This window comes from Alligator mississippiensis, chromosome 9 (assembly GCF_030867095.1).
Source record: "Alligator mississippiensis isolate rAllMis1 chromosome 9, rAllMis1, whole genome shotgun sequence".
In the NCBI taxonomy this organism is placed as follows: Eukaryota; Metazoa; Chordata; order Crocodylia; family Alligatoridae; genus Alligator; species Alligator mississippiensis.
The window spans coordinates 37,296,192-37,584,549 of record NC_081832.1 but is presented as its reverse complement, the minus strand read 5'-3'; the positions used below and the strand labels follow the sequence as shown (position 1 = coordinate 37,584,549).

General features: G+C 48.0%; 2 protein-coding genes and 1 long non-coding RNA gene across 4 annotated transcripts in view; all 3 read right to left on the bottom strand.

The window, feature by feature from the left end:
- Positions 1–83,102, bottom strand: part of LOC106737099 (arf-GAP with SH3 domain, ANK repeat and PH domain-containing protein 2) — a 105,556-nt gene extending 22,454 nt beyond the window's left edge. The window contains exons 1-22 of one of the 2 annotated variants that reach the window (XM_019485564.2): positions 82,911–83,102; positions 65,278–65,350; positions 63,307–63,452; positions 61,600–61,674; positions 47,992–48,041; positions 47,744–47,873; positions 45,653–45,738; positions 43,668–43,743; positions 41,102–41,188; positions 38,083–38,183; positions 36,522–36,591; positions 35,267–35,354; positions 34,263–34,311; positions 33,610–33,773; positions 32,076–32,209; positions 31,360–31,451; positions 29,166–29,352; positions 10,828–10,913; positions 5,393–5,508; positions 4,400–4,467; positions 1,932–2,039; positions 1–2 (exon numbers count right to left, since the gene is read on the bottom strand). The exon at positions 1–2 is cut by the window's left edge and continues 218 nt beyond it. In XM_019485564.2, coding sequence (XP_019341109.1) covers positions 1–2; positions 1,932–2,039; positions 4,400–4,467; positions 5,393–5,508; positions 10,828–10,913; positions 29,166–29,352; positions 31,360–31,451; positions 32,076–32,209; positions 33,610–33,773; positions 34,263–34,311; positions 35,267–35,354; positions 36,522–36,591; positions 38,083–38,183; positions 41,102–41,188; positions 43,668–43,743; positions 45,653–45,738; positions 47,744–47,873; positions 47,992–48,041; positions 61,600–61,674; positions 63,307–63,452; positions 65,278–65,350; positions 82,911–83,036 — 2,114 coding nt within the window. In that variant the 5' untranslated portion in view covers positions 83,037–83,102. The remainder of the gene's footprint in view (positions 3–1,931; positions 2,040–4,399; positions 4,468–5,392; positions 5,509–10,827; positions 10,914–29,165; positions 29,353–31,359; positions 31,452–32,075; positions 32,210–33,609; positions 33,774–34,262; positions 34,312–35,266; positions 35,355–36,521; positions 36,592–38,082; positions 38,184–41,101; positions 41,189–43,667; positions 43,744–45,652; positions 45,739–47,743; positions 47,874–47,991; positions 48,042–61,599; positions 61,675–63,306; positions 63,453–65,277; positions 65,351–82,910) is intronic. The other variant, XM_059733321.1, reaches the window with a different exon arrangement.
- A 41,664-nt stretch (positions 83,103–124,766) lies between these two features.
- LOC132252449 (uncharacterized) lies at positions 124,767–127,512 on the bottom strand. Its single transcript, XR_009464366.1, has 2 exons — positions 125,030–127,512; positions 124,767–124,928 (listed from the first exon to the last, which is right to left on the bottom strand). It is a non-coding gene; the product is annotated as an uncharacterized LOC132252449 (long non-coding RNA).
- Positions 127,513–128,070: 558 nt separating this feature from the next.
- LOC102568905 (fer-1-like protein 4) lies at positions 128,071–265,460 on the bottom strand. Its single transcript, XM_019485566.2, has 45 exons — positions 265,262–265,460; positions 264,769–264,830; positions 252,684–252,772; positions 246,617–246,716; positions 239,149–239,240; positions 238,119–238,160; positions 237,828–237,983; positions 233,474–233,534; positions 226,820–226,951; positions 222,745–222,807; positions 220,749–220,833; positions 219,737–219,896; positions 219,308–219,491; positions 218,892–219,078; positions 218,002–218,378; positions 216,369–216,477; positions 215,277–215,475; positions 213,038–213,158; positions 212,204–212,304; positions 208,220–208,307; positions 203,170–203,286; positions 200,460–200,612; positions 198,849–199,035; positions 198,003–198,127; positions 197,363–197,497; positions 184,069–184,242; positions 183,186–183,302; positions 182,216–182,377; positions 181,580–181,748; positions 177,232–177,332; positions 173,856–173,987; positions 172,933–172,981; positions 169,412–169,518; positions 169,002–169,133; positions 167,180–167,290; positions 166,290–166,417; positions 164,754–164,924; positions 162,787–162,941; positions 155,344–155,522; positions 147,235–147,320; positions 145,798–145,896; positions 144,811–145,052; positions 143,377–143,660; positions 138,457–138,557; positions 128,071–128,483 (listed from the first exon to the last, which is right to left on the bottom strand). The coding sequence occupies exons 1-45, from the start codon at positions 265,338–265,340 to the stop codon at positions 128,303–128,305; spliced, it is 6,084 nt and encodes a 2,027-aa protein (XP_019341111.2). The 5' UTR covers positions 265,341–265,460; the 3' UTR covers positions 128,071–128,302.
- Positions 265,461–288,358: the final 22,898 nt, after the last annotated feature.

Sequence of the window (288,358 nt, the reverse complement as noted above, 5' to 3'; positions counted from 1 at the left end):
AGCTGAAAAGAAGAAAGGTACATGTTATACAGTAATAAGGGACTGCTTTGCAAGAAACTGGAGGAATATCAAAGAGTAAATGGTATGCAGCACAAGTGCAGCAAATGCAAACTACAGCCTTATTTCAGTTCCTCTTCTATGGGCAACAAGCTTAGCCAATTAAATTAAAATAGGGAACATTTTTTTCCATCATCAGTGATACATTTAATAAATGTTCATACAACAACATCATGTGGAAACTAGAGGAAGGAAGTGCAACAGCAACACCAGCTACAAGATTGAGAAGGGGCAGGCAATTATTTTGGGTGGAGGCCGCTTAATGAGGTTTGGTGAGCTGCCAAAGGCTGCATGGGTAGCCCCACCCCTTGACAGGTACCCGGCCCCTGGTCACCACCTTGGGACCAGCAGTCCCACCCCTAACCCCTGACCTTTGCCACCAGAAGTCCCTCCCCTGCCCCGCTGGAAATAATACTTTTGGAAGGGGGGGGTTGCCATCTTAGAACCAGAAAAAAACAAATCATACACTAAAAGTTAAACACCTACTATAACATATTTTAATTTTATTACAAAAAATACTTTTGTCATGATTTGTGTTTGTGTAGTGTATATAGAGGTGATTGCATAATATCTCAAAAATAAATTCTTAGTCTTTTATGTAGTGGGGGGTGGTTGGGGGGGTGTGGTGGGAGTGTGCATGTGGTGGGGTGTATATGTGTGCGTGCATAGTGGGGGGATGTATGGAGGCAGGGGTATATGGAGGGGTGGGGGTGGGGGTGTATGGGGCAGTGGGAGGTATGGTGGGCATAGGGTATGTTGAGGGGTTGTGTGGCGCTTGTGGGGTGTGGATGTGTGGCTCTGGATCACACTGGACTCTGTAACATGTCCTCTCCTGCAGTCAATGCAGGTAACACTGGGGGACTGGTGTATTTGTGTGTGTGGTTTATGGGATATGAGAGAGGGTGGGAAGGGTTTGGGGACCCCCCCCCCACCACACACACACACACACACACACACACCTGCCATAGCACAGCAGCAGGTGGGGGTGCTGGTGCCTGGCTCTGGCCAGCACTGCACATTGCAGCGAGGAGCACAGCCCCCGCCGGTGCTCCCCGCACTTGCAGGGCCTGGGAGGGAAGCCCCAGGTGCCGGAGTCTGCTGCTTTACCCACCCCAGCCTGCTCCAGCATCTGGGGCTTCTCTCCTGTGCCCTGCGAGTGCCACGGAAGCAAACAGCCCGGCCAGGGCTGTGCTCTTCGCGCTGCTGGCTGGAGCCAGGATCCAGGCACCAGCACCAAGCAGAATGTCCCCGCCCGCTGCTGCTGCTGCCACCTGCTGCCTGCCAGGACTGCACACCATGAGGGGAGTGTGGGAGGGGATCCCCATGCCCCTCCCCTCTACACCTGCTCACCTGAGCTACGCACTGCTGCCACCCCCCTGTGCAAGGGCTCCACACTGCATCCAGCCCCAGCCCCACACTCCTGCCCAGCTGCAGCCCCACCCCTGACCCCAGCTTCCTTACCTGCTGCCCAGAGGGAGCAGGATGCTGGGGAAGCCTGCAGCCCCATCCCATGCTAGCAGGACCTGCCCTTCCACCCATGAGTGTGGGAGCAAGGCATAATAGGATATGTTGGGGGTGGGTGTAGGCATCTTGCTCCCACTGTCACTGGTGGAAGGGCTGAGTGGGGCACAATTACTTGGGGGACACTGCAGGCCAGAAGAAAGTGCCTGGCAGACTGGATCTGGCCCGCAGGCCGCATTTTGCTTACCCCTGAGATAGACACCTGTCTGAAATATTGTCAGAGAATTCATGACTGGGTACTTTGCTAGGAAAAACCACGGGGCAGGGGGAGGGGGTCAGTGAGGCATTTACAGTTCAAACTATGCATTGTGGAGACTCTCACTGAGGACAGGTTGAGAGTGCTGAGATCTCACCTTCTCATCCAGATCATCATCACTCTCATACATATCATCTTGGCCCAGCCGCCACTCATACTCCACATGGACACGCATGTTGAATTGATTGTTTTGAGACTGAAGCAGCTGCAGCAGAAAGGAGGTAGTCTCAGTTCACAATCTTCCTCTGTGTCCTTATGCCCTAGGCATCAGGGCTTCATGTGGGTTGGGCAGCCCAGGGTCATAGAGAACAGTCATTCACCAGAGAAATACAGCCTGGGCTGAGGCAGTGATCTTCAGAACCCTAAATGAGCCATTCCCACTTACAGGGGTGTAGGTTGTAGCCGTGTTGGTCTAAGGACATAGGCAGACAAGGTTCTTTGGGTGAATCTGATATCTTTTATTAGACCAACTTCAATAGTTGGAAAACAATTTTTAAGCAAGCTTTTGGGTTCAAAAACCCTTCATCAGGCTAAGGAAGTTTCAGCAGTTGGTGTGCACTCTTCCTGGATGGAATGAAAAGTAAAGAAGCCAGAGGCTGGGCTGGTATGCATACCAGACAGGTAGACAGTAAAGATGTAGATTGAGGAGTCAATGGGTAAGAGACAAGGGGTGGGGGGGAAGAAGGAGGATAAATAGTGGAGAGATACCTGGGGAGTCAGATGTCAGGCAGGTTATAATGTGTCATAAATCCAATGTCTATATTTAGTCCATGATTTTTAGTATCCAGGAGGTTGATGAAGTGGAGTTCATAGGCTTGTCTCTGGGAAGTGTTTTGTAACAGAGCCATCAGCATTCCTGGATCTTACAGCAGCACCTCCAGAAATGTAATATATCTCATCCAATGCACCAAAAGCCCTGATGGAAAATACGTAGGAGAGACCAAACAACAACTGCGCACCAGAATGAATGCACACCGGAAATCTATCAAAGACAAGAATACCCAACTACCTGTGGGGGCGCATTTCTCACAGGAAAACCACTCTCTCTCCAATCTCTCAGTCCTGATCCTCAAACGAAACTTACAAAACACTTCCCAGAGACGAGCCTACGAGCTCCACTTCATCAACCTCCTGGATACTAAAAATCATGGACTGAATATAGACATTGGATTTATGAAAAATTATAAAATTGCCTGACATCTGACTCCCCAGGTATCTCTCCACTATTCATCCCCCTTCTCTCTCTCTCTCTCCCCCCCCACCCCCCACCTTTCTCTCACCTATTGACTCCTTAGTCTACATCTTCACTGACTACCTGTGTTGTATGCATATCAGACCAGCCTCTGGCTTCTTTACTTTTCATTCCATCCAGGAAGAGTACACACCAACTGCAGAAACTTTCTTAGCCCAACGAAAGGTTTTTGAACCTGAAAGCTTGCTTAATAATTGTTCTCCAACTATTTCAGTTGGTCTAATAAAAGATATCAGATTCACGCAAAGAACCTTGTCTGCCATTCCCACCTAGGTTTTCCTACAGGCTTCCTCTTCTCTGCAGGACACTATTCCTTTTACAGGTGTCCTATTTCCTAGCCCTAGGCATCAGAGGAGCAGGATTCTTGGGGATGGGACTGTTTTTCATTTTTGAACTCCTGGATTTAGGGATCCTGTCACTGACCAAATGGGGACTGCCCCACACCAAACTACTCCATTATTACACAGAGCCCAGTGGGGTTAATAAAGCCATGGAGACCTCTCCATCTGCAAATCCAGACAGTGTCCCACTTGTACTGACAGATTTCATAAGCTGGGCTAAGTGGCATTACTCCAATCTGCACATCTCCAACATCTGAAATGTATCCAAACCTGTTGTTGTGCCCCAAGGAATGTCTGTACAAACACAGCCACAGCTGACATAGCACCTCCCTGAAAACCACATTAAGATCTAATATTAGAGAAGTCTGATCTAGCAGAAAAGGTCAGGTATTAGAACACCAGATCCAAGCCAGGACAAAGCAGAGAAGGTAGTGAGTGCACTGAATCTGCAGTCTCAGCGCCATCCTAATGAAGCTATGGAAGTACAAATCCCTATCTTCACTCCAATCTATAAGGTCAGGGGTTCTGCCTATTAGGCACTGTACAGTACAAATTCCCAATCAGGGATTTGGAACAAGCTAAGATAACACCACTGGCCTTTCCCAGAACCCAGCCATGGCTTTCCATGGAACCCAGTGCATCTTAGAGCAGCATGCTGAGAGTTTGTTAGCACTGTGGAGTACTGAAAGTGTTCTCATTGTATAAAAAGCCTAATGGAGGTCAAACAAATGTGGGTAATACAGCTGAGAGCTGTGGACCTTAGTTAAACCTGGTTGCGTATCTCTTCAGCTTACTGCTAGGTTTCTGTTGAACAGAGTGCAATGTGAGATCAAAAGGAAGCCTCCAGACATGGAGACATGCAATCTGATTGGGCTAAACCATTAATTTGTTACTTCTATGTAGTCCCTGTTCTGGTTTTAACAGCTCTCCCTGTTGTTTCCAGGTTGCTGAAAGTGAGGTCTCATGTCTTACCAGTTCTTCACACAAGGAATGCCTCATTCGCTTGGCAACATCCAGGGCTGTTTCTCCCACATTATTAGCTGTGGGAAAAGAGCAGCCACTGTAAATCATGAATGCAGAAGGCAGTTATCGTTACAGAGATAGGAAGATTGGGGAAACAGCTGTATAACTCATCAATTCTTTTCACCAGTATGAAATTATTATGCAGTGGTTAACAAGAAATTTGATGTACCATGCTATACTTCTATGTATCTGGATAAAATGCCTTTGCTGATAAGGCTTTCACCACATATCAACCAGCACTTAACTTTAACTCCTGTGTTTTGTCCAATAACAGTTATGATAAGAAGAAAACTCAGATGGGCAAATGAAGACAGTTACTAGTAACTGTAGTTCTCTGAGATGTGTTGCCCACATGCATAGTCTCTCTTGTGGATGTCTCATGTCCTGTACTTTGACTAGAGACATTTTTCCCTCAGCAACATCCACAGACTGCACTCTAGCCCTGCCTCTTTTTATGCTACCCTGCCAAAAGGGTTAAGGGTTGTGCACAAAACTTGTGCCTCAGCTGCAGCTGCAGATCCACTAAGAAAGAGGGAAAGGAAGATAGAATTTGAATGTGTATGTGATGTGTATGTAAACCAGTTTCTCCCTGGACAAGGTGCAACTATTCAGACATCTGGTTTCATTGTCCTGGGACAGACCGCAAAAAGGTTCATGGGAAAAGAACTGCTAACAGTTTGTCCTGGGACACTGTCAGGTGAACCTAAATTGTTGTGGCCTTGCCCACCTATTAACTGCCCTGCACAGTGGCGCAATAGGCATTCTGTGCTTACCACCTACCTGAGATCAGTCCTGGAGCACGCATCCATCCAACCAACCATGAACATATCCATCCATCAGAGACATCAAACCATCAGGGACATCCTCAAACCCATCCACCACTCACTGAGTCAAGCTAACAAAACTGCTCCCATATATATAGTGTCTCCCACAGTCACTTACTGATGGCAATGTTGGCCTTGGCTCTGAGAAAAAGCTTTATACACTCAGGTTTATTGTAGAGGCAGCAGTAATGAAGTGGTGTGTTCCCCTTCACTGTCTGCTTCACCAGGCTCCCACTGCAGCAGATATTGAGAATTATCAGTATGCTTGAAAATAAGCAGTTCTTCTCATTTATGATACTAAGTGAATGACATTTACACAAAAACCTTTCTTCCTACATCACATGAACAAGGAGCAGAACTAAGACTCACCAGTATGCTGGCTTTTCAGTAAGGTACCTGATTGCAGAGATGCAAAATACCAACAGAGATCACCTACTGGGTTGCACAGTCAAGCCTACCCACTATTTAGCCTGAAAATCATGCATTGGACTGAATTGTGGGCAAGACATATAGCTCCTCTTATGACAGCCAGTGATCATTTTGATGCCTGGCTTCAAACCACCAGGGCCTCCCTGGATATAGAGAGTGGCAGCAACAGAAGCAGGCATGGATTGAATGGTCAAGAGACTGGGGGTGGAGGGAAGGATGCATCTGATAAGACTGAATAGAAAGGACTGAGTTGGTTCAGGCAGTATCTGAAAGTGGATGGTCTGCTGCTCCAGTTTCAGCTGGGAGCAGTCTCTCTCCAGGAGGAAGCCACGAAGGATCGATGAAAGTTGACTATATGCAAATTATTTACAACTCTCTGAATCCCGTCATTAAATAATTGGCATAAATTGTTAAAGATGGAGCATTGGCAGGTTTGTGCATATTCCCAGTGAAGGGCAGAGAGCAGGATTGGCATAACCTAGGCATCTGTCACTAGCCAGCAGGGATATAGAAAGCTGATTACCAGCTTGGCCTCCTGAGGCTGCCTTATTGCAGTCATTACTCTGGCTCTGTCTGGAACTCCTGTGCACAACACCTTTCTCCCTCTTCAGAAGTGAAATGTCTCTGTCTTATCATTTGTAAAGGATATTTCACTGAAGTGCCAGGGTTATTTACAACAGCAAATCTGCAAATTGCCCTTGACAGGCTGCTCTAAGATTTTTGTTTCGGTCTTACTATAGATTTAAGGGAAGATTAACAATAACCGGCTTTCCTGAACTAGCTAGAGGTAACAGGGATCAAGATAAGCCTCAGCATGAGCCTGGCCAGCAGTCCCATACCAGAGCCTACCTAGGAGAGTGCCAAGCACTTGGCAGGATGGGATTTAATGAGGGCAGGCTATGGCCCAGTGTGGTCTGGCTATTGAGCTCTGACAGAGTGCAGATCTCTTGTTCACAGAGCTGGCAGTGCAATTGCAGAGGCAGACATGAAGCTCAATACTCTCAGCAACAGTGGGCAATTTTTTAAAATCTGCTCCTTGATGGGTATTAAAAAGAACACGTGAAAAGGGCAGGAGTACTTAAGACAGATACCCAATGGAAGAGGATGGAAAAGTAAGTATGAATGGGAGACAGGCTTGGGGAAGAATGCATAGAGAGTAAGGAAGAAACAAAAACAAGTGGAGAACAGATTTATAACTAGGTTCAAATGAGCTGTTCAGGGATGAGAAGAGAGATGGGACCTGAGCAAAACAAAAGGAGAGAAAGAGAACTGAGCAAGAGGGCAGTGGCAATTGGAAAGGACTGCTGCTAGGGTGAAGATGATTATGGTGACCATGGCTTCATGTCATACATTTGACTTTACTTTTCCAAGTCCTGTTGCTTCTCACCGTTCCCGGCCTCCTCCTCCTTCTCCTCTGTGCTGTTAACATTTTCTATGCTGTAGGTACCTCAACAATGTAATCCGACCCTGTGATCTGACACCCAACACAGTAATCCGACACTGGCATACTAGATCATGCATGGCAGTGCCTGACAGAGGACAGCGTAGGCTGCAAACATGCTCAGTGACTGACAGACCATACTGAGGTGCAGACTGCAGACCTAGCACAAGCCTAAATTATGAATAATGAGCACCTAAGTTTGTATTTAACCAATCATAGAATCATAGAATCATAGAAGTAGGGTCGGAAGGGACCTTGTAGATCTTCAAGTCCGACCTCCTGCCTGGGCAGAAGGAAAACTGGGCTCAAATGACCCCAGCCAGGTAGGCATCGAGCCACTTCTTAAAGACCCCCAGGGTAGGATCTTCCATTTAAGCAATAAATAGTAGTTTTGGAAAGAAGAATAAGAATTTTTGTCAAGGCCACTAATATTAGGATAGGCCTAGTGCAAATAACTGCTTTTTTGGAAAGCACTTAATAGAATTAAAAGTAACAACTCAAGTTTTGCCATTTGATAAAAATAACTGAATTGTATGTAGCCAGCTAGATTCATATTGAAATAATAATGTGCCTTTGTTAACTAAATATGGCAAAGTCAAAATGTATTTTATGTGTAGAAAAAGATGAAAAGAGGAGTTATGGATGCTCTGGGAGTTTGGATCCAGGAACAGAGCAAAAGGAAAAGAGTCCACCACTGAAGCCACCTGTTGTCAGCCTTGGTTATTTTCTAGGGGCTTTTGCTGTGCTACAGGAGTATGGCTGAAGGAGAAAGCTCCAAAGCCTGTTTCAGAATAAACCTTTCCAGACATTACAACATAGACACTCATTACATGTGTAGTGCTATATACACAACCTCCTCTTCTCGTCCACCTCAACTGCCGATAGAACTCGTTGTCAGGCTCCCCTCAGGGCCAAAAGGAGCCAAGGAGCAGCCCCTTAGAGCCACTTGATCGGAGACTACACCTGTATGGTGACTTTGTAGTACTCCAGCCAGACAGCTCAATAGCACTTTATTTTTGTAGTACAACAAATGAATTGCCTAGACTAAATGAATTTAGTCTATTACCTAAAAGAGCCAGGATGTGGCAAGTTCCTAATTTCCACCTATTTACATCCTCACTGACATCATGTCACACTTTTAGCTTCTTTCTTTCCTTGCAGTCTCAGAACAGAAGAAACTCCCTATGCCTGAAGAAGGGTGATTGCACCCAAAAGCTTGCAAAGAACTTTTTCCAACTACTCAGTTGGTCTAATAAAAGGCTGTGTGTAGATGAAATGATGAGCATGTGTGCACGACACTTTAAAGCAGGCTAAACGTTTTTGCACTACTTTAATGGTGTGGGCATTTGCACGCCTCGGGGGCGTACTGTGCATTAGTTACAGCCGCTCTAGCAAATCTGGCGGCATAATGCATCTTAAATGACTTGGGGCGCAGCAAACTAAAACACCTTTGAGGAGTTTTAGTTTGCTGCCCTACTAGCTGTGGAGCGAAGCACTGGGCTCTGTGTAGCTCAGGGGCTCTGCAGGAAGCCCTGCAGGTAGCGTGGAAGCAGCCTGGGAAGGCAGGCTCTGCCAAAGAGAGGCAAAAGAAGTGGCAAGCCTGATCTTTTTTCTTCCCACCCCTGGAGTCTGCCTGTCTGCTTGAGCTGGGCTGGGGCCTGGTACCTGCCTCCGTGGTTGCGGTGCCCCCTGGGACTGCCTGAGCCAGGTGCCTGTGGGAGGGTGCTGCCTGGGGGGAAGGGGGGGCGCTGCTGCCACAGAGGGAAGCACCCCCCCCCGTAGTCCAGAAACTGCTCCACCAGCCAGCAGCATGCCCTCCCCTCCCTGCCACCGGAGAGGCAGGTGTGTGCACAACATGTGGGTTTTATTGGCCCTAAATTGAAGCAGTGTTTTTAAAAACCCATCCATTCAAGTTAGGGCCCCCATGTCATCTACACACACTCAAAGATATAACATCTACCCAAAGAACCTTGTCAACCTACATCCTTAGACCAACACGGCCACAACCAAAATCCCAGCAGGATGTGGCAAGTAGCATTTGCAGGTCATGAGAGAAAAAGATACGGAATCCTCCCTTCCAGAACTGTAATTTTCACAAGGACATAGATCTCAGTTAAATGGCATCTTCCAAGTTTGTAAAAAATATGATTTGGTCCCATTCACATTATCTCAGTGAAACAAAAAAATTGAATAAAACCAATCAGAAAAAAATTATTAAAATAAGCCATATATGAATATTTGGTTAGATGGGAGGGCAGAGAGAGGATTTTGAAGACCTCAGTAAATATAAGATGACCTACTGCCAGTCTACATGTCACCTTCCTACCCCATTCTGAGTCCCCACAGCTAGACAGGCACTGAGACCAGTGTTTATTCTTGTGCTTTGAGGTGTAAACAATAAAGGCTGAGCTGCAGGCCTGTCTCTTACCTTCTTTATCTGATTTGGGTAGTACAATAGTGATACCCCACCTGCTAAGAAGAAATGCAGGATCGCTAGAAAGAGTAACTCTCCTAATTTGGCATATAAAAAAGATAACCATTAAGGGAATTGTAACTGAGCCTTAATTTTGTGTCTAAGCTTGCAAAAGAGGTCATAGATGGGCTGTAGTATTGTCTATCTAAAGACAAAGACAGAATGATACCAAGTTAGCAGTAACAACATGGCCAATCCTTGTTTAACAAGTGATGCCAGCACAGAAGTTCATTTTGAGTGATTATAAAGTTTTATCAGCTTTCATGGTTTACTGCCATATGAGCTCAGGAAAAATGAAGGTAACTAATGCAATAAGAAAGTACAGCAGGTAAAGGAGAAAATAAAGTTTTAGAAGAAGCATTTATGAAAGGTAGTTTCATTGCTAAAGTGCTAGATTGAGGCCCAGGTGGATTCAATTTCCAGCTTTACTAATTTTTCTGTGCCTTAGTTTCTACTTGTATAAAATGGAGATGATAACAGCTGAGCTTGAGGGTGATGAGAGCTTGATAGCTGAGCTTGAGGGTGATGAGATAAATCCATAAATACTTGGACAGTGCACTTGTACTGTGACAGTGGATCCCTTAAGAGGACAGGCTTTAACAGTGGCCCCAAATTGCTTGGGGTCACTGGGCTTGACTATGGAAGAAAGTCAACTGTACATCTTCCTGCTCAGAAAGATACAGACATACTTTAGACAAAACGAAGCTAGTCATTGTCTTTTTGGAGACAAAATGGCTTAGGTCAGTCAGCAGTGGATTGTGGAGCCTGAGGTGCAGCCAGTGCAGCATTTCCCCTTTGAAAACTGTTCTCAACGGCGTAGGTGGGAGGTGGTGAACACAGACTGAACTTCAGTGGGACAGGTGTCCCCATCACAAAATCTCCATCACCACTGGTACTCGCTGGTTCCTTTAGCAGAGAGGCCAAGGAATGGTCATGGACCCTGAACTTCCCTCTAACTAAAAGTGGCTGCTCCAGGTCAAGACTGATATGTTTGCAGGGAATTAAGGAAAGCTTGCCCTGGTGCTGAGGAACAACTTGTCTGTGGCTTTTCTTCTAGAGATATGCAGAGGAAACTGGTTCCAAGGTTGTCAATCCAGTACCTTCCACCAGCACTAATTTTGCTGGCAATGTATTAAAGTAAATAAGATGTCTCATGTCCTGGACTGAACAGGCAAAGCCATGCATGCTGTGGAACCTGAAGTTGGCTTACCTGTTCTGCACTAGAAAATCAACAATGTGCAAGGAGGTTCGGTCAGACTGTAACACTGCCAGGTGGAGAAGAGTTTCCCCGGGCTCCTGTAACCAGGAAAAAAAACAGCAACTGATGGGATGGGTCAGGAGCTCAGCAGCTCCAGGCAACTTTACCCCTCCCGGACTTTAGGACATGAATTCTGGCTCAGGCATAAGGCTCACCTAGCCTCCTGTCTTCTGACAGGAGACTGGTATTAGCTGCTTCAGAGGAATATATAAGGAAATCCCAGATTAGGCAATTTGTAACGGTTGCTGGGTGTGAAGACTTGAGGTGGGAGAGAGTGGGTATTGGCTGGGGAAAATGGTTCAGTCCACAGCTGGAAGGCAATGGCTACTGAGCTCCGTTAACAGCTTCTTATAAAAGATCTGTCAAAAGCCCTGGAAAACATCTTACACTTATTTTAGTGATAAACAGTAGCCCTAATAAGAAACAGTCTTATTATTTAAAATGTACTTTACTTAAATCAACTGATTCCTTATTAAAGGTTTAAAGAATTCTAAGAGACTAACAAAGCACAAGTTTCTTCCCTAGAAGCTGTGCTGGTTATATCACATTCATGGAGAGAGTTTATAGCTCAGGGGTTGGCAACTTTTTTGGCTAGATTGCCAAAAACAGCCCAACCTCAATTTCTAAGATGTGGGTGTGCCAGAGGCAGCTGAAAGGGGTCCAACTCTTTGTTCTGGCAGTGCAGCCACAGCCCCTCCTCTGCCATCCTGCCAGAGGCAGTATGTACCTGTCACCAGTAATGAGCTGGGTCAGGGCTCTGCAAACCTTGGTGCAGCTGATTGCAGCCTTCCTGCCACCTGCTGTGAGCAGCCCAGGCTCCATGCCTCAGGGTGCACGATGATGAAGGTGTTCGGGGCAATGCAACTTCAGCACCTTCCTGACCATGTGCCCCAAGGCACTTGTGCAGCCTCCACTGGCCACAGAGCTGGGCTAGGCCTCTGGACCCCGTTATACTGGCTGCAGACTCCTGGCTGCCTGCCACAGCCAGCCTGGGCTCTGGGCAAGCCCCTACTGCCTGCTACAGAGCCCAGGCTGCTTGCAACAGGGCTTGCAGCTTCCTGGCTACCTGCTGCAAGCAGCCCAGGTTCCATGGCTGGCAGCAGCTGCCTGGAGTGCAGGCCAGCTGTAGCAAACCAAGCAGAGTGGCTTCACGTGCTATGCTCTGCATGTGTGCCAGGGATTGCCAACCCCTGTTATAGCTCAGCTGCTTGACTGAATTTTCCTAGTACAGAAGTAAGGCTCACTTGTCTGTAAGATCAGGATCTCTCTCAAAGTGTTTGGCAGATTCAGGAACAGAACACTGAGCAACAGAACACCCTACGTGAAGAGCAGGGCCTCAGGCAAAGTAACAGCATCTCTTATCCATGGATTTTCCTTCAGGAAAGGCCCAGAAAGGTTCTGAGCCTATGCTCTGCTCTGATCAGGACCTTTCCTCCATTATAGCATAGAAAAATCCTATTCAGGTCTACAGACACCAGAGAATTCACATACAGAAACACTACATTGTAGTCACTTATTTTGCTCCAAAGAAAACACACCTAATGGAAAGCTAAGAAAGCAACAAGAACTAAGAGCATCCAACAGAGCAGACCCACAGCTCTCACCAATGACATTTTCCCCCATTAGTCTAGAAAAGGTAACACAGCCCTAACTGTGCCTAAGAAAAAAAGGTCAGCCTTCCTGCTTCCCTTTACACAAAACCAGTAAACCTTCCCTCACATGTACCCTCTGTGCATTGCTGCATACCCAGGTGGAGGAGGGTAAACATGATCAGATTCCACTCCACCAATCAGGACTTGGGCACCTAAGTGTGATTCTGTTTCATCCTGCTTGAGTTCATGAAGGATAATTAATGCAAAAGGTGGGTGGGACATGTCACAGAAAGGGCTCTGGGGAAGCTGCAGCACCCCCTAGTGACTACACTAACCCTGCCCAACTCCAGCTCCTCCATGTACCGCTGCAGAGTCTGGCCTGCCATGCCTTGATGAAAATGTTCTATCAGGGTGGGAGGTGGCCCCAGAGTCTTGGAGTGACCTTACCGAGTCTTCCCTTACCATAAGGGAAGGTCACTCCAAGACTCTGGGGCTATCGGTAGCTATCTGGGAGACAGTGATCACCTTATAATAGAATTCAACATAAGACGGCGAGTGGGTAAGGTAACTAGTAGGGTAAAAGTGCTAGACTTTAGGAAAGCTGATCTCATTGCACTCAGGCGATTAGTCAAGGAAGCACTGCAGAGTAGGAGTTTTGATGGGATGGGTGCCCAAGAAGGGTGGCTGTGCCTAAAGGAAATGATCCTTTGGGCACAAAGCAAGACGATCCCCGAGCGAGGCAAAAGAGGGAAAGGGGCCAGGAGGCTTCCCTGGCTGACCAGAGAAATCCAGGGCAGCCTAAGGGCCAAAAGGGGAGCACATAAAAAGTGGAAACAGGGTGAGATCACTAAAGATGAATATACCTCCTCTGCTCGTGCTTGTAGGGAGGCAATTAGGCGGGCCAAAGCTACCATGGAGCTGAGGATGGCAACCCAAGTAAAAGACAACAAGAAATTGTTTTTTAGATATATTGGGAGTAAAAGGAAGGCCCAGGGAGGAATAGGACCCCTGCTAAATGGCCAGAAATAATTGGTGACAGACAGGGGGGACAAGGCTGAACTCCTCAACGAGTTCTTTGCCTCAGTGTTCCTAAGTGAGGGGCACGACAAGTCTCTCACTGGGATTGTAGAGAGGCAGCAGCAAGGTGCCAGACTTCCATACGTAGATCCTGAGGTGGTGCAGAGTCACTTGGAAGAACTGGATGCCTTTAAGTCGGCAGGCCCGGATGAGCTCCATCCGAGGGTGCTGAAGGCACTGGCCGACATCATTGCAGAGCCACTGGCGGGAATATTCGAACGTTTGTGGCGCACGGGCCAAGTCCCGGAGGACTGGAAAAGGGCTAACGTGGTCCCCATTTTCAAAAAGGGGAGGAAGGAGGACCCGGGCAACTATAGGCCAGTCAGTCTCACCTCCATCCTTGGTAAAGTCTTTGAAAAAATTATCAAGGCTCACATTTGTGAGAGCCCAGCAGGACAAATTGTGCTGAGGGGAAACCAGCATGGGTTTGTGGCGGGCAGATCGTGCCTGACCAACCTAGTCTCTTTCTATGACCAGGTTACGAAATGCCTGGACACAGGAGGAGGGGTGGATGTCGTATACTTGGACTTCAGGAAGGCCTTCGATACGGTATCCCACCCCATACTGGTGAACAAATTAAGAGGCTGTGATGTGGATGACTGCACAGTCCGGTGGGTGGCGAATTGGCTAGAGGGTCGCACCCAAAGAGTCGTGGTAGATGGGTCGGTCTCGACCTGGAAGGGTGCGGGCAGTGGGGTCCCGCAGGGTTCGGTCCTTGGACCGATACTCTTTAATGTCTTCATCAGCGACTTGGACGTGGGAGTGAAATGTACTCTGTCCAAGTTTGCAGATGACACAAAGCTATGGGGAGAAGTGGACACGCCGGAGGGCAGGGAACAGCTGCAGGCAGACCTGGATAGGCTGGACAAGTGGGCAGAAAACAACAGGATGCAGTTCAACAAGGAGAAATGCAAAGTGCTGCACGTAGGGAGGAAAAATGTCCAGCACACCTACAGCCTAGGGAATAACCTGCTGGGTGGCACAGAGGTGGAAAGGGATCTTGGAGTCCTAGTGGACTCCAAGATGAACATGAGCCGGCAGTGTGACGAAGCCATCAGAAAAGCCAATGGCACTTTATCGTACATCAGCAGATGCATGACAAATAGGTCCAGGGAGGTGATACTTCCCCTCTATAGGGCGTTGGTCAGACCACAGTTGGAGTACTGCGTGCAATTCTGGGCGCCACACTTCAAGAAGGATGCGGATAACCTGGAGAGGGTACAGCGAAGGGCAACGCGTATGGTCAAGGGCCTGCAGACCAAGCCCTACGAGGAGAGACTAGAGAAACTGGACCTTTTCAGCCTCCGCAAGAGAAGGTTGAGAGGCGACCTTGTGGCTGCCTATAAGTTCATCACGGGGGCACAGAAGGGAATTGGTGAGGATTTATTCACCAAGGCGCCCCCGGGGGTTACAAGAAACAATGGCCACAAGCTAGCAGAGAGCAGATTTAGACTGGACATTAGGAAGAACTTCTTCACAGTTCGAGTGGCCAAGGTCTGGAACGGGCTCCCAAGGGAGGTGGTGCTCTTCCCTACCCTGGGGGTCTTCAAGAGGAGGTTAGACGAGTATCTAGCTGGGGTCATCTAGACCCAGCACTCTTTCCTGCTTATGCAGGGGGTCGGACTTGATGATCTATTGAGGTCCCTTCCGACCCTAACATCTATGAATCTATGAATCTATAACTTAAGTTACTTAATTGGATCCTTAGTCAGCTACTGCTGGCACTTCCCAGGCACCACTCATGTCCCCATAGGCTCTACCGGTGCTTTTGGGTATTAAACATGCCTTAGGGGCAGCATTTGTGTCCTCCAGTCACCCCCATGCCTCACAGGTGTCACTCAGTCACCATTTTTGTGGGGCTTCCTAGCCCTATTCGTCTGTTCTACACCTTGGGCTCTAACTTATTTGTCCAAGCTTCAGCCCTTATGGCCTTGGTCCCTTTTTCCTCTTGCTGAGGCCCTCATCCCTGATCCACTGTTTCAGGCTTTGGCTCTCTGGCATCAGCCCCACTGAATCCTGACCAGTGCAGGGCTCAAAACATAGAACACCTAAGGCACCCTGCTGCATGTCCTCCAAACTTCTCCCATAGCTGCAATCTGGTCTTCCAGTTATAAATATAAACCAAGACACAAGCAAACTTTCCAACTAAACTCAAACTCTGCGCTGGGTATCTATCCCACTGCCCTTCCAGCCCAGAGTATGTTGGGTGCCTTTGGATCTGCCTCTTGCAGTCTCCCCCTCCTACCCTCCCCCAAAAGCTCATCTGCTTGCATATATCAGGGTTTGACTGCTTGCTCCAGCTCAGGAGCCAAACTTATATCCATCCTCCTGGTCACATGGCTCCTCCATCATGCACAGGGATTTCCTGTTAGCCAAATAGGCCTCCTGCTTCTACAGCACTGCTGTTACTACCTATCTGGAGCTCTGCCCTTATTTTCTTATTTCAATGTATCTAGCTCCCAGGTAGGCACTTGCAGTTCTGTAGCCTCTTATCTTGGCTTTCCCCTGGTTGCTTACTCTAATATAGCTGGCTTTATTTCAGTTGTTCTTTCCCTTGAAGTGACATAGGCAGAAAACCCTGTTACAGGTCCTCTTCTTCCTCACTGTTTTTTGTGATTTGGTCTTAAGGGTGGTTATCACACAAGTAGATCCATTAATGTGTAGCAGTAAGGGTTAACTCCCTTGCTGACATGATGACATCAATAGGAAGTTTTCATCCATCTTTGGGTGTGTGTGTTAGTTGCAATAAAGCCCTTTTAAGAGCAAGAAGTCTCCCTGCTTTTTCCTAAGCTATGAGATAGCACATGGTGTCAGAAGTGGCTAAATCCTGCCACCAACAGGAACACAAATGTCAGTCAGCAATTGGATGATTTCCAAATGGCAAACCAAGCTCTAGCAGCAGCTGAGTCCTGCTCAGGGCAGAGGTTGGCTACAGAGAAAATGCAGGCAGTTAAAGTTACACCACCAAAACGGTTTGATTACCAATCCCCTGGAATGTGGCCTAGCTGCATCAGATGTTTTAACTGCTTCACAGAAGTGTCCGTATAGGGTTACCAATGTCTAGGTTTTCCCGGACATGCCCTCTTTTTTGGCCTCCTGTGCTGCGTCTGGGCAGGCTTTTTAAATGCAGGCAAAATATCTGGGATTTCCATCCTGGTCTGTTTTCAAGATGGCCACTGCTAGGTAGAACTACAGTTCCCAGAATACCTAGCATGTGCACACACAGGATAGGGAGCTGAGTACTCAATCAAGATCTGAGTTTTCCGTTTATCACAGAAAAACACGGAAAATACAATACCACTTCAGCGAATGGGGGCAGAGGCAGGGGCAGGAGGCGGGAATCACTGTCATTCTCTGCACATGCATGGAGACGTGGAGAGCCAGGCAGGGTATGGGAGCTGCCCCGGCCGAACACCTGGATGCAAGGAAGCTGGAAGGTGGGGGTGGGGTGTATGAGCATGTGCATGCCCTGGCTGGGGCACACTGCCCAGGGTGGAGGGTGCACAGGCCTCCCCTCCCATCCTCCAGGCCGTGCAGTGGTTGGATCCACCACCACCCCCAGGAGCCAGAGCTGTTGGTGCAGCTGCCGCATTTGCTCCAGCCCGGAGGAAACCGGGGCAGCTGGGGTGGGGGCACCAGCAGAGCCCAAAGGGGAGTGGGGAATTTGAATTGGGACCGAGGGGCAACACAGGGGCAGGACACTGGTATATCACTCGGAGTTGCTCGGTGCAATAAAGCAGCAGGGGGGGCTGGGGTACAGCCCCAGCTGGACCCACATCTTGTTGAGCAAAAGGGGTGCGGGAGCTCTGATTTTCTGTTTTAAAAAAAAGTAGACTTCCAAATTGCTTTAAAATTGTAAATAAAGCAATAAAACATTGTGTTAAATTGACAACAATATATAGATAGTGAGGTTTCAATTTAATCATGGAAAAATGTGGGTTCATGTTTTTTTAAATCAGTGAATTCAGGTTTTTTATGAGACAATTTGCAATTTTTAAACAGAAAGGAAAACCTGGTGTTTACTGTAGTGACGAAGCAGATATTGCACAAAGCAGGAGTACAGTCTGTCATTTGAGTGCAGCTTCAGCATTTACTTAATGCTTTTGTTTCTCATTAAATTTCTGCGGCAGTAACACTTGTTCTTTACTGTAACAGTTAGAAACACCCCCCTCCCCCACAATCTCCCCTTCACTCCCTTCCCCCCACCACTTCCTGGACAGCTGTCCTCTTTTTTGGAACTGGAAATATGGTAACGCTAGGTTTGGACAAAAACTCTGAACCTTACCGAGTAAGTACTCTCATCTACTCAATGGAGGATCAGGCTGATGGCAGAGAAAAAGCAATGTGATGATGTGGTAGAAACATTAACTGAACATTTTTGGGCAAAAGAAATGTGATTTATGAATGAGCTAGATTCAGTGTCCATAAACAGAAGCCTTCAGAACCTGTGAACAGCTTTATCACATCTTTGCATACACTTCCTGAATCTTGCCAATATGGGGAGCTCAAGGAAAAACTAATTAGGGACTGCTTAGTTGTGGGTCTTCATAATAAAGAGCTCTCACAAAGGCTACCATTAGACCTCACTTTAACACTCCAGAAGACGGTCACAGAACTCAATCAGTGTTATTTAAGCAGCAACAAAGAGAAATAGAAGCAATTCCAAACGCTATCAGGCATCAACTAATGTGGATGCAATGCACAGTCAAGAAACTACAATAAAAAATAAAAATAAACAGAAGTGATTTGAATAATGAACAAAGAGAGTGGTCCCACCAGCACTCACAGCAACAACCAAGTGGGAAAGGGCTAGTTGTCAGATTTGTGCTCAACACTGATTAGTCCTTGTAGGGCCATGTTTTATGACTGAATTACCAGATTATCTATGGTAGATGCTGGGAGCCAATTTAGCGACCTCAAAAGGTTCTGTTTACCTTGCTGTTATTGACTATTACTCCCGTTACTTGAAGATGGCACAGTTATAGAACATCACAACTGAGAGAGTTATAATGGTGTTGAAGAGTCTATCTTCTTCTCTTCAGCAACCCTTGCAGTTGAGGATGATTTCTTCCAGGATTGTATTATCTGTGTGTTCAAAGATGGCTGATGAGGCCTATCCAGGATCAATAGACTACTGCAGCTTGAACATATGCTTCCTTGTTGGGTGGGTGGCACTGGATTCTTGATTTGTTCCATAACATGCTGTTTCTGCCACTCCTGCTTTTCCATCTCCTGTTGTTGTGAGGTTTCAAAGTACTGAGATCCCTGCAGCAGACTCTTCTTACATTTGCACTCAGCCCTGGGCAATAGTTTCATAGGTTTTTAGGGGCTGGAAGGGACCTTACAGATCATTGGGTCCAGCCCCCCTGCACTTGGGCAGGAAAGACCGCTGGGGTCAGATGACCCTAGCAAAATGAGCGTCAAGACACTTTTTGAAGATTGCTAGGGTGGGTGACTGTACCACCTCATAGGGGAGCCTGTTCCAAACCTTCAGTACTTGACTTGTAAAGAAGTGTTTTCTTATGTCTAGTCTGAAGCGATCTTCAGTCAGCTTGTCCCCGTTATTTCTAGCAATTGAAACTGCAGCAGCAGCCTGCTGAAACCCAGTGTGCAGATCTGGGGGCCCGAGCCCCCCTGGAAGAGCTGGGGAAATGATCAGCTGGGGGAAGCAATCAGAGAGTTGGGAAATTGAACCGGGAGCTGGGGGAATATTCAGGTCCCTGAACATTCCCCCAGTTCCCGGTTGCATTCCCCAACTCCCTGATCTTTCCCCCAGCTCTCTGATTACTCCCCTAGCTCTTCTTGGGGATGACAGCAGGCTGCCACTGCCGGCTGGGACCAGCGCTGGGCACAGCCTGTGCCAAGTGTTGGGAAGACTGATGCTGGCGCTGGCCCCAGCCGGCTGCGGCAGTTCGCTGTCATCCTGCACGCAAATCCAGGGGCCCGCACCCTCCGGGAGGAGTCTGGCACAGCCCTGCAGCCAGCCCAGGGGGTGTGGGCCCCTGGATCTGCACGTGGGATGACAGCACGCTGCCACTGCCAGCTAGGGCCAGTAGCAGCACTAGGTTCTTCCTGGTGCTTGGCGCGGGCTGCACCGGGCAGACTCAGGTGCTGGCGCTGGCCCCAGCCTGCAGCAGCAGCAAGCTGTTGTCCCACGCACAGATCTGGGGGCCTGCACCCCCCAGGGAAAGTCTGGCAGAGCCCCACAGCCCTCACGGGGGTGCAGGCCCCGTATCTGCATGCAGGATGAGAGCAAGCTGCCGCTGCCAGCAACTGATAAGAGTTTTGCTTTGAACAGTTTGAGGTGCAGTTTTCCAGATCCCCAGAAACCCCTATACCTATCTCCTTGAAGCTTAGCAGGCTTCATGCCGTCAAAAGGAGCTACCATCCCCGCAATTTTTATGCAAATCAGGCAAGAAATGACGAAGTTATAGGCATTTTCATGGTTCCCCATTATAGCCTATGGGCTAAACATCGAAACGAAACGGAACAGTGCTTCAAAATGAAACGACGAAACGAAACACTGTCCCCCTTCAAAAGGGAAAAATAGAAGTCAAAATGAAATGGTGCTGTTACACACAGCCCTACTGGCTAGTGTAGCACTGCTGATCCTGTAAGTGTGTTGTGGATTGTTTCTCCCTGGATGGAGCACTTTGCATTTCTCTGTATTAAACAACATCAGGTTGAGGTCAGCCCACCTTGTGAACCTGTCCAGGTCAGCCTGTAATGCCATGCTGTCCTGGAGCGTGACCACGCCCCACATAATTTGGTGTTGTCAGTGAACTTTGCCAGCTCACATTTAATATCCGAATCCAAATCATTGATGAACATGTTGAAAAGTACTGGTCTGAGTACTGAGCCCTGAGGGACGCCACTGGTCACCTCCTGCCATGATGACTCAGTCCCGTCTATCAGTACTCTCGGAGTCCTACCACGGATCCAGTTTCCTAGGCACCGGACCGTAAAAAAGCAGCATTTTTCCAATTTAATCATGAGGACATCATGGGAAACCAAGTCGAAGGCCTTTTTGAAATCCAAGTGTAAGACATCAACCTCATTTCCCCTATCCAGGCAGCAAGTTACCTGATCGTAGAAGGAATTGAGGTTGGTTTGGCATGAACTGTTCATAATTATGGAATCAGAAAAAGAAAAAATATATATAAATGCCTTAAACTTTGATCATACAAGTTATAAGATGACATAACCACTTTGTGGGGAATTGCTGGCTCTGCATAGTAGAACAGATAAGGGAAAGTGTTTGTTCTTTGTCACTGCTCTGCAACTGCTTCGCTCACCGCAGCCTTGAAGATAGCAGAAAAAAAGAATGTACAACTCTGATTTCCAGGTGCAAGAAGGGGGTGTTAGTTCTCGCTTTGTGAGCTAACCTTGTCTCCCCCATAATTCCCATCCTGATAACAGCCAAGCAGTAACAAACTAGTGTTTGTAGCTGCTTTTTCTAGCAAACTCCACTATATGATCACGTGAGTTGTAAGCGACTGTTAAAAAGTATATAAGTCTCCTGATTTTGCTCTTGCGGGGGAACCCCTTCCAAGTGCTTGGAAAATCCATGTCACTTTGGAATCCCCCCTACAGCTGTAGTTTCTTTTGAATAAAAGCTTCTGCTGACCTGACCCAAAAGTATGCTGCGTGTGTTTCCACGACATAATGAAGCCATGTTGGCTATCCTGCAGAACACTGTTAGCCTGTTGGCTATCCTGCAGAATACTGTTAGTCTGTTAGCCTGTTTGTAATGGACTCTTTGATAATGTTTTCCAGGATTTTACCTGGGATTGAGGTAAAACTGATTGGCCTGTAACTCCCAGGGTCCTCCTTTCTCCCTTTCTTAAAGATAGGCATACCACTGGCCTTCTTCCAGTCTTCCTGGATCTCTCCAGAGTGCCACTAATCTTCAAATAACATGGCTATAGTTTGCGCAATGACGTCAGCTAGTTCTTTTAGCACTCTTGGGTGTAGTTCATCTGGTGACTTGTAGACATTTAGTCTTTGTAAATGCTTCCCCACAAGATCTACATCACTATGAGACAGTGGTCACCCCCACCATGATCATGCTGCATCCTATCAAGCAGGCTAACACCCTTGGACTGGTGGAATATACCTGGACTTTAAAAAAATCCTTTGATCTGGTGTCCCATAACCTCCTCATGGAAAAATTGGCCAACTGTGGCCTCTGCTACACCACAGTCCGATGGCTGGGAAATTGGCTCCGAGGTCGGACCCAGAAAGTAGTGGTCGATGGCAGTGAGTCATTATGGCGCTCTATGACCAGTGGCATCCCCCAAAGCTCTGTCTTTGGACTGGTTCTCTTTAACATCTTTATCAACGATGTGGACATTGGTGTCAGAAGCGTACTGGCTAAGTTCACCGATGACACTAAACTTGGGGGTATGTGCCCACACCTGAGGACAAGCTAGTGATCCAGGTTGACTTGGATAAGCTTAGTAAGTGGGCAGACATAAGTCTGATGAGTTCAATGCTGATAAATGCAAGGTACTCCACCCAGGGGGAAAAAACCCTGCAGCATACTTATAGGCTTGACAGTGCTACACTTGCTAGCACCACTGATGAAAGAGACTTGGGGGTCATGATTGACCACAAGATGAACATGAGCCACCAATGCGATGTCGCAGCTGGTAAAGCAAACAAAACCCTGGCTTGCATTTATAGATGCTTCTCAAGTAAATCTCAGGATGTCATCCTCCCGCTGTAATAGGCCTCAGTGAGGCTGCGGCTGAAATACTGCATCCAATTCTGGGCTCCGCAATTCAAGAAGGATGTCAAGAAGCTTGAGAGAGTCCAGAGAAGAGCCATGCACATGATCAGAGGGCAGGAGAAAAGGCTTTATGAAGAGAGGCTGAGAGCCATGGGATTCTTCAGTCTGGAAAAGTGCAGGCTCAGGGGGGACCTGGTGGCTGCCTATAAATACACAAGGGGTGTTCATCAGGATCTGGGAGAACGTCTGTTCACCAGAGCGCCCCAAGGTAAAACAAGGACCAATGGTCATAAACTCCTCCAAGACCATTTTAGGCTGGACATAAGAAAAAATTTCTTTACTGTCCAAGCCCCCAGGACCTGGAATAGATTCCCTCCAGATGTGGTACAGGTACCTACTCTGGACTCATTCAAGAAATGCTTGGATGCTTATGTTGCTGGGGTCCTTTGACCCTACCTGACTTCCTGCCCCTGGGGCAAGGGACTGGACTTGATGATCTTCGAGGTCCCTTCCAGCCCTAAGGTCTATGAAATCTATGAAATACCGACATGAAGTATTCATTCAGGAGTTCACTTTTGTCCTGAGTGTTGGGTATCAGCTGTCCCTTTTTAGTTGTCAGGGGTCCTATGCTTTCCTTATTTTGTTTCCTACTCCCTACATCTCTAAAGAAGGACTTTTTGTTGTCCTTGATTTTGGTTGCCAGTTGTATTGTTTGTGTTTTTGCTGCCCTGATCAGCTCCCTACAGGTGCAGATTATTACTGTGTACTCCTCTTTGGTAGCAATTGCTCACTTCCATCCCTTGTAGCCTTCTCATTTTGATTTTAGTCTCCTATGAGTTGACATCAATGTTGGGTTTTTTTAAGTTGGCCTTGAGTATGTCCCTGAAGTGCTTTCTCTGCCCTCCTCATGAGCATACACCTTGGCCTTCTGTAAGCAATGACTTCCAAGGTATGGAAAATACTCAACATTCTCCAGAGTCTCACCACAGATTTGGATTACCAGAGGTGGGGAGTATTCATTAGGAACTTGTTAGTGGAGGACCTTAGTCTTCTGAATATTGAGTGTTGTTCCCATTTTCTTGTATGCCTCAGTAAAGACGTTGAGGATTGCCTTAAGGTCTGCTTCTGAGTCAGCATACACTACAATATCGTCAGCATACTAGAGCTCAATAATTGAGGTCAGGGTGGTCTTGGTTTTGACTCAGAGTTGGTTGAGGTTAAATAGCTTCCCATTCATTTAGTAGTTTAGCTCCACTCCGGCTGGAAACTTGTTGGTGGCCAGATGTAGCATTGCGACAAGGAATATTGAGAAGAATGTTGGAGCAATGATGCAGCCTTGCTTAACTCCCATTTTAACCTCAAAGGGATCTGCAATAGATCCATTACTGAGAACCACCACTCACATGCCATCATGGAGCAGACAGAAAATGGTGACAAATTTTGGTGGGCATCCGTACTTCAGAAGGATCCTCCACAACACTTGTTGGCTGACAGAGTTGAAAGCTTTCATGAGGTCAAAGAAGGCCATGTGGAGAGGCTTTTGTTGTTCCTAGCATTTCTCCTAAAGCTAGTGAGCTGTCAAAATCATATTAGTTGTGCCTCTTGATGCCCTAAACCCACACTGAGATTCTAGGAGGAGCTCTTCAGCAAGTGGAAGGAGACGTTGCTCTTCAGCAAGTGGAAGGAAAAGTTCAGAAGGATTCTCAGAATTATCTTTCCTGTGGTGGACAACAAGGCTATCCCTCTGTAGTTTCCACAGTCAGACTTGTCTTCTTTCTTGAAGATTGTCATAATCATGGCAGCCGTAAATCATCTGGGATTTCCTTATCATTCCAAATCCTTAAGATGAGGGCATGAACCTGTGATGACATGAGCTCCTCTGCCCCCTGGTTGAAGATTTCTATGGGGATTCCATCCATTCCAGATGCCTTCTCATTCTTCATGTGCTCGATCCGTTTCCTTACTTCAACTAGGGTTGGAGGGATTCCGAGATTATCTCCGACTGGATGGAGTTCATAACAGTCTCATCAACAACAGAGTCTTAATTGAGAAGGTCTTGAAAATGCGTCTTCCAATGGGCATTGATTAGGTCTCCTCCAATCTTTAGGTCTCAAGGGGGTTGGTCCCTGAGGGCACTTATCCATGTTACACCTCTCCTGTTTCCATGTTACACTTTTCCTGTGTCCACGTGACAAAAATTGCCATTAAGCTAGCTAAATTGCATTTGTGTATCCATGTTATCATCTTATTTTATCGGGGGGTTTTTTGGGGGGGGAGGGTGGTAATTTAAAACACCTCTGACATGTTTTATTTTTAGCTTCTGAATTTCTTCCATGAGGGTTATTTTTATCATTTTCAATTTGTAACATGGATCTGACTCATGCCCAAAAATGTGATTTTCCCTGCTTTGCAACTATTGCACCATCAGGTACTGCTTGGGTTCACTTGTAAATCCATGGAAATCCATGAAAGTTCATCTAATTTCTCCTGCACTGATTCAACCAGGTGCTAATCTTGCAAATTTTTACTGATTATTTTATTACTTATTAGATTAATGAAAAATGATATTTCCAAAAAAACATGTTCCGCCTTTCCACATGCACCACGCTTCTGGCTGTTCTTTTCCCCACTGTGCTGCTGCCACTTATCAGAGGTGGCCAGCCTCAGCTGCATTCTACCCAGACCCCAAACTATTTTTTCCCTGCTCCTGCCTGGAGTTGGGAGCACCCCTGCCCCGGTGCTCCCCCCAACAGTGTCGTTATCCCCCACCCCCACTGTGCTGCTGCTTATCACAGTGAGCTGGCCAGCCAACCAGCCTCAGCCTCTTTCCACCCGGACCCCAAACATTTTTTTCCCTGCTCCTGTGTGGAGTTGGGGGCACCCCCGCTCCCATGTTCCCCCCAACAGTGCCACTATCCCCCACCCCTGTTGTGCTGCCACTTATCATAGTGAGCCGGCCAGCCAGCCAGCCTCAGCTGCATTCCACCCAGACCCCAAACTTTTTTTCCCTGCTCCTGCCTGGAGTTGGGCGCACCCCTGCGCCTGTGTTGCCCCCAACAGTGCCACTAGACCCCAACCCTACTGTGCTGCCACTTATCACAGTGAGTCGGCCAGCCAGCTTCAGCTGCATGCATTCCACCTGGACTCCAAACTTTTTTTACCCTGCTCCTGCCCGGAGTTGGGTCACCCCACCCCCATCCTCCCCCCAGCAGTGCCGTTATCCCCCACCCCCACTGTGCTGCCACTTATCACAGAAAGCCGGCTGGCCGGCCAGCCTCAGCCTCTTTCCACTGGGACCCCAAACTCTTTTTCCCCAAACTCTTGCTGGCTGGCTAGTCTCAGCCACTGCTGTTTAATTCCACCGCCTCCAACTATTTTCCTGCTCCTCTTCCACCCGTTCTTGCATTTTTTCAGTTCCAGTAAGCACTAAAGAAACCACACATATCATGGATATTAGTGAGAAGTTGAATCTCCTTAGCCTTACCTTCCCACCATTTGCCCTCCCACCATTCCCATCACAGTGAACCGGCTGGCATTCCTCAAGAAATGTATCTGCTCTTTCTCTACAGCAGAAAGTTTGGATTCCAGATGCAGGAATACAAGGCACTGTCCAGGCTAGGGCAGATACCCCTCATTCATATTAGGTGGTTACTCCTAGAGGTCTTCTCCATAGGAATCGAGAGCATCTCCATCATATTCCACCTGTCTACTACACTAGGTCAAGATGTATGTCAGTTGCATAGATTCATAGATGCTAGGGTCGGAAGGGACCTCAACAGATCGTCGAGTCCGACCACCTGCCTAGGCAGAAAAGAGTGCTGGGGTCAGATGACCCCAGGTAGATGCCTATCCAGCCTTCTCTTAAAGACCCCCAAGGTAGGGGAGAGAACTACCTGCCTTGGAAGCCCATTCCAGATTTTGGCCACCCTTACCATGAAGACGTTTTTCCTGATATCTAGCTTAAATCTGCTCTCTGTCAGTTTGTGACCATTGTTCCTTGTTACCCCGAGAGGTGCTCTGGTAAACAGAGCATCTCTGATCCCTTGCTGCATCCCCCTGATGAATTTGTAGGAGGCCTTCAGATCACCTCTCAGCCTTCTCTTGCAGAGGCTGAAGACGTCCAGGTCCCACAGTCTCTCCTCATAGGGATTGTTCTGTAAGCCCCTAACCATACGAGTGGCCTTCCTTCGGACCCTCTCGAGTCTATCAACATCCTTCTTGAAGTACAGCACCCAAAACTGGATGCAGTACTCCAACTGTGGTCTGACCAATGCCGCATAGAGGGGAAGTATCACCTCCTTGGTTCTATTTGTCATGCATCTGCTGAGGCATGATAAAATGCGGTTAGCTTTGCTGATGGTTTCATCACACTGACGACTCATGTTCATCTTGGAGTCCACTATGACTCCAAGATCCCTTTCTGCTTCTGTGCTGCTGAGAGGGTCACTTCTGAGCCAGTAAGTATGCTGGATATTTTTGCACCCTAGGTGCAGCACTCTGCACTTGTCCTTGTACTGCATCCTGTTGTGTACCGCTCATTTTTCTAACCTGTCCAGGTCTGCCTGCAATCGTTCCCTACTCTCCAGAGTGTGCACTTCACCCCACAATTTAGTATCATTCGCAAACTTGGACAGAGTACACGTCACACCCACATCCAAGTTACTGATGAAGATATTGAAGAGTACAGGTCCAAGGACCCAATCCTGCGGGACCCCACTATCCACCTCCTTCCAGGCTGATACCGGCCCGTCTGTTACCACTCTTTGGGTGCGACCGCTAAGCCAATTTGCCACCCACCGGACCGTGTAAACATCTATGTCACAGCCTCTTAATTTATTTATGAGAATGGGATGAGATACTGTATCAAAGGCCTTGCTAAAATCCAAGAAAACAACATCCACCTCTACTCCTGCATCAAGCATTTTGTGACCCTGTCATAAAATGAAACCAGATTGGCCAGGCATGATCTACCTGCTACGAATCCATGCTGGTTGCCCTGCTGCATTATTTTTCTCACTGGACTCCCACAAATACGATCCTTCATAATCTTTTCAAAGACTTTTCCAAGCATGGAGGTGAGACTGACTGGCCTATAATTATTCGAATCCTCCTTCCTCCCCTTCTTAAAAATAGGGACTACACTGGCCCTTTTCCAGTCCTCTGGGACCTGACCCGAGCACCATGAGTGCTCAAACAGCTGTGCCAGTGGTTCTGCTATGACACCGGCCAATTCCTTCAGTACTCTCGGATGCAGCTCATCTGGGCCTGCTGACTTAAACACATCCAGTCCATCCAAGTGACTCTGCACCAAGTCACCGTAGACAGTTGGTCCCTTTGATGCCCATCTAAGAACTTATTAGGAGACTTATCTTGAACTCTGTTCAAGAACACTGAAACAAAAAACTCATTGACTAGCTCAGCATTGCCCCCGCTGTCTGTCACTGATTTCTCCTTCTTGTTCAGTAGGGGTCCTATGCTGCCCTGCACCTTCCTTTTACTCCCGAAAAAAAAATGTTTTATTGTCTTTAATTTTTGTTGCCAGCCTCAGCTCTGTAGTTGCTTTGGCCTTTCTAACTGCCTCCCTGCAAGTGCAGGCCAAGTAGGTATACTCCTCCTTGGTAGCCCCCTGCCCTGCTTCCACCGCTTGCCTTCTTTTTTGCCCTTAGGCTCCCCTGGATTTCCCTGTTTAGCCAAGGAAGTTTTTTGGCTCCTTTCCCCCTTTTCCCCTCATTCTGGGATTGTCTCCATTTGCACCCGAAGGATCGCTTTCTTTAGGAACGACCAGCCTCCCTGGACTCCCATCTCGCCAATACTCTTATCCTGCAGTCTGTCATTGACTAAATTCCTAAGCACACTGAAGTTTGCCTTCCTAAAGTCAAGCACTTCCACCCTACTAGTTCTACCAAATAGATTAGATTTTTTAATCTATCCACTTTAAATGAAAAGACTTATTGATGTTTCTGTTTTGATTATTCTCTTTTTGCAGGGAAGTGAGTGGTAAAGACTCACAAGAGAGTGATGTGCTTGTAATCTCTCCTCTCAAGATAATTTTGCAGTTTTTTTGGAAATCCTTTAAGTTTCTCCTGAGAAAGGGGAATGTAGTAGTAGTAAGAGTTAACTCCCTTCCTGAGGGCTGACATGATGGCATCAACAGGAAGTTGTCAGCCATGTTTGTGTGTATGTGTTAGTTGCAATAAAGCCCTTTTGAGAACAAGAAGTCTCCCAGCCTTTTCCTGATCTATGAGATAGCACAAATGGATTTTTGGGGACTCGAGAAGGGTGGAATAAAATCACACCTAGGTGCCTAAGTCTATTTATGCTCCTAATAGGTGAAACAGAAACTGGCCCTGTGTGTGTAGCAACCTGCCTTGACACACAGGGTGGTCTTTAAGGCATTTCTAATATGTACACCCACCATGGACTGCTCTCCCCGATCTATTGTGGTTGTAAAAAAATAGCAGTCAGAGCATAAGGCAGAGAAAGAAACAAAACAGGTAACAAAGAAATCACACATCCCCCAAGAGACTGGACTTCCTGCCAGGCTCAGGTGGAGGTCCTGCCCCTATACGTCCCATAGAATGCCAAGTTAGGCACAGGAATAAACGGACCAAGGGAAAAGAACTGACCCTACCCATCAGTAAGAAAAACTAGGTCCTTACAGCTGGGGCCTGGACCCTGTGAACAAAGTCCCTATCAGGAGGAGGCTCCTCCCCCTACGCTTGTACATCCTCCTTATTGAGAATACCACTAACCCCATGCTTGTCTTACCTGCTTCAGTGTTTTGTGGGCCATGTTCCCATCTGCACACACACTGCACTGCCACTACCTGAACTATGCATTTGCCATTTAATCTGGGTCTTCTGGTGCAACCACAGCAGGGACAGACTCACCCCTGTAGGCTCCAGAACAGGGTCATCTAAATCCATCTTTTCAGCATAGGCCTGGAGAAGCGTGAATATGTCCTTCGACCTGATGGCTTTCAGCAACCCCCGATGCAGGGCAGTTGAGCTCTCACTGCTCCTCTTAGCATATTTCCTCTCAGCATATTTGGAAATAATGTAATCTTTCCGAAGGGCCCTGGAGGGAATCAGCATTAGGAAACAAATAAGAATTCACACAGAAGGCCCCTCCATCATGAGTATTCCTGCTCAGGTCTGGTCAAAGCAGACACAGGCCTGAAGCCAAGGTGCCCAGTTAACCACCTGAGGGCCAGTGTTGCACCTTCTCATCCTTATCTGCTCCTCCTGTTCCCCTGCTCTCACCTCAATCCTGCTCTAGCAAATCTGCTAACTCTACTAATTTTGGTAGCTTTCTTAAAGCGCCAGCTCCTTGAGCCAGGTAATTAGAGAAGAACTTTAGCTTTCATTAAAAATATATCAATTTGTAGCCCTCATGGCTGCACAGAACGGCTGGAAAACAGCTCAAAGGTGACATCAACCTGAAGGCAAAAAAATGAATAAAACCTCCCTATTTGTGTAATCAAAAGATTTTTTAAAGCCATTTCATAATATTTTGGGCTTGACACAGTATTTGATCACTTTGATAAGTGGAACTATCCTGGGCTACACTGACATTGTCCTGATTGCTAATGCAGCCTTCCAGAGCCTTATTAATTTCACTGTGTAGCACCAGAACTGGAATCAAATCCAAGGTGCAATAGCAATGGGGTAGGGATGGGAGAACAGAGAATGCCAGCACACCCTCCCCTGCAACCTCCCATCAATAGCTGTTTCAGGAGTTTTCCCCAGGGATAACTTCAGCATTTCTTTAATAATAGAAGGTAATGATGGAGACACCTATTTATTTTCCAGCATTTTGTCCCATCTAGTTTCAAATATCCTGAATCATAGGACTCCTGTCCAGTTCCCTGACCATCTTCTTGTATATCCCATGGGAGGCAGGGTTTACAAGGAGTCAGTGGGCATTTACCCTCTCCAGACTTCATCACCCTTAGTTTCAGTTCTGCCCCATAGATTAAACTAACAATCTCTGGCCTTAGAGTGAGCATGTCAAGGTTTCTACCCTTCCTTACAAATAGCCTCTCTTGCACCCTGATTATTGTTAATGCTCTGCATAGACTTCTTCCTGGCTATTTATGTCTTACTGACAGAGAAATGCCCAGAGATGAATGCAGTATTCATAGAGCAGAAGGGAGAGTTTATTTGGTCTTAATGTTCACTGAAATATTGCCTTGCATTTTCCAAACTGGACTGTGTGTTATTTTCTCCTCCTGCTTCCATTCCCTTTGTAGGGATTTCTGCCTTCATACCTGTTTGAGCCAGTTCCTGAGTTAGGGCCTGATTCAAACCTGTGCTGCCAAAACTGTTGTCAAGTTCTGCCATTCCAATTTAACAGCATCCTATGTGCCACTTAGCAATACAGGGCACAGGAACCTGGGCCTGGGATATGATCTGAAATATCATTATTGTGGAATTCCTTCTCTCCTCCCAATCATAACTGAAGATCTTGCACCCACATCTCTACAACTGTATGTGACCCCTTCTCATCAATTATGTTTTCAAGTGTGTTCAACATTCCAGTTGCTCCCATTGACATAAATGGAAATATATCACTACAATTAATGGGGACTGGTCACCCAGTCCCCAAAGAAGTTTTGAAAAACTCATATCCATCCTGCTGCCACTATAGGAGCTTCTCCCCTGACAATTTTTCTTTGTGATATACCCATTCTCTCTTGCTCTTCAGCTCACCCTTACTATCACAGACCAAGCAATTCACTCATTCTACCTTCTGCAAGTTCTCACCCACTTCACCCCAGCACTTTCTCTGTAGTGATGAGTTTTTCCAGTGCAAAGTGCCCCTTGTCCTGCTTTTGCAGCATGATACTTCTGCTTTGGTGATTCCTTTGGCTTTGGTTCTCCCTCTAGTTTTGCACTTCTGATTCTACTCTTGTACAGCTGTTCATTGCTGGAGGACCCTGGGCATCTGTCCTTAGAAACAGGACATAGAGTGCATTCAAATGGGAGGTCAGAGTGCAGGGGAATGGATAAATCTCTACAAGGCCCCATACTTAATTTATGAAGCAGGTGAGGGCTGGCTTGGGACTCCTGAGAAGGAACTTACATATCACTGTGTGTCGCTGGCTTCAGTGAAGAGCTGGGAAGATTGGCTTCCACGATGTTATTAAAACCAGAATTGCCAATATTCTTAGCCAACTGCAAAACAAACAAGCTAGAGACTAGTTGGTGCAATGTACTGCAAAGCTGAAGCATGTGCCAGCTGCAAGGGGGTATGGAGACCTGGGAAGTCAGGGTTGTGGCAATCCCTAGCATAGGGACCCTGACTCCTTTGTAAGGTGCAGTGAAGCTCCAATGCATATTATTCCTGTTTGTGCTCTCAGCATGCCACTACCCAAGGTTTGCAAGTCCCTTAGGTAGCCCAAAACCTGTATTTCTAGCTGTAGAGCATTTACTAAGCTGGCAGAAGCAGGTAGGGCATCAAGAGGTAGCAAAGGGATACCTGAGTTGGTGACTTTACCCCCAGGATCCCTCTAAAATGCCACATATGGCTCTTATCTCCTCCCCTCTCCCAGTACCAGTGCTATACCCTCATCATCAAATAAGGTCCCATCCTGGTTTAGAGACGTGGCCCTGATTGATCTCTCTACCAATGACTAGTAACCTTGATCCACCATCTATAATCTTGCCATTGCCAACACTATAGCAGCCCCTCTCCCATAGCTGCCAGTGTCCCCTCCCCTCCCCTCCACCCCCACCATTCAATGCACTTCTCCATGAGAACTAGCAAGTAGACTGGAAATTATACAGGCAACTCCCTACCAAGAGCTCAGAGGTTGCCAGTTTATCCAGGGACAGTGACTGGATGCGGGAAAGGTGCACACCCATCTCCCGGTGAATACCAGAGCACTCAATGCAGATCAGGATGCCCAGGTTAATGGAGAGCCAAGTGGGATCTGTTAGGGCGACACCATGTGCTGAGGTTAGTATGAACCTCTAGCTGGAAATACCAGATAGCCATAGCGTAGGTCAAGTGACTGCCAACCACTCAACCTCCAAGGATTGTCTCCCAATCCTGTGGCCCCAACCCAAGCATCAGTTGTGGTGAAAATGATGCAAAAAAGGATGAAAGTAAAAACTGGCATGGAAAGTGAGGGACCAATTCTGTGCCCCAACCCAGAGGTCTGCTGCAGTCCTCAGCAAGGGACAGATGAGCATTGGGAAGCCCTTGCCAAGCCTAGATCCAGTCTAGCCAGCTTCTCCTTTTTCCTCCATGCAGTCTCTGGTGCTAAGGGAAGGAATAGATAGAGTTCAATGTGCTTGGATGGTTCCTTTGGCCATGGACAGGCAGTAGGTATAGCTTGGGGAGGCCAGGGGTGGCAGAGAACTTGACAACAGACTCAGCTCATTGCCAGCTGGCCAGAGCCAAGCATCCATGCCAGAGAGAGGAATGTGAGAACATTACAGGGGAAAGCACATGTCCCTGAGCCATGAGAACTGTGAGGTCTTGGGTCTGACTGTACAGAATGGGGAGTTCTTTGTGTAGCAAAGCTTTCAAAGTTATTTGAACTCATTTTAGTGGTTTTCAAGTAATTTGAATCCCTTTTAGTGGCAGTGGAAAGGACATTCCCTGTGGTCATCTTCAGTCACTGCCACATTTCTGCTGTTGGTGTATGGAAGTGGACAGGCATGCAGGCCTAGCTGTCCAAATGCTGTGGCTGTAGATGATGGGATCACCATAATTCTGAGGAGCAGTGCTATGGCATCACCAGAAGTTTAGGGCTCCCAAACACCCAAATATACAAGGTCCACAGAGGCTGCCTGGCCATTACTACTCAGGGTGCTAGAGCTCTAAGAGGGTATAAAACCACTCACTGAGCTTTAAAGGTTTTTAACACTCCTGGAGCTTCCCAGTTGGAGAGAGATTGTTTTTTCACAGAAATGTCATCTCACTCATTGAGATGTGGGCCCTGTTCCTGGCTTGCACTCTAACTCATTCTGTCCTCTCTGTGTCTCAGTTTCCCCCTCTGGGAAATGGGGCCAGCTCTGAGGATGCTTGACAGGAGTTAGAACTCGGGTGATTTTCATGCCTGTGTTCCTGCACAGACAGCCAGTTCAGGATGAAGTGAAAGTACTCCCACTGGGAAGAACATTTCTTGTTCCACATATACCCATTACAGTGTTTGGTGGAGAGTAGCACAAAGCAGTTCAGGGACTGATGAGGGCCAAGTGCAGGTGGGAAGAGGGAGGCCAATGGCAGGATTGATGGTAGCTTCCACGCCAGAGTTGGAGAAGTGCCTGACTGTGCAGAAACTGTGCATGTCCTTCATTCAGAACAAAACCCCTGCACACTTACCTGGCGATGAGCAGTCACAGCAGGCCCTGTTCCCTGGCAGGCACTTTATCTCCTCAATAATGGCCCTTGTCAGCTCCTCCATACTGTTCTCTCCACTCCCTTGGCCCCTGTTGAAGGCCACATTCAGAGCCTCTTCCTTGCTGTTGCTGAGAACAGAAATCCAGCTGCACAAAGGAGGGAATTGATGTTGTTACAGGGATGCTTCTGTTCCCTGCCCTACCTGGAGAGCTCATCTTGCAAGGACATGCTCAGTGAGCATCAGGAGTGCAGCATGTCTCTGTGCTTCAGTGCACAGGGGGAGGGTGGCCATATAGCAAGGCCTCTACCCTAGGCTGTAGCTCCACACATGTTTTAAAGTGCAGGGCAGGTTGCAGTGGGAAATCATAGGGTTGGAAGGGATCTCATGGCTCCTCTGGTCCACACCCCTGAATAAATGTAGAATGTGCTAATTTCTATACCATCCCAGGCCAAATGCTACCTCCTAGAGGGTAGGGAGGACATAGGGCAGTGTCTAAAAAGCATAGGCTTTATGGTCCAACTGCTGTGGCATATAAGGAATAGAATGGTCCAAAAAGCTTGCTTCCAGGAACTCTTTGCCCCTCACAAGGAGCCCTTTTACTGGCAGATTCCTCAGCCCCCACTCCAGGACTTACGCAATACATTCCTGCTCATCCTCCGCCAAGAAGTGGTACGTGCGATTATCTGAGACACACAAAACCATTTATGTTTAGTACTGAAAGTACCCAGCTGAGAAAGGGCTTGGTTTTTATAAAGAGCACTAAAGTACTGCCAAAAACTGGCCCCCTGTGTTTCCAAGACAGTCGTGTGCAGGATGCAGACAGTGGACATTGCTAAGTTAATCCATTGCTAAATTAACCCATGCAAGCAAACAACATCTGCTAATACACTGTCTGCAACCTCTTGCCCCCTTCCCAGGACTGTCTCACTCTGTTTCTGCCCAGGGTATGGTGATGTGACCTTGGAGTAGCCAGCTGCAAGAGAGCATAAAGACCGCAGGTTTGTTCTGGCCTGTATGCCCCATGGTGTATAGCCTGAGGGTGTGGCAGTGCCACCTAGTTGAGATACCCTCAGCTGCTCTGTTAATTGTTCCTCAGACCACAGTCCATTTCAAGAACTATCCCTGGCATTGTTCCTTCCTAGGAGTGTGTAAGAGACAGGAAGTTTTGCAATGATTCTGAGTACTGGTATGATACCAGTAAATATTGTCTGCTCCTGGCTAAACTCCTGCTCTTATAATGGCAGTTGTACTGCACCTCCCTTTACATCTTTCCCACATTAAGGCAGTGCTACATATTCCTTACAGACACTCAGTGTGTGTATCTTTCTTGCTAATTCCAGTGTTTAGTTCTTCTTTTGTCACACTGCCTCAGCTCTGCATTTGTCAGGTAGCTCAGGATAATACTTCAAAATAGTAACTAACAACACTACCCCATATCCTGGGTCAGGCCTAGAAGTGTCAAACAATATGTCACCACCACCACTTAAGCAGGCCCTCTGCCCTGAAGCTTGCTGCTTATTCATGTTGTTCCTCTGAGCATGCAGTTGTCTCTGGGATGCAGGATCACTTTGACTTGAGAAGCTGCCTGCTTCTCTACACTTTTCCCTGAGGAAGTGCAAATTAAATGACAGGACTTACGTGAAATGAGATCAAAGCACTTCCTGTCATCCAAATTTGGCTTCACTTGGCAAGTGAGCAAATTTAGTTTGGCTGGTGAACGGTGCAGCTAATGGATGAAAGAAAGAAGCCTCAGTACTTGCAGCATTACTCAGAAAGTACTCTTTATGGCAGGTCCTTTTCATGCAGGTGAGATCATGGTGTTAGTCCCCAGGGTCTCAAGTCACTAACTTCCCCAGGAACCCAATTACTCTACCCTTGCTGCTGCCTACATTAATAATAATGGATGGAATGGCAGCAATAACCTTTCAAGTCTAGATGCACCTCCGCTTCATGCAAGCACTCAAGTCAGGCAAGGACCTTGTGTGCTTGCCTTCAACTTGCCTTTCAACAGAAAGACTGCAGCAGGGTCAAATGAAGCCACTGGACTCTGTGGATAACTAAGTATTAACCATCTGCTCTGACCCTGCACAAACCCATGGCCAGAATCTAGCAGCTCCTCAGGTTCTCTATGCACTATTGGAAGGCAGGGCACGGTGTGGCACCTTATAGAATAACACATCTAACTACCTCTCTCCTTGCCAGTGATTCTCAACTGGGGTGCTGCAGTACCCTGGGGTACCACAAGATCCTTTTAAGGGTGCCATACTGCCCACCTCCTGAGGAAGTAATTGTTCTCATCCCCTCATCTGGCATCTTGCATCTGCCCCAGCAATCCCAGCAGTGCTTGCAGATGATCCTTTGAGGATTACTGCCATTGCTGTCCTCCCCTCCACTTCTCTGCCTTCCAAAAGCCTCTGTGCCATCTGCCACCATGCTCCCAGCTGTGGGTCAGCAAGCAGATGGGTGGGTGAATGTGGGGACAGAGCTACACTTTGCAGCTTGGCTTGTCTGCCTTCCTCTTCCCATACTCCCAGGGCCAACCAGAGGGGCTATGGAGCAGTTGCTGGCATGTAAGACCCTGCAGGAGCAGCCTCGTGGCAGGGACTGCCTTGGCCTTCTCAGGTACAGACTGGGGGTTGGGAAGGAAGCAGACAGTGAAAAGAGCATAACATAACAGGGTCAGATTCTGTTCCACTACCCTAGTCTGGCACCAGCTAAAGCAGTGCTTCTCAACCTCCACATCCTTTCTGAATTTAGATTCTAGCTCAGTTATTCCCAATTGGGGTGCTAGGGAATTCAGAAAAGTTATGGAAGGGTACCTTGAGGCTAAAAAGGTTGAGAACCACTGCTCCATGCACTATGTGGTGAAAGTGACAAAGGCACCAATCCCTACCGTGCTATGAGAGATGGTCAGATAGCCATTCCTGACAGTGCACTTCCTCTTCTGCCAGACCTTTCTCAGCCTGAAAATTAACATACAATTTTGTATTTAAAAAGAAACCTGAACTCAACCAGGCAGACCAGCTTACCAAAATAATTAAAGCACTGACTCACACCATTAAGGGCAGCAGGAGTTGAGATGAGGGAGGTAGCAGGTCTAAGGCCACTGTTAATGCTTCTGGCGCAATGGTATGACTAAATCTGGTGAGGTTTGCAAAAGGAGTTCTTGGCTTATGCTGAGCTGAATGTGATCAGTTGCTATTGATAATAAACAATTTGTGGGGAGAACCAACATAACCCCTTATTGGGTGCAATGTATAGAACATCTTCCTAAGGAATGTCTATGCCAGACCTGCACAGCTGACTGCTAACTCCAGGCCACTCAGCTCCCATTCAGTTCTAGCTATAGGAGTTTCACAGCAAACATCCAGGGCTATTCATTGTACTCTGCCACTTCCACCCCTGGGGTGGGCTTCTCAGACCAGCTTTCCCCAGACTATATCACACTGCAGAAGTGAGGTAAACCTGCTTGCAGATGTTACATCATCTGGAAGACAGACTAATCATTATCAGAGTCCCCATGTTGAGGGTGATTAGTAGACTGCTGGTACAACAGACATGTGTCAGTCTGTTGTTTCAAAATAAAGCCTTTTCTCTTGTGTAATGATTTGTTCTTGCTAGTAAGATTAAACGTTACTTTGTTTCAGGGCTTTTTAGTATCATATGATCACAGTTCATGAAAGGAAAAACTGCAGGTACTGATTAAACCCAGACCAGCTTGGCAATCACATTTAGTTCACAGGGTACAGCAGGCTGAGGACCATGTCTGAGAGTGGTGAAGTTACCAGATTCTACACCTGAGAGGTGAAAGATTAAGGCAGGACTGCTGGAGGAAATATTCTCTAAAGAAACCCAGAGAGCACAACTAGCCCTGGCCCATAATGAAAGAGATGATTTATCTGCATTCTCCAATGTCCCATTTTCTCTTTCCCATTGAATCTCTGTCTTTCCAATATTTTCCACAAAGGTATTAGTGCAGGTTTCTGGCTGAATCCCAGGTTATTATTTTCTATTGGGTTTTAAGTTTTCTAGGTCCATATACACCATTGCTCAGCCCTGCTGGAATCTGCAAACCCATCAAGGTTCTTTACAAGAGCTCAGTACAAGAATCTTATCTACAGAGAGCAACTGGAGGCATGTGAAAGTATCACAGCTGGCCAGTGACAGAATGGGAAAAAAAACCTCTCAATTCCCTTCCTTTGGCTTTATCATCTGGACCATGCTGCTGACTCTAAGCCTAATCCCCACAGAGACTGTCTCTAGTCTCTCCTACATGGTATTTTCTATTTGTTTGTTTATGCTCCTCCCAGTATTTCTTAGTGCAAAACGTGCTGCTTCTTTCTGACAAAACAGATACATCCTGATGGAGATGTAGTATCAAGGTCAGCTCAGTGGCCTGGGCAGAGGGACAACTTTTGTGCTTTGCAGTGAAGACCAATGGTTCCTACACTTACCCGTCGCTCTTCTTAAAGAGGCTTCCTGATTTCTCAGTACCATATGTCTTGTTCCCTTGTAGTTGATGCATGTTATACCCTAGCTGCTTGCTCACAGAATCCTAACAAACAGAAAGAGATGATCATAAGACTACATCCATCTCTCCAGAAAAAAAATGCCCTGACAGAGAATTCTTCAGACTAGCATTCTGTGAAAGGTTCTGTACAAGCATGAAATATGGCAATGACACAGTCTGTGGTAAACACACACATGACAGACCAGTACAAAAGCTAGCTGTCACAAGTCACACTATGGCAACAGTCAATTCAGCAGCACTGCCACATATCATAGATGGGACATAAGGGTCAGGTAGCTCCCCGCTGGTGCCAGACCCCTCTAGGGCAGAAGTGTCTGAAAGTCATTCCTTCTAAATAGTTGTCAGTAACCTCTGTGATATGAGGTGGGGGAACACAAACACCATTGGAACGGGCCCCACCTTGAGCAGCTTCATCAGAGAAGTAGGTGGCAAAGAGGGCCTCAGGAGGAGAGAGAACCAGATTCTTACTGTTATACTTGGGAAAGGAAGCTCAGCTGCCTGGGCACTAGGTCCAGGAAGACAGCCGAGGGTGAGGGGAGGGAGGGGGAGGCAGGGAGCACATGCAGAAGAGCTCACACAAGCACCTGCAGTGCTCCACATGGGGCTGAGCCCCACCCAGGGCAGCCTGTGCCACAGTCTTACCCATGCCTGCCTGCCCAACCAGCCTGAACCCCAGCCCTGACCAGCGTGCAGCTTCTGCTAGGGCTGTTCCTGGTGCAGCTGCAGCATGCCAGATGCTCTGCTCCCTTTGTCTCCAGCAGGAGCCACCTGGCTAAAGCTTTTGCCGTACCTGCCCACCCAGAGTGGCACAGCAGGGGCAGGAGTGGGAGGATGAGCTGCCACTGAAAGCTTCAGCCAGCCAGCTCCTGCTGGAGGTGAGGGGAGCACAGCAGCACTGGAAACAGCAACCCCTGAGAAGCTGCATGCACTGATCAGGGTCCAGGCCAGTGAAAGCAGGCTGGAGCATGGCGCAAGCCACCCCAGCAGGAGTGGCTCGGGCTTGGCCCTATGCAGAGCACCGTAGGCCAGATCCATGGCGGCAGGCAGGATTTAGCTTGCGGGTCAAATTTTACCTACCTCTGATCTAGAAGCACCAGCCAGTGTGGGGTAGGAGTGGGGCGGTGGGAGGAAAAGTTCAGGAACTTTTGCTAACTGAGAGAGGGGCTGACTTAGGCAGTTGGAAGGGGGCATAGTGGAGGCCTCACCATATGAATGTTGAAAGTTTCTTCTCCCCATTCCCAAACTCCCTCTGTGTCCCCTCCCCTTCTTCTCACAGCCTCCAGTACCATAGGATTCTGCAGCTCTCTCTTGCCTTGTCCCTGGCGCACACTGCAGTCCAGGATCTCCCCTCTATGACACAGCATGGCTCAACCTGGGGATTCTGGAAACTCCAGGCTGCTGCCCACTGGCTCTACACAGTCTCCTTGGAGGCTGAGAGGAGAGCACCAGCCAAGCTGTGCAGGAGGCAGCTGCTCAATGAAAGCCAGTGAAGTGGCAAGCCTAAGGCTGGTGACCAGAGCAACACCTCAATCTTAAGCTACTCAAGTGATGCAGAAGAGCCTCATCACAAACTGGGGCCCTTGAGGAATGGGGAAAGCACACAATGGCAAAGCAGAAGATGCAGGGAGGATATGCCCTTCAGTTTCTATTCTCTTTCTGTACTGGGGAAAACAGGCAGTAGCATCTGGAGTTTGGAATCAAGCTTTTTCCATGCACACTAAATCTGACCCACTGCCCCAAATGAGAGCAGGGGTCTCAGTGTGCTCTGCAAGGCTGTGGATAGAACTAGAGCTGGGGCAGGCAAAGTCCAACCTGCAGCAGACTCCATTTCCCAGCAGCCCAGGCTTGCACTGCTGTGGCCAGTTTCCATGGAGACCCCAGCAGCTTCCAGTGTGGCTGGGGAAACCCCAGAATGGACCTCCCTCCCTTGCCTTCTTCCCCTCCCATCCTGGGTCAGCATTACAGCTGGAGGGAAATGGGGTGGGAAGGCTGCAGAGACACAGCCTCTCTCCCTGGATTGGCTTTTGGGACAAGCAGCTTTCCTTGACTGGATCTGAAGAGGCTGTAAAGCTGCCGTCTCTGCAGCCTCTTCACCCCATTTCCCCCCAGCTCTAATGCTGACCCAGGATGGGAGGGGAAGAAGGCAAGGGAGGGAGGTCCATTCTGGGGTTTCCCCAGCCACACTGGAGTGTGGGGGACGTAGACTGGCGCATCAGAGCAGACAGAAATGAATGAAGGTCGTCCACTTTGGAGTGTCTTCATTTGAACCCTCAGGCAATAAGGGTTAATTTGTCATGCAATCAGAACACACTGCAGCTTTCAAGGGGCTGATTGCACAACAAATGTAATTTCCATCTGTACCCTTAGTTATCAAGCCTCAGGAACTCTATCCCACAAGGAGGTGCTGCTAGGCTGTGCCCTAAAACCGTAGGGTTGAGCAAACCATGAGAGACCAACTTGCAGCCGTTTGCATGTGTTTTTCCCTGCTCCAGACCAGTAGGTGCTGTTAGGGTGGCCATTCATCCGGTTTTATAGAGGACAGTCTGGTTTTTTGGTCCTCTGTCCTCTCCTGGACACCTTTATAGCCTCTATTTTTCAGCACTCAGCACCCCCCACTCCTGCCGCTGACACCGCCACGTCTGCCTGCAGGAGCTCCCCGCTCACCGCCACCATGCCCCTGCCACTGACACCACTACTGGCGCCTGCAGGAGCTTGCCATGCCCCCCCAGCCTTGGGAGGCTAGGGGGCAATGTCCTCTATTCTTGAGGTACCTTGATGGCCACATTAGGTGCTGTGCAACACACAAGGGTCTGGATTGGATACTGGTGTTTCACAACCCACCCTCAATCATCAGAATAGGACTTCTATGGGCCACAAGAAGGTGACTGTTAGGTTCTCTATGGCAGCTCCTGGAATAAGGAAATGTCTTTCATGGTTCTTACCTCTTTCTGTTCCAGCTGCAATGCTGTTTTCAGCTGATCCCGAAGGGAGCACAGCTGCTTCTTCTCCTTGTCCTGCCTGACCTTCATCTGAAAAACATCACACCATAGTGCTTCCGTTAAACAGGAGGGGACTACTATTTATATCTGTCTCTGCATCCCACTCATTTGCTTCCAGAGAGGCAGGTATTTCACTCCCACACTAAATCCCACACTTTAGATTTTCACATTCCTAAAGGTCACATCAAACCCCTTAATGAAAAAACATGTCAGTGGGAGGTCTCTCCCATGCAACACCATGGTATGTGGCATGTACTATCATAACAAAGACCATCTTCACCAGAGATGCTCACAAAGAAATAGCTGCAGGAGAAGGGAAAAGTAGCATCACCCCAATGCACAGATTTTTTTTCAAGAGAAGTGGAGGATGCAGAGGGATTTATGGAAGGCATTTAAAATTCAGTGGCATTATATCAATGTTTCATTTGCTAAGGAATATTATCATTACAACATCCTATAGTTTGACACTCATTACAGTCACCTTTTTAGAGGGTTCAATAACTAACAGTTAATGGACCAAAAGCTCAGTTTGTCAGAAAACCACAATTATTTTCAACCTGCCTCTGGAGGCATTCAAGGTAAAGGGCCATGCCTCCTGCTAAAGAAAGACAAAAACTCCCACACTCCATACCAAATTAACCAAGGGATAACATTTCTTCCTGATCCCAAAGGTGGCAATGGGTCTGATCCTGAGCAGAAAGGCAAGACCCTCTAACCAGGAACCTCCAGGTTTTCATCTCAGCAGGCACACCCCTGTCAAAATCCTAAATCTTGGCTAGAACAAACACCCAATGCTTCTGAGGAAGGCAAAAAAGTCCTGACACTTGCATCAACCAAAAATTCCTTCCTGGCCACATGTGGCAACCAGCAGAGCACAGCAACATGGGGAATATTAAACAGCTTCCATTCTGTTTCACAACCTGGGGACAGCAAGCATAATTGCACACATTACACCATGTAACTGGACAGCCAGAACTGCCTTTTCTGTATCTCCTCCATGAACTTATCCCAGCTACTTTAAATCTTCCTTCATTACTAAACTATCAACTACTAAACATTCTCCTGTTGCTGAGCATGGTCCTCTCCAATATCCAACTGTTCTAGGGTGAAGATCCCTTCTCTTTATCCCCAAGTGATCTGTGAAGGGGAGGGGGAGGTAGGGAGAAGAACTCCTGGGCTTCCAACTGTTTCTCTTTACAAGGCACTCCAAGCATAGCTACTCCTGCATTATCCTTGCCCAAATATTACCCAGCCTCTTCTTGAAAACCTCCAAGGATGGAAATCTCACAACATAGTCAGCCTATTCTACTGACTCACCGTTCTGACAGTGAATAATGTTGTCCTGATATCTGATCTAAACTTATTTTTCTGCAACTTCAAGCCATTAAGCTGGAGGCCACATCAGACACTGAGGCTTAAAACAAAATTTAAAATAAATTGGCAGCTTCATATTTCTAAGCAGGGTGCAGAGAAGAGAGATGATGATGAAGAAAAGGACCTGGGGGTTACAGTGAACAATAGGATGGATATAAGTCAGCAGTGTGCCCTTGTTGCCAAGAAGGCTAACAGCATACTGGGCTGCATTAGTAGGAACATTGCCGGCAGATCGAGGGAAGTAATTATTCTACTGTTTTCTGCACCACTGAGGCCACATCTGGAGTACTGTGTCCAGTTTTGGGCACCCCTCTATAGAAAATGATGTGGACAAGTTGGAGAGAGTCCAGCAGAGAGGAACAAAAATGGTTCAGGGGCTGGTGCACACGACTTATGAGGAGAGACTGAGGGAATTGGGCTTATTTAGTCTGCAGAAGAGATGACTGAGGGAGGATTTGATAGCAGCCTTCAACTACCTTCAGCAAGGAACAATGGTCTCGAGTTGCAGCAAGGGAGGTTTAGGTTGGATATTAGCAAAAACTCTTTCACTAGGAGAGTGGTAAAACACTGGAACAGGTTGCCCAGAGAGGTGGTGGAATCTCCATCCTTGGAGGCTTTTAAGGCCTGGCTTGACAAAGCCCTGGCTGAAATGATCTAGTTGGGGACAGTCATGCTTTGAGCAGGGGGTTGGACTAGATGACTTCCTGAGGTCCCTTCCATCCCTAATTTCAATTATTCTATGACTTTATGAAGCAAACAGAAGGGACACAGTCCAGTACTTTGTACTCCATCAATGTGATGTACAGTGGAGTCAGAAATAGCCTCTAATCATAATGGCTAATCTTGTCTCAGCATTAAAAATCAAGGCTCCATCCAAATAGTAAGTATCACAATTTTCATCAAAAGGAGAAAAAAGATTCTAGTACCATGAAACATATATTAATATTCCTAAATCCTCACATGAGCTGTATTTGCTTATCTAAGCTTGCAAACCTTGAGGACTTTCCACTTAGCTTTTATGCTACCTCTATTTCTTTAGGGGCAACAGAGACCTTAGAAGGTGGACCTTCCTTTTAAGCCCAAGCTTCTATCTTGCCTTGGTTTCTGATGCGATGAGGTTATGGTGCATACTCACACTCTGTAGTTCGGGGGTAAGCTTCTTGATAAACTGCTTAAGTTTCTCTGTTGTTCTTAAACATTCCTGAAAAAAACTGACAGGAAAAGATAGGGAGGGACCAGTTCAAATTAACACTTCTATCACTGATAGGGAGGCATGCAATCTACCGAGACTGTCCTCTACTCAGACACCTCAGCCCACCCTTGTGCAGTGGGGTAGTTACGGTCTTTGCTTTGCAGTCGCATTATTAATTCCGTTGTGCCAGCAGTCTTGCTCCCCAAAGTTAATGAGGAAACATTTTGTTCTTATTAACTAGTAAGAATTACACCTAAGGAGTATGTTTCATCACTTTCCTGGTGAAAGTTGCACCAACTGTTTTGGTACCAAGACACCTTAGGAAGTGTTACAGGTAACCTTTAAAATTCTGTATCTTCCATGCTTTTGGTTGTTTTCCAAGTACTTAGCTGACCTAATAAAAGGTATCATATCTATCCAAAGAACCTTATCTGCCAGGTAATCTTTAAAGCATTTCAAAAGGTGCTAACTCCCCTCTAAGCTTCTTAAAGTTAAACATCTTTAAGTTTAACCTGGAAAAGGGTCATCTTTGAGCTGTTCTATCTTGTTGAGCTAGACTTACTGTTAGTGTGCTCCAAAGATATAAAGCAACCAATTTTCAGTCATCCAGAATCCCCGGATATACTGTTCCCAGCCCCTTTATCCCTGAAAAATCTTTCCAGCCTCCCAAGCTCTACTGCCTAAGGGGTGGTATTGGCCCCAAACCTACACCTACTTCCCACCCCACTAGTGGGTATGAACCTAGTCCACGAAGCAACATGCTGCTGGTTCCAAGGACCCCAGAAGATCCAATTTAGGTCCCTAGGCCGGGGGCCAGGCACAAACCTCTCCTGTCAAGGGGCTAAGCCTTTGCCCCACAACTGGGCAGCTCTCCCTTAGCCAGAAGAATTTGGGAGAGACGGGGTGGAGCTGTGGCTTCCCTCCCCAGTCTCCCATATTCCAGGGGGGAGGGGGAAGAAAAGGCTGCCTAGCGCTGAGCATGGCAAGAGCATAGAACACAGGGAGGCAAGTTTCCTAGGGATCCATGCTGTCACTGCACTTGACCCCCAGGGCTCCACTTCCAGAAGAGTAGGAGTCTAGGTTCCTGGCCATGCCTGTGCTCACCAGGCTCTCTAGTGGCAAGTCTCAGTGGTGCAGGTCAGAGGCAGCATTAAGCTTTAACCTGCAACTGCTCTGAAACAGTTCTAAAACTTTAACATTAGAATGGTTTAAAGGTAACCTGTGACAGCACCCTAAGCAAATACAAATCCATGTAATTTGCAGGAAAACACCTCAGAGTCCTTTACCATCTTCAAGGGCAGAGGAAGCTGAGTACAGATTTCCCTTGCTTTATGCAGGTTCTGTACACGCGAATTTGCTCCTATGCAATGACCCTTTTTATACCAAAAATTCGTTAGTAAAATAACAAAGTAAATTCACTTTTATGTGATCGGTGTGGTGGAAGCCCATAGTCAGTTGCTTTGTGCAGTGCATGGTGGGAGTGACACGCACCAAAATATAGTCTCCTGTATGTATCTGTGCTCCTTGCTTGTTGTCTGTGACACGTGTTTCTGCAGTTGCCATCCCCATTATGATAGTGCCCTGTGCTTGTGTGTACTGTCTGCTGTTGATAAGTATCAAAATTGTCTTGTAAAAGTGGTAGAAATGGGTCTGGGGGTCAGTACGCTCAAGGTCTTGGAACGTATCCCTATTTGTTACATTGTAAAGTGAGTTCCCTTTATGCGAATTCGAGTTATAAACTGTTTTCCAGGAACACATGTACAGCATAAAGCTAGGGAAACCTATATGTCACCATACTAAAACAGTATGACTAATGACTACAGTAGATGTGATCACTGCAAACTAAATCAATACCTATGTCCTCCTTAGGAAAACTGGGGAGCTGGCAAGGAGAAGGAGAGGGGCTAAAGATCACTAACTGCTCTTACTTGAACTGTGAATTACAATGTTTGATGTAGTTTTGCAGCAAGTCGACTCCTTTCTTGGTTTTAATCTCATTCACCTTGATTAGATACTGAAGATAAAAAGAGAAGGACTTAATTTGCATTTAGAAGAGTTCCATACTTTTTATACATTGCTTGCTCATCATCCCCCTGTTGACATATGTTCCAGTTAATGTGACTGCATCCCCTTCTATTGCGGTCTTACCTTGACATAAACAGTGGTATGCTTCATGGGAAGCAGACCAAGGGGACAGATAAAGCCTGCCCAGCACACTGCTCTGTAGCAGAAGTGGAAGCTGCCCTGACCTGCTAAGCTCAGAGCTAATAAGCTAAATGCCATACCGCAGTGGCACATACATAGCCACTTAACTGTAGCTTGGGGTACTTGCACAGAGTTTAGGATTCTATTTTGCGTTGTGGAGAAATGGAATTACGCTGTGTACATACTGGCCAGAAGTAAGTGGGGGAGAAGTAAAATTTGAAAACTTGTCCAGTCTTAAGCATGTAGCTGAGTAATTCTGTTTCCCTGCATAGCTGCCTGGCAAAGCCCAGCCCTGCTGAGCATACTTAGTACCTTAACACAGGCAATGCTGATTTGCAAACTGTGCCTAAGTTTCAAAAACTGTAGCTACACACATACTATTTAGATGTGTAAAGTGAAATAGGATTGAGCCCTTTTTTCTACATCTTTCACCAAGTGCTATTAATACTTCTGTGCCCTTCTGAACCCTTGTATTATGAAGTATGATTTCATGTACATTCATCACTTGCACAGATAACATAACAAATCTGGTACAAGGTTACTTGATGCTGAGCCAGGAATAAAACCCAGGTCTCCAATACGGCAAGTCTGAAGACATATGTACTTGGCCATGCAGCTTTTCAGAAAAATCATGTCAAATCAGACCCTTGTACATCTCACACAATCAGTGTTCCTCTTATCCTCTAATAGTTAACTGATGTATAAAGGATTATGACTGTTACTACATGTATGCTAAGAGAGCTGGCTCTTTAGGACACATGGTAACAGGTCAGCCTCCAGCAGTCACGGATGCAATCCCCAAAAATAATCTCAAGAGCTGTCATTACACTTGTCCATATCATCTGCAAACTCTACACTATAATCTTATTTTCAGAAGTGCAAACAGAAACGAAGAATCCTGGGGCCATGGTCTACTGCCACTTCACAATTATTTGTGTGACTCGCAAATTTTCTGGTCATTTCAGGAAAAGGAGAACACCGGCTGGTGACAAGATGTCAAGGTAACAGGGATTATGTGGCTTCATTTTATGCACTTGCTACCAAGTGTCATTCATAGAGCTGCATGCAGTGATTTGTGACATACCTCTGCCTGTGGCAATGGGAAGTGACACTTGTCTTTGACACTGAATAGGCAACTTTGGGGTAGGAACAATCAAGGCCTATGGTGCCTACCATTTAGATACTGTCATGCCTAACTTTTATGCAACTGAACCTCAGAATGGAATCCTAAATTCAGTTAGGAATGAAGACTCCCTATGCAGTACACATCTGGTTCACTCTGAGGTGTCTCAGAGCGAGCCAAAAAAACCCACACAACAAATCAGGGAACTTCCTAGTCCTAGCCAATAGGAAACACCAAGGACAGCAGAACACGTCTGAATTTCTGTCCTTTCTGCGCCTTAGGCACAGGCATCAGGCTGCAGACAAATGCCCCCATGATCTCAGGGTTCTACGCCCAGGTTATTTTCCAAAGTGTAGGTGCTTTCAGCTAGTTATTCAAATAAGTGACTAGGATTCACTGTTTTCTTTTAAACAGTGCCAGTGGTTGTACTTTTATTGTACTCGCCCAGAAGTAGGAGACTTGGGTTAAATGCCGTCTTCAGTCTAAGGGAGTTCAAACCTAAATCTTACATTACACCTTTTAAAAAGCTAGAGCAGTGCATTAAGGTCATTTGGCTTCCTGCAGTGGCTTCTTTGCAGCCACCTTTTGTACTGTGCAACCTCACAGTAGCTAAGAAGTGTTTTCTGAGAGAAAAGAACAGTTTTCTAGGCTTCTGTGACTATGCTGCTGCTGTCCCCTCCCAGCTCTGTACCTCACACATGTTTAGCTGGAACATCCTGCGCTCCTTCTCCATCTCCTCAGCGATCTCCCCTCCCATCACCTCGTTGCGCACCATCCCATATTGCTTGGCCAGCTCCCGCTTCTCCTTCTCGATCTTAATGCTCAAATAAAGGGAAGAAAGATATCCATATGCCTCCATCCAAATATTCTTTACTAGAATCAGTTCAAAATAAGCGCCCCCAGAAGAGGCTGCAGGGATGAAGGAAAAGGTCAACTTACAGCTTGGTCTCATAGTCTTTCCATGCTTTCTCAAAAGGTTTTCTGAAGTCCTAATAAGAGAAAGACAGATCAGTTAAGTGGCAATTGTCCCAAAGCAAGATGTCGCCTATTCCTCACCCCAGTATGCAGGAGCTTCCTGCACAAGCAGCCCAGGCTGCTCTCCTGCCTGAGAGGACATGCATGTGTACTCTTGTCTGTCCATTATAGTGCTACTACCACCCAGAAGCTGCATCAGCATAATATGCATGTATCACAGATAGTGACAACCTCAGAAGAAGTATTCAATGTTCCAACTCAGAATGCCCAGTCTTTGGATGCTGTGCATAGGACAGGAGAGTACTTTACAGTAACACTATCTCTCCATGCTGCTGGAGTGAAAGCTGCTGCACTCGCCACCTGGGCTTGGAGAATCTACATAACTAAGATGATGGTCCCCTAAATAAAATATTGTTCAAACAACAGTGTAAACAAAAATAAGAACACCCAACCATTACTACCCAGCCTGCTCCCTTCCCCCTTGGTGTCTCCCACTGGCCAGGAGCAGGGGCTGAAAGAAGGAAGCTGCACGTACAGCCACTGTCCCTAGTTGAGGCTGGCTTCCTGGACAGCTGCACCCTGCAGCAAGGGGCAGGAGTGGGCCAAAAGTGGCTCTGGGATTCCCCCTATGCCTGCATCAGCCTGGGACTGCAGCATCGGTATGCAATTTTTGCCTTTCAGTGCCTGCTCCTGGCTGACTGGGGACACCTGCAGAGAGGCAGGAAGGGAGCAGCCACTGAAAGGAGTAACCTGCACATAGCCACTGCTGTCCCCTGCCAAACCTAGCTCCCCACATAGCCATAGCCCATGGATGGAGTGAGGCAGGAGTGGCTCTGGGGTGCACCTAGATCAGCTGGGGACAGCAGCTGCAGCAGCAGAAGAGAGATGTGATCACTCCTGGATGAGAAAAAGCCCACTGTAATGGCAGGAGTGGAGAAGCCATACATCCCTGAAGAGGAGGATCAAGACCACGGCTGTCAAATGGAAGCGACAAGTGGTAGTAGTTGGTGACTCCCTCCTGCAGAGCACTGAGGCATCCATTTTCTGACCTGACCTTTTGGCTCGGGAGGTCTGCTGTCTACCAGGAGCCCACATTAAAAACATCACAGAAAGGTTCATAGATTCATAGATGTTAGGGTCGGAAGGGACCTCAAAAGATCATCGAGTCCGACCCCCTGCATAGGCAGGAAAGAGTGCTGGGTCTAGATGACCCCAGCTAGACACATATCCAACCTCCTCTTGAAGACCCCCAGGGTAGGGGAGAGCACCACCTCCCTTGGGAGCCCATTCCAGACCTTGGCCACTAACTGTGAAGAAGTTCTTCCTAATGTCTAGTCTAAATCTGCTCTCTGCTAGCTTGTGGCCATTATTTCTTGTAACCCCTGGGGGCGCCTTGGTGAATAAAACCTCACCAATTCCCTTCTGTGCCCCCGTGATGAACTTATAGGCAGCCACAAGGTCGCCTCTCAACCTTCTCTTGCGGAGGCTGAAAAGGTCCAGTTTCTCTAGTCTCTCCTCGTAGGGCTTGGTCTGCAGGCCCTTAACCATACGAGTGGCCCTTCTCTGGACCCTCTCCAGGTTATCCGCATCCCTCTTGAAGTGTGGTGCCCAGAATTGCATGCAGTACTCCAACTGCGGTCTGACCAGCGCCCGATAGACGGGAAGTATCATCTCTTTGGATCTATTCGTCATGCATCTGCTGATGCACGATAAAGTGCCATTAGCTTTTCTGATGGCTTCGTCACACTGCCGACTCATGTTCATCTTGGAGTCCACTAGGACTCCAAGATCCCTTTCCACTTCCGTGCCACCCAGCAGGTCATTTCCTAGGCAGTAGGTGTGCTGGACATTTTTCCTCCCTACGTGCAGCACTTTGCATTTCTCCTTGTTGAATTGCATTCTGTTGTTTTCTGCCCACTTTTCCAAGCTGTCCAGGTCTGCTTGCAGCTGTTCCCTGCCCTCCGGCGTGTCCACTTCTCCCCATAGCTTTGTGTCATCCGCAAACTTGGACAGAGTACACTTCACTCCCTTGTCCAAGTCGCTGATGAAGACATTAAAGAGTATCGGTCCAAGGACCGAGCCCTGCAGGACCCCACTGCCCACACCCTTCCAGGTCAAAACCGACCCATCCACCACAACTCTGGACTGAAGAAGATGGACTGCTATGAAGATATGGGGGTCCATGTAATGAAAAGAAGGAGGAATGTCTTCACAGATAGGCTTGCTAGGTTTACCAAGGAATAGAGACAAACACCCATAGATAAGGTTGCCAAGACTCACCAAGGTCTCTGACTACTATCCCACACTGCCCATCCATGTGGTCACTACTGACACTGCCAGGGGCAACCTTGAGCAAATCAAAAGTGATTACATGGCTCTGGATGCAAGGCTGGAGGGGTTTGGGGCCCCAGTGGTGTTTTCACTGATCCTTCTAGTCAAGGGTAAAGGCCCAGCTAAGAGCAGATGCATCCTGGAAATCAACATGTAGCTGCATAGATGGTCTTACCAGAGGGCTTTGGTTTCTTTGACTATGGGTGCTGTTCAAGAAGATAGACTGCTATGAAGATAGGGGGGCCATGTAATGAAAAGAAGGAGGAATGTCTTCACAGATAGGCTTGCTAACCTAGTGAAGAAGGCTTTAAAGTAGGTTTACCAAGGAATAGAGACAAACACCCATAAAGTAGGTTTACCAAGGAATAGAGACAAACACCCATAGATAAGTAAAGAGCTAGGGGACTTGGATAAAAACTTAGTAGAGGGAAGCTATACCAGAAACCTTAGCAATATTTTCAGGGCAAAAATAGGACAATCAGTTAGATACCTGAAATGTTTATATATTAATGCAGGAAGCATGGAGAACAAACAAGAAGAAATGGAAGTCTTAATAAAATCACAGAATTATGATGCAATTCGCATTATGGAGATGTGGTGGGATAGTTTACACAACTGAAATATGGTCATGGATAGGTATAGCTTGTTCAGGAAACAGCAGAAAAAAGGAGGTGCTGTATAAAGGCAATGTACATGTGTTCTGATGTGCAATACAAAGTGGAAGGCAGGCCTGTTGAAAGCTTCTGGCTGAAAGCCAGAGGGGAGTACAGCAGGAAGTATGTCATGATGGGCATCTGCCAAACCAAGGGGAGAAGGTAGGAATCACAGCAGTACAGAAGCAGTCCAGCAAAATCATGGAGTGTGTTGGGGATAACTTTTTGATACAGATGGCAGAGATAACAAGGGGGAAGCTCTTCTTGACTTGCTGCTCCCACATGGAAGAATTTATTGAGAATGTGAAGGCAGAAGCTGACAGCCAATATGATAGAGTTCAAGACTGTAAGGGAAAGAAGGAAGAAAAGTAGTAGAATAAGGATGCTGGACTTCAGAAAAGCAGATTTTAACAAACTCTGGGAATTGGTGGGTAGGATCCCTGGAAAGGTGAGTCTGAGGAGAAAAGGAGGCCAGGAGAGGTAACTGTACTTTAAGGAGGCCCTTTTAAAAGGCACAGGAATGAACTATCCCGATGCAATGGAAGAATGAGCAGTACAGCATGAGACCAGCCTGGCTAGAAAGCAATCACTTCAAAGAGCTACAACTCAAAAAAGGAATCCTATAAAATGTGGAAACTTGGCCATAAGAAAAATGCATGGCTATGCAGGGAGAAAATTAGAAAGGCTGAGGCATGATTTGAGATGCAACTGGCAAGGGACATAAAAGGCAATAAAAAGGGATTCTACAAATATGTCAGGAGCAAACAAAGATATTAGAAACCATAGGTTTCTTATGGAACACAGAAGGCAATCTAGTTACAGATTATGCAAATGAAGACTGAAGTATTTAATACTTTTGCTTCAGTCTTTACAAACAGGGACAGCTACCAGATGGCAAGTACAGTTGGCAGCAAACATAGGGAAGGAGACAAACTAGGGTAGTAGAAGAACAGGTTAGGCACTACTTAGAGTAGCTAGATGCTTTAAAGTTGGCAGGGCTGGATGAGCTGCTGAGGGTACTGAAGGAATTGACTGAAGTAATTTCAGAGTCTTTTGCTCTCCTCTTCAAGAAGTCACAGAGGTCAGGCGAAGTCCAAGATGACTTGAAAAGGGAAAAATAGTGCCTAGCTTTAAGAAAGGAAAGAAGAAGGATATGGGAAACTACAGACTGGGCTACCTAAACTTGATACCTGGAATGATTATGGATCCACCAAGAACAAGTCATGCCTGACCAACCTGATTTCCTTCTAAAATAAGATGACAGACTCTGTGGATGGGGGACTTCTGACACTGTCTCTCATGCCATTCTTTTTAACCAGATAAGGAAGTAGACTAAAGTACTGTAAGGTGGATGCATAACTAGTTGGATCACCATGCTCAATGACTCGACATGAATGACTTGATGTCTAGTTGGGAGGAGATATCAAGTGAAATTCCCCAGAGATCTGACTTGGGATTCCTATTGCTTAACATCTCCATTAATGATTTAGATGATGGGATTAAGTGCATGCTTAGCAAATTTGTAAATGACACCAAGTTGGGTGGAGTTGTAGACATCCTGAAAAGCAGGGCTAGGATCCAGTGACCCAAACAAACTGAAAAAATGGTCCACAGTCAATCAGATGAGAGTCAACAAGGACAAGTACAAAGTCCTGCACTTGGGATGAAATAACTTCTTGAACAAATACAAACTGAGGAATGATTACAGTGCCACACAGAAAGACCCGGGAGTTACAGTAGACCATAGACTGAATTTGAGCCAAAAGTGTGCTTTTGTTGCAAAAAGGCTAATGGCATACTGAGCTGTATTAATAGAAGCACTACTTCCAAATCAAGGGAAGTGATTCCTCCACTTTATTCAGTGCTGGTGAGGCCTCAGCTGGAGTACTGTGTCCACTCTTGGACACCATACTTCAAGAAGGATGTGGACAGATTGGAAATAATCCAGTACAGATGCCAGGGAAACAAAATTGATTAAGAAAGGCTGAAATAATTAGGATTATTTAATCTGGAGAATTGAAGATTGGGGGGGTTTAATAATCGTCTTCAAATACTGGAAGGGTGATTAGAGAGAGAGTGAATATGGGCTTTTCTCTGTGGTTGCAGTGGACAGGATTAGAAATAATGGCCTCCAGATGCAGCAAAGGAAAATTAGGTTGGAGAACAGGATGAGATTTCTGATTTTTTAACTTTATTAATGAATCCAATTTATTAAGCAACAGATTTAACATTTAATGATATAGTCAATGCCTTAAAACATACATAAAGACAGACAAGGTTCCTTGGGTGAATTTGATAACTTTTATTAGACCAACCTAAATGGTTGGAGAATAGTTATTAAGCAAGCTTTCGGGTTCAAAAACCCTTCGTCAGGCTAAGGAAGCTGCAGCAGTTGGTGTGTGCACTTCCTGGATGGAATGAAAAGTAAAGAAGCCAGGGGCTGGGCTGGGGAATCAGGTGCCAGGCAGATTGTAATGTATCAAAAATCCAATGTCTATGTTTAGTCCCTGATCTCTAGTATCCAGGAGGCTGATGAAATGGAGCTCATAGGCTCGTCTCTGGGAAGTGTTGTGTAAGTTTCCCTTGAGGATCAGGACTGAGAGATTGGAGAGAGAGTGGCCCTCCTGTGAGAAATGTGCCCCCACCGGTAATTGGGTGTTTCTGTCTTTGATGGATTTCCGGTGTGCGTTCATTCTGGTGTGCAGTTGTTGTCTGGTCTCTCCTACATATCTTCCATCAGGGCATTTGGTGCATTGGATGAGGTATATCACATTCCTGGAGGTGCAGCTGTAAGATCCTGGGATGCTGATGGCTCTGTTGTGGGGTGTAGTAATAGTGGGGATGGTGGAGATGTGGGGGCAGGTTTTGCATTTCTTGTCATGGCATGGTCTGGATCCTTTTGTTGTGTTCTGGGCTTGAGGAAGTTTGCTTCTGGTGATGAGGTTGGCGAGGTTCGGTGCTTGTCTGAAGGCTAGGATGGGTGGCTCTGGGAAGATCTTTTTAAGAATAGGGTCTTTTTCTAATATGGGTTGCAATTTTTTGAGGATTTTCCGTACAGGTTCAAGGGATGAGTGATAGGTCATAACCAGCGGTGTGCGATTTGTGGGTGTTTTTCTTCTGTACTGCAGCAGTTCTTCACGTAGTATCCAGGTGGCTCTTTCAAACGTGCGATCTACCTCTCTGGAGGAGTGTCCTTGCTGGGTGAAAGCCTTTTTAAGATTGGTGAGGTGGCAATCCCGGGTGTTCTCTTCAGTACAGATGCGGTGGTATCTGAGGGCTTGGCTGTATATCACAGCTTTTTTGGTGTGTTTCGGGTGATTGCTGGTTCTGTGCAGATATGTATGTTGGTCTGTGGGTTTCTTGTATACTGTGGTCTGTATTTTACCCTTCTGGATACTGATCCTTGTGTCTAAAAAGGGGATGTTGGTGTTGGAGTATTCTAAAGAAAGTCGGATGGAGGGATTGTGACTATTGAATTTCTGGTGGAACTCAATTAGAGATTCCAGGTTATCACTCCAAATGATGAAGATGTCATCGATATATCGTAAGTACAGCAAGGGTTTGATGGTGCAGTTCTTGAGGAAGTCTTCTTCCAGGTGGCTCATAAAAAGGTTGGCATACTGTGGGGCCATTTTAGTGCCCATAGCTGTTCCCATCATCTGGAGGAAGTGTTGATTATTAAAAGTGAACTTATTGTTTGTGAGGATGAAGTGTATAAGCTCAGTGATATCTTTGGGCCTGTATTCTGGGTTGTAATCTTGTTCCTGTAGATATGTAAGGCAGGCTTGGATGCCATCTTGGTGTGGGATGTTGGTGTATAGGCTGGTAATGTCCATGGTGGCTAGGAGTGTGTTGCTGGCAAGGTGGTCTATGTTTTTAAGTTTCCGTAGCAAGTCTGTGGTGTCTTGGACAAAACGTGCTCTGTGGGTGACAAGCGGTTTTAGGATGGATTCAACAAAACCTGATATTTCCTCAGTTAGGGTCCCATGGTTGGATATGATAGGTCTGCCAGGGTTCCCTTGTTTGTGGATTTTAGGGAGCATGTAAAAAGTCCCTGGGTTAGGTAGCGGGGGGATCAAGGTCTGTAGTTTTTCTAGTAATCTTGGTGGAAATGATTTGATGGTACTGTTGAGTTTTTTGGTGAAAAGGGGAGTAGGATCTTCTTGTAGTTCTTTGTAGTAGGTGGTGTCAGAGAGCTGTCTGTTGGCTTCCTTTATGTAATCCTCACGGTTTAGGATGACTGTGGCTCCTCCTTTATCTGCTGGTTTTATTACTATTTGGTGGTTAGAGCTTAGAGATTCTATGGCCTTTTTCTCTGGTAGAGAGAGGTTGTTGTGGTAGCGTGTGTTGCTGATTATTTCATTGTTCATTCTTTCCCTTAAGTAGTCAATGTAGCGGTCAAGGTTAGGGTTTTGTCCACTGCGAGGTGTCCAATCTGATGTTTTTTGGGGTTTTTTGGCATTGATCTTTTCTTGAATGATGTCAGAGGATGAGTTGTTTTTGGGAGTGGGTTCAGTTTGGTTGTGGAAATATTCTTTGAGGTGCAAGCATCGGAAGAATTCTTCTAGTTCTCCACATTGAAGTATTTTATTAGGGTATTTTTCTGGACAGAAATTTAGGCCTTTAGAAAGGACAGATTTTTCAGTTTTGGTAAGCGTGTGTGTGGAGAGATTGATAATATTTGTGGGTTGGTTGCTGCTTGCAGTTTCATCAAGTCTGAGGTTGGAAGGTCATAAGGTGTTGGTGTTGTTCCTCTGATGGTTGTTTTGTGGCTGGGGAGCTTGTTCTTGGAGTAATTTGTTCCATTTCTTCTTTTTATGTAGGATGAATGCTGTAGAAAGTTTTTCATAGTCTCTTTGTATCCGCTGTATATTGTCAGGGAACATGCATGGATTTCTATCTTTTAAGTTGTTGTAGTGTATGAGGATTTCCTTCCTGAGTTGGTCTCTTTTGGAGTAGAGTAGGTGAAGCTCCCCAGCCACAACACCAGGTGGAAGAAGACTTCCTCAAGAACTGCACCATCAAACCCTTGCTGTACTTACGATATATCGATGACATCTTCATCATTTGGAGTGATAACCTGGAATCTCTAATTGAGTTCCACCAGAAATTCAACAGTCACCATCCCTCCATCCGACTTTCTTTAGAATACTCCAACACCAACATCCCCTTTTTAGACACAAGGATCAGTATCCAGAAGGGTAAAATACAGACCACAGTATACAAGAAACCCACAGACCAACATACATATCTGCACAGAACCAGCAATCACCCGAAACACACCAAAAAAGCTGTGATATACAGCCAAGCCCTCAGATACTACCGCATCTGTACTGAAGAGAACACCCGGGATTGCCACCTCACCAATCTTAAAAAGGCTTTCACCCAGCAAGGACACTCCTCCAGAGAGGTAGATCGCACGTTTGAAAGAGCCACCTGGATACCACGTGAAGAACTGCTGCAGTACAGAAGAAAAACACCCACAAATCGCACACCGCTGGTTATGACCTATCACCAATCCCTTGAACCTGTACAGAAAATCCTCAAAAAATTGCAACCCATATTAGAAAAAGACCCTATTCTTAAAAAGATCTTCCCAGAGCCACCCATCCTAGCCTTCAGACAATCACCAAACCTCGCCAACCTCATCACCAGAAGCAAACTTCCTCAACCCCAGAACACAACAAAAGGATCCAGACCGTGCCATGACAAGAGATGCAAAACCTGCCCCCACATCTCCACCACCCCCACTATTACTACACCCCACAACAGAGCCATCAGCATCCCAGGATCTTACAGCTGCACCTCCAGGAATGTGATATACCTCATCCAATGCACCAAATGCCCTGATGGAAGATATGTAGGAGAGACCAGATAACAACTGCGCACCAGAATGAACGCACACCGGAAATCCATCAAAGACAGAAACACCCAATTACCGGTGGGGGCACATTTCTCACAGGAGGGCCACTCTCTCTCTAATCTCTCAGTCCTGATCCTCAAGGGAAACTTACACAACACTTCCCAGAGACGAGCCTATGAGCTCCATTTCATCAACCTGCTGGATACTAGAGATCAGGGACTAAACATAGACATTGGATTTTTGATACATTACAATCTGCCTGGCACCTGACTCCCCAGCCCAGCCCGGCCCAGCCCAGCCCAGCCCAGCCCAGCCCAGCCCCTGGCTTGTTTACTTTTCATTCCATCCAGGAAGAGCACACACCAACTGCTGCAGCTTCCTTAGCCTGACGAAGGGTTTTTGAACCTGAAAGCTTGCTTAATAACTATTCTCCAACCATTTAGGTTGGTCTAATAAAAGTTATCAAATTCACCCAAGGAACCTTGTCTGCCTATATCCTTAGACCAACACGGCTACAACCTAAACCCCTGCAACATAAAGACAGATTCATAGATTCATAGATTCATAGATGTTAGGGTCGGAAGGGACCTCAATAGATCATCGAGTCCGACCCCCTGCATAGACAGGAAAGAGTGCTGGGTCTAGATGACCCCAGCTAGATGCTCATCTAACCTCCTCTTGAAGACCCCCAGGGTAGGGGAGAGCACCACCTCCCTTGGGAGCCCGTTCCAGACCTTGGCCACTCGAACTGTGAAGAAGTTCTTCCTAATGTCCAATCTAAATCTGCTCTCTGCTAGCTTGTGGCCATTGTTTCTTGTAACCCCCGGGGGCGCCTTGGTGAATAAATACTCACCAATTCCCTTCTGTGCCCCCGTGATGAACTTATAGGCAGCCACAAGGTCGCCTCTCAACCTTCTCTTGCGGAGGCTGAAAAGGTCCAGTTTCTCTAGTCTCTCCTCGTAGGGCTTGGTCTGCAGGCCCTTTGACCATACAAGTTGCCCTTCTCTGGACCCTCTCCAGGTTATCCGCATCCTTCTTGAAGTGTGGCGCCTAGAATTGCACGCAGTACTCCAACTGCGGTCTGACCAGCGCCCGATAGAGGGGAAGTATCACCTCCTTGGACCTATTCGTCATGCATCTGCTGATGCACGATATTTATCTTCTGTCAACAGTGCTACCATAACCCAAATTGATGTCCACAGAAGTCTTGTGTTCTTTTCTTTTCTTCCTTTCAGTCTCTGACAGTTCCTTTATGTTTCTGTCAATGTTTAGCTTTTGAGTTTATTCATCTCTATATAATAATTCACCCCTCCTGTTTCCTAGCATTCTGAGAAGGACTTTTCTAACTATGAGGGTGGTCAAGTATTTGAATAGGTTACCTAGAGAAATTGTGGAATCTCCATTCTTGAATATTTTCAAGAACAGGTTGGACAGGCATTTGGCTGGGATGGTGTAGTCAGGGACAATCCTGCCTTGACCAGAAGCCTGGACTAGATGACTGTGAGGTCCCTTCCAGCCCTACTTTTCTATAATTCTATTGAGAGAAATAATTTTCAACAAATTAAGACTGCTTAAAAATTACCTTTGAACAAAAACGAATGAAAGATTTAGGTATCTGATGCTACTGAACTATAAAAACCAGCACCATAGATTTTCTTGCACTGTACAGTTGAGGAGTGATACCAATAAAATCAAGAAATATCTTATTGCCAGAATAATTATATTTTTGTGACAGACAGTGCTCTATTTTGGTTATATTTCTCAGTCTTGTTTCTCCCTTATGTAGTTTGGAACTGTAGCACATTATCCAAAATTGTGTTTTTCTGTGGTCTTTTTGTGTATTTAAGTGCCTAAGATGCATGGATTGTTGGTTAGGCCTTCATTCTGATTTATCAACAAAGCATAGGCATCATGGTCCCACACAATTTATAACAAGGTTAACCACTAAGACACCACAGAAGAGATATATGCACGTAGCCATACATACATTAAGGGTGTGACTGTACATACAGGGTTACCATACGTCCAGGTTTTCCCAGACATGTCCTCTTTTTTGGCCCTCCATGCTGTGTCCGGGCAGGTTTCTTTAAATGCAAGCCAAATGTCTGGGATTTCCTCCCCACATCTGTTTTCAACATGGCCACCGATAGGTAGAACTACAGTTTCAAGAATACTTAGCATGGCACGCATGCAATCAGGAGCTGAGTTCTTGATTTTCCTTTGCTCCACTGGTGGGAGCAGGGGGGGGCGATCAGAGGCAACAGGGAGCACAGAGGGCAGGATCAAGGGGCACTGGCAGAGCTGGGGGGGCGGGCGGCTGCAGCATGGGGGACTGGTGCCTCCTGAGTCGGGGCCGGGGGGGGCACTTGTCCCCGCAGTGGCCAGTCAGCAACCGGTTGGGTGGGGGGATCCCCCACAGACAAATACACTGACCCAGAAGTGCCAGAGGTATACCCAAAAGTGCCAGGGGTGCGCCCGGAAGTGCCAGGGGCACTTTTCCTGGTGCCCCCAATCACCAGCCGGTGCTCTCGAGGGGGCACCAGCACTCCTGCCTGCCCCCATGCCCATTGCCTAAGCGGGGAACGCTGGCTGTCAGGGGGTGCACAAGCACTCTCAGAGGGTGCACATATACCCCTGTGCACCCCATACACGTTACCACTGGGCTGCAGGTCAGGACTGAGGGTGCACTGGCAGAGCTGGGGGGCAGGGACTGCAGGTCAGGAGTGAGGGACACCGTCAGAGCTGAGGGGCAGGGGACTACAGTTCGGGAGTAAGAGGCACAGGAGGGGGTGACTGTGGGTTGGGTGTGTGGGGCACTGGCAGCACCAGGGGGGTGCATGTCAGGAGTGAGAGGCACCAGCATGGAGTGGGGGCAGGGTACTGCTTTTTGGGAGTGACATACACTGGCAGGGCTGGGGTTAGTGGGTCAGGAGTGAGAGGCAGGAGCAGGGCTGGGGGCTGGGGGGCTGGGGCTTGTCAGTGAGAGGCAACAGAATGGGCAGAGGTAGGGCACCAGCATGTCACTTCCCGCCCCCAGCCAATCATATTCCCCCTGCCCCCACCCCCAACAGGTGTCCTCTTTTTTGCACCTGGAAATATGGTAACCCTAAACAAACACACACACACACACACACACACACACACCCGTAAACACTCATAAATAGGCATACACACCAATTGGCAAACATGCATTAGACATATCTAATGTATATACATTAGATACATCCATAGACCAGTGCACATAAACGTAATTTTTACAGATTCATAAAATTTAAGCCCCAAAAGGAACCATTAGATAAACTGATGCACAGCACAGTCCAGAGCATTTCACTTAGTTACCCTTGTTTCAAACTCCAAAGATTCTGTTTGACTCAAGCCTTTGTGTTTGAAAATCCTATTTTGCAAAAAGGCATCCAGTGAAGATCTGAAGACATCAAGAAATATAAGGAAGATCCACTCTTTCCCCTGGCAATTGTTCCAGTAGTTAGTCACCAGCGCAATTCAAAATTTGTGTCTTATTCCTAACTTTAATTTGTTTGGCTTCGGCTTCCAACCCTCAGTTTTTAATATGTTCTTCTCTGTTAGATTAAAGAGCCAGTATTTTCTCCTTATGAAGACACTTATACACTGCAATTAAGGCTATGGACAGATGTTGAACAAACATTTGTCTAGGGTGATTTAGATAGGAATGATTCTGCCTTCAGTGAGGGGTTAAACAAGAGGTCCCACCCAGGCTACTTTTCTGTGAAAACATACTTAGATGTCCGTGTATGTACTCATGCACACACATGCAGATTTACCAAGAGCTAAGTGAATTTGCCATCCCTAGAAATACCTAATCAAATATTTAAAACAGACTTTTAAAACATAGCTTTTAAAAAGGTATCTGAATAGGAATTAATGCAGGAAAATGTTCTGATCTGAGTTATGCTGGGGATCATACTGCATAATCCTTTTTGCCTTGTAATCTCCATGCAGCATGCAAACATGACATCATACAGACATGAGCATGTACAGATTCATGCAGAAATATACCAACACGCCCACCCAGCATGGATACACACAGTATGTTCACCCTAGAGAGCATTGCTCAGAGATTACTGTGGGCTTGGCTGACTTTGGGTGCCCTGAGAGAGCTCACAAAGAGGAAGGGAGCACTACTGATAATAAGCCACAGGGTTGCCATGGTGAGGCACATGAAGCAAGTTTTGCTGAGAACCATAGGGACATATGAGAGATGGAGAGTTGCTGCAAGGCAGTACACAAGGCAAAATAACAAGCTATGTAATAACTGGGGGTTAAACCGTTTCTCTTGTCTCCCTGATGTCTCAGTAAACTCTGCTAAACATCTCTTGTTCCAAGCAATGGAGCTCCAGTCTGTAAATGGTGTTAGTGATGTGAAGATAAGAGAGAAGGGAGAGGAGGAGGGCAATTGACTTAGCCCAGATCACAGTGATTGAAGCAGAACAGGCAATGGTAGTACGATGAGGGCTTAGAGAAAGGGGCTCAGGTATCAGGAGAAGTCAGGGTTCTGGAAAGCAAGCTGGGCCAGGTAGCTAACAAATGCTCTTTGGTCATGTGTCCCTGATGATTCTTGACAGCCATGAAACAGGAGAGGTCCACAGGGATTCATAAAACCACCCTTCAGGGCTGCAGTCCCACTTCACCATGCATTTCCCTGCTCACAAGACACATGGCCATTAATCCTTTGATGCATTTACTCACCCCTTTAACTTCTTTTAAGTCTCCCTTTACCAGCGAATCCAAGGGAAAGTTAATGTTGTGAGACAAGCTCTGCAACTGAAAAGAAAAGGGAGGGGGGGAGAGAGAACACACATGTGGCTAGTACTGCCTGAGCACAGCCTTGCCAAGGTGCTGGCCCTGCATGCAGCCTGCAGGAGAGGCAGGCTGTCCTGCAGCCTAAAGATCCCGGACAGCGCTCTCAAACTAAGCAATGGCAGACATGTTGGCCTGGATCCCATTGTTCCCTGCTCCCTGTTGACACAGTTCCCCCAGGTTGTTGTACTTGCATTAGAACTTTCTACATCTCCCTGTCCCTACTGCGCATGCTCCCGGGCAAAGAACTTTTCTTATGCATTCTTTTCCTATTCATCTTTTCCTTATGCCCCTGACCCTTCTGCTGCAGAAGAAAAGTGGAAGTATCTGCCTTATCCCAAGCACCCATCAGACAAGAGACAGACATGCAGAAACTGAAAATCCTGCTCTACCTCTTTATGCCTATGTGGTTCTTAGGGAAGTAAAAGCCTATGTACTTAGGCAAAGGACAGTTTCAACATGCTTCTCACTTAGCCAAATCCAAAAGGATTTTCCTCAAACTGCAGGGCTAGGGACAGACATTGAAAAAGCCTGAGCCTGAATTGATTCAATCTTTGCAGGTTAGCCTAAGCTGAGGAGGGGGTGCGTGGCCAGGCCCAGGCAGGCCCGCCACAGTGGCTCCCTGACAGCAGGGCTCCCTGCACACAGGGCTGCCCAGCCCCAGAGGGGAACTCTTTTCCCCCTCCTCCCTCTCCCTCACCGCCACAGGTGGCAGGATGACACAACAGCAGCAGAGCAGGCTGGAGTGCTAGTGAGGATGCAAAATTTTGTTTGCCTAGGGCAACAAAAATCCTTGCACCGGCCCTGCTACACATCCCAGCTAATATCAAGGGTTGATTGTGCTAGGCATTATACAAACACATAGTAAAAGAAAGTCCCTGTCAGAAAAAACTTAGTCTCAGACACTGATTTTACAAACAATCACACACAGTCAAGTCAACTCTCAGGATCGCGTTGTGAATCTTGCAATATTTGGGGTTTTTCCCTCAAAGCCCAGCTCATGGAGCCAAGAATTTCAATTTTCATTTAACAGAAAAAGGAAATTTCTAGTCATCTTAATTGTGAAGAAATGCTTGAAAAAAATAGCCCAAGGACAAACTAAAGGCTTCCAAACAAGAAGGCACAGAAAAATAACTTATATATTTGTTAAAATCTCATTATTTTGATAGAGTCTGATTCCTGATTTTTAAACTCTTGGGAGACAGGATGCTGACTTTAACTTCTCTGATTGACTCATAATAGTCAAGTACTGAATAAGAGCAGAGTCTAGTAAAAGTATAAACAGCTACACTCATTTCAGTCAAGGCCAGTCTGTGATCACATAACATGCAAGAGGCAAAGATATCTTACAGTGATATCTTTTATTGGATCAACTATTTTTGATATCTTTGATAGTTGGTCCAATAAAACTCATCATCCTAAAAAATTCTTCCCTGTTGCATAATTTCTGAACCATCACAACTACAGTTTCACTCTTACACTACCATGCATTGTCGAATTTCTGAGATGCCATGAAATTTACTACTTCTGCCATAGAATTCACCACTTTGTTGTACTTGGGCCCTACTCAGACATTCATAGGACAGTGCTTTATACCAAACTCTTGATTGGGGTCAGCAGTTCCCGGGAGAATTCTGCGAAGCAGGTGAAAGTGCCAGCCAGCTGCTCCTCTCCTTCATTCTGGTAATTCATGGAGAATCTCTCCTGGCCTACAATATGTGCATCCATGTGACTAAGGAGATCTGGGGACACAGACACAGGGCCACAATGAGCACACAGTAAAGCAATAGGATGGGAAACTACCACAAGCTGCCCACTATAGTATCATAGTATCATAGTGCTTAGGGTCAGAAGGGACCTAAACAGATCATCAGGTCCGATCCCCTGCCCCGGGCAGGAACGGGTACCAAATATCACCCCAGCCAAATATCTGTCTAGTTTCCTCTTGAAGACCCCCAAGGTAAGGGAGAGCACCACCTCACTTGGGAGCCCATTCCAGAGCCTGGCAGCCCTAACTGTAAAGTAATGTCTCCTGATGTCCAGCCTGAACCTTCTCTCTAACAATTTGTGGCCATTATTCCTAGTAAACCCGGGTGGTACCCAGGGCAACAGAGCCTCCCCCAATTCCCACTGGTCCCCCCTGGTGAGTTTGTAAACAGCCACCAGATCCCCCCTCAGCCTTCTCTTGTGAAGGCTGAACAGGTTCAGGCCCTTTAGCCTCTCTTTGTAGGGCCTGCCCCGCTGCCCCTTGACCATGCAAGTGGCCCTCCTCTGGACCCTCTCAATGCCAATGCTAGCCACATCCCTCTTGAAGTGCGGCACCCAGAACTGGATGCAGTACTCCAACTGTGGCCTGACCAATGCTGCATAGAGGGGAAGGATCACCTCCATGGACCTGCTTGTGATGCATCTGTAGATGCACGACAAGGTGCAGTTAGCCTTACTGACTGCTTCCTCACATTACCGGCTCATGTTCATCCTGGAGTCAACAATGACTCCAAGATCCCTTTCTGCCACTGTGTTGACAAGAAGGGTGTTCCCCAGCTTATAGGTGTGATGCTGGTTCCTTCTCCCTAGATGCAGTACCTTGCATTTGTCTGCATTGTCCACACCTCAACTCCCATCCTGGACAGCAGCCTACGTATGAAACTGAGTACAATCAGGATGGGCAAGAGAGGAGTAGTAGTCTTGGAGGGATTGGAGCAAATAAGCAAGAGAGGGAAAGGTCTAGGGATTAGGAGGTCAGTTGGCTGACCAGAGGCAGGAGTTGGGGATCAGTCATTGTTAGGCTGCAACAGAGGAAGAGGGCTCCAGTGCTAGGGATTTGCCCATATGGCATTGTCAGAGGGGGCCATTATTTTTACACTGCTGTATGTCAGCTCAGTAACAGGTGTGGGTGGCAAGCTCTTTGCCTTGAGGCCCTGGCACAGTGTTTGTTTCAGTGGCTATTTCAGTTGACATCAGTGATATAGGTGGGTGACATAGAAGAGGCTACGCAGCACAACAAAGCATAGAAGCACGTAAATGAGCTGAGCTGTGGGCACAGTTAAGGCTAGTGATGTAGCAGCTGGTACAGTAGTACTACATTCACTAGAGTTGCATTTATTCCTTAGTCACCTGCTAAGTGGAATTTAGTGGCATTGCTGTCTTGGGTGATGCCTAAGATGTGGCTGCTCATACATGCCCAAATCATGGGTAAGGAGTTTTCATATGTATTGCATCTCATGTTGAGGATTCTGTGAAGGGCAGTAAGGTGCACTAAAGCTAACATTGATGTTGTTTGGCACAGCTGTGACAACAGCCAATGGCTGCACTCGCAAGCTTTAGCAAGCAGCACAAACAGCTACAGGCCTGGGGGACCCTGCCATAGACCCCGTAATGGGAGGGGGTTAAAGATTCACACTCTCATAAACAGAGCACAAACATAGGGTCATGTTTTCAAAATGCTTCCTTGCCTTGCTGGCCCTGCATCAGAACCATCCCCTGAATACCTAGCATGGAGCTTCCCCGTTGGCCCTCTATTAAAACCACCCAATCCCTGATCCAGATCGCCCATTCTGCTTTGACCTTGTCCAGAGGCATGCTCTGCCTTGGTTGCTTTTCTCATCTTCTGCAAGACAGCTCGATCGGAGTCCAAAGCCTAGAAATAAAAAAAAGGAGATGGTCACTGAGCACCTACCCACCAAGCCCCAAATTCTAGAGGCAACTAAGGAAACACTGCAGCTGGTCTCCATCACCCTGTGGGAGATAACAGATCATGTGCACGTGCCCCAAGCCAGCTAGCACCCACTGAGCTCTCACATCTTGGCTCACCTGTTTCCCTGCTTTGATGGAGGCACCTGCTAAAACATATGCTACAAAAACTCCCAAAGGTTAGCCATGGTTGCCACCAAGTTCCTTTCCATTCATTGTTTGAAAATTCCTGGGCTGTGGTTTTCAAAGGCACCTAAACAAGCTCAGAGCTAACACACCAGGAGGACTTATTCACTGTAGTGCCTAGCATTACAGCACTTAACCAATAGACACCCTGTGCTGGCTTGTGGCATCGACAGCCCTGAGGAAGGTGCTCAGGCTCCCTGTACCATGCCTGGTAAGATTTAGGTGCCTCAGAGTAGGATTAATAAAAACCAGTAAGTTAAAGCAAAAGGCAACGCTGAGAAGATGTTCTACCCACTCCAGCAATGTTGTTCTCCAACTTGACTGCAGTGAGGTACCCCCCTCCATTCAGGATTTATAGCTATGACCCGTCCTCCTGGCATTAACAGCTGTCACCAGCCTTTTTTCAAAAAACACAAGGCGAGAACAAGGTAGGGATGCATCCCTTTTTACACAATAGGCCAATGTTTAGGTGGGTGGTCTACCTTACCTCCAGGTGATTTGGATCAACCTTGATTCAAACCTCTGGGAGACAAGAGTTCTCATAGAACCATAGAAAATTAGATTTGGAAAGGATCTCAGGAAGTCATCTAGTCCAGGGGTGGGCAAAATACGGCCGGCGGCGGGGCCCCTAAAAAATTTAGAAAATTAATATTTCTCTGCCCTTGGTTCCTGTCATAAATGGTCATAAATGGTCATAAATGACAGGAACCAAGGGCAGTAGGACCCAGGGGAAGTCCCAGCAGACTCCCACAACAGCAGCCCCCCCCCCCCTCCTCCCATGCAGCTGGAAGCCCCAGCAGGGACTTCTGGCCTGTGACCACATGGCTGCGCCACGCCAGAACCTCAGGTAAGGGGGGAGGACCCCAGGCAGGGAAGGAGCCCAGGGAAAAGCGGCCCAGGGAAAAGCTGAGCACGGGGGCCAAAAGCAGCCCCTCGCCAACCCTGTGGCCAGTGCCCTGCACTGCAGCCACTCACAGCCCACCTAGGGCTGCCTGTGCATCCTCCGGACAGCCCCGCATGGGCTGTGAGTGGCTGCAGCACAGAGTGGGGCAGGGGAAGGGCCGCTTTTCACCCCCCCTACACTCAGCACCACCTTATAACCCAGCCCCACTACCAGCCTGGGCCCCATGCCAGCTCCGTGCTAGCCTGTTGGGGCTGCACCTGGCAACAGCAGCTGGGGCCCCACTGCTTGTCATGCGGGGCAGTGTTTGCCACCGCCCACTCTGTGCAGCCCAACACACAAGCTTTGGGTGGGCAACAGCAGCCAACACTGCCTGGTGCAGCATGCGGGGGGCCACAGCTGCTGCCACCACACACAGCACCAACGGGCAAGCCCGGAGCCAGCGTAGAGCCCAGGCTGGCAGCAGAGCCAGGTTACAAGCTGGTGCTGACCGCGGGGAAAAGTGGCCCCTCGCTAACCCTGTGGCCAGCGCCCTGCGCTGCAGTCACTTGCAGCCCACATGGGGCTGCCTGTGCCTGCTCAGGACAGTCCCACATGGGCTGCAAGCGCCTGTAGCAGGGAGCGCCAGCCACGTGGTGGGCGAGGGGCCACTTTTCCCTGAACTCAGCACCAGCTTCTTCCCTGCCAGTGAGCAGGGGGTTGGGGCTGTGCGCTGCCCCCTGCCTGTATCATAGGGCTGGGGGACACTGGGAGTGAGTGGGCAGGGAGCCAGCAGGAACACGAGGTCCACACCATGTCCCAGGGCCATAGATTTCATAGATATCAGCGCTGGAAGATCATCGAGTCCAGCCCCCTGCCCCAGGGGCAGGAAGTCAGTAGGGATCATAGGATCCCAGGAAGATAAACATCCAAATTTCTCTTGAAGGTATTCAAAGTAGGTGCTTGAACCACCTCCAGTGGCAGTCTATTCCAGAGCTTGGGGGCTTGGACTGTAAAGAGGTTCTTACTTATGTCCAGCCTTAAACGGTCCTGAAGGAATTTATGACTGTTCGACCTTGTCATCCCCTGGGGCGCTCTGGTAAACAGATGTTCCCTCAGATCCTGGTGAACACCCCTGATAAACTTATAGGCTGCCACCAGATCACCCCTGAGCTTTCGCTTTTCCAGGCTGAGGAGTCCCATAGTTCTCTGCCTCTCCTCATAAGTTCTGTTTTCCTGACCTCTGATCATGCGCGTGGCTCTCCTTTGCACTCTCAAGCTTCTCCACATCTTTTCTGAATTGCGGAGCCCAAAACTGGACGCAGTACTCCAGCTGCGGCCTCACCAAGGCCGAGTACAATGGGACACTGATGTCCTGGGATTTGCTTGAGAAGCATCTACAGATGCAAGCCAGCGTTTTGCTTGCTTTACTGGCCGCAGCATCACATTGAAGGCTCGTGTTCATCTTGTTGTCAATCATGACCCCCAAGTCCTTTTCATCCATTGTGCTAGCCAACGTAGCACTGCTAAGCCGATAAGCATGCTGCGGGTTTTTCTTCCCAAGGTGGAGAACCTTGCATTTTTCAGTGTTAAACACCATCATGTTCTCATCCGCCCACTTCCTGAGCCTGTCAAGGTCAGCCTGAATCACCCTCCTGTCCTCAGGTGTGGATGCTTTACGCCAAAGTTTGGTGTCGTCAGTGAACTTGGCCATTCCACTTCTGATACCAATGTCTACATCGTTAATGAAGATGTTGAATAGTGTTGGCCCAAGGACAGAGCCTTGAGGGACCCCACTGGTCACAGGGCACCATGACGATTGACTTCTGTCAACCACCACCCTCTGGGTCCGACCATGGAGCCAATTCCCCAGCCAGCAGATTGTGGTGAAGCTGAGGGCACAGTTGGCCAGTTTTGCCAAGAGGCCATCATAGGATAGATCGAAGGCTTTTTTAAAGTTAAGATATATGACATCAATCTCTTCTCCCTTGTCCAGGTGATATGTCACCTGGTCGTAAAACGAGATAAGATTGGTCAAGCAAGACCTACCCACAACAAACCCATGCTGGCTATCCCTCAGGATGCTGCCATCGGCCAGTCTGTTAAGAATGGCCTCTTTGATAACGTTTTCTAAGACCTTCCCCAGAATAGAGGTCAGGGTGATGGGCCTGTAGTTTGCCGGATCCACTTTCCTCCCTTTCGTGAAGATAGGCACCACATTGGCCTTCTTCCAGTCCTCGGGCACTTCACCAGAGTGCCAGGAGTTCTTGAAGATCCGTGCCAGGGGCTGAGTTATGATGCTTGCCAGCTCCTTGAGTACCGCGGGGTATAAAGTCAGGACCGGCTGACTTGAAGGTGTCCAGCCTCTCAAGGTGTTCCTTCACAAGGTCAGTACTGATGGAGGGTAAGGAATCATCCTCACCCAGGCGTTCCTGTCCCGTAATGGACAGGGGCACCCTTGGGACTGTTGAAAAACCAATGCAAAGTACCCATTTAGCAAGTTGGCTTTTTTCTGGGCATCAGTTGTCAGTTGTCCCATCTGGTTTAGCAGGGGTCTGATGTTGCCCTTGCTTTTTCTCCGGCTCCCCACATACCTAAAAAAGGACTTTTTATTGTCCTTGATACTTGTAGCTAGTTGGAGTTCAGCTGCAGCCTTGGCTTTCCTGGTTCGCTCCCTGCAGGTTTGGACCAGTGCAGAATATTCCTCCAGTGCTGGAGGTGCCCAGAGCAGGGTGGCAGGAGCGCGGGGTCCCAGCTGGCACGGGCTCTATGGAGCTAGGCCAGCTCTTCCCTCTCCCTGCTGGGTCAGCCCAGCCCAGCCCAGCTCCACAGACCCCTGCCAGCCTGTGCCCCGCTTTGGGCCCCACTGGTGCTGGCCCTGGGACATGGGACCAATGTCCCAATGTCTTGAGACCAAAGACATTGGGACATTGGTCCCAAGATGGTGACCAGGAGGCGGGGCACCTGACAGGGGGCAGGGCTACCCATGGGGCCTTCAACAACCTGCCAAAACTGGGTAAGCGGCCCTCCACCCGAAATAATTGCCCGCCCCAATCTAGTCCAACCCCCTGCTGAAAGCAGGGGCATTCCCAACACTAAGCATTCCCTATTGGCTACTTGTAGGCAACTCCCTGTTCAGTGCTTTCATGCTCTGGAGGTGAACTACTAGGCTGCTCACTGAAAGACTGGGATCCCCAAGTGGAAACAGATTGCTCTCCTGAGTTGAGACACTTATTTTTGGTCAAGTGGTTGCATAGCCTTAGACATCTAGTAGGCATAATGAGATCTGGACCTTATTCTCCCTTAGTTTCAGTTCCCCATCTGCAAAATGGGGATATTAGCACTCTATTGGAAGAGTGTAAAGATAAATACATTAGGAGATTCATCGATTCCAAGGTTAGAAGAGACAGATCACTGTGAGCATTTGGCCTAACCAGGCCACTGAGGGCATTTATACATATAGTTTTCTGTCCCACAATGTGCCGGAGATCAGCCACTTCTGAGCAGACTCAATTAATTGAGTCTGCTTCGCACAGGAGCTGAGGCAAACTGTGCTGCGCCACATGCAGTTGCATAAGTGGCAAAATGCACATGAGCGTGCAAAAAATGGTGGTGGTGCGCTTTTGAACTAAAGCACCTCTGATGTGCTTTAGTTGAAAAGTTCACTGCCGCCATTTTCTCAGCATTGATGCACATTTGCTGCTTATACAACTGTAAGTGTTGCAGTGCCAGGTGCTTTTCAAAGCACCTGGCGCTGCAGCACTTAAATGTGTAAAAAAATGCCCTGAATTTCCACAGCTTAATTCTTGCTTTAAACTATAGTATATCTTTCATTTTTTTTAAATACAGTCCATATGTTAATATTTCCAACGATGGAGAATTCATCATTGTCTTTGGAAGGTGTTTCTGTGGCTAATAACTCTCAATGTTAAAAATCCATGCTTTATTTCTAGTCTGAATGTCTATTTTAACTTCCAGCCACTGGGTTTTACTATGATTTTTTTTTCTACTAGATTGAATCTTCTCTTCAGATTTCTGTTCGTCACATATTTACGAATAATCAAAGGACCTCCCCACACTCAGGGCTTCCCCCCTGTTCCCCGGGGTTCCTGCCTCTGCTTCCCTCAGGGTTCTCCCCTGCCCCCGGGGCATTACTTACTTGTGACTTCCTGCATTGTTGTTTGTCCCAGGAAGCAGGTAGGCAAGGGTTAACCTGTACACTTAGCTAGCAGCAGCAGCAGCAGGAGCAGTGCAAGCAATTTAACCCTTCTCTGCCAGCTCTCCAGGGGATGGAGTGCCACAGCTGCAAGTAAACAGAGGATGCAAAGGAGAGGGGCAGTGAGCAGGGATGTGGGGTGCTGGGGAGGCACTAGCCCCGATCTGGGCCAGTGTGGGGAAAGGGAGGGGGAACAGGTAAGGTGCTTACACTAAGTTGTAGCCTAGGGTGGCCCCACTTTAGTGTAACCCTAACTCAGTCGCACAGATCAGATATAATCCTGCCCTTTGAACCACATAACAAATGCTTAAAACCAGTTTCAGGTGTTAATGCGGGCAATTATTTTGATTGGAGGGCCACTTAATGAGTTTTGGTGAGCTGTCAAGCACCGCAAAGATAGCAGTTTGACAGGAGCCCTGCCCCCTGGTCACCATTTTGGGACCCAAAGTCCTGTCCCTAACCCCTGACCTTTGTCACCAGAAGTCCCTCCCTTTGCCCCAGAAGTACTCCTTTTGGAAGGGAGGGTTGCCATCTTGGAAGCAGAAAAAAACTAAATCATATACTAAAAGTCAAAGACCTATTATAATATAATTTATTACAAAGAATAGTTTCGCCATGATTTGTGTTTGTGTACTGTATAAAGAAGTGATTGCATAATAACTAAAAAATAAAGTCTTACTCTTGTATATTAAGTTTGGGGGGTGTGCAGTGTGGTTGGGGGTGGGGATGTGTGTATGGTGAGGTGTGGGGGGCTTGTGATGAGGTGTGGCTGGGGGTGCAATAGGGTATGTTGGGTGTGTATATGTGGGGGGGTTGTCGGGGAAGGGTGTGGGTGTGTGGCATTTGTGGAGTGTGGAGAAGGCTAGGGGATCTAGGGGGCCCCCACACACTCCCCCCATGGTGCACAGCCCCTGCCACTGGTGGCAGCAGCACCAGCAGGTGGCAGGCTCTCAGGGTGCTCATGCCCCGTGCAGGCACTGCTGCCTGGTGGTGTGTGGCTTGGGCCAGTGCTGCACGTGATGCCGAGGAGTACAGCTAGGCTGGCTGGCCTCTATCACACATGGCTCCATGCGGTGCATGCGCAGCTCCGCGCCACCAGGGGAAGCCCCACACGATGGAGCCGGCTGTCTTTACTGCTCCCTGCCATGCAGGTCCCAGGACTCTAGTAGGAAGCAATGTGTGGGGCTCCCCTCCACTTCTGGTGGAGTCCTGGGACTTGCACACCAGGGGGTGGGGAAGGCAGCTTGCTCCATCGTGCAGGGTTTCCCCTGGAGCCACACATGATAGAGGCACGCCAGCCTTGCTGCGGTCCTTGGCACCACATGCAGCACTGGCAGGAGCTGTGCGACACCAGGTGGCAGCGCCTTCACAGGGCACAAGCACCCCAAGTGCCCACCATCTGCTGGTGCTGCTGCCAGCAGGGACTGTGGCACACATAAAGGGAGTGTGTGGAGGGTCCCAACACCCCCCAACTCTCCCTCACACCCACACCCTGCCCACCCGAGCTCCACATTCCCACTGCCCCCCTGGGTGCAGTCTCCATGCTGCCACCAACCCCAGCCCCACACTCTACACTCCTGCCCAGCTGTAGCTCCCTCCCCTTCTCCCTGCCCCTGCTGCTTCCCTACCTGCTGACCAGAGCAAGTGAGATGCTGGGGAAGCTGAGCAGGTCCCCTTGCAGCTGCAGCGCTGGCAGCAGCAGCCTGCTCCAAAGCTGTGGGCAAGCTGGGCTGGGCCCTTCTGCCCACAAGGGTGAGAGCAAGGTCTGAGGGCTGGGTGGTGTACAATTAGTTGGTGAGCGCCTGCAGGCTAGATGAAATTGCCTGGTGGGCCGGATCTGGCCCATGGGCCATGTTTTGCCCACCCCTGTGTTAACATACAGACAATCCAGTGGTTAAGAATTCCAGGAGCTGACCAAATTTACCGTGTAACAAAGCTAGTTTGCAATTAAGCACCCCTAACCTTCCCTTCAATAAACTGAAGGGGTTGAGTTCCCCTTATGCCTATCACTATAGGAGAGACTGTCTGATCCCAAATATTGCTTGAGCACTGAAGTAATGTGAGGGCAAACAATACCTATGTCAGGTCCCTTTTATATATCATGCCAAACTAGCTAATGGATCTAGTTTGGAACAGTTTGGATCTAGCTAATGGGGTGGAAAGGACTCACCTGTATGTGAGGAGGGGAGTAGAAGTAGGTAGAGATGGAAGGAAATGTGGGGTTTGTTGTTTACTTTTATGGGGGTGATGAATGTGGGTTGGGGGGTGAGGTTGTGTTAGGCAGGGGTAAGGGGGCCACTTTCCTTGGTTAGAGGCAGGAGAGGAGTAAGTGGGCTGGAGTGGATTGTTTTTCAATTTGGTTTGGTTTGTCTTTTTTTTTCCTTTGGGGCAGGGGGAAGTTTTTCTGTTCTTATTTTAATATTTTATTATTTTATTTTATTTATTGTTTTATTGTATGTTTCTCTATTTCTGTTTCTCTTTGATTATAAGCCACCCTGAGGCTTTTGGGGAAAGGCAGTATATACATCTAATAAATAAATAATCAAGAGGTTTTCCCTACAAATGCCAATGCCTGGGACCATGATGGCAATGGTGGAATATTGCCCAAGTCAGAGCAGTGCTCCCTCCCTCCCTTCATGAGCCAGAGATGGCTTAAAACAGTCAAAGAGGGAGAGGCAGCAGAAACAGCTCTTCAACTCAGCACAATTTCACTTCCTCCTTCCACCCTGAGAAGCAAGAGACCTGTTCCCTTTCTTCTCTTCATGCATGGCAGGTCAGTCTGATTCCCACTCCTCCCCTTATCACAGCACACCTTTGCAGAGGAGGGGGAAAAAGGAAAAGCAGAGGCAGGGTACACCAGAGTAGGTGTTGTCTGTCTACAGCTTATCCTCTTGGTAGTTATTTGTTCTACTGCCTACTGATAAGGTGCTGTAATAGTTACCTAACATGACAGGTGCTTGTCTGTCCTCTCTGGGTCCAGGTGGAACTTCTATCAGTGTACAAACTGACGTAAGTTACACTGGTATAAACATACTGTGTGTCTAAAAGTAATAGACATGGAGCAGGGGAACTAGGTCCCTAAGAGACTGACTGATGGACCCCTTCTCCTTCCTTGGCATAATTAAAATTAGACTTGACAAAGCAGCAGAAAAATTGCTGTAGGGCAGGGGCATCAAACTCAACCCATCTTGGGCAGATCCAGACAGCAGGCCTCCTCACAGGCCAGATCTATAGGGAAAACTGCAGTAGCATCAGTGGCAGTGGAGGCAGTGGCAACAGTGGCTGTAGTAGTAGCAGCAGCAATGGCAGCTGAGGTAGTGACAGAGACAATTGTGGTTACGAGAACAGTGAAGGCAACAGCAGCAGTGACAGTGGTGGCAGCAGCTATAACGGTAATAACAGTAGCAGTGGTGGACTTTGTGAAGTCAAGCAACCACAGGTCAAGCAAGCAGCTATAAAGCAAGCAGGGTTGTGTCAATGCAGCCCTTGCTTGCCCATCTGCCACATAAGGCCATATCCAGTGGGGGCTCTCAGGCCCTGCATTCTGTGGTCCGTGATACTCACTATTAGTCACGCCCCCAAATTCCCTTAACCCACCAGTAGTCCACTGGGCTGCGTGGAGTAGTTCCACAAGCCAGATCCAGCCTGCAGGCCAAGTTTGATATCCCTGCCGTAGAAAATAACGCACAGTTGTGTCCACAGAAATGGATAAGAACTATTAGGTTCTTCATCACTGATATACTTGATTCATTCATGAGTCAGTAGTAGTACACCATAAATAGGGTAACTATATGGGACTATGGGCAATCTGCAATACTGACCCCTCTTCCCACACCCTGCTCTCCTAAGTCAGAGGCACTGCTGCAGGCAGAGGCAGAGCTGCATGGTACACCAGGCAGATGGGTAGCAGTAGGGCCTGCATGCCCACCTGCCTGGTGCACCATGCTACTGCCAAGATGCACCCCACGCCCCTGCAATTCCTCCCTGAGCCAGGGCATGTACCCTTTCACCCCCTTGGCTCCTGGCTGCAGCGCCTGGTAGGAAGCACAGACTGGCACTCAAGGGGGTACTAAGCTCTGTGCAGACCCAGGTGCACAGCACCTTCAGAGCCAGCATGACCAAGAACACAGCTCCACTGCCCCCTGCATCCACCTGCATGGGTAATGCACGCAAGCACCTGGCACAGCAGAGGCTGCAGCTGGGTGGCCTGTTGCTACTGTGGCTGCTGCTGCTTCTGTTGCAGCCACCTGGCCAAGGTGGAGTCTGAATCCGCACCCCCAAACACAGGACCCCACCAGCAGCCAGATGGGTGGGAGGGACCCCTGCTTCCCTCAGGGCAGGGGTCTGAGCCACCCCGCCCCTGCCCAGGGATGCCACACACACACCCACACACCCGTGAGCAGCCCACACACACACACACACACACTCACACCTGTGAGCAACCTGCTCACAGCAGCACTTTCCCCTGCCCCAGCCAATCTAGGACTTCTGCTTCAATTGTCACCAATCAGCTATGAATTGGTGAAATGAATCAGCTTATGAATTCCAGGACTGTTCCAGTCCAACTGTGACATGTTCATCCTAACCATAAACCTTTTAATCTATCATCATAACAACCCTTTCTTTCCAGCTGAAGATCAAAAAGCACAAGCATCCCAAGTGCCCGCTACCTGCTGGTGCTGCTGTTGCTGGCAGGGTCTCTGCAGATATGAATGCTTTAAGCCTCAAGAAAAGCCCGTTTTCTATTTATTTCTTTTCAGCAAACCATTTCATAGAATCACATTCCCTCATCACTTCCTGGCTGCAAAATCCCATCCTGGATAAAGTAGGGTCCCTGTGAAAGGAAGCAATACATGCAGGCTCCCAGAGCTGGAGTACTGATTGCTAAGGTCCCATTTCCCCTTCCAGCTGGCAGTGAACTTTTAGCACAGTAGATTGATAAAGAAATGCTGAATCAATTCAGCCTCCTGATTTCCCAATCTGCCTTGCACCTGAAATAAGAATTGAAAACAGGGAAATCAAGTGACACTTTCCTAATATCCCCAAATCCTTGGAATGAAAGTTGTGCCATGAAACTGCAAGTGAGTAGGGTCAGTTCTCACCTCCAAATAGATCTGGATGCTAAACAGATTGCATTATAATGACAGACCCCAAAATGACATCTGTAAAGCAGTTAATGAAATTACCAAAAATTTGCAGCCATCACTGTTTCAGCTGTCCAGTACAGAGATTCAGTGAGGTTCTCCAGGGCTCTGTCTTGCATCTGCTATTGTTTAATATCTTCAGTGATGATCTGGATGATGGGATCAAGTGCACACTTAGCAAATTTGTGGATGACACCAAATTGGGTCGGGTTGCAGATACTCCAGGAAATAAGGCTAAGATCCAGAATGACCTACCATATTTACTTGAATCCAAGACAATTTTTCCCCCCAATCAGCATTGGGGGGGGGGGGGGGGGAGATGTCTTGGATTGGATTTGAGTACCAGGCCAGGGCAAGCAAGGCCAAAGCCAAAGCTGAGCTGCTACCTGCTATGGCCAGGATGGATCATTTGGCAGGGAAGCGGGCACATAGCTAGGGAAAGTGCAGGGAAGCCTGCAGCCTATCTCCTCACCTCTTGCCCCAGTGCTTCTGCCTCTTTACCCCTGCACCCCCCCTGACACACACACCCTCCCTTACCTTTTGCTCCAGTTTCCATCCCTCCAGGCCCAAGCTGGTCTAGCTAGGAGTTGCTGCCACTTTTCCATGGTGGAGCTGGGTGACGGTTGTGTCAGGGCTGACTGCCCTGGACAAGCAGAAGGTAAAGTGGGGCAGAGAGTGCCTGTCTCCTTTCCCCCACGAGAGGGAATAGGCAGCAGGGGTCAAGCACAAGCATGGAGGAGGGTAGACGGTGTGGGGTAGGCACAGGAATGAGGAGCAAGGGGCAGGCAGCAAGGGACAGGCATAGGCACAGAGGAGCAGGCAACAAGGGGGGACAAGGGCAGTGGAGCAAGGGGTGGGGATCTGGCCCTTTGCCCCCTTCCCCCCTTGCTGCTTTGCCCGCCACTGCAGGGGGGTGGGGGCAGTGAATTTACAACCACCTTCTATTAATTAGATTCTATACATGGCAAATTATAACAAACTTATGATTGTCCATGTATAGAATCTAATTATTGGCAGGGTCATCTTAAATTCAAAATTGCCTTGGATTCAAGTAAATACAGTATATAGACTGGCAATTCAGATAAGATTCAGCAAGATCAAGTGCAAAGTGCTGCACTTGGGGTGAAATAAATGCATGTACAAATACAGATTGGGGTACTGGCTACTTCAGAGAAGGACCTGGGGGTTACAATGGACCATAGCTACATATGAGCCAACAGTATCCTCTTGTTGCAAAAAAGGCCAAGAGTATATTGAGTTTTAACAGGGGTATCACTTGAAAATCAAGGGAAGTGATTCCACTCTATTCAGCACTAGTGAAGTCTCAGCTGGAGCGCTGTATCCAGTTTTGGGCCTCACACTTCGAGAAGGATGTGGGCAGTTAGTGTCTAGAAAGAGTCTAGTGCAGAATAACAAAAATGATTAGAGACCTGGGAAACAAGTCTTATGAAGAAAGGCTGAAAACATTAGGGTTATTTAGTCTGAAAAATAGAAGCCTGAGGGGGGATTTGATAAAAGTCTTCAGATACCTGAAGGGTGATTACACAGGGTATGAACTTAGGCCTTTCTCTGGGACTGTAGGGGACAGGAGTAGAAGCAATGGCCTCAAGCTGCAGCAGGGGAAATTTAGGTTGGAGAATAGGAGGGACTTTCTGACTACGAGGGTGGTCAAGGGTTGGAACAGGTTATCTCGAGAAACTGTGGAATCTCCGTCCTTGGAAATTTTCAATAGCAGGTTAGACAGATACTTGGCTGGAATGGCATAGTGAGGGATGATCCTGCCTTAAGCAGAGGGCTGAACTAGATAACTGTGAGGTCCCTTCCAGTCCTTCTTTCCTATGATCAAATCTAGAAAAGGCACATGGCCCCAGTCCATCCAGGTACTATTTCTTATTTCTCCATTAGCAGATTCTAATGTGCTGGTGTTTTCAGATTAACAGTTTAAGGCAGAAGGTTAATCACTCACTGACCTGCTGCATAGCATAGGACATTAAAATTGCCCCCCCAAACTGAGCCCAATAACTTATGTTTGGTGGAAATGTATCTTCCAGAAAGGCATCCAGTCTCCATTTGAAGACAGCAAGAAACAGGATTTCCCTCATTCTCTTAGGAGTTTGTTTCAATAGTTAATCACCCTCCATGTCAAAAAACTGCATACCATTTTTAATTTGAATTTCTTTGGCAGCCTCCAGCCATTGGTTCTCTTTCTCTGCTTTATTAAAAGGACCTTTAGAACCCAGAACTCTTCTTCTAAGTTTTATGAGCCAAGACACCTCTCAACCAACTAAGAAAGTTAAGTAGAGTCTGAGAGCTGTATTAGCCCCACCTTGTCATATCTAGAGGGTGTGGTAGGACCAGGGAAGAGGTAAAAGAAAGGCAGCTTCTGATGTATGGAAAAGGGAGACTCAGAAAATACTCTTTGAGGTTAAGGCAGAAGGAGACCTACAAGAGGGGAGTTAGCTTCTATGGAAAATTGAAATGCCAGGAAGGTTGCTTTGTGGGTTGGTGCTCTGTAGAAGAGTGGAGAACTGGGGAGCACGTAAGATAAATGAAAAAAAGCTCAAGCCCAGAGTAAGCAGAAACTGGTCTTTGTCTGGTTTTTTTTGAGTCTTGCTGAGAGACACCAAAGAAAAGCCCTGCAAATCACTGATTTGGAAGAGACCAAAGAGTCTAGAAGAAAAGAAAGGCATTATGTTGGTTAGGGGGATGTGGATACCCAGGAAGGTGGACAGGCCATCATCAGACCAAATCACAGGAATACCAGCCTATGCCAGGATGGGTTCTCTCAAGTGGCAAGATGATGACACTTTCCCTTCTAGGCATTTATCTAGCTCTCAAACCACTTGCAGCTCTCTTGCACCCTCTCCAATCTTCACCATTCTTGTAAAATTGTGGAACCCATACTGGAGGGAATATTCTTGCAGGGCTTTCACAAACAGGGCACACAGAATAAAGTAATCTTCCTATTCCCACTTGTCTAAACTAATACTTTATGCAAGTTTATAGGAATAGAGATACTGGATGATAATGCTTAATATTCTCACTCTTTTTATCATTAATTACTAATAATAATGCATTAAAGATATTAATAATAAAAATAAGCATTGCTCCAATGTGTTTTGCCACAGCAATGCACTGAGAGCTCATGTTGTGTTCTTTGTCCACTATGACCTAAATCCTAAGTAGAGATCTCTGCTAGATCTCTGATGACATTCTGAACAGACTCAGCAGTAAACGGTGTTCTCTCTAACCACAACTTCCTGCTGTAGCAACTCAGTTTTAAATGGCTGACTTTCAGGCTTTGCCTTGACTAGAAGCCAAGAGAGTGACAGTTAAGTGTTAAGTAACAGGGAAATTGCACCATGCCTGATGTTATTCAGGAAGTTCTGATACCAGTGGCAAAGGGCCAGGGGATCAATGTGAGAATAAAGTCAACAGAGACCACTGTCCAGGTCCACTGTCAAGGTTTGTGCCTGGCCATAAGGACTAAGCACAGACCTATGATTGCAGATCCTGCTCAAGGTATGCTTAGCAGCATGGAGGACTCTTCAGCATGCTTGGGGGCTACTAAGCTTTAAAAATAGGCATATTCTTTTGGGTTTTGCGTGGGAAGACTATGGCAGCTTTGACTAAGGAGCAGTACTCTTACATCTCCTGTTTCTAACATCATCTCCACAGGGTCAGAATTCAAGTCAGGAGTCAGGCAGTGCTGAATGGAAACATCACCTTAACTTTCTAGGAAGTCTGCCATTTTTATCTGAGTTTTGGCAATTAACTGTCATATTCTGAATGGACTCAAGGAGCAGATGGCAACTTTAAGTACCATCAACCACACCCCAATGAGTTCAGTATTGTGTGTTAATTGCCATTGTTTGTTGAGAAGCTGGGGAATACTGATAGGGGCATAACTAGGGGGGACAGCTGTGGGAGAAAGGGCTGCTATAGGGTTGTGTACTAACAGATCAATGGGAGCCCCTCACTACCTGATCCAGTCAGTACCCAGGGCACATGGGCAATTCAGGCAGTTTCTTGAGGCAATGCCAGATATCAAGGAGGTGGGGACAAATGGGTAAGCTCCTGCTGACACATTAAGATCCTTCTCAACATGCATAAAACTATTGTCAGCCAAGGAACTGCTCTGAACTGCTAGAAACTGAGGTGGAAGATCCATCCCCAGTCTTCCTCAACACAGGCAGCAGGACGGTCGTGTACTTGGCCACTCTTTGTGAGCTCTTCATAAAGGTTCCTAACCACAAGTTTCCCCCAGGCTCAGTCCTGTATGATATTAGCATGCACTAAGCACCTCCATTCTTGTCCCCCACCACCCCAGATACAGAACATGACGCCTGATTCTGGAGCACTCAAGAAACCTGGTCACTTTGGGGGTGGGGCTATGTTTTGGGAATCCATAGACTGAATAACTGGAGATAGTCAAGCCCTATACTGACAAAACTATGTTCAGAGTGGTGAGCCTCTGTCCATGTTTTCTAGACCATCCACTTTATAGTCACTCTATTGTGAATTTGCTGTATAATAATTTGGGTTTGGGAGAGGGGCTTTATCTTGGTAGCTTTTTGACAAAGCAATGCTAAATTTCTATTAGAGTCTGTCCAAAACCTTAACAAGGTACCACTGCTTTGAAAATGACCTGTGTATGTGTGTGTATTTTGGAGCCCTTTGAAAAATGAAATAAAAACCTTGTTATTTTATAGAGGTCTGCATATTGGGAGCTCCTTAAAAATGCTCCCAAATTTAGCTCACAACATGTGCATATCAAATTTCAAGCCCATACGCCTCAGACCATGAAGTTCATAAAGTACTCTGTCGATTCAAGACAAAAGGTCTTTTTCATGGTGCTAAGTGCTTTATTTTGTAGGTTCTTGTAACTATTTATTCCAAGTGCCCTTAACACAAGTCATTGTTAGCCAGTGCTGCCCTGGACCATTCCCAACAACAAATACACAAGCCACTGAAAACAAGAAATGTCAAGGTGTACATCAGTCCTGTCCTGCCAGCTTAATTCTACCCACTACAGTAATGGTCATTTGGAATGTACTGTAAAGATGGGTCAGGAATGTCTCCTGTTATAAGAAGCAGACATAAGAAACAACTAAGCAAACATAAGATTTTGGGGGAAGATGCCCAACCCATAGAATAGGGGTTTAGGCTGTAGCTGTGTTGATCTAAGGACATAGGCAAGTAAAGACATAGGCAGACCAACCCATAGAACTACATTCTCTTGTTCTCAGCACATTCTCCACCTGCCTTTCACTGTTTTAGCTCTAGCTGTGCTGACTACTACAAGGATTACTTGCAGCAGATTGCCTGGGCGTATAGTGGAAAATGAGGATAGAAAAAAAAAGACATGGTGAGATTGTTCACATGACTGGAGTATGGTCATGTACGGGTGCAACTTATTCAGGAAGGACAGGCAGGGAAAAAAAGGATGAAGTGTTGCTCTAATTTGTTCTGAGGTGCAGTACAAAATAGAAAGTAGACCTGTTGAAAGCCTCTGGGTTAAGGTCAGAAGGGAGAGCAGCAGGAGGAATGTCACGGTTGGCATCTGTTATATGCCACCAAACCAGGAATAGAGGTGAATGCAATTTATTCCATGCATACAATTATTTTGTCCATGTAATTATTTAATCCCAAGTGCAGGACTTCATATTAGTGCTGGTTGAATATCATCTGGTCGACTCTGGACCATCTCTCCAGTCTATTCAGGTCATTCTGGATCCCAGCCCAGTCCTCCAGAATGTCTACAGCCCACACAGTCATTCCCCAGTTAATGTGTTAGTTGAAATCAAACTTTAGCTCCAGTGACCCCAAATATAGACAGCAAATCATACCCAAGTTCCCCATGAGCCACATCAAATTTCAAGACCATCTGATTGAGCAAATCTATTTTAGAACATTTCTGGATGTCTCAAGTGCAGGAGTTAACTCTACCAGAGTTAGTCCAGCTCAAGGTCAGCAACATTTTTGGGCAGAGTGCCAAAATCCCGGCAACCTCGAGTTGTAAAATGTTGGCATGCTGAGGGACCGATGGCAGGGGAGCTGCAAGGGGCCCGATCCTTGTTGTGGCAGCACAGCCCTGGCCTTTCCCCGCTGTTTGCTCAGAAACGTGCATGCACCTCCTCCTGGCAAAAAGCCAGGCAGTGGCTCCATGGACCCTGGTGCAGCTGCTTGCAGCCTCTTTGCCATTTGTTAGGAGCAGTCCGGCCTCTGTGGCCAGCTGCAGGGGCCTACCCAGAGCCCAGGCCAGATACGGAGTGCCAAGCAAAATGGCTTCACATGCCATACTCTGGCACATGTACCAGGGATTACTGACCCCTAGTCTGGTTCAAGTAAAAGCAGCCACAATGCAAAATACCTTAAGTAGCACAAAGTGGTTGTACAAGCAGCAGATGAAATGTGCTAACTGGAAATTTGGTCTTTATGCTCAGATTGACCAGGAAACTTGAGTTAAAAGCATGACAACACAGAAGTGACGGTTTGCATGTGGATAGGATTAAAGGAGCAAAAACTAATTCAGACCTTATCAAGTATGCAGTGAAGACAAGCTCTTAGAAAACTAAAATAACCTCCTAACAGATAAGATAGTATCACCTTATTAACTACCACACCACTATAAAGTCCACATTTTATTTAATCATTCCATTTCCATCCTTAGCTCTATGTTTCCTTGAAGACAGCACAGAAGTGTACTCCAGGACATACATCAGCCCTCTTCCTTCCAACCACCTTACAGGATCAACGTAGCCAGATTAAGCCTCACAATGAAGAAACTTGACAGGGAAGTAGGAGGCAGATGCAGAAGGAGCACAGAAGAGGAAGTTGAGAGCTACAGGGTGGGGAGGTGACAGATGGCTGGAAGTCAGTGCTGCTATGCACTCAAGCAAGTGCAGCATGAATCTAACTCCTCCCGCTTTTCCTCCTGCACTGAAAGAATTGCAGGGAATAGGCATTCTACCCTCTCCCCCTTCTCTCTTACCTCAACCCATCTACCCTCCAACTTGTAAAAGCCTTTCCTCTCCTGCCCCCCACCCTGCACTCCAATGCAGAGCACCATTCCCCTCACCTCTTCCAGGCTGCAGACAGTTGCCCTGCACTTGCTCATGTAGCTGGTGAAGGAGGAGGTGGTTGGAGAACTCAGATCTTCCAGGGCCTGAGAAATGAAGTCGCACACAGAAATGAGCTCCGGCATCCTGCCTGTGGGGTGCACACAAGGAATGGAGTCTGGGGCTGACTCGCAGCAACTCAGAGTCTGTCCCCAGGAAGGGGAACTGGAAAGGAGAGACCGCAAGGCTGAGAGGAAGCTTTGTGGCCCAAAGAGAGCTGCAGCAGAAGGAGCAGACCCCAACCCAGAGGGACTCACAGCAGCTTGCAAACACAAAAACAGACACTGATCCCAACTCTGGGAGATGGAGCTGAGCTAACCCAAGCCCCAGCTGGGCCCGTGCTCCAAGATGTGGAATTTCTTCCCTGTCACATGTACAGGAACTGCCATCACAGTCACAATCAAACTATCACAAGATGTCAGCTGCTCCCTGGCCTGCCTTCAAATGAGAACAGAACTAAAGGCAGGCAAGGTTCTTTGAGTAGATGCGATATCCTTCTTTTAGACCAATTGAGTAGTTGGAAAAAAGTTCTTGGCAAGCTTTTGGGTGCAGTCATCCTTCTTCAAACATAGGGAGTCTCTGCTGTTCTGAGACACCAAGAAATGAGAAAAGCTAGAAGTGTGGCAGGATGTCAGTGAAAATGTAAATAGGTAGAAATTAGAAAGACAAAAGGTAAAGCAGAGAGGTAAAGCAGAGCAGGAGAAAAGAAAAAAAGGCTGAAGGAAGACATTGCAGTGATAGAATATAAGGTAGAAAAGAGGCCGTCAGTGGCTTTACCTTTTGTCTTTCTAATTTCTGCCTATTTACATTTTCACTGACATCCTGCCACACTTTTAGCTTCTCTCATTTCTTGGAGTCTCAGACCAGCAGAGACTCTCTATGCCTGAAGATGAGTGACTGCACATGAAAGCTTGCCAAGAACTTTCTTCTAACTACTCAGCTGGTCTAATAAAAGATATCACATCTACTCAAAGAACCTTGCCTGCCTATGTCCTTAGACCAACACAGGTACAACAAAAACCCAATAGCACTAAATGCATGTGAATTCCATGTGTACCCCCCAACACTCAAGCTCCAGCAGAAAAAACATTCTGAATTTGCAAATGATCTGCTAAGTGGTTTGAGTTAATAGAACATCTGAGCCCTGTAAGGCATACAGAGCTGCCATCTTCCATAGCCCACTTTGTGGGTTTCCAAAATACTTGCATTCGAAGTGGTTATCACTAATGGAGTCTTCAGGTTACTAGCCAGAACTCCACACTGACCCTGGGTCCCCCTCACCTATCATTTCTCATATTCTTGAAACCTCTACTCTGCATTTTTCACAGAATCCAAACCCCATTCACTTCCCCTCCTCTCCTTCCCACTTTATTTTTTCTTCTTTTTCCTTTCCCTTTCCCTCCAGACCTCTCACAAGCTATCAGAGACTCCATTACATGCATGCTCCAGCCCCTCTAACAATCTATGACTTGCAATTTGAGGCAACCCTGTGCTTCTCAGAGGGCAGGGGTGGGCAATTATTTCAGCTGGAGGGCCACTCAATGAGTTTTGGTGAGCTATTGAGGACCTCACATAAAATCTTTCAGAAGATATCATTTTAACAAATAATAGATAAAAAATAAATCATGTAATAAAAACATCAAACATCTATTATAATACATATGAATTGAATTTCAAAAAATAATTTTTGTCTTGATTTAGGTATTTGTGAGCAGTGTATATAGAGGTGACTGTATAATAGCTAAAAATAAAGTCTTAGTCTTGTAAATATTGTGGGGGAAGGGCTGGGGGTGCATGTGGGGAGGAGCTGTCCATATGCTAGGTAGGCCCCAGGAGCTGGCCAGGGGTGGCAGGAGGGGGGAGCAGGGGGTGCATGTAGCAGAGCTCACCAGGGAAGTACAGTGCAGGTACAGGTGCAGATTGTGCCCCCATCCACCCTGTGGCTGCCCCCATGGTGCTCCGCATGAAGCCAAACCCCACCACCTCCTGCCCAAGGCAGCCCACCTCACGCTCCTGCCCATACCCACTGACAGCACTGCCCCAGCCCTGGTCAGCATGCACAGCTACCCGTTGGGGCTGCTGTTGCTGCTACTTCATCCACCCAGGTACTGCTTGGCTCACCCTGCTTCTACTGTCTCCTCTTCCTCTTCCTCCTGCCCCTCCTGCACTACTCTGGGCAGCAGGCAGTGTGGGGAAGCAGTGTGTCATGCACCACATGCTCAACCAGGCAGGGGGGAGCTGTGGCCAAGAAGCTCCTGCCCCAGGTAAATCTAGCTATATTCTTATTCAAGTAGCCAGAACAATCACTTAAAATAAGTGATCAATGAAGAACCAAAAGGCACAGTCCAAAATGTCCATGAAGGGAATCACAGAACACAGCAGCTTTTTTACTTACACATTTTAGCATAAAATGTTGGTCTCATTTCAACAGACATACTTTCTACAAAGGACAAAGATACTCTTGACACTAGTTACTTTCTTACATAAGTATTAAAGCCTGATGGATTAAAAAAAGGATGCAGTTGATATGAATGTCAATGACACCCAAATGTCTGCAGAAAAAGGAACAATTAAGTGTAGGTGAAACATTTGCCCCCACATGTTAACTTGGGAGGCTAAAGCCATATGAGCACAGTAACTTGGCAAATACATCTGTAACTGGAAGGTGGTACTTTGTCACTTAATTCTAATCATATTTTATTCCTTAACCAAAAGCTCTTGATATTCTCTTTGTAGGACAAGTTAATTCATTTGAAAGTTAATTCATTTGAAAAGAAAAGGCCATACTAATTGTCAAAGTAAATATGAGAAATGGAAAAGCCAGGTGGCATAGACCAGTCAAACAATCAAAATACACTGTAAAAAAGCGAACAATAAATAATACCCTACCTGAGAAATAGTAGTTGTAACAGGTTTTTTTAAACTGTTGCTTATTTAATGTCAGCTGTATGTTACATGAAACAAATCTATTTTTTTTATGAAACATCAAAGTCTATTTCTACAAAAAATAAGGATATAAATTGTATTTCTTCCCAAGGGAAAAAAAATAAAGATATTAATATTACCACTTACAACCCTAGCTTAGCAAACATGTAGGTGCCTATACCTTATCTATTTTGAAAGCAATATTTTAATAATAAACATTTAAGCATTTGCTTATATCCCGGTTGTTCAGTTGAACAAAACATAACATTAATGTTATTATCTTTCATAATTATGGTTTTGTTTACTCTGAATAAAGCCTGACAGTTAGGCATGTGCCCCAAGTAAAATAGAAGAAAATACTGTATCATGTTCTCAACCTAAAAATACATCTTGACACTACCTTTAGCAAGAGAATTCTTTGCATATATAATTCATGTTCTTTTTTTTTATTCTCTTGCATGCTCTGCACAATGCTGAGTATACATACTGTAGCTAAACTAACAATCAATAAATACAAAGTGATGTGGTCTAACACTGAGCACTACATGCTGATTTAGGAAGAAATTAGCATGCTAAGGAATGCCAAATGCAAGAACTAGGAGCTGATGAGACATCTGTGTGCAGCATTCGGTCTGAAAAGCTCAAATGCTTGGAATTGCATTTGCAAGTACAATTACTGAGACAATCTCAGTAAGCGCCACAAGGTGGATATGATGTAATTGTCACCAGGCAGACAAGGTTCTTTGGGTGAATCTGATATCTTTTATTAGACCAACTTAAATAGTTGGAAAACAATTTTTAAGCAAGCTTTTGGGTTCAAAAACCCTTCATCAGGCTAAGGAAGTTTCAGCAATTGGTGTGTGCTCTACCTGGATGGAATGAAAAGTAAAGAAGCCAGAGGCTGGGCTGGTATGCATACAAGATAGGCAGTCAGTGAAGATGTAGACTGAGGAGTCAATGGGTGAGAGACAGGCTGGGTGGGGGGGAAAGAAGGGGGATGGGACGAATAGTGGAGAACTACCTGGGGAGTCAGATAGGTTATAATGTGTCATAAATCCAATGTCTATATTTAGTCCATGATTTTTAGTATCCAGGAGGTTGATGAAGTGGAGTTCATAGGCCCGTCTCTGGGAAGTGTTTTGTAAGTTTCCTTTGAGGATCAGGACTGAGAGATTGGAGAGAGAGTGGTTTTCTTGTGAGAAATGTGCCCCACTGGTAATTGGGTATTCCTGTCTTTGATAGATTTCTTGTCACCAGCTTTAATACTGTCTGCTTAAGGGGCAGCTAGCAGAACTATATACTTTTTCAGGGTTTCCAAAAGGAGGTGGTTGAATTTCTAAGCTGTGAGCAGAGCCCTAGCCCCAGTCTGTTTCTGTCTCCCCACCCTGCCCAAACTGTCCCTGCAGTTACAGCACACCCTGATCCACAATGTCCTGGCCCTGTCCATAGCTTACGCCAGCTCGCATGCTGCAAGTGGTGCCGGCATCAGCTGTGGATGCTGCCAGCAAGTTCCCAGTGGGGTTCAGGGTGATTATGCTGATGCAGCAGCATCAACTTTTTTAAATATATAGGGGGTAAAAAGAGGATACCGAGTAACGTGGGGCTTCTGTACGACGTGCTTGGTAATCTGGTGGTAGCAGATCTCTTTAACAGATTCTTTGTCTCCATTTTTCTGATCAGGGACAGGGACATCCCCCCACCCCGGGATCCCAGATGAACCCAGGGGAGGTGCAGCCAGGCCCAGGGTCAGTGAAGATCTAGTCAGGGAACTTTTGGAAGGGCTAGATGTATTTCAATCAGCTGGTCCTGATGACCTTCACCCCAGAGTGCTGAGAGAATTAGCAGAGGTCATTGCAGGACCCCTGGCATGGGTTTACGAGCACTTGTGGTGATCTGGAGAGGTGCCAGAGGACTGGAAAAGGGCCAATGTGGTCCCCATTTTCAAAAAAGGGAGGAAGGAGGACCCAGGAAACTATAGGTCCGATAGTCTTACCTCGGTCCTGGGGAAGCTCTTTGAGAAAATTATCCAGGAGCACACCTGCAAGGGACCAGCAGAGGAGATTATGTTTAGGGGCAATCAGCATGGGTTCATTAGAGGCAGGTCCTGTCCGACCAACCTTGTTGCCTCCTATGACCAGGTCACAAAATCCTTGGATGCAGGTGTCGCAGTAGACGTAGTCTTTCTGGACTTTAGGAAGGCCTTCAACACTGTCTCTCACTCCATTCTCATCAAAAAATTAGGCAACTGTGGTGTCGATGCCTACACAGTCAGATGGGTCACAAATAGGCTGAAGGGCCGCACCCAGAGAGTGGTGGTGGATGGGTCATTTTCGACCTGGAGGGATGTGAGCAGAGGGGTTCCCCCAGGCTGAGTCCTCGGGCCCGCACCGTTCAATATCTTCATCAGCGATGTGGGTGAGGGGGTGAAAAGCACCTTGTTCAAGTTCGTAGATGACATTAAGATGTGGGGAGAAGTGGGCATGCTAGAAGAGAGGGACAGGCTACAACTAGATCTGGACAGGTTACAGGGGAGGGCAGATGTCCATTTTTTTTCTCTGTCACCTACCTGCACCCATGCAACAGGGCTGTCAACTGTCCATAAATGTATAGACATGACATAAATAACCAGGTTAGAAATGCAAGTCTGTAAATTCCATAGGAAAATTGTGTTGTCCATAAATCATGAAAAGGGGCAGATCCATGGGGGGTACAGTAGCACAGTTGCAGGAACTTTTGATTCCCACTCCATTCAAACTTTAAAATCAACTACGCAGGAGGGGCAATGACATTTCTATTCAGGCAGTGCTGAGGGGGTCAACTGACTTCATGGCTCAACTGCAGATAAATTCTGTCTGATAAATCCTCCCTTCCGTTTCACAGCCCTGCAAACTGTTTTTAGTTGTAGCTAAAAACCTTAACTCAAGGGTGGTAATTTTAACACAGATGAACATTAACTCAGGTGTGGAAATGAATAACAGTAAAGTGCTGCTGGATGCTCAGGAAAGCTAGATTTTGTATTACAGATCTGAGTAAGAGATATACATTTAACTAGTATGACTCCAGGACTAACAAAACAGTATCTTTTGACTATTTTTGCCTAGTTTGTTGTGTTCTTTTAAACTGAATATATAGAATCATAGAAAATTAGGGTTGGAAGGGACCTCAGGAAGTCATCTAGTCCAACCCCCTGCTTAAAGCAGAACCATCCCCAGCTAGATCATTTCAGCCTGGGCTTTGTCAAGCCAGGCCTTAAAAGCATCCAAGAATGGAGAGTCCACCACCTCTCTGGGTAACCTGTTCCAGTGCTTAACCACACTCCTAGTGAGAGAGCTTTTCCTCATATCCAACCTAAACCTCCTTGCTGCAACTTGTCATCTGGCACCACTGAGAACAGTCTAGCTCCATCCTCTTTAGAACCACCCTTCAGGTAGTTAAAGGCTGCTATCAGATCCCTGGTCAGTCTTCTCTTCTGCAGACTAAATAAACCCAGTTCTCTTAGCCTCTCCTCATAAGCAGTGATCCTGTTTCTTTTTGTTTAAAAATCACAAATTCCCTGATAAAAAAATCGCAAGTTCTCTGATTTAAAACCCCCAAATCCACGTTCTTCTATGATTAAAATGAAACACCGCTATAGATATAGGTGTCAGTTGAACACAATATTTTAATGATCTATTTACAATTTTAAAGCAATTAGCAAACCTACCAGTGCCCATAGGCAGCGGAAGGCCAGAGCTGACAGAGCTCAGCCCCACAAACATGGGGAAGTGGGTAGGGCTGCAAGAAAGCCTGGCTGCAGGCTCCGGGTGGGTGCAGCATAGGTGGGGAGGGGCACGCACACAGTCAGGATCGCAGCCCAGTGTGTGGATAACTGGCTGCCCAGCACAGCAGGCAGGTATGAGTCTACTCTGTGAAGGGGAAATCGCTTGGGGGGGGAGGGGCAGATCACGGCCCCCACGGTGAAGGAGAGACTGGAGCAGAGGCAGAGACAGGGGCTGGGGTGAATGGGGCCCCATCTGGGCTGGGTGGTAGGACAATTGGAGCCTGGGTGGCTCATCCAGGTGTGTGGGGGCTCCCACCACTGTGCACACCCCAGCAGAGGCCCAGGGGGCACATGCCCCCTCCCTGCCCCCCCAGTCTGTGCATGGGGTGGAGGCAGCTGCTGCTGCATGCTGGGCTCTGTGCACCACTGCACCTGCCCTGGGAGCAGCACAATGCCATGTGCCTGCCGCCGCTGGGCTGCGCCATACCCCCTGCCTGTCCCACAACAGGACATACATGGTATCATGCGGCTCCGAAGGCAGCAGGGCGCAAATCCCAGTGCGCAGCGGCAGCTGCCTCTGCCATGTGCTCAAATTGGGGATCATGTGCCCCCCTGGTCTCCGTCAGGTTTTGCACAGCAGTGGGAGCCCCTTCACGCCCCTGGACGAGCTGCCTGGGCTCTGACTGTCCCACCACCTGGGCTGGCTGGGGCCCCATTCTCCCCTGCCCCTGCCTCACTCCCTCCCTCACCACTGGGGCCTCGATCTGCCCCCACTGCCCCTTCTCTCTCCCCCCACACCTTCCCCAACAGACTTACTTGCTGGGGGGGGGGGCGCTGCTCAGCCCCCCGAAATAATTTTTTCTCCCTCCACCTATGCCAGTGCCTCAATTACTATAATAAAATATATTCTAAATATCTATAAAATGTGGCATTTAATTTTGGGTTTTTTATCATGCAAAATCAGAGCTCCTCCTGCCCCTTTCACTCACTAGGATGTGGGTCCAGCTGTGGCTGTCCCCCCAATGCTTTGTGGCACTGAGCATCCCTGATATGACTTTCCCATGCCATTGCCCCTCACTCCCAAGTCACAGCCCCCTGGCCCTGCCAGTGCTTCTCATTCCCCACCCACTGACCCCTGGGCCTGCCAGTGCCCCTCACTCTGACCCACAACCCAAGCCCTGCTGGTGCCCCGCACTCCCCCCCCACAGCCCCGCCACCGGCCCTGCCAGAGGGGGCTCCCAGCTGCCAGGGCTATGGGGCCAGGGACCTGAGTCCGCAGCCCTCTGCTCCCCCCAGCAGCACCCAAGCTCCATCTGCCACCCATGGGAGGCAGCAGCAGCTGCAGCGGAGCAGAGTGCAGAGCCCAGCTCCTCCTCCCCCACGGGCAGCACAAGTAGAGGAAAGCCCATGGGGGGTGTGTGCAGATGTGGGTTGGCTACTGTGGGCTCAGGACTCCCCACCCTGCAGCCCTCTCCACAGCCCAGTAGCCAGGACCTGACATGGCAGGGCAGAGCAGGGTGGGGCAGAGGGGCTCAGTGCCATTGCCAGGAGCCCTGCACTACCATGGTGAGGCACCCCCTGCCTGCTTGGCAGCAGCAAAGGTGGCAGCATGGAGTTGTGTCCCCCGCTGCTGCTAGGCAGCCAGGAAACACCTTGCTATGGCAGCGTGGTGCTCTTGGCAGTGGCACCCCCAGCCCACCCCACTCTGCCCTGCCACACTGGGCCGCTAAGGGCCCAGGGGGCAGGCAGCAGGGCAGGGAGTCCCAAGCCCACAGTGGCCAGCCTGCAGCCATGCACGAATTTGGCAGCTATGTGCCCCCATGCTCCTGGGACTGCACACAGCAGCGTGGAACCAGTCAATTTTTTTTACTGTAAATCAGTAAAAAAAAATTGTCTTGGGTTCATAACCCTAGCCAGATGGCACATGGGCATCCTGTTCACAATATCCACCTCCAAATCAGATACAGGTCAGCCACATTATATACGCATTTAACTTGTGCAAAGTCAACTATACGCAAGGTGGGAGCGGTGGCGGGACTAGAGTGCATGCGGCGCTGCCGCTTACCCGGAGGCCCATTATGGCGGTGATGGCCACTGCCTCCAAAACCTCCCGCTGTTGCCATGCAGCTGTGCCCAGAGCTGTGTGGCCAGCCGCCAGGCAGCAGCGGCAGCATGGTGGTGGCCGGGTGGCACGCAGCCATCCCCACCACCACCCCGCGGTGCGCTGCTGTCGCCGGCCGCAAAGCTCTAAGCATGGCTCCACGGCGGTGGTGGGAGGTTTTGGAGGCAGAGGCAGTCACCGCTAGTCAAATCGCTGGCACGGTAATACGCGATTTGACTATACACGATTTTCACCTTACGCGCTGACTTCAGAACCTAACCCCTGCGTAAGATGCGACTGACCTGTACCACAACTGAACTCAGTTTTCCAATTTGATTGTTCTGTCCCAGACTTCCCTTCTCCTATTTTACCAACTCTTTTTGCTTCCCCTTGCACTTTCATTCCTTTTTAAGCCTCCATTTCTTCAGTCCAGGGAAGCAAGGAAAACCTGTTTCCTAAGCTGAGCTGGGGCAGAGACACCTAGAAGGAAAGGAAAACCTGCTGAAATATGCTAGTACATGCAAACATTTCTGGATCCTGTAGCAGTGGTGCTCCTTCCCTTCTCTTTCCACGGTGGGCGCTAGAGATGGAGGAAGCTCCAACCCACCCCCCTCCTCTACTTCTACTTTCTATGCTGGAGAGACAGAGACTTTTTATACCATCATTTGCCCATTTTGCTCATCCTTCAAGGCCTCAGCCCTTTTCCTGTGATGTAGTGTCCCTTATTTCAGGCATTCTTTCTGCCTCTTCTTACATCAGACTCCTACTACTTCCTACCATACCATCTTACCTCCCTCTCAGGATTGCTTCTTTTACTTCTACTTACTTCCTGTGTTACAGCCACCCACACCTAACTAGTTGGGTTCTAGGTATGACCAAAAACTGCACTCTACTGGGGTCTGAGGTCACTGGCGGGACTACTCATTGTGGAGCAGCCCCTAGAAAGTACCTCCAGGGCCACACCCCAGTGAAGGGCAAGGTGCCCTAAAACCCCAGCCCCCACTGCCTTGTGGATTACACCTTGGCAGGGAAAGCCTAGGGAAGCTGACCCTGAAATAAAAGTAAGGGCAGAGCCAGACTGTTGACAGGGGTGGACAGCTACACCTGACTCCCTCTGGAAAGTCCTCTCTGGTGGGTCAGGCAGCTGGCAGATATGCTCATCTCCCCAGCTATGAAGACAGATAGCAAGAACTGTGAGGATAGTGCAGGGCATCAGTTTGCGTGCAGCAGGACCTGATGGCCATCCCCTGTATCCAGACTTGTCTTCACTTGTTGTGCCATTGAATTCAGACAGGCCTGGATGAGAGAGTGAGAGTGACTCTGCACAACTTTCCCTTACCTAAATCCAACTCATTTGCAAGTCATGACATCATCTATATCCCCCCATTGACACATTCAAGTCCTGTGACAATGGGCAAGCAGCAAAGCAGCAGGCGTGGATACAATGGGAGCTGTAGCTGCAGACCTGCGCACAGGTGACTCTTTACCAGACTTAATTCAGCAACCCCCTGAGTGACTGAGCAACCCCATTTAGGATCACACTGCTCACTTCCTTAGCGTGAGGAAGGGGCTAGAAAAGGTGCCCTAAACATCTTCTGCTTCACATTAACCCTGGTCAGCAGACCATGGCTGATAGAGATCAGATTCAGTGAGCGAGTAAACAGGGACAGCAAACAAGGCGGTTTGTAAACTGTTTGCTGGGAGCAAGAGGAAGAAGAGGAGCCAGGCATTAAGCATCAGATCCTGCTCCTGGAAAATAAGTGATCCAGGGCTGTCTATGTGTTTGGCTTGGTGAGCGTTTGGTTGGCTGTGGACTTAGGTGCATTTTCTGAGCAGCTGAGAGTGGTGTTAGCTAAGTGATTGTTGCCTGAATCTGACAAAAGGCACAGGCAACAATCAAGGGGGTTAAGCCAATCCAGGCCCAGGTGAGCATAAAAGACAGCTCCCAGAGTGATCAGGGATTGAGTGAGTGAACAGGGAGACAGAATAGGTCAGTTTGCCCTCCACCTCTTTGAATGGATGCCTGTAAGGTAAATTATTTCTTTAATTAAGAGTGACTAGCCTAACTACTTAACATAAGTAGTTAAAACTCAGCAATTAGGTCAATACTTAAGTCCCTTTTTTAACTAGAGATCAGAGTGAATAGAGAGTTCACTAGGGAGTTTGCCCTGAAACTTTCTCTCACCTTCCTTCACTCTAACCTTGGTGAGAGGAAGCAGGTTAGCAGGGAAAAGGGAACCTTTCAGGACCAAGGAGCAGCAAACAGATCAGCTTACAGGGGAGTTTGCTAGGGAAGTTCTGTTTGGCGAGAGGGGCAGGAAGAGGTAGGAATCATTTTAAAGAGAACCGAAGAGATGGCTGAAGGAAGTCACAGTGCCAGAGCCACTGCCACTGCTAGCTCTTCCTCTGCTTGCACTTTTGGGGTGTCTTTTCAGGCAGGACCACTCACCGTTGAGGCTTCCACCCATGTCCTGGTTTGGTGCGCTAAAGACTGAGGACTGTAAGTTCCTTCCACTGACAGCCAGGTGGGGGAGTGCCCACGATGTATACCATGCCTCCTAGTAGTGTCCTTCAGGGAAAAGGCAAGAGGGCTACAGAAGGAGGTGGCAAGGCTCCAAAGTATCCTCTGCCATGAGGACTTCATTTATTTGATGCTGAAGGAGACCTCAACAACAGCAGAGAAAGGACTGTCAGAGGCAGGAATGGAGAAGGAAGAAAACATGGGAAGTTGGAAAGTAGAAGCTGGAAGCTTGTGACCTCTGGTTAACAAGCAAAGGTCTTCATCCCCATCTGCAGTGATTTGGCTGGAGAATAGATATAGAGACCTAGCAATAGAGGAGTAGGAGCACTGAAGAGGACAGGCCAGGCCTCCCCAAAGTTGAAAGGCTGGAGACTACTGCCACCAAGAGGAAGTGATAGGTAGTGTGGCTGGTGACTCCTTTCTGTGGGGGATGGAGGCATCCATCTGCTGGCCTGACCTGTTGTCTTGAGAGGTCTGCTGCTTGCCCAGAGCCTGGATCCAAGATGTCATGGAAGGATTATCAATATTCATCTGGCCCTCTGACTACTACTCCATGCTGTTCACCCATGTGCACATCAAGGATACTGCCAGGAGGGACCCTGAGCAGATCAAAAGTGACTAGAGGGCTCTGGGTACAAGGGTGGGACAGGGGCTTAGGTGGCATTCTCCTTGATCCTTCTGGTCAAGGGGAAGGGCCCAGACAGGAATGGATGCATCCTGCAGATCAATGCTGTGCATATGATGTTGCTAGTAGAACTTTGGTTTCTTTGACCATGGGCTGTTGTTCTAAGAAGAAGGATTGCTAGGAAGAAACGGAATCCATCTGATGAAGAGAGAGAAAAGCAAACTTTTGCAAACTGGTTTGCTGACCTAGTGAGAAAAGCTTTATGATGGAGACCAAAGACCTGATATAAGTCAAGAAGCAGGTAATCTAAAGGAAGCACAAGCAAGAGTGTGCAACAGGGGAGACCTTCTCCTTCTTACTAAGAAGGTAGGGCAATTGGCTTGTTACCTCAGGTGTCTGTACACAAATGCACAGAGTCTGGGAAACAAGCAGAAAGAACCAGAAGTCCTTGCATGGTCATGAATCTATGATGGGACTGGAGTAACGGAGATTTGGTGGGAGCTCACATGACTGGAGCACTGTCATGGATGGGTATAAACTGTTCAGGAAGGACAGGCAGGGGAGAGGAGAAGGAGGAGGAGTTGCTCTTTACATATGATTGCTCAGAGATCCAGTATGAAACTGGAAATAGGCCTATTGAAAGTCTTTGGGTTAGAGTCAGAGGGGAGAGCAACGAGGGCATTGTCATGGTGAGCGTCTAATAACAGATCCTCAGACCAGGAGGGTGAGGTAGTTAGGCTTTCTTCAAACAGCTACCAGAATTTTCCAGATCGCCAGCCCTGGTTTTCATGGGAGACTTCAGTCACCCTGACATATGCTGGAGAGCGATACAGTAGTGCACAGACAATCCAAGAAGTTTTTGGAGACCTGTTCCGGACAACTTCCTGATAAAATGTTGGAGAAGGCAACTATGGGCCATGTTCTTTTTGACTGGGTGCTCACAAACAGGGAAGAATTGGAGGGGAACACAGAAGTGAATGGCAGCTTAGGCAGCAGCAACCATAAAATGATTGTGTTCAGGATCCTGAGGAAAGGAGAGCAGCAAAGTAAGGACCCTGGACTTCAGAAAAGCAGATTTTGATTCCCCCAGGGAACTGATGAGCAGCATCCCCTGGGAGGCCAGTCTCAGGGGGACACAGTCCAGGATTGCTGGTTGTACCTTAATAAAACCTTACTGAGGTCTCAGGAACAAACTATCCCGATGCTCAGGAAGATTAGCAAATATGGCAGAAGACCAGCTTGGTTTAGCAGGGAGCTCTTCAATGAACTAAAACATGAAAAGGAAGCTTACAAGAAGTAGAAACTTGGGCATGCAGGGATGAAATCAGGGGGCACCTATACATGTACATTGAAGCTGCTCTGATGTGCTGTAATTGCTATGCATGGGAGCAGACTCGATTAATCAAGTCTGCTGGAGCGTGGAAATTACTGCACTCCAGCAGACTCCAGTGTCATGTGTATCAGCATCCCCATGCTGAAAAATGCTAGTGGGGGTGCTTAAATTGCCCCGGCACCATTTTTCAGAGCAGGCACACTGATGCATGTGATGCACCAGGCACTTTAATTAGAGAGACACTCTAAATCGCACCCCTGCCATTGCCTCCTAGAACACGTGTATAAATACCCAGGAAAGCCAAAGCTCAATTGGAGTTGCAGCTAGCAAGGGACATGAAGGGCTTCTACAAGTATGTCAATAACAAGAAGAAGATCAGGGAAAGAATGGGTCCCTTACTGAATGGGAAGGCAACTCATTCTAGGGGTTCCCCAGCCAGTGCTGGAGGGTGGGGTGGGTGAACTGGAGCCTTCCACCTCAGGGGAGAAAGGAGAGCTACAATACACCCACCCCACCCTCCGGCATGGGCTGAAAAACCCCCAGACTGAACTCCTACCTCCCTTTCCTCCCTCCCATTCTGAAAAAAGCTCGAGGCCGGCAGGCAGTGCAGATGGAAGTTACAGAAGATGTTCTGCTTTGAAATGGCTTCATCTGACCCCTCATGCAATGAGGGGTCAGATTTTCACTTGATAGGCCATTTTTTTTAAAGCTGTTAGCAGCTGTGCACTTACGTTTGATCATGGCTATAAACTGCTTTCTGTGGCCAGATCAGGTGAAAGCTGTCACTTCTGTCTGTGTTCCTAGTGACAGAAGATGTGGAAAAGGCTTTTTTTTTTTTTTTTTTTTTTTGCCTCTTTCTTCATAAGAAAGGTCAGCTACCAGACTACTGTACCCGGCACACCGTTTGGGGAGGTGTACAGCTGACTGTGGCAAAAGAACAGGTTAGAGAGTATTTAGAAAAGCTGGATGTGTACAAGTCCAGGGGGTGAGATGCAATGCACCCTAAGGTATGGAGGGAGCTGGATGATGTGACTTCAGAGCTGCGGGCCATTATTTTTGAGAACTTGTGGCAACTGGGGGGAGGTCCCACAGGATTGGAAAAGGGCAAATATAGTACTCATCTTTAAGAAAGAGGATTCAGGGAAGGCAGTGAGTTGGAGCAGTTAGCATGGATTCACCAAGAGCAAGCCTGACCAACCTGATTCCCTAATAATCACAGCTACCTACCAATTAACACCATGCCAACACAAAATACAGTTTGCCATTTTCCCTGTGTTCAGTACCAGATAGTGCCCCCCCGGCCCCACGATATCAATAGCATAACGGGGGGTGGGGAGGGGCAGAAAAATAGGTTGATCACAATGGTAGCCAACAGAGCACAGGACCCGAACAGAGCACAGGACCTGGGGCAAATTGGCCTGTGCAGGGCCCTGCCGCTGGATGCAAGGAAGCCAGTGGTGGATATGGCAGTGGGGAGCAGGGGATGCTAAGCAGCTGGACATGAAGCTGGCAGCAGCGCTGAGTTGCTGCACTGCTCTGCCCGGCTCTACAGGACCTGGGGTGGTTGCCCCGATTTGTCATGGCCCTGCCCCCAAGGGACGGCCCCAGTAGCCAAATGAGCTACCACAATCAGCACCATGTGCATGGCCCAGAGCTGCCCTACTGTGCCTCTGCAGGGTATGGGATAGATATAACATTTGACGACCTCTAAGTGTGTTTAAAGTGCTCCAGCAAATGAGGGTACAGATGTATTCAGCCAATGAAACACTTCATAACAGGCTATTCCACTTCAAAAATGACCCCAAGAAAACACTAACTTTGAAGTGCTTCATATTATATAGGACGAAGGGTTTTTGAACCCGAAAGCTTGTTTAATAACTATTCTCCAACTATTTGGGTTGGTCTAATAAAAGATATCAGATTCACCCAAGGAACCTTGTCTCATATTATATCTGCATTCTCCACAAAGCACAAATCTTTCAGCATCCCACAGTCTTCTGCTTTCCATCTCCCATAGTGGCTCCATTCCCTCCGGGCTTTCCAGCCCCACAGATCCTCCAAGACTCATGTCTGCAACTCCACCACTCCAGGGTCACATTACCTGCCTAGCACGTGATTTACAACATGTCATGAAAAAGGTATTTTTGTTTTCTAGAGCAGCAGTAGAGTCCGCTGAGGCTCAGGGGGATTACATGCCACATTTTTTATGCCAAAATCAGGAGGGTTTTTTTTGTTTTGTTGGGTTTTTTTTAATCTACTTGACATGAGCAACTGCAGCAAAAAATGGAGTGAAATCCACCTCCTGGCAACAGTAAAATCCACTGCTGCTCTACGGAAGTACAATCTCCAGAGCGCCCTAAACTCTGTGACACACTCCTGCACCGCCACTGCTCCTGCATGCTGAAGCATCCAGAGCCAGAGGCAGAGCAGGAACGGAGAGGAAGGACGGCATGGAGGCCATTTATGCCTCTGAACAGAATGCCATTGCTCAGATCAGGGTCATCTTTCTGAAGATGCAGAGCTTAGGGTCAATTTCATAAAGTGCTCTGATTTGACATGGAACACAAGACTAATTGCCAACATAATCCCCCCTGCCTCCCATATCACTGGGATCAGGGAACAGATGAGGGGGTGAGCACAGAAGACATGGAGAATACAGTGATTTTTTTCTTACCATCAAACTCAGTAGCACAGCTACATGTTTCCATGGGGAATCTCATTTACTTCCAACTATTGCTCCTGCTGTTCTGTATACATGGGACAGTCTTCCAGGATACTATCATGAGCTCTAATTTTTTCAATATATATATAACCATTGTGATCCCAGCAAATTTCAAGTACTCACAGTTAGAGCAGATTCTTCTGAACTCCAACCACAAGCATGGGAAACAGTGCTGCCAGGCTGGCAAGCATGGAATATATTGAGAACATAAAGTACAGCTATTAATTCATTGTCATTAACAGATTCAACAAAAAGAAATTTTAGATTCTCATGTGCACATACAGCACATTCACATATCTTACACTGGGGGTGTGCCTAGCTACCACCAAGTGATACCTGTCCCGGATGATTGTCTCAGCCTCCATTCTGCACAACCTCTGCAAGACCAAGGGGGAAGCCCTTCCAGAGGACTGGCTAGAGGATGCTCAGTGGCTTGGAAGAGAAAGGGCAGCACATGGAGCCTAAACCCTTGAAGAAACATAACTCACCAGGCAAGCCCTCACCAGGACCAAGTGCTACTCAAAGGCTGTCTGGCCACTAGCTTCTAAGGATGGCATCAAGACCCGCAGAATCTGCTTGTGTAGCCACTCTTTTGCTTGAGGAATGAGGCTAATGCAGGGGTGGGCAATTATTTCAGGTGGAGGGCCGCTTACCCAGTTTTGGCAAGCTATCAGGGGGCTGCATGAGTAGCCCTGCCCCTTGACAGGTGCCCCGCCCCCTGGTCACCATCTTGGGACCAATGTCCCAATGTCTTTGGTCCCAAGACATTGGGACATTGGTCCCATATCCCAGGGATAGCACCAGTGGGGCCCAAAGCAGGGCACAGGCTGGCAGGGGTCTGTGGAGCCAGGCTGGGCTGCACCAGCAGGGAGAGGGGAGAGCTGGCCTGGCTCCATAGAGCCCCTGCCAGCTGGGACACTGCGCTCCTGCCGCCCTGCTCTGGGCCCCGCTGGCAATGGCCCTGAGGCACAGGTGCAGGCTCCCCACCCACTCACTCCCAGTGACTCCCAAGCCACTGGGGGTACAGGCAGGGGGCAGTGCACAGCCCCAGCCCCCTGCTTGCTGGCAGGGAAGAAGCTGGTGCTGAGCATGGGGAAAAGTGGCCCCTCACCCACCCTGTGGTTGGCGCTCCTTGCTGCAGGTGCCCATGCGGAGCTATCCTGAGCAGGCACAGGCAGCCCCATGTGGGCTGCAAGCAGCTGCAGCATGGGGCATTGGCCACTGGGCAAGTGAGGGGCCACTTTTCCCCACACTTAGCACCAGCTTGTAACCTGGCCCTGTTGCCAGCCTGGGTTCTGCCCTGGTTCTGGGTTTGCCCATCGGGACTGCGCGTAGCAGCAGCAGCTGCAGCCCCCACCACATGCCATGCCGGGCAGTGTTGGCTGCTGCTGTCTGCCCGGAGCTCATGCATTGGGCAGCACAGAGGCGTTGGTGGCAAACAGTGCCCGGCATGGCAAGCGGGGGGGGGGGCCGCAGCTGCTGTCAACATATGTAACCCCAACGGGTGAGCCCGGAGCCGGCGCAGGGCCCGGGCTGGTAGTAGGGTTAGGTTACAAGGTGGTGCTGAGCGCGGGGGGTAAAAGCGCCCCCTCACCCACCTCGTGCCTGGCGCCCTGTGCTGCAGCCACTTGCAGCCCACCTGGGGCCGCCTATGCTTGCTCCGGACAGCCCTTTGCGGGCTGCAGGTGCAGCAGGGAGTGCCAGCCATGGGGTGGGGAAGGTCCACTTTCCTCTGTGCTAGGAAGGAGTAGGGAAGAAGCCTGGGGACCATCTGAGAGCAGGGCGGGGAAAGCAGCCCCTCCCCTGCCCTGCGGCTGACGCTCCCTGCTGCAGCCGCTCGCAGCCTGCGTGGGGCTGTCCAGAGCAGGCATAGGCAGCCCAGGTGGGCTGCGAGCGGCTGCAGCGTGGGGCGCCGGCCACAGGATGGGCAAGGGGCCGCTTTCCCTCCCCCGCACTCAGCTTTTCCCTGGGCTGCTTTTCCCCGGGGCTCCTTCCCTGCCCTTCCCCCTTACCTGAGGTTCTGGCATGGGGCAGCCGGTCCCAGGCCAGAAGTCCTGGGACTTCCAGCTGGTGCGGGCAGGACCAGGCGAGCCCTGCTGTTGTGGGAGTCCACCGGAGCTTCCCCTGGGTCCCGCTGCCCTTGGTTCCTATCAATTTGACAGGAACCAAGGGCAGAGAAATATTAATTTTCTAAATTTTTTAGGGGCCCCAGAGGCTGGATAGAATGGCCTCGTGGTCTGGATCTGGCCCATGGGCCATATTTTGCCCACCCCTGAGCTAATGCCTGAGATCACTGGTATGAGATTTTCACAGGGTTAAAGGTCTCTGGCATAAATTCCTCAATGCATGAGGAAGTCAACTGTGTTGCTGCTTTAAATACATAAATACATAAATGAAGTAATAGAAATTCTGTGTTAGCCTTGTCTAAAGATAGAATTGTATGGTTTGCTTCCATATTGCTGAGCCAAACAGGGAGATGATGTGGACTACATGTTTAGCCATAGTAACAAAAACAAAGTGTTGAACCAGCATTTGTTTATTTGCTTTAAGCTAATTTGCATTTGTTCTGATAATATTTAGTTTTAATTAGGCCTTATTATCATGTAATAGAAGGCTAAGATTCCATTTTAAACTTTTGTGTTGCTTGGCATAGTAGTCATTTTATGTTATGTTATGATGTAATTATTTTTAAGCTGTTATTAAGAATCAAGCTTTATATTTTATTACTATACCGGTATATATATATAAGTATTTCTTTTTGTATTCTTTTCTTTTTATATTTGGATGTATGGGTGAATGAATGTAGAGTAACTGGTATAAGCAGAGTCAGCTGTGAGTACGTGTCAGTAAATAAGTTATCAAATGGTGGATCATGCTGAATCAGGCCAAAGAACCAGTCTGTACCAGGTAAAGAAAAAAAAAGGAGTAGGCGAGATAAAATTAAAACAAGATCTGCACAACCTCCCAGGGCTAAAAGGCACCCCTTTGTAATGGACATTGCCTACACCGGTGATAATGAAGGAATGCTGTAAACAGTAATTAAGAAACAACATTTCGGACAATGATGCACAGGCCTGACCTCATGCTAGGATGGAAAAATATTGACGTTTTGAACAAAGACTTGAAATTCCTATAAAAGGGGAGACCTAAAGGAAGAAGGTGGGACACACTCTGCAACTTCCCTGGAACACAGATGTGTCTGTATGCCTCGTTCCTGATCACTCATGCTCAGTAGGTTGGCCACCTGAGTGCACCATTGAACAATGGACTTTGTGAACTGTAACATCTGCAGAGTGATTGTAAGTGTGATTGTGTGTATATGTATGAGCACTCTTTTAAATATTATAATCAATAAACACGGCATCTTGCCTTATCCCCCTCATAAGGTCTCTCTCATGTAGCAGCCTTTAAAAACTGGACCCAGCTGAACAGAATGGGAAGAGCTGCCTGGCAGAGAGACAGAGTTTGTCCCAGAGGGGACTCTGTAGGCTCTGAGGGCAAGTGAAGGTGTTTGGGAGCAGCCCTGTTGGAAGTGGGAGGGGTGATGTAACCCCAGCACAGTTTTGAAAGAGAGCCCTTAGCAAAAGCCGGGGAAGGGCTCTGAGCTGGGATTGGCTGAGAGGCTTGGATAAAAGGGGAGCAGTTTTTCCCGCGGGGGGCCGAGGGACAGGCTGGAGACTGGATTGAATGTCTCAGCGCAGTGGTCCCTCGGAGAGCCCCTGAGAGAGGCCTGCAGGAGCAGAGTGGAGAAGTGGCAGCGGCAGGGGCAGGCAGGGACTGCTGGTGTGGAGAACCCAAGTCTGGAGAGACCTGACTACAGCCGGTGTGGCTGGGTGAGCACAGCAGAGCCAGGGGGAGACTGCCGGAGTCTGCCTTAGTTTCCCTGAGGGGTGAGAGGCCCCAGGGGCAGGCCAAGCCCAGGGAGGGGCTGCATTTGCCAGAGCTGTGAGGCTGTGTGGGGCCGGAGGGTTGCTATAGCCTGCAGCCCAGACACTGCTCACAGCAGAACTAGGGAAGGGAGTTAAAGGCCAGGGGAAGGCTGTCTTGCAGGAACTGCAGAGGAGCCGTTGCTTGCTGCCCAGAGACCCCAGGAGCACGGAGACGGACACCAGCGCCAGGGAGTGTCCACGGACCACGTGCAGGGACACAGACAGTCCCACTCCCTGAGATACCCCACCAGGGGCACAGCACACGGGATCCCCAGTACACCTTGTGCAAGTGAGAGACTGTGTAAATAAGTTCTTGAGGGTTTATTAGACAGTATATCCATGTGCTTATTTAATGATTATTTGTTATGATGTAAATAATTAAATCTTGTAAATAGTTTGAGAACTGTCTGCAAGGGTGCTTGATTGTAAGGGAAGGCTCTCCACTCGGGGCACTGCAGCAGCTTCCCAAGGGGGCAGGGCAGGGCTACTGCCTACCGGGTACCCCAGGATCCCATTCTTCAGGTGAGGGTGCATGTAGTGTTGCACCCAGGGTTATACTCATTATTTAAGCAATTGGTTATTTGTGCAACAAAAGTAACTGAGACCATAAGGAATCAGCCTCTATCATCAAAACCTAACTGATAGGCTCCGCACTCATTGTTAAACAATGCATGTGGAGACAAGACTTAATAAAATTATCACTGAGGCTGCCCTTACCTATGCCAAGGACCAGACTGACCTTTGAATAGGCAGTGCATAGGATCCTCTTTGTGCCTGACCTGCTGCCCCAGTGAGCAGAGCATGAGCATGAGCATCAGGTCTCATCCTGGAGCATGTTGGACATTGGTCAGTCCTCAACTATCTGTCCACAAAATGAGATGTAACAGAGACTTGAAGAGCCAGGGTCACAGTGCCCACTTTCTCTCGAGACCCCAGGGGTTGAGGACTGCAAAGCAGCTTGGGAAATGCTGAGGGTAGTGACTGTTCATAAGAGCCTTCTGTGCTGAGTGCACAGAATTAGATCAGTGTGCAATTCCCCATACCCTGGAGGAGACTGGTGGTTTCCTGAGCCTCAGGCTGAAATCAGGAAGTGCAGGTGTGGATGTGGAAACCTGGTCTTCCTGTTCCTCTTCTTGGCATCTCCTCTGCCTGCCTGGGTGTTTAGTTGCTTGCCCTGAAATACTTCTTGAGTACCACAGTAGAGCTGTGCCAAGGAGTCACATGTAGATGTCAGTGAGTGATGAGTACTCTCCCAAGAAGTCCCAACCATCCAGCTATGTTGTTCCTACTTCTAAGCTAAACATCACTAAATTATAGCTGAAACTTCATCCAAAAACCTGCCACCTGCACATGGCAGAACCAGTGCCTTAAAACAAGGCCAGCTGTTTTGGCTGCCTCATCTGTTCCCTCAGTCTACTTTCACTGGATGGGGACATGACCTGTAGGTTTCCTAGCCTGCCAGGACTATCTGATCCTTTAGCCCAGGGATGTGAAAAAATCGGCCCTCAGGCTGAATCTGGACCATGAAGCCATGATTGCAGGCCTGGAATTTTGGAAGTGGGGCAAGTGGCAGCAGTATTGAATTCTGTGGCTCATAGAAGCACAACAGGCACTACTTTTCTCACCACCAAATTTGACCCACAGGCTGCCCCACAGACCAGATTTGGGGTCTGGAGCCATATCATCTAACTTATACAGCTGCCCATGGGTCAGAAACTTGGTGCCAAGATGACCAGCAGCTTCCACAGCTCTGGGACCCACAGCAATTAATGTTGCTGCCATTTGTCCTACCCTGTGGGACAAATTTCCAGCCCTGCAAGTAGCCCCATGGATGCAATATAGCTTTTATGTGACCATATCCCTCCTGTGGGCCCACACTACGCACCCAGCCTGCATATCCACATGAGTTTGACACCACTGCTCAAGCCTATTCACTTTCTGTTGACTCTCCCTGCATGTCTCTGCTCTGGTCACAGCTTAGATAACCTCTCAGGAGATCCTGGAACCTTTTGCCTGGAGCTACATGCCTCTGCCCTGGCAAGACCCAAGTCCCAAAGTTTTCCTCATTGTGAGCAGTGTTCACCAACAGTTTATATCAAGACAGGAGATTTCTGCAAAGGTCCAGTGTAGCTCGCTCATGATTTCTAAATTTGGTACTGGGCTCACTTCCGGGAGGAGGCTCACTAGTCTGTGCTACAAGGGAGGTCAGACTACAAGCTCATTAGGGTTCTTTGTTGGCTACAGTACACTGACTGTACACAGCTCTGGTCATCAATTAGATTTACTGCAGGCAGAGATCAAGTGTTCTATACTAGCAGTGCCTGTCTGTCTGGGGAAGTATCCCCGCTTTCATGGATTTGTAGAACTAGGACTATGGGATTCTTTTATGGCAGTACAGGTACTTGCATAAGATTCCACTCCTTCACATTTCCCTGGCTCCACAAAGCCAAGCACTAATGTTTCCATGGGGACAGTACATTCTATGACACATTTCAGGCAGCAGCCCAACCTTCAAGTGATCCATAAAAGGAAGTGAAATCCTTAACCCCTCCTTTTGTGCATATTTATGTAGAGATGTTGTATTGAGATAGGGTGAGTGCTAAGGAGCGAATGCAGAGCAACAGCAACCTCCATGTACAGCATGATCCTCTAGAGATGTTCCAGCTACAGACCCAGTTGACTCTGGTGTACTGCAAGCTTCAGGGTTGGCCTTTTACAGGGTCAGGAGAAAGGCTGCTGATAGGAGGCCCCACACAGAGAACGCTTACTGTTCTTGCCCGTACAAACTAAGTTTATATTTTTGCTTTTACTTCACCTAATAGAAGATCTGAAACAAACAAAAAGCAGGTGGTGTGTATTTTCTGACATGAAACATAAGTGGAGTGCAGAATTTTTACAACTCAAGCAGCTTCCTGTAACAGGATGCAACCCCAAGGGCAGATGGATCCACTTTGAGCTGGGACATCACCCTGTGTCTGATATCTGTAGACTGTGGGAGTGACTGATTATCCACTAGTAGTGACACCTTTGACCAGTGATTCATGGCCTTTTTCCTGTTTGGAGATATGGCCTGGAGGACCCATTAAACAAAACAGGCAGGGAAATACACAAAGCTTTTGATGGTCATTAGTAGTTGAGCTGAATCTTAGAAAGATAAAGATGAGCAACACAGGAAGTAAGTTGTAGTGACAATGAAGGCCTTGTGCTTGACAGAGGTTTTACCCAGACCTGACTTTCCTGCCTTGGGCAGGGGTGAGCTATATAAAGCATATTAACTTCAGTGCAGCCAGTGAGATTCATTCACTCTCAGAATGCTAGAAGGGAAAAATCAGGTGACTTTCTGTGGCTTGTAGTTATTACTACTTTGCTTTCCCATGTGGGTAATCTCTGGGATGAGCTGCTGGTCCACAGTCTGTCCCATAAAGTCGTGCTTCCCGTTAGCAGTCTCAATACTTTGTCCTCAAAGAGATAGTGTGGTCTTCTTGGTAATCAATACCCATCCAAAGGCCACACTTAGGGACATCCCTGGGATGAGCTGGGCACACACTGTCCCTATGCAGTGCACAGGGAGAGACAGGCACTTCAGAATGGGAGCTCTGACAGTCAGCCACCAAGCAGGATCCACCTAAAGTACTGAGTAGTGCCAAGGAGAAAGGTGTATCTTAACCTCACCCACACAAAAACAAACTAAGGGACTTTGACACCGAACTGTGGGCCACAGGGAAGCCTCTTCAGCTGAGATTAACAGATTTAAGCCCTTTCTAGCAATTTATGCACCTGTACTAGCTGTTTCTCACCAAGCACACATTTATCAGGGTATGGGAGACCTGGGTTTAATTTTCCCCCTCAGCTGGAATAGATTGGATTTCCCACTCCCCACATTACAGGTGAGTGCCTTAGGGCATGTATAGATGACATGGTCTTAAATGCAGACTGCCTGAAAATTTTACTGCAGCTTTTATTTGGTGCGGTGCATTTTTGTTTGCATGAATGGTGCTTTCGAGCAAGTTAAGCCCCCATGTGTATTCCCTGCAAATTTCAGTGTGGGGAGTCAAATACCAATTTACCCCCTGCAATGTCTTTCTATTACAGCAGGAGGTGCATGCAAACCACCCAGGCTCCCCAGTCCCAGTCCCTGGACTCTCACTGGGCAGTCCTGACTCTCACTGGGAGTCTCCCCTGGGTACAGTCATGGTCACCCCAAAATCCTTATCACTTCCACCCGCCTATGCTCATTTGGCCTGGTCTCTCTCCATCAGTACACGATCCCAAAGACCCTATCCCAATCCGAAAGACAAGCTGCATTCCTTTCCCTTCATCATGTTACAAATATATTGGGGGGGGGGTCTTTCATTAACTATAGCTGCTATGATACCTGCTATATCATAAGAGTAGCAGATGGGGCTATGATACCATAAGAGTAGTGGGTGGGTGGGTGTTTGTTGCCGTCTAGTTGATTGGTGATTGCTGTCAATGTTGGAGGTGGCGAACTCTTCTGGCTTTTTTTTTCCTGTTTTTTGGTTTTTTTTTTTACTACATTTCCCAAAATTCCTGAGCTCATTGATCTTCATACAGTTTCCAGTGGGGGCTCCCAGTGGAACCGTCCCATTCCCTGCCCAGGTACACTGTCAATCTGTTTGTGTAGTACCACATATGGATTTTGGAAGTGTGTTGTGAATTGTTTTATAAATGTTTTTGGAATGTTTTTCAAAATGTGGCTTGCTGTTCAGGTTGGTGTCCCCCCACCCTAAGAACTATAAGTTATCTTTCTCACCCACATGTGGGGTGGGGGGGCTCATTTACATGTGGGTGATGGTGTGTAATGCCCCCCTCCCCCAAACCACTCACAGTCTCGAAGCAGCAAACCCCTAGCCCAGTCCAGATTTCCTCCCCCTTTCCCTGACTGTTCTCTCTTCCACTTGCCTGTCTACAACAACGCATGCCCCTGTAGACAGACATAGATTTAAAGTGTAAAAAAATGAATTTATTTTAGAACAAAGCACTAGGTGTTGTCAGCAATATATCCTGCCAGACAATCATGCACAAGGGCTGCCTGACCAGCCTCTCCTTGAGGATATCTCCTTGGTCCCTGTGCTGCTGCTGCTGCCCCACGTCTCTGTTGTCTGGCCACTGCCTGTCACGCTTCTTCTTCCCACGAATCCTTGAAAACATCTCTGCGGCTCTCACAGGTATTGTGCAGCATGCAGGCTGCCATAATAAAGGCCATTATAATTTCTTGCTCCATCTTGAGCTGACATGTAAGCGCCCTCCATCATCCTTGCAGTCAGCCAAACACACATTCCACGGCCATCCTGCAACTGCTGAGATGGTAGTTAAAAACCAGCTTCTGTGGGTCGGTGATGCTTCCTCCATAAGGCTTCATGAGCCAGGGATTTAGGGGGTGGGCAGCATCTGCTAATATACCTGGGGGAACGGTGACACTGTGGATTACTGTCTCCTCCATGCTGGGTACGTGGTGTCCTTTCTCCACAAGGGCAGGCAGAGGGGAGTTTCTGAACACACACACTTCATGTGCACTGACGGTCCACCGGGTATAAATGTTCATGAACCAGCCCCGGTGGTCCACCACAGCTTGCAGAATCATGAAGGCATATCCTTTCGTGTTTGTGTAAGTCCTCCCACTTCCTGCTGGTCACAGCACTGGGATGTGGGTGTTGTCTAAAGTCCCCCGCAGTTCGGGAACCCCTTCTCATTAAAGCCATCTATGACTTCATAGAATCACAGAAGTAGGGTCGGAAGGGACCTTGCAGATCTTCAGGTCCGACCCCCTGCCTGGGCAGGAACAAAACTGGGCTCAAGTGACCTCAGCCAGGTAGGCATCGAGCCGCTTCTTAAAGACCCCAGGGTAGGAGCCAGCACCACTTCCTTTGGAAGTTGGTTCCAGATCCTAGCCGCCCTGACTGTGAAGCAGTTCTTACGGATGTCTAATCTAAACCTACTCTCCAACAACTTGTGGCCGTTATTCCTTGTTATCCCAGGGGGCGCTAGGGGAAACAAGGTCTCCCCCAAACCCTTCTGGTCCCCCCTAGTGAGTTTATAGACAGTCACCAGGTCCCCCCTCAGCCTTCTCTTGTGAAGGCTGAACAGGTTCAGGTCCCGTAACCTCTCGTTGTAGGGTCTGCCCTGCAGTCCCCGGATCATGCGGGTGGCCCTCCTCTGGACCCTCTCAATGTTGTCCACATCCCTCTTGAAGTGGGGTGCCCAGAACTGGACACAGTACTCCAGCTGCGGCCTGACCAGTGTCATGTAGAGGGGGAAGATCACCTCCTTGGCCCTACTTGAGATGCACCTGTGGATGCACGATAGGGTCCGGTTAGCCCTGCCGACTGTGACCTCGCATTGTCGGCCCATGTTCATCTTGGAGTCAATAATGACTCCAAGATCCCTTTCTGCGTCCGTGCTCTCAAGTGTCACAACCCAAAGTTGTGATTTTTTGTTTGTATGTGCGCTTCGGCACCGCTAAATTATTTCCCGCCAAATTTGTTGCTTTCTTTGCATGGTAGAGTTCTCTGCTGCTAGAGAGAACTCTGGTGCAACGGGGGATTTGCTGCCGGATTGCAGCTTCTTTGCAGTGTGCATCTCTTTCTTGCACCGTAGTGATACACGTTGCAAAGAAGTTCCCACCATTTGTATTAGGATCCGCGCCATGTTATTGGCCGATTCCTAATTTAGGCACACGTGGCGGCTAGCGATTGGCTTGCTAGCCGTACAAAAGGCTTGGGTAGTTTCCGCCCAAGCCGGAGGAGGGAGGAAGAGAGAGAGATTCTGTGTGAAGATCTCCAAGCGCTGTGGACCCTTGCAGACCCGGCGTGCCTCCCCTAAGCAGGCAAGAGAGGCAATAGAACCGAGCCTACGGAGCTTTTGCTTCTCGCCTCTCCCCGTTGCCGAGCGCAATCCTAGACGTATCCCTTTCCTGTAACTTCGGACCCCGCGGAGCCTAGCAAACTCCGGGGAAAACTTATCGGACCCGCGGAGCCTGAATAACTCCGGGGAAACTTTTCGAACCCAACTTAACCGGACCCGCAGAGCCTAGCAAACTCCGTGGGAGCAATCGATTTGTCAGAGTCCTCCAATGAGGGTTCAAGCGGGAGCTGTGCCTGGAAACTTGTCCAGCCTACACCAATACCATCTTTGGGTGTAAGTAAACAATCTTTTCAATCAACCATTATGCCTCCGTAAATAATTCTAACTCGCGTGCGCTAAACCGTCCTGCAGTTCTCTCCCACCCCGCATGCCCTGGCTGCTGGCCACAGCCTGCATGCACCAAAGACGGGTCCGGTACGACCCCGGTTCGCCCCCGGCTTGCCCATGGCGGCCAGAATGGGATCGGAATCACTGCCACGCAAGGCGATGAGGGCGGGATTGGGGCCCGGCCCGCACATCAAGAAGGGAGTTTCCCATCCTATAAGTGTGCTGCTGGTTACTACTTCCCAAGTGCAGCACCCTACACTTGTCAGTATTGAAACGCATCCTGTTTTTGTTAGCCCACCCTTGCAACCTATCCAGGTCATTCTGCAGTCTTTCCCTCCCTACTGACGTGCCCACCTCACCCCAAATTTTGGTATCATCAGCAAATTTGAACAGGTTGCTTTTCACCCCGTCGTCCAAATTGCTAATAAAGAAATTGAACAGCGCGGGCCCAACGACTGAGCCCTGGGGGACTCTGCTGCCCACTTCCCCCCAGGTCGAATATGACCCGTCCACCACCACTCTCTGAGTACGACCCTTCAGCCAATTAGCAATCCATCTGACCGTGTAGGCATCGATGCCGCAGTCGCCTAGTCTTTTAATGGGGATGGGGTGCGAGACAGTGTCAAAGGCCTTGCTGAAGTCCAGAAACACTACATCCACTGCGACACCTGCATCCAATGGTTTTGTGACCTGATCGTAAAAGGCAATCAGGTTGGTCTGACATGACCTACCCTTAATGAAACCATGCTGGTTGCCCTTGAGCATCATCCCTGATGCCAGCCTGTCACAGATGTGCTCCTTGATGATCTTCTCAAAGAGTTTCTCCAGGATTGAGGTAAGACTGACGGGCCTATAGTTGCCCGGGTCCTCCCTCCTCCCTTTTTTAAAGATGGGGACCACATTGGCTATCTTCCAATCATCTGGAACCTGGCCCACACCATGCGGATTCTGGTCTTCCTCAGGTTTCTCAACAGAGCCCAGTAAAAGTCAACTTCTTCACTTTCCTCTGTGTATTCCAAGTCCCCTGAGACCTGTTTCTTCTTCTTATTGTCGTTAATGATTTTAAAGCAGGAACACAACTCGCCACTGAACACTGTAGCACAGTTCCTATCCTTCTCAAGCATTCCAGCAGTAATCTCCAGGTAAACAGCATTTGCAGAAGCAGTACTGCCACCACCTCCTCCTCCTCCTGCTTCATGTCCTGCATGTTCTCCTCCTGCTCCATGTCCTCCATCGTGTTGGGTATTTCATCCTCATTCTCCATTTTGCCCCTCTGTCAGCAGCGACCTCTCACTCATTTACACCGACAAGCCTCCTGAGCTTGTCAAAGTCAGCTTTCCTGAAGTTGAGGACTTCTGTATTGCTGACTGACTTGCCAGCTTTACAGCACATGGTGAAGGTGATCAGCTCATGGTCGCTGTCACCCAGCTTCCCTTCAATCATGAGGTCGCTGATTAGGTCGTCCCTTAAGGGACCACGAGCCCAAGGGAAGGGAAGTTCAGGAAGAGTGGTTGCTCCTCAAGGGAGCGATCCTAGATGCACAAGATAAGGCTATTCTGTCTTGGAGGAAAGGCAGCAAAAGGGCACAGCAGCCCCCTTGGCTCAGCAAGGAACTAGCAGACCTTTGATCTGTTATCCCATGATCACATCTTGGCAAAACTGGCCCACTACAGCCTTGGGTCCACCATGATTCGCTGGCTGGGGAATTGGCTCTGTGGTTGGACCCAGAGGGTGGTGGTTGATGGAAGTCAATCATCATGGTGCCCTGTGACCACTGGGGTCCCTCAAGGCTCTGTCCTTGGACCCATACTGTTCAACATCTTCATTAATGATGTGGACATTGGTGTCAGAAGCGGACTGGCCAAGTTTGCCGATAATACCAAACTTTGGGGTAGCATCCACACCTGAGGACAGGAGGGTGATCCAGGCTGACCTTGACAGGCTCACAAAATGGGCGGACAAGAACCTGATGGTGTTTAACACCAAAAAATGCAAGATTCTCCACCTTGGGAAGAAAAACCTGCAGCATCCTTATAGGCTCGGTAGTGCCACGCTGGCTAGCACTACAGACGAAGGAGACTTGGGGGTCATGATTTGATCACAAGATGAACATGAGCCTTCAGTGTGATGCTGCAGCCAGTAAAGTGAGCAAAACGCTGGCTTGCATCCATAGATGCTTCTCAGGCAAATCCCAGGACATCATTCTCCCATTGTACTCGGCCTTGGTGAGGCCGCAGCTGGAGTACTGCGTCCAGTTTTGCACTCCACAATTCAAAAAGGATGTGGAGAAGCTTGAGAGAGTCCAGAGAAGAGCCACATGTATGATCAGAGGTCAGGAAAACAAAGCAGAGTGCAAAGCAAAGATGCCTGGTGGGACGAACTCCATGAGTCCCTGCATAAGGAGGATGCCATCCTTGAGGAAGTGCGAGACACCATGCAGAATTTGAAAGATGTGGTCGATGAGTCCCATGCTGAATTACAGAGGTCACATGACACTTTCAAGGCTACCTTTTGGAGTGTGCAGAACTACCTACATGCCAGCACCTTGGCATGCTGGATGCGCAACACCCACGCATAGAGTCCCTTCCGGGACAGTGTGCCAAAGGGGCAGCCCATATTGCTTCTGGGGGGCACAAGGAGCCCAAACAGTGTGTTGGGCTGGTCAGTCAGCTCGCCACCACTGGGATGACCAGCAGTGGTGGGAAGGCGTCACCTGTGGTGTCTGCAGTGGGGAGGGCATGGTAAGCCTGGAGGTAGCCTTCTCGGGCCGTCGCTGCTTCAGTCGAGAGGGAGGCCCTAATGGCCCGCAGAAGCCAGCGCACAGTGCAAACAGAGCACAGTGCCAGCTGGGCAGCCAGGGCTTTGGCTGAGAGCCAGCCCAACTGAGCAGGGTTGAGGAGGTGCCCCAGGCAGGTGGTGTGCACCTTGAGGAGAGCAGCCATGAGGCTGGCGGAGGCCAGGCTCGGCACAACATGCTGCAGGGCTGGGTTGTGGACCAGGGGCTCCCGAAGCAGTTGAGGGAAACGCAGGCACCTGGCTTGGGGACAAAGATGGAAGGTAGCCTGCCAGGCCCGCACCATGCTGTGGTAGAATGGGGGAAGGACCGTCCTATTCAGGAAGGTGAGGTCCAGCATAAAGAGCTCCCAGTCGAAGTCAAGGCCCCTCGCTTGGTGCAGGAACTGGCATGCCAGCTGCTGCCACGGGAGGTGGCCCTCGACATACAGGAGCTGCTAGAGGGCTTGAAGGTGGTAGGCAGTCACCCTGCTGGCCAGGTCTATCAGTCCCTGGATCCCCTTGGTGGTGGGCAGGTAAAGGGCAGCTTGTGGGAGCCAATGGCATCTGTTTCAGAGGAAGTCTACTAGGAGCCATTGCAGTCTCTGGAGTAGCTCCAGTGGAGGGTTCAGCACAGCGCAGCGGTGCCACAGGGTCACCGTTGCCAGGTTGTTGGTGATGAGGGCCCGTCCGTGGTAGGAGAGGGTGGGCAAGCGCTAGTGCTGCAGGCGGGCATCCACTCCCTCCCAGTTGGGGGCTGCGAAGGCTGGAAGCCCCAGGAACACTCCCAGGGCTTTGAGGCCCTCCCGGTGTCAAGCGAGGCCTCCCCGGCAGGTACGGAGGTGGTTTGCTGGCCTATGTCCCAAGCAGGAGTGTGTCACTCTTGCCCCATTTGATGCGGGCCAATGCGGCGAGCTTGTAGGTGCGATGGCAGTCCACCAGGGCCCACACATCCTCCTGGCTGCCCAAGAAGACTGTCACATCATCCACATACACCGTCAGCTGGATCGGGGGGCTGGTGGTCGGGCCCGGTGCCTGTGGGAGGGCTAAGCTGGTCAGGTGACGTCACAGAGCTTGCAGCAGCAGTTCGATGGCCAGGGCGTACAGCATGCCCAACAGGGGGCAGCCCTGGCATATGCTGCGATGCACCGGTAGCGAGGAGCACAGCACACCGTTCACCTTGAGCAGGCTGGAGGCATCGTGGTACAGGACCCTGAGCGCCGCGATGAAAAGAGGCCTGAAGCCAAAAGCCTTGAGGGTGCTGAGCAGGTACCGGTGGTCGACATGATCGAAGGCCTTCTCCTGGTCCAGGGAGACCAAGCCGATGTCCAGGCCAAAATGCTCCACAGCCGTAAGCAGGTCATGCAGCAGAAACAGGTTGTCCTGGATGGTCGTGCCTGGCACACAGTAGCTCTGCTCGGGCCCGATGACGGAGGCCATGATGCTGCGGAGATGGTTCGCCAGCACCTTCACCAGGATCTTATAGTTGGTGCACAGAATAGAGATGGGCCGCCAGTTCTTAAGGCAGCCAAGGTCCCACTTCTTGGGCAGCAAGGTGAGCACTGCCCCGCAGCAGCTGGTTAGCAGGGTCCTGTCGGTGAGGCTCTTGTGGAAGACACAGAGGATGCTGGGTCCAAGGAGGGGCCACAAGGCTTTGTAAAATTTCATGGGCAGTCCGTCAAGGCCCAGGGCCCTGCCTGAGGCAAGTCCCCCCACAGCAGCCTCAAGCTCTGCCAGCGAGAGTTCACGGTCCAGGGTCTCGACCTGTGAAGTGCAGAGGTGCGGCAGGTCCTTATGCAGCTGCTGAGCGGCCTCAGAACAAATGGGGTCAGCTGCAAACAAGTCCCAATAGAAGGCAACGGCATGCCCCCGCACTTCGCCTGGGTCTGTGAGCAGCTGTCTCTCTGGGGTCTTGAGATGGTCCAATGTCTTTGCCACAGCCTGCCGCCTCTCCAGGCCAAAGAAGAAGCCGGTCAGGGCGTTGGCCTCTGCCAGAAAACAACACTTCCTTCAGGACTCATTCTGTCAACAACTGAAGTATTACACATAATAATCATAGTTGACTTTCATCCTGTCTGATATAGACTTATAATAAAATAACAGGTAGTACGAATAATAGGAGGCAGCTACTAATTCCAATAGTAATATATTAATAAGAGGTTATAGTAATAGTAATATTAATAATGATTTAGTAATGGTCAGTAATGATTGTAACGGTTCAATTCCTTAGACCAGCATTTCAAAGCAGGTAGCTCTGTCTTATCACCCTGCACACATCACACACATCCTGGGCCTCCACCATATATATGTAGCCAATGTATGATATAGACTTATGTTATATATACTTCTGTTATATATAGAATTATAATTACAGTTCAATTCCTTACAATGGGAAAGCAGATACTGAGCGTAAGGCAGGTGATTATGCACCCACCCTCCCTGCCTCTTTCCCCATGGGGGAGGACGGGGAAGGAAATGCCCACCTCCTGGTTCCTGAACTTGTCTTATTCCTTCTCCTGGCTGCTGGCCACAAGTGCTGCTGAGGTTTCCCCTTTTTGTAATATTTGAATTGTGGAGGCTTTCTTCGCAGCTTTGGCAAGAGCATCACCTCAAGTACGGTAAGAGTTGCACAAGTTCTGCAGATCCATTTCATATTATTCTCATCCTTCTGGTTGCTGGCCCTGTTTGCTAATCAGCGTATTATGGAATTGTAATTAGAGGACTGCTGCTGGCCACAAATGCGGTTTCTTCTTGGGTGCTGGCCAAGACCTCTAGCAAATTCCCTCCCTGGGTCCAGGTAGTAGGCCCAGGCCTGTGGGCTCTTTGCCACACTTGCCCACCTCTGCACTGTGGCAGAAGACCACCTCTGTTTCTCTTCAAAAACTCTGCTCTGTGACAATTTGGTTGGGATGGGACCAGCAGAGGATACACAGCTTACCCTATCTCTTTAGGTAACCTGAGCTGGATACATTCCTGAGGGAGGTAGGAAACCTGCTCCCTCTGCCTATGTGACTGGCATCACATATCTGGGTGAGGGGCTTGGGCTCCCTGTAGAGCTAGGAACTGCCAGTCTGCCCAGCAACTAGTGATGCATTTCAAATTGGTTGGCTGACAGCCAACAGGTGCTGGCCTCCTTTGGACCAGGTAAATGAGGTCACAAGGGCTATATAAGTTAAGGACTGCCCAGGAGGTGGGGGCAGCAGCCATGAGGAAGACTCAGAGAGAGAACTGGACCATCTGAAACTTTCTCTCTCTCTCAAAACTCATGATCAAGGAACTGCCTGCCTCCAGAGGAAATCTTCACCTACCTCTGGATGATACTTGTGAGTAAGATACCTGAGATCTAACTAGATATATAGCTTGCAGTAACTCAAATGTGTGATCAAAGGCTACCCAGCCGTGGGAGTTTGCTTTATGGGATTTCTCTGATATTGCTCTATCCTGTACCCTATTCCAACCCTACCCCTTGTAATCAATAAAGTTCTCCTTTGTATCTAGTGTGGGAAACTTATTGGGAGTGGGTCTAGATTATGCCTTGGGGTCCCCTTGGTTCGGCTGACTAAGGGAGACCACTACTTGTGCTTCCGACTGAGGGAAGCATCCCAAGTCCTTGAGGTGAATCAAGTACCCTTGAGGGCTACTAGGCCTGTGTTTCCCAGGGTGCGCAAAGCCAGAATCAAGCCCATCCCTGGGTGTTGGCAGCTCTACCCCTAGGCTAGTGGGTGTGCTCCAGGAAGGGGGTCAGCCAGACATGAGGCACCCCAGGGAGGCACTTGGAGCCTGGAAGGTGATCAGGTGCAGTGAGGTGGGTGGCTCAACACAGGAGCACTCCCTACTGGCCCACCACATGCACCTACCTCTCTGTTGTACCCTTGTAACTTTTGAATCACTGCTAACACAGCAAGCTGTGCTCCTGAGCTATGACATGATGCTTAATATAGTCTTCTTGCCCTCCTGGTTAGCTATGATGTCCATGGTCTGGGTAGTAGACTCTTCACCCCACTTGCCCTCTGTCTTATGCCTCACTTGCCCTCTTACTTACAATTACATTTCGATTCCTTACCATTAGAAAGCAGATTCTGATTGTAAGGGAGGTGATTATGCACCCACCCTCCCTGCCTCTTTCCTGATGGGGTGACGGGGGGAGGCAGGGAGAGAAATGCCCACTTCCTGGCTCCTGAACCAGGTTCCTGAACTTGTATTACTTCTTCCTCCTGGTTGTTGGCCACAAGTACTGCTAAGGCTTCTCCTTTATGGAATACTTGAACTATGGAGGCTTTCTTCCCTTGTAACTTTGGAATCATTGCTGGCCACAAAGCAAGCTGTGCTCAGGAGCTATGACCACTGCAGTGGCAGAGGGCTTGGGTCACAAAGGGTGCCTTCCACTAAGGAAGCTGTGGCTTGAGTTTCTCCTCTGAATTGTGGAGGCCTTCTTCTTGGTTGCTAGTCAAGACCTTTTTGCCCCACTTGGCCTCTGCCTGACACCTCTCCATTCCTTATGCCTCTCTGTTGCACCCTTGTAACTTTGGAATATGGAAAGCTTCTTGCTGGGTGGCAAAAACCCTGTCTGCTTCCTGCCCTTCTCCTTGGGAGCCATGACCACTGCAATGGCAGAAGCTGAGGCTTCTTCACACACTTTGGCATGAGCATCAGCATTTGTGCTGTGCCTTACACCTCTCCATTCCTTACTCCTCTACCTTGCAACTTTGGAATCTTTGCTGGCCACAAAGCCAGCTGAGCTCTGCAGTGCCAGAACTTGAGGTTTATTCCTTGGCTTTGGTGTGAGCATCAGCACTTGCTCTGTGCCTTATACCTCTCCATTCCGTACTCCTTTCCCTTGCAAACCTTCTTGGTTGCTGGCTAAGACCTCTGCATTCAAGTAGTAGGCTCTTCACCCCACTTGCCCTGTGTCTTACATCTCTCTGTTGCACCCTTGTAACTTTGTAATCCTTGCTGGGCGAAAGCTTGCTGTGTGGGGAAAACCCTGCTTGCTTCCCACCCTTCTTCTTGGGAGTCAGGACCACTGCAGTGGCAGAAGCTGAGGCGCTTTGGCCCGAGCAACAGCTCAATTTGCACAAGTTCTCTCACTTCATATAGTCTTCTCACCCCCACTCCTGGTTACTGGCCATGTCCTGCATCAGTACAAGCTGGACAAGTTGTGCAAATGCATTTCAGTCATTGTTGCAGAGGTCTCGGGTCCCAGGGGGGCCTTCCACTAAAGAAGCTAAGGCTCAAGTTTCTCCTGTGAACTGTGGAGGCCTTCTTCTTGGTTGCTGGCCAAGACCTCTTCTCCCCACTTGTCCTCTACCATACACCTGGAAAGCTTCTTGCTGTGTGGGGAAAACCCTACCTGCTTCCCGCCCTTCTCCTTGGGATCCAGGACCACTGCAGTGGCAGAAGCTGAGGCTTCTTCACACACTTTGGCATGAGCATCAGCACTTGCCCTGTGCCTTACACCTCTCCATTCTTTATTCCACTCCCTTGCAAACCTTCTTCTTGGTTGCTGGCCAAGACCTCTGCCTTATGGGTTTCATAGTTTCACAGTTGGTAGGGTCAGAAGGGACCTGAGCAGATCATCAAGTCTGACCCCCTGCCATGGGCAGGAAAGAATGCTGGGGTCAAACAACCCTGGCAAGCTGTCTATCTAGCCTCCTTTTGAAGACCCCCAGGGTAGGAGTGAGCACGGCTTCCCTTGGAAGTTGGTTCCAGATCCTAGCCACCCTGACTGTGAAGCAGTGCCTCCTGATGTCTAGCCTGAATCTACTCTCCGTCAACTTATGGCCGTTATTCCTTGTTACTCCCAGTAGTGCTCGGGGGAACGGGGACTCTCCCATTGCCTGCTGGTCTCCCTTGGCCAGTTTATAGATGGCCACCAGATCACCTCTCAGCCTTCTCTTGTGGAGGCTGAACAAGTTCAGGTCTCATAACCTTTCCTAGTAGGGCCTGCCCTGCTGCCCCCTGTTCATGCAAGTAGCCTTCCTCTGGACCCTCTCGATATTGTCCACATCCCTCCTGAGGTGCAGCACCCAGAACTGGATTCAGTACTCCAACTGCTGCCTGACCAATGTCATATAGAGGGGGAGGATCACCTCCTTGGACCTGCTCGTGATGCATCTGTGGATGCATGACAAGGTGCAGTTAGCCTTCCTGACTGCATCCCCACATTGGCGGCCCATGTTCATCTTGGAGTCTATAATGACTCCAAGATCCTTTTCGGCCTCTGTGCTGATGAGAAGGGAGTTCCCCAGCCTGTAGGTATGCTGCTGATTCTTTCTCCCTAGGTACAATACCCTGCACTTGTCTGTATTGAATGCCATCTTGTTCTCATCTGCCCACCCCTGTAACCTGTCCAGATCCAATTGCAGCCTGTCCCTCCCTTCTAGCGTGCCCACTTCTCCCCCCATCTTAGTGTCATCCATGAATTTGAACAAGGTGCTTTTCACCCCCTTGTCCAAGTCGCTGATGAAGATGTTGAACAGTGTGGGCCCAAAGACCAAGACCTGGGGGATCCCACTGCCCACATCCCTCCAGGTTGAATAAGACCTATCCACCACCACTCTCTGGGTGCGGCCCTCCAGCCAATTGCCTACACAGTCAGATGGGTCACCGTCGACACCACAATCTCCGAATTTTTTAATGAGAATGGGGTGAGAGACCGTGTCAAAGGCCTTCCTATAGTCCAGAAAAACTACGTCCACCACGACACCTGCATCCAAGGATCTTGTGACCTGGTCATAGAAAGCCACCAGGTTGGTCTGATGCACCTGCCTCTAATGAACCCATGTTGGTTGCCCCCAAGCATACACTCCCCCTGCTTGCCCCTCGCAGATGTGCACCTGTGTTGCCAAAACGGCTAGTTTCGTTCCCCTGGAGGCTTGTTCAATTACCCTCAAGGAAAGAGTCACGCATACAGGCTGGGTCCATCTAGGTTTATTGTTTGCAAACAGTTCGACCGAGGAGCAGAGAGCTCAAATCAGGGCCGACGATGAGTCCGGCCTGGAATCACATTTTTATAGCTTACATTCAACAGAGTCTTGACGTACTAGAAGTTTATTGGCTGCAGTACCAGTTCCTAATTGTGACGTCTTATCTTGTAGGCTGTACTTAACTAGTTATTGGTTAATGTGACTTATCAGGGTTAGTACGTGCGCACTCAAAGGTAGAATTGCAGCATGCTCAGAAGAAAAGAGCAATTTCAACAAAGTTAGTTAAACTTTAGTAACTTCTTATCTTAACGTAACCTTAAGGCACTGGACAGAGATGATTTCAAAATGCAAGGCAAGCAGTAAGAACCACAGCTTGGACATTAGACCTCCTGATCTTTACACAAAAGGGTCATAAGATGGCCATAAGACACTTCTATCATATGGTTGTTGCTCAAGCATTACTGCAAAATTATGGGGGCTAACATCTTTTTACTACACCTGGATAATTTTCTTGAAGAGCTTCCTCAGGACCAAGGTAAGACTAACAGGCCTATAATTTCCTGGGTCCTCCTTCCACCCTATTTTGAAAATGGGGACCACATTGGCCCTTTTCCAGTCCTCTGGCACCACACTAGAGCACCACGAGTGCTCATAAAGCTGTGCCAGGGGTCCCGCAATGACCTCTGCCAATTCCCTCAGCACTCTGGGGTGGAGATTGTCAGGCCCAGCTGATTTGAACACCTCCAGTCCCTTGAGGAGGGTTGTAGACTCCTTGTCCCCCTTGCTCTCTACCTTACACCTCTCCATTGAACCCTTGTATCTCTGGAGTTGATGCTGGCCACAAAGCAGGGTGTGATCATGAGCTATGACCACTGCAGTGGCAGAGGGCTCGGGTCACAGGTGGTGCCTTCCACTAAGGAAGCCTGAGTTTCTCTGAGTTACGGAGGCCTTCTTTTTGGTTGCTTTGCTTGCTCTCTGCCTTACACCTCTCACCTTCCTCCTGGTTAGCTTTGACCACTGCAGTGGCAGAAGCTGAGGCTTCTTCACTGGCTATGGCCCGAGCATCAGCTTGATTTGCACAAGTTCTGCAGACCCACTTCATATAGTCTTGTTGCCCTCCACCTGGTTACTGGCCATGTACCAGCACATTTGGATTGGGGTACATGTCTTCTGACACCCACCCACCACTCTGACTCCTTGAGGGAGGTTTCTGTCTCCTTGATTTTCTTCTCTGACTTGTGGAAGGAAGAAGATTTTAAATAAATAAATAACAGTAGAAAGTCCCCCCCACTTGAGAAGGATACATGGGGTGGGGGCGGGACGGTAGGATGGTACATGGGTGGGGGGCAGAGGACATACACTATAGGTGGCATGGGGACCCAAAGAATTAAGAGGAGGTAGAAAATTAATGGATTATTTCTCTCCACTGCCCATGCCTCCCTCCATCCCTCTCCCTTACCCAAGTAAGCTTTGTGCCCAGCAAAGATTCCAAAGTTACAGTGTGACTGACATGGAGAGTGAGTAGCATGGCCTGACAGACAGACAGCGGAGTTGGGCCATTCATCTGCACCTGAGGGGGCCCCCACCTGAGGGAGTCCCCTTTGTGACCATGGCTGGGCCCCTTCCTTGACCCAGCCGTGTTCCTGCTGGGTGGGACATATTCAGTAACTGGGAAGGAGGTGCAGGATGCCTCCCTCCCTCTACTCCTCTTCCCCATCCATCCACCTGGGGGCCCCCACCTGAGGGGACCCCCTTTGCAACCATGGCTGGGGCCCCCTCCCTCCCTAAGCTTTGTGCCCAGGAAAGATTCCAAAGTGACATGGAGAGTACATAGCATGGCCCGACTCAGGCAGCCAGCTGAGTCAGGCCATTCATCTGCACCTGAGGGGGCCCCAAGCGTGCCTGGGGGCCCCCACCTGAGGGACCCCCATTTGCGACCATGGCTGGGGCCTCCCCTTGACCCAGCTGTGTTCCTGCTGGGTGGGACATATTCAGTAACCAGGAAGGGGGTGCACAATGCCTCCCTCCACCCACCCACCTAGGGCCTCCCTCCCTCAGCTTTGTGCCCAGCAAAGATTCCAAAGCTACAATGCAATGGAGGATAGCATGGCTCAACCCAGCCAACCAGCTGAGTTGGGCCATACATCTGCACCTGAGGGGGGCCCCAACTGTACCTAGGGACCCCCCAGGGACCTTGCCTGGGGGCCCTCACCTGAGGGGGCCCCTTTGTAACCATGCATGGGGGCCTCCACCTGAGGGGGCCCCTCCCTAACTAAGCTTTATGGGTGGGTTTGCTTAGTCTTCTTTCTTGCGAGAAAATACTGGCTGCAGACTAGCACTGGCCAAGCATTTGACCTCCCTCCATCTGATAACAGTCCACCCTGCAACTTTCCAGTAATGTCATGACTCCATAAAGTTTGCGCAGTCATCAGTAACCAGGAAGGGCCAGTAACCTGGCTGGCTGGTTGACTGGCTGCCTGCCTGCCTCCCTCCGTCTCGTCCTCCTGCCATGCCATCCATCCATATCATATCAAGGGATTACTCAAGGGACCATGGGAGCATATTGTAAATTGGTGTTTAATCCTATTGGATTATGTTTAGTGGCAATGGCTGTAGTGTAAAAAAAAAAAAAAAAAAAAAAAAAAAAAGTACTCGCCAATTGATAGTATTGTTGAGGTAAAAAAAAAAAAGCCTATACTGTTTTAGCTTTATTGTGATTTCTCAATCGAATTGATTGCAATTCAATTTATTGTGGGGAAAAAAATATGAGGAACAAAAAATTCTGATTTGTACTTGCTCCTGCTTGATTTCAGGGCATGGACCTGGGGCTGGGGTGGGAGGTGGTTTGCAGCCGGCCAGGGGCGGGAGTGAGTGCAGTAGCTTTGCAGGCTGGACACAAAACTGGGCCCATATTTCAGATTGGCTGGCCTCCCCTCCAGGCACCTCAATAATATATCTGGGGATAGCCACACTTCTGGCCTTTCTATTGGGAGCAAAGTGCTTTTTGAAACCGTGGCCTTGGCTAATTAGCAGAGGACATGCCAATACTTAGTGTACGAGAAGGAGGTATTAAAAATGTATTGAACTGGATGAAAAGAAGTTCTTTCTGAATACACCAATACTTAGTGTACGAGAAGGAGGTATTAAAAATGTATTGAATTGGATGAAAAGAAGTTCTTTCTGAATACACTTGATTCTGGAGAGGCCTAGAGGTAGCTGAGGAGATTACGGTGGGCTGCCTTGAGAGTGCTGCTCCTCCTTTCCCTCTCACCTTTTCCCTGTCCTTTTGAGAAAGCTGAGAGGAGACAGATGACAAGGGAGGACAAAGCAATCCTGAACAAAATCTGATGAGCTCTCTCCAGGGCGGGAGAGGGTTTGCACTCTGGGGGGGAATGCGGGGGAGGAGGAGGCGGTCTGCAAACCTGGCTCCGAAAGGTGCTGCATGCAGGATTTTGTAAAGCAAACATTGCATTGCAAAGAAAGCATTGAAAAAAAAAATCATTTTTGCATTATACCTCCCATAACAGTACAGCCTGCAAAGAAAAAAAAAAAAAAGCCATTTCAAGATGTGGCAGCAGGCATTAACCCCCCCCCACCTCGGCAATCATATCATATGCATTATAATGCATTTTAAAGACTTACTAAATTGTCTTTAAAGACTTGTGTGACGGGCTAGCTGGCAGTGACCTAGCCCAGGGGCTTTGAAAGGGCAAAAGATAATTGGAGGACTTGGGATTCCCTTTCCTTGCCAATCAGGCCCCAGAGATTCACCCCTCATGTACCCTGATTGGCCCTGTGGGTCACCTGGAGGGGGATAAAAGGGGCAGCACAGCTGACTCAGGGGAGAGATCAGCAGGGAGTAGGAGGAAGGAGCTTCAAAGAGCTGAGCCAGCGGGGCAGAAGCAGTTACCCCAGAAGAGCCTGAAGGAGCAGGACCTGCAGGCAGCAGTTGGACCCTCAGCAGCACAGCGTGTGGCCAGCAGGAGAGGCTTCCTACTGGGCTCCAGGATCCCCTACAAGATCCTCCTGCTGGCCACAGCCTCTAAGCAGCGACCTTAGGGATTCCCAGCTCGGTTTCCAGCTCCTCCAATCAGAAACCAGGCAGCTCAAGGTGAGGCCGGGGCTCCAGGAAGGTCAAGACCCCTAGCAGCTTGGAGCAGTGCCAACACTGGTGGCTGTGTTCCTGCCTACCACATGGGAGATCTGAGTTCAAGTCCCAGCTTTGGTGATTTGAGGTGAGTGAGCTATCAAGGAAAAATTTCTCTTGCAGTAGAAAGGAGCCATTGTGTTTTTCCCCTTTCTCCCCCTCCAGGTACCTAGGCCCTAAATTTCTTTGTCCTTTGACATTTTGTATTTTGTGCCTTTTTATATTTCCCCAACCAGTATTGTTTGCTCTGCTGTTTGTGTTTTATATTTTGTTAACCCTGTCTTTTGTCAATGATTGTAAGTGTCTAACCTTTTTTGAATTCTGCGTTGTAGTGTCCCCTATACCCCCTGGTTTATGCCTGTTATGTTCCCAGTACTGTTCTCTCCTTAAAAGGTATATGGTTAAGGCCCCATTGATGGTCTGGCTCTGCTTTATAGGGGGAGGAGAGTCCCTACACCTCCCACAGCGCTTGTGCACCTGCTTTGATCCCTTCAATTGGAGAGGGGGTACCTTTTGGAGTACCGTCCGGGTTACACTTGATAAAGGCTAAATGCCCTGGGAGGTTCATGCATGAAGTTTTGCAGACTGCCTGCTTGCTGCTGGTGGTTTAGTATTTTTTTTTTTTTTTTTTTTTTTTATAAGACATGCTGGCTGCACCACACCCCAGCTACCACTTAACAAGCATTCGACCTTCCCCCGCTCCAATAACAGTCCAGCCTGCAAATCTTTGCAGTAATGCCATGACTAAAAACCCCATAAGAATAGCATCCCCACCACGCTAAGGCAGCAGGCACGGTCTCTAAAAACCAACCCAACCACCCCAAAGAAAACATGACACATCTATAGAACAAAATAAAACACTTTATTCAAAATGCTGCAGCAACAATAACTATATACAACTTCAAAATATAAAAATAAAAAAAAAAGGTGGGTTCAGCACTCCACTCTCTTCATTGGACTGTGGGATGGCTACCATCCCCAGTGAGTTCCACCTGCAAAAGTTTCCTGTGAGGAGGGAAGAAAAGGGGGGGGGGTGCAGTAAAAAAAAACGGACTTTTGCCACCCCCCTGCGCGCACACACACACAAGGTCGGTGGAACATATTACCTAAATATCACCCAGGACACTACATACCCTGGGTGTCAGGTCTGGCAGGCAGAGTCCTGCTGCCCTTGGACTTTTGGTAGTGGCTCTGAAATGGAATGTGATAAAGTTCAGAAAGTTTGCAGTATTGAAGGAAGTCATATAACCACTCACTCCCTCCAAAGTTTCAAACTACTTGCAAAAAACTTACCATTACATTGATGTTGCAGCTGTCTTCAGGAGCTATGGTGGTTGCATTGGCAGCACACAATAGGGGTTGCAGGTGCAGGGTAGTGGGGGGGGGGGGGTAAGAGTACAGGAGGGTACTGGGGGGGGGCATAGACTATAGCAGGGGGTGCAGTCAGCCTAGCCCATGCCCCTTGTCTCCCCCCCTCCCACTTGCCTCCCCTGTGCCTGCCTCTTTGCTTCCTTCCCACCCCACAAGACTTGTCCCCCTCTGGTGTCTGCCTTGCTCTTACCTTTGCAGCTGCCCTGGCACTCTCTCTAATGCAGACATGGAGCACCCAGGCAGGCCAGGCAGTAGTGGCAGCTCTGGCTCCAGCCTCAAGCCCCACTTGGGATCAGGGTGAACTGAAGCTGCTCCCCCCCACCACTCCATGCACGCACTTCCCCCACCCCCCTTTCCCTGTATGCCCCTTTCCTATGCTTCCTTTTCCCTGTGTACTTTCCTCACACTCCATGCAGCCCTTTCCCCATGCTCTACACATCCCTTCCCAACACCCTTTTCATCATGCTCCCCCTGCACTGCACACCTTCCCCATGCTCTGCCAGAACCATGCACCTTTTCCCCCACGCTCTCTCCTGGACTGCCTCTCCCCTTCCCTGTGCCCCTTCCCTGCACACCCCTTGCTCTGCAGTCCCCTTCCCCTGTGCCCTTTTCCCCACTTTTTTGGTAGTGGCTCTGAAATGGAATGTAATGAAGTTCAGAAGGTTTGCAGTATACTGAAGGAAGTACCCCTTTGCAGTACTGAAGGATGTATCCTTTCTCCCACCGCGGTCCTGTGTTCCTCTCTATACCACACACCTCTTCCCCTGTGCTCCCCCTATACTGCATGGTCCCTTTCCCCACATTTCCCCTGCATTCTCCCCACTCTCCACCTGCCATGTGAGCTACCTTGGCCCCATCCTGAGCTACAGCAGCTGCTTGCCTGGCTCATACTCAAATCTAAGATGAGCCCCCCCCCATGCTAAATGGGGGGGGGGTGGAAATCATCAGATTCAATTAAATATGGCACTTAGCTCCTTTTTTTTAGATTTAGCCATAAATGCATAACTTTGCACTACCAATTTTACTAAGTTTCTGTTACATAAATCAATAGCATCCTCCAGTTCTTGTAGATACTGGTCCTCCTCTGTATTAGAGATCTATCAGCAAGGTTCATTAGCATACTCCTTTTGTGGCAAGGGTTAGGGTTATATTCTAATTATATTCAGTTACAGTCTGTGTTACCTGTTGACAAGCTGGAAATTATTCAAATGTAACATAGTGCTACAATTTCAAACACTGATTTTGTTACATTTGTATCATTCCCAATGTCTGCATGTAACAATTAGAATGTAATAGCTGCTGCCCTTCTGAGTTCCTCTTGAAAGGACTCCAAATATGTGTGTCCATACCCAGCTGTAAGTATAAGTGAGTATGAAGTCTAAGAGCTAGAATGAGAGAATAAGCTTTTTACTTTCTACCCTGTTCAGGAGTGATGTAAAGAACTCGAGAGGAGCTGTGCCAAATGCAAGAAGTTTTAATGGTGATCTCTAATTGGTTTGCTGCTTTTTGTAACAGTTTGGGATGAAGGCTTTTCCTTTGGGTCTGAATGGGAAGTAGTCAGGGCAAAAAGAAGGCCTCTCTGTCACTGGTCTAACAACCTACATCTGAAGTTTGGTAAGAGACCATTCCACAATGGCTTGGTTGCAGGCATTCAAAGCAGCTAGCACAAAAGAGCTAACCAGAGCAAGCCCCATAGGCAAATGGGAGCTTATAGTTCGGTTCCTGCAACTGAAAGGCAAATCTAGTCCCACCAAACTTATGCTGAAGCAAAGCCTTAAAATTTGCTGCCCCTTCTACTCTACCCAACCCCCAAGAAGCTCATGGCTCGGACTCGGCACTGGTGCTATTTGTGCTTTGAGGAGTTTCTGTTTCTGACCCAAGTTCTAACTCTGCCACTAACACTCTGATCATGGGCAAATCCCCTGACAATTCTATGTCTCCGTGGCAGCGTGGCTGACACAGGGGTCCTGGTGGTGGCCACAGCAGCAATGAGTCTTGTCAGCCCTCTCCACCCTCCTGTGCCAGATCCTGCCTGCTGGGCCACTGAGGTGGTTCCTGCCTCAGTCTAGTGCTGGTCCAGCAAGGCTGCAGCCCCATGCCCTGCTATGGATGCACAGATCTTGGAGGGCAGGGGGGCACATACCCCATCCCATTTCCCATGATGCATCACCTCTGGGAACCAACCCCTTCCCAGGAGTGTGCACAGCAGCACCCCCTGCCCCCCCCCCAGCCACCCCCCCAGCTCTGGACAAACTGTGCATCCCACTCCCTGTCCAGGTCTCATGGCCATGCATTCCCACCCTGGCGCCGGGCACTGTGCACCACCCCAACCGGGCAGCACCTCCAGTCCCAGCCCCAGCCCCCAACTCTACCCCACTCCCTCCCTCACTGTGTGGGCCTGGCACAAATCACCACCTCCTCAATCTGCCTCACCCACACCCCAAGCATCATGTATGCTCCCCTCCCACACAGACTTCCCTGCAGGCAGCTGGGGGAGCTGCTCTCCACCATGTTGCCTGGCTGTATTGCTGGCCATGTGCATAGAACTCTATCAGCCTGCAAAGGGAAACCCATGGTTTCCCGTGCTTTTCTCCTTTAAAGGAGAAAATCCACATTTTTCCACAGCAAACAGAAAACCTGGATCCCTGGAGATCAATACCTCTACTGCCCTTGCTATCAGAGAGGCTCCTTCACAGAGATCAAGCAAGGCAGAGGATGATTTTGGCTACAAGGATCCCAAGAACCAGAACCCCAGCTATGAAAGTTCCCTCTCAGAAAAATAGAATAAGGTATTTATTGAAATAACGATAACTCTCCTCTGAAGAGTGCTATGTTTACGTTACATCACAGCTGTTAAACATGAGTGGTCTAAATTGGTTCCTTCTCCATTCCTCTCCCTCCAGATGCAACCCTAAGCTCCACCAGACATTTGTAGACTTGCTTTTGTACAGAGTTGATTTCTAGAGCAACTGCTATCTCCCCCTGCAGAGTCCACTCTCTGAAATCACTTAGCCATTGATGATCTTCTCACTAATATATCCAGGCATGGTATAGATTAAAAGGACCAGGAAGATGGTCAGAATGGCAATAATAAATAAAGCGATGATGTACTTCTTGTACCGCTTCCAGATGAAAAAGACAAAGGTCTTCATGGGATTCACAAACCAATTGAAAGATGTTTTTGGGCGGCTGAAATAGAAAGAAAAAGGAACTCAGGACAAATGCAGAGGCAACAACATCTTCATCTCTGTACACCTGATAGCCCCAGAAATCTATAGTATATAGCAGCTGCTGCTTCTCGTCATTTGAAAATAGCTAGGTGCCTAGTCCGTTCAGATTAGCCAAAACCCCATAATTGTCAATATGTAGTAAGTGCCTGTGTCCCCCTGCCCTCCTTCAGAAAAAGACCCCACCTTTTGTAGCAGCTGTTTCCTAAGCAAACATATCCTTCACTGGGGAAAGGGCAGGGAATTTTCACCTTCCTCCTTTTGATTGCACATAGCTACAGGACAAGTGAAAAATCTGGCAGGACATACTGTAGTTCATGACTCCTTTAAACAGCTGAGCCACTAAGACAGCTAACTATGGCCTGATCTGCTCTCCATCTTAAATCTGCATAGTTTGAACTAGATTTTATTTAAATCAGTAGAAACCCTAGCTTGGGTGCTATTACACCTTCCTATTAGATTTATAATGGCATAACTGTCTCAGTAAATATATCAGAGTAGTTCCATCCTGGTAACTTCACCCACAACTTCACCTGGGACAGTTCCATTCCAGGGATTGTGCCCTCTGTTTTAATAACTAGACCCTACAAATCCTCCCTATTGTGCCCCCACCTATAGGAGAAGGGCTGAGCCAGGTAACTTTAGACCAGTCAGTCTTACTTCTATTCCTGGGAAAATGCTAGAGAAAATAATCAAAGAACACATTTGTGCAGGCCCAGCACAGGAAACGATGCTGAGGGAAAACCGGCACAGGTTTGTCACAGGTAGATCCTGCCTGACAAACCTTGTAGCCTTGTATGACCAGGTCACACACTGCCTGGACGCGGGAGCCGAGGCTGATGTCATCTTCTTGGACTTTAGGAAGGCCTTCGACACGGTTTCGCACCCTATCCTCATTGGGAAGCTAGCAGACTGTGGAGTGGACACCTACATGGTCAGGTGGGTAGCCAACTGACTAGGGACTGCACCCACAGAGTGGTGCAGTGGTGGTGGATGTTTCCTTCTCAGCCTGGAGGGAGGTGGGCAGTGGGGTTCCACAGGGTTCAGTCCTCGGACCGATATTATTTAATATCTTCATCAGCGATTTGGACGAGGGCATGGAGAACAGCCTCTCCAAGTTTGCTGATGATACCAAGTTATGGAGCAAAGTTAGTACACCGGAGGGCAGGGAGCAGATTCAGGCTGACCTGCACAGGTTGGATCAATGGGCAGAGAGAAATAGGATGCAATTTAATAAAGATAAATGTAAGGTACTCCACCTGGGAAGGAGGAACCCCCAGCACACCTATAGCAGCTTGGAGGCAGAGAGGGATCTTGGAGTCCAGTGTAACAAAGCCATCAACAAGGCCAATCGCACCTTGTCATGCATTAGCAGGTGCATGACTAATAGATCAAAGGAGGTGATGCTTCCCCTCTATGCAGCACTGGTCAGGTTGCAGTTGGAGTACTGTCCCCGGTTTTGGGCACCACACTTCAAGAGGGATGCGGGGAATCTCGAGAGGGTCCAGAGGAGGGCCTTCGTGATGAACCCTATGGGGGGAGGTTGAGAGAGCTGAATCTCATCAGCCTTCACAAAAGATGGCTGAGGGGGGATCTTGTGGCCGCCTGTAAATTTATTAGGGGAGGTCAATGGGGAATAGGGGAAGCGCTGTTTACTAAGGCGCCCCAGGGAGTGACTAGGAATAACTGGTGTATACTAGTTGAGAGTGGATTTAAGTTAGATATTAGGAAGACATTTTTCACAGTAAGGGTGGCCAGGATCTGGAATGGGCTTCCAAGAGAGGTGGTGCTATCACCTAGCTTGGAGGTCTTCAAGAGGAGGCTAGACAGTCACCTGGCTGGGGTCATCTGACCTCAGTCCTCTTTCCTGCCAGGGGCAGGGGGTCGGACACGATGATCCATTGTGGTCCCTTCCGACTCTACAATCTATGAATCTATGGAAATTAGGTGTATTTCTCAAATGTTGCTGTAGCAGGGCATTGGGATGTGCCTGCTCCTTTAAGAGAGCAAGCAGCCAGAGAAGCTGCTTGCAGGCAGCAGCGGGGAGCTAATGAGGGACCCACCTGACCAGAAGAGGGCCCAGGCTGGTGCTATATAAGCCCAGAGCCTGTACCACTCAGGCAGTCTCTCTCCAGCAACCAGGTGAGGCGCTCCTGGCTGCAGGGCTCCTGAAAGGACTGAATATTGCTGGACAGCCCTGCAGGGCTGGGAACTGAGGCAAGCCCCCTGGGCTAAGGAAGACTGGGTTTACAGGTGACTGGTCATTGTTTATGTGAAACCCCTAGAGGGGGGAGGCCCTCTGCAAAGTTTCTTGTTTATTTGAGTTAGCTCAGTTGTTTAGCTTTGAGCCCTGCTTGAAGCCTCTCTGAATCAACTTATAATATTTAAGAACAAGGCATGGCAGGAGAGTAATGTAGGGAGAGTGGCATTAGAGTTTGAGCCAGGCAGGAGCAACAGGGCCACTAGGGGGCATCACAGCCACACTGGTGACAATGAGCCAGTCACAGTTACAGTAACCTGTAACAATAAACAGTGACAGAAAGTGGTATAAAAAAAGAGGCAGAAACACTGCAATTTCAAAGACTTGACACCACTCGAGCATTGTGTTGAGGCCAAACTGCTAAACAAAAGAATGTTTGGACTGGAAATGAATGAATAAAAATTGTGCATCATTAACTAGACCTAATTGGTCAATGAAATGAGGGGAAGAGCTAGACAGGGAATTCTTAAGTCAGCTCACGGAGGTAGTTAGGTCAAAAGACGTGGTCATCATGGGTGACCTGAACTTTCCAGACATCTGCTGGGAAGAGCAGTCAGTCAGGTCTGACTGCTCACGTAGGTCCCTAGCCGATATACAGGACCTCCACCTAACTCAGGAGGTGCACAGCCCCACCAGGGGAGACGCCTTGTTGGATCTGGTGCTGGCCACAGGTGATGACCTCGTGAGGGGGCTGCGGGTGCTCGACCACCTGGGTGACAGTGATCATCGCCTGCTGGAATTCACCATCCAGTGCAAGGTGGCAAAAGCCTGCAGCAAGGCAGCAGCCCTGGACTTCAGGAGGGCGGATTTCAATGAGGTAAGAAGAATAGTTGGGGAAGTACTGAGGTCCTGGAGGGGAGGGGAGTCGGGTGTCCAAGAGAGTGGTCGTTCCTTAAGAAGACGATCCTCCATGCCCAAAGGGAGGTAATCCCAACAAGGATCAAAGGGGGCAAGAGGGCACAAAAGCCCCCATGGCTCACCAAAAGCATAAGGGAACATCTCCTAGCTAAAAGGGAGGCATACACCCAATGGAAGGGAGGGGCCATCATCAGGGAGGACTATACCTCGGTTGCTCGGGACTGCAGGGGGGCGGTCAGGAAGGCCAAGGTGGAGATGGACCAGGGACTAGCTCCCTGGATCAAGGACAACAAGAAGTCCTTTTTTAAATACATAGGGGGCAAAAAGAAGGTACCGGGTAACAGGTTAAATGCCTGTATACCGCTTAAATGAAGGTACCGCTTAAATGCCTGTATACCAATGCTCGTAGTATGGGGAACAAACAGAAGGAACTCGCCCTCAGAATAGCCAGTTCAAACCCAGCCATAGCAGGGCTTACAGAAACGTGGTGGGATTCATCCCACAACTGGGCAGTTAGCATTAGGGGCTATAGGCTCTACAGGCGGGATAGAGAAGGAAGGAAGGGAGGGGGTGTGGCGCTCTATGTCAAACAGCAATACACATCCTCTGCCAGCAAAATGGGGTCGGAGGAGGGGCAAGCTGAAGTGCTCTGGGTCAAGATACAAGGGGGTCGTGGGGAAAGGGATTTAACGGTGGGGGTCTGCTACAGACCCCCCAACCAAGGGGAGGGGCTGGACTGGGAGTTTTCAGGCCAGCTTGCAGAGACACTTATGGCAAGTGATGCAGTTGTCATGGGTGATCTAAATTACCCTGACATCTGCTGGGAGGAGCAGTCAGCCAGGTTGGACCGTTCCAGGAGGTTCCTGGCCAAGATACAGGACCTCCACTTAACCCAGGAGGTGCACAGTCCCACCAGAGGAAATGCCCTGTTGGACCTGGTCCTGGCCACAAGTGATGACCTGGTAAGGGGGCTCCAGGTCCTTGACCACCTGGGTGATAGCGATCATCGCTTGCTGGAATTCATCATCCAGCACAGGGTGACAAGGGCCTGCAGCAAGGCGGTAGCCCTAGATTTCAAGAGGGCCAACTTCAATGAGTTGAGGAGATTGGTGGGAGAGGCGCTGGGGTTCTCGAGGGCAGGAGAACTCAGTGCCCACGAAGAGTGGTCATTCCTTAAGGAGATGATACTCAGGGCCCAAGGGGTGACGATCCCAACAAAAAGCAAGGGGGGCAAGAGTGCCTGAAAGCCCCCCTGGCTCACCAAGGACGTCCGGGAATGCCTGGTTGCCAAAAAGGCGGCGTACACCCGGTGGAAGGGGGGGGCTGTCTCCAAAGAGGAGTATACCTCCACTGCTCGGGGCTGTAGGGGGGCTGTCAGGAAAGCTAAGGCGGACATAGAGCTAGGACTAGCGTCCAAGATCAAAGATAATAAAAAGTCCTTTTTCAAATATATAAGGAGGATGAAGAAGGCGCCGGGAAATGTGGGGCCCCTGCAAGACACGCTGAGCAATATGGTGGTTGTGCCAGAGGAGAAGGCAGACCTCTAACAAATTCTTCACCTCCGTCTTCTTGTGCAGGAACCAGGACTCCCCCACCGGGATTCAAGATGGACTCGAGGGAACGCCTCAAGACCTAAGGTTGAGGAGGACCGGGTTACAGTGCTACTGGAGGGCCTGGATGTGTTCAAATCAGCAGGTCCAGATGCTCTCCAACCCAGGGAGTTGAGGGAGCTAGCAGGGGTTATTGCAGGGCCCTTGGCATGGCTTTATGAGCGCTCATGGTGCTCGGGCCAGGTTCCAGATGATTGGAAGATAGCCAATGTGGTCCCAATCTTTAAAAAAGAGAGGAGGGAGGACCCGGGTAACTACAGGCCCGTCAGTCTTACCTCAATCCTGGGGAAACTCTTTGAGAAGATCATTAAGGAGCACATCTGTGACGGGCCGGCATCGGGGATGATGCTCAAGGGCAACCAGCATGGTTTCATTAGGGGCAGGTCATGTCAGACCAACCTGATTGCTTTTTACGATCAGGTCACAAAAGCATTGGATGCAGGTGTCGCCATGGATGCAGTCTTTCTGGACTTCAGCAAGGCCTCTGACACTGTCTTGCACCCCATCCTCATTAAAAGACTAGGCGGCTGTGGCATCGATGCCTACATGGTCAGATGGATTGCGAGTTGGCTGAAGGGTCGTACTCAAAGGGTGGTGGTGGACAGGTCATATTCGACCTGGGGGGAAGTGGGCAGCGGAGTCCCCCAGGGCTCGGTCCTTGGGCCCGCGCTGTTCAATTTCTTTATTAGCAATTTGGACGACGGGGTGAAAAGCAACCTCTTCAAATTTGCTGATGATACCAAAATTTGGGGTGAGGTGGGCACGTCAGTAGGGAGGGAAAGATTGCAGAATGACCTGGATAGGTTGCAGGGGTGGGCTAACAAAAACAGGATGCATTTCAATACTGACAAGTGCAGGGTGCTGCACTTGGGAAGTAGTAACCAGTAGCACACTTATAAGATAGCAAACTCCCTTCCTGAGAGCACGGAGGCCGAAAGGGATCTTGGAGTCATCACTGACTCCAAGATGAACATGGGCCGACAATGCAAGGTCACGGTCGGCAGGGCTAACTGGACCCTATCGTGCATCCACAGGTGCATCTCAAGTAGGTCCAAGGAGGTAATCCTCCCCCTCTACGTGACACTGGTCAGGCCACAGCTGGAGTACTGTGTCCAGTTCTGGGCACCCCACTTCAAGAGGGATGTGGACAACATTGAAAGGGTCCAGAGGAGGGCCACCCTCATGATCTGGGGACAGCAGGGCAGATCCTACAATGAGAGGCTACGGGACCTGAACCTGTTCAGCCTTCACAAGAGAAGACTGAGGGGGGACCTGGTGACCATGTATAAACTCACTAGGGGGGACCAGATGGGTTTGGGGGAGACCTTGTTTCCCCTAGCGCCCCCCAGGATAACAAGGAATAACGGCCACAAGTTGTTGGAGAGTAGGTTTAGATTAGACATCCATAAGAACTACTTCACAGTTAGGGTGGGTAGGATCTGGAACCAACTTCCAAGGAAAGTGGTGCTGGCTCCTACCCTGGGGGTCTTTAAGAAGTGGCTCGATGCCTACCTGGCTGGGGTCATTTGAGCCCAGTTTTCCTCCTGCCCAGATAGGGGGTCGGACTTGAAGATCTACAAGGTCCCTTCCGACCCTACTTCTATGATTCTATGAATGTGGAGCCTCTGCAAGACACGCTAGGAAATCTGGTTGTCACACCAGATGACAAGGCTAACCTATTTAACGATTTCTTTGCCTCCAATTTCCTGAGCAGATACCAGATCAGCCTGTCTGCCGGCACCCCCTCAGGCCCTGGGGGAGGTGCACCCAGGCCTAGGGTTAGTGAGGATCTAGTCAGGGAACTTCTGGAAGGACTGGATGTATTTAAATCAGCTGGTCCTGATGACCTTCACCCCAGAGTGCTGAGGGAACTAGCAGAGGTCATTGCAGGACCCCTGGCATGGCTTTACGAGCACTCGTGGTGCTCTGGTGTGGTGCCAGAGGACTGGAAAAGGGCCAACGTGGTTCCCATTTTCAAAAAAGGGAGGAAGGAGGACCCAGGGAACTATAGGCCAGTCAGTCTTACCTCGATCCTGGGTAAGCTTTTTGAAAGAATTATCCTGGCGCATGTCCATGAGGGGCCAGGAGGGGAGGTTATGCTTAGGGGCAACCAACATGGGTTCATTAGAGGCAGGTTGTGTCAGACCAACCTGGTGGCCTTCTATGACCAGGTCACCAAATCCTTAGACGCAGGGGTAGCAGTGGACGTAGTCTTTCTGGACTTCAGGAAGGCCTTCAACACTGTCTCTCACCCCATTCTCATTAAAAAACTAGGGGACTGTGGTGTTGATGCCTACACAGTCAAATGGGTCACTAACTGGCTGGAGGGCCGCACCCAGAGAGTGGTGGTGGATGGGTCATTTTTGACCTGGAGGGATGTGGGCAGTGGGGTCCCCCAGGGCTCGGTCCTTGGACCCTGTTCAACATCTTCATCAGTGACTTGGATGAGGGGGTAAAAAGCACCCTGTTAAAATTTGCTGATGACACTAAGATGTAGGGGGATGTGGGCATGCTAGAAGGGAGGAATAGGCTGCAATTGGACCTAGACAGGGGTGGGCAGATGAGGAACAGGATGGTTTTCAACACTGACAAGTGCAAGGTGCTGCACCTGGGAAGGAAGAACTGCAGCATACCTACAGGCTGGGGAACTCCCTTCTTGTCAGTGCAGAGGCAGAAAAGGATCTTGGAATCATTATTGATGCCAAAATGAACATGGGCCAACAGTGTGGGGACGCGGTCAGGAAGGCCAGCCACACCTTGTCATGCATCCACAGATGCATCTCGAGCAGGTCCAAGAAGGTGATTCTCTCCCTCTATGCGGCACTGGTAAGGCCGCAGTTGGAGTACTGTGTCCAGTTCTGGGCGCCGCACTTCAGGAGAGATATGGACAGCACTGAGAGGGTCCAGAGGAGGGCCACCCACATGATCAGGGGGCAGTAGGGCAGGCCCTAAGAGGAGAAGCTAAGGGACCTGAACCTGTTCAGCCTCCACAAGAGAAGGTTAAGGGGGGATCTAGTGGCCTGTTACAAACTAGTCAGAGGGGACCAGCAGGCATTGGGGGAGTCCCTGTTCCCCTGAGCACTACCCGGAGTGACTAGAAATAACGGTCACAAGCTGGCAGAGGGTAGATTCAGACTAGACATCAGGAGGTGCTACTTCACTCTCAGGGTGGCTAGGATCTGGAACCAACTTCCAAGCGAAGTGGTGCTGGCTCCTACCCTGGGGGTCTTTAAGAGGAGGTTAGACGTACACCTTGCTGGGGTCGTTTGACCCCAGTACTTTTTCCTGCCATGGCAGGGGGTCGGACTTGATGATCTGCTCAGGTCCCTTCCGACCCTACCAACTATGAAACTATGGAAGACTTATTCCACCCATATATTCCCTTTTTCAAACCGTAAGAGAAAATTTGTGAACCAAAATAATAGAACAGATTCTCTCGGGGAAAAAAAAACATCTCTCCTATTGCTCCATTCCAGAGACCTTGTCTTTTGTTGATGCACTTCAACCATTAGGACATTGAGACCAGCAAACTACTGAGGGCACCTTACTACCACCACCAGACCAACCAGGACCCTATTTTCTTAAAATCTAATTTTGTTCTCTTTGTGCATTTTGAACCCCACACCAACACTCTCTCTTCCACCTTTTCAGCTGATCTTGAGACTGTCCGCACTGCAAGGTAACACTAGCACAATGAGATGGACAATTCAGCTAGGTCTTCTTGCCTTAAAATGACTAGAATGAGGCTCTAACTGCCCATTCTCTCCTTAACCACTTTTATTTAATTAGTTTTCATTAAATCTCTCTTGAATAACCATTCGATTTCAGGTTCAAAATGCTTTTTCCCCCACTTCTTTTTCTCTTGCACAATCTAATCATTAAGGCTGCTGACAGACATGAAAAAAACCCCCATGCTTTACTGGAAGAAGCAGAGCGCTAGTTCAACTCAGCTCTGAAGCGTCTGTATAAATCGGGTGCTTCAGAGGGCTCTCTGGTGCTTTTATCCAAAGCTGATTCAATTATGTTTTGTTTCTTAAGCTATGAATAGCTCTTGATACTCCCTTTGTAAGTGCCAAAAAAGCCCCACTAAAGCTCCCAATCTATACAGATGCTGGGTGAGCTGGGCCCAACTAACATGCTGCCTCTTCTGGGTATGTGCTGGGCTCAGCACAGGAGTGCACTGAGTTTAAAGTAAAGTATCTTTTTTGTTTTTTTTCACATCTGAAAGCAGCCTAAATGGCCAATTTTGGCACGAACATTCTAGGGTGCTTGTACAGAACTAAGCAGGCTTAAGTGTCAGTACTTGAAACCTCAAACCTTATTCACTGTTGTAGCGACAGGGTCAGGTTACCATTTCTGACCCCCTGGGCCCACTTTGTCTCCTGAAGTTAAATATAACACCAGAGCCTCAGCCTCACATGTTCTCCAGCAGCTCATTATCTCTTGATTCTGATCTTGGGCCTCATAACAGACATTCAATTTCTCTTGGGAGAGTTGCTGCCTCCCAGGAAAAACCATCAGTGTACAGATTTCCTGGCTTCTTCCAGAGTAAAAAACACTGCTTCAAAAGAAAAATAACCTGGGAACAACTAGGTTAAATCACATCCAGGAGTTTTTCTTGGGACAGTGAATGTCTATACATACCATGGCTTCTCTCAAAAGAGATCATAGTCCTCCAGCACCCCACCACACTCCCCCTCATCCCCCCAGGGAAACAGTGTGTCACTCACTGGACTCTGCTGCTCCATGCCCCCTTCACAATCTCTGTACTGTGTTGCAGGCAAACACAGGTTGACCATAGGCAGTCTAAGTCAGCCAATCAGAGATGCCCTACATACTTCTGACATCTGTTGCAGAATATGCTAAGGGAGCCTGCAGAATATGCTGAGATGTGTGCACAGGGCATGCCCCCTACCCCTAGCTACACAGTGTCAGCACTGCAAGCTCTCCACTCTTCAGGGCCTCAGTATGTAAATGTCTTTACATGGGATACTGGTTAAGTTTTTCTTCCAAGAGAACAAGCCTGGGAGAATTGTTGCAGATTATTTGAATGTGTGTATGCAGCCTTGATTTCACAGTAATGCAAAACCTGCACCCTTCTCTAAGTGCTTGAGAATAGTGAGACCCATAGAGAGAGCAGCATTGGCATCATACACCAGCTGAACCATTCCAGTGCCTTTTCTAGATTGAAATCTAGTGATACTCACTTAGGCTTTTCCAGGGGTTCAGGCTCTTTTCGTCCCAAACCAACAGGGCTCTTATCAGCCTCCTCCACCATCAGCAGCTGAAACTCAGCTTCCACCTTACCCTGCAAAGAAACACATTTAAGGCAAACATGTTGCGTTGCTTCAGAACCCACACTGGTGTTTTATAGACAAACTCAGCAGACTGCATAGTCTACCAGGACTTTGCAAGATGTCTTGTAAGTACGCAGAGCAATTATTGCCGTCTCCAATTACCAACCACCGAAGACAGACTTCTCTGGCTCCATTTTTTCTACTGAGTTGCGTCCCTAGCTAAAAAAGATACTCCCTCTTGAACAGTTATGAAGCCAATATACCCAATCAAAATCTACTAGCCAAGTGCCAGCTTGGAGAGAACATGGCCCTCCACGTTTGCAAACACAGCCCAGCACTCGTTCTTAAGTCAGCTGGGGCCCCCACTAATGCCTCTTTCAATGGAACTGTGAGCTCTGGCACACTACTGGCATCTGCAACTGATATTCCTTTCTTTTTGTAGACAGGAGATGACCTTCACACAGGTCTGTCTGCAGTGTGTCAGGTTGAAGCCCCCTGCCTGTCTCTTCCAGTCTCTTGCTGAACTTCTGACCAGACTGCTTCCTACATCTGCTGATCTTCACATTCCCAGTCCATGGTCCTACAAAGTCCCTGGGCCCTGGTCACGTGAACTTTAGCATTAGCTAAGATAGCCTTCTAGCATAGGGTTTGTCAACCGGGGGTACACATACCCCTGGAAGTACTTGGGAAGGCCCTGGGGGTATGTGGTGGCAGCACGGAGAAGCAGGGGTGCTTGGGAAGTGGTGGCACGGGTGGCGGAACTGCCGCCACCATCCATCACTCCACTTTGCCACTGCACGCTGATTCTCCACACTTAAGTACCCCCTATTCTCCGTGCTGCCAGCTTCATGTCCAGTCAGCTGGCCGGGGGAGGGGGTGGGGGGTGTTGCTGACAGTGGCCTGGGGCCGCCGCTGCCATCCTATCACTCCATGCTGCTGCTGGGCACTGTTTTCCTGCACCCAAATATCCCTGCTTCTCTGTGCCACCAGCTTCAAATGAGGCTGGCTGTCAGCACCTCTTCCTCCCGGCATGCGGCAGCGGTGCTGAGTGTATAGATCAGGGGTGGACAATTATTTCAGGCAGAGGGCTGCTTACCCAGTTTTAGCAAACTGTTGAGGGCTGCATGGGTAGCCCCGCCCCTTGACAGGTGCCCTGCCCCCTGATCACCATCTTGGAACCAATGTCCCAATGGCTTGGGACCAATGTCCCAGGGCCAGCACTGGTGGGGCCCAAAGCAGGGCGCAGACTGGGAGGGGTCTGTGGAGCCAGGCTGGGCTGCACCAGCAAGGAGAGGGGGGAGCTGGCCCGGGTCCATAGAGCCCCTGCCAGCTGGGACCCTGTGCTCCTGCCACCCTGCTCTGGGCCCCGCCAGCACTGGCCCCGGGATACTGGTGCGGACCCTGTGCTCCCGCTGACTCCCAGTGCCTCCCCAGCCCCATGGTACAGGCAGGGGGTAGCGCACAGCCCTGACCCCCTGCTCGCCAGCAGGGAAGAAGCTGGTGCTGAGAACGGGGAAAAGTGAACCCTCACCCACCCCATGGCTGGCACTCCCTTCTACAGGCGCTCACAGCTCACATGGGGCTGTCTGGAGTAGACACAGGCTGCAAGCAGCTACAGCACAGGGCGCTGGCCACAGGGCAAGCGAGGGGCTGCTTTTCCCTGTGCTCAGCACCAGCTTGTAACCTGGCCCCGCTGTCAGCCTGGGCTCTGCGCCAGCTCCGGGCTTGCCCATCGGGGCTGTGCGTGGCGGCAGCAGCTGCAGCCCCCCACTTGCCGCCAGGCAGTGTTGGCTGCTGCTGGCCTCCCGGAGCTTGCGCGCTGGGCAGCCCACAGGCGGCAATGGCAAACACTGCTTGGTGCAGCAAGCAGGGGGGCCACAGCTGCTGTCATCACACGCAGCCCCAACGGGTGAGCCCAGAGCCGGCATGGGGCCTAGGCTGGCAGTGGGGCCAGGTTACAAGCTGGTGCTGAGTGTGGTGGGGGCGGGGGGGAAAGGAAGGGGGGGAAACGGTCCTTGCCTGCCCTGTAACCAGTGCCCCACGCTGTAGCTGCTCGCAGCCTGCCTTGGGTTACCTGTGCCTGCTCCAGACAGCACCGTGCGGGCTGCGAGTGGCTGCAGCAGGGAGCACTGGCAATAGGGCGGGGGAAAGACCGCTTTCCTCTGCGACAGGAAGGAGCAGGGAAGGAGCCCGGGGAAAAGCTGAGTGTGGGGGCAGTGTGGAAGCAGCCTCTCCCCTGCCCTGTGGCCAGCATTCCCTACTGCAGCCACTCAGCCCGTGCGGGGCTGTCTGGAGCAGGCTTGGGCAGCCCTAGGCGGGCTGTGAGCGGCTGCAGCACGGGGCAACAATCACAGGATGGGGGAGGGGGCGCTTTCCCCCCTCCTGCATTCCGCTTGTCCCCTGGCCACTTTTCCCCAGATAAATATTAATTTTCTAAATTTTTAGGGAGCCCACGGGCCAGATAGAATGGCCACGCAGGCCATATTTTACCCACCCCTAGTATAGATGGTGGCAGGGGCAGCCACTGTGTGCGAGCTCTCCATGCCACCACCGGGGGGGGAGGTGGTGCTGATGGCCAGCTGGATGTGAAGCTGGCAGTGTGAAGAAGTGGAGATACCCAGGTACAGGAAAGCAGAGCTTAGTGGCAACATGGAGTGTATAGATTGCGGTGGTGGCCTCGTGTGAACTCCCCACACCGCTGGCTTTGCATCTGGCCATCTGTCAGCATCCCCCCTTCCCCCCCAGCCAGCTGTCAGCACCCCCCAGCTCCCACCAGAAGGGGTACCCTGCTTAAAAAAGGTTGAAAACCCCTTTTCTAGCAGTTTCAGAGCAGGAAAGTCAACTGAGGAACCCTTATTCCAAGCACTATAACAAGCACATATTCTTGCATAATTTCACTAGGTAATGCCCACTCTCTCCCCAGAAAGCTGCTGAACAGTGGGTGCTGCCTGGGGTCTGTGCTCAATGTGCTCTCATTTGATCCCAGTAGCTTTCCCATATTTCCAGTATGTTCTCCCACTTACATGCTTGATCCCTCTCTCTCTTTTGGCCCCTTTCCCACTGTTGGATAAGGCTTTTGGAGGATTCATCCATGTTATAGGGTCAAACAGAATGAATCTATTTAGTAAACTCCAGGACATTCAAAATATTCATTGAATTATGGTGAAACTTCAGATTCTGGCTTCACATCCTTTACCAAATATTATAACCCTTGACAGGCTGCATGCCCATTTAAACTCCAGGAGTCAATTCTCTGCCTTCAGGTGGTGAGACTGCCAACCTTGGGGCTAAATCTCACTGCTGTGGCTGGTTGAATACATGCCTGTTGTGGGGTACTTTATATGCCTAGGGACACTGTCCCTACTCCTTCTCCTATGTTTGGCTCACAGAGGAACCAGGACCAACTTCTCTCCAGACCAGAGCAGAAGAGGATTCTGGAGCCAGTACATGCAGGAGACTGCCTGAGCCAGGGTAATAGGAGAGGGGAAAAATGAAATTTCTTACCAGTAATGAATCAAGATTGATCATACACAAACACACACATGCATTCTCACCTGCAGGTCTGCTCAGCCCCTGAGTTTTTGACCAAAGAATTCTTTTGCCTGTAGTACCTGTGGAGGGTTCTCTAGCTCTGCCTCCCTCTCCTCACTGAATAATTAAGAGTGGTACACACATTTCACTCCTCAGTTTCCTCTCAAATGCCCAGAGTTGGGGGAGATTTTTGTTGAAAATGGTTGATTGTATTTGTATTGAATTTAAGCTGGAACTGGAGGACTGTGTTGTAGCTATGGAGGGTGGCATGGAGGCCACAGGGGTGCCTGAGAGGCACCCTGCATACAGCCCTGTAGGACTTATAAGGACTTGCATAGAGCCCTATAGGATCATTAGCAACATCAAAGGAATGGCAGGAAAACTATTTGGTTATTTGGGTGGTTGATTGAGCAGGCAGGCAGGAACTGAAATCTAGGAGACAATAGCTTGCCTTAGTGCCTCTGAGGAGTCTGCTACAGTGTGTAGTAGGCTAATATCTTCTTAACACTGAGTCCAGAGGTGATACTGCTTGAGAACCATGAGCTTTTGAGAAGACCTGCTGACCCAGGTGGAATTCACAGAACATTGGCAAGAACCATAAGACCACTCTATTCTAGAGATATGTGGAGGATGTACCAGGAGGACTTTACTCTCAGGAGCATGTCTCATTGTGGTACAGAAATGCCACCGTCTTAATTAGGTGGAACAGGGAGGCTATTGCCATTTGTTTGAAAGGGAGACCCATAAGGGCTATAGGAACCATAATTAAGTCTCATTGTAGGGCAGGAAATATTTTGGCTATGCCCTTGAGAAACCCAAGTGTCTAGATAAAAAAATACAGCTAAGTCATCCAGTGCCATATGGTAGGTTGTGCTGGCTGTCAGATACTTTGATTGCACTCAGAAATAAGCCCATATTCTTTTAGCAAATTGGCTAAAATACTGGAATGGGAGAATTGTTTAGAGTAATAGGTTTTCTTATTAGTTATTTGAAGCACAAGTCATTTTGCCTGCTAAATGCACCTGGTAGATTTCTTCCTATTGTGGATAAGGATGTGCCTCCTGTATCAGTACATCCTGGCTCTACCTCTGAGAGCCATCCAGCATTCAGACTGGGAGATGAAGAGGGTGCAGATCTGGGTGAAACATCAAAATAAGCCTGTCTGGAACCAGACAGACAAGGCCCTGGGACTCAATGCAGACATCAACAGGAGGTAGTACCAGAAATGTCTGTTAGCAAATGGGCTGAGTGGATCTTTTGTAAGGTCCGTTACTTTCCTGTTCAGGAACACCTCCTTACCGTCAAAATGTACTTGTTCCCACTAGGGTCTGTAAACTCAGTGTCTTCTGGCTTGACCGACTTGTTCCACTTTTTTTTCTTCTTCTTCTTCTCTTTGGCCTCTCTCTCCTCCCTCTCTTCATCCTCTTGATCTTTCAGTTTAATAAAAGGCCACCAGCCTCTCATCCGCTTATTTCGAAAGATGGAGAAGCGGGGAGTGGCTTTTTCCTTGGCCATCTTAATAGTGCATTGCTCCGAGGTCTTGGCTGCCCGCACCATATCATTCAATTTCAACTCAATTGACCCTGAAAATACAGGAAAGGAAGAGTGGGCCTCAAAGTTTATTGTTCATGGAAATTCATGTTGGATGTGGGGCCAGTCTTGACCCTTGCTTAGCTTACCCCCCATCTCAGTCCAGACAGTCATAGTAGTGCTCCTGCACAACCCTGAGTAGTTTCTACTCAGAGTTTTAAAACAAATTGGCAAAAGGTCCTCAACACCATTTTCCTTATTTATAGATAGAGAAGCTAAGTCTCAGGAAGGAAAAAGGATTTGGTCACGGTTACAAAGCACGTCAGTGTCAAGACAGGGCACCAAAACCCAACCAAGTGTACACATCCCTTGGGCCCTAAGTTATGTCTGCCATGCTAGCACTTGAACACCATCAGTATTACAGGCCCCTGTCCTTTGTTGGAAGGCTTCCTCTAGAAATCAAACCCAGGGTATCCTATTTATACAGCAGTGTTTCAGGAGCAGCAGAGGGCTCAGCATCTGCAGCAGATAGAGCAAAGGCAGCAGGAAGGAGCTGAGGAGACCATGACTGTCACTATTCACAGTAACAACCTGAAAGGAAACTGCTTACTTACCCTCTGTTAAGTATGGAATAAATATGCTTAACAAGTTGGAAGAGCAGTGAAGAAAACAATGGCTAGTTTTAAGGAAGGGATTTAATTCAAATGACACAGGAAGCCTGAAGCCCAACCAGATCCAGGGGGTCTGTGGGCAACAACTCTAAGTGGGACAAAGGAGCCTATAAATACAAGCACAGCCAAGTTTGCTTCTTGCACCTCAGTCTCTCTCCACTGGGCCTGATCCGCATTGCAAAGTTTTGTCAGCTTCATTGTGGATATCAAAAAACAGCCTCTGGCTGACAGAGCTGTGCTAGCAAAAAACTGAGTGCAGATGCAATTGAACAGCTATACAGGCTTTGTCTATTATAGCATATTACACTCAGTGACCAGATTTGACTGGAACTGCTTAAACCTAATCCTTGATGTGATAAGCTATGGAACTCTGGGTGGTACAAGGTGAGCCTCTACTAATTGATGGCTGGTACAGCTCTACCAGTCAAGTCTTCTAGTGTAGACAGGCCCTAAAAGAGACCTTCTTTTAAGCTCCAGAGAAGTGGGAACAAGCTGGACACATGGATACCATCATCTCAGTAGGATACTGTACCTAGAAAATCGTTAGCTGAAATCCTGTCATAGTCCCAAACCTGAAGGACAAGGACAGCTGGCTCCCTGAACTCTGATTCCTCCAAGGAGAAGATGGAGTCCTTTTTCTTGTAGGTGATCTCCTTCTCAGTTGGGAGGTAGTCAAAGCGGAAGACAAACCTCCAGTTGAAGTTACCTTCCCCAGTCAGAGAGTTAAAGTGAACATCTGTTTCCTGTTTGTTGTGGTCCAGCCCTTTGATCCAGCTATAGAAGAAGCTCAGTTAACACTGACCAATGCTTTAAAGCAGCTCCAAGTGCAAGCATCACTAAGTAGCAGGGATACAGGAAGGAGCAAGCCTTGCCATGTAGGAGCACTGCCCAGTTAGTTATTACCCAATAGTGTTCCACATTATTAGACTACTTTTTAGTAGCCTTGGTCCAAGGGGCTTATGGTTATACTCAACAAACTAAATGCTCTACCAACTCACCGGGTAATTGGGAGTACATCAACGTGGAAAGTCTATTATGGGCCACAGCCATAGGCAGTGCAGGATTCTAAAGGGGCTTCTCCCTATCTGGCAATTTTCATAAATGCAAATCCTATTCCAAGATCAAATTAGGAATAAAAAATTAGGCATTTGAATAGTAAGATCTGGACCCACAGTTAATTTCTGATACATAAAATGTCAGCAGAATTGCACCCTTTAGAATCCTGGTCCAAACCATTCAGAAATCAGCATAATATCATAAGAGGCAATGTCATGGCCAAATTCCCACAGTATAAGGACCACTATGCTCAGCAGCACAGCAGCACAAGACTGGGCTGGATGCTAGTACAAAGTCCTCTTGAGGACTGCAGCCAGTGAGCTACATGCACCATATAGGGAATGTCCATCCTGGGAGAAAGGAACAGAAACTGGATGAGGTGAGGCAGTAGGGAGCTGCTCAGAAATGAGACTGGGGGAAAACTAACTAGGACAGACAACTCATCCGATGAGAAACATCTCACCTTTTCACATAGATGTCACTGGAGGTCTCTCCTGTTATTGGATTGACATCATCAAGAACTACATCATCTGTATTCCAAATGATAACACGTAGCTCATAACTATGAGGAGAAGGAAAAGCCCAGGGTCAGGTTAGAAAAGCACAATCTCATTTAGAGTTTGCAAGAACTAAGTAAAACCACTCCCGTGGAATGGCACCAGCACCCACACTTAATCTGCTCAGTACAGTGGGAGTCTTAGTGTGTTTTCCCCTTGTGATGCAGGCCAGGGCCTGGTGCAGGAGCCCAGATAAGCAGTATATCTGGAGGGTGGGGGGGAAGAGGAGCAAGAAGAATGGTGTTTCCCCCACAGTGGAGTCTTTGCCAAAGCAGGTAGAGCTATGTGCCCAAATGGTAAGTACTGGTGGGGAAGAAGTGAATGGGGCACAAAGGACAGCTCCCAGGGAGCACGGCTATTGGGCTACTGCTGCAAGAGTAGAGCTGATGTTGCTACAGCAGCAGCAACAGCCCAGGAAGGTAAGCCTTCCTTTCCACTCTTCCACGTCCCATTCATCCCTCCCCTCCCTCCTGGTCTACAGTGATCAGCATACTCTCAATGCGCCCACCACTTCCACTACCACCATACCCCACTGCCCCTACCATTACAGAAGTGAAGCAGATATGTAGGTCAGCTAGCAATCTGCAAGACTAGCAGTGGCTGGTTAGCCTGCCCATTTCATTCACTTCACACTTCTCTGTGGATGCTGACCGAACTAGTTTCCTGCAAAACTGTCCTTCTGCTGCAGTTATAAATAGTGAACCTGTAGACACCTCTGACCACCATCTCCTGCCCCATCCCTTGAGGTCTTTACCTGTCTATTTGTAACATTCAAATACCATGGGCCCTAAGGCCCACCTAGCTAACTAGTAGCCCCTACTATATGGGGGCTAATGGGGGAATGCTACAACAAAATACTTGGGACAACAAAGGCAAAAAACAGGACAGGAATGAGGTGAGGGTCAAAGGGTCAAAACATGAAAATGAGTGCACCTGAGGGGGACACCAAGCAGAGCCCCCCAGGCCACACCCACTGGTCCTCAAAGGCATCCAAGGAGCTGGTGGACGCCACCCACTGGTGCTCTGCCCAGAAATGTGCACGGACAAGTGAGAGGAAAGCAGCCCCATAGTCTCTGGGCACCTTCCTGACCAGAGCCTCCTTCCTGGTCAAGCACAGGGCCCACTTGGCCAGGACCAGGAAGAGGTTGACCAGGAGGTCCCAGGACCTGGTGGGGCCGGACTGGGGTGACCAAAAACAAAAAGGTGGAGATGAAATTCAACCAGAACCTCAGAAGGAGGTTCTGGAGGTGGAGATGGAGAGGCTGCAGCCTGGCACACTCAAGGGTCATGTGTGCCAGGGTCTCCCTCTGCCTGCAGAAGGGGCAGGAGACTGGGGTCTTTACCTGAGTGGCAATCGTGGCTTGATGTTGACAGGGGGAGGTGCTGGGACATCATTTGGAAACATGTCAATCCACATGTGGAGTGAACCCTGAGGAAAGGAGAAAACTGAGCTGTTTCAAAGGATTCTCCAAAATCTATATTAATAAAGTACATTATGTATTAACTCCCATGAACAATGGAGTTAATCCAATAAATGTCTTTTTCAGATGACACCAACTCAAATGCCCAGCCTCAAAGCAGAGTCCTATTCAGGAAACTTCCACCTGCTAGAGGATTGCTAATACTTTATAATTTCAGTTTCATGAAACTAACCTGCATTTTAACTAGAGCTGGGGATTTATTTTTAGCAAATAATTTATTTGCCAAAAATGTAGGTTTACCTTGAACTTAAACTGGAATAAGTTCAAAGAAAGGCCACTAAGATCAAGACCTTTTCTTGTGAAAGAAAATTTAAAGATGCTCATCTAGTTTAGTTTAGCAAAACTGGAATTGAGAGGTGATGTAATCACTGTTTCTAAGTATATATGTAGGGTGAAAATTAGAGAAAGGAAAGAGTGTTTTAGGCTAAAAACCAGCCCTGGCACAGAGTCAAATGGCTAAAAACTGCTTACACATACATTTAGATAAGAAATAAGATTTCTAACTTTCAGAAGAATGCAATTTTGGAACAACCTTCCAAGCAGAAAAGTGAAGGAAAAGAACCTACATCTCTTTAAAATTGACCTGGACAAATCTATAGAAGGGATGGCATGAATAGTGGGCCAGAACTTCCCTTCCTATTAGTGTGTTTGTGTGTGGAGCTGTGTTTGCGATCCCCAGGTTGGGATATAAAAGTATCTCTGTAGTATGGATAGCATGTGGTAATCCTATGCCTCAGGGCTCTAACTGGTCACCAGTGAAAGCCAAGAAGGACTAATTTGTCCCTTTTGAATGTTACTGGTATTTTTCTTTTGCCTTCCTCTGACAGGCATTGGGATGTTGACCACAGCCAAGGTTAGCAGGCTGAGGGGTATCAGGGAGGCAGAGGATGAAATTGACAGTTATTTCCTTTCCCTGCAGGCCCAGGCACTGAAGGAAGAAGCAGCCCGGGGAGTGCCTTCCGCAGCAGAGTGGCAGACGGTCACAGCCAGGACCGAAGCAGCTCGCAGCGAATCGGTACCAGCTTCTCCAGTCCAACTGGTGAACAGGTACGAGGCCCTGGTGACCCTGCAGGAGATGGAAGGGGAGGAGGAAACCCTTGGGCAAGAAGAAACACCACGTTCTTCACACTCCGAACAGATCAAGAGATCCACGAGGACCCAGAGGAGGAGGCAATGAGTGCTCGTCATAGGCGACTCCATCCTGACACCCATCTGTCGCCAGGACCCCTCGGCACGAGAGGTATGCTGCCTCCCTGGAGCAAAGATTCGGGATGCGACGGAGGTAATCCAGGCCAGGATCAAGCCCACCGATTACTACCCCATGGTCCTAGTCCATGTGGGTACTAATGATGCGGCCAGAAGAACCCCTGATCACCTGATGGCGGACTACAGTGCTCTGGGTGGCGTGCTGAAGGAGTTTGGTGCACAGGTGGTTTTCTCTTCCATCCTACCAGTAACTGGACGAGGAAGACGGCAGGAGAACTGCATCTGAGAAACCAACTGGCGGCTTCGGCAGTGGTGTCTCGAGGCAGGCTTCGGCTTCCTGGATAATGACCCGCACATCACGACGAGGGACATGCTCAGCTGGGATGGGCTTCACCTGTCCCCCAAAGGTAAGCGTGTGTTTTCTACTAGGTTGGCGGATCTCCTCCGGCAGGCTTTAAACTAGGCTCGTTGGGGGGAGGGGAGTACGAGGGCAGGGGAAGCTGTGGACCACCAAACCATGTGGCACCCACAAGGACAGCCCAGCCTGAAGAAGGAGGACATTGGAAACCTGAAAGCTATGGGAAGACCAGCACTACAGAACAGGTAAGAAACAAGAAGGTAAGAAACAATGGGCCCCTTGGGACTCGGAGCGGGGGGGCAGCAAAGGCACCAGTCGCAGGGCTCAAGTGCCTATATACTAATGCTAGGAGCATGAGGAACAAGCAGGATGAACTAGCGCTCCTGCTTGCACTAAACACCTATGACTTAGTGGGGCTAAAAGAGACCTGGTGGGATTCATCCCATGACTGGGCGGTACATATTGACGCACTGCAGAGTAGGAGTTTTGAAGGGATGGGAGCCCAAGAAGGGTGGCTGTGCCTTAAGGAAACGATCCTTCGGGCACAAAGCAAGACGATCCCCGAGCGAGGCAAAAGAGGGAAAGGGGCCAGGAGGCTTCCATGGCTGACCAGAGAAATCCAGGGCAGCCTAAGGGCCAAAAGGGGAGCACATAAAAAGTGGAAACAGGGTGAGATCACTAAAGATGAATATACCTCCTCTGCTCGTGCTTGTAGGGAGGCAATTAGGCGGGCCAAAGCTACCATGGAGCTGAGGATGGCAACCCAAGTAAAAGACAACAAGAAATTGTTTTTTAGATATATTGGGAGTAAAAGGAAGGCCCAGGGAGGAATAGGACCCCTGCTAAATGGCCAGAAATAATTGGTGACAGACAGGAGGGACAAGGCTGAACTCCTCAACGAGTTCTTTGCCTCAGTGTTCCTAAGTGAGGGGCACGACAAGTCTCTCACTGGGATTGTAGAGAGGCAGCAGCAAGGTGCCAGACTTCCATACGTAGATCCTGAGGTGGTGCAGAGTCACTTGGAAGAACTGGATGCCTTTAAGTCGGCAGGCCCGGATGAGCTCCATCCGAGGGTGCTGAAGGCACTGGCCAACATCATTGCAGAGCCACTGGCGGGAATATTCGAACGTTTGTGGCGCACGGGCCAAGTCCCGGAGGACTGGAAAAGGGCTAACGTGGTCCCCATTTTCAAAAAGGGGAGGAAGGAGAACCCAGGCAACTATAGGCCAGTCAGTCTCACCTCCATCCTTGGTAAAGTCTTTGAAAAAATTATCAAGGCTCACATTTGTGAGAGCCCGGCAGGACAAATTATGCTGAGGGGAAACCAGCATGGGTTTGTGGCGGGCAGATCATGCCTGACCAACCTAGTCTCTTTCTATGACCAGGTTACGAAACGCCTGGACACAGGAGGAGGGGTGGATGTCGTATACTTAGACTTCAGGAAGGCCTTCGATACGGTATCCCACCCCATACTGGTGAACAAGTTAAGAGGCTGTGATGTGGATGACTACACAGTCCGGTGGGTGGCGAATTGGCTAGAGGGTCGCACCCAAAGAGTCGTGGTGGATGGGTCGGTCTCGACCTGGAAGGGTGTGGGCAGTGGGGTCCCGCAGGGCTCGGTCCTTGGACCGATACTCTTTAATGTCTTCATCAGCGACTTGGACGAGGGAGTCAAATGTACTCTGTCCAAGTTTGAAGATGACACAAAGCTATGGGGAGATGTGGACACCCCGGAGGGCAGGGAACAGCTGCAAGCAGACCTGGATAGGTTGGACAAGTGGGCAGAAAACAACAGGATGCAGTTCAACAAGGAGAAATGCAAAGTGCTGCACCTAGGGAGGAAAAATGTCCAGCACACCTACAGCCTAGGGAATGACCTGCTGGGTGGCACAGAGGTGGAAAGGGATCTTGGAGTCCTAGTGGACTCCAAGATGAACACGAGCCGGCAGTGTGATGAAGCCATCAGGAAAGCCAATGGCACTTTATCGTACATCAGCAGATGCATGACGAATAGGTCCAAGGAGGTGATACTTCCCCTCTATCGGGCGCTGGTCAGACCACAGTTGGAGTACTGCGTGCAATTCTGGGCGCCACACTTCAAGAAGGATGCGGATAACCTGGAGAGGGTCCAGAGAAGGGCAACTCCTATGGTCAAGGGCCTGCAGACCAAGCCCTACGAGGAGAGACTAGAGAAACTGGACCTTTTCAGCCTCCGCAAGAGAAGGTTGAGAGGCGACCTTGTGGCTGCCTGTAAGTTCATCACGGGAGCACAGAAGGGAATTGGTGAGGATTTATTCACCAAGGCGCCCCCGGGGGTTACAAGAAACAATGGCCACAAGCTAGCAGAGAGCAGATTTAGACTGGACATTAGGAAGAACTTCTTCACAGTTCGAGTGGCCAAGGTCTGGAACGGGCTCCCAAGGGAGGTGGTGCTCTCCCCTACCCTGGGGGTCTTCAAGAGGAGGTTAGATGAGTATCTAGCTGGGGTCATCTAGACCCAGCACTCTTTCCTGCTTATGCAGGGGGTCGGACTCGATGATCTATTGAGGTCCCTTCTGACCCTAACATCTATGAATCTATAAGGCTGGGAGTTTTTGACTGGATGAACTGATGCCCACTCAAGTACAAAAACCTCAGAGGTTCCTGGCTAAAAGGTCTTGCTCTTCTGCTCAGCTATAGCAAACAGCAAATCTGGGGGCAGGAAAGAGTATTTTCTGTAGATCAGATTGGTGTAGCACGAATGATGAAAGATTTTGCCTTCCTTTCTAGTGTAAAGCGTGGTCGTCTTCTGGGTATATATTAACTACTTCCCTATTATAGTATTAGGCGTGTACCAGCAGTGCCCTTGTGTCCCCTGCTTTTATCTGTGGCACATCATAGGGTGGTCTTAGCATTGATGATACTGTTCCTTGCAATTCTATGCGAGGGTCTGAGATGGTGAGTATGGGAATTCCTTTAGTTTATGATCACTTGCATTGGCAGGAAACTGGACTCAATGGCCCAAGATGTCTTAAGGTCCCAGGAGTGAAATTATTCACAAATTAGGTCAATATTTAGCTAAACATATTTATTAATTTTAAAGGGGGGGGGGAAGAGGGAGAGAAGACCTTTAAAAATGCTTCAGTCCCTATCCTCCCTGCCCTGTACCTTCTCTGGCTCCAGCAGTGGGCAGCCTGCAGGAGTACCAGCTGAAGTTTGCTGCTGCTGAGGGGAGATGCCTCCATATTTTTTTGCTGCAGATGTTCATGTAAAGCCCAAACCCTGCCTCATTTTTGGCTGCAAAAATCAGGATGATGTCTTCCTCCAGCAACAGCAAACTCTAACCACTGTTGGTGCACAAAACTATATTTCCCAGTGCCCTCCACTTGCTGACAGGCCACCACTACTGCTTGCTGCCGGGGCTGGAGCCAGAACAGCAGGGATGTGAGGGATAGGAGGGATGCCCCTCTCCTCACTCCACCTGGGATCCAACCCCTGCCTCCTTGCTTAGGCACTCTGCCCCACTGACCCACCCCTCCTTACACTACCGTCATGGTGCATCTCCCAAGCCACCTCCGCTATGGTACCACGTTGAGCTGTCACTCAGAGCAGACTGTAAAAATGTTCCTTCTGTTAGTCTGTGTTTAGGACCCTTTCTTATTCAAAGACTTAGTTACCTATTTTTCCTGCATATGTCCTTATTCTATTTTCATTGAATGAACCTGATATAATTTTTTATGACATTAAAAGTATGGTTAACCAAAGTAATTATACTATTTTAAGATACTAGGACTTCAGTAAGACATTTGACTTAGCACTGTACAATTAACATTAGTACAGCACAGATTAATAAATGGAGTCATAATTAATAATTTCCAATTATTGTTAGTAAAATTTCAGCACCTTGGAAGGCAAAAGCATTTCCAACAGGATGTCTCAATGACTGATTCTTCCCCAAGCTCAATTTAGTACTTTTATAAAAAAAAACTATTTTCTCTTGTACAATGTTTCTGAATGACATGACTGGTGGAATGATAATCAGTGATGAAGACCAGTCACTTATATTGAGCTGGATCTCTTAAAATGTTTCTTGCTTGAGGCTAGTTTACTACAGCTAAATACAATTGGGGGGGGGGGGGGGGACGATGACACGACACACGACAGACAGCACAGCATCCTGGAAAACTACAAGAATAATCTGAGGTCTAAAAACAGGTATTGCCACAGTCTGCTCTGAGAGACTGAAGGAACTCAATGTATTCAGCTTCTCAAAGATGGTAATTTGACAAGGTAATTTAAGAGGTAATTTGATCAAAGGCTGTAGGGGGTGGACCCACATGCATTTGGAGCCCTTTCAAAAGCAGAATATTTCAAAAGGGAAGCAGCTGGTACCTTCTAATTGTTACGTGTAAATGAGCTGAGAACATTTCAAATATAGCACAACCCAAAACCACTCCAACTTTAACCTTGGATGAAGCAGTGTGGAGGTTGGATTGAGTTTTGCTACATTTGAATCATTCTCAGCTGGTTCACACAAAACAACTAGAATGTACCAGCTGCTGCCCTTTTGAAATTGTAATGTCAAAGATATGTGTGTAACAGCAGGTGGAACCAGAGGGTAGTTTGCAGAGCTGTGATGCCTGTTAATATGGACTACAACTCCCAGAAACCCCCAGGGGCTGGGAGGCAAAGGATAAAGGAAGAGGAAGCTTGAAACTAGAGTAAGGGAAGAGAGAGCAGCAGGTTCTGGAACCTGGTCAGTCCTACACAGAGCCGTGCACAGTGGAGTTGGAGATCTCACTGGCTTGGTCAACCAGGACTGTGGACTGATGGAGCTGGACTCAGGCTTGAGGGTAGCTGCAGGCTGCTGTTTGAGTGCTGTAGGGACTAAAGGCTTGTTTGGGGATGCCTCTGGAGGCACTGAGGGGAAATTACGGTGCTGAGTGTATGTTACCCCAGTGTTGATATTTCTTTACCCTTTACCTGTACTTTCCCTTTGGCTCATTGGCTTGTGACCTTGACCCTTATGATTTTCTATATAAGGGGGAACCCTCCCCTTACTACTTATGCCAGTTTCTGGGGCTGCAGGGTTAGCACCCAGAAAATGTTCTCCTTTTGAAAGGGCTCCAAACGTATGGGTATCTGCACCTTGGCAGTCCATGGCAAAAGCACCCTGCTAGCAGAGACCTTTTAATACAGTGTATGAAGAACAAGATTCAATATTTTGAAATGGATAGTAGATAAATTCAGACTAAAAATAAGTTTAACATTTCTAACATGGATAATTAACTGTTGGGACAACTTTATTAAGGGTGTGAGTGGGGATTCTCTCACCCCTGAAATCCTGAATTCAGGACTGCAGGTCTAGGTAATAGATTTGCTGTAGCTCAAGCATAAGTTATTGGGTTTGAACTAGAAATCACTGGGTGAAGTTCTATGGTCTGTGTTATGCTGGATGGCAGATTAGATCATCACAATAGTTATTTTTGGCCTTAAAATTTGATTACTGACCCACTGCATGGCTTTTCTGTTTAACAGCAGTTCCTTCCTTACTGTTACTGAGTAAGGCTGCAAGCTTCATCCAATTGCCAGGGGTTGCCCAGAGGTTGGATAGACTTTCTGGAGAATTTAACCTATCCCTCCCCTCCAAAGACGGTACACTGAAGTCCTTTCAGATAAAAAGCTCTACAAAATGAACAGACAGCTGATTTTACTGTGTTCAATACTGGCCACCTCAGCATCACAAATGCAACCAGCAGTATAACCAGCACTTATAGGATGAACCTTAGCAAAGAAAACAGGTGGATCAACAGGAAGTATTTGTTACTGTACTGTGGAAAAATCTTTGAAGGGAAAGGGGAAAATCCCTTTGCTTAGGACAGTGGGATTTGCCCCTATAGGCCAGATGAATGGTACAGTGCTTGTCTGCAGGCCAGATCAGGCCCTGGGCCCCAGCTTCACCCCCTTCCTGCCCAGTGTACTGGTATTGGTCCCTGGGAACCTGACACCACCCTGTCCATGCCAGGATTGGATCCCAGTGGCTCAGTACTGCCCTCTCCCACCTCCTGCATGCCAGGATTGGATCCCAGTGGCCTGATGCTGCCCCAGGCCAGCCTTGTGCACTGAGATTGAGCACCAGATCCAGTGCACAGGTCCCAGGGCTCCCCATGAGTCTGGAGATTTGGCAGTACCACCATTTACCCACCGTCAAATTTAGAGATCTATAGGAAGCCCCACAAGCTGGAAGACACAGTGCCATGATCCAGAGATTGAGCACCCCTTGCCTAAGACATTTCAAGCTGAATTGGTCAAATCCCTGAGACAGAATGATGGGGGTGGGGACCAGGTGTCCTAAAGATATTTTTCTTGCATGTCTTCTAGGTTTCAGAATACAAGGGTACCCTGGTGTGAATACAAGCGTCTCTTACCTGCATAAGCCCAGGGTTCTCTGGGTTGTGAAGTGACCGAACTTCCACATGTTCTGGTACTAATTTGTACCCATATTCTGGCATTTCATCCCAATGCTGCAGGACATACAAAGCCTTATGCTCATCATATGCTGCCCAGTTATCATCATCCACTTCTTTCCTGTCTTTTACAAAGGCTTCTAGGACAGCAGAGAGAAGGAGATAAAAACACCTGGGCCAGTAAGATTCAGTCCAAAACATTAATAATAGCCATAAAAAAGAGAAAGCTGGTGCTTCAAATACACTCAAACTTTTCCATAGAAAAAGCAGAATAGGAAGAAGGGAGACAACTGGAGAAAAGAAGAGTTCAGAACACTAGGCAGTTACCTTTAATAAGGCAGAATATGATGGAGAAATCCATTAGGTAAAGAGAAACTAATAGAGAGTAAAAGAAACATGACAGTGAGAACCAGCCTGCAGACCCCAGAACAGGAGGACTGTGGAAAGCAAAACTCCCAAACTAGGATTTCAACCTTCTTGTCAGCATTTAAATACCCAGATCTCTGCTGGTAACAAAAGACACACCAGCAGGCTATTGTTTCTACACTGAAGGCACTCATTTGAGAGGCTCCATTGCGCATACAATAGGGGGTGTTCAGAGGAATGGACTGTGTCTATGTAAATATGCTGCAAATATCTAGCTGTCTTTGCAGATCATCCAACCTAGCTAAAGCTGTTGCCTGCCTCATTCACTGTCAAAGTGAGAGTGGAGATTGTGGCAGGCCCATGCAGATTGGCACAACCAAAGTAAGACTGAAACACTCATAGAATTATAGAAAATTAAGGCTTCAGGTGGTCATCTTGTGCAACCTCCTGTTCAAGGCAGGATCATCTCATACATGTCTTTGTTTAAAACTACACAATCAGCCCTGCTGCACAACAAGGCATGTTGTCCCAAAGACACCAAAAGCTATAGGTAAAGCAAGGGGATGAGGGCTATCAGTGTTCCACTGCTTCAAAGGTTGAGTGATCCAAGGAAGAGGACCATCTCTGGTGCTACGAAGGAAGGCAAAAAAAACCCCAGTCTGTACCAAGCTGACGATGAGGTAAAATTCCTTTCTGATCTCAAAGGTAGCAGTCAGTCTAACCCTGAGCAGAGGGGCAAAATCCTCTAACCAGCAGGAGTATTGACACACCCCAGTCAAAATTCCAAGCCTTGGCTGACCCAACACTTCCAAGAAGGTGAAAAAAACCTCTGATATCTGTAGCAACAGGCAGGGGAAAAAATCCTTTCTAGCCTTTTGTGGCAAATTTAATAGATTTCATAAACATTAGGGCTGGAAGGGACCTCGGAAGATCATCGAGTCCAGCCCCCTGCGCAAAGGGCAGGAAGTCAGCCGGGTTCATAGGAGCCCAGCAAGATGAGCATCCAGTTTGCTCTTCAAGGTGTTCATTGTGGGCGTTTGAACCACCTCCGGTGGCAGGCTGTTCCAGACCTTGGGGCCTCGGACAGTAAAGAAATTCTTCCTTATGTCCAGCCTGAAACGGTCTTGTAGTAGTTTATGACCATTCAACCTAGTCAACATCCCTTGGGGTGCTCTGGTGAACAAACGTTCCCCCAGATACTGGTGGTCACCCCTGATAAACTTATAGGTGGCCATCAGATCATCCCTGAGCCTGCACTTTTCCAGGCTAAAGAGCCCCAGGGCTCTCAGCCTGTCATCGTAGGGTCTGCTTCCCTGACCTCTGATCATGCGCGTGGCTCTTCTCTGGACTCTCTCAAGCTTCTCCACATCCTTTTTGAATAGTGGAACCCAAAACTGGACGCAGTACTCCAACTGCGGCCTCACTAAGGCCGAGCACAAGGGGAGAATGACGTCCCGGGATTTGCTTGAGAAGCATCTATGGATGCAAGCCAGTGTTTTGGTTGCTTTACTAGCCGCAGCATCGCACTGCAGGCTCATGTTCATCTTGTGGTCAATGATGACCCCCAAGTCTCTTTCTTGCATAGTGTTGGCCAACACAGCACTGCCGAGCCTATAAGGATGCTGCGGGTTTTTCTTCCCAAGGTGGAGAACCTTGCATTTATCGGCGTTGAACACCATCAGATTCTCGTCCGCCCACTTGCTGAGCCTGTCCAGGTCAGCCTGGATCACCCGCCTGTCTTCTGGTGTGGATGCTTTTCCCCAAAGTTTGGTGTCATCAGCGAACTTGGCCAGTCCACTTCTGACTCCAGTGTCCACATCATTAATGAAGATGTTGAACAGTATGGGTCCAAGGACAGAGCCTTGGGGGACACCACTGGTCACAGGACACCACGATGAGTGACTTCCATCAATTACTACCCTCTGGGTCCGACCCCGGAGCCAGTTTTCCAGCCAGTGGATCGTGGAGGACCCAAGGCAACAATTGGCCAGTTTCTCTAAGAGGTGATTATGAGAAACCAGGTCAAAGGCTTTTTTGAAGTCAAGATATATGACATCAATCTCTTCTCCCTTGTCCAGGTGATGGGTCACCTGGTTGTAGAAGGAAATGAGATTGGTCAAGCAAGACCTACCCGCAACAAACCCGTGCTGGCTATCCCTTAAGATGTTGGCGTCGGCCAGTCCATTAAGGATGCCTCTTTGATAAACTTTTCTAAGATCTTCCCTGGGATAGAAGTCAGGCTAATGGGCCTATAGTTAGCCGGATCCACTTTCCTCCCTTTCTTAAAGATAGGCACCACATTGGCCTTCTTCCAGTCTTCGGGCACTATACCAGAGCGCCAAGAGTTTTCAAAGATCCGCGCTAGAGGCTGGGCTATGATACTCGCCAGCTCCTTGAGTACCCTGGGGTGAAGATTGTCAGGGCCAGCTGACTTGAAGGTATCCAGCTTCTCAAGATGTAAAGAATAAATAGTAAAACCCAGAAGCATGGGAAAACTAAACACCCTCCATTCTGCTCTTCAACCTGGACACAGCAAGCATGACTCCACATACTGCATCCTCTGCCTGGAAATCCAGAACTCCTCTTTCTATATCCCCTCCATAAAAACTTATCCCAGCTGCTTTTATCTTATTTCATAACTAAGCCAATTGTGGAGTCCTGCTGAACACAGCCATTTCCAATATCCACCTCCTCTAGGCTGCAGACTTCTGCTCATTATCTCCCAGCAACTGTGGGGAGGGGGCGGCTCTAGCTGGCTCCATCCAGTTTTACAGTTTATCAATATTCTGAATTGTGCTTCTGCCCTCCAGCATGTTTGCAGTCCTTTCCAGTTCTGACATCTGCAAATTACCTCAAGAAGCTTATTATTCTGGCATCCATGTAATTAATAAACACACTATATAACACCAGGCAGACTTTGTAGCTCTCCACCCAAAACCTGCCGTTCTGATATAGATCCATTTGTAATTACCTTCCGCTTGTGGCTACTGTGTTTTGTCTATCCACCCTGTAGTAGTTTTATCTAGCCCATATCTCTCCAATCTGCTAATGAGGAGGCTATGAAGGACTCTGACAAAATCCTTAGTGAAGTCCAGATTCACTATATCCATTGCATTCCCTAGCTACTTTGTCAAAGAAGGAGATCAAGTTTGTTTCGCATAATTTGTTTGTAGCAAGATGGTGCTGGCTGCCCACGATCAACCTTTCCTCCTCTAGGTGCTCGCAAATGGATTTCCTTACATGTTTTAATAACTGCCCAAGTATTGAGGTGAGGCTAACCAGTTTACAATTTCCGAGGTCCTCTTTTTTTTTTTTTTAAACAGAGGAACACTATGTTGCCCCTTTTCCAGTCCTCTGGTATCTCACCCATTTCCTTTGTTTTGGTAAATATTGCCAAAGGATCTGAGATTTCCTGTGCTAGTTCTTTCAGTACCCTGGAGTAAAGTTAATCAGGCCCTGCTGACTTGAATTTATTCAGACCTATCAAAAGCTCTCTCTCTCATTATCTCAACCCTCATCTTTTCCCTTTCTTTAACCAAATAATCCTTATTAACTGCCTGGTTGCAGCTTTTTTACCTTTGCCTCCCTCATTTTGTTCCTGCAAGTTCTTGCTATTTCCTGGTATGCTTCCTCAGTAATCTGCCTGCCCTTCTATTGCCTGTTTTCCTTTTGTTTTTGAGATGCTGTAGAAGCTCCTTGTGCCATTGCAGTGGTCCCTTGCCATTATTCTTGTGTTTTGTGTTGAAATAGCATCTTGTTAAGCTTCCAATAACATGTCCTTTAGAAGTTTCCAGTCCTCCTGGGTCCCTTAATCCTTGAGTCTGTTTTCTCCCATGGCATCAGACCTATTATTTTCCTTGAGTTGACTGAAATCCGCTTTTTTTTAAATCCAGCGTCTTAATTCCACTGATTTCATGCTTTCCCCCATCTTAGAATCATGAATTCTCTCATATTGTAATCACTTCCTCCCAAGTTTCCTATCATTTTCACATCTTCCACCCATTCTTTCCTACTGGTGAGGACAAGAGCCAAGATAGATGATCCCTTAGTCATAGTCCATGGAACAAAGTTGCCATCCAGACAAGAACTTGCTCAACATTTTATGTTTGGCTGTATTATTCTTCCAGTACATATCTCGAAATGATGGCTGGTTGTATAAGGAAGCCAAAGGAAACAGCCCAGAGCAGGACTATCTTTCTGCCTTAGGGTGCATATCTGCTCTTAGTTACTCAGCCTTTTCCAAAGGTCTGGTTAGACCAGGGGCGGGCAAAATGCAACCCGGGGGCTGGATGCGGCCCGCCAGGCCATTCTATCTGGCCTGTGGGGCCCCTAAAAAATTTAGAAAATTAATATTTATCTGCCCTTGGCTGCCTTTCATGCGACCCTTGATGGCTTGCCAAAACAGTAAGCGGCCCTCTGCCCAAAATAATTGCCTGCCCCTGGGTTAGACTCTCTGCTACTGCTAGATGATCAGGTAACTGAAGCAACTGGTCTGATTCTTTGGCATTAAACACAACCAGGAGGCTGTGGCCACATCTTTGGGATGTGGAATTTGCAACTGCTAAGTATACCTTTGTCACTACTACTTGCAGTAAATACAAGATGCTTTACCTAAGGCCTCAGATGAAATACATCTGCATCTAAAAAAAAAAACCCCACACACAGAAAAGAGAATGTCCCATATCTCAGTAACAGGCTGCTTGTCACAAAGAAGTGTTAATAGAAACTATCTGCCGTAGCTTCGGTGAAAAGAATAAACGAAGCTAGGGGTAGGCAACACCTGGCATGGGTACCAGATCATGGCCCATAAAGGCATTTTACTTGGCACATGCACCTTGGGGCAGACAGTAAGTAGGGAAGGGGCCAGGGCTGCGCTACCACAATAAGGATCAGGCCCCTCATGGCTCCTCTGCTGTCCACCCCTGGCACACCAACATTTTACACATTGAAGTTACAGGTGTTTTTGGCATGCTTCCCAAAAACATTGCCAACCCCTGAACTAAGCTCTCGCAGACTAAACATTTAAGGAAATAACTGACCAAACCTTAACTACTGCCACCTGCACAAAAGGTAGATCTTCATTATGGTACTCAATATGGCCAATTCTGGCACTGACAAGGATGTAATGTTCAGATTGATGTTCTAGACAAAGTCCCTTTCTGGCGGAACTCCACCATCTGTTAAATGTGGGACCAGATTGTAAACCTGTTGCTTTCATTTCTGAGCAACAGTTACTAATCCATAGTGCATCTGCTCAAAAGACTGATTATTCATTAATGTGAGGAGGTAGTTCACAATCTGGACCTTAGATTATAAGCTCCCTGGGCCACAGACCAAATTATATGCACAACCAAACTGTATTTTAATAAAATAAATTGTGTGTGGTAGGACTCAAACAAATTATTTAACAAAGAAAAAGCGCTTCATTTCCTTCCATGCAGCAATGTAGGTGTAATGTCACTGTTATTCAAACTCCACGTTTCACATATTATTTCACAAAACAAATAATTCAGGATATAGGTATAAAAGATAACAATTTGCTAAATTTTAATGTTTCCATAAAAGTTAATTAAACAACCATGCTCAACGTTCTGATGCAAAATTTGCAAATAACCCAAATAACCACTGCCACTCATAATAACGCACAAGTGCACAGTATTTCTATATTGCATCTAGGTAAAAAAATCCTAAAAGTTTCAGAACAAGCCAAACAAATGTTAGCATATCATTGGTATAACATCTTCGCAAAATGGGCTCCTTCAGGGACGGCTATTCTTAATATCATGCTGCACCCTATAATAATATTGTTTATCATAATAAAAAAAATATTTCTTAACATATGTTATATGTGTTGCTAAATAAAATCAATGTATCCAAAACTGCAATTAAAAACAAACTATATTCCTATCAGATAAATAGTTTATGACCCATTCATCACTGATGTTTGAAGGGTCAAAGGGCATGAACTGAACATGTACAAAGAGCATGAACATGTAGCATGAACTGAACTAACGTAGCTGATGTTGACATAGAATGTAATAGTAGTAAAATATAACCATGTTAGTCTTGTCCTGTAAGCAACTTGAAAACTCCATTTTGTATCCTTCTGCTTGACATTAAGTGAATTAACTCTGCATAGCCTTTATATATGAGTTTGTGTTAAAGGGTGAATGGTGAGAGAATGGCATAGAGATAGGAGAAGATTTAACTGTTTATGTTAGCAACAAGGCGCCAAATGTAAGTTACCAGCCAGTAACTAACTAACAAACGGCTGAAGAATCCATTTGAAGCTCGAGGGCACAAAGGAGATAACAGAAGAAGAAATTCAGCCAGATGGGCAACAAAAACACTCCAACGCTAAGATAAGCTGAAGACAAAAGAAGAACAACTGAAAAAACAGAAGCTGGGTATGGAAAAACCCCAAAGCACTGAAACAAAGGTTGCCAATCCCTATAAAAGAACACTTTGAAAATGCCAAGTTGGGTGAGTCTCTTTCTCTACTGCTGTTTCATCAGAGCACAGATGCATCTGTTCACCCCACTCGAGCTTCAAATCTGCTATCTTCAAATCATCATCATCTATTCAATAAGCTCGGGTTGGCCATCCTGGGCTAATATTGAGCAACTATTGCTGGTAACTATATCCAGTGTATATGTGGATGAAATGGTTGTTTTGTATATGTGTATGCCTGTGTGTAACGATGTGTATGATGATTTGTGTGCGTTTGTATGAATGGTGTGTCTGACCCTCTATGTCTAACTCATGTAATCAATAAACGCGGCACCTTGCTTTATCCCCCTTTATAAACTCTCGCTCATGATTTAAGCAATTGGCAATTTGTGTAACATTTACAGTGGTAAACTGGCGGATCTCATCAATACATACGAACATTGGTGGCTGGAACAGAAACAATTATCCAGATATAGGTAAAAGGCTGACAGAAGGGTTAAAGAAACTGGCAAAATTTGTTCATCTTTGTAAACATACAGCTGTTTAAACAGGCATCAGTAACCCTCAATCAAAATACATCCAGACTACCTTCAGGGAAAGCTTCAGGGGGGACCTTGAAGATCTTATTGTTCACTTTGACCTCCTCTCTTCTGTACTCTGCAGAGGGGAGAGCATTCTTCTTGCACAAACTATCCAAGATTTGTGTGGGCTTGAAAGCATCTCGCCACATATTATAGCCATCTCTGTGGGAAAGGGATAGCAGCTTCAGAAACATAAAATTAGACATGGCAGATAATACTAGGATTTAAGACCTGTCTTTGGAAGACTGACCTCACATTTAACCATCAGCTAATACAAGTGGTAAAAGTAAATGCAGTAGCCACCCTTGCTGAGAAATTCATAATGCTGGGGCTCATCTTTGGGTTTGTTCCATGAACACAGTTTTTGTTTTGTCAGAGATGATAGAATCCTGTCCTCCCACGCACAGAAAAAACCCAATCTGCAGAACTTTCCATACCCCTCTGATTTTAATTATTAGCCTCACACTGATGTTTTTATAAGAGACTGAACAACTTAGCAAAACATTCTTCTCTGATTTTTGTCCCCATAAAAAACCAGAAGGGCTTTTAAAGGGATATAAAACAGGGCAAAAATGTTTTTCAGTGTTAGTTTAGCTGATTTTCCTATGAGAATGATGCTACTATTACAAATGTTTAGTGAATAATCATTATGTCAGTAGAGCTTTATACTTTTCATGAATCCTTAGTGTAGAGGTTAGCCAGTGTTAAAGCATTCGTTGTCACAAATCTGAGTCTTTTCCTGCAGATTCATGTCTCTGCACTCTCTGATATGCATTTATTTTGCTGAAGCATAGGTGATTTGCATTTGCTTGTCTTCAATATCAAGCAGAACATCAACTTGCATTAGAAGATGCAATAAAAATTATATTCAAGAGTAACTTAAATATTAGTGCTTTATAACAATTAAATGAAAAAGGTCAAGTCTACTTCCACTGAAATTGGTAGCAAAACTCCAACTTGAAGGAGCATCCTTCCTGAGAAATTTGGACTAGTCAAACCAGGCTGCACTTGAGTTATGAACTCATAAAAGGAAGCAAGAAGCGCTTTTCACAAGTTAGACATATGCTCCATTCCTACTGAACTATCACTCAGAAAGGGCTTGGCCATTTTGCTAGCCATCCTTTTAAAAATCACCTGTGCCCTAAGATGAAGCATGCAACATTTCCAGCCTGAAGGGAATGAAAATACAGTTTAGACTGGACAGGGTTTATGTCCCTTCACTTTGGAGATATCAGGGTTATCACTTCTAATCCCAAGATGTTACCCAGTATTTAGGGTCCTGCTGGATCATTTCCCTTGGGAGGAAAAAACTGGTGATACAAGTCAGGTACATTCCTGGGTGCAATCCCATTTATTTGCAAGAATATGCACAGTGCAGTTTCCCTGCAAAGAGTAGGAGCAAACTGCACTTCTCCAGTGACTGCTGTATTTAAAGGGAAGTTCTATCTCAGCTTCCCTTCAGGGTCTCACTCACTGTTTTGTGTCTCCCTTTTTCAAGGCTTTTTGCTTCTCACATACCCAGACAAATACAACTGCAATCAATCAATATTTTGGTCTTGTGTTTGTAATCAGTCCCCAAAGAAACCACTTCTCTCCCAGTACACAGTGCTTAAATTCTGTTCAGGTCTTGCCATGCTGGCCTGGGTCTTGGGCAGCAGCTTCCATTCCTTCACTTGCTGAAGTGGGCCTTCAATTCATATTTCCACTTAGTCTGCTTGAGGGGTAGCTGGCACATCTGTTACATTTAGCCAGGTCTGTGACTGATGGAAACCTTTAACCCCTGCTAGAGTAATAGCTGCATGGATTTATACTGCATAATTATGGGTGCTCTAATTCAACCAGCTGTTCTGGGCTTGATACAGGACTCAGTGGAGGAATCTTTCTGGTCAGGATAAAGGATCATATGGGGTCCCTTCTGACCTAACACACTATAAAATTATGTCATGTGTGCCAAACTTGTATTCTGCTACATACATGTCATACTGTGATGCCACTCCACAGTTGGCTCTGTGTTTGCTGAAGAACCGGTTCTCCAAGTCGATCTTTGTCTCCCCAATCAAATCATCAGAGCCAACCAAATCATGGTCAATTATTGCAACAGTAAGTTCTGACTCCGTTGGAAAGGATATGCTGAATTCCATAACTCTAAATGCAGTCCAGAAGAGAGAGAGAACTCAATTAACAGCAAGGATGGAAATGAAACACTCTCCCCTCCATCCACCACCTTGCGCTGAGACAAGCACTACACTTAAAAAAACCTGTACTTATCACTATCTGATTTTGAAAACATAAGCGCATGCAGTTATCAGAAGGACATGTTCAAACTCAAGTTATACACATAGGAGACCAAAACTGACTCTTACCTCTGTGGCAACAACTGAGTCACAAATATGCAAGTCAGGTTTGAGATCATTTCTTAAGTGCTTTGAAAAATTAGGCCCCAATAGGACTATGCTCACCTTCTGTTTAAACTGAACTACTTGCCTGAATTAGACTGGAAGTTCACAGGGAAGGGACCCTTTTGCTTTGTGTATATTTACAATTAACCAAGCCAAGGAGCAGATTTCACATGGTGCTTGTGTTAAGCATAAAGCCACCAAGGACTCTTGCTTACAAGCATGCCCTGTTCATGACCATTCCCTCAAGGAGTTGGGCTAATGGACAAGTGGAAAGTGAACCTGCAGCTACCTTGACAGTGAATGAACGTACGGTGGGTATGAGCGATAATGGGCAACTGGTACCTATTGCAGAGATGGGACTAGTCAGAGAATTATCATTTGAAGGCTCCCATTTGCAACATTACTGCTGCAGCATTAATGGTATTTTGGATTTGCAGTCATGATGCAGGAGACTTGCTTTCACTTGTACAAGTAGATCTCCAAATTAACATTCTCTGTTGCTTCCTAACTCTACTGTAATCTTTTGAGTAATACAAACTTTGCTTGAAGGCTGAGAGATCTGACGAGGAAAATGAGTTTTAGGTAGTAGCCCTTTGGCTTCAGGTTTTGTTTATTAAAGTCTAATCTGTTTCTTTCGGCCTTGGCAGATGTTACATTTATGTAATGATTAACATTTTAATTTCACCATAAGTATGTAATGTGACACAAGCCAATTTATGGCACCATAAGATGGCAAGCTAGCCACAAAAATGTTTCACATAAAAGAAAAGGACTCCTGTACTGTTTTTCCTACTTCCTCAGCACCGCTGTGTGCCAAGTTTGGTACTTGGGAATGCTCCTGTAATCACATCCCCAAATACCCTGCCCAGATAAACAGAAGGCCAGCCCTAAGCATGTTCCTATGAAAAGTACTGACAGTGCTTTTAAATGCTTCTGTATACATGAATACAATATACTGAGCTTTCTAGTGGAAAGAGAGAAGAGGAGATCCAGCATCATATCATAGTTCCAAGTGCAGGATCCATGCAGACTCGGCCATCAGCCTTTCCAGAATGCACCAGGGAAGAAACTACTCCCATTAAACCTGACATAATTAAGGTTTCCTTCATACTCTCCAAAAACAGGATTGAGCTGCTTAGGGATGTATCGTTCCTTTGTGTTCTTCTGTTCTTCTCCAACTGTCACTACCACATATGGATCTGCCTTGCCATTTGGGTCTGCTGGAGACAGGTTAGTAGCCTAAAATACACAAGACCCGAGATCAAGGGCGGGTTGGCATGAAGTAAACACAGCAAATGCAGGACAAGGTTGTCAGGGTTTCTGAGACAATCCACTTGCTCAGACAGCCCTCTGGTTGTGGCAGTGACAGGCAACTATTCAACAGGTGAACAACTAAGGACAAGTCTATAATTCTTACTTACTGGGTCAAGCAGCACTTTGCTGAATTATGCTGTGCTGTTTCATGTGCTACCCCCTGAACCAGAAGTCATGTATTCAACAAAATGTTCGTGGACTATTAAGCTCTACCTCTCTACAGAGTGAGAGGTAGCACGTGCATTTTAGTTTGGTTCAGTAAGTGAAAGGTATGGTTATGTTCTATAAAGATGTATTAGTCACCTATCAACATGAAGCTCTCACTCAATGAATGATAACTCACAGTTCACTTCCCAGGATACTGCCTCAAGGCAGAGAGAAGGGAGAATGAAAAATGTCCTACTGGCAATTTCACTGCCTACCGGAGTTACAGTATTTGAGAGGAAATGAGGAATAACTTCCCTATGATGAATCTCCAATTCTCTTTATAATTTTATCCTATTCTGGACAAAGCACTGGTGGGATAGCAAAAAATGGAGGGACAATCTGGAAACCTATACCAGGGGCCATCCCCAGTCCTAGCTCTCGTGGTCCCAAGAAAGCAGACTATGGGAAAGCCAGGGATTTTTTAGCTGGTGAACAGGTCAAGATCTCCAAGACACTTTGCAGACACTGAAAAATACTTACCTTAACAATATAAACTCTTACAAGCACCTTGATGGGTCTATTTCTGGGAACACCCTGGGAGATCTTATGCTCAGTACCTGCTTCCTTAGCAGGATAAACATAGAATGAACCCTACAGTGGAGACATTGAACAGGAATGGCAAGATGTAGGAATTAACACTTTTCTAGATAAATTTTTTCCAGAAGTAGTTATGTCCAGAATTGTGTCAGTAACACTGCCTTACTCATGTCAAACAACAGGTTTCTAATTATAGCTGTCTGTCCTGTGCTAGGTCACATATCTCCTGACTTCTCAAGATAACTTTACATGGTATGTCCCCAAAGATTTTGAGGGCATCTTCTTCTCACACAGAAATAATGGGTGACAGGCAAAGAAGTATTGTCCAAACTAATATTTTATATAGTAGGCAGGACAGGGTGGCACCTTAGAGACTAACTGGTTTGGCAAAGCATACATTTTTGTAGGTGACAGGCTACTCCACCAAATGCTATGAATGCTGTCACCTAAAACTATTCCTTCTTAAAGGGACAGACTGCTCTATTACATCATCTAATGAAGGAGGCTCTCACCTGAGAAAGCGTATGCCTCTATGAACCAGTCAGTAGCCAAAGTGTCACCCTACCCTTCTTGTTGCCTGACTTCAACTAACATGGCTGCCTGCCTCCCTCTAATATTTTATGAATAGTTTTTTGTATCATGGTAGCCCTCACAGGCCCTCAACCAGGACCAGAGTCTATTACACACTGTTCATTTCCTACACCAAAGAACTGAAATCTAAGCAAAGGCTAGATGGTACCTGGAGATAAAAAAACATCAGGTGGTTGGGGGGAGAGGAGGGTTGGAACAGGGACAGGGATGGGACAGGAAGAAAAGCTGGTTACCTCAGCTAGACTTGATGACTCCGCATGGGAAGATCCTGCAGCCCTGGGCAGATTGCCTGGAGAGCAGGGACCGTGGTGGGGGTGGGGAGGATCTTACCTGCCACAGCTCTCTGCACTCCGGTGGCAGCAGCTGCTGCTGTAATGGCAGCATGGGTTCAGGCTGCTGCAGCTGAGAAAGTCTTACTGCACATCAGCTCCCCTGGGGCAGCCCCTGTTACCCTGTTTGCTCCCCTACCCCCCCAGGTAAGCTAATGCACATCCCATTGCAAAAGTTCAGGGGTGGAGGGTGCCATTCAGCTTGACCTTTCCCCCTCCATACACTACTGGGTGAAGGACTACCTGGCTTCCATGACTGGGTGGTGCAGGGCTGAGCTTGCTGACACTGACCTTCTAAACATAGCATCAGTTAAACTTCACCAGGATCAGCAAGCATAAAACCAGCAGTAATGAAGTTTAACATAGAACTAAATAATTCCAAAATATTCTCTCAAACATGTCCTGAACTGAAGCTAACTGGCACCAGAAAGACAGGGAGAGGTGGTTCTTTGAACACAGACAAAGATGGGTAAGTGTGGAAACAGTCAAATCTGTGGTGCAACTGCAGATACCCTCTAATGGCAGATGTCTTCTCTGCTGCCCAAGAAATAGAATGTAATTTCTACAGTGAGGATCTGCCCTATCAATTTATTGTGGGAGACTATGCTTATAAGTCACTCCTTCTGACTATTTTCTGCTATGCATTAAATTTAAAGCCCCTCTACCAAGCTAATTATGCCTTAAGTGTAACTTGTAGAGGGGACCTTAGGGACCTAAAGCTTATCTTAAGAAATGATAAAAAGGAAGTTACTGTATATGTATCTATGGTCCCAATCTGCAACTGATATATATATCATTGTAGGATTTTTATTTCATACACAAATCTTATTTAAATGGCACAGTACCTTATACTTCCCCACAAAGTGCTCATCCTCATTTCCATCCTCCTCTTCATTCACTTTCCCACGATGAAGAGGAAATATATATAGCCAGTCTTCAAAATTATCAAACTCATTTTCCAGCTCTGAGTTGTAGATCTGAAAACAGCTGCATGTTATTTTGCCTGCCCTCCTTTCATCTTCTTTCCAAAATAAGGTAAGAGTTAAATGAGAACTAGAGACTATTTTCCCCACTGACTATGTGCCCATTCCTGCCACAGTTCCATGGAATTTCCAAAGCCTAAGGATGAGAAGGGTACTCAGCAACTCACTGAATCAAACTCATGTTCTGTGGGACTGCCAACTGCAAAGGAAGGAAAAAATGGCAGAAAGGAATATGTTGTGAATGAACAGATGTGTCAAGCACTGAGACCTACCTGTAGTGTGGCTATGGGTTTCCTTCTGGGCCGAATGGGCTCAGCTTCAAATATTGCTTCCTCTTCTATTTCCACATCAATAGAAGCTTCATTCAAATGCCCTCCATCTACAATTTGCATTAACAGCAACAGTGAAATGACTGAGTTCTTCTCTTTCTGAGTTGTATATCACTCCATGACATTATCTCCACAATAGCTCTTGTTTTCAGTCAATGGTTTGAAAACAAGATCAAATAAAACAGCACATCATGATAATCCAGGGGTGGACAAAATACGGCCTGCTGGCCAGATGTGGCCTGCAAGGCATTCTGTCCGGCCCGCGGAACCCCCAAAAAATTAGAAAATTAATATTTATCTGCCCTTGGTTCCTGTCAAAAATGACAGGAATCAAAGGCAGTAGGACCCAGGGGAAGCCCGGCAGGCTCCCACAACAGCAGGGCTGCCCGGCCCCACCCCTACAGCTGGAAGCCCCAGCAGGGACTTCTGGCCTGGGACCACATGGCTGCCCCAGGCTGGAACCTCAGGTAAGGGGGAAGGAGCTAGGGGGAAGGGCAGGGAAGGACCCTGGGGAAAAGTGGCCAGGGGAAAAGATGAATGCAGGGGTGGGGGGGGAAAAGTAGCCCCTCACCTGCCCTGTGACAGGTGCCCCACACTGCAGCCACTCGCAGCCTGCCTAGGGCTACTTGTGCCTGCTCCAGACAGCCATGCGTGGCTGCGAGCAGCCGCAGCAGGGAGCACTGGCAACAGGGTGGGGGAGGGGCTGCTTTTCCCCTCCCCTACGCTCAGCACCTGCTTGTAACCCAGCCCCACTGCCAGCCTGGTGCCCGCACTGGCTCTCTTGTTGGGGCTACACATGACGACAGCAGCTGCGGCCCCCCTGCTTGCTGCACTGGGCAGTGTTTGCCATTGCTGCCTGTGGGCTACCCAACGCATGAGCTCCGGGAGGCCAGCAGCAGCCAACACTGGGCGGCGGCAAGCGGGGGCCCACAGCTGCTGCCGCCCAGGTTGGCAGCGGGACCAGGTTACAAGCTGGTGCTGAGCACGGGGAAAAGCGGCCACTCACTTGCTCTGAGGCTGGCACCCCATGCTGTAGCCGCTTGCAGCCCATGTGGGGGTGCCTGTCCCTGCTCAGGACAGCCCCGTGTGGGCTTCGAGCGCCTGCAGCAGGGAGCGCCAGCCATGGGGTGGGAGAGGGTCCTCTTTTCCCCACACTCAGCACCAGCTTCTTCCCAGCCAACAAGAAGGGGGCTGGGGCTGTGTGCTGCCCCCTGCCTGTACCGCGGGGCTAGGGGCACTGGGAGCCTGTGGGAGTACAGGGCCCGCACTGGTGTCCTGGGGCCAGTGCTGGCGGGGCTGAGCAGGGTGGCAGGAGCGCGGGGTCCCAGCTGACAGAGGCTCTCTGGACCCAGGCCAGGTCCCCCCTCTCCCTCCTGGTGCAACCCAGCCCAGCTCCACAGACCCCTGCCAGCCTGCGGCCCTGCACTGTTAAACACCCCCAATCCTGGAGTCTCCATGGAGATCAGGCAGGAGTGGGGTGGGTAGGGGCTGCTGGGATATGGAGTCTGGCCACTGACCTGATCCAGCATTTTACCCAGATGTGTGAAGTGATTTTTTTTAAATCAGAAGTTGAAGAAATGATAGGTGGTGGTCAGGGGAGCTGGCTATGGTATGGGCAGCTAATTGTAAGGGCATGGGGAGGTTAACTGTAACTGGCAGCGCTCCTAACTATTTCAATGATTCTTGTATCAAAAGAAACATTCCGCTAATGCCTTTTTCCATTATTTTTAGATGCAGAAGTAAACAGGGTGGATGCAGCTAATCACTGACCAAGGTACACAAGGCTGGTGGAATGGGGACTGAGAAATCCAAGCCATACATAAGGGAAAATACATCTCTGCCCCATTATAAAAAGCACAACAGTGTATTTTGTGCAAAACTATTCCTAGGCTTTCAAGGCCAAAGCCATAACTCTCCCTTATCCAGAGCCTGTGGCAAGTTGAAAATAGGCAGGCAGCATCGAATGAATGGCACAGAACAGCAGTTAACTTCTAAATGTGCAGATGATGCTGATATTTACCATTATCAGATTCCATTCAACAAATATTTCAATTCCTAATGGATCCAAAGCTACTCTACAAATCCCAGCTAGGTTGTGTTGAGAACAGCAGCCCATTCAAGGCCTTGCCTATAGTATGTCCACCAGTCCAGTTGTCTCTCTCAATTCACAATCTCTCTCTTCCAGTTCCCATGGAAGACTAGATACAACCTAACAGAGCTCCAATGCAGCAAGCTATTAAAGATGCCTACATTTTCCTATTCTTAATTTCATTCCCACACCCTTAATTATATTGACTAGATAGTCCCATAAGCAATCCTTCTCTCTCTTTGCCATTTACATCCTTTACATTCTTTTGTTTTTTTCTGTCTTGGTAATCATGTGGTAAATTTTTCATAACCTTAGAAAAACCTGGCCTTTAATCACCTCATGGTTTCCCAATTTCCAATTACTTGTCAAAAACTTCTTACTAGTTCCAAAACTAGAACTGAATTCTACTTGCCAGGTCTGGTCTCATGAAAGCACAAACAGCAATGCTCCCTGCTTCACATTCTACTGGTTCCTTTGATAACCACATAGGACTGCAAGTTCATTTTCACTGCTTCACACCCCCACCACTACTCATATTTATAATCCCGTATTTTTCTCTCCTATACAAGGGCTGCTGACAGACATGAAAAAACAAACAAACCCCAAAATGTATTTTACCAGAAGCAGTGCATTAGTTCAACCTGGCTCTGCAGCGTTTGTATAAATCAGGCGTTTCAGTGGGGCTATACAGACAGGTGAAGTGAGCTAGGTCCAGCTAACACAATGCCTCCTCTGGGCATGTGCTGGGCCTGGCATGGGGGCACACAGAATTTAAAGTAAAATGCTGGGGGTGGGGTCCTTTTTACATTTGTAAGCAGCCAAGAAGATCATTGCTTCAGAAAGATTCTTTCCTGACAGATTAATTTACCATTTCCAAGTAGAATCTTATTCTTCTAGCTCCTTCCCAAGTTTCTATTCAATTTGTTCCTTTTCTTTTCTTTCTTTCTTTGCTGGTGAATGCAAAAGTACTTAGTATAGTATCATAAGGACATTTTAATGTGCTGGGTATGATCAACAAAATTTGTTGAAGGCAATCAAGACTATAGAAGGGGTTCTGAAAAACTGGAAGACCTTAATAAAATCAGATGGGTATCTGTACCATTTAACGTGGATCAGTAACAGCACAGTTATATAATACTCATCCTGGATGCTGCAGAAATGCGAGCAGAGCCAGGGAGACAATGCTGTTGAAGTTAAGTCATTTCTGTGGCCGGTCTGAACTCTTTAATCCCGTGCTTCCTAATGAGTCACTGTCTAAAGCACAGGTTTGACATGTGAAACTCCATCTTAAACTATGCAAGACTTTACTGTTCAGAAGAGCCAGCAAATCCTGCTGTTATCTGAGCTGGTGTGTTTCTACAGCCAAAGAACTCACCTGCATCACTTGGGTCCTCATTGTCACCATCTTCCTCATCACTGTGGGACTGAAAACCCCCCCCCCCATACACAAGAACATATTACTTCATTATCACGATGTAAAGAATCCAACTATTAAAGGCATCCAGCTTTTTCAGTGTATTAATATTGTTCAGGATCCTGAAGACCAGAGGTGTAGCAAGGCAGTTCTGCCGCTTGAACAGCCATGGCACAAGGGGCAGCATTGGCTGCCATGGTCAGCCCCCTCAGTTACACTACCACTGAAGACACAATGCTGTAACATAAACTTTGCATCTGTTCAACGTATATTGTAAGACAGTTCAGTACCTCAGAACCTTGACATATTCTCCATGGCCACATCTGGTCTACTATACTGAATTGTAACAGGGGGGTTCACCCATTAGAGGGAAAAGACTGTGGGACACGGTTGAAGCGCTAAGTCCCCTTAAGACTAGGACCTTCTGAGCCAGAAGGAGTGAGAAACCAGTGAAGGAGGGTGAAGAGATGCAGCTGGTGTCAAGCTGCAGACTGTAAGCCTCTAATGAGGGCCTCTTGTGCTAACCTGACCAGGCAGGATCAGGTGACCAACAAAGAGGTCTCCATGTTGCAGTACTGATGTCCATACAACAAAAAACCTGTGAGCCATTTTTAATAGAACCTAAATGACTTAGGAACCCAAGTGCCACTTTCAATACTGACCTAAACAGTAAGAGCTATGTAATTATATACCTTTGAGAACTTGGGCCTTATGCACTTAAGAACTTATGTCTCATTGCAAGTCCATAAGCTGTAGTCAATTTTCAATATGTCACCCCCAGCCTGGATTGGGTGTTCAGATGCAGCTACTTCCATCCTTTGCTACCAAGTCTTACAGCTGTCATGCCAATAAAGCATTAAGGAAATGACCTGACAGAGCCTCACCTGGTTACTGATTTCCTTTAAAGACTCATAGTACTTGGACCACCAATCCAGTTCTTCCATCTCTGGCTTTTCTTCCTCATATTCATCTTCTTTTTTTATAAGTTTATTTATAGGAATTTTCTTCAGAGGAGCCTAAAAACAGAATAAAGGGATCAGAGCTAGAAACTGCCAAGTGTGCACATCTGGATGCTGTAGAAAGCACACTGTATTTGTGCTCCAAAGGCTCAACCCCCAAAGGCTCAGGTTCCACATAGATAAGAAGTGGGCAAAATACAGCCTAAATGAGTAGGTGGGCAGAGTGGGTGGAAGGCTGCTGGGTTCTGGAGCCAGTGCCCCACACGCTGGGGTGAGTCACCAAGCTGAAGCTGCCAGCTGCCTTCCATCCACTCAGCTGCCCACGTCAGGTAGAAAGAGTCAGTGGAAGGCAGTGGGGAGCTGAAGCCAGAGCCCAATGCACTGGGGCTGCAGCTGCCCAGCTGAAGCTTCCTCTCTGCCAGGAGCAGTGCAGCAGCCGCTGGAGGGGAGGAGAGTAGAACAGCACCCAGGTGGCTGCAGCCTCACCAAAAGCAGCCCTGCCACAAGCTGTGCACACTAGCTGGGGCCAGGCATGTGGGTGGGATGAAGCATGGCACGGGCACCCTGGGTGAGAGCAGCGGGGGCTCGGTCCCATGTGGAGTGCCATGGGGACAGCTGTGGACCGCACCGCCCAAGGGAGCTCTGCCACACATGCCCTCCAACCCCTTCCTCCCTCCCCTCAACCCTGGCTGGCTCCTGGGACCTAGCGCCTAGGCAGTCCTCCTCACACACACATGCCTCCCCACGTAATGCGCACACACCCTCCACACCCCCAAACACCCCTACCCCCAACACACACGCTTCCCCACAGGACAGGAGCCACACCGTGACCCCACCCCATGATCCTGGCCTCACCCGCCCATCTGGCTCCTGAACACCACTCCCTGCCCACCCAGGGCTTCATCCCACAAAGGGATTTTTTGGTGAGTTGTTATGGCAGGGGTGAGAAGGAAATGCTGACCTGGCCCATGACAGCTTCTGAAAACTCCCTATGTGGTCCCTGGGCCCAAATAATTGTCCACCCCTGACATAGATCATTCCAGCCATGAGATCTCCTATACTCAGTTTCTGTGCTTTGTTACCAAGCCATTATTCATACCAGAATTGTTCATATCAGAAAAGCAATGCAGGGCCCTTGGTCATACTACAACAAAATCATGGAAAGTTTAGAATAATAAACTGGCAAACAGGCAAGAGCAGGATAGAAGCGATCACATTAAAATAGTCGTTCCTGGTTTATATGAGAACTCTCAATCTGCCCAGCAGCCTGAACATGAAGGAAAGGTGAACACATTTGCAAGGACAGAATCTTTATGCACCAATAGCTCCATACTGAACTTGCTTTACATTAACAGGCCAGCAACAAGACCTTCACTTCACGAATTAAATTATCAGCAGGGATCCTCGTTTTCTGTGTTACAAAATCCAAAATTCTCTGATTAAAAATCCCAAGTCTGTGTTTTTCCATTATTAAAATGAAATGCCATTATTCTATATATATATATAAAAGCCTTAGTCTGTCTAGCCACAATGCTTTGTTTGCACTCTGATTGGTCGTCTCAAAATAACCAATCAGTGTGCTCCAAGAGCGTTCTGGAGAGGAGGTGGCAGCAGTGGCTCACTGCCATGATGGTGGGGATTGGGGGGGGAGGGGGGCAAGGCCAGCAGTGCACCCCCGCCCCGGCCCTGCTCCCTGGAGGCGGTGGTGATGGAGCAGGGGAGCAAGACCAGTGGCACTGGCCTTGCTCCCCCACCTCCTTGGAGGCAGAGGGGGATAGTGGGGACAAACTGGCGCGGCCTTTGTGGCTGCCTCTTCCCCTGCACTTGGGGTCATTGCCCGGCACCGGCGGCCCCCGCAAAACCGCTGCCCCCCAGCCCTGCACTGGCTTCAGCTGCCTCCCTGCACCAGCCCTGGCCCTGCACCACTGGGGCGGGGGCTACAACACTGGGCCAGAGGGGACGGAGCTCCTGGGACCCTGCCACATATGCTACTGTGCGTGCACGCACACACACACACACACACATATAGATATAGCTATAGCTATATATATATATATATATCTCTCTCCATTGAACACAATGTTTTATTGATATATTTATCATTTTAAAGCAATTTGGAAGCCTACCAGTGCCTCAACCATTATAATAAATTCTAAAACATATATTTTGGCATTTGATTTTGGGTTTTTTTATCATGGAAAATCGGAGTTTCCCCTGTCCTCTTCGTTCACCAGGACACGGGACCAGCTGTGGGTGTCCACCCCTGCTGCTTTGTGGCACTGAGCAGCTCTGATATGACAGTGCCTTGCCTCTGCCCATGTTGTTCCCCTTCACGCCCAAGCCACAGCCTCCCAGCCCTACCAGTGCCCCTCACTCCCTACCCGCAGCCCCCTGCCACCCTAAGTCCTGCTGGAGGCTACCTCCAGCTGCCAGGGCTATGGGACCTGGCAGCTGCATCCTGCCTGCTCCCTGCCCTGTGGGAGCCAGCCACATCCAGCCTGCAGTGCACAAGCCCCGGGTGCCACGCATGGGAGACAGCAGCTGCTGCAACCGGAGTAGAGGGAGGAGCATGGAACCCAGATCCCCACCCCCAACCCATAGGTGGCACAGCCAAAGCAGAGCCTGTCAGGGTGGTAGAACTATATCCCCAGAGAGATAGGGGCTGCAGAGCTGCACTGACAGACTGCTCTACTCTTCCCACCCTGTGGGAGAAGTGGGTAGTAGTGTGCAAATGGCTGCAGCCTGGCTGAAGTGTATGCCACTGCATACAGCTATGCTCCATTGAGGAGGCACATCAGGGGGCTGTGTGTCTGTCTGCAGCTAAAACTCCACTTTTAAATGTTTCAAATGTTATGTCTGTCCATACTCTTAGAAAGGAGAGGACAAACATTAAAGAGAAGTTTCTTTATCAAGCCAGTTCTAAGGTACTATTTTACTTAAAATAATAGAAGAATTTTTCAGAAAGTGAAAATCATTTATTTTTGGTTTCATATTGCAGAATATTGTCACTTGATTAATCTTGCTATTTCCCACAAAATTATCCTCTGTTTAGAGATGGGTGCAGTATCAGGCAGATATTTTTGAGGAAATCAGAAAAGCTGTCAGTCAAAATCAGGCTTATAATCGAAAATGAAATATGCTGCTATATCGTCTGCCTGACTTTCACTTCTAAAATGCTAATGTTCATTAATACAATCTAAGGTAATGAGCCAAATCAAAGCCAGAAAGCATGTTTGCTGGAAGTGGCATTTCTACTCAAACAGTAAAATCAGTATCACAGTGAGCTTCAAACTACACTCACCTTCACAAGGTTGAGAGGGTGTGCTTTGTTACTCATGTCAGTAGCAGCTAGGCCAACGTTTATCACAGCCTGGGAGATTTTGGGTTGAGCAGAGGATTTCCCTGCTGAGACAGAAAGTGAAAATGGTACACTGCAGTCAAGTAAGATCAAAGTTCGTAGCACCACAAGAAACAGAGCACTACAGGTGGGCATATGCGAACAGCTTCTTGGTCAATGAGACAAAAGTTGCAACAAAGGCACTCCCCAGCCAGGTGGTGAAGGGGGCTGCAGCAAAGCTCCCCCGATTCCCAGGGTAAAATCACTGGTGAACACGAGTCTCAGGTTGCCTGCAATCCCCACTGGCAGGCAGGCAGCCTAAAGGTTTTTCCTAGGGCTCCTGTGGGGCATCTGGCAGCTCTGTTCATTGCTCCCTGCCCTGTAGGTACCAGCAGAGCTGTTCTTGAGCTTCCTGCAAGGTTGGAAGATCTGGTTGCTGTTCCCTGCCCAGCAGGGACCAGGACTTTTCCCAGGGACCCTGTGGCCAAAACCCTGGCCCTTCCTGAAGGAGTGGAGCTTCTGACACAGCTGTCACAGCACAGGCAAAAGCCTGTACTCTAGCATCCCTGGCAGCACTGCAGGAAGCACTGCCCTGTGGCCAAAATATTAGGCAGGGGCCAGTTGCACAGCTGGAACTCTGCTGTCCATTCCACCCTGACAGAGACCCCTGTTCAGTCCTGCCAATCAACTGATTTGTGAAACCTAGCATATGCCCTGACAACTCATTCTGAGTAGGCTACCAGGAAGCCAGCCACTCTTCCTTCCTCTCTCCTTGAGGCTAGGAGGGAGAGCAGGGATTATGGATTGGGAACACCTGTAGTGGATAACCTTCCTGCAACAAAGAATGTGCTGTTTAAAGAAGCAACATTTTTGTCACAGAGCTGATCTCTGATACACCAGCTGCTCCAACTCAGCCAACATTCTGGATCTGATGAAAGACTAAATGGGGAAGTGTCATTCCACAGGAGGTTAGAGCAGATAATCAGAGTAGTCCTTCCAAGGTGAACACTTACGAGTATTGAGTTGTGGATGAATTACTGCATTGTTATCTGTTTTGGCCTGCACCTTCTCAGCAACAGCAGCTTTTGTTGGCCATTGTCAGAGAAAGGAAACTAGGCTAAGACAGACTGATTGTGTGATTTAATCTCCCAACTGCTTTATCCCATAATAGTGCCTGAGTGTTGAACAATATTAATTCCATACTATTTTTAAGAAAAAGAACATCACATCTCTGAAGTTAAGCTTTCAAATTAGGATGCTAAACATCAGGCTGTCTTAACAGCTTTTATTGGCTGAGTCAGAGACTTGGGCCTTACAGGGTGACTGGGAAGGCTTAATGGCTAAAATTCTCCAAAAAATTAAAATGCGTGGAAGGATCAGAAATTACCCTACAGAACTAAGTGAGAAGAACAAAGGCCTTGTGTTTAGTACAAAACAAGACAGTATTGGAACATGCTTATTTTAAAATGAAGGCCCTATGTTTTGGACATAAGACAATAACTGGGATGTGTTTATGTGAAATGATGGTATCTGTGTAATCAGTATCCAATTACATGTTTGGTTTTGATATGATTCAATCATGTTGGAAATAGTAAGAATTTAGAACATACAGACTATATAAATACTTGATCTGTGTAAAAAAACACAACCCCCAAAACCCCCAAACCCAAATGCACCCTGCATTATTCCATACTGCTAACAGTCTGATAAGCTGTCTTACACTGATTAAAGTAACAAACACAAGACTCCTACTCTGCGTGTTTAATCTTACAGACTGGTGGTTGTGCAAGCTGCAGCAGCCTTGACACCTCCCTCTTGATCCTGCCCCATCAGGTACCAGCAATGCAACACACAGTGCCAAATTATCCTACTTCATCCAGAATATATTGCCTGCACACAGATTTTTTGGACGCTTCTATAAATGGCTTCCATGGCTGGTTGCCTGGAAGACTAACTGGCATAGGTTCTGTTCAACCTATTAATCACATCAATGGACTTAATCGCTAAATGTGGTTCTATTTTCCTGAAAAACTGTTACTGCAAAAGATGAGTCCTGATCCTCCTCACTGCTTATTTTCTCAATTTATTTTAAGAGTAAGGTGAGAGTGTGTTAGAAAAGGAGATAGGCAGGCAAGGTTCTTTGAGTAGATGTGATATCTTTTATTAGACCAACTGAGTAGTTGGAAAAAAGTTCTTAGCAAGCTTTCAGGTGCAATCACCCTTCTTCAGGTATAGGAAGTCTCTGCTGTTCTGAGATTCCAAGGAATAAGAGAAGCTAAAACTGTGACAGGGTGTCAGTAGGAATGTAAATAGGTAGAAAGTAGGAAAACAAAAAGGTAAAGCGGGGGTGGGGGGGAACCAAAGGTGAGTAGGGAAGATTCTACAGTAGTAGTAATTCAAGGTAGAAAAGAGGCTGCCTGTGAAAAGGGAAATAAAGGTTTCCCTTGCCACCCATGGTTTTGAGTATCCATGGTTAATATTCTGTAAAAGACTGTGGATACCACCGTATACAATTTTGAGTAACCACAGTTTTCTGTGGCCATGCATCAGACTGCCAACCCCCCATGGCCCTGCTTTGCCCCCCGCCCCCGCCCTGCTGGAGGTGCGCACAGTGGCAGGGAGCTGCCCCTACCCACAGTGGCAGGGACCAGCATGCCCACTCACTGCTGTTCCCTGCTGCCCTGCTTTCCTCCCCCACAACTGGCAGGGAGTGGAGAAGCCGTGCGGGGATCTCTTCGCCTGCTGCTGCTTGCCCAGTGCTGCCCCAGAGAGATGCATCCTGTGCCTGCCACTGGTTTGAGGGGCGCAGCCCCACACCGCTGCCCTCAGTGCAGCCCTGGGTGCAGGAGGCATGTCGCCAGGGCAATGCAGGGCGAGCAGCAGCAGGCGAGGAGATCCCTGCATGGCTTCTCTGCTCCTTGCCGGGCTGGGTCGCGGGGTAGGGAAACATGGTGGCAGGGAACAGCAGCCCTGGCCGGGCTGGGTCATGGGATAATACAAGCCCGGCGGCTCAACCAGGGATGTGGGCAGACAGCTCCCACTGCTGTTGGGCTCAGACTGTCCCATGACCTGGCCCGGCCAGGGCCCCATCTGGCTGCTGACTGGCCAATCGCATGCTGCCAGAGGCGGGCACAAAACACCTCCACACTGCCATTCAGATGGGTGGGGAAGCACCATGGTGTGCTGCATGGGGCCAGCCATCATGTCCCTCCCTCCTCTTCCCCTTCCCCCTTCCCCAGGTAAGAGGCAAATGTGCTGGGAAAGATGCCACCCTGCCCTGGGCACACTCCGTCCTCACCCACCAGCACATACCCCCTATAACCTAAGTACCCCTAGGGTACACCTACACCCAGTTGACCACCCCATGTATTAAAGGTAAGTAAAAATGATTTTTATACACTATACTGTACAGTATTCAAGTCCCTAACCCCATTTTTCCCATAAGCCTTTAGTTTTACCAACCGCGGTTTTGCCAACCATGGGAACTTTCCAGAACCTAACCCCTGCGGTTGGCGAGGGAAGCCTGTAGCTGGAAATTAGGAAGACAAAGGGCATAAAAGTAGGGAAGGGGAGGGAAGGGGAGAAAGGGGGAAGAGGGGAAGATGAGATTAAGAGGTCAGGCCTGGCAGGTACCGGGTGAATCACATGTCAGGCAGGTTGTAATGCGTCATAAATCCAATGTCTATATTGAGTCCATGATTTTTTGTATCCAGTAGATTTATTTAGAAAAAGAGATACATTAATAGGATTTTCAGAACTTGAAGAAAGTGGAAAAGAATCACACTTAGGCACCTAAATCCATGCCCAAAAGGTAGAACAGGATTTTGCTGCAAAAGGTTTGCAGCTACAAGCCTTTCTCCTCTACACTACCACTACAGCATGGCACTGATCCCACGACTGAGCCCCACCACAAAGTAAACTGCCCTATCTACACAGGGTCAAGCAATTCAGTAGGACTATATAAATCTGAAGATAATCCATCTGCAAACTGCTCTGTGCCAATAGCATAATACAGCCCCACAACAAAACCTTTGGTTAAACAATTGCCTCCCTCAGCTAATAACTGGCTTATTGACAAAGTAAGACTGGACTCAGAGACCCAGGAAACCCCCCCCAGTCCTGTTACCTTCCAACCTCCCCTTTGGCAGAAGTATAGTAAGGATCTTGAAAAAGATCTCTGCTGTGTGGCTCCAAGACTGGGGAGGGAAAGGCAGAGAAACCTCAGCCTTAGTCAGCGTGTCTGCTATATCTGAAACATTCCTGCTACTACCCACATGGAAAGCTCAAGATTGACCTGCACCAGGAAACTCACGTTTGGGTAGATTTTCTGGACCTTCCTCCAGCTCCTCCAGCTCCTTGGGAGAAAACTTCATGATATGGGATACCACGTGGGTTCCCACCAGCACAGTGCGCCCAAAAGCTCGCTTTTCTACCACGAAGATGCTGAGTGGAGGGTGAAGGTATACTTGCTCTGGGAGCTCCTTTAAGAGAGAGATTCAAGTTATCACTAGGGCTCCAGAGTCCCATCAGGACACTCATACCTGGTTACACAGTGCTTACTGCAGAGGACCATGCTCCAGCTGCTACCTCTGGATCAGCCCTTAGCACAGATGCCCTGATGCTCTTAATCCAAGTGGTTCCTGACACAGCCCAACAAAGGACTTCACATCTCCATCTTAAGGAAACCCTTGTACCTGCTACCAGCAGGAACTTCTTAAGAGCGTCTGCCACTGACAACAGATTTGTGCTATGGACACTGTTTCCTGAAAGGAGGAAGCCCAACTGGGTGGGTTCACACACAGGCTGCAGACAGACATCCACTGCCAGAAACAAGAGGTTTTGGTTCGGTTTGCTTCCCACCTCACTAAGAAAATGGCCCATAAACAGCAAAGCCATGGAGCTAACAACACTGACCAAGCACTGGCAGGCACTGCCAGCTCCAGCTTACCACATTAACATATTTGACCAGTTCATTGAAGTTTGGGTTCTCCTTATATGATGCAATCACTTCCGATTCAACTTTCTTCCCAGCACATTCAATGATCACCTGTGGCTGATTCACTTCAAATAGATTCACACGCTTTAGGTCTCGCAGACCCCAGAAAAGGATCTGGACAATAAAAACCAAGAACATCAACTGCTTTAGGCATTCAGAACACTTCGCACACATCCTTCTGATCCCCAGCTCCCCCATCCAGATTCCAACCCCTCCTCCAGGCCCTGACCCCCAACCCTCCCTCACCCTGCAGGCCCTGACCCTCAATTCCCCCCACCCAGCTTCCAAACCCCCCAACTAATCCTCTCTTTGTTGCCAACTTTTTCTAACACAGGAGGTTGGATTGTTTCCTACCCTTGTACAGGTGTAAAATGCCAGGAGGTCATGTGTTTGCTGTGGAGGTTAGCAAAATCAGCAGCAGCTGTGAGACTAGATAACAACTGGTGAGCTTCCTGGTCCTAAGAACCTTGTCTGCCTATGTCCTGATCCTAATACACACTCTCTCAAGAAGCTTCCTGCTGTCAGATCTGCCCATTCATTTTTATTAGGACTCAACAAAACAGTAGGAAGCACAAGAAAAATGACAGCAGAAGGAAGAGCCCCAGAGTCAAGTAAGCAGGCATTAAGACCCCGAGGCTGTGTCAGGTGAGGTGCTTTAGGGACAACAAAGTGGGATGGTGTCTATTTTTAAATTGCTAATAAGATTTCTCCCGAGTTTCAAGTGTGCTTCTTTCTTGTCTGAGACAGTCAATGCCCCTGGGAGGTTGCAAAGGCCTGTCTCCCAGGCATTGTATGAATTAGAAAGAGGACTCCCATTCCTTCCCTGTTCTCTTTACCATTGATGAACAAACTGCAACACTGCAATACTACTAAGAGCTAACTGACTCCATAATAAAACTAATATTGCTGAAAGCCACCAAACCTCTATGCGGAACTCTTTAAGGACTGGTCGAATTCCCTCAGGGATGATGAACCGTCCAGAACGGGGGTCATCCAAGTAATCTGGCTCCTTGGGCTCCACATCCTCAGGCACTGAAGGCTGCCAGACAGAAAAGGTTGGTTACACAACTGTGAAGAAACTTATCTCCGACTCCAACATCAAATCACTCTTCTATTCCTGCCTTCTATCTCCAATTTTGTATTCCCTCACTCCCTCTTCTGCTCACAGATCTGGTAGGTTCCTGCTCTTGTACCCCTCCTACCAGGAACTTGTTTCTGCCTGCAGGATGTGGCCAGAGCAGGGAGCCCAGACTCATTCCCCACTGCTTAGATCAGGGCTATTCAACTGGCAGCCTGCAGGCCACATGCAGTCTCTAAAGGGTTAACCTGTGGTGCCTGGGCTTCCAGTCCAGGTGCTACTTCCTTTGTCATTCTGGCTGCTGTTGTCCCTAGAGTCTGCAGGCTCCCCCTTTCTCCTCTGATTTCTGCTGTCTTCCCCAACCCCTGAGAGTGGGACTAAATGAGCTGGCAGCCAGGGGGCTTGCATGAGGACTTGGGGAGACTGTGCAGCATAGCATGGGAGTGCCAGCATAGTACTGTTTGTGGGGGGGAGGGACCACTCATTATAGGGGAGAACCAAGGGGCACACACAGCACAGCCTGGCATGTGGCCCCTGCTGCTTGCAGCTCAGGAGGTGTGAGGCCTGTGGGCAGTGTGGCTGAGAGGCCTGTGGCCCCTGGCCACTCAGAAGCTGGTTAGCCTTGGGTTCAGTTACGCACTTCACATGGACACTTTCCAGCAAAGGGTGGCAGCCTGACCAAGTTGCCATGCGCCACTGACACTGCTGCCTCACAAAATGCAATCACCTCTAAGTAGCCACTGTAATCCAGTTCAATCAGTTCAAAGGTGGCGATTAATTCCCCTGCTGCTCTGGGTCCTTTGTAAATGTCAAAAAACTGGAGGGCAGGTTTGCTGTATGGATCATCTACCAGCTTCACCAGTGGAGTGGCAAAGGCTCGGCCAAGGAATTCTGGGGCACCCTACAGGCAAGAGAGAGTATTCAACAGTACAAAGTCACTGCCATCACTTCTCAGCAGTGGGGATGTTCCAGCCTATTACAAATCAGAATGGGCCAAATCCCCAGTGGACAGGCATTCTCTGAAGTTACCTGTAAGACAATTTCTCCATCTCTGACCATTCTGCTGCCTATCTTTATTTGCACTACTGGAGCACACTCTCCAGAGAGACAACATCCAGGCAATCTCCATTTGGATTAATTTTCAAAAAGGTTCAACCTGCTTGTCTCCCCAGGTTTTCCAATGACTGCACTTAGTTTCCAATGACTAACACAGTTTTTCCCTCCACTACCCATCCTTATAAGGAAGGGCTCCAAAAGAGCAAAAGGACTGCCTCTTCATATATGGAATGCTAAGCCCATTCCAGCCATGGGAAATGCAGTCAGATTCCACAGATATGGATACCTTAGAAAAGAGTGCAAAAATACAGAACAAGACAATGAACAATTTGCTTTCATAGACAAGCCAGACTTCTTTGAGTTAAAAATCAACTTCAAATAAAGAACACGCAATAACAATTCATATAATTTACAGATATAGTGTTTTTCCTTGTTCGTAAACAACCTGTATATGTTTGGTGACCTGTAATACAAACTGTGACAACTGCAGAAAATTAATTCAATAAATGTAAGACAATCCTTGGGAAACATTCATTGGTCTATTTTATAACTCTACAAAATGTTAAAACAAAGACACACCTTTGCCACACAGGGCTAAGCATAAACAAGTCTCACTGCCTTCTAGGCCTGTGCGAAGCAGCAGGCATTCACTTTGGATTTGGATTCGGCCAATTCGGGGGACAGCGATTCGATTTGGTGATTCGAATCACTGTCCCAAATCAATTTGGCTGAATCTGATTCAGAAATTCAGTTGCTGCCAAATCAGCCGAATCTCTGAATCACACAGGCCCCATCCCCTGCCTGCTCTCAATGGCTGCCCTGCCTGGCCCAGTTCCCGGCTCTTTGAAAAAAAAAAAAGCCCCCACTCACTAGCTGCTACCTGGCAGGGAGGCGATCCCCGCTGCCCAACACTACGTGGGGGGCTCTGCCACAAGCCCTCTGACCTCCCCCTGTCACTATCCCAGCTACCCCATGGCTGCTCTGCTTGTCCCCTTGTGGGGGGCTCTGCACAAGCCCCCAGAAGCCCCAAGGCCACTGCAGGAGCCAGCGAGTCCAGGGCTTTTATTTTGCTTTTTTCTTAAAAGGGCCAGAGCTGGGGCAGCCGGGGCAGCCATGGGGGGAGGGAGGAGGGGCTGGGGCAGCAGGCAGGGGATGGGGCCTGGTGGGGGTCCCCCCATGATCCCCTCCCCACTCCTTCAGCTCCCCCTCCCCCACCCCCTACTTACCAGCTCGTAGTCCGGGTCCAGCTCCCTGCTGCAGCAGGTGGGGACTGCCCAAGTCACTGAAGCTCTCCGAACCTTTTCTGAATCGATTCAGAGAGCTTCAAAATCAATTCGGACCTTTTAACTAGTCCCCTGATTCAATTCAGATTTGGAGATTCGGCCACCAAATCAGGTCAAATCTCCTCCGAATTGAATCAGCACCCAAAACTTCGCACAGCCCTACTGCCTTCCACTCCAAGTGAAACCATGCACCACTACAGTAAACCAGGTTCATCATCTACAAAATGAGAATTACTAACAATGTGTTACTGAATACTAGCTGTAAGTGCCTTGCTCAGTGTCTAGGCTTGCAGAGTGACACTTATTGTTACTCACAAGGCTGTCTTTCTATTCCTGAAGTTCTCTGCTTCGCTCTTTACAGCTCTGTGAGTGAATGAAGCTGAGCTCTAATACTATTTTATTTACTACACAATCCTGATTCATTTGTTGGACCTAAATGAGACAGGGGCCCTATGGGAAAAAACATAGTATGTGATCAGTTATAAATGTGGCTGAAGAAGGCAGGGTAAATTTGCACCTTCTAGACAAACTAGATCAGAGATGCATATGTTTTTCATAAGCAGCAGCTTACTTCATCTGATGCTTATAGATGTCTGATTTAGTTTGTCTATAAGGTGCAAACATACCCTACCTTCTGCCTGAATTGACATTAATACAGCTAACTACCTCTGCAGGCATGAGGCAGAGGAGACAGCAGCTGAGACAGCAGGAAATACAAAGCCACAAGGACAGCAGCTCCAGGACCACTGCATCAAAAAGGAAGAGAAGAGTGGTGGTGGTTGGTGACTCGCTTCTGTGAAAAATAGAGGCACCAATTTGTCATCCAGATTTGGGGGCCTAGGAAATGTACTGCCTACTTGGAGCCCCAGTTCAGGATGCCACAGTCTGACAAAGCTCATCCATCCTTCAGACCACTACCAGTTCCTTCTTGTCCACATAGGCACCAAAGATACTGTGAGGAATGACACTGAGCAGATCAGAGATGACTATGAGGCTCTTGGCAAGAAAATTAAGGAGCTTAGAGCACAAGTGGTGTTCTCATTGATTCTTCTTGTGGGAGGCAGGGGTCCAGGCAGAGACCAGTGTATCCTGGAAATGAATGTGTGGCTGAGATGGTGGATTTGATGTGAAGGCTTCAGTTTCTTCAACAACAGGAAGATGATCTTGAGAGGAGGACTGCTATCAAGAGATGGGATCCATTTGATGAGAACAGGGAAGAGCATCTTTGGGCGTCATCTGGCCAACCTAGTAAGGAGGCCTTTAAACTAGGTTCCACGAGGGATGGTTATTAGGGCTGTGCGAAATTTCACCACCAGTCTTGTTTCAATGCTGTTCTGACTTGTTTTGAGGTCGAAACAGCAAAATCAAAAAGAAACAGATATAGTCGAAACAGCCTTGAAACAAAACCCTCCAGTGGTGGTGCAATCACCTACCCTGGAAATCTTCAAGCAGAGACTAGACAGTCACCTTGCTGGGGCCATCTGACCCCCAGTTGTCTTTCCTGATTGGTGCAGGGGCCTGGTTTTGCTGGAGATGCATCAATTGATGCATGCCAGGGTATTGTTGGCCCTGCTGGCTACAGCATCGCACTGCCAGCTCATGTTCATACTGCAGTCAATTATTACCCCCACGTCTATGGTGGCAAGTGATGGGGGATCTTCAGTCCTGCTGCCTGATGAGAGGCAGCAGTTGCACAAGCACCCACGTCATGAGTTTTGCCTGTCAGCATCTAGGGGTGCAGGGCCCCAAACCCCCCCCCTGCACCTAGCTCCTTAACAACTGGCAGGCTTCGTGGCCTCAGCAGGGGCTAGCAGGCCTGCAGCTTTCACCCTGCTGCACCTTAACACACACAGTGTCACCCATGTCACAAGTTTTGCTTGTCCTCTGCTTGAGGTACAGTTTCCCCCAAAGCCCTGCACCTATCTCCTTGAAACTTGGCAGGCTTTGTGGCCTCCACAGGGGCTAGCATGCCTGCAGTTCTGACCCTGCTGTGGCTTAATACATACATGCGACATAAGTTTTGCTTTCAAGACTTTGGGGTGCAGTTTCCCTGAACCCCCTGCACCTATCTCCTTGAAACTTGGCAGACTTCATTGCCCTCAGAAGGGGCTACCATTCCTACAAGTTTCATCCAAATCAGGCCACAAAGTTATAGGCTGTTTCAACCATCCCCATTATAGCATGGGTAAAACATCGAAACAGCATAAAAACGGAGAAACTGTTTCAACGAAACGGAACAGCTGTTTCAAATCAAAACAAAATTTGAAATAGAACGTTGTTCTGTCGAAGCGTTGAAACGCTGGTCAAAATGGAACACTGCCATTTCGCACAGCCCTTTGGTTATCACAGCCCTCCAGGAACAGAGTGCATAGTCCAAAGAGGAAAGGACTCAAAGAAGCAATTCAAATCTGGGAAAGGGCCAGAGAGCTACAGGACTGCACTTCAGAGAGAGCAGACTGTTGGGAAGGAACAGCCTCCACTTCGCTTGGAAGGGGAAGAAGCTCTTCTTGGCCAGAATGGCTGACCTTCTTGACAGGGCTTTGAACTAAGACCACTGGGGGATGGGAGGTCTATTAACAGTTCTAGCCCAGCTCATGTCAGCTGCATTACCAATAACTTGGGCAGCCCAAGGGAACCTGTTCTAACGACAGCCCAAGTAAAGGTCCTGCCTCACCCCATAGGAAAGCATGGGGCTTCTCATGGCAGACTCAACTGCCTATACATAAATGCCAGGCACTTGGGAAACAAGCAAGAGGAACTGGCCTTTCTCTTATGTGAAAATGCCTATGACCTTGTAGGGATAACAGAGACCTGGTGGGACTCTACCTATGATTGGTCTGTCGCTTTGGAGGGTTATACCTTATACAGGAGAGACTGTCTTGGGAAGAGGAGCAGGTGTTGCTCTTTACATCAAAGATCAGTTCACTTCCCTGCAAATTGAGTTTTCTAACCAGGAAGGGCGTCTTGAGACCCTCTGGGTCAAAATACGAGAAGAACATGGGGAGGGTGACATACTTGTGGGAGTCTACTATAGACCTCCCCACCAAGAGGAGGAACTTGATTGGGAATTCAATAGGGAATTGGTCGAGGCTGTGCACTCTCAACGCATGATTGTCATGGGGGACTTCAACTTCCCTGACATCTCTTGGGATGAGTGCATGGCCAAATCCGACAGATCACACAGCTTTCTTGCTTGCATTAATGACCTCTACCTAACACAGGAAGTCTATGGGCCAACTAGAGGAGAGGCATTGCTCGATCTGGTCCTGGCCAAATGGGAGGACCTGGTGAGCAATCTGAGGATCGAGGGGGAGCTTGGTGACAGCAACCATGATTTGGTCATCTTCTCAGTTCACCGAAGAGCAGGCAAATCCCTCAATAAAGCCAAAATCCTTAACTTTAGGAAGGCTGACTTTTTGCAAACTCAGAGCTTTGATAAGTCAGGCAATTAGGAGCCATATCCCCCTAGATAAGGGAGTACATGAGGAATGGTCATCTCTCAAGAACATAATCCTTGAGGCACAGGGGAAAGCCATTCCATCTCATATGAAATGTAATCAATGAGCAAGGAAACACCCTGGGCTAAACAAGGAACTGTTGGACCTCATTAAACTCAAAAGAGAAGCCTACTCCAGTTGGAAAATGGGAAGCATCACCACAGAGGACTACTCAGCACTCATCCACACCTGTAGGGAGCGGTTCAGAAAAGCCATGCCACAAACCATACTCAGGCTAGCTTCAGGGATCAAGGACAACAAAAAGTCCATCTTCAGATATGTGGGAAGTTGAGAAAAGAATAAAGATAGCATTGGGCCTCTGCGGGATCAAACAGGGCAGCTGACATCTACCACCCAAGAAAAAGCCAATCTCCTAAATTATTTTTTCACATCGGTTTTTCTTCCTCCCAAGGGGATCACACTGTCAGAAAGGACACGAACCAGCCCGGGAGCAGGTGGCAGGTCCAAAATTGATGTATATCAGGTGAAAGAACACCTTGAGAATCTGGACATTCACAAGTCTGCAGGCCCTGATGGAATACACCCAAGAGTCTTGAAGGAACTGGCAGACATCGTTGCACCCCCTTGGCAAAGTTACTTGAAAATTCATGGTGCTCAGGTGAGGTCCCAGAATACTGGAAAAGGGCCAATGTGGTTCCTATCTTCAAGAAAGGGAGGAAGGATGATCCAGGGAATTATAGACCAATCAGTCTGACATCCACCCCTGGAAAAATCCTAGAGAAAATTGTCAAGGGATCCATCAACACCAGACTAACGGAAGGCAAGCTTCTGAAGGCCAGCCAGCACAGCTTTGTGACTGGCAGGTCTTGCCTGACCAACCTCCCTAGGCAGTATATTCCACTGCTTCACTGTTCTTACAGCCTTTTGGATAGATTTGTCACATGCTTGAAAAATGTCTCATCCACCTCCTCTTTCAGATCTCCTTCTATGACCAGGTGACATGAGCCCTGAACAAGGACATAATGTGGATGTCATATATCTGGATTTCAAGAAAGCCTTTGACCTAGTTCCCCATGATGTCCTCTTGGCTAAGCTGGGGAACTGTGGCCTTGATCACCTTGCGGTCTGATGACTAGGTAACTGGTTATAGGGTCGGACCCAAAGAGTACTAGTTGACGGGAGCAAAACAACGTGGCGCAGGGTGAGCAATGGAGTCCCTCAGGGCTCAATACTTGGGCTGGTACTCTTTAACATCTTCATTAACGATCTGGAGTCGGGAGTCAGATGCGAACTGGCAAAGTTCGCAGATGACACCAAATTATGGGGGACGGCAGTCACACAGCAGGACAGGCTGGAGATACAGGCCAACTTGGACCTGTTCTCAAGGTGGGCTGACCAAAACTGGATGGCCTTCAATGTTTAGAAGTGTAAGGTGCTCCACCTCGGTAGGAAGAACCCTCAACACACTTACAAACTTGGCAGTCCTACGCTCGCTAGCACCATGAATGAAAGTGACTTGGGGGTCACAACTGACCACAAGATGAATATGAGTCACCAATGCGATGTTGTGGCTGGCAAAGCAAACCAAACTCTGGCGTGCATCTACTGATGCATCTCAAGTAAAACCAGGGACGTCATGCTCCTGCTTTACTTGGCTTTGGTGAGGCCGCAGCTGGAGTACTGTGTCCAGTTTTGGGCCCCACACTTCATGAGGGCTGTGGAAAAGCTTGAGAGAGTCCAGAGGAGAGCCACTCATATGATCCAATGCCTGGAGGGCATGCCATATGAGGAGAGACTGAGGGATTTGGGACTCTTCAGTCTGGAAAAGAGAAGGCTCAGAGGTGACTTGGTAGCAGCCTATAATTATATATAAGAGGGGTACATCAGGACCTGGGAGAACAGCTGTTCACCAGACCTCTCCAAGGTCTAACGGCCACAAACTCCAGGAAGACCAATTTAGACTAGACATAAGGAAAAAGTTCTTTACATTGCGTGTGTCCAGGGTCTGGAACAGACACCCCCACCCCCCCGAGGTGGTGCAAGCACCTACTCTGGACTCTTTCAAAAAATGTCTGGATATTTTTCTTGCTGAAATAACTTGATCCCAGCTGACTTCCTGCCTATGGTGTGGAGGCTGGACTCAATCTCACGAGGTCCCTTCTGGCCCCTAATGTCTATGAAATCTATGAAGTGGTGCAGAAGGGAAGCAAGGAGGTCAAAATGTGAAATACATCTGATGCATGTATACAAATATGAGAAGCATGGGAAATAAACAAGCTGAGTTGGAAGCTGCAGATTGTGAAAAGACTGATGATTCTCCCTGGCATCACCAAGACCTGGTAGGACAGCTCTTATGAATGGAATGTCAACATGGAGGGTTACACTGTTTTAGAAGGACAGAGTTGAGAGAAAAGGTGGTGCTGTTGCCTTGTATGTCAGAAATATGCACACTTGTTCCCTGGTTTAGGAGGAAGAAAATGGCAAAGCAGAAAGCAGTCAGGTGAATCTGAAAGGTGAAAGATGTGGCACCGATATAATGGTCAGGATTTATTACAGGCCACCAAATCTGAAAGAGGAGGTGGATGAGACATTCTTCAAGCATGTGACAAATCTATCCAAAAGCTATGGGATGGTACTTATGGGAGACTTAAATTTTCCAGACATCTGCTGGAAGAACAATGCAGCCAAACATAATGTCTAACCAGTTCCTAACTTGTGTGGAAGACAATTTCCTGTTCCCAAAAGTGGAAGATACAACCAGGGGATCATCTTGTCCCGACCAACAGGGAAGAACTGGTGGAGATGTGAAGGTAATGGGTACTTTGTGGAGAAGCGATCACAATATGACAGAATTCCAGATCTTGAGACAGGGAAAGCATTAGGTCAGCAAAATTAGAATGCCAAATTTCAAAAAGGTGAATTTCATCTGATTCAAGGAGCTAATAGTTATGGTGTTCCGATGAGATAGATTGAAGGATAAAGGTGCCCAGGAGGGCTGGGAGCTAAAAGCACAGCACTGGAAGTCCAACAAGAAACTTTTCAAATATTATGGAAGCACAAAAACAATGGCAAAGACCAATGGGGCTGAACAAGGAGCTTCTAAAATGCCTCAAATGCAAAAAGGAAAGCATACAGGCAATGAAAGAATGGGCAAACTATTAAGGAAGCATAGCAGGGAATAACAGGAACCTGGAGGGACAAAATCAGGAAAACAAAGATAAAGAATGAGCTGTACCTGGCAAAGGAGGTTAAGGACAACAAGAGGAGGTTTTAGAAGTATGCTGGCCAAAAAAGAAGAACAAAGGAAACTGTGGGTCCTCTGTTAACAAGCCAGGGGAGCTCCTAACTGAAGATGCAAAGAAGGCAAAGCTACTCAACAGCTACTTTGTCCCAGTCTTCACTAAAAAATTAAGCTACAGCATGGGTGACACATGCTCCCCCCTGTGACCAGTCTCGCTGACTGGAGGGGGGTCCCCCGTGGCTAATCCTGCCAAACAGGAGGGTGCCCCACCCCGTGACCGATCTCGCAACGGCTGACCGCTACAGCCACTTCCGGGAATGGCTGTGGCTGCTTCTGGGAGTGGCTCCAGCAATTGGCCAGTGCTTTCAGGGGAGGCACCAGCGCTCCCGCCTGCCTCCCCCTGCCCATCACCTAAGCAGCGAGCGTGGCCACTCAGGGGATGCGCCCCCTACATGTCGCCACTGAGCTGCAGCCAGACACCTAATAGGTACGGACCTAGTGAATTCATGGTAAAAGTGGGGTACACTGTGACTCCTTTAATCTTGCAGGGTCCCTTGCACTCCTGCCACCCCCTGCTGACTGGTGGAGGGGCCTCACTTGCAGCTTGCTCATCAGCAGGGAAGTAAAAACTGCAGTTTAAATTATGGTGCCATTTTTTTCCTCCTACCGCTGATTGGCTGAGGGACCCCAGATGGCCCTGCTGTTTGCTGCCGATTGGTAGGGAAGCAAAAATGATGCCATGTTTAAAACCATCGTTTTAGCTTCCCTGCTGATCAGGAGGGAGCAGCGGGACCCTCTACTAATCAGCAGCTGGGGGGGCTGGGAGGAAGGGGTGAGGTGTACACAGGGGAACATGCAAGATTAAAGGAGCCACTGTGCACTCTACCTCTGCCATGAATTCAGAAGGTCCCAACTAAAGGGATTATCTGGACAAGGAAGGGGGCAAGTTGAAGAGAGATAGTAAGAGGCTATCAGAGAACTTCTGTTGGGTTTGAAATAATTGAAGTCAGCAGAGCTGGATAAGCTTCAACCCAGGGTCCTGAAGGAACTGGCAGAGTAGATCTCAGAGCCCTTGGCAATGATCTTCATGAAGTCATGGGAAACAGGCCAGGTACCAAAGGACTGGAAAAGGGCTAGTGTAGTCCCCCTCTTTAAAAAAGGCAAAAAGGAAGACCCTGGGAACTACATACTAGTTATCCCAGGGGTGGACAAATACAGCCAACGGGCCAAATCTGGCCCACCAACTGACTGGATCTGACCCGAGGCTGCCCCTGTGGTGCTCTGCATGGAGCCAAGCCCCATCCAGTCCTGCCACAGCAGCTCCCACCACACTCCTGCCGGCACCCACTGGCTCAGGCCCTGGCCAGCGTGCAACTTCTGGCGGGGCTGTTCCCAGTGTGGCTGCAGCTGGCCAGTTGCTGCTCTGCTCCCCTTGCCAGCTGGCCAGGTGCTGCTCTGGTCCCCTTGCCTCCAGTGGACGCCGCCCGGCTGAAGCTTCCCCCCGGCCCACCTGCTCAGAGTGGTGAGACAGAAGCAGGAGGAGGAGCTGCCACTGGAGGCAAGGGGAGAACAGCAGCATCCAGCCAGCTGCAGCTTCACTGGAAACAGCCCTGCTGGAAGCTACACATGCTGGCCAGGAACTGAGCTGGTGAGGCTGTTCTGCTCCCCTTGCCCCCAGCTGTGGCTCCTGCTTCTACTGCCCCACTCTGGGAGGGCAGAGGGGAAGCTTCAGCCAGGTGGCTTCTGCTGGAGGCAAGGGGAATAGAGCAGCACCTGGCTGGCTGCAGCTGCATGCTGGCAGGGGCCAGCAGGAGCACAGAGCTCTACAAGGGCAGCCATGGACTGGGCAAGCTATGCTGCATGTGCCCCCCACTTCTCCCTCCCTCCCCTCACCCCTGGCTGGCTAACAGGCAGCCCCCCCCCCATCCCTTCCCCCTGCCCCAGGGCAGGGTGTACAGAGAGTGGATCATACCCCTCCTGCTCCCAATCAGTGTTCCCAACCCACCCAGAGCCCCATAGAGAGTTTTGGTGAGTTGTTGGGTGTGGGGGGGGGAAGGATGCTGTAGCTCATGACAGCTACCTCGGGCTCAAAAAATTCCCCACCCCTGGGTTAGCCTCACCTTGGAAGTTACTGGAGCAGGTACTAAGGAAGGTCATTTGTAAGCACCTGGATGAGGGAGGGCTGATCACAAACAGCCAGCGTAGATTTATGGAAAACAAATTGTGTAAAACAAACCTCTTTCCTTGTTTGACAAAGTAACAATTTGGATGAAGGGAATGCTGTAGATACAGTGTATGGGGATTTCAGCAAGGCTTCTGACAAGGTCCCGCACAATCTTCTCATAAACAAACTGGAGAAAGGTGGGCTGGATAAAACTACTTAAGGTGGATAGATAACTGGCTTAATAGCAAAGGGTAATTATTAGCAAGTCCATATTAGAAAGGCAGCAGGTTTCAAGCAGAGTCCCACAGAGGCCTGTCCTGTGCCTGTTGCTGTTCAACATGTTTATTAATTATTTAGACGCTGGCATAAAAAGCTTCTTGAGCAAGTTTGCAGATGACAAGAAACTGGGAAGGACTGCAAACACATTTATAGATTCATAGATGTTAGGGTCGGAAGGGACCTCAATAGATCATCGAGTCCGAACCCCTGCATAGGCAGGAAAGAGTGCTGGGTCTAGATGACCCCAGCTAGATGCTTATCTTTTCAAGAGATCCTTCTCTTGAAGACCCCCAGGGTAGGGGAGAGCACCACCTCCCTTGGGAGCCCGTTCCAGACCTTGGCCACTCGAACTGTGAAGAAGTTCTTCCTAATGTCTAGTCTAAATCTGCTCTCTGCTAGCTTATGACCATTATTTCTTGTAACCCCCGGGGGCGCCTTGGTGAATAAAACCTCACCAATTCCCTTTTGTGCCCCTGAATTCCCTTCTGTGCCCCCGTTGGAGGACATGAGGGCAATTCAGAAAGATCTTGACAGGTTAGAAAGCTGGGCTAGAGCTAACAGGATGAAGTTCAATGTGGACAAATGCAAATTGCAACAACTTCAGGAAGAATAATCAAAAACAAATATAAAATGGGTCACACCTGGCTGGATAGCAGCACTATGGAAAAGGACTTGGGAGTCTTGGTAGACCACAGATTCAATATGAGTTTGCAGTGTGATGCAGCCACTCAAAAGGCAAATGCAGTTTTGGGATATATCAATAGAAGCATTAGGTACAAGACATAGGAGGTGATAATGCCTCTCTACTGGGCACTGGTTAGGCCTCATTTGAAGTATTGTGTGCTGGTCTGGACTCCAGCATCTTTTCTGTCTTGCTGCAGAGAGGAAGATGCAGGTCAATGGCTGGAAATGGCAACAAAGTAAGTTGAGATTGGAAATCCAGAAAATCTTCTTCACTGTAAGAACAGTGAAGCAGTGGAATATACTGCCTAGGGAAGCTGTGGATTTTCTGTCACTGAAGGTGTTCAAGAAGAGGCTGGGCAGCCACTAGTTGAGGATGCTCTAGGCATAGATATGGCTATGTTCTACCATAGGTATTTTCCATGTTTCTGGACTTTGGTGATTACACCCCCCCCCTTTTCTGTTATATGTGTCAGGGTATTTTTAAGCATTCCCAGAAGCATTGGGTGTTGGCTACAACCAAGGCTGCGGACTTTCACTTGGGTGTACCAATGCTCCTGCTGGGACTGAAACCAGAGGTTCCTGGCTACAGGGTTAGACTGATCACCATATTTGGGGCCAGAAAACAATTTTAGCCATCATCAGATTGGTTTGGACATTAGGGTTTTTGCCTTCCTCTATTGTAGGGGGGCAGGGCCCTCTACACAGGACCTCTTGAGCATATATTGACAACATTTTCTACAAGTAGGATATCGGCTAACATGGTTCCCCTGCTTTACCTGTGGCAAGTTAGAATGTTAGATCTGTGTTGTGTCAGGGTTGATGGCCGTCTTATGTAGAGTTTAGATTATGGTTTGTGTGTGATGGTTTGGATAGGGATGAACCTTCCTTAGGCAAGGGGCTGGACTAGATCAGTGTTTCTCAACCTGTGGGTCACGACCTAAAAGTGGATCACAAGAATATTTGAAAGGCTCACGAGCAAGTCCCAGAAAGATGCACAAAACTGAGGGTTTCCCCTTGCAGGCTGGCAGCATTCCAGCCTGCAAGGAGGTGCTTGGGGCGACTAGAGGCAGCAGGCACATGTGCAGCTGTGCTCGCGCACACACACATGGCCAGCATGCTGCCTCAGCAGTTGGATGCAAATAAGTATATGGTGAGTGGGGGTTGGAGGTCCAGGGCTTCAAAGCAAAAGTTGCAGTGGCTCTTTTGACTGAGGAAGGGAAGCTGAGGTGGCAAAAGGCTGAGGCCACATGAGGTAAGATTCACTTAGACTAATTGTCTATGGTCACTTTAGAACTCTACAACAGGGCACAACTGGACCACAGCATGATCCTGCTATGAATCCTGGGGTATGGTTGAGCTGAAGAGATACAGTAACCACTCCTAAACTAAGGGACTGTTCAGGTTGGCAGATCTGCCTATTTTTCAGAACAGAACCCAGTGTCTGGTTCAGCCACATCTGTGAGCCATCTCCCATCATCTCCTCTAGAATCAACTGGTCACCTCTGGCTTGACTAAATTTAAAAGAACTCAAAGGCAAAAATGCTATCTTACAAAATCAGGTAGACTGATTACAGGATTTAGCAAGAAGCCTGGCCCAGGCTTAACAAGGCTGCCACTACTGACAGTTCTGTATTGCTTAAAAATTGCCAGTAGAGGTAGACTCTCCCAACAGTGTTGCCAAATGGAATTAGTGCACTGGTACATATGAGAATACTATATGTATGTATGTATGTATGTATATATATATATACACATATATACATACACACACAGACACATTATCTCTGTTTTCTTCAAACTCTTTCCAATGCTGAGACTCAAGAGGGGGAGGGGCAGAACATTATTATTGTACTTACAAATTTATTATAGTCAAATATATTGATGATAACAATTGGCGTCTCAGTTTTCAAGTCTTCTCTCTTTCCATCAGTAACAAGCTGGTCAAACAAAAGCAGTTCATTCCACATTGGGCTCAATGTCTCCTCCAATATCTACATGAAGACAAAGAAAGATTAATGGAACTTGCTACAGTTCTTGGACTTTAATCAAATTTGCACGTACAAATAGCCTTTTAAGGGAAGAGTGAGGGGTGTGGACAAGAAATACCATCCCAGTGCAGTGTGATGGGGGGGGTTGTGCACACTAACATGTTCAGTGCAGTGTGTACATGTCCAATTCCTATGAGAAACCTAGACAATAAGAACATGAGATGAGAGCATTCTTTTAGAACTTACCAGTTTGTCAGGCAAGCTCACTTTAAGACAATGTATGCTAAAATTATTTATTGCCAAAATTTCCTAAATGCACTAACACTGCTCAGAGGGCATGAAAATGTCTCTCTATCAAATGTTATTAAAACGTAAGACAATCTCCTCAAGCACTTTGAGTGATACCAACTTCAGACATTACAGTGGGAAAAGCATGATCTATCCCACAAGTGAACCTCCTAGGGCATATGTGATAGACATACAGTGCAACCAAACAGGAGGGCCTTACCTGGGTGGTCTGGCACTGTGTTGAAAACACCACTCTTGCAAATGGATCTGATAGGCCATTGTCATCTGCAGGGAGGATTCCCCGTGCCTGGTATAAATGTGCTCGTAGCTGGAAATAGTTGAAGTCTGGCAAGAAAAAAAGAGCAAACCTCTCAGTTTCCCAACCAAGTCCCCATATAACCAGTGTATATATGCAAACAGCGTTTCTAAGCTAGCTAAGGGCAAGTGAAGTATAGCATGGTGAGGAGGGTAATAGTGTCTTCTGAAGTTGCTTGGGTCAAGATATCTCCAGGAGATATGAGTGCACATTTGGTTGGCCCTATTGTCCCCTCTGATAACCACTGCCCTAGGGTATTTGGAATGTTAGTCTTGGAGTGATTTGCTATGAACATATGCCCCTTGAAGAACTCATGCCTCAGCAAAGCTGGTGAACTTCTGGATAGGTTTTGCACAGTTCGTTCATTCTACAGCCTACCACTAACAATGCTGGGCTCACCAAGCAATCACAGGGACTGTGCAGGGAAGCTGGGAAGTCTCTATGGCATTCTGCTAGAACTATAAATCCTAGAAAACAAATAGTTCATGAGCAGGGCTGAGGTGCTCTCTTCTTTCTGACTCCAAGACTGATGGCTCTATACCATCCCCACAGAGGTAATGGTTTCTTTCTAAGGAGGTCTGAAGTACTGCTATGGAATATGCACACTCCACAGGGGATTAAGAAGGAAAGTGTATACAACAGTTTCCCTAGTGCTTGGAATTAGACATTCAGCAAGACCACCTCAGCTCAGCACCCTCCTGGATGTGGTACGGACAGGTCACAGGTGGCATCAGTGCAGTCTGTACTCACCATCCCTAGTGAGCCGGCTGGGTGGTATGTGTGCTGGAAGCCGTGCTGCTGTCTGCTGACCACTTTCATACAGAGGTTTAAATTCCTCAGGCAACTCTGCAGTGCAGTTCTTCACATACTTTGTCACTCCAAGCCACATATAGATCTCAAGTTTGGCAAAAATCTCTCCAGTGCTTGAACCTGGAACCTTGGAAGGCAGAAAATTAATTTCACTTTGGATCCAGACATTAATGGCTGTATCACATATTGGTGGTGTAGCTGGTAGCAAGCAGAGCATTTTCCAGATGGTGAGAAGCAGAGATATGGTAGAACCAGATTTTCTATTTCATGGGAAATTTCACAAATAGATTTTTTTTTCCATTCTGGAATGTAGCAGACAAAAATGTTTTAAAACTTTCTCAGGAAGCTCATACTAACAAAATTTTGCTCCAATTTGAGTTTAATTATTTATAGAAATAAATTTGGAAAACTCTTTCCAAAATGAAAACTAAAGTGTTCTGTTCAAAATGTCACAATGGAATGTTTAAAATTATCCAAATGTGTGTTACTTTTTTCCAAAGGAAACTTGTGGAAATTGAAATGCCTCTGCAAAAATGTTTTGCTTTTAACAAATCTTCATTTTCTGAACAAAAAAGCATCCATCTGAAATTCCTGACTGGCTCAGTGTTGTGGCACAAAATAGTTTTGTAACCTCACAAGACAAGGGGATGCAAAGGGAGGGAAAAGAACAAACCAGAGGGACTGAGCAATGATAGATGGTGTCTATTTAAAACACTTTTAAAACATTCTCAGTCACTGGCTGATTACTGATAGTGATTAGGGGTCAATGTTCCTGAGAACTCAGGCTCATCTTTCTTGGGCCCAAAGCTAAAGAAGAGCACTTTGTACCCAAAAGCTTGTTTAACATCATTCCCAATACAGTTAGTCCAATAAAAGATACCATCAAAAACACCTTGCTTCTTGTCATAACAGAGACAATGTAATACAAATACCATGACTGAACATACAAACTGTTTTGCATTTACAAATGATTAAGTCCAACTTATTCACATAATTTGCACACACAACCATAGCCACTGAGGTCTGATTTGCAGAAATACTGAGCACTCCTAAAGTTCTCTGAACTCAGGAGGAGTACGGGTTCACAGCACTTTGAAAATAAGACAAGGGGGGTGTGCCAATTTACATGTAGGCGTACAGCTGTCCATGAACCAAAGGCCTTTGGGACTGAATCTTTGGTCTGGGACAACCTAATAGGTCCCAGCAGCTGGACAAAAGCCATCTGTGTTGGATATCTCATTTTGTGATGGAGATTCCCCATTGATCTGAATATTGGACATTTCCCAAATAGAGAAGAAAACCCCCTACTCTGAACAGTGTTTTTGAAAAGCAGAGAAAATAAGTGAGAGAAGTGAGCTGGTTTTCAGCAGCACAGGAATTCATATTTTTTGAAACTGCTTTAGAAATGATCAGGATTCTCATCACATTTAAGTAGCTTTGATTTTGCTGGTTTTATAATTACTTTCCCTCACACAATTAAAAATGTGCCGAGAGGGGAAAAAGGAGGGCCACATGGAATAAAACAAGCAGAAATATGGTCAGGATGTTTACCTTTAAAAAAACAGTCTGGATCTTAGCACAGTCCTTGCCTTTCTCTTCTTCCACCACAGAGTAGAGGACATTCTGTGCCGATATTCTTGCATATGCCACACGCTTGTTATTGCTGAACATCCAGATTAGGACATCAGGGAGAGTACACTGGGGCTGGAAGACAACTTGGAATCTCAGAAGGAATGTCACAGCAAGGGGATACTAGGGAGCTAATTCTGCTTCAGCTGAAGATAATGGCAGAACTTCTGCTGATTTCAGAGGCAGCTCCTGGCTGCTCAGCACTTATGAAAATTTGGTAGTTAAAGGCTGAACTTTAGGGGCACATTTTTTTAAAATCTTAATTATGTAATATATTCTAATTTCTTTGTTATATACAATGTACCAGGCATATTGCAAGGCCAAGCTCATTTTGCTGAGAAAACTTCATTTCAGTATTTCCTCTAAAATTGTATGCCTGCAGCTGTAATGTTACATTAAATTCATTTTTACATTTCCTGGACATTCTTAAAGAGAGAGAGAGAGAGAGATTTGTTTGTGTATGCTGCAAAACATTTGGAATATCCAGTCATCTCTGTTTCACTTGGGAAGACCAGAGAAGTGGAGTTTAAAACTTCTGAGGCCTCAGATGAATGAAGTGTTGAACATTTTCTCTGGTGCATTTCTCAGGTGATAGAAGGCTTACCTATATGAGAAAAAGCATTCTTTGCAGTTATAGCAGTGCAAACTGTAAAAGTGCAGTATGAGCAAAAAGGAAAACATATCACAGAAACTATGGAGACAAAAGCAATGAAAAAGGATTTTTTGTTTGTTTAACAATACTGTACTAAAATCTCATCCCCTTCTTTATTTCTCAAGCTTCAGATTTTTTTATGGCTTTTCATTCAGTCAGTCTTCTAGTAAGAACGTTTAATAACAGATTTAAAAACAGATCAGAAGTGACAGGATAGTTCTAACATAAAAAAGAAATCTTTAAAAAAGTTTCCAAGTCGTCACACACAGGAGAAACACAAAGGGTAGACAACTTATTTCCTCCACAGGCACTTGGAAGGAAGCAAGAAAGTTAAAGGTTTGCTCATAGGTATCTGTACATGAGCCCAGAGGCTGCTCCGATGCGCTGTAATTACCGTGCACAGGAGCAGACTTGGTAATTACTGTGCTCCAGCTGGCCTCCACGTCTCATGTATCAGCATCCCTGAACTTCAAAATGGGGGCACTTTAACTAAAGCTCATTCAACAACCTTTAGATAAAGCAACTCTGCCACCATTTTAAAGCATGGGGACTCTGATATACGAGACTCTGTGGGTGCTTTGATTAAAGCGGCCCTCAGAGCCACTCTAATTAAAGTGTCTCCCCATCCACCCCTGAAGTACATGTAAAAATGCCTATAGTTTGTATTGTGTGCATTTCTTCACACAAGCATGTGTAGAAACACACACAAGAGATAACAAGAGGTAAAAATTTAACTCATTCAAGTTATTTCAGTCCATTCTGTGTGTTACACTCATTTCAGAATTAAAGTGGCCAAGGCTGGCTAGCTATAATTACATCACAACCAATTTTAATCACCTTGGGCATTTTTACATGTGCTCTGGAGGTGGAGGGAAGCGCTTTAATTTCAACGGCCCCAAGAGCAGCTCTAAGTAAAATGCCTGCAGCATCTCATGCATCAGCATCCCTGGACTTCAAAATGGCAGTGGGGGAGCTTTAACTAAAGCTCATTGAACGAGCTTTAGTTAAAACGCCCCCACCACCGTTCTGAAGTGCAGGGACACTGATACAAGAGATCAGGGACTCATGAATCAGTCTTACATCAGGGACTTGCAAGACAAGCCACACAAGGAGAGGCTGAGGGACCTGGGCCTCCTCAGCCTACACAAGAGAAGGCTGAGAGGGGACTTGGTAGCAGCTTAGTGCTACATCAGGGAAGTACATCAAGAATTTGGTGAACAACTATTCACCAGTGCACTCCTGGGGAAGGCCAGGAGCAATGGATACAAACTCCTGGAAGGCCGCTTCAGGCTCAATTCCAGGAAAAACTCCTTCACAATCAGAGTGTCCAGACTGCGGAATAAACTCCCCCTAGTTGTGGTGCAGTCGCCTACCCTGGAAATCTTCAAAAGGACACTGGACAGTCACCTTGCTGGGGTCACTTGACCCCAGTTGTTTTTTCCTGCTTAGTGCAGGGGGACTGGACCCAATGACCTACAAGGTCCCTTCCAGCCCCTAACAATCTATTAATCTATGTGGAGACTGCTGGAGTGTGCTAATTAGATTTTCATTAAAGCTCCAAATTTGCAGAGCATGCCTAATAAGAAACCCATTGATGAGAGGCCACAACCAAGCCCATACTGAGACTGAATCCAGATTTTAATTATATGCAGCCACGTAGAAGGAACTAGGTCTACGTGTCAGTCTGGATGGGGAGAAAAACAAGAAACACAAACAGAGTGGGATCATTTGATCCTGCTTGCAAATCACATGGATATACCATGGAATATTGTTCTATCCCACCTTCTTCAGCTAGTGAAAGACCCTCTTTTCAATAGGCCTCTTCCATGTAACACATCATTTTCCAACAGCCTTGGTTCTTTGGCTGGGCCTACATAAGAGCTCAACAGGGAGTCTTTAAATACTAAAAGAATTTCAGCGTAAGAAAATGGACAACTCAACAAAGGATGAGACTCCACACCACCTTACATATAGATGTACCTCTTTAGCCAAGAAGCGCAGCTTTGCAAGGATTCTCTTTGTTTCATTCACCTTCTCCTTGATGTTGGCTCGAGTCAGCCGTCTCCTCAGGCGGAGCCCCTGCTTCGCACAGAGGACCTGAATACAGAGTACAAGCTTATCACATGCCTAGCCAGGACCCTGGTGTCCACAGAAGCAGTAGAAAATGCTGAGGACCTTTAAATGTCTTGGCAGTTGCCACATTTCTGGATATAGCCTTTTGGTCACATGCATCCCAGTGTCATCTTTTGTGCTCCCCTGGAGAGACCCCAGCCTGCACACAATGATTTCTCCCACATCTCCCTGATTAGTACTCTGCACCCAGCCCCACATGCCCCATACAAACTGCTTCACTGAACTGTGGTTGCTTAGCCATGGCGGGAGGGAAGCTGGCCCCTCATGCCCAGCCTAACCACTGCACTAAGGCCAAAAGATAGATCACAGAAAAGTAGGGCTGGACGAGACCTCAGGAGGTCATCTAGGCCAGGGGTAGGTAAAATATGGTCTGTGAGCCAGATCCGGCCCACCAAAAGATTTGATCCAGCCCGCAGGTGGGTGGCTGCCAGCCCATTGGATCTGCCCCACAGGTGGCCAGTGGTTCTAGCTCCAGCTGCCACATGGTGCCAGGCAAGCAGGCAGGGCTGTTTTTGACATGCTAGGCAGGCGGGTGATACTGCTTCCACCCAGCAGCATCAGCTATTGATGCAGCGACATCAGCTGTGGACCCAGCTGGGTACTTCTGCTGCAGCAGGAGGATGGTGGCATCAGCTCTGGGTGCAGCCAGAAGGTTTCGGAGCTCTGACACTGAACCTACCAGCAGCATCCACAGGAAGGTGGCACCACCCTCCCAGTGTGGCAGAAGTTCCTGCCTGGAGCCCCAACCCAGAACCTGCCAGTGGCATCAGCTGTAGATCCAGGCAGGAGCTTCTACTGCACCAGGCAGATGGCAGTGTCAACTGTGGACACTGCTGGCAGGTTCCATGTTGGGGCTCCAGAACTTGCTGTCTGCGCCCACAACTGATGCCACAAGCCACCCGCCATGCCAGAAGTCCCTGTCTGGATCCCTAACTGAGCATCAGGGCTCCTGATGGAACTATAGCTCCAGCTGGGTTTTGGGAGGGGCAGGGGTGGGGGAAGAGAGAGAGAGACAGAGAGAGAGAGAGAGAGAGAGAGAGAGATGTGGACCTCGACAGGTCACCAAAACTCAATGAAGTGTCCCTCCAACCAGAATCATTGCTCACCCCATTTCTAGGCCAACCCCCTTCCCCAGGCAAGACCAACCAACTAAATCAACCTAGCCAAGTATTTGTGTAACCTGCTCTTAAAAATTACAAGGATAAAAGATGCCACAAACTCTCTGGTTAGCCTGAGGGGCTCTGGTTAGCCCTACAGGGCCAGAAAAACATCATTAATGCATCACCAACCGGTTGGCAAGTGGACAGGGTGTAGGGGAGGCAGAGCCCCCTCGAACACCACATCGGACGATCGTAAGTACCACCATCTATCAGGAAGCCCACCCAAGAAAGATCTCCACTGCAGACCCCTCTTAAAGTGCGTTTAATATCAAAGTTGTGGCAGGCGAGTTGAGGGGAGGGGTCACACCCCGATAGGCCGGGTAGCATGAGGGGCGCAAGCTCCACACCAGTCCTTCACCAGTCTGTATCAAACCCTTAGGGAACCCATGCACTTGGTATCTCTGCTCAACTAGAAATCAAACCATTGATGATCACTTTTTGAGCATGATGATTTAACCAGTTGTGTGTCCAACTTAGAGCCTTCAAACAAGCACTGAACCTCGCCAACCTCATCACCAGAAGCAAACTTCCTCAAGCCCAGAACACACCAAAAGGATCCAGACCATGCCAGGACAAGAAATGCAAAACCTGCCCACACATCTCCACCACCCCCACAATTACTACACCCCACAACAGAGCCATCAGCATCCCAGGATCTTACAGCTGCACCTCCAGAAATGTAATATACCTCATCCAATGCACCAAATGCCCTGATGGAAGATATGCAGGAGAAACCAAACAACAACTGCGCACCAGAATGAATGCACACTGGAAATCCATCAAAGATAGAAATACCCAATTACCGGTGGGGGCACATTTCTCACAGGAGGGCCACTCTCTCTCCAATCTCTCAGTCCTGATCCTCGAGGGAAACTTACACAACGCTTCCCAGAGACGAGCCTATGAGCTCCATTTCATCAACCTCCTGAATACTAGAGATCATGGACTAAACATAGACATTGGATTTTTGATACATTACAGTCTGCCTGGCACCTGACTCCCCAGCCCAGCCCAGCCCCTGGCTTCTTTACTTTTCATTCCATCCAGGAAGAGCACACACCAACTGCTGCAGCTTCCTTAGCCTGACGAAGGGTTTTTGAACTCGAAAGCTTGCTTAATAACTATTCTCCAACCATTTGGGTTGGTCTAATAAAAGATATCAAATTCACCCAAGGAACCTTGTCTGCCTATGTCCTTAGACCAACACGGCTACAACCTAAACCCCTGTAACTTAGAGTGTATTTCCTTAGCTTACTAATGAGAATGTTATAAGACAGGCTCAAAAGCTTTGCTGAAGTCCAGGATGCAAAAGGAATGGATATTTAAAAGGCTGGCGGGTCCTAGGTTCTGAATGCTGCTGGGAACTGTATTTTACTTTTGGGCTCAGGAGAACTTGAAGCAGTGGATCTGGGAGAATGATGGAAACCTGTAAACACAGAGCTGGGTTTTCATAAATTTTCACAACTGGAATATTTCTCTGGAACCCTCTCCTCTCTGATATACCTCCTGACACAGGTCCCAAGATCATTGCAGATGTCCATCCTGCAGTCAGCACTGAACTGAGCGAGGTTCCCCTCAAAGGTAACTCAAACATCACTCTTTTGGTGCTGTCTTTGTGCATTTGTTAATCCAATGTTTGGAAGCAGTGCACACCATGATTGTCACTACTAATCATGCTACGCCAAGGGAAGAATAGCAAAATGCACATATACAGAACAGGAGATAACAGCTAGGCCAAAGCATTGTTGACAAAGATCTGAGTACATCACAAACTTAATGAGCCAGCAAAGTGACACAGCTGCAAAAAAATGTAATTTTGTGCAACATTAACAGGAGTATTAGGTGCAAGACATGGGAAGGGACAGTACCATTACTCAGCACTGGTTAGGCCTCAGCTAGCATACTGTGTATAGTTCTGGGCTCCACTTTTTAAGAAGGATGTGGAAAAGTTAGAGAGGGTCAGATATGTAATTTCTGGCATCTCTAAACCAATGATGGTGGATGCTATGGAGGGTAATGAGCAAGGAAAGATCACTCTAGATATACCTTATAGACCATCCATTCCTGCCATTGTCAGAAACAAGATACAGGGCTAGATGGACCACTGATCTGACTCTGTATGGCATTTCTGATGTTCTCAAGGTCCAGATGTGAGCAACAAAACTTATAAAGGGCTTGGAAGGTAACATATATGAGGTAAAGTTGAGAACGCTTAGGCATGTTTACGTTGAAAAGGAGATTAAGGGGGCACATGATAGCAGTCTTCAAATATGTGAAGGGCTGCCATAAAGAAGACAGAGAATAGCTATTCTCTCCTGCCACAGAAGACAGGACATGAAGCAATGTTTAGCAATTGCAGGAAAGTTTATTTAGATTAGATCTCATAAAAATATTCTTTACTGTTAGAATAGTAAGGTAGCGGAATATACTGCTCAAGGAAGTGATGGAATCTTCTTTACTGGAGGTTTTCAAGAGGAAGCTGAAGAAACAATGGTCAGGATACCTGTGTTCATGCAGGGGTCGGGGCCAGATGACTACTGAGGTTCCTTCCAACTATGATTCTGTACTAAGTACTTTCAAGGGGCTGATGTCTAGAGCCCTACATAATCTTGGGGTGGGCTCCCTCAACACCATACCAACAGTTCTTCTGAAATGAGATGACTGTGCCTAGATATGTACTAAGATTTATAATGAACCAGGTTCAATCATAAGAATATCCAGGGACATATCACCTCTAAAGGATTATACATTTCTAAAGATACTCATCTGTAAGAGATTTTACGTCTTAAACCAAGCACTGACTGACAGAAATAGGAAGAAACTTCCTCTTGAAATGAATACTGCCAAACTGTCCCTTAAGAAACAATCCACAGATTACTCAAGCACTTGTTCTGGCTACTCTTGTTGAGTGTGGGGGCAGGGTATTCTACGGTGATGGTTATAGAAAGGTGTGATTCACAGCTGTGCTGGTAAGAGAGACAGAACCAGTTCTTTGAACCCAGGTCAGCTCTACAAAGGTCAGTAGTATGGCAAGTGTCAGCAATCACAGATTGCATTAGTTCCAAAGTATGTCACATACTTCGTGAGTTTATATAGTATGAGGTTTATCACCTTCCCCAGTGACTATGTTAAGCTGAGGCTGACAGTGATGGCCTCATGTAGGCAGGCAGTGTCTTCAGCCTTCCAGGGCCCTGATCCTGTAAACTGAACCCCACCGGAATCAACAAGTCTGCCCACAAAGAGCTCCACACACCTACAGAGCTCCAGAGACTTTTCAGGAGGATGCACTGAGAGGCATGAAACAAATCACTACACAAATAATATAGCTCCTGCAGAACTGGCAGGTGTCAGTGAGCTTTACAAGCACCCTGCATGAAGATGTGGAAGAGGAAGATTGATCCAGAAGTTACGGTACCAGCTTCAGACCTGGAAGACCTGGGTTCACGTTCCTGCTCTGCCATAGGCTTCATGTGCGACTTTGGGCACATCATGTAGCCTTTCCGTGCCTCAGGCTCCATATTTACATGGAGGATAACAGCACAGCCATGCTTCAAGATGCTCCGATATGCCTATGGCATGTGTCTTGTAAGTACCTAAGATTGACAAGGTGATGCTGCAAGACTGAATTCTGACCATCTCCCATGCTGGCAATTCTAGCTTCTGCCACCTCCTGAACTCTCAGAATGACTGCCCATCCACTGGTTCACCCCACTCCTCATGGACTGTATACAACTTACAATGTTGTGCGTCAGGGACTTCATCCGACATCTGTCGAGGTTGTTTGGACGTGTCATTGTTTTTCTCTCTGCATTTAGTGAATACTGTCTGCAATGAGAGAGAGAGAGAGAGAGAGAGAGAGAGAGACAGCAAGCATGAACTCTGGTCCAAGGGCTGCAATTTCCACATCCCACAGACAGAGCAAGACTCAGTATACAGGGAATTATGCAATCTGAAACACTACTATAATTAAAGGGAAACCACTAAAAGCAAACAATCACTCTGAAATGCAATCCCTTCCATCAGAGGCATGACTATTGGTATCTATGTGCTGGGCAACAGCAGGGGCAGAAGCATGGGCTCGGCTAGATGTGGCAACAGCGATGGCAGCTGCTGCTCCCATGCCCCCTCACAATGGTGCCCCAGCTGCCCACCCCTCTTTATACTTATCCCAACTGCCTTCTGCAGTTATAAATTGTCCCTAAATGCACTATAACTAAAAGGGACTAGAGAGAGAAGGCTCTCATTCAGTTTGCTTCTAGTGTTAGACCAGGGATGGCAAGCCTGTGGCATGTGCAGCCACATTGTTAGGTATGCAGCAGATTGGGCAGACAGCACGAATAGGAAAGATGAGGCAGGGAGGAGAGAACAAAGCAACAGTTCCAGGAGGGAGGAGAGAACAAAGCAACAGATCAGGCAGGAGAAAGGAACCAGAGTGGCACTCAGGAAGGGGGTGGGGCTTACTTTGTGGCACTGCAGCAAAAAAAGGTTGCCTTCTGTTTCCCCCCTCCATAGTATATTTGGTCAGCCCTCCAATAGGAAGTGAAGCAGAGCCCTGCCTCGGGAAGTTGCAATAAATGGGACTTCAGTCTTTTTCCATTCCCTTTCTGAGGGAATGAGGAAGGAAATGCATTTTAAATCCTAGCAGATGCACTTGTAAAAAAATGGCAGGTTTGGCACCTGACTACATTCTGCTCGCCTTGTTAAACTGACTACATTTCAGGCTGTGATCCATTCGCAGTTGCTACAGGAACTGTGACCTATTTGCTCCTAGGCTTTGCAAAAAAAGAGAGATGATTTTTTCTCTGGTTCTTCTTGATTTTCTTCCTCCACCTCCTCTTTCTCCACTCCTCTGGATGTGGACACATGTACATGGAGCCCTTTTAAAAAGGGAACTCTGCTTCATCCAGGGTTAAAGTTGGAGGGACTTTGCTATATTTGAATCACTCTTGGCTCACTCACCATAACAAACAAAATATACCAGCTGCTGAACTTTTGAAATGTTCCCCTATTGAAAGTGCCCCAAATGTATGTGTGTCCATATCCTCTCCCTACCCTTGTGTATATTAACTAATGTTATCAGCTGGACAGCTTCCTCTTAGATCTTAAAGGCCATAACCACAAAAGGGGCCTGAACTTTAGCAAAAGTATCCATATATTTTTCTTTCACTAAAATCCATTTCTTTTAATACTTGAGTACAGTGCAGTACATAGACCCACTCTGCTTACTACCCAGGGATCTTCTAGAGAACTATGTACTTCACAGGAAACTACACTGCCTCAAAAGTCCAACAGGAAGCATTTCCCTAAACACTGGAAGCAGAGCCACCCTTAGGCAAAATTAAAAAGCAAATCACACCCCACACATCACTTGTTAACAAAGTCTGGTTCATTTCGATTGACACATTTTCCAGATAACCTCCAGCTTCTCCAGGGAGTGACAGACCACACTTTATCTAAGATAAAGAACTATTATTTCTGACTGGTTCCCTATAATACAAGGATTGAATGCTCTCCAGAGTTTGCCTATGAATCACATAATCACAGAGAAGTAGAGCTGGAAAGGACCCTGATAGGATATCTAATCTAACCTCTTGCCTGAGGCAGGATCAGCTCTATCCAAACCATCCTATACAAAACCACTGTCTAACCTATTAGCAAAACTACATAGTCAACCCTGACACAACACAAGACATAACACTCTAATCTGCCATAGGTAAAGCAGGGGGGCCACAGTAGCCAATGCCCTGTTGCTGCAAAGATTGCTAATATATGTTCCAAAGACCCCAGGAAGAGGCCCATGGCCCCCTGTCACAGAGGAAGGCAAAAATTGCCATAGTACACAGCAATCTTACCATGGGGTAAAATTTCTTCCTGACCCCAAATACGGCAATCAGTCTGACCTGAGCAGAGGGGCAAGACTCTCTAGTTAGGAACCTCTAGGTTTAAATCCTAGTAGGAGAACTGGCACACCTAGTCCCAATCCACAGCCTTGGCTTTAGCAAAAATCCAATGCTTCTGAGGAAGGCCTAAACAAACAAACAAAAAATCCCTGACACCTGTAGCAGCACAAGGGGGAAAACTCCCTCCTTGCCCCATGTAGCAAGCACCAAAGTCTAGAAGCATGGAAAGAACATAGGCATAGCTATGCCTAGATTGTCCCGGACCAATGGCTGTACAACCTCTTCTCAAACATTTCCTGTGATAGATTGCCTAGGGAAGTTGTGGGCTCTATCCCACTGCCTCACTGTTCTAACAGTGAAGAAATTTTTCCTGATATCCAATCTAAACCTACTTTGGTGAAACTTCAAGCCATTTGTCTCTGCAGCAGGAGGTGTTTTCCCTCTTCTTTATGGCAGCCCTTCAAGTATTTGAAGACTACTGTCATGTCTTAAGCACCTTTTCCATGAGCTGAACATGCCTAGCTCCTTCAACCTCTCCTCATATGACTTGCCTTTCAAGCTCTTTATTATTTTTGTTGCCTGTCTTTGGACCCTCTCCAACTGCTCCACATCCTTTTTAATATGTGGAGCTCAGAAACACACACAGTCCCCTAGGTGAGACATAATCAGTGCTGAGTACAGAGACATTATCATCTCCCATGTCTTGCACCTAATGCTCCTGTTGATGCATCCCAAAACCATATTTGCCTTTCATGGCACTGCATCACACTACAGACTCTTGTTGAGTCTGTGGTCTACCAAGACTCCCAGATCCTTCTCTGTAGTACTGCCACCAGCCAGGTGTCATCCATTTTGATTTATATTTGTAATTATTTTTTCTGAGGTGTAGCACCTTGCATTTGTCTGCATTGAACTTCACCCTGCTAGCTCCATAGCTTTCCAATCTGTCAAGATCCTTCTGAATTGCAGTCCCAGCCTCCAACATGTTTACAATCCGTTTGTGTTGTCTGCAAACTTAGATTCATAGATTCAAAGATGCTAGGGTCGAAAGGGACCTCAATAGATCATCGAGTCTGACCCCCTGCATAGGCAGGAAAGAGTGCTGGGTCTAGATGACCCCAGCTAAATGCCTATCTAACCTCCTCTTGAGTAGGGGAGAGCACCACCTCCCTTGAGAGCCCGTTCCAGACCTTGGCCACTTGAACTGTGAAGAAGTTCTTCCTAATGTCTAGTCTAAATCTGCTCTCTGCTAGCTTGTGGCCATTATTTCTTGTAACCCCCAGGGGTGCCTTGGTAAATAAAACCTCACCAATTCCCTTCTGTGCCCCCATGATGAACTTATAGGCAGCCACAAGGTCGCCTCTCAACCTTCTCTTGCGGAGGCTGAAGAGGTCCAGGTGCCCTAGTCTCTCCTCACAGGGCTTGGCCTGCAAGCCCTTAACCATATGAGTGGCCCTTCTCTGGACCCTCTCCAGGGTTGTGAGAGCTACTTGTTCAAGAAGCTCTCAGTTCCAGGGTTCAAGTAATAAGCAAACATACTGAACGTGCTCAGGGCCATGCTAATCAATGTTTTTGAATGAGCAATAACTAGCAGCAGGTCTTAGCTGCAGTGTTTACCTCTGCATCCAGATTTAGTCTTCAACCAAGTCCAAGGAAGTCTGGGTATTTGTGAGTGAAAAATACTGACATTTAGCCAACTGCTATGATTATAATGAGATGGACCAAGAAGGGACAGGGACAGGATGGTGTTAGAGTTTACTGAGTTGCAGACAATAATAAAGATTTCAAAATGAAACCTAAGAAACATAGGGACTCACTCACCTGCACCCAGCTACAAACTCCTCTAGTACCTGCCGAAATTTTTCCTCTGCTTTAGACTTTGGCCTTCTCATGAGGTTTTCCACATCCTCCAGGCCATTTTCCTGTTGGAACAAGTATTACATTCAGACCAGCCTTGATGAAAGAGACAGAAACAGAAAGGGAAAATTGCCTGACTGCCCCCTCCCCAAGAAACATTCAAATAAAATAAGCTTTATTGCCCCTCTTTTGGAGACACTGCACTTGTCAGGGTCCTGCAAATCTCTTTCCTATAGGAGAAGAATCAGTGACATGAAATCTGGGTATACCCTCAATATAACTTATAATAAGTGCACAATGTTCAAGTCAGGCTTTGAAGAGATGGTCAGAAATAATATATAAGAAATCCTTTCTTTTAGGTTTCTAAGCCCAAATATGAAAGGCCAAGTTCCAGGAAACAATTCCACCTAAGCACTGGCTTTAGATAGATTAAAACTGAGAGCTAATTCTCCTGCTCTTTGCAACAGCTTCCCCAAAGAACTGCATCATAACTCTAACAACATAGCATTTCTTCAAAAACAACATGCTATGTACATACTAATACAAGAATGCATAAGATTGTAGAAGCCCCCAGGTGCATTGTTATAGATTCTCTCAACATTATAGACTTCACAAGTTTAATAATTAAACCAATATGAGCAACAGAGGCTTAATTATGCAACAGGCCCTAATGTCAGGGGAAGATGATGACTCAGCATTTACCAGACCCCAGGTCTTACAGAAAAATTCTATATGCTATATGAAAAGCCATGGCAAACAGGAAGACTTGGGCCTACAAAGTAGTCAGCTGTACTTTACCAGGCGTTCTGCTATCTTGACAATCCAGTTGGAATTGCAGAATCTCCAAGTGTGATCTTCCCAGTTGCTCCAGATATACACACACTGTTTCTCATGCATCATGGGCAGGCAGCTGTACGAACTAAGGACAGTAAGCAGAGCAGGTTACAACCGTGACAAAGAGGCAGCGCAACCCCAAAATGAAAGCAAGATTAAGGCATGTTAGTCACAGCATGGGGTTGAGGAATGGGAGGCATTCCAAGGCAGAATCAAAGTGATGAGGAGAGAGCCCTCACCCTGTCACATGGACCAAATAGAAGAGCCAACCCCAGTCAAGTGGAACCAAGAGGTTAAAGAAATCTTCAAGGGCAACCTGGAATGACCCTCATAACTAGAATTTGCTTGACAGGAGAAAACTACTCAGACCCCCAATACTGAACTTTCTTTGGAAGTCAAGCTAGTCAGCTACCTGCATTAGACTCGGATACCAGGAATGAAACTCCTGACAACAATTCCACTATACAGAATGTGGTCTTTAGGAACACCTGCGGCAGATGAGAGGCTTGGGGCTCCTCCCTAAAGCATAATGTGCAGTTGAGGAAGATCCTGCTTGTAGGGTGACACTCAGGCTGCCTCCTCTTCATAACCCTAGGTGTGTTCATCCATCACGGACACTGTCATCATAGGAGGGACATGGCTTAAAGTTGGTAAAAGTTGTCCTCTGCCATCACAAATGAGTTAACAAAACAGGAAAAGGCTCACTGGAACCTAGTGCTGCTTAACTTACCCACACTAAGATAGAAGTGACATCTCAAAAGTGTCTGGTAAGAATGGGGGACTGGGTATTTACACAGGCTAACATCTCACAAGAATAGTTCAACTGACTGCCCCTTGTGTCCCATATCAATTGCCTTCCTGCCCATTCTGGCAGCTCTGTATATTTGAGGCACAACATCTGCTTGTCCTCCACCCTAACTCAAATACCTGACTAGCAAGAAACAATAACAAACTAAAAGTCCTGTCATGTTTGGCATCCCATTCTCCAAGGCGGAGGAGCATGTACACCAAGAATTTTACACATTACACCCGGGGTGGGCAATTATTTTTTCCAGATTTCATTTAAGGAGTTTTAATGATCTAACGTGGGCCAGGTCAGCACCCCCACCCCTGCCCACAGCAGCTCACCAAATCTCCCTAGAGTCTCTCTGCCCTACACTGAGCTGCACAAATGGGATGAGGGCACAGGCACATGGGAAGCAACATTGAGGAGAGGTGGGAGGGCAGGCAGGGCCACAGCCATGATTGGGATTAGGATCATGGGGCGGTGACAGTGTGGGACAGAACTGCAATCCATTCCTCGCAGGGAGCATATCATGGCTCTGCCTTGGGCCCTGGCCCTGCACTGTCATCACCCAGCAATCCCAGGATCCTAATTAAGACTGGCCCAGGACCCACATGGGCAGGGTACACAGCAGGGCAGATAGGATGCGGCCATGGGACAGGTGGGGAGTTGAGTCTGGGAGCAGTATGGGCAGGTGGGACCAGGATCCCAGGATCCCAGAGCCATGACAGTGTGGACCCAGGGCCCAAGGCAGAGCCATGATCTGCTTCCAGCATGCCCCTGCCAGTGGAACTGGTAAGGACACTTGGGCAGCAGATCATGGCTTTGCCCCGGGCCCCAGCCTCAAATTGTCATGGCCCTGCAATCCTGATCCCTGCCTCAGCTCCAGCCCTAGCTCTGCCTGTCGTCTCACTCCCATCTGCCCAGCTGTGCGCCCTGCCCACGTGGTTCCCAAGCCAGTCTCCAAGGAGACCCATCCCATCTGCTTCATCCACCACCCCTGGCTGTGGGGCAAACAAGCTGGGGTGCCTGGCAGCAGGGCCAGGTCTGGCAGTGGCAGCAGAAACTGACAGTGGCAGCTGGAAGGAGCTGCCACTGAGAGGGCTGCTGGAAGACGAGTCTGCCTGCCATGTCACCCAGCCCCACTGAATGCCCAGGGGTAGTGGGACTGCCTGCACATGCCATGACCCAGGCTAACCCACCCTGCCTGGGCCAGGTGGGGTCAAGAGACCAGCCATGGGCTGGACAAAATCCCTTGGCAAGCTGAATCTGGCCCACAGGCCGTATTTTGCCCACCTCCCATGTTACACAGATCGCAGAGCAGAAAGTCCTATGAGTCCTATCGTAAGGAATAACAGTGCCTGAAAAAAAAAATGGTCAGTGAGATTCAGGTGAGAGAAAATAATAAGGAGGAATCACCTGTCATATTCTGTGGGCTCTGGTCTTTGACTTGCAGTCATGGACTTATTTTGTAACCCTGTAGCTGGAGTTATAACTTCAATGTCCAGCTCATCATCTGAACTGGGATCCAACAAAAGTTGTTTTTCTTCTGACCCTTCTCCTTTCTCACCTTTCTTATGAACTTTGGTCACAATCTCTTCAGTTTTTCCATAGTTCCCTTGCAGATAAATGGATTAAATTTTAAACAATGAATGGCACCTGCTATAACTCACAAATGATAGAAGATTACTGCCCAGAGGAGAAAAGCAAGTTATCAGAGGATGACAAAAAATCCATTCAGTGTTCCTGGAATTAGAAGTGCATTTATATCCAGCCATAAGGACATCATATGCATAATTGGAGATTCTGGAAGGCTGGACAGAAACTTTGCCTAGACTCTGAGGAGTTCCAAGGTCATGCTCTAGATTGTTTTCTGGCTTTAGTGCCCCCACTAGACCCATAAGGACCTGAGAAAGCTTTTCCTTGCCCGATGCACTTCATATGGGAAACAGCTGCAGACACCTGAAGGAGCCTTTGAAGCTTCTAAGTATGATCATTCACTTAGATTGAAAGCTTGTGATTCTACTACACTTTTAATCCTTTGCTCTGCAGCTCAGCATCGTACTACGTTGTCCACTGTACTGCCCTCTTTATTTCCCAACTTCCTTCCCCATTTTTCCCTCCCTCCTGCTGAATTTTCTTCTTCAACTGCAAGATCCCTTTCCATTGTTCCTCTCCCTCACTTCAGCCATGACCAGCTACCCAGAACTTCTGCTTTCTGGAACATCCCCTGTGACTTTCTCTTCTATAAATCCACTATGAAAAGGGAAGGGCTGCCAGATAATTAGATTATTACTTTACATAACATGTACTTATTTATAATCTTCACCATGTAACCTAACCTAGTCAGCATTTTTGGGCTGTCACATTCTTAGTATACAATCTGAGCAAATGTTTGGGCATTTTAAAACCATAATGGCAAACTAGTTTGTCTAAGAATTTGCCTTTATTTTGACTAGACTCAGAAATGCATTTTTCTTGCTTAATTAAAAAAATAGCATAAATATGTACCTAGTGATACCTCAAAACTGACAGGCTTGGAGCTTATGGAGGAGTCTATCATAGTCACCTCAAAGAAAGTAGCAAAGAGGAGGAATTCTTCCTTTGTTCCCAGTGCATTCTAAACAAGGAGAGAACAATTAGTCTGAGAATCAAGCTCAGCATAACAGCTGGGCTCGGGCTTGAGAAGAGCATCATGGTATGGTTGTAGTGCCTTGAAATCCTGGCTGATCTCTTTAGGGCATAAATCTCCACTGCATGTCAATCAGAGCTGGCAGCACAGTCACACTCATGTGCAAGCCACCAGATGCGACTGATCTGCTTACAGGGCCAGGCAGTGGAGAACAGCAAAGATGCAGGATGGTTTTACTAGGAGGAAGAATGGAAGGTTCTCCCCCCACAATTTAACCCAGGTTTAGGGCTCCCTCACCCAGATGTAGTTTGAACCTACACCTGCTTCCCAGCATAGTGTTCTAACCACCAGGCCACGGGTTAGGTATTATCCAGTGCCCCCTTTGGCCCTCCTCTTAAAGCTGGCTCCCTGGGCAGCTAAGAGAGGAAGATATGTAGGGCAGGAGGAACAGCACAAGCCAGAAGATGTGTGGCTCAGTGAAATGCTTGCTGCTTTGGATGAGAAGGCCCTCCCTGGGCTCTTTCTGTGCCCTTGCTCCCAGTGGGGTGGAAACTTTGCATTGCTCTCCATCCATTTTATCCAATGGCTAAAAAATGCACAGTGCAATGGCTCAGCTTCAAAAATGTGAAATAAAATAATAAGAACTGTTTGTAAATGCCAAAAATGGCACTAATGTGGGTGGTTATGAAGTGAAATATGAGCTAGCCCTATTCAGTTATGGTTGACCTTGAGGTCATGTCCACTGACCATCTACACTGGCTGCTATTCAGGCTTGCCCTGGAGATTCTGCTAAACTTCCAGGTATAAGATCAATTTAACCACTTGCCTCTCCCAGCAACATGTTTAGAAATCACACAGACCCTACAGGCTTCAAGCACAGGAAGTCTGCAAGCAGCAATATGACAATTCCCTGCTTTGGACTTTTGGCCATTCTGTACTTTACTTCTCAACTCTACCACTCATAATCAGAGTCTGACATAGAAGAGGCAAAAAGTAGGCAGACCTATTCTTAGAAGGGTTCTACAAGTAAACCTGGAATACATTTTAATGTTATGGTCAAGAAACTACAGCACAATGTGGATAGGCTTCATGTAAGCCACCAGAAGTAACATAGATGGGAAAGGGGGACTCATGGTATTCAGGATAACTGAACATGACCTCAAGGTTTCCCCAAATATCAGTGTAAGGCATACCCAGAGCATCAGGGCTGCAGAGATGCAGATGGTTTACAGAGATGTGGGGTTGCATGGTCCATTCACCAATGGGACCAGTTGGATCTTACCACAATTACTCCAGTGCAAAGCTGCAGTGCAATGTTCACACGTATTTTGGATTGAAGTACCCTGTGAGCTCTTTAAATGAGAGTTACAAAACACCAGGATATTCTGCTTCCAGTCTGTTTATTGGCAGCTTTCAACCTGTGAGTACCGATCACAAGTTCCCTGTTCCTGCTCCTTCCCCTTCCCCCAGACACCTTCTAGAAGGTCCCATGAGTTCCTGAGAGCAACTCACCTCTGGAAGTGGATGGAGCTCTTCCACCTCCACAGTGACCTCACTGGGCTGCTCAGCCTCCTCAAGGCCAACAGCCTCTTCTCCTCCTTGCCTCTGGCTCTGCTCTTTGATGCTAGTCTTGGATTTCTGCTTGGACTTTTTACTCTTCTTCTTCAGCTTCAGTTTGCTCAGAGCATGCTTTACCCCCTCCTCATGCTTTCTGTCTGCAGTACCAGGATTGCTAAAAATCTCCACTGAAACAGCCATGAGGATACGCCCACGGTAGAATATGCCTTCTCCCAGACCCTCATTGAGGTCCTTGTGTATATCCCGAAAAGCTGAATTCTGCGGAGAGCCATACAGGTTCACCCAGGCCGGGCCAAAGGTGGGGTTAAAGCCTGAAGAAACAGATATGCTTGGGGACTTGCAATCAGATGCTTTAGGATTCACTTTCATGCAGAGTTGCATCCCCAGACAGAAACACTTTCAAAGAGAGAAACACCTCCAAACAGACAGGCACTAGCAAGACCTACAGATACAAATCTGCCTCTGACCCCCACAGACCCAGCTATGCCCCACCCACCCACACAGATAGACTTGTGTGTATCCCAGACAAAGACACTCAGCCATGCCAGATAAACATGGGCAAGCCCCACCCCCTGCCCCCCATAGAAAAGGGCTGTTTTCCAAGAGACCTGCCTCCTGTGGACCCAGACAGACATCCCAAGGATTTTACCGAACACAGACTTGAGCACACAGCAGACAGAGGCATATATAGCTGGGTAAGGTATATATGGTGGATTTGGGAGAACACAACATGATGACACAGTCATATCTAATGCTGGAGATGTTAAGTGCGCAGCTACATTGAAGGGCAGTGGGACAAAATTGTTGAATGTTAAAGGCCTCACCATTCCTGCCTGGATCAGATATTTGCTGTAAGTCAATGAAGTGCGTAGCAAGAGCCACTTCCCCGACATTTGCATCATCTAACACTTGAACTTTTATTTTCCTGGTAAGAGGAGGGAACATCTCAATGAAGCTAATCTGTTCATTCCATTTGGGTTCTGTGGTGTCACTTTCCACTGATGTCTCTCCCTGGGGCAAAGGAAAATGAGAGCTGCACTGAACACTGCCAAATAACTTAAAGCGGTAGAACAACTTAAAAGCCAGCAGGAGGGACAAGAGGAATTACTGTGACATTCTGGGAAAAAGCACTTGGACCCTGCAGAAATGTCAATGTGGTGGCACTTATAACACCAAAAAGGGAGGGTTAGATAGGCTTTCTGGAAGATGCAAAGAATTCAAAGTCCACCCTCACACTTACCTGTTGTCCAGCGAATGAGATCTGCACATATGGATCAATGAACACTTTCTTCTCACCCATAATCTTGGAAAAACCGCCCATGATCCCAGCACTCATGCTGGGCAGGCCCTCAGCTCTATAAATCTTGATGCAGATTTTAGCCCAAGGTCTCTCAGCAGGGACTCTCTTAGGCAGCAGCAGATTCCTAAAGGAAATCATATTTGTTCTACCCCTTAAATGACACACAGGAAATCACAACACCATTTAGGAAAAGTATGACAAGAAAAAGCCAAGAGGTTTAGAAACTGCCGGGCATAGGGCTCATCTTGGCTAGATTCATATTTCCAGAAGGGGCCAGTACCGTGTGTTTCGTGGAACAGTGCCAGAAATGTGTAATACTTATGCAGTAACCTCCAAACATGGGACACAAGATTCCCACTGAACACTTACTTTTCAATGTCCTCATTCTGGCTGCTGGAGGAAGTGGGTAGGGAGCCTAATACATCCCCTCGTGCAATGACAGAAATATTACACTTCACAAAACCTTTCACACCTGCCCTGGTGTCCTTTGGGTCATTGATAACAGCCCACTTTTGAAAGAACCTGTGATCTAAGAACATAAAGAGAAAGAACAAGCTGTAAACTCCATGTTACTGCTCCATAGTGTCGCATGGTGGTCTGTCAGGTTCACCAGGTTATAAAAACATTGCTGCAATCAGATAAAGTTGCCAACCCACATCATGTTTTTTTACTGATCATTTGAAAACATTTTACTGACAACTAAACTTTTTCACTATTGTTTAAATCTGGCCCTTGCCCAGGGTCTGGCTGAAGGGTTACACTTACATTATGTAAAACATATGTCAGTAAAAATGTTTGTTTGTCTGTAAAAAGTTTATAGATTGTCAGTAAAAAAAACTGTCTTGGGTTGGCAACCCTGTTTTGAATTCCAAGAATTTGCTTCCCCCGAATCAGAGCCACAGAAAAACACAGGACTACATATAGTTCCACATAATATTTTTGGGCCAGGTCCTCATCTGTTCTTCTTTTGAACCCAACAATGCTACACAGATTAACACAAGCTAAGGATCTGGCCCAGAGTATCCAGTAGACAATGAAAAACTTTGGAAACTTCATTGCTTGGGATACCTAATGAGGATTGGACAAAGTCCTGGAGAATAAGCTTGAAAGGACAATATAGCACCGAACATGATGAGAGGAGTCTGAACTATTATTTATGCATTTACCCCAAATCAATGACTTTGGCTCAGAAAAGTGCTTTTCACAGGGTTCTAAATCATTAGTGTACCGGGGAAATGCATTTTCAGGGAAGTGAGTGCTGAGTTAACATGGGGTGCTACATGCCTTGCAGAAGACTTTAAGAGAGTTTAGAATAGGTCATGCTATTAAAGGGTTAAAGCAGGGAACCAAGAGCAGTTGCACAAAGCACTGCATACAGTACCTGGCTGGCTATACACAGTTGCTATGTCGATTTTGAATGTTCCTATGCGTGTCCCCAGGAATGGGATCTTCTTTGAATGAAAAACCTGCACAAAGCACAATCTAATTTTGACTACTGAATGACATGCGGCCGTTATTAGCCATTCAGAATGGAGCTTCTTAAAGAGGAACATGCAGACAGGATGTGTATATGTGATTCTAGTCTTTGGTGACAAAGGACAGTTAAACTGCTGCTTACAAGTGAGGTTACCATGGACCACTCTCTACTAGGCCCAGAAGCCCATGCCAGGACAACTTCTCCCTCATCCTGAGGATGACCTCACTCCAAGCTAAGACTTATACTAGGCTAACCATCCCATAAAACCAACACCTAAGCCAAGATAACTCCTCTCTAATGTAAATGGGTTGACTCTTACACCATCCTAGGCCTACCTGTCTCATTCTCAGGCCCAGGCTGAACACTGTCTGACTGCCATAATTAACTTTTGTGTTCCTGGACTGAGTGAATTCCTGCATCTGAGTCAAAGCTGAGTTGAGCAATCTCCCAATTCATATCTGGACTGAGATCTGATTTGGGCTGACATCACACTTATGCTAAGTCAAGCTGACCTCTTCTCCTTGGCTTGCCTGTGCACACCATTGAACATGCGCAGCACTGAGCATCTGAATGAGAGCTACCCTCCTTAGTGGAATGTTCCGGCTTTTAATGACACTTATACAAACAACCATGTGCCTTTGAAAAATCAGAGCTCAAAGTCTTTAACAGGTCTAATTTTACCCTGCTCTCTGACCTGCAGTGCTACTAGTACACATACAAAATGTTGCCACATATGAACTTCCTACTCAGTCCCACCAGTGAAAGTAGCCTGCCCCTGCTCTGTGCAGACATAAAGGACACCCCACAGGTAATAATTCTGGGATACTGATGGCAGCAATCTTCATCTGACTGGACTGGGAGCACCTCTAATAGGAGCCAAATGGATGCAGAAGGCTAACTTAAAGTAAACCACCAGTTATCAACAAAATAAGGACCTGTGCACATTTTCTGGAGAAGTGTTCAGCTTCCCTCAGCAGCATAGTCGATGCTGTGGAAGGACCTGCCTCTTAGGGCTCAGTCCCAGTTGGTGTAATTGAGGTGTAGCTGCAGTTGGTATAGTCACAGTTGTTGTAGCCTAAGAACCATTTCATTTAATGGTGTAAAACTGAAAACGGGCATTTATTGAGCAAATGCATCTCCATAGGGAATTACAAAACCAGGAGTCTGATACAGCATCTAGATAAGATAATCACATGCGCAGCCCAGTTGCCCAAGGAATACTAACATATAACAGGACACCCATAGAATATGCTTCTAAAACAGTAACACCAGTGTTATGTTTTCTGCCTGGGTTACTAAGGGCCTAAAAATGCTTAAAAGATGTACAGGAGTACTCATTATAGATCATCATTGATTTAAGTGAGCATTGGATAAGGCCTGGTAACTACTCATTTTGCGTGTTTTAGACCAGGGCTGTCCAACTTGTAGCTTATGGCCCATGTGCAACATGTGTAGGGTTAACACCTGGCCCATGGGCTCCCAGTCACTACTCTTTGCTAATACCCCTGCTGTTGCTGGGGACAGGAAGGCAAAACCTGCATGGCAGGAGAGGGGGCATGCAATATGCAGCCTGCACAAGGTGTGGCCCCCTGGCTGCTCAGAAGCTAGACAATGTCTTCCTTATAGGTAATATCTAAAGCAAGAGATTGTACTTCAGAAGGCCTGTAACCTATTCCAAGCTGTTCCACAAATTACTGCCGATGGGTGGAAAAACATTTCAGGTGTGTGGTAGAGCTTTTTGCAGGAGCAAAGTGGGGCTAATTCTGGTGCTGTTGCTTCGTCCAACATGCTCCAAATTTCCAAGTGAAAAGTGTTGTCATTGACAGCTGGTCAGTATCTGTGCTGTTCCCAAGCCCCCACCCACTCTTCTTAGAGAAGTGTGTAAACAGGGTCAACTTACTGCAATCTCAATGAGTCTGTGGAACAGCACTTCCCTGGGTTCATGGAATTCAAACTGAAAATACTGAAACAGAAAAAACAAAGCGCTTAGCAGAGCTCCCTCCCATAACCCCAGGTGCTTCTTCCCTGGACACAGCTGTGCTAAGATAATTTTCTCTGAGGCTCAAGTGCAAAAGGTAGTACTACATGATGCTCATAGATCAGGGGTGGGCAAAATACAGCCCACGGGCTGGAGTCAGCCCATGGGTGCCTACCAATTCCCTGTATCTTACCTGGCCCTGGGCTGCCCTGCTATGCTTGCATGGGGCTGAGCCCTGATCACTGCTATGGGGGCAGCACACACTGCACTCCCACACATGCCCATGGGACAGCCCTGACCCTGGCCCTGAAGGTAGGGAAGCGGCAGCAGCGGTGAGCGGGTGGCCTGGAGAGGCTGGGGAAGTGGCAGTGGCAGCGGTGGCAGTGAAGTGGAGGTGGCAACAGTGGTAGGCAGGTGGAGAAGAAAGTAGGGAAGTGACAGGGGAGGGGCGGCAGTGGTGGCAGGCAGGGTAAGTGGCGGCATTGGTGGTGGTGGCAGCAGAGGAGTGGCAGTGGTGGGCAAGAGCAAAGCAGCAGCTGGATGGAGCATGGGGCCCACGTCAGCGTGCTGGGGCTGGCGGGGACCCAGGGCAGGGCAGCAGGAGAGCAGAGCCTGGGCTAGCAGAGATGCAGGGTCCACCTGGCTCCATTGCACGGGGATCACATGCAGTTCCTGAGTTCTCCACCCAAGCCATGCACCTCTGGGGGGAGCCCCATGTGATGGAGCCAGCACATACACGCACACTCCCCCCACATGCCACACACCTGCAGCTCCCACAAACCCCATACCCACCCCCCCACAAACAGCCCCCAAACCCTCATACCCATATCCCCACACACCTAGACCCTCCCCCACAACCAATACACACCCACAGCCCCCCACAAACCCCATACACATCCACCAACACCCAACCCACAAACCCCACACACATACACCCACAGCCCCCCCCAAACCCTATACCCACCCACCTATACCCTCACCCCTTCGCCCCCCCAACAATATATAAGAGTAAGATTTCATTTTGATCTACTATGCAATCACCTCTATATAAATGATACAAACACGCACAAATCAGGACAAAAATAGTTTTTGAAATAATATTAAAATATTTTATTACGGTTGTTTGATTTATAGTATTTAATCTGGCTTTTTTCTGGTTCCAAGATGGCAAACTGCCTTCCCAAAATGAGTACTTCCGGGGGCAAGGGAAGGGACTTCCAGTGGCAAAGGTCAGGGGTTAGGGGAAGAACTTCCAGTCTCAAGATGGCAATCAGGGGGTGGAGTACCTGTCAAGGGGCAGGGCTACCCTTGCAGCCCAAGTGACAGCTCACCAAAACTCATTAACAGTGATCCTGGTTTTCCCTGATAAAAAATACCAAATTCTCTGATAAAAAAACAAAAAATTACATTCTCTGCTAAAAACCCCCAAATCTATGATTAAAGCTAAAGGTCCCTCCACAGCCCTGCTGGTGACCCTTGCCCCCCATCCACAGACCCTGCTCCCCCAGCCCTGCCAAAGAGGGCCTCTAGCTGCCAGGGTTACGGACCCGGATCAGCAGCCCCCCGCCCCTACTCCACCACTTCTGCGGCCTCAGGTGGAACAGCTCTCCGTTGCTGTGTGTACTCCCAGGGTATGGGGGGACCCGCGCCCCCCATACCCTCATACTGTGGCTGCAGAGCCCAAGCGGGAAGCAGGACAGGGCCATGGGTGGCTCCTCCAGGGTAGGGGAAGAGGGAGGGAGAGGGGGAGGGTCGGTTCCCCACTGCCACATGCACTTTCAGGGGGGCAGAGGGGACCTGCAACCCTCAGATCTGTATGGGGGCCAGGTGCAGGCTGTGGGCTCAGGCTCCTGCCCTGCTTCTGTCCCCCAGGGCCTCCAGAGCCCAGCTGGCATGACCCGGAGTGGCAGGAAAGAGCGGAGCTAGCTGCTGGGGATCTACTTGCCTCTGCTCGCCCCCCGCCCCCTCGGACCCTAGCAACCGTGCCTCCAGCACTTGCGGAGGAGGAGGAGGGAGCAAGTTGCTGCATGTGGTGGGGAGGCGGCAGCCAGGCTGAGTGTAGCCAGGGCCACTGCAGTGGTGGTAGCACGGGGCATACTTGGCTGCAGCAAAAGCCAGAGCTAGGATCAGCTGTGCGTGGCCGAGCGGAGCCTGGTGGGCATGACCTGGTGCAACAGACAGCAGTGAAGCTGCCCCAGATCTCCTGGCCACTGCTTACCCTCCTACCCCCCTGCTGACCTGGCAACATACCTCCAGTGCCTACCACTGATTTGAGGGGCATAGCCCTGCGCTGCTGCCCTCACTGCAGCCCCATGTACAGGAGGCACATCACCAAGGCTGTAGGGGGAGGGGCGGAAGCAGCGGCAAGGAGATCCCAGGTGGCTCCACTGCTACCTGCTGCGCCGGGTTGTGACTCCTGGGCTCCAGAGACCCCAGGGGAGGGAAGCAGGGTAGCAGGGAACAACAGTGAAGGGTTCTGCTGTTCCCTGCTGCCCTGCTTCCTTCCCCCATGATCCGACGCGGCAGGGAGCAGAGGAGCCACGCAGAAAACCTCATTGCCACTTCTCACCACCCTGCTGCCTTGGCAATGCACCTCCTGTGCACAGCAGCATGGGACTGTGCCCCTCAGAGCAGTGGCAGACACTGGAGGCACATCACCGGGGCAGCAGGGAAGCTGAGCAGTGGCGAGATCCCCTCGTGGCACTGCTGTCCCCAACCGCTCCGGGTTGCATTCGCTAGGCTCCAGAGGCCCCGGGGATGGAAGCAGGGAGGCAGGGAGCAGCAGAGCCCCTTTTCTTGCTGGCCTGATTCCCTCCCCCGGGGCCTCCCCAGCCTGGCAGGGCCAGGTGGGGATCTCACTGCTGCTGCATTCCCCGCCCCCCACTGCCTTAGCGGCACACCTCCTGCACCTGCACCTGCCTGCTTTGAGGGATGCAGCCGCCCTCACTGCAGCCCCATGTGCAGGAGGTGTGTCTCCAGGGCAACACAGGGTGAGGAGATCCCCACACACCTCCAGTGCCCCCTGCCACGCTGGGTCGTGGGGGACAGAAGCTTGCAGCTGTTCCCTGCAGTCCCCCAATCACCACTTACCACCCAGCTTCCCCCTCATCCCTGCCCCGCAACCCCCCAGCCCCCACTTACCACCACACAGGCTCCAGGAGCAAAGAGTGAGCCTGAGGCAAGCCCTGGGAGGGTGAGTGCCTCAGGTCCTGCCCTTCTCCTTCCCCCTCCAGGCTGGACTGTGGGTTTTCCGCCCCTTTTGCAAATGGTTCTTGCAGGCTAGAACTCTGCTCGCCTGCAGAGCTCTTTGCAAAAGCGGGAAATCCGCAAGTTTCTCTGCTAAAACGGAAAATCCACGTTTTCTCTGATAAAACTGGGAAATCAGTGGTTTTCTCCATTTTTCCCTGGAAACGGAAAATCTGGATCCATGATCATTAAGCAGTCCTCCAGCCAAAATAACTACCCACCCCTGATAGGGTTGCCATCCCTCCAGGATTGCCCTGGAGTCTCCAGGAATTCAATATAATCTCTGGGAAATTGCTCAGAGTCATCTGGGAGATAAATGATAGGGCCTTCATTAAAATAAATATTATATGTTGAATCCAATTTATACAGTAGTCCAGCAGGTTTTTAAAATGTAACAGTAATGTACAGTTGCCTTCCTGAGTACAGTACAGTAGATCCATCATTAATGTAATTACATCATATGATGAAACCTCCCAGAATAGATTCAAACAGGGTTAGCAACCCTAACCCCTGATGTAGATGCTTCCCTCAAGGGACTGCATTGCTCAGTGTAATCATGGTTCAAAGCATCAATTTGTATGTAAAGAGAAAGAGTCAGGCTGCTCACAGCAACAGCAGTATATGGCCTGCACTACGCCACAAGCAAGGGCGGAGTCACAGGGCAATGTACTTGCTCCACTCTCTGCACCTTCACCTAGATAGGTGGCTCTGAGCACCAGAAGAACTGTGACCCTGGCTCCACACCACATACCTCATTATAAAAGGGGCAGTTAGTTGACTTCTGTGTTGTTGTGTGCCTCTTCTCTTCTCCAACTCTTACTACCACAAAAGGATCAATGTTTACCCCTACAAGCTTCTGGGCTTCAATAATATTAATCGCAACCTGTAGGAACATGGGAAAGAAACGCTGTTACTAGAATGAACCATCTTTCCATTTTCTTCAGCATGTGTAAATGAGGAAATCTTTCTCTCTCTCTCATCCTTACAGACCACTTTTGTATAGGCAAAGCTTACAAGAGTAGTGTGTAAAACTGATATTGTGGTATGGCTGCTGAAATATAAAATAAAAGTATCAATTGGGATCGAACCAAATTTAATTTTTAGCTTCTCTTTTCAAAATGAAAAGCCAACACATTTTGTTTCATTCAGCACAAAATGTTTTCTTTGACCCAAAATACACTGAAAAAATTATTCATGGTATGTGTTAAAAAAGAGGGGAGCCATGTAGCTTAGTTGGTAGGGCAACTGGCTATGGAATGGAAGAACCTGAGCTTGATCCCAGGTGAGGGTGGTAGATTTCCACTCATTGTTGCCACTTCCAATGCAGCCCAGAGGCCATCCAGCCTCTTGTCCAATGGAAACCAGGAGCTACCTCAGGGTAAAGGTAGCTGGAGCATGGTGCTGACCACATAATCTCTTTCTTGTGCTGAGGTTAAAGAAACAATGGAACCCTGCCTCCACTGCCTCAATGGCCTGTAACAAGACACCTTTACCTTGACCTTGTAAGAAAACCATAGAAAAAGGAGTCAGATTCACAAAACTGCCAGACAAAGAAGACACTCCTTTTCCCAAAAAGCTCAGGAAGTGGAAAGACCCAAGTTTAATTTCTTCTTCTCAGGGCACTTGAACCCGCAAGCCCTGGATGCTGCCTGGGGAGCAGGGAAGGGAAGGGGTTCTGGAATGGGGCAGGAGGGGGCCTCACACACCCATCCCCTGCACCTCCTACACCTTCCCTGAAACAGGTTGGGAGGAGGAGGAGGGGACCAAAAAATATTGGTGGTTTTTTGGCTGCTTAACGTGTCAGTGGCAAAAAAGGAGGTGACATTCCTCCCTGAAGCCACAATACTACAGCCACTGTTGCTATCTCTGCACCATGCACCGCCACTGCCCAAAGTGCAGTACTGGCCAGTAAGGCCTCTGCTGATTCAGGGCAGAGATCTGAGCGAAGGTGAGATGCTGTAGGTTTGAATCCTTCCAAGCAGAAACCGGTATGTCACTCAGGTATCCCACCTCCTGGAGGAATACTCTAAACCAGTGTTTCTCAACCCATGGGTCATGACTGAAAAATGGGTCACAAGAATATATGAAAGGGTTGCAAAAATGGATCAACAAACTAAAATGAGAAAAATGTGGGAAACCATGGGTTTCCCCTTGCAGGCTGTCAGAGTTCCAGCCTGCAAGGGACTGCTTGGGCCCCCCCATGCTCTACACACTCACCCCCTGCCCCATGCACTAGGGGGTTAGGGCCTGGAGGTGGGGGGCAGCAGGTTGGGAGCGAGGGGTACTGGGTTGGGACTGGCCATCAATGTTTACAAATGGATCATGGTACAGAAAAGGTTGAGAATGACTGCTCTAAACTACTGAAGGAGGGGCAACAAAACCACCATTTGTTTTATGAATCTGGCCCTGAATTTTTTCCCCAAACCCAAACTATTCAATAATTGGGATAATTCATAAAGAGTTTCTGGTAATGTTAGAGTGATGTTGTAGCCATGATGGTCCAAGAATTATGCAAGAGGCAAGGATTTATTTGGGTGATCTCTCTTACTGGACCAACTGCATAGCTGGCTTTTCTCCTCGGTCTTGAAGAAGAATATCTTGCATTCAAAAGCTTGTCTAACTCTATCTCAACTACACAGATGGTCCGATAAAAAATATCACTCAAAGAAATCCTTGCCTCTCAAATAATTTCTGGAGGACCAATTTGTATTTTGCCCAGCTCTGCCTAGGACTTTGTGTTTCATCAGCCTCTGACCAAGCTCTGAGCTAACTTAGTGGATACCTTCACCGCTGGTTTTTAAAGGAAGTTCCAAGTACTTCTCACAATCAGATAAAAATCATGACAGGATCCTTCGAAGGAGCATGGGAAAAAATTTTGGTTTCAAGACCACATGGAAAACAAAGACTTTATCACATTCTAAGGCCCCTTTTCATTGACATGCAACAGATCTTTTACCCCCTAAATAATCTAGAAGTTCTCTAGGCTCTCAAAATTAGCCAGAAGGAAAAAGAGCAGCAACGTTTACAGCCAAAAATGAAATTCACCTTGCAAGCAACTGTACTAACTAGATACTGAGACAGGCAGTATGGTCAAGCTGCCCAAGTGCTAAAAAGTCTCAAATTTTAATCATAGCTCTGTTATTGACTCACTGTTGGAATTTGTACCAGCTGTGCAACCTCCCAGAGCCATACAAATTTCTGGGATATAACAAAATCTACTTGCTTGCTCCCCTATAAGATGCCTTAAGAACATTTCCAAGAGGTCAGATGGTCTATTAATGTCCATCTACACCTGGCAGACACAAAAAGCAAGGGAGGTTGTGACAGGGGACCATCCTGAGGTCAACCTCCGCATTGGCCTACCCATCTTGGGCAGTCCACTTACCTATCTCTCCTGCCACACCTTGTTACTAAATAATTAAGTTGTTTATTAGGCGGGAGGCTGCCCCTCATGTTCCCACTGGACAGTACATACATGCTCCAGCCCCCCCAACATGTGTCCCCTGCCTCGCAGGTGTTACTACCGTCATCAACTCTATACACCCCTGGCGTTGAGCCCTCTGGCTCCTGTCTCTCAGCAACCCGCAGGCACCGAGTTCTCTAGTAACTGGCTTTCTGCACCTTTCTGTCAAGTGCCTGGCTCTGTGCCTCTCTCTTGGGCGCCTGACTCTGCACCCCCTTAGCTGTGCCCCTCTGGTGCTATGGGCTCACCCAACCCTGTACTTGCACTCCTCTGGGGCTGTGGGCTTGCCGAGTCCTTCTGGCTGTGTCCTCCTGGCACTCTGGGCTCGCTGTGCCCCTGTAACTGCACCCTTCTGGCTGTGCCCCAATGGTGCTCTGGGCTCACTGCGCCCTTCTGGCTGTGCCCCTCTGGCAGTATGCTTGCTGTACCAGACACTGGACTCTACCAAATCAGATGCCCTCTTTCTCCAGGCACTAATGAGGGCTCCAAATGTCCCCTCCTAGCCTCATCCTGATCCTTCAGGGGTAAACATGAACACAAACATAAGCCCCTAAGCAATAACTTAAATACTAGCAACAACAACAGTGCTATGCCCCGTTAAGGGGACAAACTTCCACTCAGAATAACATGCCCCTATTCTAGGTACCTAGGAGATTCCCTGTAGTTATGCAGCACCTAGATAGTAGAGCAGGCAGTACTGAGAGCTAGGCAGGCAGCACCAGGTCTCAAGCAGCTTTAGCAAACAGGAGCTCCTTCCCTGTCAGTTGCCAGGGAGAGACAGTGCCTCTGCTAGCTATAGGCTGGGCTTATATATCCCAGAACCCTGCCTCCTGCTGGTCAGGTAGTGCTGGCAGGTGTGGCGAATTACTCCCTTAGGCTGTTACCCCAGCAACCTGCAGCTGGGGAGCTCTGTTTGCCTTGCAGAGCTCCCTAGGCAGGCTGCTTCAGCCTTAAGAAGCAGACACATCTTAGTGCCGTGCTACAGAGGTATTATTGGGATACTACAGAAAGCTGGTTAAAGCCAGAATGGCAGGAACCTGCTTTCTCTCCCCACAATAACTATTCTTCACTAATTCAGCATCATGGCATAGAAATTTCTAATCTCCATTAAACTCATATCTACCCTATATCCCAGAATCCAAGACAACTTCCCTATTAATTAGATTCTACATATGGATAATTTATTAATTATTGGAGGGTCATCTTAAATCGGTCCCCCCCACCCAAACTGTGATGGGGAAAGCAACAGCAGGCAGGCAGGCAGGTGGTAGAGGGGCAGGTGGTGGGAGAGTCAAGCAGCCTCACCCCCATCCCTTGCCCCCTGCTGCCCCTCCCCTCTACCACTTGGCCAACCTGCTGCCTGCCCCGCTATTACTGTGACCTCCAGTACCTGCTCCCCCACTTCCAATGCCTGGGCCTCTTAGCACCTGCCTCCTCTGCTGCCTGGCCCTCTACACCAGCAACCCCTGGTGCCTGTCCCCTCCTGCCACCGCCATTTACTCCGAGTCACGGCTCTAGCTCGAGCTCTGATCTGGCCCAGGGCACAAAGCACATGCTGGTTCTGGACCCTGTTTGGCCACGCAGCATTGGCTGCAGTGGTGGCATCTAGGCCTGTGAAAATAAGGAAGTATTAGATTCAGATTTGGTCAATTTGGAGGACTGTGAGCCGATTCAGAGATTCAGACCACTGTCCCAAATCTAGTCAGTCAAATAAGCTTTGGAAGATTCAGCACTGATTTGGAGATACTTGGTGATTCAGCCATAGACTATAATGTAGAATCACTGAAATACCTATGACGTTGTCATTTTTTGGCAGATTTGGATGAAAACAGCAGGGATGGAGCCCCGTCTGAGGGCATGAGGCCTGCCAAGTTTCAAGGAGACAGGTACAAGGGTTTCTGGGAAACTGCACCTCAAACTGTTCAAAGAAAAACTCATGACATGTGACTTTGTGTGTGTGTTAAGGCACAAGGGGATGAAAACAGCAGGCATGGTAGACTGTAACGGGGGCCTTCCCCAGTGCCAGTTAGTTCTCTGCCCACTCACCTATTTCGTGGCCAGCTGCCTGCCCTCTTTTGCTCAGGCAGAAACAACTCACGAAAGGGACAGAAACGCTGCAGACAGTTATCTGCTGTTTCTACGTCCCTCCCTGAGAGCACTACAATTGGAAGGGGACTCAGGGAAAGATCACAGTCACTGGCCAGCTACAGATGTCAGTCTTTCACCCCCTGCTCCCCCTCCCTCTTCTCAGTTTCTGTTTCCCTGCAAGACTGCCTTCCAAATCACCAAATCTCCGATTTTTTTTCTGAATCTATTTGGAGTGGGGGGTTTTGTCTCCCAGTTCAATTCAGATTTGGTGATTCAGCCTCAGAATCAGGCCGTATCTTCTCCGAATCAAATCGGTGACCGAAGCTTCGCATACCCCTAGTGGCAACTCCAGGCCCAGCCTCAGGTTGGAGATGAGGCCAGAGCTGGAGCTGCCACCACTGCAAATGTTGTTGCCTGGCTGGGTGGAGGCTGGAGCCACCATGTGCTCTGTGCCATGGACCAGAGCTAGAAATGGAGTCACGACTCTGGGTAAGCAGCGCTGAGGAGTGTAGCAGGCAAACTGAGTTATGCTAAGGCTTTTAGCCATAGTCCAGGCCTTCCCAGAACTAAGCAACAAAATTGAACAGAGCACCTTCTGTGGCACTGGGAGATGTGAGTGCTGTGATTGGGCACTAAGCGAACAAAGAACAGCAGTTTCCCTATAAGGAATGTGGCTGGCACAGTGCCAGGGGTGGTGCATGATATAAGAGATGCTTGGCACAGAGCCAAAGGATTGGACAATTTGGGATAAGAGAAGTTACAAAAGTGATGGACAAACAAAGGAAGGTGTGTGTTCTGTGTTGCCACCCTGGGGAGAAAGGAACAACCTTGGCTTTTGTTTGAACAACAAGGAATCCAGAAACTAACATTCTGCACACCCAGCAGAGGATCTGAGGCTGATACCACTGAAGGTTACTGCTGTAATGTCTGAAGGAACCACTTGCCAGGTTGTACTGCAAGGAAGAATACTTGTAATAAGCCTAAGGGTTACTATTAAAAGATCACATGATACCAAATCGGGCGAGGGGCCGTGTCAATCCTTGCAGGTCTCTGGTAAAAGGAATCCTAGGGGCAACAGGGAGGAGGGGAGAAGGGAGCAGAAGTGGTACAGAGCAGGGGCAGCAGGGCAGCAAGGTGGCATAAGGCAGGAAGCACAGTTGGGCAGGACAGCAGCTTCAGTTCTGACTCTAAGCCCAGGTCAGAGCTGGAGCCAGAGCCATAGCAGCTGCCTAACCCTCTGTTGTCTTGTACTCAAATCCAAGATAAGGACTTTTTTCCCTCATTTTGAATGGCAGGGGGGAGGAAACTCATCTTGGATTCAAGAAGATACAATAACTTTATTGCCTAATAAGAATCATGTCTCAAGCCATTCTCCTGTGTCCTGGAGGAGTGCTTTAAACTAGAGAAAGGAGATGCTAAATCTGGACCCAGAGCTCTTCAGTGCATAATGTCCAAAGATTCTCACACTCGTGCCATGGAGACCCGCACATAGCAAGGCGAAGAAATACTGGCATTGATTAGGGGCCTGAGTTGGACATGCTGGAACTTAGAACAAACAGACCAATGGAAAGAGGAGAGCTCTGCTTAGGCAAGTATGTGATTCCTGGGGAAATGGGACTACAGTACTGGTCCTTGGACATAGCAGAGAGTCTAGGGGTCATATGTGAAAGGGAAGAAACCAGTTGGGCAGTAACTTGCCGGGAGACAGGATATGCGCAATGGTACACTTGGTTCCAAGGACAGAGATTCTAGGCATGCGCTGACCTGTACGTTTACAGGTCAGTGGATGTACAGCAAGCTAGTGAGCTGGTTAAGGCCACAATTCTTGGCAGGAAGAACAGTTTAATATGGTACCTGGAAGTATTGTGGTGTAGGAGTGGCAAACAGGTCCCACCGGGAAAGGAGTCGGGAGCGGCTGCAAGAAAAACAAGTGAGCTGAGCAGGTGTATTAGCAAAGCCACTCCTTCACTTCACTCACATACAGCCTGTACCCGTGCAAAAGTTACATTTATTTCTAATGAACACAACCAACACAACTACACCGACAGTAAAACCCTAATAGCTGAAACTCAGGGCCAGTTAACCCCAAAAATAGCACAGGTGCATAAGGTCTACCTGGAAAGGTTCCTGCTCCAGGCCTCAGCTGCAAGTGATTATAAACTAGGCTGAGTCATCCCCAACAGATACAAGAAGGGGGCCCCACCTGCTTAGGATTTTATAAGCCCGGAGCAGACAGTAGAAAGCTGTCTGGGCAACAGACCACCTTGCTTTACCCTAGTGTCCCTCTCCCTCCCTAGCTCCGGTCTGTATCGCTGCCTAAGGCCCTAGCATGTAGACTACTGGTTTGTGACCTGGCAACGTAAGTGACCTACCCCAAGTTTGCCCAGACCCAATAACACCAGGTCATGATCTTCTGGCCACATATATCCCTCTCCCAGGTGCCCCTCTCCAAGAAGGGTTTGGTGGCCAGCCTGTGGGAAAAGCACACCCAGGTAGATGCCCTGCAGGTGCAGAAAAGGGCCCTGCAGACCCAGGTAACAGCCTTACAACAGGAGAATGCCACCTAGAGGCTGCAGCCAGACCAGCCAACAGCGGCAGCAACTTTGTCTGTACCCACCTCCTAGTCCTTCCCTGAGCCTAAAATTCCACTGCCTGAACACTTTACCAAAAATGTGGAAAGGCCCTGAGGATTTGTGAACCAATGCCAGCTGTTATTTACCTTGTGTCCCAAAACCTGCCCAACAGAGCATCATGTTGGGGATGGTCATCAGCCCACAAGCAGGGAATGTTCTGGCTTTGGACCCCTGCTGTTGGAAGGTTCCAGCCTCTCCCTGGGTGATTTGGAGAGGTTCCTGAACAACATGTCAGTGCTGTACATCAACCCTCTTCAGTCATGAACTACTGTTAATGGAATTGCAGATCCTGACACAGGGTCATCAAACCACAAGCCAGGATGCAGCCAAGATCCGACAGCTGGTCAGAGACACAGATGAATGAGTCTGCACAGCTCTTTCACTTCCTCCAAGGACCTACTGAAGTGGCAAAAGATGAATTTGCCCAGGTAGAGGCCCCCACCAGCCTACACTCACTCAGAGAATGATGCAGCTGGGATGACCACCATTTCTGCATGGAGACTGGAGTGAACAAGAACCCTAAGACGGGATCCCAGAGTTGGGAACCCTGCTCCCCCAGCTCTCCCTGGGGGAGCCCAAGGAACCAAGACAGGTCAGTGACTGGCAACCCCACCTGTCTGAGGTGGAAAAGAACAAGCAGCAGTCTGTGGGTCTCTGTCTATACTGTGGTAAGTCCAGTCACTTTGCAGCCGCTTATCTGGCCAGATCAAGGGGAATCCCACCACCAGGAAACCACAGATTAGAGGGGTCTGAACCAGGCAATGCACACACTCACTGATGTCACGGGCTTCCTGCTGCCTTCCCCTCAGGGGTGAGGACCACTGTGAGGATCTGTCCTTCCCTACTTTTGTTGATGCTGTACCTCTCCCATTCAGCCATGTCCAAAATCCAACAAGCTACTCTAAAGGACTCTAGCACCTCAAGCAGTTTTAAGGACCTGGGCAAATCATATCCTCATACAACATAGGCCCAACCCCACTGGTGATGATGTCAACTGATGAGTTGCCACTCATTTGAGGGCCAATTACCCTAGAAACTGTTCCTAACCAAGGCTTCTTCCAGGGCCACAGTAAAATGCTGTGGTTTGGCCTTATCAGTTCCACACATGCTCCCTATAGCGGGTATGAATCACCAGGTTCACCATTGTAACAGGGTCCTGCTCCAGAGGCCGTGGTGCCCCTGAAGCCCCCTCCGTCCTTACCAACTTCACTCTCTTTGGGCAATCTCCCCCTCCCCTTTCCTGCACCACCTTGTTATATTCATGTTTTAGAAAAAGGGAGGCTGCCTCAGGGCTCCTCAAGCCTGGTCTCACACTCATGAACACAGGTATCCGTGCTCATCACTTTAAGAGCTAATTACATGGTCTCCATCCTCCCCACTACCTATGCCCATGCTTTGCAGATGTCACACATACTAAACATATCATAACCACCCATATGGGCTATGGGCTCTGTTTGATCTTACACCAGCTGCTCTCTGGGCTATAAGCACTCTGGCTCCCTCCAACTCTGGCTGTAGTCTTCCTGGCCTTTGGTCCTGCTCCTTAGACCCTGGCTCTGCTCCTAGGCCAGTTGAGACCCATGGGCTCTCCAGCCCTCCCAGTCTTCAGCTGTGGCCCTTCTTGGCCTTCAGAGTTTCCTGAACCCTGGCCCTGCTCCTAGGCCAGTGAGACCTATGGGCACCCTGGCCCCACCTGCTTCCTGGGCCGTCCAGCCTTCTCTGCTCTCTTTCTGAGCCCTCTAGCCCCTTCTCTCTCTCTCTAGCCGTCTGTTGTCTCTGTCTGGGTCCTCTAGGACCTCTTTACCTCCCCTTCATCACTTCCACAAACCACCAAACACTCCCCAGCCCTAAGGCCGCATGCTGGCTGTTCTGCTCCCAGCCCAAAGGCTGCATATGTACAGACATACTCAGTGTGAGCCAGAGTCTCTCTCAGTGGCCTGCTCAAGGATGCTTTCCCTGCCATCTACCTGGATAAGACCACTCCCCTGCCTCAGGCCCTGGGCTTGTATATACCTCAATCCCAGCCACTTCTGATCAGGTGTCTTCTCTGACTGCTGCCAGAGCTGTTTCTAAAGCCTTCTCTCCTCTTAAAGTGACAAGTGTGCTAAGTGCTCTGTCACACCTATCTACAATCCACAGATCCATTGGCAATCCAAGACAGTTCAGTTCAGCGCAGACTGTTACCATGGAACTTGTCTTGCACTTGCAAGGGCCTTCATCTTGCCAGCACCAGTGTTCTCCTTGAGGAAAATCTCCACTCCAGGGAATTCCAGGGCAGCTACAACCCAAGCTGTTCACCTCCTCAGGATGCAGGGTCTAACTTAGTTAAGACATATGACTCTGAGCCCACTGTTGCCCTCCCAGACAAATAGCAGGATTTTGCTGACATATGACTGCACCATCAAACTACAGCCAAAGTCAATGGTTCCCTTTCTCTGCCCATACTCCCTATCTGAACCAGACCTCAGGGCCTTAAGGGATAACTGCCAAAAAACCTGGCTAAGGAGTTCATCTGACCCTCTACTTTTCTGAATGGAGCTCCTATCCTCTTTGTGGGGAAAAAAAAAGAAAGATGATTCTCTATGCCTGTGTATGGATTATTGAGCTTTGATTAATGTCACTATCCAGAACTGGAATCTACTCCCCCTCATTAATGAAGACTGGTACAAGTGCCTGTCTTCATAAAACTGGGTCAGAGTGGTGTGTATAACTTGATCTGTATCTGTGAGGGAGAGGAGTAGAAGACAGCCTTCCATACCTGATATGAATATCTTTGAATATGTGGTTATGCCCTGTGGCCTCTCCAATGCTCCCACCACTTTACAGCACTTTGTCAATATTTTAGAGACATCTTAGAAAGACTCATGATAATATTTTTGGACAACCAGCTATCTGTTTTGACTAGAATGGCTCCACCAGCACCACCTCTACATGAAATGAGAGAACCTATCATTCCTGAAGTATATCGTAAGTCGAGAGGGACCATGAATGGATCCCTCATAAGATAACCATAGTACTGGAAAAGTGCCCTCGTGGGGGTGTGTGGGAGGATACCTGACTTGTAACTTCCAACTCTTGGATTCCTGGCTTGCAATCTCACAGCATAGGTGACCTACACCAACTGCCCACACCCCCAACCATTACAAAGGGAAAGGGAAATATTGAAAACCTCATGCAGTCTTTTAGCTCCATTAATTCCATAGAAACTTCCTGTAAATAAGGTTCCATAAGGATGTAGGCTCCATATGAAGAAAAGACAGCTGTTCCCCAAGAATACCATTGTTTACTGCTATTAGAGATCAAAAGAACAGTACTGATTTGTCAAAGAAGCCAGAGGCTCAAATATAAAGGCTAAGAGGATAAAAAAGCTAGACAAAAGCTCAAAAGGTCCTAGTTGTGAGAATCCAAGAACAAAGGCTTCCCATGTTATACAGTACAGTAAGGGTTGTGTGCTTGCTCCTATACTGTGCTGCTGGGTAAGCAGTGCCTGTGTGCAGAGAACTGAACCTTCCCTAACCAAAATGCAAAATTAGATCCCCAGTGAGGGTGACAGAAGAATACTATAAGACAGGTACCTCTTCACGGGGCTGAAGACAATGCCTGAGAATTCCAAGTCAGACATATCATAGTAGTCCTCCTCTTCATCATCAGTTTCCAGGCCTTTCACCAACTTCCTGCCAAGAATTCTGGCCTTCTTATCCAGCTCAGTAGTTCGCTGCACATCCACTAACCTAAAAAACACAACAGTTGTCACCCATGTTCATTGTTGCCCTAGTGAAGAGCAGGGACTGGAGAGAGGAAGTTCTGTTCCTTAGTCATTAAACACCTGCACACGCCCCCAGTATGGAAAATACTAGGCTACTCACTCCAGATCCTCAAATCCAGCATTACGGATAATTAATTCTGAACTGTAAGGAAAAGAAAAACAACCATGTTACAAACGTGTGCTTCAAACTGATTCTGCTCTTGTTTAGTGTACCAAGAGATTACCAGTCATTCATGTGCCAATATCTGCTCAGCTCTATCTGTTACATTCACCACAGTAGCATCTGAACCCCATTCCCCAGCTAAGAATTTGAGAAAAGTCATAATCTTGGCAACATTCCCCCCCATGATCTCCTCTACTCCAAAGCCCATTGGAAAACTTGTGCTTTGTCTTGGAGTTTTCCTTTCTCTTATGCTACCCTGTCTCAGAGACATTTGTCAAAGTCACTGCACATTGTCAGAACCAATACTAAGCTTGATCCTGCCCCTCTCATGATCTATACCATTATCTCTACTCTCTTTTGGTAGGACAATTTCTATTTGTATCGCTTTGGCCAGGGCATCAAAGACAATTTCCAAGTCAAGGAGACAGAGAGAGACTCTTGTCAGGGTTTTCAGTCCAATATTATTACAGACAACCCACAGCTCTGCTGGATCTTTTCTTTACTGACACTCACATCCTGTCCACAAAATCATTTGGAATCCCACTTCCCAACCTAGCCTTTGAGACAACTGTTCCACAGTACTCCCTAAACCAGTTTTGTCTCATCCCTTGTCCCTACACTATTCTCCCTGTCAAAATCCAGTTGAGCCTTTTTGCCCACTGGGCTAACACAGTTAAGACACACCAATTTCTGTAGCCAACAGATGACAAGGGAGTGATGTGGTTAGCATTATGTCTGGTTGCTTTTTAACCCCACAGCCCAAAAGACTAAGCACCACTATAGGTAAGTCAATCAGTTGCAGCCTTCACAATCACTCCAAAGCAAGGCCTCTGGAGCCACAGTAAAAGGCCACCAACACTTTGCCTCTGCACCATTCCCCTGTGGACAGGGCACAAGAAAAGAGAAAGAGTAGTGGAGTAGTGGAGAAGCTGCCCAAAAGATTTTCCTCTTATATAATTTTCAGTACCTGTCTTTTATCTGAGAGACAAAATCCTCTTCAACCCAGGTACCTGCAGAGCCATCAGGAGGTTGGTATCGCAGATCTAACTCAATATAGATCTGAAAGGGAAAATCATAAGTGCATGAAGAACGTAGCAGTCATAAACTGCCTATGGAAGCACTTGAGAAGGAATATTAAAGAAAAAAAGGGAAACTGAAAGATTGTCAAGGGTTTTTCTTCATGATCACATAGGCTAATGGATGAAGAGAGTAGGCAGCATACTTCCACTGGGTACACATGTCAATGAAATCCTTCTTCAAAAGTTACAGTAGACAGCTGCATGTACCCAAATACCACTTTCATCTATGGCCCCCTGCAGCTTCTCAAATCAGGGATAATAAATAGAAACCTGAGCTTGTCTTTGTTTCCAAGTTTAAAATTTATAGATTCATAGATTGCAAGGCTGGAAGGGACCCTGGGGTCCAGTAATGCACCAGTAAGACTTTTCCCTGGAACTCAAGCTTCAAGAGGATCATCAAGACTGGGAGAAAAGGAAGAGCCTGGTAATGGGAATGGCCACCTAGCCTGTTTTCAAATAACTTTGTCTACCCTAGGAGTGAGGTGGATTTTTTGTTTAAATCAGCTATCCCTCAATATGAGGATGATGTCTGCCAGGTGGGGATTACTGGTGAGTTTTAAGGTGGCTGAGGAGTCCAATCCATGCTCTGCAAGTTTTTCCATAGATATGACAAGTGATACTCTGTGGGGGCACTACTGTTGGCCAGGATGTTATACGTTTTCCTTTCTCCTCTTTCTGAGCAAGACAGTTCCTGAGCAAGACAGTTCTCTTTGAAGTGGGCTGTAGCTTGATGTATGGTGCAATGCCATTGAGACCCGTTCCCAGCCAGAACTTTCCAATTTGTAGGGTTGATGCCACCCTTCTTAAGATCTGTTTTAGGGTTTCCTTGTAGCGCTTCCTCTGTTCTCCATGGGTCTTCTTACCATGACTAAGTTGAGAGAAGAGAATTTGCTTCAAGAAACAAGTGTCAGCCATTTGTACACAGTGGCCAGCCCAGCGGAGTTGATGTTCCATGATCTTTGCCTCAGTGCTGGTTATGTTAGCTGCAGAATGGATACTGGCATTGGAGCAGTGGTCTTCACATCTAATGCAAAGGACCTTCCTGAGGCAATGCTGATGGAACCATCCCAGGTGCTTTAGATGGCTTTGATATGCCTCACACCCGTAAAGGAGTGAGGGGATAACCACTGCATTGTAGACCAGGATCTTTGTTTCCATCGGTGATGCAGCTTTAGAAGGGATACACTGGCACAGTGAATCCTATATTCAATTTCTACATCAAGACTGACTGAGTGGGAGAGGTGGCTACCACGGTATGAGAAATGCTCATTTTCCAGGGGCTCTCCACCAATGGCAATTTGTCGGGGAGGGGGGAGCATGTGCTGGGACAAGCTGATGGAGCACCTTGGCCTTCCCAATGTTAAGGGAGAGTCCCAGGCTGCATGCTCAGTGGCGGACCCAGAAGTGGACCAGAACTGCTTCTGGTGCACTTCCAGGTCTACTGCCAAGCGCCCTGGGGAGGACCCTGCGCTTCTGTGGGACACTCCATGCACCCCACCATCGCAGCATTCATGAGCTGCTTGCTAGCTAGAGGTATGCAGAAAAAACATTTAAAGCTGTGTCTATGTCCAAATCACCAAATCTTTCTGAATCTCTCTGAATTGATTCAGACAGTTCTGATTCAATTCGGAGAGATTAAAGGGTCCCCTGATTCAATTGGGATTCGGAGATTTGGCCACCAAATCAGGCCGTATCTCTGCCAAATCGAATTAGGGACCGAAGCTAAGTCGAAGGTCAAGGGTAGACTGCAGATGAGCAAAGGTCAAGGGTGGACTGCAGATGAGTTTCAGTGTGCACAAGGATAACACAGTAGTCAGCATACTTACTGAAGGTCGGTGATTCCAGTCTTGGTAACTTTCATTTTGCTGTCAAGGAGTTGCAGGTTGAAAAGCTGACCATCTGTTTGATACTCAACCCCAATTCCAGGAAAAAGGTGGTCACAGATGAGAATCAAAATCACAGCAAGATAGATGGAAAAAAGGGTTGGAGCAATGACACAGCCCTGCTCGATACCAGTACAGATGGTAAATGGGTCCATCTCTGATCCCTTGCAAAGGACTGTGGTAGTCATCCTGTCATGGAGTAGCCTGAGGACACTGATGAACTTCAATGGACAACCAAACCTAGCCAGCACCTGCCATAAGATTTCACGATTGATGGAGTCAAAGGCCTTGGTCGGGTTAATGAATGCCATAAACAGGTCTTGGTGTTGCTCTCTACAATTCTCCTGGATCTGTTGCACAACAAAAATCATGTCAGTGGTACCCTGAGATAGTCTAAAGCCACACTGGGATTGTGGAAGGACGTCTTCAACAAGGGGGAGGAGGTGATACAGAAAAATGCGAGTAAGAATCTTCCTGGCAACAGAGACAAGGGCAATGGCCTCAGTAGTTCCCACACTCTCTGGTCCCCTTTTTTGAAGATGATCATAATGTTGGCAATTCTTTAAGCCAGGAGGAACTTCCTCCTTAACCCATATTTTGATGAGAAGTTAGTGAAAGAACTCTGCAGTGAAGACTTCTGCGGTGATGCCATCTGGCTTGGCACCTTATTGTTCTTGGTCTGAGTGATGGCACACCAGACTTCCTTGAAGGATGGGGGATCAGCAAGAGGTTCTATTACTGTGTGTTGAGGGATGGGCTCTATGGTGGCAGCTGAGACCTCAGATTCATGGTTGAGTAGAGTCTTGAAGTGTTCCTTCCAATGTTGCTTGATGGCTACATTATCCTTGAGAAGAGCAGGGCCATCCTGGGATTGCAAGGGGGTTGGGCCATGGGAACGTGGCCTATGGATGGCTTTTATTGCTTGAAAGAAGCTTCTCGTGTCATGTTGGTCAGCAAAACTCTGGATCTCTATGGCCTTCATTTGCCTCCACTGTTGTCCTATAGACTCCTCTGAACTACAACTTTGAACCGGTGGCAAGCCTCTCGTTGTTGCTGGTTGAAGAGTTCATTTTGCCAAATGCAGAATACAGCTCTCTTCTGATACTACACACTAGGATTTCCTCATTGTTCTCATCAAACCAAACCAATCTTGGTGACAATAAGTGGAGTATCCAATTGACTCATTGCATGACTTGTGAATAAGGTTCTTAAGCTCTTCCCAGTGTGTCTGGAAAGCCTTGCATGTAGTTTGGTCTTGGAGTGCCTTGATATTAAATCTCTTCTGCATTCCTTTCAGTTGTTTACGGTGTTGTGGTCGCAAGCTGCAGGTCTATGATTAATCTGACTAAATGGTGGTCTGTCCAGCAGTCATCTGCACCTCTCAGGACTCGGGTGATACAGACATCGGTACAATCATGGGCTTTGACAATAATATCATCAAGAAGGTGCCAGTAATTGGAGCATGGATATTTCCAAGTGGTTTTATATGAGGTGGAGTTTAAGATGTGTTACTGAACATAAATATTAACATACTTTAAAACACACCTCAGCTTCCTTGTGGTGTTGAATTTAAGCTGTAATGCTTTTAAGTAAGCCTCACACACAGCTAAACTATGTTAAAGAAGATGGGAAGCACTGCCACCTACAGTAGGAACAGGAGCAGGCTCTACATCTGATTTTCAAAAGCAACCACTTTGCTCAAGTATTGATGCTGCACACTTGCAGCTCCTGTGGATTTTAGTTAGATCTCTCTGCAGCTGATATCTAATGAAGAATTTGCACAGAGATGATAGGGAGGAAGTCAGTGTGATCAGGTGATAAAGGTCTGGAACTTCAAGACCAGGGTTTCAGGGCTAATTCAGTAGGCTGGTAGAACCATATGCCAGTTGTGCCCCCTCATCAACACAGACCACATGATCACTGAACTAAGCAAGAAACTTGTAACATTTGGGGTTTATGCACCTGCTCTTCCACCAATGTCATATATGCCATCACTTGTTTACAGTGCCCGTTCTGCTGTCCACATTGATCAGACAGGACAATCCCTATGTAAAAAATTGAATGGACACCAATTTGACATCAATTCCAATAACATACAAAATCCTGTGGCAGAACACTTTAACCACCCTGGACATTGACCTCAGAGGAGCTGTCCTTAAACAAGAACACTTTAAAAACCAACCTGAACATGAAATTACGGAAGAAGAAATCATCCATACACTGAATTGTGTTAACCACGGTCTCAACTGGGGCCATGGGGCATCTATACACGTACAGCGAGTCTGCTCTGATGCAATGTAGTTACAGCATGTGGGAACAAACTTAATTTATCAAGTCTGCTGGAGTGTGACAATTACCATGCTCCAGCAGACGCCAGCATCATGTGTATCAGCATCCCCATGCTGAAAAATGGCAAGGGCACTTTAACTAAAGCTCGGTCAATGAGTTTTAGTTAAAGTGATCCTGGCCATTTTTCAGTGCAGGGTCACTGACAGATGTGATGCTCTGGTTGCTTTAACTGGAACCGGTCTAATTAAAGTGCCCCCTCACACACATTCAGAGCACATGTATGACCCATGGTTTTTATCCTATTACCTGGACTAGCTGTTTACTTACTCCCATGTCCCTCCAGGTGTTAACTGCCTTGTTGATCCTAACTGTTTACCCTAATCAATCCACTTATCACCTCTTAGCAGTGTCCCTCCTCCTGCCTCTTTCGCTTCTATATCAAATCTTTTTCTTCTGCCAGTCTATTCCTAGCATCTGATAAAGTAGGTTGGTGCTGACAAAAACGCATTCCTCTCTGAACTAGGGTTACCATATGTCCAGATTTTCCCAGACATGTAATCTTTTTTGTCCCCCTGTGCTGTGTCTGGGCAGGTTTTTAAAATAAGAGCAAATGTCTGGGTTTTCTGCTCTCCCTGTCTAGCTGCTTCAAGCTGGGAGCAGCAGGCAAGCTGATTGGCTGTCAAGGGTCACATGCTCACTGTGCGGACTCCGGCAAGAGTGTAAGAGAGAGCAGGTGCATATGCAATGCAGGAGCTGCTTGGGCAGCAGGGCTGTGGGTGGGGCAGGGGGCCTCAGGTCAGGAGTGAGGGGCACCAGCAGTGCTGGGGGGCTGGGGACTACAGGTTGGGAGTGCAGGGCACCAGCAGGGCTGGGGGGCTGGGGACTACAGGTTGGGAGTGCGGGGCACCAGAAGGGCTGGGGGGCCGGGGGCTGCGAGTCTGGAAGGAGGGGCACCAGAAGGGCTGGCAGGAGGGCAGAAGTTGTGGGTAGAGAGTGAGGGACACCACCAGGGCTGGGAGGCAGGGGCTGTGGGCCAGGAGTGAGGGGAACTGGCAGGGCTAGGGGGCAGGGCAGGGGGCTGCGGGTCTGGAGTGAGGGGCACTGGCAGGGCTGACAGGGGCTGCGGGTAAGTAGTGAAGGGCACCGCCAGGACTGGGAGGGGAGCAGGGGGCTGCGGATCAGGAATAAGAGGCATGGTGGACAGGACGGGTGACTGTAGGTTGGGTGTGCAGGGCACTGGCAGCGCCAGGAGGCCACGGGTTGGAAGTGAGGGGCACCAGCAAGGAGTGGGGGGCAGGGTACTGCTGTTTGGGAGTGAGGGGCACTGGCAGGGCTAGGGCCAGTGGGTCCGGAGTGAGGGGTAGCAGCAGGGCTGGGGGTGGGGGGGAAATGTGCCTCATCAGTGAGGGGCAACAGAATGGGCAGGGGCACGGCACCGGCATGTCACTACCACCTCCTTCCCCCCACCCTCGGAAGTGTCTTCTTTTTTGGACCTGGAAATATGGTAACTGTACAGTCTGAACCAGTTCTAAGTTACTACCCTGCCCTACCTTCTATTTAACTAAGAAAATATGTTCCCCCTCCTTTCAAATGGTTTTTGCTAACCCATCTATAAATCCTGATATAATGAATTTAACTGATGGAATCTCTGCAATTTGGGAAATTTAACAAGTAGTGGGAAAGTATTTTTAATTAATATTATCAGCCCAAAATGAGACAGTCCTTTGTGCCTGCTAGCTCTCTACAGACAGAAGAGCTGAACTGGCTAGCCCCATAGGTTTGGTAAGCCAGTGATATTTTTCAAGAACCTTTCACTTCGTGCTTCAAAATTTTTGCATGGGCTTGCACACAGCCGCAGCACCGCACGCGGACAGCCGGGTCCAGCTGCCAAGTCTGTTATAGAGGAAGGGGCATGGGGGAGGGAGTGCGGCTGGGGCTGGGGCAGGTACTTCCCAGCCAGGGCAGGGCATGGGACTAAGCTGTATGCAAGGTGGGAATGGCTCCTGCCATTACACACACCCCAGGAGGGAATGGGGGGCATGAGCCCTTGGATCTGCACACAGGATGCAGGCAGGCTGCTGCTGCAGGCTGCAGCCGGGGCAGCATTGGGCACTTCCCAGTGGGGGGGGCTGGGATGGGGGTGGCGGCTGGGGGGGGGCTAAGGCAAATTCTGGAGTGGCTGCAGCCACTCCACTGTAGCCCTGCTCCTGTAGGCCCCTGCTGTGAGGGAAGGAGTGGGGCTGGGGCAGGGGCAGGTGCTGCCCAGCCAGAGCAGAGCATGGGACAGAGTTGCAAGCGGCTCATTTGGGGGGTGCAGGGAGGGGGTGACAACTCCCACTGCTGCAGGGACCCTGGAAGGGCATGGGGAGCATGTGCCCCCAGATCTACATGCAGGGTGGGGTGGGGTGGGGTGGGGTGGGGCAGGCTGCAGGCTGGGACCAGGGCAGCGCCAGGCTCTTCCCAGCAGGGATGTTGGGTCAGGCTGTGCTCAGAGTGGGGGTTGGGAGGGGCTATGGCGAATTCTGGAGTGGCTGCAGCCCCTTCCATAGGCCCCTCCCAGTGCCGCTGCCACCCACCCTGAGTGCAGCCTGGCCCAGCCCCCACCAGAAAGAGCCCAGCACCGCCCCAGCCACAGCCTACCCCACATGTAGATCCAGGGGCATGCACTCCCCGTGCCTTCCACCCGCTCCCTGTGCTCCCTAGATGAGCCGCTTGCAGCTCCATCCCACGCCCTGCCACAGCTGTAGAGTGCCTTCCCCTGCCCCAGCCCCACTCCCTCCCTCACCACAAGGGCCTACAGGAGCAGGGCTGGTGGGGTGTGGCAGGGAAGCTTCAGCCACTCCAGAATTCGCCATAGCTCCCACAACCCCCCCTCCCAGCACCACCGCCAACCACCCTGAACGCAGCCTGACCCATCCCCACACCGGGAAGAGCCCAGGACTGCCCCAGACACAGCCCACAGCAACAGCCCACCCATGCCCTGTGCGCAGATCAGGGGGCACCCCCCCCCACATGCCCTCTGAGGGTGCGTGTAGTGGTGGGAGCCCCCCCGCCCAGCTCAATCCCATGCCCCACCCCAGCTGGGCAGCCCCTGAACCTGATGCAACCCCACTCCCTCCCCCACCACTGAGGCTCTTTTTGTGCTTTCTAACCAGGCGAATGTTAAAGTGACCCAATTACTTACTCCAGTTATGCTATGGTTCTTGTCAACAAGGGCTTCTCTAAGGATCAGTCGTCCAGATGTCACAAGATGCTGAAGGCTGATGATTAAGGTACCAAGGAGTCTATAATAAAACAATAGTCAGAGTAAAGCTATTATCAGGGATCCGAGTTTTCCATTTCCCATGGAAAAACAGAGTAAAACACGGATTTCTTCCCTTATGGGAGGAAAACATGGATTTCTCATTTTAGCAGAAAACCCGTAGATTTTGCGGTTTTGCAAAGAGCTCTATGCAGGCTGGCAGCATTCCAGCCTGCAAAGGGCTGAGAGGGAGCAGGAGGAGGGTGGTCAGGCAGGGGGCACCATGTGCATGCCTGGAGAGCTGCTCCTGCAGGTATGTGCGGGAGGAAAGGGGGGGGAATTGAGCCCCTCATAGGGAGGGGGAGAGGGAGTTGGGCAGGGCTGGGGTTGGTACCCAGCTCCGCAGTGTGTGGTGCTTGGGGCCTGGGGCCACAGTGTGCAGCTGCAGGGCTCCAGCAGGGAGTGGAATGGGGCTGCAGGCAGCTTGTTCAAGGGGGCGGAAGAGAGGCCAGCTCCCCGCTGCTGTGTGCTCTCCTGGGGGTCAGGCAGGACCTGTGTGTGCAGGGCAGGCAGGACCCAAAATGTGTGCAGGGAGGGGATGGGCTGCCTGCTGCAGGCTTGAGCTCCCCAACCTGCTGCCCTGCCCTGGGGCCTCCACAGCCCAGCAGATGTGACCTAGCACTGCAGGGAACAGCAGGGCCACACATGAAAGCTGCTTGCCACTGCAAGCTCCACAGTGCCCTGGCGAGGTGTCCCCTGCACACACGACAGCAGCTAGGGCAGCAGCGCAGTTATGCCCTGCACTGCTGCTGTGCGTTCAGGGGACATGCTGCCAAGGCAGCACGGAGCTCGCAGTGGCAAGCAGATCCCTGTGCAGCCCTGCTGTTGCTTGCAGCACTGGGTCACACCCACCAGGCTGCGAAGGCCCCAGAGAAGGGCAGCTGGGTGGGAGCCCAAGCCTGCACCTGCCCCCACCCTGTCCACATATCTGGAAGGCACAGGTTCCCTCTGTTCCATCCCAGAAGTACATGCAATGGCAGGGAGCCACCCCCTCTCCCCCAAACTGAGCCCACAGCAAGCAGGCAGCAGGTGGGGAGCCAGGCTCTGCTCTGCTACAGCAGCCGCTGCCTTCCATCGGGGCAGAGAGCTGCGGACCTGGGTCTGTGGCCCCACAGCCCTGGCAGCTGGGGGCCCCCACTGGAAGGGGTGGAATGGCAGGAGGCTGTGGGTGGGGGGTAAGGGCCACCAACAGGGCTGGAGGGGGGGGAGGAGTGAGGGGCACCAGCAGGGCTGTGGGCGCTGTGGAGAGGGGTAGAATGAAGGGCACCAGCAAGGCTGGGTGGGGCTGTAGTGGGGGAGTAAGGGGCACCCACAGGAGAGGGGACTGTGGGTGGGGAGTGAGGGGCACCAGCAGGGCTGAGCCACCTGTGGGGGGCCTTTCATTTTAATCACGGATTTTGCAATTTTTTATCAGTGAATTTGCCATTTTTTATCAGGGAAAACCAGGATCCCCGACTATTATACATGGTTTCAGTCTCAGTCCCTTGAAAAAGCAGAAAGGGTAGTTATCCATTTTGTTAATTCATATGGTCTCTCCTAACTGTGATCTTGAACTTACTTTTTATATACATGATGCTGAAGCAGTGGGAAAAACTGTTCTGTTACAGCAATGGTGGTCAACCTTTTTGGGAAGCATGCCACAAGTTACACCCCCACTCAAACTGCCACTCTGATCCTCATCCACCAGAGGCATACCTGATAGAGTTGCACCCTGAGGTGCCAGAATGGAGGCATAGGGGCTCAGGCCTCTGGCCACACAGAGCAGAGGGGGCAGGAGGCAAGGTGCTGCTGAGAGGTGTCATCACAAAGAACCAGATAAACCCTTCCTTGGCCACACAACAGTCACAGTTTTATAGGGGGTAAAAAGATTCAAAGCCTTGGCTTCAGGACTAGGGAAGTATTATCAGCTTTTAATGATGACACCTGACACCTCCTCTCACAGCAGTTTCCTAATTCCACCAAGGCACCTAATTTCTTCTCCACAGTGCTGGCATCCAGCCAGTTATCACCTATTTTATATCTGTTTTTGATTTTTCTTCCAAAGGTGTACCCATGTGTTGGCCAGCTCCGTGCTAAAACAACACTGCTGTTTACAACAAAGGTCTAACCATTAGGCTTCAGGACTTAATAAGGCCCACTCTGAAATGTAATAAACAAAGTAATTCATTTCCAAAGGTACAGGGAATTTTGAGGTCAGGATAAGACATTATCAGCAGGGATCCTAGTTTTCCGGTTGCCACAGAAAAACACAGAATCTGTGTTTCTGACCTACTGAAAGCATGGCAGCATCCTGCAGAGCCATTTCTGCTCTTTCACTTTCACCGTGTTTTTTTCCTCTCAGCCAATCAGCTACATTCCCTCCCACTCCGCCCTGCTGCCAATCAGTCAAGGGGCGAAAACCATGATAAAAATAAAAGCAAAAATTATACTGCTTACCATGGGACACCGCTGACAGTAGGTTGCAAAAAACACTGAATTTTTTTTATTTTTAAACAGAGATTTATTTTTTTTACCTTTTTTCTCAGGGAAAACTAGGATCCTTGATTATCAGGCTATGCTAGATTGGGGCCTGAATGTAATAAAGAGGCCCCTGCCATACATTACACTTATGACATGTATCACATCTTAAGTTGTAACCCAGCCACATATTAAAGTAATTAAAAGCATCATAACACAAAGAATAAGTCACAAAGTTATTCCACAAAAAATACCAGTCATGCCAGTAATTGAAGATGTGGTCAGGTGTGCCCCTATGCCTGTGAACCCAGATCAGCTGACAGGTCTGTAGCAAGTGGTGTTCCAGGGGTGGCCATGACACCCCCTAGTGGCCACACAACCCTTGTCCTGCTCTGGCTCTAGGGTATCTTCCTCTTCTTGTTTGCCATGCCTTTATGTAACTATTGATAACTAGAAAGGGAGGTTGTCTAAGGGTCCTGAGCAAGCCCTCAGTTCTCCTGACAGCCAGGAGGCCCCATATGGACCCTGCCAGTCTCAGTCCTACTTTGCACTCAGTGGGCCCTCTGCCTATCCATGCCCCTCAGGGTACTTTTAGCTTTAAGGGCTAATCACAGCCTCCCACCTCCCCTACAGCCATGTCCATGCCCTGCAGGTGTTACCAATTAATGATTTTGGTGGGCACATAGCCTTCAGTTCAACAGCAGGCCGCCTCAGGCCCCTACATCCTTGTTGGGGCCTCAGCCCCTTCCTTCTTGCTGCCTTAGCTTATGCCTACTGTGCCTGACCTGGCTTATGGGTTCCAGCCCTTGTTCTCGCTCTCCTTGTGCTACAGGCCCCTGGCCCTGGTTCTTGCCCTCCTCAGACTACGGGGCCCTGGCCCTAGTCCTTGCCCTCCTCAGAGTACAGCAGCTTGTGCCTTGCCCCTGGTGGCCTTAAGCCTTTTGCCTCCCTGGCACCCTGGGAGCTCCAAACCTCCCCTACAGTCCCAAACCTAGTCCACCAGTAAAATTCAAAATTAAAGCTTAAAACACTCTAAGTATAACTAAACCTTTAGACCCTTGGCTGTATACAAAGAATTCCTACCCAGCCTTGGGCTTTAGTCTACTGCTTGCTCTCAGCTCCTTCACGTGCTGTCTCCAGGCACATCATGCTCATAGTCCATCTCCCAGCAACAGGCATCACTGCAGAGCTCTTTGCTCTTCAGTCTCCACGGCCAAACTGACTGTGCTGGCTCTGGCCTTGGCTTATAGCTCTCCAAGGCCCTGCCCCTTTCAGGTGACTACACAGTGCTGGCTGCAGATGCCCTCTAATTATGCTTAGTAACTGGTCTCCATGGCAGCCTACCTGTAGCAGTGCCACATCTCCCCAGCAGGACTCACACTTACAGTCCCACCACAGAGCAGCTAGCACTGCAATAGGTTTCATACTGCTCACTCATGTATTGACCTATTGTGCTACTGCAGATCAACTAGCTCTACAGTAAACGCTCATGGTCCATACTTTCCTGCGACCAGCTCTCCTGCAGCTTCTCCCTCATAGTCTTCCCTCACCAGGCACTCTCCCTGGACTCTTTTTCCTCTTAAAGTAACAGAGACTGAAGCTCTCTGTTACAAGGGCTCCCAACCACCGTAGCACATGGTGTTGATATTGTGATCCCAGGCTCCCCCTGCACTGGCAATAAGGTGTGATGGGATCTGCTGCTCAATTCCGCAATCATACCTTCTCCCATGCACATGTGGCATGGCAGGAAGCGCGATTGTGTGGATCACGTATCAGGTCCCATTGCACGTTTACTGGCATATCTGGCAGGTGCCATAGAGAGTTATATTACCTAAAGAAGCAGGGAGTTGAGGCAGGAAAGAATGAAAAACTAGGAACATATCAAACCAAATGAAAGGGATTTGTGTGTTACCTTGTGATTGCCTTATTTAGTTATTCAATAAACACAATGTATAAAAGAGGCATGAATCCTGAGAAACTTTGGATTCATAAATGCCTATACATTTCCTCTTTGTCAGACACCCTGATCACCCAGCTGACATTAATTGAAGAACCTTGTTATATTCACTATGTTTTTCATGTAAAATGCCACAGTGGCATTAGAAGAGATGGCCCTGGACAGGGCAGCACTGCGTAAGAGGTTGAACTTTGTAGTAGCGAAGCAGATCCCCATAATCTGCAATATTCATCGGTGACCAACTGGCCCACAAGGCTTAACCCCACTTTCTCCACAGGAGACTTCTTACAGGCAAAGGAGAGCTCAGTGGAAAGTTTCTGGAGGTGGAGGGAGAGCAGCCTGCTGCAGAATTCAGGGCCTCCAAGCCCCAATGGCTATGACCATAGGCAACAGGAGAGTGAAAAAGTGCTGTGCTGATACAGCCTGGTCATTCTGCAGATGGTTTGCCCTACCACGACTAACCCACTCCTGCCAGTCACCCTCATCGCCAGCCCTTCTAGTTCCACCACCAGCCCCACAACTGCCAGTCACCACTCAGCCCATCAGTCCCACTATAGCTGCCACCTGCCCCACCAATCCTGCTAGCCCCTCCACAGCCACTGTTTACCTCACTGGTCCTGCTGCAGCCTCAGCCGCTACATGCCCCAGGTTGGATCTGCTTGTGTGGACCCTGTGGTCCAGATCTGGCCCAAGGCATAGTATGAGTTTTGACACCACTGTTTTAGCTGAACCTTGCTAATGCCATGTACAGATAGAATATACCTTTTTACTACTGCTGCTACTCTGTACTCCTGTTTATGCATCCCAGGATTCTATTTGTTTCCTTAGATGCAAGATCTTACTGGCAGCTCAAGTTCAGTTGATTATCTAAACACCATACTAAGTTCTCACAGACGTTGCTTTCTCAGTCACTGCCAACCTGTAAGCATGGCCTATATCCTTTGGTTCCTATATGCATGACCTTGCAAAGCGTACATGGGGCTTGAATGAGCCCAGTTTACCAAGCAATCCAAATCAGTCTGTAAAATTACCAGTTTCCTTCATCCTTTACTGGACCACAGGCTCTTGCAAATGTTACCAACAATGGTTTAATATTCTCTTCCAGATCATGGATAAAGGTATTGAATAGCATTTGGCTGAGCATATATCCCTCCTGGCCTCAGGCAGAAACACCTCCATTTGATTATGATTCCTCACTTATAATTTCTTTTTAATATCTATTCATTTTTAATGCATTAGTTTTGTACAGTGCTAAGCTTTTAAACGGAACACCAGGTAAAAAAAACTAAGGCCTTGCAAAAATTTGTTAGGCTCCCATGTCATCTTCATCAGTCAAACTTTCAGTCTCAAGAGAGCAATAATCAAGTTTGTTGACAAGGTCCATTGTCATGTAAACATGCAGATCAATTCCTTTTATTCTTAACTGACCATATCCAGTACCAGTCACTGCATGATTTTGTCTGTGATTGATGTCAGGCTAACCAGCTCATAGTTATCTAGCTCATCTTGTTTATCCTTACACTGAAAAGAACTTACCTGTTACTGAAAACTTTACTGCAGTTGTAAACTTTAACTATCAGCATCTCTTCCATAATAAGCTTTCCATAATGTGGCCAGCGAAAGAGCTGAAAATAAAACACAAACAACACAATTAATTTTCAGTTTCTGCAGCACCTTACAGGAACATAGAATCCCCAGCAATTTGTTTGTCAGCATTTCCCTGATAACTCTCAAAATGTAATTAGAAATGCTGTAATAAATGCCCATTAGAGTAAGAACATGCACCCTAATGCCTTCACTGACAAAGGGGCTTCTTGGGGACAGACACTTGTAGAAGTGGCCACTTCGGATCCTCTAGAGACTAGAGTTGTTTGCCTAGTCTAGCCAAATAGAGGGACTCCAAGGCAGGAGCTGAGAGACAAACTGATATCAGCTCCCCTCACCTTCCTACTTCGACTGGTATAATACCAAAAGAAACGTGTGAAGAAGGGGGTGCAAAATAAAATTAATACAATTAATAAAATATAAAATGCAGAACAACCCAAACTTCACCCCATCAGCCAAGAGAAGCAGCAAGATGTGAACAAACTAAAGAAGGAGAAAAGATCCCTTATTCCACAGCACTCTCATGCACTCCACCATGGAGGTATGCGTTCATGGGGCCAAGGAGGAAACCTGCAAAGTTTGAGTCAGTAGAGGATGTTGGATTCTGATAATTTTTCTATATGCAATATCAGGCACTTCAACCCCCCTGGTTCCCTTAGATTTGCTGGAGGTCTAAGTGCAAGATCCAATTAACTGAACTGAGACTCTCCTAGTTGCTACTGGAAAGAGCTGGAGGATCAATTTTTAATAGAGCTTTTCTTCTATCTGTATATTCAGACATGTGGGTTTAATAAGCCATAAAAAACCAGAAGAAAGAGCGATGAAACCTGAATTCCTAATGTAAGGCAAAGAGAGTGCTGCTCCTCGTCACTTTTCTTTGGCTCAGAAATCTTTTCAGGGCTTGCTCCTTTAGACTTAAAATAACACAAAAGGGAAGTAAGCCCATTCCCTCCCCCACTAATCCACATAATTCATCCTTAACCTGAACATGCCCCAGCTCCCAGCAAACATTCCTGCAACTCAGTTGCTGACAGGACTTCTTGGGTACTTTTGTCCACCGTTTGCATCTCATTTCACCTGCATTTCCCCATCTCTTGGCAAAATGCATACAGGAGGCAAGAGTGAAAGAGATGCTGGAGAACCTGGAAAGAGAAGTGGAGACTCCACCTATGCTGTGAACCCAATCCAGTTATTTAGAGTGGCAGTCTTTTCCACTAGCTGTGCACTGTCCCAGCAGGCAGTTATAGTGGCCAGGGCAGCACAGCCCACCATTAGATAAGATGCTCCCCAGCACAGTCCTGGCTGCAGGTGCCTCTTTGCCCTAGTTGCGCCAACCAGACTTCCTGGTCTGAGCATTCCTGCCCTGCTTCCCTGTGCAGGATGCTGTGTTACACAGCTCCCCACCACACCATCAGGCCTTTCCCTAACAAATTCAAGGCACATATACCTGGAAGCCTACCTCCTATCAGAACAAGGAAACAGGAAAATGTACTCTCTCCATGAACAGGCCTAGTCTTCATGGTCTCAGCGATATCTGTTCACTGAAAAACCTAACTGAAATGTGTGAGGAGTGCCAGCAGCTCCTCTTCCTGGCATGCTCACTGTACAGAGGGCTTGAAGTCATTACTTGTAGTAGGTCAGAGCCATCTTTGGGGGTGCTGAGCAAGTGGTCTGAAATAACCTCAGAGAGAGAGAGAGAGAGCGCGAGAATGTCTGACCATAAGTAATCCAGGCAGCTCAGGCTCCCCTAGGGCCTGTAATAACCTGGAATTTCTTTGCTGTCAGAGGGACTCCCCCTCCCCACCCATGAATGACTTATCTCCATCCCTCAGACCCTCTCCTTGCCTTGGCCACCCCTGTGTCATTCATCTTCTTCTCTGTAACACCCCATTCTTTTTATTCTCCCCCTCCTCTCCTCTGCCATACCACCCCTTCCTCCCCCCTCTCCCTACCACTGTTCCCCCTTCCCACTCCCTCTAGCCACAACTCCTCTCTCACCCCTAGCAGATATGCTAGAGCTAGAGTATTAAATAATACTAAATAATAATACTACTAAATATTAAATAATATTTAGGTATTTTATAACAAAAGTGCCTCAGAAACCTCAAGAACATGTACAAATGCACAGGAAGACAGCATCCCCTGTCCTAGGAGCTTACAGATTCAAATCCAAGATAAAAAGCAAAAGGAGAATTTAACAAACAGTAGAAAGGATAAAAGGTAGTCAGGATAAGTGAGACACTGAGAAGATAAGAGGGAAGAAATTAGCAGTGTTAGTCTGAAGTCAGTCAGAAGGCAGAGTAGTTATGTATCTTTATAGACTAACTAAATAAGATATATATAGAGCACAAGCTTTCATGAATCCAAGTTCACTTCATCAGACACTGTGAAAGGATGTGTAGAAAGCATGACCACCACATATCAGAAACCTACCAACTGCCACAGCCACCTTCATTACACCAGTTTTCATCCCACGCATATCATTAGATCCATAGCCTACAGCCAGCTTCTGTTACAACTGGATCTGCTCTGACCCCATCAACTGGGATGAACACCTTAAGGATCTAAAGCAGGGATTTCTACAATTAGGCCGTGGGTATATGAGATGCTGATTGTGCAGTTATTACTGAGCTGTCATTTAGTACTTGTTTATACAAGTACTAAATGACTGCACAGTAATCGGAGTTACTGTGCAATAGCATTGCCGAATGGCTTTTTCATGATGCTGACTGTGCAGCAGTTCAAAACTACTGTGCAGGGGTTTTGCACTACTGTGCAGTTCTGTCACGTGGCAGAAAGTGTGATGTGACGCTACTGCGCAGTAGTCCCAGGCTACTGCGCTGTCAGCATCTCATGTAGATGTGGCCTTACAATACAATCACAAAACTGTAGCCACTCAGATCAGCAAAGCCAGACTCAGCCCTTGTTATGACCTCCTACAATACCAACTCCAGGAAAAGGACAACAGAATCTATCTGCTTGTCACTCGCAGCCCCAAGCTTGAACACCTAAGACATATAATTAATGCCCTTCAACTCCTCTTGGAAAAGGATGACTGTCTCAAGACAGCCTTTAGGGACAAACCTCTCCTGGCTTACAAACAGCCCCCCAACCTCAAATGATATCTCTCAAACAAACTCCCATCCTCATCAAGGCACCAGGCCTTCCAATGGACCCAAATGCCTGCTGTGTCCCCCATCCATGCAGACTATCATTGGATCTAATAACAAGGAGTACAATGTTCACCTGCAAGTCTACCAACATTATCTACGCCATCATCACCTGCGTGAAATGCCCCTCTGATGCATCAGACAGACAAGGCAATCTCTAGGTGTCTCTATTCAAACACTGATTGGACATCAGCTGCAGAAAGACACAAAGGCCTGTGGCAGAACACTTCAGCCTCTCTGGACACCCCATTGATGACCCCCCCCTCTGGACACCCCATTGCTGAGGCAAAAAAAAATTAAAAACTAGAGGTGTACTGGTACATCAGTCCATATCATATTGGCACTGATAAAGGGAAAATTGACATTATCAGCAATCAGCTTTTTTTGGCTGATGTGGCTGATAATGTCACCAATAAATGCCACGTGCATGTGTAGTCACAGCATGCATGTGGCCAGCCCAGCAGCTTGGAGAGCAGTATCCAGCTGGTAAGTCTGTTGTGAGGAAGAGGCAAAGGGGAGGGGAGGGGTGGGAGTGGGGGGGTGCAAATTGAGGCTCCTGCAGTGAGGGAGGGAGTAGGGCTGGGCCTGGGCTTAGTGGGGTGCAGGGAGGGGGGTGGCTCCTGCCACTGCGCACACCTCTGGGAAGGCATGGGGGGCATATGCCCCCCAGATCTGTGCGCGGGGTGAGGGCAGGCTGCTGCTACATACCAGCAATCATATCAGTATTGGCCAATATGGCTTGTTAATAATTGACCATCAGTATCGGCTCAAAAAAATCTTTATCGGTGCACCCCTATTAAAAACTGGTTTCAATGGGAAGCTAAGAAGAAATCATTCAATAATTGGACTGTGTTAAGTATGGTTTAAACACAGACTGTGGATTTTTATCTCATTACCGGTATTAGCTTTTCTGACGTGCTTTGTTCCTATGGGTTTACTGCTCATTTGCTTTTCTCTCCTAGCACCCCCCCGCTCCCTTCCTGGTCTTTCACATTCTAATTTCTCTCTCCTTCTTATGCTCTGTTTTCTGCATGTCTTTTCAGAGCATCTGACAAAGTGAACCTGGGTTCACAAAAGCTTGTGCTCTATACATATGTATCTCATTTACTTAGTCTATAAGAGTTCATATCTACCCATACCTTCTGACTGATAAGATAACACAGCTATCTGGGCAACAAGTGTACAGCTGGATGAGTTACTTTTCAGAGCCCTACATGCACTATGAGTGCTATCTACTAAATCAGGGTGGCCAACCTGCAGTATGCGTGCCATACGTAGCATAGGTAGCCCCTGTGTGGGGTCCATGGCATGACAAGGATACAGCAGAAAGCATAGGGGCAAATAGGGCTGGGAACAGAAAGCAGAGAAGCAGACTGGGCAAGGGAAGGGAACTGGAGCAACACTTATGGAGGCTGCAGGGCTTAAGTTGTAGCATACTTGCCAAAAAGTTTGGCTCCCACCGTGCCAAATGATTTACAGCTTATGAAATCTAAGCCAGTATCTCAAGGAAAACACCTTTCTAAACTGCACAGCATTACAGTTTGAATGACATTATGTGATTTAAAATATAGGCTATATTTTTGAAGAATGTATTTGCTTTTATGCGTACGAGACCAATGCATATATACCTATAGAGCCAGATTAACAAAATTACTAGGTAGGCATTGTCACAACCCAAACTTGTGATTTTTGTTTTGTGTGTGCTTTGGCACCACTGAATTATTTCCCGCCAAATTGCAGCTTCTTTGCACGATGGAGTTTTCCGCTGCAAAGGAGAACCCCGGGTGCAAAAGAAGTTCCCGCCGTTTTGTAGCTTTCTTTGCAGGGTACATTTCTTTGTTGCAGCACAGAAATGCTTGTTGCAAGGAGTTCCCGCCATTCGTATTCAAATTTGTGCCCCACCATTGGCTAGTTCTAAATTATTCACACGTGGTGGCTAGTGATTGGCTTGCTAGCCGTACAAAAGGCTTGGGTAGTTTCCGCCCAAGTTGGAGGAGGGAGGAAGAGAGAGAGATTCTGTGTGAAGATCTCCAAGCGCTGCGGACCCTCGCGGACCCAACGCATCTCCCCTAAGCAGGCAATAGAGGCAATAGAACCGAACCTACAGAGCTTTCGCTTCTCGCCTCTCCCTGTCGCCGATCGCAATCCCAGACGTATCCCTTTCCTGTAACTTCGGACCCGCAGAGCCTAAGCAACTCCAGGGAACCTTTCGAACCCTGAACCGGACCCACGGAGCCTGAACAACTCCGTGGGAGCAATCGAATTTGTCGTGTTCCTCTAGCGAGGATCTAAGCAGGAGCTGTGCCTGGAAACCTGTCCAGCCTACACCAATACCATCTTTGGGTGTAAGTAAACAATCTTTTCAATCAACCATTACGCCTCCGTAACTAATTCTAGCTCGCGCGTAGCAAACTGCGCCGCCGGTTCTCTCCAGCCCCGTGTGCCTGGGCTGCTGGCCACAGCCCGCATGCGCGAAGACGGGCCCGGCTCGCCCCCGGCCCGCACATGGTGGCAGGATCGGGGCCCAGCCCGCACATGGCGACAAGGATGTGATCAGGAGAGAACACGCTAGAGCTAGAGTTGGTTCAGAACTGCCCTTGGCGCGGTAACCAACGCCAAGTGAAAAGCTTTGAGGAACTGGAGGTGCTTATCGCTTACCACCAGGCGGGCGGAACGGGTGAAAGATTTGTGAGCGGACGTCTGTCGCTAAAGGGAGAAGAGGGAATCTCCGAGGACGGAGCCCCGAGAGAGAGGGAAGTGTACTTGCTCCCCGCGGCATTCGGGTGTATAATGAGAGATGAGCGGGTCCTGTTCAGGCCCCTCGATACTGTGTCCCTTGCCGGACCCAACCCGGCAGGTGAAACGAACCCCACTTTCACCCGGGAGTGTGCCTGATGCCTACGATATGCTCGGGAGAGTGATGGACCGGAGCCAATCGGCCGGTTCTCCCCGTGTATGGTAATGCCTAGATTACGGGGTCGCGAGCTTCCATCCGAGCTCCGCGAAGATCTGGAGATGGAGGAACACGCTGCGGATGAAAGAGTGGCCTTGAGGTACGACAAGGGGGGAGAATGTGGTACAACTTTTCGTGCTGTGATGGATTTAATGCAAAAGAACTTAAGTTTGAAAACCCAGCTGCAGACGGCGATCCGAGTGGTCAAGGAAGCAGCTGAGAAGAAGGAGCCTGAAACGCCAGTCCAAGATGGCGCCAAGCAAGAGGGAGACCGCGTGGAAGAACCGGAAAAGAAGGGTGGAGCTTCTGAAGAACCCGCGAGAGTCCAGTCCGCGACTCCGCCCATCGACGCAGCGTCGTCTCTGGCAACTCTGCCTAGCGACGCAGCGACGTCTCTACCGACCACGCCTTCCTGCCGACGAAGGAGAGAGTCAAGCGGAGGAGTGCATCCGCCCCTCCTGCCTGAAGCAATAACAGCAGCAGTAACTCCAGCGGCAGTAGTTCAGCCTATAACAACATCAACTCCTAACAGAGCAGCTCGTCTTGTAACAACGATCAACCCAGTAACTGATGCACGAGATGCCGCCACCAGTCGTATTCGTGCTTGGACGGAATTACAACAGCTGTACAGGGAATCTAAAATGGAGTCTGACGAGGCTATAGTCTCATGGTTGGGACTCATGTCCACGGAGTTTGAGCTTAACTAACCGTCTAGTTGAACGTGCAAAAGAGGGTGGATTGGAGTGCCAAACACTTGTATTATAGGTTTTGGAAATAGTAGTATAGTTCCATGTAAATTTTGTAAATATTTTTGAAATACGTTACTTATTTTTTAAGAGTTTTGTTTACAGATCCGGAACTCAGAGTGCATGGCGAAGAGAAGCCACGAGAAGGATAACATCACCGAGAAGTGAGGGCCTGACGTACGACTTTGCCATGACGCCCACTGAAGCCCTGATCGTGCAGTTTTTTGTTATGAATCTGATTATGTGTATATGTATTTGTGCTGGTTATTGATTCGATCCCTGGAGGACGAACTTCTTATGTTGGCCAATTTTGTGTTTACTTGTTTAGTTCGACAACCGGTAGTAAGAGCTCTCAATAACTCGAGTGATGAGAGTACAGCATAATTCAGCTGTGCCTTCAGCAAGGGGGGATGTCACACCCCAAAGTTGTGATTTTTGTTTTGTGTGTGCTTTGGCACCACTGAATTATTTCCCGCCAAATTGCAACTTCTTTGCACGGTGGAGTTTTCCGCTGCAAAGGAGAACCCCGGGTGCAACAGAAGTTCCCGCCATTTTGTAGCTTTCTTTGCAGGGTGCATTTCTTTGTTGCAGCACAGAAATGCTCATTGCAAGGAGTTCCCGCCATTCGTATTCAAATTTGTGCCCCACCATTGGCTAGTTCTAAATTATTCACATGTGGTGGCTAGTGATTGGCTTGCTAGCCATATAAAAAGCTTGTGTGGTTTCCGCCCAAGTTGGAGGACTCCACGAACACCAGGAGGAGGAGACTTCACGCTGTGTGAAGATCTCTAAGCGCTGCGGATCCTTACGGACCCAACGCATTTCAAGCAGGCAACAGAGGTCTGATCAGCCTCTAGCCTCTCCCCGTCACCGAGCGCAATCCCGACGTATCCTTCTTCCCTGCACACAGAAAGGATCCACGGAGCCTAAGCAACTCCAGGGAACCTTTCGAACCCCGAACCGGACCCGCGGAGCCTGAACAACTCCTTGGGAGCAATCAAATTTGTCGTGTTCCTCTAGCGAGGATCTAAGCGGGAGCTGTGCCTGGAAACCTGTCCAGCCTACACCAATACCATCTTTGGGTGTAAGTAAACAATCTTTTCAATCAACCATTACGCCTCCATAACTAATTCTAGCTCGCGCGTAGCAAACTGCGCCGCCGGTTCTCTCCAGCCCCGCGTGCCCGGGCTGCTGGCCACAGCCCGCGTGCGCAAAGACGGGCCCGGCTCGCTAGGTAAAAGAATGCTACAGCATATGGGCCATATCCTGCTCCCATAGACGTACTCGTCCCCGGGGCCCGGCCCGTACAGGCATCTGTGCACCTAATATATATGTACATATATCAAAGTCATGAGTAACATGCTTTAGCAGGCGTTTGTGCACACACTTGACCCAGCCTGCATTAGCTGTGTACCTAGTGTGTATACCAAACTTAGCAAACATTTGAACCAGGATTTTTAATTTTCTATCTTGTGATATTAGAAACAAGAATACTCTTGTTAGCATTGCAGACTTAAGGGCAGATTTTGTAAAGCATTTAAGTATCTAAAAATAGGCATCTAGTGAGCAGTGAAGGGACTTCTGCAGTCACTGAGTCTAGACCCCTTCTGCACCATGCCATATAACTCCACTCATAAATTGATAAAGTTCCATCTTAAAACCAGTACATTTCTTTCCCCCCGCCCTATTGAAAGGTTGTTCCAGAACTTCACATCTCAAACTGTTAGAAATTTTCTTTTATTGCCAGCCTCAATTTAATCATGGTGAGTTTATAGCCAGTTGTTTTTGTGCCAACATGTTCCTTTAGTTTTAATATCTCTTTTCTCTCCCTGATGTATTTATAAAGAGGAATCATATCTTTTCTTAGCCTTCATTTTGCCAAGCTCTTCAGTCTCCTCTTGTAAAACAGAGTCCCTTTTCCCTTGATTATCAGCCTAGTGGGAATTTCAGAAACACATGGGCAGGTTAACCATATAACTCAAGATATAAGAGGAAGAAATCTGACAACTGCAGATAAACTAAGTACAAGGTGAAAAATCTGTTCATTGCAGAGACCTGCAAGACTGGGGATCATCCTTATTCCTCCTCCCCTCCCCACTCACACACACATTCATGGGAATATTAAATGACTTAGGCCAGCCTGCAGCAGGAGCCTCAGCCCCACCCAACCCAGGCATGGGGGGCAGTCCAAGCTGTGGCATGCAGTGGCACAGCAGCCAGACTCCACTTCCCAGAAGCAGCAAATCCTTCCAGCTGCCGTTGCCAGTGTCACTGCCCCCACCGGACCCTGCCCTGCTGCCGACCACCACGGATGCCAGATAGAGCGGGCAGGTGGGGCCTCCATGGAAACGGGCCCGGGACCCAGGTGGGCAGGGTGTGCTGGGCCAGGCAGATGGGATGAGGCTGCAGGTGGGCAGGGAGAAACAGCATAGGCAGGCAAGGCAGGGGCCAGGGCCAGGATTGTGGAGTGGTGACAGTGAAGGGCTGGGGCCAGGGCCAGTGCAGAGCCATGATCCACTCCCCAATGGGTCATGACCAGCCCAACTCAGGAGTAGGGACCCAGCCCTATCTAAGCTCTATGAACTCAGGAGTGCATGACCCAGCCCCCCGCTGCCTTTGCCCCAGCATAGGCATGCATGGGCAACCCCAGTACAGCACAGCTCTGCAGCAGCTGACTCAACCCAGAACAGCTCACTAAAGCTTCCTAAGTGGCCCTCTAGCCCAGATAGTTGCCCCTTCCTGATTTAGGCACTTCTGAAAAAAAATCACACTAGGCACCTACCTGAACCTTAGGCACATAAATATCTGTGAACACCTAGACCTTAGACACTGGAGATGAAAACCAACTTCTTTAAATCACTGGGAGCTACACCCTTGATGCCTGCCTGCAAGAGGAACTTTTTTGCTCGGAACACCCTAGTATGAAAAATTTATGACCTTGAGGGAACCTCAAGGAAAGGGGGGAAACTTCCCTTTGTACCTACATATTGCCTACATAATGAATTTTAATGAAACAGCAGTAAGTCTGTGACAGTAGGAGGTGAGGCACTGCTCCTTTCCTTCATTTTGCAATTAGAATGGGTGAGAAACACCTGGTCTACACGTAGTAAGAAAAGACAGACAACACCCCTGGGAAAGATAGATATTAACTATGCTTTGAGATAAACAACAGCTTATGTTTTCCCAGAGCATTTGAGGAACTGGAGAAACAAAGTTAAATATTTAACAGCTTGGTTTTCAGTGTGTTCTTTGTCCTGAACTCCTAATTTTGACAGTCTCCTTCAGTAAATTTATTGTGCCTAATCCTAGGTGATGCCTGTCAAGAAAATATTAGCCCCACCCCCAACCTGAAAGGAAATGTAAGAAAGAGGTTTGCTGGTCATAGACAAGGACCAGCCAACCAGATCCTGCTATGGATAATTCAGAGCACAATGAACAAAACTGCCATTACAGTGTGGGCAACGAATAGTAGGAACATGAGTCAGATTCAGCTAATCTACAGTTTATGCACCAGGGATTTGTGGAAGCCTAGGTCACTCTAGCAGCCATTTTCACACATTTCTACCAGTGTCCTGAACAGCTGGACTCAATTCTCCTCTTTTTCTAGAACTAATGCAAAGGCATGAACAGCCCTATTTCCCTCAGGTTCTTTCTCCTTCCTGTCCTTGACTTTTGCCCAGTGTAGCTATTTTCCTTTAATCGGCTACCCTGCTCCATTGCAGGAGTGGAAGAGGAATTAAAATCACTCTGGGACCTTTTTATCAAGCCCCTGTCATTGTTTTCATGAAGGAAAATGATCAGACATGAAATAATTTTGGGGATAATTGCTCTACACTCTGGAGCTGACCTGCTCCCAACTGGACCAATGCCCAATTGCATGGTAGCTGAGAAGTTTAAGATTCCCTACAGGCAACACCTCTTCTGCCATTTGCTTAATTTCAGAACTTGGTGCAGCAGAAAAGGATCTCTGCTCCACACAGGATTTGAGCATACCTGCTCACTAGTTACAGCCTTAATGAGCACCCCTGGCTTGGCTACCCCAGGGATGTGAATAGAAACCTCAGCCCAGTCACCACTCACTGCAGATGCTGGCTGCTTCCTGCCCCCCTGCCTTGTACAGGTTGCTGGCCGTGCAGTGCACTCTGCTCCACTTCTCTCTTTAGAACAAGCTCTATGAATCCAGGAGGTGTAATTGCAGCCCCATTGCCCCAAGGAGCTGTCAGGCATTCAGTTGCCTCCCCAACTAGGGTTACCATACAACCAGGTTTTCCCATACATGTCCTCTTTTTGGGTCCTGCCACCTCCGTCTATCTTGGTGTTTTTGTTTGTTGTGTTTTTTTTAAATATGATCAAATGTCCCAGATTTTCATCAGCTCAGCTTCAAAGTTTTTCCTGGCTTACCTTAGCAAGGAACTGCTTGGGGCTGGGTGTAGTGGGGGGAGGGCAATTGGAGGCAGGGGGCACATACATCTACATGGTTGGCATGCAACCAGGCAGGGGGGTGGGAGCAGCCCCAAGCAGTCTGTGGGGGTTGGATGACCAGGGCTTGGGGCTGGAGAGAGAGCGAGTCAGGGCTGCAGCAGGGCAGGGAAGGTGGGAATGGGAGTAACCTGCCCCTCCAGTGGGGGAAGCAGTCAGGGGGCCCTTCAGCGGCATCAGGGAGCTGTGTGGCTGGGCTGGCAGCACTGGGGCTGGTGTCTGTGCTTGCAGGGGCAGGGCAAGCAGGAGATGTTGCAGGGCTGAGGGGAGCAGAGAACTGCAGGTTGGGAGTGAGGGGCAGCAGCTGGAGGGACTGTGTGTTGGGAGTGAGGGGCACTGGGGAGGTGGGGGGCTGTGGGTCAGGAGTGCAGGACACTGGCAGCGCCAGGGTGTAAGGGGTGCCAGTATGGCCTGGAAGGGCAGGGTACTGCAGGTTGGAAGTGAGAGGCACTGGCAGGGCCAGCAGTCTGTGGGTTGAGAGTGAGGGGCAATGGAATGGGCACGGACACTAGCCCCACACAGCCATATAACCCCTCTCCCTCCACCTCCCATCTGCCAGGCGTCCTCTTTTTTAGAACTGGAAATATTGTAACCCTAAATCCAACTAGGGGAAGTGGGGCTCCCTTAGCAGGCTGAGGCCTGGCAGAGCCAGCAGGCTGCTCCATTACCTCACCGAAGACAGCATCCTGGCCCTGGGTGCAGCGAACCTTCTTGGTCTTCTGAGTGGAGCCTGGGAGCAAAAGGAGCAGACGTGAAGGGCCAGCAGGCGCCACGAGCCGCCTGGAGGCGCGGAGGGGCCCACCCCGACGGCAGCGGGGCAGCCAAGCCACCCAAGCACGCGGCACCCAGTGGGGCTGCGGGGCTCCTTGAGCGAGGCAGAGCTCAGGCTGCTTTCCTCTCGCCGGGGGGGACCGCGCCTGCCAGAGCCCCAGGCCTGGCCCCAGGAGGCTACACCCGCGCCTCCTGCCTGCGCCCTTCCGCGCCGCAGCCCTGGCACAGGCAGCCCGCGGGGATGTGCCCTCGACCGCGGGGCTGGCTGGGGCTTCGCCGCGGGCTGCAACCCCCCCGGGCCACCCGCAGCGGAGCGCGCTGGGGAGTGGAGGGTGCCCCGGCACGGGGCGGGGGCTGGAGCTCGCGGTCCCCGGGCCGGCGACCCCGCACCTCGGAAGCTGAGCTGGACCTGTCTGTCGCCGCTGCCCGGCAGGTGGCTAACCCGCTTCACGCTGACGCTCAGCACCATGGCGCTGCCGTCAGCCCGCCGCCGCCACTGCCCCGACTGCCCGCCTGCAGTCTCCGTCTGCGCCCCGCCCGAGGGCCGGCCCTGCCGGTTACTCCGCCGCGGACTCGCCCCGCAGGTTCGGCCGCCTGCGCCCCGCCCCAACCGCACGGGCTGTCCGCACCTCCTCGGCCCCGGGGCCAGGCGCTGCCCCGGGCTCCAGCAGCGCTCGGCCGTGTCGGCTGTCGAGCTCTGCCTGTCATTCTTCCCCTACTGCCTGGGGCGCCAGGCTAGGAAGCGCTCTGGGGCTGCAGCTGTATCTGGCGAGGTTTGCGGAGGCCCGGAGCAAGGGAGACCGGGCTTCAGTCTCCTCCAACCTCCTACTGAGGTTCTGGCTGCTCCACCTCGCACCTTTTCATTTATGCACTCCCCATCCCTGGCCCCACCAGGTCCGGGGACCTGGTTAGCCTCCTCCTGGCCCCAGCCAAGCCAGGCATCCCTCTGGGCAGTCTCACCATGCAGCATCCAGTGGATCCCCAGGCTGTTCGAGGGCCAGTGGTCACTGTCCGGTGCCCTGCTCAGTGTCCCTGCCTTGGCGCACTTGTTTTGAACCTGTGACCCTCACTCCGGTTATAGAATCATAGAAACCCAGGGTTGGAAGGGACCTCAGAAGTTCATCTAGTCCAGTGGTTCTCAGCCTTTTTCGTACTGGGACCCATTTGCCAAGATCAATGGCTTGTCCCAACCCCCTAGCCTTGCCGGAGACTGACCTACAGTCCTCTGTCCCCCCAGGCACCCCTCACCCCCAAGCCACGGCCCCCTGGACTTGCTGGTGCCCCTCACGCCCAGGCCACAGCCCCCTGGGCCATAGTGGTGCCCCTCACTCCTGACCTGCAGTCCCCTACCACCCCAGCCCTGTCAGGGGGGATGCCCAGCTGCCTCTGTCCTGCTTGGGCCAGAGTGTGAGCAACAAGTGCGGGTCCCTGCATGTATGGGCACCGGCCACCAACCCAGGCGTGCAGTTCCCTGATGAAAAGGTCTACCCCCGCCTCCCTCCCCTGCTGAAGGGCCAGGCACCTTCTCCCTACTGCTCCCTCTGCCCTGTCACAACCCCAGAGCCAGCCATGGTCCCCAGCACCGCATGCATACACACACATGGCCTGCCCAGCCCTCAGGACAGTCCCTAGGACTTCCATCTCCCACTCCCCATACACTTACCTGTGTCCAGTGGCTGGGACTGCTCCCACGACCGGCTTCACTCTATGCTGGCCACATGTGCCTGCGCGCACAGATGCACATGCCCCAACTGCCTCCAATTGTCCCAGGCAGCTGCTTGCAAGCTGGAACGCTGCCAGCCTGCAAAGGGAAATCCACGCTTTCATGGGTTTTTCTGCGACTTTGTCACAACCTTTTCAAATATTCTTGCAACCCACTTTTGGACTGTGACCCACCAATTGAGAAACGCTGATCTAGTCCAACCTCCTACTCAGAGCAGGACTATCCCCAACTAGATCGTTCCAGCCAGGGCTTTGTCAAGCTGGGCCTTAAAAACCTCCAGGATGGAGAGTCCACCACTTCTCTGGGTAACCTGTTCCAGTGCTTTGCCACCCTCCTAGAGAGAAAGTTTTCTAATATCCAACCTAAACCTCCCTTGCTGCAATTTGAGACTGTTGTTCCTTGTTCTGTCATCTGGTACCACTGAGAACAGTCTAGAACATCCTCTTTGTAATCACCCTTCAGGTAGTTGAAGGCTGCTATTAAATCTCCCCTCAGTCTTCTCTTCTGCAGGATGAATAAGCCCAGTTGCCTCAGTCTCTCCTCACAAGTCATGTGCCCCAGCAGCCTCACCGTTTTTGTTGCCTTCTGTTGAACTCTCTCCAACTTGTTTCCATCCTTTCTATAATGGGGGGCCCAAAACCAAACACAGTACTCCAGATGTGACCTCACCAGTGCTAAATAGAGGGGAATAATCACTGCCCTTGATCTGCTGGCAATGCTCCTACCAATGCAGCCCAGTATGCTGCTAGCCTTCCTGGCAACAAGGGCATACTGCTGACGTATCCATCTAACTGTCTATTGTAACCCCCAGGTCCTTTTCTACAGAGCTGCTGCTTAGCCAGTCATTCCCCAGGCTGTACTGGTGCATGGGATTCTTTTGTCCTAAGTGCAGTACTTCACATTTGTCCTGACTGAACCTCATGAGATTCCTTTTTGGCCCAATCCTCCAATTTGTCTAGGTCTCTCTGAATCCTAGCCCTGTCCTCCAGCTTGGTGTCATCTGCAAACTTGCTGAGGGTGCACTCCATCTCATCTTCCAGAGCATTAATGAAGATATTGACTAAATAGTCCATTTCCCTTTTTATTTGCCCCACAAATTCAGTCATCCCATATCCAATAGCCTGCTCTATGAACAGTGGGGGCTAACTCCTGCTCTGTGGGCAGAAGGCCAGTGTTACCATATGTGGCAAATAAGCCTGGGGTTGGGCAGAGGAGGGAAGAGCTTAAAGAAAGCTTTAAAAAGCCGAAAATAGCCTCCCTGCCATCCAGCCCAGGGCAGTTCACAAGAAGATAATGTGCCCTGCTTGTGTGAATTTCTGGGCTACTTTAGGGGGCTCTGGAGAAGAGGACTGTTCTGCCTTCCTTTCCTGGAGGTAGCTTCCTTCACAGAACAAGCAGTTGCTGGCTCCTCCAGACAATTGACTTGAGGTTGGAGGTTTGGTTTGTTTACCTGGAATAAAAAGGGCCTATGTGCTGAGGAGGCGATTATGGGGCAAAGGAAGTAGTCATGGGCTGAAGGCAGGGTAGATTTGCACCTTACAGACTAACCAAAGTAAGTATAAATATACCTATATAGCACAAGCTTTCATGGGTTGAACTGCCATATTTTAATGATTGGGACTTCAAGGAGCAAGGTGGACCGGAGTTTCGCCTGGCAAGTTGAGGACCTTGCTCCATGACATTCCCTATGAGCATTGCTTTCTAGTTGCCAGAAGAGCTGAGAAGCAGCAATGTGGTGGGGAGTAATTCACACATAACCTGAAAACAATGCTGGATCTTCCTGTGTTAGCAGCCTGCTGGACTGCACTGTTGGTTACGCAAAGAAACTGTGGAAGCCTCCCTGTGTTAGAGAGAGGCCACCAAATGTCTAACAACAGAATACTGGGGAAAACAAATGAAAAAACAGGGATGGGAGCAATGCTCAGAGGTTAACAATGAGATTTCCAAGGGTGAACACCAAGCAGAGCACACTGACCAGCACCCACTGGTCCTCAAACATGTCCAAGGAGCCTGTGGATGTTGCCCAGTGAAACTGCCCAGAGACTTAAGTGGGGAATGGATGGGAAAATGGCCTCACATTCAGCAGGCTCCCCACAGCCAGAGACTCCTTCCTGGTCAGGTAGATGGCAAGTTTGGCTTGAACCAGGAGGAAGTTGCCTAGGAGGTTCCAGGCCCTGGTGCAATTGTAGATAAAATGCATAAAAGAAAAGATACAGGAGGAAGTGCAGCCAGAACCTCAGGAGGAGTTTCCTGACACTGTTACTTAGGAACCAGGGATTCTTGGGTTTCACTGAAAGCCTTTAATTAATAATTCCATAGCTTAATGGGTGAGACTGGATTTCATGTCTTGCTTAGCAATAGCTAACCTAGAGGTCCCTGATTCTCTATAGCCTGTTTTTTGTATGTGTACAGGTAGCCCTTTTTCACATGCACAGTGGCTCCCAGTGACAATTTGGACACTGGAAGCTTCACAGCAGTGGACAGTGAATTCAGACACACCCTCTGAATCTGTATGGAGCTTGTTGGTGATAAGTGTTTATATTCCTGCTTACAGGGGTGTGGGTTGTAGTCGCTTTGGTCTAAGGACATAGGCAGACAAGGTTCTGTGTGTGAATCTGATATCTTTTATTAGAACAACTTAAATAGTTAGAAATATGTTTTTTGGTAAGCTTTCAGGTTTAAAAATCCTGCATCAGGCTGAGGAAGTCTCTGTAGTTGGTGTGTGCTCTTCCTGGATAGAATGAATAGTAAAGAAGCCAGAGGCTGGGCTGGTATGCATATGAGACAGGCAGTCAGTGAAGATGTAAATTGAGGAGTCAGTAGGTGAGACACAGGCTGGGTGAGGGGGGAGAGAAAGGGGATGAATGTAGCAGCTGAATAGTGGAGAGGTACCTGGGGAGTCAGATGTCAGGCAAGTTATAACATGTCATAAATCCCAGGTCTATATTTAGTCCATGATTTTTTGTATCCAGGAGGTTGATGAAGTGAAGTTCATAGGCCCGTCTCTGAGAAGTGTTTTGTAAGTTTCCTTTGAGGATCAGGACTGAGAGATTGGAGAGAGAGTGGTTTTCCTGTGAGAAATGTGCTCCCGCAGGTAGTTGGGTATTCTTGTCTTTGATAGATTTCCGGTGTGCATTCATTCTGGTGCGCAGTTGTTGGTTGGTCTCTCCTACGTATTTTCCATCAGGGCATTTGTTGCATTGGATGAGATATATTACATTTCTGGAGGTGCAGCTGTAAGATCTGGGAATGCTGATGGCTCTGTTGTGGGGTGTAGTAATTGTGGGCATGGTGGAGATGTGTACAGAGTACAGACCCAAAGATATTACTGACCTTATACACTTGATCCTCACACACAACAATTTCACTTATAATAACTGGCACTTCATTCAGATCATGGGCACAGCTATGGGCACCAAAATGGCCCCACAGTATGCCAACCTTTTTATGAGCCACCTGGAAGAAGAATTCCTCAAGAACTGCACCATCAAACCCTTGCTATACTTAAGACACATCGATGACATCTTTATCATTTGGACTGACAACCTGCAATCTCTGATTGAGTTCCATCAGAAATTCAACAATCACCATCCCTCCATCCAACTTGCTCTTGAATACTCCAGCACCAACATCGCCTTTTGAGACACGATGATCAGTATCCAGAATGGCAAAATACAGACCACGTTATACAAGAATTCCACAGACCAACATACATATCTGCACAAAACCAGCAATCACCCTAAACACACCAAGAAAGCTGTGATATACAGCCAAGCCCTCAGATACCACTGAATTTGCACTGAGAACACCCAGGATTGCCACCTCACCAATCTTAAAACGGCTTTCACCCAACAAGGACACTCCTCCAGAGAGATAGATCACATGTTTGAAAGAGCCACCCGGATACCACATGAAGAATTGCTGCAGTACAGAACACCCCCCCGCCCTTCCCCCCCCAAGAATCACACACCTCTGGTCAGGACATATCACACCTCCCTTGAACCCATACAGCAAATCCTCAAACATTTGCAACCCATACTAGAAAGATACCCTATTCTTAATGAGATCTTCCCAGAACCACTCATCTTAGGCTTCAAACAAGCACTGAACCTTGCTAACCTCATCACCAGAAGTAAACTTCCTCAGGCCCAGAACACATCAAATGGATCCAGACCATGCCATGACAAGGAATGCAAAACCTGCCAACACATCTCCACCTCCCCCACTATTACTATACCCCACAACAGAGCCATCAGAATTCCCAGATCTTACAGCTGCACCTCCAGAAATGTAATATACCTCATCCAATGCAACAAATGCCCTGATGGAAAATATGTAGGACAGACCAAACAACAACTGCGCACCAGAATGAACGCACACCGGAAATCTATCAAAGACAAAAATACCCAACTACCTGTGGGGGCACATTTCTCACAGGAAAACCACTCTCTCTCCAGTCTCTCAGTCCTGATCCTCAAAGGAAACTTACATAATACTTCTCAGAGACCAGCCTATGAACTTCACTTCATCAACCTCCTGGATACAAAAAATCATGGACTAAATATAGACCTGGGATTTATGACACGTTATAACTTGCCTGACATCTGACTCCCCAGGTACCTCTCCACTATTCAGCTGCTACATTCATCCCCTTTCTCTCCCCCCTCACCCAGCCTGTGTCTCACCTACTGACTCCTCAATTTACATCTTCACTGACTGCCTGTCTCATATGCATACCAGCCCAGCTGCTGGCTTCTTTACTATTCATTCTATCCAGGAAGAGCACACACCAACTGCAGAGACTTCCTCAGCCTGATGCAGGGTTTTTAAACCTGAAAGCTTACCAAAAAACATATTTCTAACTATTTAAGTTGGTCTAATAAAAGATATCAGATTCACCCACAGAACCTTGTCTGTTTATATTACTGCTTGTCATTTCAGAGTTTCTGCTGTATGGCCTCTTTGGCTACTGCAAATAATGGGAGGAGCTAAAATATCTCACTGAAATCCAAGCAACAAAGTCCACTCTTGGCAAGGAAAGTCTTCACTTGGAAAGAGATGACTTCCCTTTCCCTGGGATTTTGTACCTGGAAGTAAGGCTGCCTTAGTACTGTCATCTCCCTCCCATTTCTCTCTTCTCCTGAAGGGCAGGAAGCCAGGCTGCACTCAAGAAAGACACCATTCTGTCTTCTGAAGTTAAGTGGTCAAGGAACAAGGAAGAGGAGACAGGCAGGGAATGTAATGGGAAATGTAATGAAAGTATCAGGAAATGGAGTTGGGGCATGCACAGGGGAGTGGGTAGGATGGAGAGGATGGAACAGCAGTTCTTGCACTGCAACATTTGAAGGAATGACGGGAGTCCTTTCTAGGAGCCAGCAGTTTTGCAGTTACTTTTAAGGTCAAGTTTGAACTTGACATGATGCTGCCCAAGCAAGGATCTTCCCCCAAAAGCTCAGACTAAGAGGAACCTATTTGGACACCCAAGGTTGCCAGTACAACAGGGAACAAATGCAACAAACACCAGCTCATGTACTTCTACAGCCCTGGAAAAGTGATTGCATCTCACTGGCTGGCTTCGGGAGAGAACCACACTGGGTTACTGTTCATATTGGTGAGTTAAATCAGTTCCGAAATCAGAGCTTTAGATGAAAAACCCTCCCATAACAAATAGAGAGAGGGTAGGGCAAAGCCACCACCCTTTTTGGCTCCTTAGCCAACTGATTAGAAGGGCTGGTTTTCAAGACAATAAAAGGTGCACTGGTATTATACCAGCCGGTATTTGAGTTGTCTTGTACTTTGGTGCTTCTGCTCTCAGCAAAAATAAAAATACTGAGTGGAGAATTGGAAATCCAGAGTCAGAGAACTAAAGGGGTGCAGGGCAGGATGCTTGTGCATATTGGTATGATTGGATTAAAGCACATTGATGCTTTCCAGAGAGAGAAGTCACTGTTTTAGGAAACAGTTGCTGTACCCCTCAGGAGGAGTAACTCAACACTGCCATGCTGGGATAGAGGCAGCTTCCTTTGTACCGTGACTGACAGATGGGGCACTGTGAGGAAAACGGAGGGAAGTTCACAATGCAAGGCTTAAAGACTTGAAGGAGCAGACGGGACAATGTGCAGATGCTTTATTGTCTTCAGAGGCTCTAGAAATTCTCAGTGGTTGGGAATGAGGCCCTGGCACACTGTGGACCTGTAGCTTAACTGGTTTGATCACAGCATGGCTGGGATCAGGGAATACTGTGAAGGTGCATGCCGTGACTGGGTGCCCCATGTGCTGATGATGAACTGCAGGGGCTTTAGCACTGGTACGAATGTCCCCCATCCCATCCTTATTCTGAGATCCTCACTGTCCCACTGATGCTGAAGGCCACACGCCTGAACAACAGAGGCGCCCACCACACTCACAGCACACTCAGCAGCAGATGCCCTTCCAGCAGTACTCTGGCTGAATGTGCTAATGAAGACATTATGGCTATGAACCAAATTATTCCGCTGGTAGTATCAAGGAGTATTTATTTTAAATTAAACAAATTTAAATTAATTAATATTTAAAACATTTAAAATGGATGTTCCTTTAAGAATATGACATCCCTGTAAAAGCTCTCCCCCTGTGTTGATGTATCATTATCAACATTGCTGCAACATTATAGCTTGTTTTTTGCTAAATTCTGATCAGAAATACTGATCACTTTAGCATCCCAGATGTGCTCACAGTTGTTGGATTCACAATTACAGCATCCTGATGATTCATACAGCTATTTTACAGAAGCCTGGACTGATTTTCCAGGTGTTACCCAGATTAGAGTTAACCTTGTGGGTAGGCTACTGATAAAAGAGGCAGAAACAGGTTTACAGCCTGACCTTTTATTTGCTAGCACTTTAAAACATGATAACAAATATTTATCCCAAAGCCCGCCTGGCTACCTGCAACAACACAATATTGAACCTCACCTATATCAGCTGAGGTGACTCAAGAGGCGGGAGGAGGGTTGCACGCAGATTGGCAGCAGGTCTTCTTGAATTTGCTGATTCTCCAAATTTCTCTCCTGCCATTGCCACATATTTATAGATGGCTGGTTTTAATATTTAAATAAATGAGCTCTGATTTATTTAAATTTCTTTGTTTCACTGAAACTTTTGGAACTAGACTGAACCAGATCTCTCATGGGCTTGGAAAGTGTCAGTAAGTTGGGATTTGTATCCTTGGGAAAGAGAGGGTTTCTTATTTCCTTTCCTTCCAAATTGTGGAAGGCTGTTCCTATTTCTCCTTTACCTAACTTTATAGTCTTTTCTGACAAGGCTATTTTTATTTTTACACATTATCTAAGCATTTTAACAAAAATATATCTATTATAGCAAAATGACATCTAATGTATTTGGTTACATCAATCACTGCTACTACTATTTTAAGATAAAGCTATGATATAGTTTATATGAGTTATTTAATGTATGGTTTTCCCTTATCTCCTTTTAGGCCTTGTGCTTTGTTCAATGTTGTTTAATGGCTTCCTTTACTTGTAACAACTAATTCGGACAGCATTTGCAAAGTTTCAAATTATAGTCACTCAGAAACAGATTTTGAACCATCTGCTTAGCACCACTTCTGGAACTTAGCCTAGGCCCATTAAAAATGGCCAAGGCTGGCAACATTGGCTTTTGGCTATACTCCTGAAAACAACCTCTCTCATACAGATGATGAAATTTAGGCATCAAGCAGTAATAATCAGAGTCCTTAAAGTCTTAAGGCTATATTAGGCCACCTCTACATAGGACAGATATTGCACAATTAACTGGTTAATTAATCAATGTAGATTCCAAAGAGCATGCGAATTTTGCTAAAACCTAGTCATCAACACTCTTAGAATGTATATAATGCAAACCTGCAACAAGTTGACCAGCTGTGTCACAATCACGGGCCTTTTTCAGGGGAGGTACTGACAGTCATCTCTGTAAACCTAGAGGGACTCAGAAGTCAAATAGGGCATTCTTTCCAGGATTTGCACCAACTACAGTGGTCATATGCTCTATCTCCTGGAGACGCACAGAGGGCCAAACAGCAATAGGCCATTGATCCCTGGGATGAGATTAGCCATTGAAAGGCAGCATGAGAAATATGGCAGCACTATCTTCATAAAACCAAAGCTCGTCATCAACACAACATCGATGACAGAACAAAACGACATTGAAATTTTGATGATTGATATGAACAACATCTCAAAAGCATCCGTTTATAAGCCTCCAGGGAAACATTTTGCCTGTGTGAGCATAGGAAACCTAGACCATGAAAAAACATGTGTGATCATTGGTGACTTTAATAGCCACAGTGACACATGGGGTTACAGTAAAAACAACGAGAATGGAAACTGTTGAGATGCGGGCTGAGGCACAGCACCTAAGCCTGATCCATGACTCAAAGCCACCCAGGGCTTTGACTAGCTCCCAATGGAAACAAAGCTATAATCTAAGCCTCACCTTTGCTGAAAGCAATGTAGAAGTTTATGTGCAAAATAGACATATTGGAACCCATTCTCCACACACAACACAGACCAATCGCTATCAATGTCACAATGTAGATGTGACATGCTTCAATATGTAGATGCTTCAATTTTAAAAGCAGACTGGAGAGGCTTTTCTAAAGACCTATACAAAAAAGTAGGGGTGCACCAATATATCAGGTGGCTATCAGATCAGCACCAATAAAAGGAGAAATGATGTTACTGGCTATTGGCTTTTTTTGGTCGTTGTAGTAGATAATTACAGCTGTGTGCTCAGAGCACCCTGGAGAGTGTAGTCTGGTCTCCATGCCCTGCCATCAGCCTGAGCCCATGGTAGACTACAGGTCCCAGAGAGCAGTGGGAGGGGGATGAGGGACTAGGGGGCAGTCACAGGGCACTGCACTCAGCAACAAAGGGACTGTTACTGGCTCCTGGTGCTGCTGATGCAGGGGCTTGAGTGCTGGAGCTGTCATGGAGACATTGGGCTGCATGTGGATGGGGTAAGATGCTGTGTGAGGGACATTCCACTCCACTGGGCACCTTTGCAAAAGCAACTTCTTCCCAGCGGCTGCAGGAGCTCAGCTGTGCAGGGCCTGCCAGCACTGAGGCAGCAGCATGCTCTGGGGCTCCATATGTGCCTGGCATCATAGGCTGCGCAGGAAGCAGGGCCGCAGGCAGGAGCCATAAGTGAAGGGGCAACATGCATGGGAATAAGAGGTCACTGCCTTCCTCATCGAGGGCTGGAGTAGGCAGGTGTGTGTGTGAGAGAAATGCAAAACAAACAAAAAAGGTTTATTTATGTCAGTAGTTTAAAATGCCTTTCACTATTACTGAACATCAGTTATTGGATTGGCGTCAGCTGATATGGTTGGTTAAACATCGGCTATTGGTATTGGCCAAGAAATCTTTGTCGGTGCGCCGCTACAAAAACATAATATGCATTGAAACAGTTTTGGAAAGCTACAACCTCTTCATGAGTGCACTGTGCAAAACCTCCAAGAGGTATATAGCTTGAGGATCAGAACTGAGTGTATTCCAGAGCTTACTCTCATACTAGCAGTCAAACACAAAAAATACCAGCAAATATTTTAGAGAGATCCTTTCTCAGAAGACACTATTGTGGCAGGCACAGTGTTATGTGAATAGCATGAATACCAGCTTGATGTTAGGTAAATAACATAGACATAGACTTTTGCCTATTGCTTTTAATCTTATGTATTTTCTTGAGTTTTGCATTGGCTTAAGAAACTCCATTTTGTATTCCTCTGTAGGTTGATATACGTGCTTGACCTTTTACTTTTTTGTATGCTGTATGGGTAAGAGTGTGTTTGTGGAAAAGGAAAACATCAGCTGGTGACTGATTGAAGAATGCAGACAGATAAAAGACCAAACAAGAAGAATCTGCCCCAGAACACCAAGAGAACAACAGCAATCGACCTTCAAGAAAGAATACAGTGATAGCCCAGCAAAAGCCCAAAGGATGGGGCAAGACATATCCATTTTGGGTCTTGTTCTGCATGTCATCCTAGAGCATTGGTTCGTCTGACAAGATGGACTGGCAGGAGCCCGGCTCCCACTCGGATGGCCACTAAGTTGATCCGAGCACCAATAAGACTGGTAAGGTAAACCAGCGCAGAACAGAAATTGGGGTATGAATGTGTGTGTGTGTGTGTGTGTGTGTGTGTGTGTGTGTGTGTGTGTGTGTTAAGTGCTTAATCAATAAATGCAGCACTTTTTCTTATCCCCCTCATAAGTTCTCGCTCACGATTTGAACAATTGTCAATTTGTGTAACAACAACCCTAACTAATAAGCTCCAAGAAGAAAGGCAGTGGAAATGGAAAGAATTGATCGAAGATGTAACCCACACTAGTAGGAAAACATGGTTAACCATTTGCAATCTGAGTAACGACCCAAAGAAACACCACAACACCACAGCCAACCATGTGGCTCACCAACTTCTCAACAGCAAAAATAGCCTAAAATATGGATTAGAGAGCAAGCTGATCTAGAGGAAAATCATTTTAGTATGCCATACACAATGAATGAAATCAAGTTCATTTCAAATTCCATCATTTATGTGCTGGAATAAGCCAAGGAAAAACAACAAAGCAGCTCAACTCAATGACATATGCATGGAGCAGATCAAACACTTTGGTTCCACAACCAAATATGGGTATTACACCTTTTTAACAATTGCTCATCAACCCTTAGAATACCTAAATTATGGGGACAGGCCCATGTAATAGCTCTATTAAAACCAAGGAAAGAGAACCTTAGGCCAGTGTTATTTCTGTGCCATTTATAAGCTTATGAACACCTTATTCTCAATCACCTTTCACCTCATATTGAACAATATCTAATAACAGAACAAGCCAGATTTAGACCAGGCAAGTCCTGCACTGGCCAAATACTAAACATTACCCAGCATATAGAAGATGTTGAGAAAGGGATGATAATAGGTGCTGTGTTTGTAGACCTATCAACAGCATACAACACAGTCAGCCACCAAAACCTGCTTGCCAAAGTCTACAATATGACACATGGCTACCATCTAGTGCAGCTCATCTGATCTATTTTGAAGAATAGATGTTTTTACGTAGAACTGTGCAAGAAACAGAGCCACTTGAGATGACAACAAAACAGCATCCCACAGAGTGGTGTGCTAGCACTGATCCTTTTAAACATAGATACCAATGACCAACCCATACAGAGTAATACGAGGAGCTTTATATATGCTGATGATCTATGCATCACATAGCCAGAGAAGGACTTCAGCACTGTCAAGAACAGACTGACATGCACACTGTACAACCTCTCAGATTGCTACAATAAGAACCAGCTTTGTGCCAGCACAGCCAAGACACAGGTCACAGCTTTTCACCTATGCCAGGGGTGGGCAATTGTTTGGGCTGGAGGGCCAAGTTTTGGTAAACTGTTGAGGGCCATGTGCAAGCGCACACATTCGCTCACACACACACCAAGCTCCCTGCAGCCTGGCTGAGGCTAGCACCAGAGCAGCAGCAGGAGTGGGAACATGAGCCCACCAGGGGCTGTAGCATCTTATCTCCACTCCTTCCCACCCCCTACCCCCTGGCTGCCTGGCTTGACTGATACCAGAAGGCAGGAACAGGGCTGAGAGTTGCACTGTGCCAGTGGTGGGGCCATGGCATTCACAGTTTTGTAGAACTGGGCTGTGGAGGAGTGGGATACCCCTGTATCTTGGCCTACCCCCTGACCCACTGTGCAGACCCCTACCATGCAGTGCTGGGTGGGTGGGCAAGGCTCTGGCCTCTGCTGGCGCAGCTGGGGATACTGAGCAGAAGCAGCCACACCCACTGGCCTGGCACCAGAGAGTCAGACCCCATCTCCCAGGCTTCCATCCAGTGCTGGGCAGGCAGGCAAGACTGCTTCCATCTAGTGTTTCCTGCCACGCCAACAGAGTCCAGAGCTAGAGCCACCGCCAATGGGCCCATTAATTGATTCTATCTGGTCCACCGGTGGGAACTGGCTCAATTGGTGGGCTGGATACAGCCCACAGGCTGTATTTTGCCTATTCCTGACCTACACCATAGAGAAGCCAAGCAGAAATTAAACATCGTCTGGGATGGAATCTGAACCCTGTGAGTTTGGGGGTTACACTGAACCAGACACTTACCTTCAAAGCACATGTAGAGAAGATAAAAAGGAAAGTCACAAAATTTGACCTGCAACAACATACTTCAGAAGTTGGTTAACCCTAATTTTTACAGAGCCCAGAAAACCTAACCTTGGGAATTATACAGACTCTACTGTACTGTATTATATTTTGTTTTTCTTTATAAATGTCAAGAATAATTCTTTGTGTTTCCATATGACATGCAAACAGAATAGCATTGGAATGTTCAAATAGCTCTGATGGTTCAGGAAATAGTCCAGAGGAAAAGGTTTTCTGTGATGTATTTTATTAAACCATGTAGGTGGGAGTGTTGTTGGATAAGCTTTTGAGCACAAAGCATCCTTCTTCATGCAGTTAGCCTAGTAAGAGACATCACAAAAACTCCTTGCTCCTAGTCTTATGCAAAATATAGAAGATGATGATGGCTGATTATCCAGGAGTGATTGATTGTCTCATAAAAAGTTGAAAAAGTGGCTAACTACTGATAATTAAATCATCCCTGGGTAATAAGTCAGCATTATCAGTCTCCATGGAGAGACAAATTAGCCATATTTTACAGTGGGTAGAAACAGCACAGGCAGGTTTCATTTTTCAGTACATCATCAGAGGCCAAATCCTTTTCTAGAGCCCTTCTTTCTATACAAGAGCACCTGTGGGTGGAACAATAAAAGTGTAAGTCAATACTTCAGGTCCCAGGTCAGTTCATATCTTATAGGCAAAAGGCAGAGCCAAGTGGCATCTTAAAGATTAACTTGAGGCATGAGCTTTTATAGGCTAAATCCTAATTTGTCTGTATAGGCTGAGACACTCAGGCTATTGCTGAGCACCTTAAGGTCATTACATGGCCCCTGTTGTGATAAGGAACTAACACAGAAGAAGGGGAAGAAACTGAGTAATGATATTGGGGTTGGGATGATCTGGGTTGGGATGACAGAATTACAATCCACTGACTTCAGATGAGGCTGTTGCATTTAGGAACTAACTGGTTCATTCTACTATTGCCAAAGCCAAAGATGTTCTAGCCACATAGAGGGGCTTCTCATAATACTAGGGCAGCATGATTCAAGGTGCTAAACGCTAAGCACCACTGAGACTAATCCCAGTCAGCCATGTTTCCTCTGAGCAGAAAGCTTGGCCTTCAGACAAGCCTCCAGAGTATGACATACAAGAAAGCTGGAAGGAAAAAAATTATTGCAGCCCAGCTGTGGAAATCATGCTGGGAATGCTGGGAAATCAGCTGTAGAAATCATCATCAGACCTCTGCAGAAGGAAGAGCCTGCCCTGCTCAGAACAGTTCCTAAAGGCACTGTTTTACATACAGTTCTCAAACACAGCATCTTGACAGGGACTGCCTGACTTCCCTTCTCAACACATCTTACTTCAAACAATCAGAAGCACAAGGGTGAGGATTATTAGTAGAACTTTGGAAATACACAGTCCCTGTCCCCCCGGCAGGTCTGGCTACTCATGCTGCTCCTGCTTGCTTTCCCACCTGACCTGGAGGCTACTTGTGAGGAATGCCTCCAGCACTACTGACAGCATAGAAATCTAGTTGTACTGTGTAAGTATCCTTCCAGTTTATGACATAGATTGATAGTCTTTCTCAGCAAATACTGAGCTACCCAGGGTTAATCATCCCTGGGTGCAACTTCATGGTACTTTAAGTCCTGTAGTTATTCCATTTTGTTATTTTATTGCATGAATACTTCCTGGTATAAAAGCAATGGTAATAACTGTAGTTACAATCTGTGCCTGGGAGAATAATGGTAGTGTTATGAGCCAGGATCCTAGTTTTCCCTGATAAAAAAAATCACAAATTTCATGATTAAAAAAATATCACAAATTCTCTGATAGAAACCCCCAAATCTGTGATTAAAATGAAAGGCTACTATAGATATAGGTATCAGTTGAACACAATATTTTCTTGATATATTTACAATTCTAAAGCAATTTGGAAGCCTGCCTGTGCCTCAATCACTATAATAAAATAAATTCTAAATACCTATAAATTTTGGTATTTGATTTTGGGTTTTTTATCAAGGAAAATCAGAGCGCCCCCTGACCCCTTAGCTCACAGAATGCAGGTCCAGGGCCCTCACGCACAAACCACAGCCCCCGGCCCCTCACTCTTTCCCACAGCTCCCCTGTCCCTGCTGGTGCCCCTCACTCCCTGACAACCTCCCCAGCCATGCTGGTGCCCCTCATCCCCTACCCACAGCCCCCTGCATCCCTCAACCCTGCCAGAGGGGGCCCCCAGCTGCCAGGGCGATGGGACCAGGGACCTGGGTCTGTAGCCCCCTGCCCCCTGCAGCAGCACCTGAGCCCTGGCTGCTGCCCACAGGAAGCAGCAGCTGCTGCAGCGAAGTGGAGCCTGGAGCCCATCTCCCCCTCCTTGGTGCTTGCTGCCTGCCTGCTGCGGACTCAGGCAGGTCTGCTGCTGTGCGCACCTACAGGGGGGACCCACACTCCCCAGATCTGTGCACTGGGCAGGGGTGGGTGTGGGCTGCCTGCTGTGGGCTCAGGCTCCCTGCTCTGTTGCCCATCTTCGGAGCCTCTGTAGCCCAGTGGGTGCGACCCGGCACTTCCGGGCAGAGCGGGGCCACACAGGTAAGCTCCTTGCCACTGTGATCTCCATGCCACCCTGGCAAGGGGGCAGTGAGGGCAGTGATGGGGGATTGTGCCCCTCACTGCTGCCCACACCCGTCTCCCCTCTGCGCACAGATTTGGGAGGCATGGGTCCCTCTGCCCCCCCAGCAGTAAGCACAGTGGCGGGGGCCAGCCCCACCCCCACATCCCCTGGATGAGCTGCCTGTGGCCCTGTCCCGCTCCCCGCCGGGGCCCTGCAACTGCGCATTCCGGCCCCAAGCCCCATGCACCTCCCCGGTTTGGCAGCAGCCTCAGCTCCAGCCCAGCCCAACCCTACCCAACCCACTCCCTCCCTCCCTATGGGGGACTCAATCCCCTCCCCCCAGACTTACCTGCGGGAGCTCTTCTCCATGTTGCCTGGTGGCCATGTGTATATACATTAATATGGCACCCCCTGCCTGATCCCCCTCCTTCCACTCCCCCATAACCCCTTGCAGGCTGGAACTCTGCCAGCCTGCAGACAGCTCTTTACAAAACAGCAAAATCTGCTGGGTTCTCTGTTAAAATAGAAATATGCGTTTTCCTCAAGTAAATGGGAAAATCCACGTTTTTCTCTGTTTTTCCATGGGAAACAGAAAACCCAGATCCCTGGTTATGAGTCACAAGTAGCTCCCACCTCTCAACAAGGTAATAGAGTGCAAAAAAAGGCTTGGTCTACACCCCAACTGGCACCAGTTTCCTGAAGATGATTTAGTAATTTTGCTGAATGTCTGTTTAGGGAGGTTTCTGGGGAACATCTACACACAAACAGTAAAATCTATTTAATTCTTACTTAATAAGTTAGTACAAGTCCATGGTGGCCCAAACCATCTCAGTGCCTAGTGGGGAAGATTACTGCAACTCAGAGCCCTTTTTCCTAGACTCTGTGTGGCTTCAGGCAGAGATGACTCAGGTCCCTAATAAGTCTTACTGGCCAGAAACAGGTTGTTAGGTACCTGGAGAGGACTGAGAAAACGTATGCTATACTACTGTTTCCAGGGCCAGGTGTTCCCAGCTTAGGGCTGTTTGGAATGCAGATCTTGGGTAAACAGACTAAATAATAGCCAGTTCCTTCCTTGAGAGGTGCTGAACTTGGTCCTACTATAGGCTGCAAAAATGCTGTGCAGCTGCATTCCAGCCACTCCCGGGGTCAGTGTGGGAACACATAGGAGGGGCCAAATGCATTGTCGCCTCAAAAGAATGTAGCAAAATAGCCCAGATTTTATCTGCTTCTCAAGTCAAAGAACGCAAGGTTTTGAAAAGAAAAGTAAGTCTTAAGAGAAACTAGACCCCTGTGTGCAATCTCAGCTGGGCAGATTTAGGAAAATGTGGCTGTCTGACAACCCTTTACTTTGCTTCCCATTACTTCAATTTTTGTCTTTTGTGTGTACTAGGATATAACTTGGAACTCATTCCTTTAATTTGTTTGCATTTACATCATCACACACTTTCTACTGGGGGAGCTGAGATTCTTCTCTGAATTATTCATCATTGGCTAGACACTTATTCACAATCTCTACCACTTCTGGGTAGTCTCCTTTTCACAGAAAAAAAAACCTGACTCATTAAACAACACCAGTATTAATTTATTTATTAGCAAGAGACCTGCAGTCAGACAATAGAGTGACTCATAGGTCTGAAGTTAGTAAAGCCTGTATATTGGGAGCTAATTTATGTCCACAGAAAAGGGTCTTTCCAGGTAAAAATGACCTGTTATTTAAGCAAAGTAGAATATTCCACCTTGGAATTCCACAGTCCTGTTTGCTAGACCTTCCAGAAACTTTGTTATTTAAGTAATTCCCTAAACAGTCTAAAGCAGTTTGGGAACCTCTGATACTGTTCAAAGCCATACAGAAACACATAATAGTAAACTGACCTTGACTGACTTCCTTTTATTGTGTTTGCCAACAAAAATCACTGTGAATTTCTTTTTAATGCTACCCTGTCCCCTCGTTTGCAGACAACTGATTTAAAAGTTCAGCATATCTTCTGGGCTGAAACCTTTTTCAACTGAACTCAGCCTCAAATTAATTATATCTAGGGAAGTTAAAAGGAATAAACCATTCTGAGTTCTAAGAAAGGGGAAGGCACTCCCAATTGTAAAAAACATTCTAACTGCTTTAATTTAGCTTTATAGCAAAAGTGACTAAACTTTGCAAGACGGCATATAGCCAGCCCTAGATGAAGAGGTGTATCCTTTAAAGCAGCTTTCATTACACAGTTGTGAACATCTGAAAATATTCCATTGCAGGTCTGCTCAACAAGATCCTTAGGAAATGATGTCCTACACCAGGGGTGGGCAAAATGCAGCCCAGGGGCCGGATAGGGCCCGCCAAGCCATTCTTTCTGGCCCGTGGGGCCCCTAAAAAATGTAGAAAAATAATATTTATCTGACCTGGGCTGCCTGTCATGCAGCCCTTGATAGCTTGCCAAAACTCAGTAAGCGGGCCTCTGCCCAAAATAAGTGCCTGCCCCTGCCTTACATGAACTCATGTATAAAAGTACACAGCTATGTTCAGAGAATCTACAATCACCCACCTTCTGAATAGTCTCAGTGTTCTTAGTAATTAGAAGTTATGTGTATATAATACTAAAGTCTATGCTAAAACCTGAAACATTTGATTGCCTAAGTTATAGCAGTTTCAACAGCAACATGAATTTGCTTCTATGTACCTATTTGCACATCCCATTTTCCTTGTTAAATGGATAACTTTTAATTTAAGACTTCATTACAGTAGGTATAAATCTATGCAACTTGAGAAAGGCTGCTTTATGCTTTCCCACAACTCCCACTGTGTACCCATAACACACAAGGTCTCCCACCATTTGCTGGGAAAGAATCAAAGTAGCTCAATTTCGTGCAGCCTAAAGAACTATGGGCTAGACACCTGGAAAGCCTAGCAGACCACGGGCAAATGCAGCACCTGGGAGGACAAAGTATCCCAAAATATCTTTGCTCTGTGGCTGCTCACACCTGAGCAAATTTTCCCACGTACTGATTTCCTGGGCTCACTCTGCAATAAAGACATACCTTCAGTGAAAATGCAAAAATCAGCTAAAAGGTATGTTAATATAAAAAGCAGAGGGAACTGAAATAAGAGCTCGAACAAGGTAATAAATCAAAGCAGGTTATTTAGAAAACTGCAAGTGGTGTCATTTTACTGAGTAACAAGACTGAATTATTCCCATTTTGAGATGAACTATTTTTATCTATGCTTTCACCAAACTTTCCCTGTCCTGTAACAGCAGAGAAACCAGGAATGTTACTCATTAGTAATTTAGTTTCCTCCTTTTTTACACAGACCAATCAGCATGATAGTGCCATCAGGAAGGAAGCAAATCTATTGGGAAGTCACACCCCTCTCCTGGCATAAGTTTCTTTAAGCAGCATCTTTTCTTTACACTTGCCCTCTGCTTTTTTGCATATCTGTGGAAATCCTCTCCTGGGAGGAAGAAAAGATCTGAATAGAATTCACAAAGACACTTCATAATTCTTTTGCCTTCTTACTTCCTGCAGGATGATGCCATTCAGTCAATTTTCCTGAATAGCTGATGAAGGTTGGGAGAAAAAGGCCTTACACCAAACTTTTGCTTCATTTGCTGTCTTTTTTACATTTTTCTTTAAAACAAGAAATCATGATACTGGGAACCAGTTGACTTATCTTATAGGTAGTGACCATACCTATCCTGCTGGAGTCTCTTTGGTCAAAGATTAGACTGTATTATGTGAAAATGCAATGCAGTTCCATCATTGGAACCAAGTTTTCAAAAACCCAGGGTTGATCACAACGGAGGTAAAATTACAATGATTCATAGATTTGTAGATGTTAGGGTCGGAAGGGACCTCAATAGATCATCGAGTCCGACCCCCTGCATAGGCAGGAAAGAGTGCTGGGTTTAGGTAACCCCAGCTAGATGCCTATCTAACCTCCTCTTGAAGACCCCCAGGGTAGGGGAGAGCACCACCTCCCTTGGGAGCCCGTTCCAGACTTTGGCCACTCGAACTGTGAAGAAGTTCTTCCTAATGTCTAGTCTAAATCTGCTCTCTGCTAGCTTATGGCCATTATTTCTTGTAACCCCCAGGGGTGCCTTGGTGAGTAAAGCCTCACCAATTCCCTTCTGTGCCCCCATGATGAACTTATAGGCAACCACAAGGTTGCCTCTCAACCTTCTCTTGCGGAGGCTGAAGAGGTCCGGGTGCCCTAGTCTCTCCTCATAGGGCTTGGCCTGCAAGCCCTTAACCATATGAGTGGCCCTTCTCTGGACCCTCTCCAGGTTATCCACATCCCTCTTGAAGTGCGGCGCCCAAAATTGCATGCAGTATTCCAACCGCGGTCTGACCAGCGCCCGATAGAGGGGATAGAGGGGAATGATCACCTCCTTGGTTCTGTTCATCATGCATCTACTGATGCACGATAAAGTCACACTGACGACTCATGTTCATCTTGGAGTCTACTAGGACTCCAAGATCCCTTTCCGCTTCCGTGCCACCAAGCAGGACATTTCCTAGGCAGTAGGTATGCTGGACATTTTTCCTCCCTAGGTGGGATTTTAGATAAAATATTGTGTTCTCTCTTTTACCTTCATTTGCAGACATTTCTAACCCACATGGGGAACTACACTGTACATAAGAGGGTCTGTATATCAAGGTTCAGTGAAATTAACACTGATGCACTCTCTCAGGCAGTAGTGCACAACCTTTTTGCGCAATAGGCTGGATGGAGCCAAGGATGGGCATGGTGGGCCCCATTTGGCCATGCAGAAGGAGGGCAGGGGAGAGGGCTTGACCTGGCCCCATCCAGCTCTGAGGTATGGGAGGCAAGGCCCAGCCCAAACTCAGCCCGGGGGGGGGGGGGAGGGTGTGTAGCCTGGCCCTGATCCAGCTGCAGGGGAAAAGCAACCTGTTTAAATTTGCTGATGATACCAAAATTTGGGGTGAGGTTGGCACGCTAGTAGGGAGGGAAAGACTGCAGCAAGACCTGGATAGGTTGCAGGGGTGGGCTAAAAAAAACAGGATGCGTTTCAATACGGACAAGTGCAGACTGCTGCACTTGGGCAGTAGTAACCAGTAGCACACTTATAAGATGAGAAACTCCCTTCTTGAGAGCACGGAGGCAGAAAGGGATCTTGGAGTCATTATTGTCTCCAAGATGAACATGGGCCGACAATGCGAGGTCACAGTCAGCAGGGCTAACTGGACCTTATCGTGCATCCACAGGTGCATCTCAAGTAGGGCCAAGGAGGTGATCCTCCCCTTCTACGTGACACTGGTCAGGCTGCAGCTGGAGTACTGTGTCCAGTTCTGGGCGCCGCACTTCAAGAGGGATATGGACAACATTGAGAGGGTCCAGAGGAGGGCCACCCGCATGATCCGGGGACAGCAGGGCAGACCCTACAATGACAGGCTTCGGGACCTGAACCTGTTCAGCCTTCACAAGAGAAGGCTGAGGGGGGGACCTTATGACCGTCTATAAACTCACTAGGGAGGACCAGAAGGATTTGGGGGAGACCTTGTTTCCCCTAGCGCCCCCCGGGATAACAAGGAATAATGGCCATAAGTTGTTGGAGACTAGGTTTAGATTAGACATCCGCAAGAACTACTTCACAGTTAGGGCAGCTAGGATCTGGAACCAACTTCCAAGGGAAGTGGTGCTGGCTCCTACCCTGGTGGTCTTTAAGAGGCTTGATGCCTACCTGGCTGGGGTCATTTGAGCCCAGTTTTCCTCCTACCCAGGCAGGGGGTTGGACTTGAAGATCTACAAGGTCCCTTCTGACCCTACTTCTATGATGCTATGATGATTCTATGAAAGGGGGCATGGCCTGGCCCCAATTCAGGCTTGGGGGGTGGGAGCGGGGCAGGGAGGAAGTGGGGTATGGCCAGCCACAATCCAGCTGCAAGAGGGGAAAGGGTTTGGCTTGGCCCTGATGCAGCAGGGCAGGGCGGGGAGGGGGGGTGTTGCCTGGCCTCACTGCGGGAAGTAGATACAGCTGTCACACAGGGCTTAAGGTTTGGAAATTTGGCAGGGGAGAGGGTGGCTGTATTAATGGCCGCTGCTCTCCCACTGCCAAATTTCTTGACCTGTGGGGAACCCTATGGGCCAGATACGATAGCTGCATTTGCCCACAGACCACAGCTTGAGCCCACCTGTCTTAGGGGGATGCCTGTGCAATCCTTTAGAGACACACATCTGGGATTATTTTGAAACATATTGGGCATGTCTACATGATATGCTAAATGTGCAGTAGCCTAATACTACTGTGCAGTACTGTCATGTCTAAAACAGTATTAAGACACTACTGTGCAGTAATATTAGGTTACTGTGCAGTAGCATCACTAAAAAGGTGTTCACAGGTGCTAATGCACAGTAGCACTGGTTACTCTGCCTTGATTTAGTACTTGGTTAGTAGATGGAGAATTTGCAGGATATGACATCGATATTACTACTGTTGCCAGATTTGCCCATCACTTTGGGGCGTGCTCATTTATTAGGGACACGTTTCTAGGGTCTTGGTAATTCTATCAATGTGCTGCTTGTGTTACTATACAGAGCTGTATCTCTCTCTTCTGCAAGTCCTCACCCCCAATGGAGCTATCTTGCAGGACTCAGTTTCAATGGGGCTGGGTTCCTCCGGTCGCCAAATCAGTCATACACACAAACACACACAGATTAACGTGACACGCCTGACCCGGCTGGGTTGATCAGCATGGACAGGCTGACACCCTCATATGCCAAGAATCAGTTCATCAGAGCAACAATAACCTGCAGTCAGACACAAGCACACAGTTAAACAGAATACCTCTGAATCTGGCTGGGTGTCAGATGGGCCAGCATTCAATTCATTAGGGCACATCTGAGCCAAACTGGTCAATCAGCCTGTACAAGCTGATCCCCTTATGTGTTTCAAACTCAGCATGCCCCAATCTTTAGCCTCTTGATGAGCAGACCTCACAGTATTTTTGGGCTTCACAGGGATCTTTAGCTTAG

Bases quoted from the DNA above. Each gene is read 5' to 3' on its own strand.
- LOC102568905 (XM_019485566.2), bottom strand. From the start codon at position 265,340: ATGGTGCTGAGCGTCAGCGTGAAGCGGGTTAGCCACCTGCCGGGCAGC. The intron at 220,834-222,744 runs GTAAGTTGACCC...TGCTTTGTGCAG, and splicing joins ACAGACTCATTGAGATTGCA to GTTTTTCATTCAAAGAAGAT. The intron at 197,498-198,002 runs GTAAGGCCCTCC...GTCTTCATGTAG, and splicing joins CACAGTGCCAGACCACCCAG to ATATTGGAGGAGACATTGAG.